We start from the raw sequence: 214,071 nt of genomic DNA, 5'->3' as shown, positions 1-214,071 counted from the left end.
AGTAGCCTATATGTTGATTGCCAAGGATTATAGGAACATAATCCTCATATTACATACATCTTCTTGGAATCAGTAAAGCAGAACATTTGCACTTCAGCTATGTAAAGAAAAGCAGAGGACTCTATTTCCTGTGTCCCTCTGGAAAAGATCAGAAGAAGCTGTGAGGTCATTTCAGAGGTCACCAGATTAAACGCTTCAGATGTGGTAAGCGTGATCTCAGACAGAGACTCTTCTTGGATTTTCCCCTTAAATTATTTTTATACTTTTTGTTTAACATTAGAAGTACTCATTTTAAACCTGAAAGTTATCAAATCACTTTTAGCTAATTCTTGTTTATATGACCCAATGTTCCGCTATTGCAGCAGTAATTGCTGACTAGTGGTCATGACTCTTTTATGAGCGCTGTGAGTTAATAGACAGGTAAGCTGGTGTGTAACCTGCCTGCTGTGAGGGCTGTCCATATGAGTTAACTCTGTCTAAATCAAAATCAAATTTAAAAAAAAGAAAAAAAAACTTAATTCCCCAGGGCCAGAACTCTACTTTTAGAGCACAGAAGCATATTTTAATCTGTTAACATTCACATCAAGAAGTTGTTTATTGCTGTTTAGGTAAATCAGCTGACATTCGTGCAAGTATTTTGTAAAGTTTATTTATTTTCATTATATAGGTTTGTTGGATGAAAAATGAATTAGTCCTGAAAAAATTAGAAATTTGTGTTGTTACAATTGTAAAACTTTTGTTACAAAACCTTTTTTGTTTGTTTGTTTTTGTAATGGGGCTGATGATGTAATAATTAGAATAGCATGAAATGTGGGACATTGGTCAACATGTTTTATAGTTAAATACTTTTAAAACATATGAGCAACTCTCTTAAAACACACTTTGCACACTCTCTTTGTACAGTGTTTGTTAAATGTGCTAAACAAACAAAATATCAGCTTGCCTGAGCTTTACCTTAAAAATATAGATTGAAACATTTTGGTGGCTATATAGTTCATAATTTCTAAATGTATCCATCTTATCTGTAATGTCAGAGCAAGTGCAAACATTTATAACTTAAATGTGCAGGGGACAATTGCTATTTTATTTTGGCTGTGCAAAAACTGTTAATTGTGTTGTGTGACTGGTATTTGTTGTGATATTATTTATTTAATATTGTAATCATAAACAGACTGGTTTCTAAAGCAAATAGTTTTACTGTTTATTGCACTTGTAGTTATTTAAGTATAATGGCTAATGAAGTCTCGCACATTCACAGAAAATAGCTTACTTCCAAGAAGGATATGTGTCATTAAAGTTATACAATGCTACTTTGCTAACCTATTTGAAAAAGCAATTTGTTGTGGTAAAATGTATTATACAAGTGGTACAATCACTCAAGGACTTAATGTTTCACACAATGGGTCCCTCAAGCAATAGGAAAATTAAGATAGAGCAATGTTACTTATACAAAGATAAAACGCCATCGAGTTAACTTAAAACTAAATAATGCTAAAAAATGCAACATACAACACTCCAGTGTTGTATTCCATAAAAATGACAAAAATAATGACAAAAAATGGCCTAACTTTAAAATGGGGAACGGGCATACCAATGAACAATCCTGGTTTGATTCATCTCATGATTTATTATCTCCTCTGTAGGGTTTTATTAAACTGCTTTTTTACTTGAACTTTTCAGACAATATCTTTAGAAAGATAGTATAATTTTAAATGAGGTTGTATTTTAAACGAGGCTGTGTATGGTGAGGATGGTAAATGATAAACATTTTAACAACCCCTCATAAAGCATGTTTCATGATGTGCAATTTTTCCTGGATACATGAAAATATGAGGTTTGTCAAAAGCTTTTTGTCCACAGTCCAGCATGTGATTTGCATATGTAAATTAACTTTAAAAAAAACAAAAAACAAAAAAAACAAAAGCTGTCACTGGGTGGCACCTATTGTATCTAAAGGATCCATAAATGTACCTTAAAGGTAGGCTACATATTAGTACCTAATGTGTACATATTAGAAAATGGCACAAAAGTGTACCTTTTGGTTTGCTGATAGTGATGAAGATCTCTTACAAGATGTCATAAATGTCTACTTATTGAGGAATGAGGAAATCTATGAGAATTTGCCTGAATTTGGATGGATGCTACGCCAAACCACTAGACTTCACATGAAAAGTTCTGATAAGCAAAAAGTTCTGTTAAGAAGTTCATTGAGCATTGTGTTGACTTTGGATGCATGCAACTCCAAATTGCTACAGGAAAATGTCTTCATACAGGCCGTTTTAACTAATGCAACAACGACACACTATTTATACTTCCTTTCTTAAAGTATTAAAATCTGAAGATATTATGTCTCCCCATTTTGTTCAGAGGCATGAATTAGACGCCCCCAGTGTTTGTTAACCGGCCGACTTTTAAGCTACCGTGTTTATATGACGCAAAGCAGGGGGCGCTTGGCGGCTCCAGAGAGCAAATGCTTCCAATGAGGGGCATCCACAGCTCAGGACGACTTCTGTCTTATTAGTAACATTTATAAACTAAAAAGTAACTTTGTCAAAACACTGTAAATGCAAATAATTGCTGTCTGACATACAGTGGAATTCCGCCCAGCAATCTCTATTAAACGATTAAAAAATAAGCGTTATTCGATTATCGCAGTCGAATGTGATTGGTTCAACTTGACTAGCGCTGAGAAAAGTAACTGGTACCACGGAACAACGCCATCCATCGCTCCGTTGGTCTGGGCAACAAATTACACCTGAACAACAACACTAAGAAACTTTAATAGAAACGGAATATAAAATACACGGAGCTCAAACAGAAGAATTATTATTCAGACCAATCCGCCCGTTTCTTAAAACCTGATGCTGCCTTTTATCAGGACATTCCCTTTCTGTGCAAATTCCCAGTGTTTGTGTGAGTGTAGCGCCGACTGTCGGGATGCATTGAGCAAGTAGACGGACCGAAGGGAGCAAGGGCTGTTATGGAGATTATTATATTTCCCTTGAAAGCTAACGGAAAGGACTTTATCGTGATTAAACGGACATGAATTTACCGATTGAGTTCAGCTGAAGCAACAGGTGAGACAAAAGCGTTGAATGTGACGTATCAAACAGGTGTTTAAATGACAGGTGTGTTTTCAGGTGCGCTCACAGGCCACTGACACGAACTCATACACTAGCGATAAAGCTAAAAGTGACTTTATTCTTGAATGACTGATTTAATACACATATATGTTGATGTTTAAAGTGCTCTCGGATCGTTGTTATTTTTGAATGAGGAATATAACGAAGTTGAAATGAACTCTGGACTTCAGGTTAGCATTGTGCTAGTAACCTTAAACAGGAAATAGCATTTCAAATAAAACGTTTTTTTGCACATGTTCCATCATAATACCACGTTCTGGACGTGGTACCGTTATGTTACCATGTTTTTCTGTACAGTAGTGCCATGTATTCTTGTGCCATATAGTAGGACTATAAATATGGTGACCGCTTATTACCATGGTACATATAAAAGTACCAAGCTTTTAACGTAATAAAATGTATTTTTGTCTTGTAATGGTTGGTTATACTTGATTCGATTCACGATTCATATGTTTTCGATTCATTTCAAAACCAAACATAGCAAATTCGTAACGATTCAATAATATGATTCGTAATCAAATGTGATTAGATTCGAATAATATACATTTAAACTATTTTTAAATATCTTCTATAATGTGTCTTGAGCAGAACAAAATAATGAAGGCGAACTACTTAGGATTGTTTACTGCCCCAACAGTAACTTAAAAGGAAACATTTTATGTTCAAACAGACTGCTTGGAATATAACAAAGTGTAGTGCTAATATTTTTAGAGCTCAGCTTAACTAGACAATTGTCCCATATTTCACAAAATTACATTTCTGAGCAATTTATTTTGTTTATTTGCGTTTTTTCCAGGCTTCACAATTTCTTTATAATCCCATTATATGGTTATTCAGTGACTGTGGTAACTCAGTCAGTAAACTAATCTAGGTATTACTACAGTTTTGCACCACATATACATAGAGAGTATAGCATATGCTAATTTGCATATTGGCTCCCTAGAAAGGCTTTTCTTCTGCAAACAAAAAGCCCATTCGTTTTTTAAAAGACGTATATGTTTAATGCAGCAGTTTATCATATTCAGCAACTTATGAGCTTGTATAGGGTTAGGGTCACAATACCAAAATTGTAGTAGGTGGTACCTCAAAAATTGCTATTGAATAAACTCCTTTGAACTTACGAAGTATAATCTTTAAAACTAAATTAATCGTCAGTAACGATAACATGAACAACTTTGACACGTGACGAGTGGGCAATCAGTAATTACTTGAAGAAGATAAATCTTCAATTTTTTTGTTGTTGCTGTACTGCTCTGGTTTCACACTTTGGTCCAGTTCATCCCAGTCGATATCTGGAAGTAGTTCTGATGCAGTCTAAAGGAATCTTTTGTGTCGTTATTTTGCAAAAGTTCACAGCAGAGAGGGCATGAAGGTCTTTGTACCTGGCTGCGAAGGAATCACCATGCACCGCACCTCTGTGTTTGTAGATAGTGGAAGGGAACATAAACTTGTAGTAGGAGCGTGTTGAAATAGTGTAGGAGGGTGTAATTCTGGGGCAGCAGCCTTTTTGGTTGATTAAAGACCAGACATGCTGCTGAATTCTGGATCATCTGCAGGGGCTTAGTCGCACTAGCTGGAAGGCTGACCAACAGAGCGCTGTGGTAATCCGTTCTTGATATGATAAACACTTATACATATGATATAAAATGGTGTATAGTTTTGAATCTCAGTGCACCTGAGGCACTGGTGTTAAAAGGACTAGAGCCCTGGCCCAAAACTCTCTCTTACTGGCCCTGGGCCAGTTTGCCAACCTTATTGTTAAGCCCTGGCTCAGCAAAGAGGGAGTTGTGTGGCAAACAAAAACTTATGTTTGTGACTTACAATAATTGATTTGTGTTCAGAGTGATTTTTTGAGTTTATTTATAGTCTCGTGGACTATTTTTGTGGTACATTAGTCCCCATCCACTTTTTTTGTTTGAGAAGTGCAATGTGAACATTATGCTAAACACTTTGTCTTGTGTTCTCAGTAGTAGCATTCATTGGTTTGAAAGCATGGAGGATTAGTAAATTATTTATCTACTTTTTAGTTTTGTGAGAGGATTGTTTCTTACATGATTGACACAGCTAATCAAAATTGAATTCAGTGGACAGGTCCATAAACCTGGTCATGTGGTATGGCTTATTTCACTGAAACACTTCAGCTCAATGAGAATAGTGTGTCAGTGGATTATTCTGGCCTCAGTGCAGTTTGATTGGTTTTTGGAAGTTTTTAAAACAGAAATGTTAAGTGAAATGTGAATTTTATAAGTGTACATGAATTCTTCTGTTGAAATTATTTGTGCATTTGTGCTGTAAGGTTGTTTAAATCATCATATGTAAAGTTAGAGAGTAGTTAGAGAGAAATTTTGCATGTTGTGTTGTGAAGGTGTGAGAGTTTAAATATTGGCTATTAACTAAATATTAATGATTTTTTTCCACATTAAGAGCATGTCAACTTGCATATTATTGTGACAATAGTATTGGAAAGGTATTTTGACATTTATAAATTGGCCCCATTCACCTTTGTAACCATTTTTTAAGGAAATGAGGGAGAAGTGGAAATTAATTTCAAAAAGCCGTTCTCAATAAAATGAATTGGGCTGTGTTTGACAATGTTAAAAAAATTAAAAATATAGTTGGCATTTGCTCTTTTGGTTGATTAGCAAAAAAAAAGTGAAATCATTAAGAAAAAAAAACCCAAAGTACTTTTAACAAAATAGCAGTGTTTAATCAATTTACTTTACCAATCTAGAAGTATTTTATTACAACAGCTGTACTATTATTACTTACTGGCTGACGTGTTGTCATTATACTGTGAGATACCTATATCACACTATCACTAGATCATTGCATCACAGTGAGTGAGATCTGTATAGTCAGATGGCAAGTGTCTTGCATTAAAGCATGTGACATGCTTTTCATTTGACTGTTGTGAATGAGTCTTTATACTGCTGTGCTGATCCTGTCCTGAACATTTGGATTAGGAGAACTTGTCACTCTCACTGTTCCACCAAATCTGCTTAGTGCCTATGAATAATGAATCTCTTTTATCTGCGGTGTACTCTGGGCTAAAAAGAAAAAAAAACTGGGGTAAAAGAAGCTGGCTTGTCACGTGCATACGTATTGTGCATTGTTTACCCCAGTGGTTTTCAGTCCTGGTCCTCGGGACCCACTGTTCTGCGCATTTTGTATGTCTCCTATATTTAACACACCTGTTTCAGATCAGCAGCTCATTAGGTGAGAGTGCCATAAACTCAGCTGTGTGTGTCAGATAAGGGAGATATACAAAATGTGCAGAGCAGTGGGTCCCAAGGACCAGGATTGAAAACCACTGGTGTACACTTATCTACTGTACAACCTCTAAGAACACTTACATTAAGGCAACTACACTTCTTCGAAAGGAAGAAGTTAAATCATCTCCTTTGATGAAGTGAGTGAAATACTGCTAATGTTATCAGATGGTGATAGAAGACATCAAAAAAGACATTTCTTCAATTATCATGCTTATATGACTTGCATGGTAAGTTATATGTTATATATATATATATATATATATATATATACATTTTTTTAAAAAAATCATCTTTTATTTTTCTTTTAAAAAATCTTTTCTTTAAAAAAAACCTTAAATTACAGTTTATTTGTGTTAAGTAACAGAAGTTACAAATTCCACTGTCTCGTTTTTCAGCCAGACACAGCATAGTAACCAGTTTTAGTCTTTTAGTCTGATTCATAGAATAGAATTCACGGCATGTGTAGTTTATTTATCCTAATGAGTAATCTAAATAACTTGTGCGGTCACGGTTTTGAGCACAAGCCTGATAATGACATGCCTGCATTACAAGCTTCCACTACTTAAACACTTAAGGTGAATAATTTACTGCAAAGTAGACTTTAAAGAAAATGTCTCTTCTGTTAAGTAACTTGTAAATATCAACGTTTTTTCAGATATCTATATATCTGTTCATGCCAAGCATACTTATTGTTCTCTTTTTGTATTACTTTGTAATAAATAATTGGTTGATTTAACATCTAAATAACTGCTAATAATTATTCAGTATCAGAACGTTTTCAGTCTTTTTATAGTTTTGTTGTCTTTGCATTGCAAAGTCCTGGGCTTTGCAGTCAGCCTATGGCTTGGAAATGATCACATTAAAGGATAATAGTCTGTGAATAGTTTGCAGTTATAAAGTATAACAGTAGTAGGCTCTTTTTGCAGTAATATCGATTACTAAAATCAGTAATATAATTTTTCCCAATAATATCAATTACTTAATTTGGCAACTGGACACTGTCTGAAATGGTATTAATGTAAGTGCAGTCAGTTGTTTATGGTCTTGCGATATAGATGAAGTCTAATAGACCAGCTGAGGTGTATTGTATCATTAATAACAGTCGAACAGCAAAAAAAAAAAAGGCAATCGTTTATTACATTTCTGAATACTGATAAAAGATGTCAAGCAATGTTTGTTCTATTGCTTATAATTTTATTGCTGAGCATTATTTATGATTTACAATTGGTATTAATATTTACATTTTCAAAGTCATAAAGGAGTTTACTCAATAGCAGATTCGTTTTTGCTGTGGTATCAAAATTATCTAATTTTATTTTTTATTTTTTGCGGCAAATTATACATATGTTGTATTTTGGACGGGCTGTTGTCGGCACCAACCTTTGCTTTTATCCCATAATCACACCTTACACGTGTTAAGTCATTATTAGTCCAGGGAAAGTCTTGCTGCTTTCAAAGTTCAGTGTTTTTGATAATGATTGATCTATGAACTCTAAGATCTAAGAATCTTTCTGGCAGAAATCCAAGAACTAATGCTCAGATAGCCTTTGTTTGTAATTGTTTTATTGTCACTGAGTGCCAAGCCCCTCCAAATACAATGTGTCTTTGGAAATATTTAGACATTGAATAGATACCAAAGAATGGGTGTCGAATTTTGACAATATCTCATTCCGTTTTCTGGGCATGACTGTATTGAGTTACAGTTCTATAGTAATAGTTACAGTAATTGTTCTTGAAGCAAAGTACAATGGATCAAAACTGTGGCAAACAACTTTTTTTTCTTTTCTTTTCTTTTGTCATTGTAAAATTGCAATTATGAAGCCAGGATCGTGAGATATGAAGTCACAATTATCTTATTGTTATACTTTGGTGAAAACAGGCTACCATTGTTTTTCATTTGCATGCATAACATGATAGCTAATACAGTGGCTTTTTTTAAACCAGTTTTTGGGCCTAAAGTCAAATGGTCCAACCTGATAGCACTGTTACCCTTGTCTAATAGTTATTTGATGCAGACTGGCTGATATAACAGTTAGGAATCAAAGCTGTAGTCATTATGCAATAGGTATAAGTAGATCTGAGTGTCATTTTGCATAGCTATGATAAGCAGTTTGTTTATTTCTCATTATTTGGCCCCATATTACAGTACCTTGCAAAAGTATTCATACCCCTTAATTTTTTTTTTTCACGTTGCAGGCTTATGTAAAACTGCTTTAAATTACTTTTTTTCCCCCAAATCAATCTACACTCCATACACCTTAATGGCAAAGCACAAAACATATTTGTGACAACTTAGCAAATTTATTTAAAATAAAACACTGAAACAAGTACATTGCATTAGTATTCATACCCTTAACTCAGTACTTAGTTAAAGCACCTTTATAGCCTCAAGTCTTTTTGGGTATGATGCGACAAGTTTTGCACATTCGCACTTGGCAATTATTTGCCATTCTTCACTTCACCTCTTCACCTTTCAAGCTCTGTCAGCTTGGATGGGGGCTGGCAGACATTTTCAGGTTTCTCCAGAAATGTTTGATTGGGTTCAAGCCCAGGCTGTTCCTGGGCCACTCAAGGACATACAGAGTTGTCTATAAGCCACTCTTACTGTGTGCTTGGGGTCATTGTCCTGTTGGAATGTGAACATTCTGCCCAGTCTGAGGTTTTGAATGCTCTGGACTGGGTTTTATTTAAGGGCGTCACAATTTTTGGTGCAGTGAGCTTTCCTTCTCCTTTGATGAGTCTAAGTCCCTGCCACTAAAAAGCCCCACAACATGAGGCTGATATTACTGTTAGGATTGTACTCTGCAGGTGAAGAGCAGTCCTTCATGCATAATGCTTGGAATTTAGGTTCATCAGACCAGAGAATCCTGTAGGCGCTCTGTTGCAAATTTCAAGTGGGCTTTCATGTCTTCACTGAGGAGGCCACACCACCATAAAGCCCAGATCAGTGGAGTGTTGCAGTGATGTTCTTCTGTAGGTTTCTCCCATCTGCAAATATAATATTGGAGCTCAACTAGAGTGACCATCAGCTTCTTGGTCACCAGTCTAACCAAGACCCTGCATAGTTTTGACAGGCGGCCAGCTCTAGAAAGAGTCCTAGTTGTTTCAAACTTCTTTCGATTGTGGATAATGGAGGCTTCATGCTTCTGTGAACCTTCAATACACCAGAATTTTTTTTTCAGAACTCTTCCCCATTTCTGTGCCTTGATGCAATCCTGTCTCTGAGCTCTACAGGCATTTCTTTTGACCTTAGGGCTTGGTTTTTGCTCTGATATGGATTGTTAAGGCTGATGATACACGGCAACCTTTTGAGCAAGTTTGCCGGGCAACGTTTTTTGAGCAATGTTGTTTGAGCTCATTTCCATTGAGAATTGCTAACAAATTTCTGTCTGGATAATTTATATTGGTCGTGGGCCCTGTGCCTCACCTGGTTGCCCGTTGACAGCAAAATTGCCCATTGCTCAAAAAGTTCCCCTGTGTATCATCAGCCTTAGACCTTTCATTGAGAGGTGTGTGCCTTTCCAAATCATACTAATTCAAATGATTTGCACAGATTGAAGTGCATCTACAAGCAATATAAATGCTCCTGAGCTCAATTTTAAGTGTACTTCGTACAGTGTAAGTCGCACTTATGCAATGGAATCATTTCATTTTTTTTTTTTTTTTTGTGATAAATAAGCAAAGTTGTTACAGACTTGTTTTGCTTTGTCATTATGTGTCGCTTTATGCAGGAATAGAGCCTAGTGGTATTCTGCATGTTATGGATGCCCACCTAAACTTATGGTTGCCTATATGCTCACAAAGTAACCCCTCCTTTCTAAGGGTGACCTGAATCATTTGACTAATATCCCAGTTGCTTGCTACTTCAGTTTTAGTAGCAGACAATAGTAATACCCTCCCATTTGTTGAATGACTGTAGGCTTTACAGTTTGGGCTGCACAATCATTTTAGTGGAGAATCATAATTATTTTTTTTTTTACTGAAAGAGTAGAAGCTATTGCTGATGTTGATACTGTAAATGGATGTCAGCACAGATGTGATAAGCTTCCTTTAGTCATAACTATTCACAGGGTTCACACGTGAAATTAATGAAATGCCATATTTAAAAATGAAAACTTCGTTCTTTTCCTTGCCCAACAAGCACAATGGACAAACAGGGCAGTTCATATCTTTTTAAGGACATTTTTATTAACTTTGGTGGGCATTTCCAACTGTTTGTTTCTTCTGTTGAACACAAAAGAAGATATTTTGAAGTATGTTGGTAACAGTTGACGGTAGCCACCGATAGTTTTTTTTTCCCCCAGAACCTATGGAAGTCAACAGGTACCATGAACTGTTTGGTTACCATCATTCTTCAAAGTATATTCTTTTGTGCTCAGCAGAAGAAAAAAACTCATACAGGTTTGGAACAAGTTGAGGTTGAGTAAATGATGATGTGACTAATAAAGGCAGGTCAGTGAGAGATAAATGTTGCTCTGCAGGGCTCGTGTTTGCGTGTCGTCTTGTGTTTGCATCAAGCAGTGGTGGCTGTAAAAAGGCTAGAACAGCCTCTCAGATTATAACTTAAATGTAGTTTTTGGGAACACGCTTGATTGAAAATTTATGCCATGGGCTAAATTTAATTTTAAAAAATGCTGCAAAAGCAGCATTGGGCTCCATCTTGTCAAAGGCCAAAACAATGGCAGGTGCTTTGGCACCACTTTCAGACACCTTGTATATACAGTCTTAAACCAAGGGACACACAAACACACACACACACATACAAATTTTCCTCTCCTTTGCATTTAACCTCTGCTCTAGCTTGTTTCCTAGTGTAGCGTTCTAATAAACCTAGCATTGTACACTATGAGTGAATATTGTTTGGCTCTGTGATAAATTTTGATTGACATAATTTGATCTTCATCTTTCAAAAGGTCTGTTGTCTGCATATGTCAGCTTAAGTTTGAACTTAGATGTACAGTAGGTTAGTCATTTCGAGCCACACCCCAAAATTTAATTGTCTTATATCTTTTAATACTGCTATGAAGGTCTAAAATGGGTACAAAATACTATGAAGGTCAATGGGGTCTGTCTGGTTAGCAGCATTCTTAAAAATATTAGGGTTGTTCCGATTCCGATGCTAGTATCGGAAATGCCACCGATACCACAAAAAATTCTGGCACCAGTATCGGTGAGCACTTGAACCCACATACCGATCCGATACCATTTCCTTACATAGCCTAGTTAAGCCCGCTAGCTTTGCTTAAATGCTGCAAATCAGAAAACAATTCAAAGAAATACTGTTCTAACGTACTAGCAGTAGTGTTGTCACGATACCAAAAGTTTGACTTTGATATGATACCTGACTAAAATATCACAATACTATTACTGAACCGATACTACGAAAAAAACATAGAACAACAGGAAAAGTAATTGAATAATGGATGATCCAAATGGAGATCATAGTTATTTTATCTATTAAAACAAAGCATTTCATCCCCCCCTTTAAAATTATAATTATTAAAAAAAATATATATATATATATATATATATATAATAATAATCACATGCAAGTGCCACTACACAGGATTATGGTGAGCAACTACCGAGCCTACAGGTATGTAGAGATCTTTGCTATATTGGTAAGTTAGCTTAAAGGATAAGGCCAAATCTTATTTCATTATATAGTAATTTTATTTCACAACAACAATTATTTATATCATGACATAGTCATTTTTGTTATTTTATCTTTGTTATGTAAAAGTCTAATTAATTGAAATCATGAAACTTGCAGAATTTAATAGCTCTTTATTAAAAGTTTAACAAAAATTAAATGTTTTTATGGCCCTATGAAATATGTTTTATTATTTTTCTCAAATTCATTTTTGTTTGTGAATCTGTTTTCCATTAATTTTCTGGATTCTATTTTAATCGTTTCATTACATTTTAATAATCGAAAATGTGATGCTGCAATTTCGAGGGGTGGCACAAGTATTAGCACCTTTAACATGACTAAGCTGTCCGACAGCGTATCCGAATTCTGGCCCGAGTGTGACCCAAGCCCTTCTTTTTTTTCCCCTTCTCCCAAAACAGCTTATGCTTCTGTTTCAGCTATTAAGATAGTTCAGTTTTGTATGTAATGGAAAAGTGATATGTCATTTCGTTTTTTAAGTTAATTTAGAAAACCGTTTTTGCAGCATTTTTTGTTCGCTAAATATAAGTTTTTGCTTTTTAAAGTAACAAACAGCGGCCAGCGGAAGACTTTTCATAGCCCCTTTGATCAGTTTGCCTTCTCAAATCACCACGACTTGCCTAAAATAAAATATATAGATATAAAACAGTTCAAGTATAAGACAATGTTAGTTTAAACATTAAACCTAAATAAATGTGCGCTATTAAGTGCATATCCAATTGTTTGTGCGGAGAGTGGAAGCTGAAGTGTGCTTTGCAGGACATGGAGGTGCCTGCGTTGCATTTTTTTCGGTGGAAACAATTTAAAATTATCCATAATTTTTGCTCACAGAAGTCAGAGTAATACATCATTCAGAACTGTAAAGGGTCTACTTTTATGTGTGTGCACTCACAATATCAACAAAACGTCTTTCTGTCGTCTTGTTCTTGAACAGGAGCGCTTCACAAAAATGAACCGAAACTCAGCAAATACGTGCCTCACAGACATGATAAACATATTTCTATATAGAAAGCTTTAAATTATTACTTAACGAAATGAAACAAATCGAAAACGAAAACAACTCTTTCATTATGTAAGCTGTAAAGATGCATTTCTCTCTAAAGGTGCGTCCAAAGAGTAGATTGTGAGTCAGGATCTTTGCGACACTGACTCAGAATACACTAGTTTTCCGTTGTTTATCATAGACATAGTTTCTAAACTTTTGTTATTAACAATTTTTTATATTATTTATACAGTTATATTGTAAAACTAAAATACCTTTTTCAGTTTACAGTGTTAGATTTGTGGCTGCATTTGAAGTTCTCTTTCAGAAGCTAAAGTTCAGTTTCTTTTTCAAAAACAAATAATATTACTGTCAAATGTATGACGGATAATAAAAGTACTCCAGTTTACTGAATGTATTTGTTTATACTTTATTAAGGGATAATTTAAAGCACACCATAAAATAATTCTAGCAATTCATACATGGCTAGCAGTATCTACAGCTGTATATACAGATACACACCCAGGTATCAGATCAGTACTCGGTATTGGCCGATATCGGTCAGTATCTTTGGAATCGGTATCGGGAAGGGAAAAATGGTATTGGAACATCAAGAAGAAAAACTCATACAGGTTTGGAACAACTTGAGTGTGAGTACATGACAGAATTTTCATTTTTGGCTGAACTAAGAATCTGGGCGAATGTGTCTTAAGCCTGTCTGTTCCTTTTCACTTTAGTTTTTGTGGATAAGAAGTTGAAGACAATCTTGAAACTAATATTAAATGAGTAATATATTGATGTTTGAGTTTTTATGTGTTAGCTAGTGTAATATAGGAGTGTAGAAAAATACTGCACTACACTGCAAAACCATCAACAAAACGCCTTTACATCAGTAAAGGCATTCCACCAGCACAGATGCACATGGTTAGCCTACCGTGTCAAGAAATCCAGGGTGAGAAGTGTTCGTTGAACTGTGCTTAAGAAAAGCAATTAGAAGCATTCCTAGGTGTGATTTACTATGTAATTGGCAGCGAGTGACAGGTTTAGCAAGCTGAAATGGGATGTTGTAATATTCTCACATTATGGGCTTTCTGTGTTCATTCTAGATTGAAACTTGAACCGCTTAATTTTTTTTCTTTTCCTCAAACACAGCAGTTGACCCAAATGGTGAATTTGATTTGATTAGGTCATGACCTAATGCAGCATTTTCAAAATCTGTTTTCAAGAAGTTACAGTATGCTCGATTATTAAGTGTTACTTGGAACTCTTTCAGAGACTTGTCTGCTTCACATGCAAACTCATATTTAAATCATTCAGATCTGTTGGTTATAACTTTTTGGATTTATTCTCTACCCAGCATACCAGTAACCAGAGCTTAAAGGAGAAGTCCACTTCCAGAACAAAAATTTACACTATTCACCCCCTTGTCATCCAAATATTAAATCTTATTTTACATTTATAATGGGCTATATATCTTGAAATTGTTTATTTAAGATCTGCACAGTATCTTACTACATCTTTTAAGTGGTTAGGTGTGGAGTGTTATTTGAGTGTTCCCTGTGAGACTAATATAAATTTTGATGTGAGCTAGTTAATAATTTCAACTGAAAAATTGCGATGTTTATATATTAGGTTACATTTTATTTTGATGCTCCCCTTAGTTTACTGACTATAATCGACTATAAACAGCTTTGCAACTACATATCAGTTAACTCTCATAGTATTAGTATGGCTTATGTTAAGGTTAGGGTAGGTAGAATGTTGATGTACAAAGTTACTTATAGTCAGTTTGTCTTTTGGGGAACCATCAAAATAAAGTATTAGCACATACTTAGCAGACATACTACTAATACTCCTATGACTGCTAGTTCACAGTTGCAGAGTTACTAATCAATAGGTGATCAAAGGGTACCATCAAAATGATCAAACTGATATTACAGTAAAAATTGTTCAAAGCAAATGTGTCATATTACACATTCATCTTATTTAGTATCTGATCTTATGGCTGTTTGAGAAAAAAATATTATTATTATTATAACTATACTAAGTGGTCATTAATTGCTTTAAATAAAGTAGCATACAAAAGATGGCAAGATAAGAGCCTTATAATACATTATAACTATGAAAAATATAATCCATTGTAACCTAAGTGAATGCAACATGTTCATTGTGTGTTACAAATCATCATACTCTTAAACTATAACTACAAATAAGTAAATATTATAATACATTTAAAACGGTTTTTATGAATATTCATAAGATGATATAAGATATTATAAGGTTTTTTTTTATAATGCATTATTCATTCATTAAGCATACCCTTATAATGTATTAAATGTGGGCTTCATAGAAAGTGTTACCAAATAGTTTTTTGAGGAAAACATTTCAGGATTTTTAGACTGATATGGTGCCTTGAGTTTGAACTTCCAAAATGTAGTTTTTAATGCGGCTTCAAATGATCCCAAATGCATTTGTAAACGATCCCAGCAAAGGAAGAATGGTCTTATCTAGCTGGTTATTTTCATAAAAATAATACAATTTATATACTTTTTAATGTCAAACGCTTGTCTCGTCTTGCTCTGCCTGAATTCAGTTTTTTCCCGGTTCATGACAATTAGGGTATGTTGAAAAAAACTCCCATGTTCTCCCTCAACTTCAAAATCGTCCTATATTGCTGTTTTACCCTTTTTGTTAAGGGTGTTTGATCTTCTTTGTAGAGCCCGACCGATAAAGGATTTTGAAGGCCGATACCGATACAAATATTTATTGGTTTTAAAATCCAATATTCCGATATATCGGCTGATATTTTTTTATTTTTTTTTTTTAATTTAGGAAACGCGCAACAAAACATTAACAGATTTCCCTAACATTAGTTATTTGTAGTTATTTATGAGTTTTAACTAACATAATATGATAATGCATTTTAAAAAGAAACTTGTTTCTTTTATTGTCACAATTACAATGTCAGCTTGCTTATCCCTTTACCTGCACTTTTTAAATTCTTTCCACCAAGCTACATCAAACCATTTTCAATCATCAGTTGCTGCCTGCCTTCTAAAACCTACTATTTAGCGATCTAAATCCATTATGTGACTCGTTAATGCTGCGGCTGAACGACAGTCTGCAACGCACACTTGGCGTCATTGGATTTCACACACATGTAAAAGAAAAGCTAACTTTTATGCACAAGCTACGTTTGATACTTTTTCTCTATGTCTAAATGTTCACTCCTCGCAAGTCTAACTTACATTTTACAATGCAGGGACTGTAACTAGAGATATGCTAGTTATAAATACAGTAATCATTACTTTATTTAGGCAGAATAAGTTTGTTGTGGTTTCCAAGCTCATTAATGTTAATGTTAGCGGTCTTCCACTGATAGTGGCATTAGCTAGCTTTGTGGTTAGCTAGTCTATGATGAGCCATAATTTAGCAATGGATAACGTCATACTGCAAATTGTAAAACATACATTTTCAATATAACAGGCCAAGGAGAGATGATACGTCTCATTGCTATAACTGTCACGCTGTTAAAGAAATACTTCAGTCTCATTGTCAAAAGTTAAAAGGACAGTCAGTCAACTACACTGTAACAACGTAACGTAATTACTAGCTAATTCCGCTTCACTCTCGGCTTATTTAACAGCAGCAAAACTGGACATGATAGTCACGAATTTTGTCATGCTTATTTGAGTTAAGAGAACTGATGGGGATGTTCTTTTAATTGTTATTCAAGCAATGTATGTCTCGTGACCAACTCACCATGAACACACTTCACCGATGATCTCACTCGCGGATAACTGGTTCTCTCTGCCCGACTCTGGCTGGATCAGCAGGTTGCAGGATGTGTGGCGCGTTATACACAAGTGTTGCCAACAGGGACGGTGTAGAGTGCCCTCTGGTGGACAAACTATACAACGCCAACACTCATGACATGGTTGAAAGGTGTTTCGTTCGTTTTTATTTTATTTTTGAAATATTCATTTATCGGCCATTATAAATGCCGATACCGATAGTTTGGAAAATGCCTAATATTGGCCGATAATATCGGCCTGCCGATAAATCGGTCGGGCTCTACTTCTTTGCATGTTCACTTTGCAAAGACTGGGTCGGTACTTCTGCAGCGATGTAGGATGATTTTGAAATGATTTTTGAAGTTGAGGGAGAAATAACGAGAGTTTTTCAACATACCTTAACTGTCTTGAACCAGAATACACATGCAAAGCAAGACAAGATGAGCGTTTGAGGTTATCAAACAAAAAAGTATTCAAGTTCTATTTTTTTGATGGAAAATAACCAATCGTTTCGCTAGATAAGACCCTTGTTCCTTGGCTGGGATCATTTACAACCACATTTGGGATCGTTTGAAGCCACATTTAAACTGCTTTTTGGAAGTTCAAGCTCGGGGCACCATAGCAGTCCATTACATGGAGAAAGATCCTGAAATGTTTTCCTCAAAAAAAACGTAATTTCTTTATGACTGAAGATATGAACATCTTGGATGACAAGGGGGTGAGTACATTATCTGTACATTTTTGTTCTGGAAGTGGACTTTTCCTTTAATATTTTCTCATTTAAACTATATAATTAGATCTATAATGCAGTTCAAAAAGAATATTTATCCATTGTTCATTTTTGGTGCCTAAACTGAAAAAGCATGACACAAGTTAAGTCTTAACTTCACACTCTTTCTTTCAGAACTTGTCCTCCTGGTCCATATAGGAAACGTTATTAAGAATGTGATCTGTCTTTGGCTGCCATCTACATCTCTACATTATCCCATTGGATCTCGAGTTTGTTTGCAGCTCTCATCTGAAGTTTGGACGTCAGATCTGCAAGTGTGAGAGAATTGAATGCCTATGATAGGAAACAGCAGAAGATCTGAGCAGAAGCCACAGTCCTTGTGGTGTGAGAAGGGATTGTGAAGGCGTTGAGAGTCTTGACTTTAAAGATATGGCAGAGCATGGTGAGCTGCTAGCGGAGATGGCGACTATCGGCCGTCTCTCAGCCACTGAGCGCCTGAAGCATGCGCAGAAGAGACGGGCACAGCAGCTGAAAGGCTGGGCTCAGATGGAAAAGGACAGTACCCGTAGTCAAAAGGGCAACCATAAGGGAGATGGGGTGAAGAAAAGCAGAAGGGTGACCTTCAACACCAGTGTGACATTACTGGAGGCTGCAGCCAGGAATGACGTAGAGGAGGGTAAGAGTAATGGACTTACAATTTTCACATCTGTTTTGTTTATTACAATGGGTGTAGAAAATCCACACATCTCTGTTTAAAACTTCAGGTTTTTGAAATGTATAAAATAGTCCAAGATAAAACATGCTTGATCTTTATCCACCTTTAATGTGACATTGAAAGCAGTTACAGTTTAGTTTTTCATGACCATTTTATACTAGCCTCTTACTTAAAACAGTTTTTTGCTATTCTACCTCTGAGACCTTTATGCAAATGCCCTGTGATTTGGTTACACTGTGACTGCACATGTTACCTTGTGCCTTTTTACTCTGGAAATCAAAACTGCATACTTTGAAGGATTAGTTCACTTCCAGAATAAAAATTTCCTGATGATTTACCCAAACTTGTGTCATCCAAGATGTTCATGTCTTTCTTTTGTCAGTTGAAAAGAAATTAAAGTTTTTGAGGAAAACATTCCAGGATTTTCCTCCATATAGTGAACTTCAGTGGTGCCCATTGGTTTGAAGGTCCAAAATGCAGTTTCAATGCAGCTTTAAAAGGACTCTACATGATCCCAGACGAGAAATAAGGCTCTTTTGTAGTGAAACGATTGGTCATTTTCTAAAAAAAAAAAAAAAATATGTAGGTACTTTTTAACCACAAATGCTCGTCTTGCACTAGCTCTGCAATGCGCGTCCGTGACTTAACGCATTATGTAATCTTCTTGGAAAGGCCACGCTTGGTTAATTCTTCTGTTTACTTTGATCAGAAATGTAGGGTAGGGGAAAACAGTCCATCTTATTTTCTTCTCCAACTCCAAAATTGTCTGACATTGTTGTTTTACCTTTTTGATGAAGGATGTTACACATGCATGATTATGTAATGTGTGAGGTCGAGCTAGTGTAAGACGAGCATTTGTGGTTAAATGCTCAATTGTTTGGCTAGATAAGACCCTTATTCCTCGGCTGGGATTGTGTAGAGCCCTTTGAAGCTGCACTGAAACTGCAATTTGAACCTTCAACCCATTGGGCACCTTTGAAGTCCACTATTTGGAAAAAAAATCCTGGAATAGTTTCCTCAAAAACCTTAATTTCTTTTCGACTGAAGAAAGATAGACATGAACATCTTGAATGACATAGGTGTGAGTGAATTATCAGGGAATTTATATTCTGGAAGTGAATTAATCCTTTAAAGGAACACTCCACTTTTTTAAAATAGGCTCATTTTCCAACTCCCCTAGTGTTAAACAGTTGAGTTTTAATGTTTTCGAATTCATTCAGCCGATCTCCGGGTCTGGCGGTAGCACTTTTAGCATAGCTTAGCATAGATCATTGAATCTGATTAGACCGTTAGCATCTTACTCAAAAATGACCAAAGAGTTTCGATATTTTTCCAATTTAAAACTTGACTCTTCTGTAGTTACATCTTGTACTAAGACTAATGGAAAATGAAAAGTTGTAGGCCGATACGGCTAGGAACTATACTCTCATTCTGGCGTAATAATCAAGGAACTTTGCTGCCATATCATGGGTGCAGCAGGCACAATATTATGCAGCACCTGTAAATAGGCTACCTTCCGTCAACATAACCAGCGTGACCACCTGCTTGCACAGGGAGACTATTTTCAGGCCCGCCAGAACCAGAGATCGGCTGAATGAATTTGAAAACGGTAAAACTCAACTGTTTAACTCTAGGGGAGTTGGAAAATGAACCTATTTTCAAAAAAAGTGGAGTGTTTCTTTTAGAAAAAATTAAAATAGTTAAGAAAATAAAATACTGTGTTATTTTAAAAGAGGTTAATAGGTAGGCTGTGAAAAATGTAAAAAAGTCCAAATAATTAGATTTTGTAGGTCTAGTAATTCCAATAATATGTGCCCATATATGCACAGTTTATAAAGTGTATTGAAAAATTTGTACATCACTCTTATTTTTACAATTTTCCTCACAGATTTATAAAATTTACCCTAAATTTATTAACCTGTATTTATAGATTTGTAATCTGTACCCTCCGCTGTCACAAATACAGATCAAATTACCTTATAAATACCTTCAAATTTTAGTTCATGTCATGTTAAAGAATGATCTTTTTTTGCATCTCAACATAAATTTAGAATTATATTTACTGAAATAATTGGAAATAAATTATGAATTAAGTCGGCACTGATAGCCCAGTTGTTAGTGTGCCTGCATATAGTGCAGCTGTGCTGCCGGCGACCCGTTTGATTCCCGTCTCGAGGTCCTTTGCCGTGTCTTTAATGTCATAATTTGTCTAAAATGTTAATTGTTTGTAGTTTTGGTGACCTAAGAGCATTTGTGTCTGTCTGGCAGTACGAGAGTTGCTCAATAATGGAGTCAGTCCAGACTTGTTCAATGAGGACGGACTTACTGCACTTCATCAGGTACATGCTCATTGACACAAACACACAGGCTGCAAAACAAGAAGAACAACAGCTCATTTTAATCTGTTTCATCTTGTAAACAAATACACAAAATCTCTAAAGTGCAGTCTTCAGTAGACTACTACTGTCAATGGGATAAAAAAAAAGAACAACTAAACTATATTGAGAGGGTTTTTACTGTTTTCTGTTAGTTAAACTAAAATACAGCACATGATTAGCACACCCTTATATATTCTTTTTTTTTTTTTTTGAAAAGTCACTGTCTAAATAAAGTCTTTCAACACTTATCAGCCACACAGAAAAATTACAAAAAATTGCTGATTAAGAAGGCCAGATGTTGGGTGATATACTGGCCTTGGTGATACATTGGTAGACCATTAGTCATTTAGTTGCTTGTTGGATGTCCTTTCGAATAGTGGTCCATCTTGCCATATCCCTACTCTTGAAATGTGCTCTCCACAGACAGTAATTCAGTTAACTTTTTTGTTTCTCTGCAGAGCTGCATAGATGATTTTTTGGATATAGCACGCTGTCTTCTAGACGCGGGTGCGAACGTAAATGCGTGTGACAGTGAACTGTGGACTCCTTTACATGCTGCGGCCACCTGCGGACACACTGACCTCGTCCAGCTGCTGATAGAAGCGTGTGTCTCAATTTATAATTCATTTAGTATAAATATATAAACTGTTATTGCTGTATAAATGGTGTGTTCCCTGTGATACAGACTGTCTGATTTCATGTGTTCAGGGGTGCAGATTTGTTGGCGGTGAATGCAGATGGAAACATGCCGTATGATCTGTGTGAGGATGAGGCTACGCTAGAGCTCATAGAGATGATCATGGCAGAGCAGGGTGAGGGTTGCCAGTTACCTACTATTGAGCTAAATCAAACTTCTTTTGACCAGTTTTTGAGGAACATTGCATTTAAAAGATATATTTTTCAATGCTCCTGACAAAGAGTAACTCGTCTTTTTATGGACGGTAATTCATAAGATACTTTGTATTATATTTGCTTTTAAAAAATAATTCTGTAGAGCAGAGTTTCTTACTTTTTCATGTTAGAGAAAAAGTAGAGACCCTAGAGAGGTCTCGAAACCCACAAAAACATTTTAGTAAAATATGAGGAAAAACCTGCATTTGTTTTCCTTTAAAATAGAGATGTACTGAGATTTTTTGAGCCAGTGCGAAAACTGATAATTCACAGGTCACTCTGGTATTAAGGTATTAACGTTTTAAGCAACCCATAGTTTAAAAATGACATTAGCTGTCTGACATTTGGCTGAGATACAACTATTTGAAAATCTGGATCAAGATACTAAGAAAATCGCCTTTAAAGTTGTCCAAATTAAGTTCTTAGAAATGCATATTACTAATCAAAAATTAAGTTTTAATATATTTATGGTAGAAAATTTACAAAATATCTTCATGGAACATGATCTTTATCCTAATAATATACTAATAATTTTTGACATAAAAGAAAAATCGATAATTTCGACCCATACAATGTTTTTTTGGCTATTGCTACAAATATACCCAAGACTGGTTTTGTGGTCCAGGGTCACAAATGTATTTGTATAATTACACTTCTGGGACTTAACATGCTGTAATATTACATTTCATTGAGAGTTTTGATTTCTGTCTTGAGTATACAACTGGAAGAAAACGACACATTTTGACTGTATGTTTGTATTTAGGGATTACTCAGGAGAGAATTGATGAATGTCGTGGAGCCAAGGAGAGAGCGATGTTGTCTGACCTTCAAGAGCTGGTTGCGAGCGGAGCTGATTTAAATGTGAAGGACGAGCAGGGAGCCACTTTGGTAAGACATACTGTAGCAGTGCAGGTAGACAGGATGGTAATTTATAATGTTACCAAAACTGAAGATCTTGTGTTTTCTCTGTGTAGCTCCATATAGCTGCTGCTAATGGATACACATCAGTTGGGGAGCTGTTGCTGGAGCACAGAATATCTCCTAATGACAGGGATGTTGATGGATGGACTCCGCTTCATGCTGCCGCCTGCTGGGGACAGGTGATTATTACTGACACACAAGAGGGTTTAGTGCATGAAAATAAAGTTGATAATTATTTGCATGTTATTGATGTTATTGTACTTTTTTTTTTTTTTTTTAACTTTGTAATCTTTAATTAAAATATCATAAATATCAAATTGGTCACAACTTCAGTTATTCCATTGAAAGCACAGTTGCATATGGAGCTGGGGGTAACACATTACAAGTAACACAAGTTACATAGATTACTTCAAGTAACTAGTAAAGTAATGCATTACTTTAAAATTGACAACAAAATATCTGAGTTACTTTTTCAAATAAATAGTGGTAAAAGACACTCACATAGCTACTTCAAGTAGTAAAAAAAACCCAAATACTGTGTTAATTCCCTTAATTATTTATTCTGTTATAAGACCGTAAAAATAAATGGTAACACTTTAGTATAGGGAACAATTCTCACTGTTAACTAGTTGCTTATTAGCATGCCTATTCACAACATATTGGCTATTTATTAGTACTTATAAAGCACATATTCTGCATGACCACATTCTATGTCCCTAATCCTACCAAATACCTAAACTTAACAACTACCTCACTAACTACTAATAAGCAGCAAATTAGTAGTTTATTGAGGCAAAAGTCATAGTTAATGGTTTGTTAATAGCGAGAAATAAAGTGTGACCAAATAAATCACAGAAGTTCACACATTAATTTTTTCCATTGGACTAGGAATGTTTATGATGGCTCAGGGGCATATGTAGATTTCTGTTTAATAAAAAGCTCTTGCTATATGTGTATTTTTTTTTTTAATAAGGTCCTGCTCCACCTTCCTATTTAGTAACTAAATGGTACACTTAGTTATAGTGAACATGTAATGGGCTTTAATTCATAAAGAAAGTTAGTTGGCAAAAACATATTGGCTTTAATAGCAGAATTGATGTTGATTCCTCAGTGATTGTGTCTTTCCTATCTTTTAGATCCAGATGGTGGAGCTGTTGGTAGCTAATGGTGCAAATTTAAACGCCAAGTCTGAGCTAGATGAGACGCCTCTGGGTATGACACTTTCCAAACGTTTGATCAGGAGTAACTTGACTGGAGGCTTCATAGTACTTTTTGTTATTTCGTAGATGTGTGCACTGATGAGGAGGTCCGGGCCAAAATGATGGATCTGAAACACAAACACGATGCCATCATGAAGGGTCAGGACAAACACAAGAACACACTGCAGAGACGAGTATCAAGCACTGGCAGCAGAGGGTGAGGAGAGCACAAAGCCACACCTCACAGTCAAAATAAAAATAAAAATAAAAAAAGTCTAATGTATCTCTTTAGGTTTAATAAGAAGCTGTTACTACAGCAAAGTAGTGATGACTTCTAGTAATGGTTATGAGGTGTAGTGTGAAAAACATGAAAATTATAGTTGGTGCATGCTGCATAAGCGCACATTATAAACATTCCAGAACATATTTTTCTGTTGTAAAAATACTTTTACTTTTCAGAATTCAAAATGTGTGTATACAGTGCAACAGTACAAACTATGAGGGGAAAAAAAATACATTTTTTTAGAGCTTGTTTTTATTAAAGTAAGTGGAGATGCAAAAAATGCCAAAAGACACCATGACTTGACTGCAAATAGTTACCTTACAGATCCATTCAGAATGACTATACACACCAGGGGCCGGATTCACGAAACATTCTTAAGAATAAAAAAAAGTCTTCTTTACTGCCGTTTTCTTCTTTTTTTCAACTTAAAAAAAAAGTTAAGAATATTTTGCATTCCCAAAAATTCTTATTAAGAATGTTCTTGTATTTTTTTATTAAGACAAAACTTAAAAAGAATTCATATGCTTGAATAGAATCTTCTTAAAGTAGAAGTTCACTTCCAGAACAAAAACAGAGCAGATAATTTACTCACCAAGATGTTCATGTCTTTCTTTCTTCAGTCGTAAAGAAATTTTGTTTCTTGGGGAAAAAAATTCAGGAATGTTCTCCATATAATGGACTTCTATGGTGCCCGTGAGTTTAAACTTCCAAAATGCAGTTTAAATGCAACTTCAAAGGGCTCTAAATGATCCCAGCCGAGAAAGAATGGTCTTATCTATCGAAACAATCGGTTATTTTCTAACAAAAAGTAAAATTTTTATACTTTTTAACCTTAAATGCTAGTCTTGTCTAACTCTGCGATGTGCATTCGTACTCTGTGTAATTCAGGTCAGTACAGTTAGGGTAGGTAGAAAACTGTAAAATCACCCTACATCGCTGCAGAAGTACCGACCCAGTGTTTACAAAGTGAAGGGTCAAAGAAAGGTCAAACGCCCTTTACAAAAAAAAGGTAAAACAGCAATAGGACGACTTTCACTTTAATTTAATGTGCTTTCTATGTATATAAAATCATGTTTGTAAATTTAATTTAATGTGTGCACCAAAATGGGACATCTCATCTTGTACATAATGCCATATACATGTACATGTACATTGACCCATGTACATAATACCACTGACCTTCACTAACTCAAATTTTGGCTGTTTCAAACAGCATCAACAGTAGTCAACATTTGAAGTTGATCAAAAAAGTTCACCAAAGTTGTCCTAAGACAAGAACGGGTATTGTTTTGGTTTTAGGACAACTTTGATGAAAGGGTTTGATCCACTTCAAATGTTGACTACTGTATTATGAAACATTCATCAAAGTTTTGGACAACTTTGTGAATCACAGAATTTTTATTGGTGGATAATTGTGTTAATCATGATAATTGTGTGATCATGATAATTGTAACTTTGTACAGTTAATTGTGATGATGTAAAAAAAAAACAAAAAAAACTCAAACTGTTTGTCTGAAATCTTTGTGTGGTTTGTGTTTACAGTAAAGTAGTGAGGCGCACCAGTGTGAATGAGCGCAGCAGTCTGTACCGCAGAGAGCATCAGAAGGAAGCCAAAGTGTGGCAGGAAAGAGGCAGACAGACAGATGCCCTGGATGATGATGAAGACAGACAAACCGATGCAGAACTGAACCTGCACGCTGCACTGGTGAGAAATTACCTTAAAAACATTTTTGTTTATTGTTTAAAACCTTCTGAAATACGACAGATCTACCCAACGTTAGGTGACTGTATAGTAATTACATTTAGTTTTGCTAACAACTCTAAAACCTTCTAATGGCCGGAATATTTTTGATATCTCTGGTCATATGGGTTTAAGTTTTCATCTGTATTTTTACATTTTTCTAAACTTGTCTGTTTATTATGTATTATGTAGAGATGCTTCCAACAGAAGCTTATCAAAAGAGTTTCGATTCATTTCAAGAACTTCACTAAAGAAGTTCTTTAGAAAGTTAAAGAAGGACAAAAAATTACAGATAATTTACTCACCTCCTTGTCATCCAAGATGTTCTTATGTTTCTTTCTTTAGTCGATAAGAAATTATGTTTCTTGAGGAAAAAATTTCAGGAATTATCTTCATATAGTGGACTTCAATGGTGCCCCCAAAATTGAACTTCCAAAATGCAGTTTAAATGCAGCTTCAAATGGCTCTAAATGATCCCAGAAACGATTTAAACGGTCTTATCTAGCACAACGATCAGTTATTTTCTAAACATATTGACAATATGTATACTTTTTAACCTCAAATGCTCGTCTCGTCTAGGTCTGCGTTTTTTTTTTTCTGGGTCAATACGGTCAGTTAGGGTATGTCGAAAAATCCCCAACTTCAAAATCGTCATACTTTGCTGCAGAAGTACCGACCCAGTGTTTACAAAGTGAACATGCAGAGAAGATCAAACGCCCTTTACAAAAAAAGTTAAAACACCTACTCTAACTGTATTGACCCGGACAGACTTTGCATGGGCACCACAGAGACAAGACAAGACCAGCATTTGAGGTTAAAAAGTATATAAGTTGCCAAGTTTTTTCGAAAATGACCAATCGTTTCGCTATATAAGACCCTTCCTCCTCGGCTCGTTTAGAGCCATTTGAAGCTGCATTTAAACTGCATTTTGGAAGTTCAGATTTGGGGGCACCATTGAAGTCCACTACATGGAGAGAAATTCTAGAATGTTTTCCTCACAAAACATAATTTCTTTACAACTGAAGAAAGAAAGACACAAACATCTTGGATGACAAGGGGGTGAGTAAATTATCTGTAAATGTTTGCTCTGGAACTGAACTTCTCCTTTAATCATTCAGCAAATGATTTAGCCCATAAATGACTAATTAGCTTATATCTTAGGAAAACAATGTCCAGACTTCACTAAGTTTGGTGAGAATGGACAAAAGGACATTTTGAGGAAATGTGCCAAATTTCATAAGTTTTCATTGCCAGGCAGTGATGTAACTAAAGAACAACCCTAATTGAACAATGTGTTGGCCGAAATATAACTGTGCAGTATACACAGGATCAAAATAATCTTTTTTTTAATCTACACAGTCAGTTTTTGTAATAATTTCCATTTCCCAACTGCTGAAAATTCCTGATTATGGCTATATTGAGTTTAATGATTTTGCAAAGAGTAGAATGAAACCACAAACTAATCTTGATTTGTTGAGAGTCTCAATTCTGTTTTTGTGTCTTGACTATCCTTGGTGAATTTTCTTGTACTTGTCCCTCCTTTGGTTTAGGTGTCCGGCTCTAATGCAACCCCTGTTCCTCCATTAGAGCTCGGCGAGGTGGAAAACGGAGCTCAAGTTTTGGGCAACGGCAGCACAGCCTCATTTTCTTCCTCACTTCCAGGAGAACTCCAGGGCGGGGGCCGCATGGATCGCAGCGCCTCATATCAGCTCACTCCAGCTTCGGCTTCTTCCGGCGGGGACAGCATGAGCAGAGAGAGATCTCACCACACACTCGCAGATCTCAAGCGACAGAGAGCAGCGGCTAAACTACATAAACATCCAGCACCTCCTTTACCTCTTTCTGCAGATCCTCAAGATGAGGTCGTCCCTGAAGAACCCCAGCAACCCCTGGAGCCCTCTGAATCAGTACAACAGGATGTGTCCCCCAGTGCAGTGTACTTTACCCAAGCTAGTGGAGATCCACCTCTACTGAAGCTGAGAGCACCAGAAGAGGAAACGAATAATACTAAAGAACCATGCTGTGGACTCATGTAGAAGCAGCCGACGAACATGTTTGGTTTCATGCAGTTCTTGAGTACTACGTGGACAAACTAAAATTGTCAGGCAGGTACGTGGAAATGAGTTTTATGTCCAAGTCACGCTTTCTCTCACAATGGCACATGAACTGAGTGAGCTTATTTTACAACTTTCCAAGTGGAAAACATAAGAAATCAGAAAAAAAAGAAGACCAAAGCTCCCACATTTGCATAAATTTTGTGGATTAATTGAATTTTTTGCTGTATTTCACTTAAGCTCATATAGTTTTTTTTTTTTTTTTTTTTTTTTTTTTTTTTTAAGTTGTTATGGTCATTAAAGTTTCTAAGTATTTACTCTGTTCAATGCATAGAGAAAAAACTGACACTGAGCACTTTACTTGACCGAACCTTCAACAATCCTTATAGCTTTGATGGATATATTTGTAGAAGTATACTGATCACCAAAAAAGCACATTTGAATTGCACTGATCAAAATAAAATTTCATTAGCGGTTTTGCTGCAGTCTTACAACTAGCACACTTGCTCTTGTTCTTCATTCATACATGGTTGCACCATTTCATAATGCTTACTGCTTTCAGCCTCATATCCCAGCATCTATCTACATTGTTTATTGCCTTTGAGATCGAACTTAAGCTAATTTTAATGTAAATAAATAGTTTGCACAGAGGTGATTGTGCCTTCAGATTAGTTTTTCTTCTCATTAGCATAAAAGCAGCATTTTTTTTCACCCTTTTTTGTTCATCACACTTTGTTGTAATGTATGGAAGCCCGTTTCTGCCAATAAAAAATAAAAAAGCTTATTGCAACTTTTTATCTCACAATTCTGACTTTTTTTCTCAGAGTTGCGTAATACAAACTTGCAATTCAGAATTTTTTTTTCTCAGAATTGCGTGATATAAACTCACAATTGCGAGAAATAAAGTCAGAATTGCAATTCTGGGTGTGTTCACACTTGTAGTTCGGTTCATTTGGTCCGGACCAAAAAGGAAAATTATACTATTGGTCCTGGTCCGCTTAGCGTTCACACTGGCATTTTTCGACTGCGAACCTAAAGATACCGAACCTAAAGGCATAGTTATACGTTCACAACCTGATTGGTCGGGTTGAATGATGTATATTTCGTGACGGAACTCACCGAACACCACAAACAAAAAGAAAAGGTACGTTCGTCGTAAGTCGACTACAACTAATGCCGTCTGCTGGACTAAGCGTGCTCATTGTTGCGTGTATATGATTTTATTTTCACCACCTGCAACCTCACAAAGAGCTCATAAAAGGCACTTTACATCCTCGTTGCTCCACGTTTGCCCTCTGCTCGTTTTGTTTTGGATACACCGCTTGTTCCCTTTGTGAAATCATGTCACATAGTGTCACATCTTGTCAGTACTTCCTGTTTTTGGTTCATTTAGAAGTATTTGGTTCATATTTCAGTCGAACTGCACAAGAGTTTGTTTGGAAGGGGAGCAAGACCCATATTTTTAGCGGCATATTTTCCAACTCTGGTGCGGTTCGATTGAAATATGAACACCTTTGGTGCACACTAGGGTTCGACTGGGAGCATTCACACTTACTCAAATGAACCGCACTAACAGAGCCCTCTGAGGGAAAAAAAAAAAAAAGTCAGAATTGCGAGTTTATATACTTTATAAAGTAATTTTGAGGGGGAAAAGACTGATATGTTTTCAAAATTCCGAGTTTATATCTCACAATTCTGACATAATAACTCGCAGTTGAGTGGTATAAAGTCAGATTTGCAAAATATAAACTCGCAATTCTAAGAAAAAAAGTCACAATTGCAAGATATTAACTCAGATTTGTGAGTATTCTGACTTCATTTCTAAGAAATGTGAGTTTTGTCTCACAATTCTAAAAAAAAAAGTGTCAGTTGCAAGATAAAAAGTCGCAATTAACTTTTTAATTTTTTTTATTCAGTGGCGGAAACGGCTTCCATAGTAATGAGTCAAATAGATGCAATAAAACCAAAATGAAAAATACAGCAAATACTTTTTGGTCTGAATACTCTCTGGCAATTTGGTGTAGATCATCAAATTCAAACACCTAATTTTCTTATTTGTTTAAAAACGGAAAATAAGAATTCAACTTGATTTTTTTTTTTTTTTTTTTTTTTTTTTTTTTCTTCTTCTTCTTTTTCTTTGTTCCTCTACAGTTAAAGAGTTTACAGCTTTAATATTTTACTCATATAGTGGATAGTAAATTAGTAGCTGGGTTCAAATTTCTTTAATAATTTAAAGCGTTGAGAGTTAGTTTTCTAAACATATTCCAAAATATTATTTGTAACATTCAGTCAGACTAATTATTCTAATCTTAATATATCAAGATTAGAATAATTACGATTATAGGATTATATCTAAGAATTAAATTTTTTTTTTTAATTCTCATTTTTCCAGTAAAATGGACAGAAGGTCTGCAGACCAAAAATCTTTATTTCTTTGGTTTTATTGCATTTTCGATTGGTGCATTGGAGCAAAGTATGATGAAAAAGTGAAAAACTGATAGGCCCTTTTTTTTTTCTTTTTTTTTTTGCTTCAGGATGGTTGAAATCATGATGAATGGTTTATACATTTTTTCAATTTTGAATTTAAATTATCTGAAGGTACATATAGCAACAGACTACATTGTTGCCAGGATCAAATTAAAACCTTAAACTACTACTCCATCATTCAGTCTATTCCTTTTTTCTTTTTTAACCATTCTGCGAAAAAAAAAAAAAAAAAAAAAAAAAACTCACTCCCAAAAGACATATATGCATCTTTATTTTATAGAGATTGCGTAGATTGTTTTTTTTATTGTTTAGAAATGGTCAAATAAATAAATGTATAAATATATAAATACATTTTTATTTATAAAAATAAAATATAAATATATGAAATATTGTTGCTCCTGATTTGCTTCTGCCACAGAAACATTTAATTAATTGCAAATGAGAGCAACTTTAAATTAAAGAAACTTATACATAATGTGTGCAAAATAACCTAGATATTTTAAGAAACTACAGCTGTATGATCATAAAAATATGAATGCCTTTTGAGTCAGTGTATTGACGCCAAATGTTTCTCAAGGAAAGCAGTAAATTGATTCTTTTTTTGCACCTGTATATTAACTGTAAAGCATGCTAGAATTTAAATAGAACATTAACATATATTAAAATCCTAATTGTTTCTCATTTTCAATGTTTTTAGTGAACTAAGAAAAATGAGGAAAATAAGCTTGTATCTGCACGTGTTAGAACCATTAAAGATCTTCTGTATTTCATTTCTAGTTTAAAAAAAAGGAAAAATGAATGGATGCAAAAGTACAGGGACAACAGAATGTCAACAGTTTATTTAAAGATATGGTGTAAGTCACTGGTTAAGCTGTTTAGTGAGTTTTATGTTTTTTCTTACGATGGGTTTTGCTCAGTATTCAGTGAGATTTAAATGAAATGAGTGATGGCAACGCTATTTTCATAAAGATTGGCGTAAATAGATAGTTGACTTTCAAAATATCTCAAGTTTAATACTATTTACAAGAAGATTAACTTAACATCTAATAGCTTTGTGTAAATAATGAACATTTATTTTTCCATTAATGCACATGCATTTGCACTTGCAGGTGTAAAATGTTATTTTGCACCTTGTTTACCTGTTCTGATCACATCAAGTGCTTTAGTTCTGTTTTGTTGGTCCAGTCTTAAAATGTCAAGAAAATGTGTCAGTGTCCTAAATGCAACTACAAAAGTTTTGTTCTATGAGGTTTGGCTTGGTTGATTTTTTTTTTTTTTTTTTTTTTTTTTTGTCCTAAATAATAATAATAATAATAATAACAATTTAGCAACATCCACTCTTTGTCTTACATGCATATGCATAACTTTAACCAGTGGAGTCTCTTTTTGTTTCAAGCTATGGTCTGTAAAAATGCTTTTATTGATTTCATTGATTTTTATTTATTTTTTTATTATTATTATTTATTTAATGAACTTTGTAAACAGTTTGTGTGATGATGTTTTAGATGTGTTAGGATGTATAGACAATGAAATACAGATGATAAATGACATTATTGAGATTACATGATTACATTTCACATTTATCAAATATCCTGATTAATTGGGAGTTATCTGTAAGCAACTTTATATTCTAGAACACTGTATAAAGTGATATTCCATAATGTGACAGTAACTTGACACTACAAAAAACTGAGCTGAGTAATTTCCTCTATACGTGCAATCGTCCATTTGGAAGTCTAGATTTAGTATAAACTGATAAACTCTTTTCAGGGTTATTTATTTAGACATTTTTTGTATATTTGAACTTAAAATGTCTCTGGACTTTGTAATCTGAACTCTACCATGGAACACTTGCAAATATCTCATCTTGACATGCAGTGTGTACTAGCACTTTTTTTAAATGGTAAAATGCCTTAAATGTAAAATTCCATGATTTTGGACATCCGTTTTGTACATTTCTATGTCATCTACTTCCGCTGTTAAATTTAACACTGATGTCTGTAAATATATTGAGAGAATAAACCAGGTTTGAATAAAGTGCACTTGCATACTGAAATTGTTCTAATTCATTTCTTGAGAAATGATTCCTCTCTGGTTTTTCAAAAAAATCTTCTCATTTGTATTAAAAAGCGGTAGAGGTTGTGATCGATCAAACTAGAATAGTTCCTGGAAACCCACAATCCATAAATTTTAAAGTCTTGCAGTCAATAGTCTAAACGAAGTACACCATGTCACATGACTTCTCCAACAACTCCTTCAGTCCTTATCTAAAATCTTTTTTTACCTGAACGTTGGAGTCTAAGACCGTGATTACACAATGAGGCTATAAAAGCAGCCTAGTGAGTAGATGAGCTGAATTCTCCTCCCCTTATTCAGGAGACCCTCCCACTAATTATCATAAGTCTTCAGTGATTGGCTCACCAGGAAAGGTCAATAAAAAGAGCTGAGTGGGACTAAAGAAAGGTGGCTTTTCCACATACTTCAAACAGTTTATTAAAAACAATGCAAGAAATGTTCAAGTCTTTATTTATTTAAGCTTAATAACTTGCAAGTGTCTTGTCAACATTCCCAGTGTTTTCTTTTCAAGATTAAAAAAAGAATTACATTGCATCTCGTCTCTGAGAAAGGGAACAAAAATGATTTGTTTTCAACATTTCACTCACACGCATGCTGAGTAGAATCTATTTTTATATGGCAATTGAGAGGACGAAATCAATGATGTGTCTACCTCTCCTTCATTCAGTTCATTTAAGCTTCAGGTGAGCTATTACAATATTTACACACAGTCTCACACCCCCGGAAGACATTTCTCCAGGAATCCTTTTGTTTTTATGGCAGTTGTTATACACAAATATACAATAAAACATTGCTACTCTTGAATACTCTTGAAGTTGTATAACTACATATTGATACACAGTAGATACTTGTATTTGTGAAATTTGACAAATCATGACAAAAAATTGTGTCTAGTACATTTGTTTTTTGTTACAAATACATTTAGACCTTTGCATACAGACAATAATAATATACATAAAAGAAACATTGTTCTGCTCTGTTGCTGTTGGCATGAATTTCATCGTTTACACCTGATACATTCGAAGTTCTCTTCTGAAACGTTAGTGACAAACATTTTTTTTTTTTTCAAAACAAGCTTTGATTTGCTGGCAGCATGTTCATTATAATATAACAAATCATCAAGCAAGTCGTGGAAAGAAGAAAACTGCTGTTACATTTTCTGGGATGTTTTTTTTTTTCCTACCACAGTGCTAATTGACGTTAATGAGATGTTAATTACAAACCACCGGAAACGAGATAGTGTTGCATCATTGAGGAAAATTCTTATTTGCAGTGAGCTTTAGCTGAACCTGATTACTCGGATATCAGTCTATCAGTCAAACAGACTGAAAATTACTACAAAGCATAATATTTTCCATAATAACTCTTTAGAAATCTATAGTTTAAAATTCACACCAAAGGATAAAATTGCTAAAACACTGAAACTCAGTGGATGAAATACACAGTGACTGGAATGAAATGTTGGAATGTGACTGAAGGCAATATATTTAAAATATCGTATCAGCTACGTTAATAGATTGTCCTCAATAATTCCTCTCAGCATCTATCAAGTTGATGGTTTGTTAACACAAGCGTTTCAGTGGCCCAAAAACATGCAAACCAAACTATCAAATGGCTAAAACCGAGGGCTTCCCTCAAGATTTCCCGTTCACATTGCAACAATACGGAACATAGTAAATAGATAAATTCACCCGGTGAGAATGTGTGTCATTCTTTGGAATCTTGCACATGCGTTATATTTGGTGTAGATGTGTGATCATGTTTTTAAAGGATCCGTTATATTTACATTATCAGAGAATACATGACCGTAAATGTACTTTAGGAAAGAGTTATATACATATACTATGTATATATACTTTGGGCAGTGTGTGTGTAATATATCTGACCCAAAGTCTCTAACTTTAATTATGCTAATACTGTGTTTAGACCCAATTTTTGGCTGTACTGTAATTCATAACATTACGCATGAGCACATTTACCACTAAAGTAACTTTTAGAACAGGCTGATCATTGGTGAATGTAACTCTGCTGAAATATTAAGGTAGTTTTGAAGGCACAAGAAAATATGAGAAAACAACAAATATTGCTAATTTATCGTGACTTGATTCTACTAAAAGCAAAAGTTGCATGGATACTTTTTAAAATTATTGTTATGAGACAATATTTGCAAACATGTGGCCAGGTGTATGGTTTATATGGAAAAGCACACACATTCCTGCTGATCAGATAGCTATTTTAAATCTCTGAAGAATTTTCCAAACTCTTTAAACTAAGTATCCACTGTGTACTAACTTTATTTCACTCACTGGCTCATTCCTCCATACCTTTATTAATTTTTAAAAGTTGAAGAGCTTGAAAATGCTTAAGTTGTAATTAAAGGAAGTCATTCTATAAAAAGGTATATTAGACTTCTACAAATATGCTCTGGCTAGACTCAGTTTCTTAAACTTTATTCAGTATAGTTAGTATACAACGGCATTAGCAGCTCTCCATTATGCCTTGGAAAAAAGAGCTAAAGTTAGCCAGGAGAGACTGCAGGTTAGCTGACATAAGGGTGGCAAAAATTGTTCAAAATACTGTATATAATGCACACTTTTAATTACAATTCTAATTGAATCAATCTGAACATCAAAGAATTCTTCAAATCTATTGTTAATACTTATTGTTTTCCAACTATTTCTGAAGGATAATGTAATTTAAGAACTGGATTTTGTTAGTTAAAGGGATATTATAAAAGTCTAATAAAAAGTCTAATTTCCATCTGTACAATTTTGGTTTGAAATTTAGCATCTGACATAATGGTGACATGAAAATTACCCATTCTGTGTGTAAATAAAACGCTGCCTCAGAGCCTTAAATTTAACTGATGTCAGTACATTCAGTAGGTGTCTTGTTTTCTGCTGGCTGTGTACGAGAATAAGTAGCATGGAGTTGATATGCTGTTTCCTGTGATTGTGATTTATGTGTAGGGTCATTTCTGGTATTCGGTGCCTCTTGTGTCCCCAGGAAAAATCATGAGCTTAATGCCTGAAATGCCAGATACACATTTTAAATAGACAAATTGACACAGTTTTTTTTTTTTTAAATATACACAATGCCCATACATTATATTTAAAAGTCTTTTAAACTGTTGTTTGATTGTTCCTAACAGGGAGACATTTGTTTCAGAAATGCTTTATTTTGATAGTCCACTTTGACAGACTATAAGTAACTTAAGTACTTGTCAACTTATTCTACTAACCTTAACCCTTACCCTAACCTAGTATTCTACTAATACACTAATGAGGATTAGTTGACATAATTGCAAAGTCACTTGTAGTTAGTATAATGTCTGGACTATCAAGTGTAAACAATTCATTTTCCTGAACTTGACCTAAATCACTTTTTAATCATTTTATGTCTCCTTATGATTATACAAAATTTATTAAAAAAAAAAAAATTAAAAAACATTTTCTCATTTTAGATGTTCAAAAGTACGGAATATCAGAAATGACCCAGTTAATACAAATGTTTTTCCTCTAAAGTCTTGCTTACTTCTGAATGTAATTCTAATTTGGAAATGTTTGAAACATAAATATTGTATGCCCATAAAATAGAAAAACAAAACTATCAATATTTAAGTGTTATTGGTAACACTTTAAATTAAGGTTCATTAGTTAAATTTAGTTATCACGAACTAACAATGAACGACTGTATTTTCATTAGCTAACATTAACAAAGATTAATAACTACATGTAATAAATGTAATGTTCATTGTTCATACGTGTTAATTAATATATTAAATAATATTAACTAATGGAACCTTATTGTAAACTTACCAAAATGGTAACACTTTACAATAAGGTTCAATACTGCTACGGCATTTATTAATCTTAGTTAATGGTAATTTCAGGATTTACTAATGCATTATTAAATCACAAGTTGTGTTTGTTATCACTAGTTAATGTGCTGTGAACTAACAAACAAACAATGAAAGGATTAACTAACAAATTTAAGTTTATAAATTAACAAAAATTAATAAATAGTGTAAAAATTTATTGTTCATTGTTCTTTTTCATTTAATGCTTTACATATGTTAACAAATGACACCTTATTGTAAAGTGTTACCAGTAAATTAAATTAAAAGTAAATTTAAAGTGCAATTGCACCATTTGAAATGATAAAACCTTGATACACACTGATACGTGTCAGTATAAAGTCCAATAGCACTGACATCAGCCAGCGATTGGAAATACGATTTTGACTATTGTGGTTTTGTATGTGGTTTTACCCATTACTGACTATATATCAGTGTCAGTACAATGTTGTTTTAATTCCCAAAAATGTATTTGTGCTTATGCTGACTGTGTTGTTTATTTCTACAGTCAGAGGGCAAAACAGTGCTGTCATATACATTATATACATATTTATCCTCAGCTCAGTGCATTCAAACAGTGTTCCACTTATGCTTAAAATTTACAAATGATTTATAATACATATTTTACTAAAATTACCTTGCCTTGCCTCACTCAGCAATGTGCTTATGAAAAGTATAACTACATTTAACACATACAAGCAATGCCTTATTTTTTGTTATGTAAAAGTACATTCATATGGTTATGCATGTTAACTATTATAGATGGTAGTAAAAGCAGCAAGATTATAGATATCAGACTAGCATGAGGGTAAACATGGAATGCTAGCAGACATTCCATTGAAAGACAATACATTGTTTTGGGATTTCCACTGGGACATCCGTAAATATTTCCTCCAAAATGTTTGGAAAAGACAAGACTATGTCTATCTGCATGGAACGAGGGTACTTAAAAATCTAGGTTTTCAGTGCTAAAATTACTTATTTTAGCATCAATAATCATAATAATAATAATAATAATAATAATAATAATAATAATAATAATAAGGTTTGAAATGGTCATGCATAGTGACTGTTGTGATTAATGTGGTAGCTCTCTGATTAGGACCACTATTAGTAAATTAAAATTTGTAATAATTAAATTGTACCAAAAAAATGTAACAAAAAAAATTCAGACTTGATTTATCTACCTGAAGTGAAGTGTGTCAAGGCGCCATGTTTGAATATGCAGAATGTATCTGTATATAGCGCACAAGCTGGATTGACTATCTTCATGGTGCTTTTTTGGTCCTCTTTTGGAACACAACAGTATGAACTTCCTGCTAACAACTCTTTTTGTGCTCCATGAAAAAAGTCATACGGGTTTGAAATGACACGAGGGTGAGTAAATTGTGACTTTTTCCATTTCTGTGCTGGGTTTAAAGGGTCAAAACCCATTACAAATAACATCAGTAAAACTGAAATCAGTTTTAAAACGTTACCATGGGATGTACTGGAGTGTTTCTAGGCAACAGGTGACAGGCAGTAACAGGAAGTCAGAAAGACAGGACAGAGTGACACTGGAGTTTGGTGAGAGAGTGGAAGACATCTGTAGTTTCTTCTGTTTCCCTCAAAGTTTAAAGAACACAGTGCAGAAGCACGGGAGAGCAGACAGCATGCTTTATCCCCCTCCAGATCTGAGGAATAGACACAGAAGGGAGGGAAAATAAAGGAAGAGAAACAATCTGTTAAATGATACAACTCACTGAACATTGTTTATATTCTTTATTTGCCTATAAAATGAAGGTCATATGAGTAACTTCTAATCAAGTAGTCACTGAAGCAATTATGTGATTGTAATGGCAAGGGTCATTCCTATTCTGCAGTTAGAAAGAAAAATGAATATACTTAATATTATATACTGAAAATAATATGTAACCGTTGCTCACTGAGGAATTTAGATTTTTATTTTTGTAAAAGGATTTAAGAATACTTCTAACAGAATACAAAGTGAATCTGAAGAGACAGGAAAATGCCTAACAAATTATTACAAATTTAAACGATTTTCCCAAAATGTTTTCATTAGAGAATGAAAAAATGGTGAAACATGCAATATTTCTTAATAAACTGGTATAAATTGGTAAAAATGTATTTTATAGCATCCATTTTTTTAAATTGTAAGTTATTATAAAGTACTACATAACAGGAATGACTTGCCACATTAATTAATTTATTTATTTATGTATTTATTTATATTCTTCAAATAATAATTAAATGTATTATTCAAATTTTTTAGCAAACATGAATCAAGCGCTCATGAAGAGCAACTGTCAAATCAGAGAAAGTTAAACACTGAGGGCCTGGTATTTAAAAAAACTGATGTTAAAATGACTAAAAATAAATCTGAGCTTATTGCATAGCACAGTTAACACATTTGGTAAATATAGGCAAAACAGGCTGTGAAATTATCATTATTAATATTATTGATATAGTGTGTCAATTCACAAAAATCTAGCTTTTAACTGATGTGAATCAATCGATGAGAAAATAAATATTTATTAAATATTTATGAACTTTTTTCAAAAAAATGTTTTTTTCAAAAGTTACTGATACCTCAAGAAATTCTCATGAGTAAAAATCTAACAGAAGTACGCAAGTGACTTATATACCATTTGAGAAGAAGGCTGTATTAACCTCAACAATGTACAATAAAATCTGAATTTTAAAGTGACAAGATATTTGATATAAAATCATACTCAATTAGTGCATATTAATAGAATTTGACAAAAATAATATTATAATAAATACCAACTAAACTGGTCTTTTCATACAAAATAATTTTTCAAATATATTTCCATACCTAAGTTAAACATGCCAATGTCATTGCATTGGTAATCCGATAAGTTTAATCCGATAACCATGTAATGAAGTTTGGGAACAATTGTGATTGTGTATTGATTGATGTATTGAAATGAATCTGTAGTTAGCGTATTGCAAACATTAATAAATAGATAAATAAATAAAACTTAGAGAAACTAAATGGGCAGGCGAAAACGTGAAAACAGCTGGTGTAATGTGTGCTGGGTGGACATGGGACATGGGATGAGTATGACATCACATCATGTCTTGTTGGGCAGGGTCATACCTTCCTCTTCTGATATTTCTGTATTCAAGAAACAAAAACAGAGAGAGAATAAATGACCTTAAATTATGCAAAATAAAATGTCACATTTAAAAACTTTGCTGTGTTTCCCAATAAAACAAGATCAAGACATGATTTACTGCAGCCTAAAAATAATAGGGCAATGCAATCATATAAAAACACCTTCCCTTTCTTTAAAGCCATATACTAATAAAGCAATAATAATTGATCACAAGTCATTTTTCATTTAGCAGGATTTCATGTCCAGACTAATGCAAAGTTTGAAATTAATAAAATATTTATTTATATATTTAAATGAATAACACTTTAATTGAATATATGTGCTTACATTATTTGAATGTGTTTGTGTATATTTTCATACTTTTATCCACTGGGATAATATCATTACATATTAGTGATATTATAGTATGATTTTTTTTTTTTTTTAAATCAGTTAATTGAAACAAACTGCCTGGAAAAAAACAGTTTGAGTAGAACTAACTATATTGCTTTTCTTTTGCAAATATGCTATCCAGTTTTAGCAGTGGATGTTGACATTGATGACACAACCGTTAAACAAAATGTTTTAAGCAGGGTAGAAAATTGCTACTTATTTCTAAATGATGACTGTTCTGTTGTAAAATACTAACATTACAACCACACAGATGGACAGGGTTGTATCAGGACTTTGCAATATACAGTCATGGCCAAAAATATCGGCACCTTTGTTATTCTGTCAGAAAATGCAAAACTTCTCTCAGAAAAATGTTCCAATTGCAAATGTTTTGGTATACACATGCTTATTGTTTTTGTTTGCACTGCAACAACAACAAGAAGAGTCAAAGTTGATAAAATTTCACACAGAACTCAAAAATGGACTGGACAAAATTATTGGCACCTTGTCAAAATTGTAAGAAATAATTGCTTTTCAAGCATGTGATGCTCCTGTAATTTGTATTTAGACACACCTGTGGCAAGTAACAGGTATGGGCAATATAGTAATCACACTTGCAACCAGTTAAAATGGAGAAAAGTTGACTCAACCTTTGTGTTGTGTCACACTGAGCATGGAGAAAAGAAAGAAGTTGTCTGTGGTTTTGAGAGAGAAAATTGTGGAAAAATATGGAGTCCATCTCCAGAGATCTTAATGTTCCTGTGTCCACTCTGTGCAATATCATCAAGAGGTTTACAGCCCATGGCACTGTAGCTAACCTCCCTGGATGTGGACGGAAGAGCAAAATGGTGGATAAAGAACCCTGATTAACTTCCAAACAAATTCAAGCTGATCTGCAGACACAGGGTACAACAGTGTCAGCTCGCACTATCCGTCACCATCTGAATGAAAAGGGATGCTATAGTAGGAGACCCAGGAGGACACCACTACTGACACAAAGACATAAAAGAAAAAGACTGGAGTTTACCAAAACTGTGACAAAACCACAATCCTTCTGTGGACAGATGAGACAAAAGTAGAGCTTTTTGGTAAAGGACATCATGGCACTGTTTACAGAAAAAGAAATGAGGCCTTTAAAGAAAAGAACACCATCCCTACAGTCAAACATGGATGTTTTGGGGTTGCTTTGCTGCTTCTATCACTGGATAGGCACAACGTAGTGGCCAGTGTCAGAAAGCTGCGTCTCCACTAGAGGTCATGGGTCTTCCAGCAGGACAATGACCTGAAACACACTTTAAAAAGCACTCAGAAATGGTTACAAACAAAGCACTGGAGAGTTCAGAAATGGCCAGCAATGAGTCCAGATCTGAATCCCATAGAACACCTGTGGAGAGATCTCAAAACAGCAGTTGGAAGAAGGCATCCTTCAAATCTGAATGACCTGGAGCAGTTTGCAAAAGGTGTAAGAAACTCGATTGATTTCAGTTATTTTTTCCAAAGGGGGTGATAGCAAATATTAAGTTAAGGGTGCCAATATTTTGTCCAGTGCATTTGACTTTTCTTCTCTGTTTTTTTGTGCTGTTCCAATGCAAAAAAAACAAAAAAAAAACAAACAAACAAAAAAAACATGTGAGTACCAAAACATTTGCAACTGCAACAATTTTCTGAGAGAAGAGTTGCATTTTCTGACAGAAAATGGCCATGACTGTACTTCTATTAGACCAACGAACATTAATTTGGGACGGTTTATACCATTATACCATACTACATTTGCCACAATTCTGAGAGTGACACACTGAAATTGTTTTGTTTTTAAGATTGTTAGCAGTATTTTATGCATTTCTGTACTTGACCATGTATTTAATCAGAGTTATCAGCACTTTACACTTCACTAGGGCGGAGGAAATATTTTAAGTGAGTTGCAGATGTTACAATGTGATACTCCGTGGTCAGGCTTACTTTGTTTGCTTTCTAGTCTCATGCTTTAGATTTTTTAGTTTTTTTTTAGAAACATTTATAGAAAAAAAAATGGGAAAAATACTACTAGAGCCAAGGCTGCTAAAAAAAAGCAGTAAGTCACTACTGTGCTCTATTACAGCTGAAATAAGAGGTGAAAGAGGAAAATGCTACTTCAACAGCTTTTTTTTCTTGCAGTAATTGTGGATGTCTTACTTAAAGCCCCAGCCTGTTCCTCCCAATACTATAGCTGCCAGCAGTATCGCTCCTGCTATAGAGCCAATAATGATGTTTGTACCACTTGGACCTGTGAACAGAGAAAAAGGATTTGTCACTGTATTTCAGTTATATTCTTATTATATATTTTTAATGGTGTCTTTTATTTTGTCATGTGCTTTCATTTTTAAGTTTAGTTTTTAGTCTAGTCTTGCTTCCCTTTTTCCTGTTTCCTTTATTAATTGGTTTAAGCTTTATTCCACAGTGGGCTCATGCTCTCTGGAGAGGGAGGCAGTGCCATCTTGTGGTAACATTTGGTTTGACACTTACAAATGAAGAACCCAGTGCCTCAAAGGGAACTGATGTCTCTTAAAGGAGTAGTTCACTTCCAGAACCCCCTTGTCATTTAAGATGTTCATGTCTTTCTTTCTTCAGTTGTAAAGAAATTGTTTTTTGAGGAAAACATTTCAGGATTTCTCTCCATAAAATGGACTTCTATGGTGCCCCCAAGGTCGAACTTCCAAAATGCAGCTTCAAAGGGCTCTAAACGATCCCAGCGAAGGAAGAAGGATCTGATTTAGCGAAACGGTCAGTTATTTTCTAAAAAATAATTACAATTTATGTACTTTTTAATCTCAAACGCTCATCTTGTCTAGGTCTGTGTGAACTCTGGTTCATGACAGTTAGGACATTTTGAAAAACTCCCATCTCATTTTCTCCTCAAACTTCAAAATTGCAACATCGCTGCAGAAGTACTGACCGAGTGTTTACAAAGTGAACATGCAAAGAAGGTGAAATGCCCTTTACAAACAAAAGGTAAAAACAGCGATGTAGGACGATTTTGAAGTTGGAGGAAAAAATTAGTTTTTCGAAATACCCCGTCATGAACCAGAATACACAGAGTTCAGGCAGACCTAGACAAGACAAGCATTTTAGGTAAAAAAAAGTATAGAAATTGTAATTTAGAATATAACTGATTGTTTCACTAGATAAGACCCTTCTTCCTCTGTCTTCTTCCTCTTATTTGAGCTTCTAACCTATCAGAATCTTAGAAATGACTAATGATCTTGCATATGTTTATAAGCCAATGGTTCCCTATAGATCTTGCATATGTTTATAAGCCAACTCCCCTATAGTAATTTTTTTCATGGCACCCACATAAATAAATGAAAGGTTTACACATGAGCACACAGCATGGGACTCACCAAAACTCAAATATTTTAAAAATGTGACAAAACGCCAGTTGCAAACCTACTGATAAGCTGCTCGACCCATTCGATTTCCATGCAGAATTCTCTGTTATACGGAAACCACAAAGGTTCAGTGCTAAAGCTAACTAAAACTGATTAAACAGCCTTAACCATGTAAACTGTAGTTTTGAGGTAAAATATAGTTGGAGAAAATCACACAACAATAATTAACATACATTGATGTAACATATGTAACATAAATAACATAACACCACCCCTATAGTTTACCTCACAGTTATAACATTGTAGAAATGTTGTGGTTTCAGCAGAAATGTATTTATTTTACATGTATTAACTTTTATTATTGTTATACTTTCATTACATATTTGGTATTATGTATAACAAAGTTGGTAACACTTTCTATGAAGTCCATATTTATAATACATTATAAGGGTATTCCTAAGGCATTATAATACATTTGCATTATGCATTATAAAAAACCTTATAATATGTTATATCATCTTATAAATAATTATAACAATTATGATACAATTATAATGCTTACACATTTGTGGTTATAACTTTTAAGATTATGATTATTTATAACACACAATGAACACCATATTAAATCTTATTTTACATTTATAATGGGCTATATATCTTGACATTATTTAAGATCTGCACAGTATCTTACTACATCTTTTAGGTGGTTAGGTGTGGAGTGTTCTCTGTGAGACTAATATTAATTTTGATGTGAGCTAGTTGCAAAAAATTGCAATGTTTATATGTTAGGTTACATTTTATTTTAATGCTCCCCTTAGTTTACTGACTATAGTCGACTATAAGCAACTTTGCAACTACATGTCTAACTCTCAGAGTATTAGTATGGCTTATGTTAAGGTTAGGGTAGGTAGAATGTTGATGTACTTGCCAAGTTACTTATAGTCAGCTTGTCTTTTGGGAACCATCAAAATAAAGTGTTAGCACATATTTAGCAGACATACTACTAATACTCCTACTAATACTGCTAGTTGACATAGTTGCAGAGTTACTGATCAACAGCTGACTAAAGGGTACCATCAAAATAATCAAATTGATATTACAATAAAAATAGTTCAAAGCAAATGTGTCATATTAAACATTCATCTGATTTAATCTTATGGCTGTTTGAGGGAAAAATATATTATTATTATAACTATACTTATAAGTGGTCAGTGATTGCATTAAGTAAAGTAGCATATTGCAAGATATGAGACTTATAATACATTATAACTATGAGAAATATAATTCATTGTAACTTAAGTGAATGCAACATGTTCATTGTGTGTTATAAATCATCATACTCTTAAGCTATAACTACAAATAAGTAAATATTATAATACATTAAAACTGTTCTTATGAATATTCATAAGATGATATAACATATTACAAGGTTTTTATAATGCATTATACATTGATTAAGAATACACTTATAATGTATTATAAATGTGGGCTTCATAGAAAGTGTTACCACAAGGTTTTATTTGTTAACATTAGTCAGATACATTAGATGAACTAACAATGAACTAATATGAACTAACAATTAAGAATGCTTCCACAGCATTTCTTAGTTAACATTAATTTCAGCATCTACTAATTCCTTTTAGAGATCCAAAGTTGTCAAAATCTGTTCATGCACCGTGTGCATGAACATGAACATTTTTATTAACTAACATTAAAAAGGTTAATAAATACTCTAAAATATGTTGCTCACTACTTAAGTTCATGTTAATCAATTCATTAACTAATGTTAACTAATTAGACCTTATTTTATATTAGTTTCAAAGTGTGTTTATATTTAATTTCCTTCTTTTTAACCATATAACCACTATAATGACTTAGTGGTTCAATGGAGTCCAAGATTTGAGCCCTAGCTGACCTAGGGCATTCTTTGCATATTCTCTCCATGTTGGTATTTATTTCAGAGGTAAATTAATACCAGTATGTTGGTATTTATTTCAGCTGGGCCCTTTCACATTGGTATTAATCGTACTCTTTAATTGAAGGAATGGGAAACAGGCCCATTTTTATGAACAATGTCAGTATGTATACAATGTAATTACACCTGTGTACCACCATATGTATCTCATTTTATTTCATATTTACTCCCTTTTAGAGCACTGTATGTTCATTTTGTGTTAAATAGACACATGGGGCCCTTAACATTGCCACTGAACATGCTAGTATTTCATTCCAAACACATGCAAAGAGATGCTGGACCAACTAAAACCCAAACGCCCGTCTGACTGAATGTGTTGTGAACCTTTGTACTTCTCAGGACCATCTGGAGGCTGGGGGTCTGGAATGGGGTCATACACACTGCAGTCCTTTCCAGTGTAGTCTGTATCACAGATACACTTCACCTCATTACTGCACGTCTGAGACAGAAAGAGACAAAGAATGTCTAGATAAGCCTAAATATGGGGGGGAAAATCTTGGCTCACACAAGATTCGTAGCATAGCAAAACTATATGGAACGTCAAAGATTTAATGATAAATACGGATGTAAGACAGTTTTATTAATCTATGTCACAAATGACTGCTTATTAAAATTTAGAAACTCCCATCAGATACTTTGACAACTGGGTATTTTTCACTTAAGACAATCGATTGTATCTTCATTGTTCATCTGAGTACTGTTTACTCTTGCTAACAGCAAAACTGACCATTGTCTGAATATCTTAAAGGATTAGTTCTATATATATATACTTCTATATAGTGAACTAACAGATATATCTGTATAGATAATAGATATATCTTTATTTGTGTTTCAAAGATGAATGAAAAATGTGAGGGTGACTAAACTATTCCTTTGAGAATGAGTCAAATGCACTTTTGTCAAAAGTACCAGTCTATGCTATGTGACAAACGCAGTCAAGCCCAAAACAGACATATGTGACTGCGATATTAGATTTTTCAAAGATGAACAGCTCACCCCATGATCAGAGCACACATGAGAAGCGGATGACCCGGGACAGGATGACAGGTTGAAAGTGGTGACCGCCAGACAGCGATGGTCCAGGCACATCATATTAGGACCACACGGCGTGCCGTCCTCCACATACCCGAGATCAGTGCCGTCTTCTAATACTGCATGACCCCCACTAAAAATACACAAACAACAGTGTTACACACAAACGCACACTGCAAAGCATGTTTATTTTCCAACGCACTCCTGAGGCAATTTGTAATTATTTTTTTTATAAATTTGTACAATCTCATCTGTATGTTTTCTGCTTATGCCCCACTGAAGGTTAGATTTACAGTTGGAAATAGTATAGTTCCATTCAAATCTTATACAAATTCATACAAAAACACCACCTTGTGAAGTACTGCATTTTCTCAGATGTAGTTAGTTTCATAAACTAAATGAACTATTTTTAATAGGACTATGTCTTAAAAACCACCCATGGTGTGAGATTCTGAAAAAGCAGAGACCAAATGCAGCAGCCAAAGTCCTAAATTCATCCTAACCAGCATCTTGTTTTCCAGTAAAAAAACAAAACAAAAACAAAACAAAATTAATTATACCAAAGAATGTAATGCATGCATTTACCGACAATCCAGGTACTTGTTCTGATGATAGATAGTGAGACTTGTGATTTCTCCATTTAAGTCTCCATACCGTGGTTTCGCTGTGATATTAGTGCACAATAAAAATCCACACAACACATCCCTGTGATAGAACACAGAAATAACAGTGGAAGACAGACAAAGAGAAAAAGAATAAACAAAGGGAGAAATAATGATATCACTGAAAAGGTTAAAATGGTGTTCTGGTTGTTTATTTATACTCACTGTTTATTGCACTGAATCCAGCTGTGTGAGCTGCTGTCCTGACCACAGTTGCCACGCTCTGTACCCTCAGTGTTCAGCTTCTCATAACACATGCGATCTGCTGCATCTAATGGAAAACACAGTCAAATAAACAGAGCTTTGTGCATGTGCAATTTTAGCATTAGAATTAATGCTGTCAATCAATTAAAAAAATTAACAATTAACTGTAATTTTTTTCTTAAATGAATCCTGATTAATCGCATTTAAAACCACCTAACATTAACATTTTTAAATATACTTTTATATTGCAAGAATTTCACATTTAATCTTTTTTGATCACACTTTAACTACAGCTTTTGCCTCAGTAAACTCCTAATTTGCTGCTTATTAATAGTTAGTAAGGTAGTTGTTAAATTCAGGTATTGGGTAGGATTATAATAAAGGATTAAGGATGTATAATATGGTCATACAGAATAAGACGTTAATATGTATCTAATAAGTACTAATAAACAGCCAATATGCTAGCAATATGCATGCTAATAAGCAACTAGTTAACAGTGAGAATTGGACCTTAAAAAAAAATGTTACCTATTTTTTTTTATGACTGAAGGTGAGTATTACTGATACCAACATTACTGATGTCTCTAGGAAATTGTTCGCCAGCGTTAATGTGCTAATTCTGACAGCACTAATTAGAATTAAACAAGAGATGTATACATTTGTTTATAGTGAAACTATACTGTATGCGTTCAGTAATGACTGCCCTGAATGTGGTTGAAACAGCATTTTTTTCTGTCTTAAAAAGTAGTGAATTATCCATTTTTCTATAAATTACTTAAAAAAAAGAACTTTGGAAATAATTTCAATTTGGTACCTTACTATAAAATACCCCAATACATTTACAGTAAAACTGCCAGCTGTAGTTGCAAGGTATCTGGTATTACAGGACAGCATATTGGTGTCTGTATGTTTTACAAATAACCATGTATTTTATACATATACATAAATTGCTACCAAAACTAACTACCAAAATCTAATTTTTTGTATAAAATATAAACATATGCCAAGTGTTGTGGAGGGAAAGATTTTTACTGTAGCATTTTTACAGTTTTTCTGTAAAAAAAAAAAAAAAAAAAAAAATGTACAAACATATTTTACAGTGAAGCTTTTAATGGTCTCATTCAGGGTCAGAAATTAACCAGTGCTACCAAAACAAAACGTGACAAAAATTCCCTAGTAATTTCAGTGTGTAGAATATTTAATTCTAGTGATAAGCTTACAATATATTAAATTCTAGTGATGAGCTTACAATGTCTGTCTACAGAATGTTACTGTAGACAGAGTAGTGACCTGTAGAATATGTTTGTTGTGTTACTGTCTCAAAGACATATTTCTTAATTATTTACAGATAGTTTTATATTCAGTGATGACTGATTTTATAGAAAAAAAAAAAAACATAATCTGTACTGGAATGTGACACTTTTCCTAATAAATATAACTGAAAAATTCTCCTTTGCCATGTTGGGTAAAATCAGTAGTGTTGCTGGAGATCTAGGTGAGTATGATAAGTATTGTACTTCTAGAGAGTATGTCATGCTTAAGCTTATCATTCTTATTCAAATGACCTTGGATACTGATTAACACCAAGGGACTAACAACAAACATATCTTTAACAGCATTAATTCATCTAGATTAGAATAATGTTAATTATTTATTAATTATTAATTGTTAATTATATTAAGTTGCCCATAAGTTATTAGCAGACATTTTTAAAACATCAAAAATAAATTTTGAAATGATTCATTGCTCTGATTTGAAAAGTAATCACAGACATCATATGATGCCACACAGACCAATATCTGAATAGGAGCAAGTAACCTAAAGACAATCATCTGACAAATTCAGACAGCTCTACTTATTTCCTGTCTGAAGCAGGCTATGAATATTAGCATAGTCCAGTTGCTGATCCTCATCTGTGCCTCTATCATCACTCTTTTCTACAACCACCTCAAATTTTCAAATCAGCTGAGTGCTGCAGGCATATTACATGTGTCATCATTAATCTATCACTAACACTCTTGTGCTGAAGGACACCAGACAGGTGCAGGAAGAAAAGTTTTTGCAAAGAACTACTGTCAGATGAGCTATTATTATATTTTGATGCCTGATGAAGCATTATATGAATCATGTAAAATTAAGACCCGAGATTAACAAACAAACAAAAAAAAACACCATAGGTTTATACTGACAATTCTCAGCAAATGTTATCACAATGTCTACATCCATAATTAATACTCATTACTAATAAAACTCATAATAAACAATATATAGTGTACAATTTCAGAGACACTACTCACTGTGGCCCCAGAGCGCCAGACACTGGGCATCCCTGGTCTTACAGCGGCCTCCATAGCAGCGTCCCTGAAAGAGCCAGAAGAGAGTACATCAGATTACCACATACATACATACAGTTGTTGTAAGAAAAATGTAAGGGTTATATTATACAGAAAAACACAAGTTATTTTACCAGTCCAGCATTGCACATGTAACCATCCAGTTTGTGGACATTATGTGGACACTGTTTAAGAAATGAATGAGAAGCATATGTTAATGTCTTACATTTTTTAATGATTATTATTTTGATAACAATGATTTAAATTATGATTTTATATGTATCATTACTTTACTCGAATCGCCAGTGCACGTTTCCGGCACATCACAGTCATTCACTGCATCCCTGCAGACCACTCCTCTCTGCTCATACTGCAACACACAAACAAACTTCTAACTTTTAAGCATTTAATCTGTCTTTCAGTAAAAGTAAAATGTAAAACGCACAACAAATCTACTGTATGTAAAATGAATCACACTAAACTACAAAAAAGTCTGACCGATGACTAGGGTATTGTCCCTTCGACTATGAAAAGTGCACCCTCATGCTGTTCCAAATCTGTATAGGCCAATTCAACCTGCACTGACAGACACAGACAGACAGCAACAGACATGTTCGTCAGGTTTTGTCAGATCAGTGTGCTTCCCCTGTCAGTATCTGTTGCCATTGGTTGGTGCTTGAACATGTAGTCAGCATTTGGAATATGTTGGAAAGTCTAAAAAGGTGACTCTGGCTGTTCGTCTGCATCTGTCGGTGCAGTTTGTATTGACTTTTTTTCTTCTGTGGAACACAACTGAAGAAATTTTAAACAATATATTTATGTGAAAAACACGCTGAAATTAAAAAAAGTTATTCACTGATAATTCTTCTCTTCAGTGTGTTTAATTTATTCTTGGAAAAAATGTGTGAAATTCTTATCATGATGTGGTGATTCCAGGAAAATGACTGAATAAGTTCATTTCATTGAGATAATATGTGGGCATATAAGTTACAAACAAGTACAATGTTATTTCTTTGTAGATTACATAAGAACAACTTGGAAAATGGACAAAACAAATAAGCTAAGAAACTTTTTTTTTTTTTTTGGAAAAGAGGGTATTAATATAATATACAGAAGTAACTTTACCCTGTACTGACATCATAGTAGTGATGAACAATAATAATGACTAATAATGGCTAATTTTTCTTACTAGCAAGATAAAAAACTAGGAAAAGTGTCATTTGTCTTGAAATACTATTACAACAATCTGATTCATGAAAGCTTTTTAAAATTTCAGCAGGTAGAAAGCTGGTTGCAACTGGGTTAACTGAGATAATAATCAGCTGTGTAGAGAAGTATGATGTTGAGTACAAGAAAAATCTTGGGTATAAACCATGCAAGAATAAAATAAGTAGTCAAGCATGCATTTTATGTGCTTTGCAGTGTCAGCCTAGTCAAAGTGGATGACTGTGCTGGCAATTTTTCTTTGTTGGAAACATTTCATGTTTCTTTCTGGATCTTTCACCTATTGGAAATGGCTTCAAGTGCAGTGGAATTTGCATGATGGTGTATCAAGGGAGCTTTAGTAACTTAATGGCACTGGGCTTGCAGACATTTAATGTTGCAATGTCATGAATAGATAATGCCTGGTATTTTTCAAGTGCTGCATGCTGCAAGTGCTGAGAAAAATCCTCAATGATCCATGTAAGTGAACGGCATGTTGGCCCAAATTGTCTTGTGCTCTTCCAAAAGGTGTTAAGTGACATGAATATTTTGCCTGAGACGCTAAAGTCTGTTCTGTTCTGACCACTCTTGAATGCACTGATGCACTAAAAGAAACAGTGACATATTATTGCAGTGAAGCCTTTTTTGAAGGATGTTTCTTTGAACAGTTCAGTTTGCACAAAATAGAGTTTTTCAGCTTTGAAGATAATCAAAAGTCTCCTAAGGTCTACAGAGGCAGAGACTAGATTATCAAGTTTGGCTATTCTCAGCACTGAGTCAAAACGCACCAAGGTCTTGAATTTAGTACTTTTGTAAAAAGATTTGCTGAACAACATGCATTCAGCTACTCAATTCTTTAGATATCAACTATAGAAAATATGTCTGCAGTTGTAGATACAACGCCTGTTTTAGTTTTTCTTTATATTTTCTTTTATTTTGAAGTTTGTCAAAGTCATGTTTCCTGTTTTGTCATTTGATTCACTGTGCCCCTTTTGTGATCTTGCCAAGTGATTGCTTTGCTTTATGTGTTATGTTTTCATTAGGTGTGTTTGATTCGAAGTGGCACTATGGTGTAAAACATATCGTGAGAGCAATTGAAAAACATACAGAGCCATCTGCTCTCTATAGCTCTCGCAGCACTTTACTTTCATACAGTGATCAGTCTGTGCAGCACTGCTTTAACTGAACACACCTATAGTCTTGTTTTTTTGTCAGGTGGTTCTCAGTTCTGTCTTGTCATGATTACTTTGAGGTGTATCATTAGTCCTTATAGATTTGGTTGGTCAGCATAAGTGTGTGTAAAACTTAAGAAATATATCAAAAGTTAAATACATTTACCATCTAACTTAATTTATTTATCCATCCACCCAATCAAGGTGTCTTGGAAGACTTTGAATATCGCACAAAACATATGCCCTATATCTTAAAAGTTTCTGTCATTACCAGTTATTACTCAAATTTTGTTTGAGTTCCATAGAAGAAAGAAAGTCATAAAGTATATAAGAACTGCCCCTTCTGTTACAGCTTTCAAATCTCATTCATACATATGCATACTTTATGTGTTGCGATTCATTGCATGACACAAGACATGCCATCTTCATGATGCAAACGCACACAATTTCTTACACAAACCTATTGTATTATGGCCATCTTCTGTGATGGGCTGGCAAGGGCTGGCAAGCTCCAAAAAGGACCAAAACCACCACAACGATGATCCTTTGGTCCTTTTTGGAGCTTAAAAGCTCATGACATTAAGGTAAGTAAATAATGGCAATTTAAATTTTCGGGCGAACAATTCTTCCACCACTTACCTTGCAACGGCTACAACAGAGTCCATTGCTACACATTGCATCATGGGTCAAAGTGCATTTTTTACAGCATGCACCCCCGGCACGAGAGCAATCCTACAGAGTGTACAGCCAATAAAAACATCCCATTAGCTTATCACAGCATTGCAATAATCACCTTCCTGTTCTCTTATGCTAGCACACTTTATAGGGATAGTTCACCCAAAACGAAAACTCACCTGTATGACTTTTTTCCCCCGTTGAGCATAAAAGAACATATTTTTAAGAATTTTCAAATAGTTGACAGTAGCCACTGATCATTAAAACGGCTACAGGAGTCAATGGCTACCATCAAATGTTTATAAATGATTTTCATTTTCATTTTTGGGTGAACTATACCTTTAAGGCAGGGTGTGAATATAATAAATTATATATGAAAATTCAAAGTAATCTTGTCACCCACCACTTGGGAACCACAGTCACATTCTTCTCCCTGTTCCACGAAACCATTCCCGCATTCAGGAGGATCCAACAACTGTAGCAACAGGAAATATGTCACTGCCCCATACTTACATTAAATATGCATTGTTTAGCAAGTTATAACCTAAATATATCCTTTAAAGAAAGTAATTGCAACTCAAACCACATAATAAAAGTAGTTATATACATTAAAACTACTTCATACATTTATTCTGATGTCATTCATTTATATGTGATGCAAGTGTTTTTTTTGTTGTTGTTGTTGTTTTTTTTTTGCATAATTTGCATGTGTTGCATTTTATTATTTTTGTGTTAAGATGATGTGTCCCTTGCCGTTTTAAGGGTCCTAAAAATCTGCTTTAGTTGTCTTCTCATTTTTCAAAAATCTAAATTGTGAGCTCATCATTTGCTACATTATTGTCAGAATTAGGATCTCTGGAGAAGGAGTTAGAAGACATTTTACAATACTTCAAGTCACTGGATCTCCAACCATAACTGTCACAAGATGAACACTGTGTACTGATGTGCAGAAGGCACAAGCACTGTGTGCCTATGCGCTATGTGCTGGTACTCACACATAAGTGTCTGCAGCAGCATGTCCATCTCTCAAATGGACACTGAATATGGTATTGGTATAAACAGGAGAGGCTGAAACCATGCTAATACCACCCCGTTGTCTGACAGCTCCTTTTCCACAGTCAGACAAATGTTACTGTGGCCAAATGGAGCTGATGCAGATTAATGCAGCCACCAGCAACACACTGCCCACCCATCTGAAACTCCATGATTTGGAGATATTGAAATACTGTATACCAGGGGTGCCCAAACTCGGTCCTGGAGGGCCACTGTCCTGCAGAGTTTAGATCCAACCCCAAATAGGCACCCCTGCTGTATACACTGAGAGGAACTCCCTCAGCATGCATGATACTTGGCAGACACTCTAGGCAGGTACCAGGTTCTTTTCATTGTGGAATATAGCTGTTAGGTGCTTTCCCTGGTTACTCCTATATGTAACCATAGCTTTTAGCCAGAGGCAGATGTTGTCAGGTTGCAGGTCTCCAGTTGGTGGGTTGGCAGTGGTTGCCAAAACACTACCCATCTGCTCCTGGCTTCCAGCATTCTAATCCTCTCTTACTTCATATCCAGAATGAAGCTCATTCAGCCTCCTCTTTCATCCTACAAGCTCTTCTCGTCCATGCCATTTCCATTTTACTGGTTCAAGGTTCTGTGAGAGCAAGGGTGTCTAAGATTTTCCTGACCCTGATGCATTTAGGATAGGGAAAGTGACCAACTCAGCACTTACATACCCACTACAAATGCGCAAAGTGGGTCACCACTGGAGCATGTACATCCTGGCCCCCTGCTGAGTAACATCACGGTTCCTACCCATTTTCCATTTAAAAATTCCATACTTTTCCAGGCTCAAATTTCCAAATCTCTCAGCCGATTTTCAGACTATATTTAACATAAATGGTTCATAGAGCATTATTTTCAGCTTTATATTTGGTATACAGTACAGCAATCTGTAAATATTTTCTCGAAGTGAGTCCCTAAAATAAAAAATAACATTTATTTTTTAAAAAATACAGACTTTTACATGCACACAAGAAAGTTTTTTGTGCACTCAAGAAACTATTCACATGCGCATGGGAATTTTTTGCATGCTTATGCATTACAATTTCTAGTTTTATATTCTTTTGTGCGTCACTATAAATAAAACCAAAGCATGGATGCACATGAATTAACAGAGATCTACTTGCTCAAAATTTGCCTTTTTTATTGCATTACCTCTAATATCAAGGCATAATGTCAAATTTAACACATCCTCTGTGGCGGCGCAGAAATCATGACATGAAATAGGCTGATGACATAAAATTTGCCAAGTTCAAGGGTCTATAAAAAAGACTGGGACTGTAAAAAGTGTTTAAAATTTGGCTTTCATTAGGGCAATATGCTATATTTCAAAGCCTTAGGTCTCTTTAACGCATACTTTGTGAAGGCCAAGAAACCACAAAATGAAATGGGCTGATGGCACAATATGTGTTGTGACTCAGACAGTGTACATTGGTTTATATGTGACCCTGGACCACAAAACCAGTCTTAAGTCGCTGGGGTTTATTTGTAGCAATTATTGATTTAATTGAATATTGATTTTTTTTCTTTTATGGCAAAAATCATTAGGAAATTAAGTACAGATCATGTTCCATGAAGATATTTTGTAAAATTCCTACTGTAAATGTATGAAAACTTAATTTTTGATTAGTCATATACACTGTTAAGAACATTATTTGAAGAACTTTAAAGGGAATTTTCTCAATATTTTGATTTTTTTGCACCCTCAGATTCCTGATTTTTAAATAGTTGTATCTCGGCCAAATATTGTCCTATCCTAAAAAACCATACATCAGTGGAAAGCTTCATATGATGTATAAATCTCAATTTCGAAAAAATGACCCTTATGACTGGTTTTGTGATCCAGGGTCACATTTTGTTTAATGGTAAGTTTAATGGTTTCTCGTGCACACATAAAAGTCTGTATATGTTTTTATTTTTGCAATTTGTAATACCTAATATCTTGGTTGAACATAAGCGTGATTGGACCAGTACTTCCCTCTGGACCTGTAGGCGTATTGTTTTGACAGTGCAGGAATTCACAAAAATCCACCCCAAAATCTCATATTAATTAGACACTAATTAGAGAAGAGATGAGGACACCTGTAGATTTGGTGTTTGGGTCACCACTACATCTGGATGTATCACTGAAGGCAAAGCAGGCATGCTTTATCCAACCTTGAAAGCAGCTGGTCCATGGCTTTTGCCAGCAACCAGAAACAATCTACAATTTTCATTAGAGGGAAAGATTTTGTCCCCACGAACATGGTATTGGTGTACTGGCCACAGAGAATTTCTGGTTGAGTAGGTATTAGAACAAATCTCAGGCATGGCTTACCATGTACAACATAGTGCTTGAAAACAACAGTCCAGCCAAACGCGCCTCTCCACACTCACAGTCAAAGGAGTATACTTTGAAACATGTTGCATGCTCAACTGCGCACCAGATGGAGCGGAATGCGAAAAAAAAAAAGAATTCTACCTGTGCTTTAAGAAGGGTGCAGTGTGATGCCTGTGGTGCGGTGGCAGTGGGGTTTGAATTCCCAGCATTCACTGAAGCATAAGCAGCACAGGTAAACTGCCAATTATGGTTTATACTGACATTAGTACAGGGAATAACTGGCACTGGTAATATATTTGCTATCCTTTGTAATAATGTAAGAGTTGTAAGCTCAGCATATCTTTATCATTGGACTGCAAATGTTTTAATGCCACCATCACTGTGACTGGCATGCTGGATATCCAGGACCCAGCATATCGGGTTGTTAATGGTCAATAAAATCACATCTGCTCTTGTAAAATGTCTTCTTGTCCTTCCCCAAAGATCACGACAAGACTATATAATTTGGTAGAATATTGTCTGTGAAAATATAGCTTAGCATTTTATAAAACCACCCTACTACTTAGACGAAAAAATAAAAATAAAATAAAATAAAAATAATGTTTTTTTTCTCCCATTTTTAAAGGATGTTCCAGACAAACCTTGTTAGGTTTATTGAAGAGGCAACTTCCTCCTCCTTGCTGGAGGAACTGAATGTACTCCTCTATACTGCACCGTGAAAACTTTCTGGGTAGATAGTATCTGTCAGGATCACATAATACAGTTCAGAGTGTTTAGTTCCTTACATGGAAAGTGTGTAAACTAATTGATAAGGAACAGCAAAATGTCATCCAAAGTAACTTCATTCAATAGAGTCATCCTAGGAATCAAATTTATGACTTTAGTATTGCTAATATATGCTCCATCAGTTGTGCTACAGAAACAAATTATTTTACGGACATTAAGACTTGACTTGAAAGTCTTAAAAAGTACTCTCCAGAGCAGAGCAAACTGGATCTTACAAATGTGTATAGCTAGCAATCTGATGAATAACAAACTGGTTTAATGGCAAAGGCATCTGAAGTTCATCACCTAGTACTAAGATTACAGTAATGCAAGAAGCAAGGTTGTGCACAATTTAGAAATTAAGAATGCTTTTAATATCCCAATTAAATTTCTAAATTTAAAGTAAAATATGGTAAAAAAAAATCATTCAAAGTTGCAATTCAAATTTGAATATACAGTGGTAGAATTACAAACTGACATAATTGTCATATTTTTCAGGGTTCCCACACCTTGGTTAACTTTCAAGGACTTTCTAGGTCCAATACCCTTCCCATCGTGTTTCCTTTTAAGATACGTTGTTACAGTTTTCACGTGTCAAACACAACTATGCATTTTTTTTTTTTTTTTTGCATTTATTTTTGGCCATATGACAGAGATCTGATTTGATCTGATCCGATTTGTCATATTTCGGTTTTGCATAAAACTGAAGAATATTCAGCTCTGCACCTGGCCAAGTAATGGTCCTTTGGATATCTGGCAAACCATTCTTTGTAATCTTAATTATTATAATTAAAAAGCCCCCAAAGTAGCGCAATGACCATATCCCATATCAAAACTCCAAATATTTCATTTCCATACCTAACATTTTACAGTCATGCTTTTGCAGATTGAAGCTAAAAGGCTTCGAACCAGTGGCCATCACAAAACGTAACATCTTGCACAGTTTAATCACAGGTAGAATGCAAAATGTTTTAATACAAACATTTCAGTCAAATGTAATTTATGCAATATTTCAAACCTTTAACCCACAGGAAAAAAATCAACCCTTCACAACAATTTGAAATCAGCCCTACGGACCGTTATCTCACTTCCTATATCCAGTAAGCGAAGCAGTGTATCCCCACTTCCTGTCCCATCGCAACGCAATGAAAACTAATGGGAGAATCCTCTCTTTCCTTTCTTTCGCCGGTGTTACTGCAGTGTACCTGGCTGCTTTTATTCTAAACAATGACACACTGCCTCAGTTTTCACGATTTCCTGACAAAACACAGATGAGATGAGTGGGACGAATTAAAGTCCTTCTAAAATATTACGCGGGAGCACGTTCGCATGGAGTATGCATTTCAAAACTGAGGATGTTAAGGTCTACATCACATATCATCTGCTGAAATGTTCCTATTAATACATTTCTCTTCCAAATGTGCATTCTGAATAATAAATAAATTGAACCTGCTGCAGTGAATTTCGTCTTCTCATTAACAATGTTTTTTTATTATATTTTATAGCTGTTTACATTGAAATAAATTTGACTGATAAACACCCTTACAAAATTAACCATAGATTTACTATAGTAAATATGTAGTAACCATGTTATATTTTATTTTATTTTTTCCACTGACTTTTCCATTTGTATTGCCAGTTTTACTACACATACCATGGTTAAGAGCGGTGTTAAAATAGATGAATGAATGCGCGGGCGTTGCCTTAAAGAAATAACAATGTTGAACATTTGAGCTAATTAATCTTAAACAGTATAATGTGTTGACAGCGTGGCTTTGAGTATTAATTAAGAATTATGGCATAAATGTCTGAATTCCATGCAGTGAAATGACTGTAAATGAAAAATGACATAATAAAGACTAAAATTTAATACAAATGAATAAATATGTTGATTCTGATCTTATTCATCAGGTCTCACACACACTGCAGCACTGACGCAGTGTGGTGAAATCACGCATGTTTACGAGCCATGGGTTTCTTAGATTGGTGGGATTAAAATGACAAGTTCCGTTGAGTTTGGAAAATTCTGTGCACAGCACAGAATATTTCTTCGCCTGTCTCTGAAAATTTCCGGATTTTGAAATCATCCTGCAGATGCTCATTGTAACAGGCTTTTATTCAACTAGGTGATTACAGCATATTGAAAAATATACATAACCGGAAGAATCGATACACATCGACAAGCGCTTCCGGTGTTCAATTCCGGTGCGATAAAGGTCCATTACGTGCAAAAAAAAAAAGCAGATTTGGCAACCTTGCATCCAGCACAAGCTGCAGGAATCAGATTTAACTGATCATGGATCAAGACAAGAGTAAGGAGAGATGACTGACAAATCATGCTGGAGCATTTGCTGCTCAGCAGACATTGTGCTTATATCTGATCTTGTAAGATGTGCTCCTTTTATACAGTGCGTGTGATCATGAAATTGAAAGTGAAAGTAAATAGCTGCTCGTTCAAAAAAGATTTAAATACTCCACATACGATAGCAGCTCCCTAATGCGCAAAAATTATATTCAATTAGAATGATTGCGTGAGCAGGCGGTAATGGCCTGAAATTCAGCGCGAGCGGGATCAAAACACAGACATAGGGCTTTAATACAAAAACGCACACAATAAACGGTGACTGTGGAAAGCAAAAGCTGAATCCCGGACATTTTGGGTCATTTAGAAGTCACATTAAACACATATGGTCACCCTAAGTAATGCAAATCACTTAAGCTAATACGCATAGTCCATGAAGTGTTGGCGAATTAACACACTAGCAGATCGGAGGGAAAAATATGGAATATTTTCCAGAAAACTTCTTGTAAAAAAAAAAAAAAATAAATAAATTCAAGCACTTACAAGGACCTTTATCTATGTACATTTATTTTCAAAAACTTTACAGGGCCTTGAATTTTTTTTCAGATTCACAAACTTTCGAGGATTTTAAGAATCCTTGGGAACCCTGATTTTAACTAATTAAATAAACTTTGCTGGCTTGCCAGCCTTGTTTGCAAGGTTTATAGGCCTTAGGGACAAAGAGAAAGATATCAGTTTCATTTTATTGCATTTAATTATTTAACTTTAGTAGACCAGGGTGGAAGAACACTCCCAGAATGCATTAAATGTGTTGAATATTTTTGAACTGCAAATCAGTAAATTCCTCTTTTTATCATCCTATGGGATATGGTCAGTTCAGCTCAATTCCTTAGTTCTGAATTTTGCCCAACCCAGGCAAGAATGGAGATCAAGCACATAATGTACAACGAGACCTCATGGTTGCAATGTATTTGTCAAACATTTATGATTGAGCTTATGTACCGGCATAGTACATTTCTACATGAGTGTTAAAATAAAAACCCAATAGCATGACTCACCCAGTATCCTCCATGATGCAGCCTAACCACGGATCTGGACACTTACAGTCTCCTACAACACATACACACACACACACACACACATATTCATTAAAACAACAGTCCTCATTTATTTTGATATGTTGTGTCAAGAGGTTGGTTTATGGAGTAAAAGGGTGTTTACCTGCAGTAGCACGATCTTTATTCCACATCATTCCAAGGTTCTGTCCTAAACTCTGACACAAGGTTATAGCCATAGGCCCCACGTTTCCATACTGACAATATACACATAGACTGTAAATTAGTAGTCATTTAGAAGATGATTTAATGCATTATTATTGGTCTTCAACGATAAACGAAAGTTATTTTAATTTTATATTTAAGCCAAGAACTGATAAGGATTCATGCTGATATTGTCCAAAATCCCACTCTGAAACCTTGAGCATTTGGAGGGCATTGTACATGTAGTTCCACCCTAACTGACACCACTGGTGGAGCCAATTTTGCTTGGGATGCACAAATAATGAACTGATTGAATTTCATAGGAAATCAAATGACTAATTGATTACTTATAGTTGGCTCTGCAAACTAAGCTGGGATAGAAGACTATGAACTGATATTTAAAACAAAAAGAAAAGTGTCTGTTCAATCCCAAAATGTAGCCATATTTGAAAATGATTCTGCAGTCAGTAGCAGAGCTTGCTCTCTTTTGAAATACTGCTGGCACTTGTTTGTTGATAATGAAAAGACCTTGATGTTTACTTAGAAGTTATTTGATTGAGATTATGAAGACAAACATTTTTTCACTTGGATCACCAGTAATGTGTGAAAAAAGGGTCAATTCACATTCATAGTGAATGTTTGGCAGCTCTGAGCTTTAGCTCTCACCTCATTGACTCCTCCTCCTCGTGTTGGTGAGCAGATCCCCTCAATATAGGCAGTGCCACTGCTTCTGCTCTGAAATGTGCGCCCCCTTTGATCAAATAATGTAAACAGGTGATTCTATTAAAATTTTCTGTCCATTTCCTAGGATGCTAAAGGTTTTAAATACTTTTTGAGGTACACTAGCATATACAGTGGCACCCACTATTACTGGCACCCATGGTAAATATGAGCAAAGGTGGCTGTGAAAATAAATCTGCATTGTTTATCCTTTTGATCTTTCAATCAACAAATGTATGAAATTCTAACTTTTCTTTGAAGAAAACCAATGGAAAGTAGGGGAAAAATCTCATCGTGAAATAAATGTTTTTCTCTAGTTCACGATGGCCACAGTTATTGGCACCCAATTATTGCAACGCATCTTGTCCCAAGATAACTGTTCTGTGTTTTCTCCTATAATGTATGATATGTTTGGAGAACATCTGACAAGAAATCAGAGACCATTCCTTCAACCACAATCTCTCCAGATCCTTCAGAATACCACCTCCATGTTGGTGCTTCTCTTCAGTTCACCCCACTCATTTTTTACAGGGTTCAGGTCAGGAAACAGACAGCCATGGCAAAAGCTTAATTTTGTGCCCAAGTGACACATTTTTGTGTTGATTTTGATGTTTGTTGTCGATTATTGCCTTTATGGAAGATCCGAACATGGTCCATTATAAGATTTCCAACAGAGGCAGTCAGGTTTAGATTTCTGATCTAATGGTATTTGATAGAATCCATAATGCCATGTATCTGAACAACATGTTCAGGACCTCCAGCAGAAAAATAGGCCCACTACACTAAAGATCCAGCAGTATATTTAACCATGGGCATGGCGTAGTTTTTTATCTCTGTTTGCACTAAACCCATCTGGTGCTCTTTGTTGAAAGCTCTTTTGTTTCATCTGACCATAGAAGCCAGTCCCATTTTAAGTTTTTTTTTTCCTTGAACCCCATTTGAACAACATGTGGTGATGGAGGGGCTGTTTGATATATATTTTTTAGGCTTTCTGACCCCAAGATTCAACTAATCTCTGCAATTCTCCAGCTGTGATCCTTGGAGAGTCTTTGCACTCTCCTCCTCAGCGTGCATTAGCGTGCACACGATATAGACACACGTCCTCTTCAAGCCAGATTTGTAACATCTTCAGTTGATTGGAACTTCTTAATTATTGCACTGATGGTGGAAATGGGGATTTTCAATGCTTTAGCCATTTTCTTACAGCCATTTCCTATTTTGTGAAGCTCAGCTATCTTGTTCTGTACATCAGATCAATATTCTTTGGTTTTACCCTTTGTGACAGATGATTAGGAATTTGGTCTTTGTGTTCCTCATATTTATAAAGTCATGGCTGGACAATTTCAGTCATCCTGTGCTACAAAATGTAAATATGAATGAATATACTTCAGAGATATTTTACTTATAAAAAATTCTAGGGGTGCCTATAATGGTAGCCAATATGCATTGGAGAAAAACATTTATTTCATAATGTGAGTTTCCCTCCACTTTCAGTTGTTTTACTTCAATGAAAGTTTAGAATTTTGTGAATTTCTTGAAAGATCAAAAAGATAAATGATGCAGATTTATTTTCACAGCTGCCTTTGTTCATATTTACCAAGGGTGCCAATATTAGTCGGCGGCACTGTAGATAACCTCAAGGCTAACAAACATGAAATAAAAGCCAATTTCATGGGGCTTAACACTGTGTCCTAACCAGACATGACACAACGCCACAACACGTGAAAAAGGTAAACTTTCTATGTCAATCTGAGGGCGCGGCTGGAACAACAGCATATAAACTACGACACTGAAAATCTAAGGCACCAATTAAGTGTCTAATGTGGGTTTGAATATCACTTTACGTGATTTTTAAAGCCATAATAAAAGCAACAATGGATAATTTACCTCAGACCTTGAAAATACATTTAAGAACATGATTGGTAATACTATAAACTCATTGTAAACAAAGTGTATTCCTTGACAAAGATTGTATCAGTCATTTAGTATATTTTTTAATAATGTTAAAATGGTTTAATATTTATGAATTAAATATGTACTTATCCATTTGGATGGATTGCAGCCCGCCCACCCAATCTTTTAATTGGCTATGATACTTGATTGATTTTGTTTGTCTCATATCCTTGTTGTGTGGACAGATGAATTGCTTGACGCTGAAATCTTATTGCGTCTGGTTAGGACACAGTGTTATTTATATTGAATGTACATTTACATTCAATATATTTACATTGCATGTTTCAAATGCAGTGATCGAGCCTGTAGAGAGTGCGTCATCTGTATGTAGAAGGAAGCATAACATACGAGAGCAGGTGAGCCGCGTCACTCTTCTCTTTGATATTCTCCTTCCTGTATTTCATAAAGTCACGCAGGGTCAACAAAGGGTCGTCGCCAACAGAAACCATGTTCTGAGTTGACCATGTCTCCATAGCGACAAGCACTATTCTAGTGTTCAGCTGCTCCTTGTAAATCTGGAATTTAATAGGATGTTTTGTTAAGTATAAAAATTGCTGTAGTACTTAACATAAGAAAACATCATGAGAAAAACTGTGAATGTTTCTGTTAAACTTCTGAACATACAGCATCAGCCATGTTTACTACAGCTTTAGCAAAGTTCCTCGTCTGAGGGGCTGATCTTCGCATCTGTACAAACTACAAAAAGAAACATCAAGACAAATATTACATAAGAAAAGAAAAACAGAACAGAATAACTCCTAAGTTAATAAATTATCAGCAGATCTTACCAGTTCATAATCATTGACCACTAGTAACTCTACATATTTTGTTTCACTCTGAACTGTGCGGGGACCCCTCCGAACCTGTAGCGGGACACATGAAGTCACAGATTTAACCAAACCAATGTCTTTAAAGGGTTGAATCTTTCATGTATGTTGAATAGCAAATATTTTAGTGTCTCTTTGGTAATAATGGATTTGTGGACACGTTAAAGTTTTAGGATTTGTGGAGTAAAAAGTTTTTTATTTTGAAGTAAAAAGGTAAAATTAGATGCCTTAATTAAAATGAATCCCATTGAACGCCTTTTGTAGTGATGAACAGAGGTGAAACAGAGAAGGAAAGTACAGAAAAGAAAAGCTCTTCATTAAGTCGCAGTGTAACACAATGACCTGGTGGCAGTTCCTGATGGGAACTCTTATGTGCGAAACGTTTGTTCCTTTTTATGTGCATTTCTCAAAAATGCACTTCACACGAACACTCTTAAGTGCTACTTAAGTCGCTGTCTGCTCATGTAGTACTGAAATGTCAATCATTCATTGTTGCATAACCTCACTATGGCCTACAACTTCTGGTGTAATTTTAAAAAATACTTGTCATTTGCCTGACTAAAGATTTCCTCCTAGTTAATTATTATCTACATAAAATATTATTTAATTATATTCAGCTTTGCTTCAGGGACATTTACCAACCAAGGGGTACTCTTTAATCCTTAAAGTGATAAAGATGACAGCAATGCTGCTCAGCCCTGCAGCTCTGGATTTTAAAGAGAAAGAAGAGATTATAAAATAAAAGCAATTTATTAAGGTTATTCTTTTTAATTTGGCCATATTAGGTGGATAGGCCACTGGGCCTCGCTGCCTCTCTTTTAGAACAGATGGAAGGGAGCTGGGATGTATTTAAAAGTTAAAAATACACACAAAAGTAACAATGGTATAACCTGCCAACATTTGTTTATTTTCATAAAACAGTCAGTTTAACAAGTTAGAGCCCACCTCAACCGTAAGAACATTTTTATTACTGTTTTTAATGTTAAATACAATAAAAATTAAAGTTTAGAGTTTTGCTGAGTAGGTGGAATTTTCACAACTAATTGTTTAATTTAATTTAACGCAATATACTATTTTATACTCAAAATATAATTTTGTACTGCTATGACTTGTTCTTGTAATTTTGACTTTATTCTCAAAATATTCTGACAATAATTTTGTATTTCTATGACTTTGTTCTTGTAATTTTGACCTTCTTCTCAAAATATTATGATTTTAATCTCGTATTGCTATAAGTTTGTTCTTTTAATTTCGACTTTATTCTTGAAAGATTACGACCTTAAAGGAGAAGTCCACTTCCAAAACAAAGATTCACATATAATGTACTCATCCCCTTTATACATAGTAAGACAAGATGAGTGTTTGGCATTAAAAAGTATATAAATTGTATTATTTTTATTAAAATAACCGATCATTACGCTAGATAAGATCCTTCTTTCTCGGCTGGGATCGTTTACAACCGCATTTGGGATCGTTTGAAGCTGCATTTAAACTGCATTTTGGAAGTTCAAAATCAGGGCACCATAGCAGTACATTATATGGAGAAAAAATGAAATGTTTTCCTCAAAAAACAATTTCTTTACGACTGAAGAAAGAAAGACATGAACATCTTGGATGACAAGGGGGTGAGTAAATTGTTAACTGTTGTTCTGAAAGTGGAGTTCTCCTTTAATCTCATATTTCTATGATTTTTATTCTTGTAATTTTGACCTTTTTCTTAAAATATTACGACTTTAATCTCGCATTGCTATGACATGTTCTTGTAATTTTGACTTTATTCTCAAAATATTATGACTTTAATTTTGTACTGTTTTAAATTTGTTTTTTGTAATTTTGACTTTATTCTTGAAATATTACAACTTTAATCTTGTATTTCTACGACTTTGTTCTTGTAATTTTGACTTTATTCTCAAAATATTACATCTTTGATCTTGTGTTGCTATGACTTTGTTCTTGTCATTTTGAATTTATTCTGAAAATATTATGACTTTAATCACATATTGCTATGATTTCATTCTTGTAATTTTTACATTTTTCTCAAAATATTATGACTTTAATCTCATAATCATAATTTTTGACACTAAAATGCTGTCATAGAAGACAATGTGAAATCAAAAATTTAAATAATAATGGATAGGAATGTCTTTACTCTTACTTTTTATGTGTGTCATTTAGTGCTCATCAATTATGAAGATATTGTGAAAGATCTTTTAAATGTAATTCCTCATTTATCCAGTAGCTTGGGATGTTCAGTTGCTCGTTTGTTGATATTTGTGAGTACAGATCATAAAACCTGATTTGATTTGTCCATGATAGTTGTTAGTATTGTGCTCTTGGTGATAAAGACAGTGAGTTTTGTTGTCATAGGGTTATATTTTTAAAATTGTGAAGTTCCCCCAACTGTCTCCACCCACATTTTGACATTTATTTATCTGCATATTGAGTGAGCTGTAGACCTGTGTTTTACTTAGTGTTGTGACTCCCTCCCCTTTTCTCAACCTCTACCCTCCCACCTTTCCACAGCTTGACACACTCATTTTTTTTTTTTTTTTTTTTTTTTTTTTTTTTTAGCCTTTTTCAAATCTATGATGTGAACAATCTGTGCTAATATTTCACAACCCTTTCACACGCTAGTCTCAGCCTCAGACATCACACCCACTGACCGCCCACAGTCTATTCGAGGGGCATCTTGTATATTTAAAAAAAAAAAAAAAAAAAAAAAAAAAACGGAAAACAGGGTCTCAAACTGAACCTTTAATTGGCTGCATTTACAAAATGTTTCATTGACAGATTGTTTTGTGCCTTTTCCTGTTTTCTGTTTTGTCTTGTGCTCTGTCCAATACCTTTATGGGTATCACTTTGCCATCAATAATTCTAAAATGATATTTTGGGTGGGAATGGTCGTAACTGGGCTACTGTCAGTAATTTCAAGACTCCCTCAAATTCATTTTAATATATTTAGTGTGTTTACGCTCAGTGCAATATAACAGTATTCGCCAATGTCAATTTTTTTGCGATTACCAATCAAATCAAAGAATGTGAGGGTTGAGTGTCCACAGAAACCAAGCAGAAATTATACTGTGTTACTTTGTAATTGTAAAAGAATGTGAGATAAGTTGTAAGCAACTGAACTCGACAGCTGAATTCAGCAATATTTATTTGCCAACTGTGTATTATAAAAAAAAATGTTGCTATTTTGCATGTAATTTACATTGTTCTTCACACAATGTAATTGCTAATTGTGAATGTAACAAGCATAGACAAAGAAACGTTAAGTGGTTTTCACCATGGTAAAAGATAAAGTTTGTATGTTTGCATATTGTGAACGTTAAGACTTTCAGTAATTTCACTTGTCTTAGAAAATGATTCAATGATAAAACACAAAGTAGCAGAGTTATCAACTTTAGGACTGAACTAAAAAATAAAGTTATTAAAGTTATAAGTTAAAGTTGTGGCTTTCACTTAAGTGTGTTTTATGGTGTTTTATGTGGTTAGGACTGTGTCATTTATTAAAATAAATATACATATATATTCTTGCAAATAGTTCAAATGTATTAATCTATAATAAGTGCGTGCTCTTTAATTATTTACAAATTCAGGTATATATTTTCTTTCAGAAAAGATCAGGGTTCATGAAATTTATCCATTTTATTTTGGATTTGTCCTTGTCAGGTCTGTTCTAAAAAAGGCAGCAGGCAGTTAGATGAGTAATTCACCCAAAAATGAAAAGTCTGTCACTGTTTACTCACACTTACATCATTTCAAACCCAAGTGGTACACTTTTTCTGTAGAAATAACTTTAGAATTTTGTTCCACAAGTGAACGTCTATTCCATAAAATGGCAAGAGGCTGTCATTCATCATTCATTTTGGAGTGAGCTCTATTTGGATTTTACAACAAAATAAACACTTTATAAAAGTCACAGTCAAAATCTAAACAGCGGCTTTGATAATCTTATTTTTTCTGTCATTTTTGTTTTCGCTAGTAGAAGTTCTGAATGGCTGGTAACCCAAAAAATTAGTAGCCAAATTCGTTTTTGGGTGAAAAGTTCATTTTAAAACCTGCCTGTCATAGAATATACTGTTGAGTCAACAACTAATGCCACCGGATCAATGTTATGTGAGCCGGATCAAACATTGATGTGATCAAGCCATAAATATATTTCCAGTATGTCCTGCTGTTCAGCAAAAGACATCAAAAACATCCCTACCTTTTATGAAACCCTTGTTCAGTTAGTTTGCTTTTGGAGTAAATGGCTAGTTATAAGTTAGCAAAAACCAAGGCATCACAGGATCCTATACTCCAGGATACTTGCTCATTTAAAGTGCAAAAATCACTATTTTAAGGTGTTTGAACACAGTTGTGTGGCTGCAGTGTGTGTAAACAACAAACCCATAATGGTAAAATCCACCCACTCATTTTTTATAATCCCAATAAATTATAAACAGTCTCTGAGAACAAGCCGTTTCAGATTCTCCCTTCGTAAGCATCATCGAAGGGAAAAGTCCTGCCCATTAGTGACGATCTCTGCCTTATTAGCATAAACACAGCTCTGAGTGTGAAGCAGCAGTCCATCATTACTGGAGATACACAATATCAGCACCAAAAAGGCATTAAGTGTTGTGTTTTGGGATGCACCAATGAACAAAGAAGTTTCCATAGAAAACTTATACCCTAAAAGTGGCAATTTTAACAAGCTATAAAAAAAAAATTGTAGGCTATTTTGAGCAAAAACTTCATTTACACACTCTGATATTATGCAGCGCCTGAAAATAGTCTCCCTGTGCAAGCAGGTGGTCACGTTGGTTATGTTGACAGAAGATAGCCTATTTTCAGGCGCTACGTAATGTCATTGCAGCTGCTGCACCCATAGTACGGCAGCAAAGTTCCTTGATTATTACACTGGAATGAGAGTATAATTCCTAGCCATATCGGCCTAGAAAATCACAGCTTTTTATTTTCCGTCGGTTTTAGTACTCAATGTAACTACAAAAGAGTCAAGTTTTAGATAGGAAAAATATTGTAACTCTTTGGTCATTTTTGAGTGACACGCTAACGGTCTAATCAGATTCAATGATAAATGCTAAGCTATGCTAAAAGTGCTACCGCCAGACCTGGGTGTTTGGTTGAATGGATTCGAAAACAGTAAAACTCAACTGTTTAAGTTGGAAAATGAGCCTATTTTCAAAAAAGTGGAGTGTTCCTTTAAACACTTAAATAGTGCTGAACTACAACAGTAGGCCTTTAGATTTTGATGTTGAGAAGACCATGGATGCCCTATTTGTACAATGTCCAACCATTGCAACCATGCGACCATTCATTTTCATATTATATTTTATTTATATTATATTTTTTAGTCTTTTATATCAGTTATGTAAACACATCATTATTAAAATATTCCTAGATGATTACTTCTTGTTTGAAGAACTTTGGTTAATTTCTTATTGGAGCATGGCATTTTTCAGTTTTCATTTTTTTGGGCACAAAAATACAGTAAAAACAGTAATATCATAAAATATTATTACAATTTAAAGCAATGTATTCCTGTGATTGCAACAATGAATTTTCAACAGACATTACTCCAGGCTTCAGTCTTACTGAGCTTGTTGCTCAAGAAATATTTCTTACTATTATCTTACTATTTTGTAGTAAAAATATAAAAACAGAAAATATAAAACTGCACAACTATTTTCAACACTGATAATAATACATTTCTTGGGCAGAAAATCTGCATATTAAAATGATTTCAGTATCATGTGACGCTGAAGACTAAAGTTATAACTGCTGAAAATTCAGCTTCAGCTAAAATTACATTTTAAAATAGAATTAAGTTATTTTAAATTGTAATAATATTTCACAATATTACTGTTCTTAATAACTTTTGACCAGTAGTGAAAGTGTTTTAGTAGTCAAAGGCACCTAATATGAAGTGAGACCAGCAATTCTATCGTCTGATATATGCAAGCAGGGCTTGGTTAGAAATTCTTGGGCCCGGTACAAAACCTTTACCATGACCTCCCTTTGGCTGAAAATGATGCCCTTTTCGGCAGCCTGCTGTGCATGAATAATCTTCAAGAAAAAAAAAAAGATAAAACAACTGATATCAAAAATAAAAACTCTCACCTGTCTTTTTGCCCGTCTCAGCCCATCTGTGAGCTCCGGCTCGTTCGTCTCCATAGAAACGGGATAGTCATTGTTAATGTCAGAATCACTGCTGTTTCTGGTGCTTCCTGGAAAAGAAGAAGGCATATACGGATGAAAACCATCCCGAACAAAAAGTTCCCACTCGTCAGCTTTCAGTGGATCGATAAAGATGTGTATTACTGAAAAATGATCCATGCAGAAAATCAATATTCAGCAGACGGAGAAAGACAGAGAGATCAGGAAGTATGTAAAAGCAGACACGGTATGAACGATGAAGAAAACCACTTGTGTATAGATCATATAAGACAGAGACTGCATATGTCTTACTGTATTAAAAGGATAGTTCACTCGAAAATTAAAACATTCTTTTTATTTCCGTGAAAGGTAATCTTTCACACACTGTACAAAAAAAGTGGATGAAATTTTTTGCATTCAATCTGTTCATGAGAGCTAAATGTGCGGTGATGTGATTTTGAAATGATATGAGGGTCATTTTACAATATTCGTCGTGTGAGAGGAATCTGTGTCTTACCTGAGGAATGTGGCCTCAGCCGGATGTCTGCCATTCTGCATACAACATGAGTATTTGCATCCTGTGTGACAGAATATTGGAAGTCTTGTTAGTCTGGCATAAAGAGCAGAAAGTGCATCACATGCAGCCATCTATGAAACCTTCATTAATATTGCATACGGCATGTTTGAATTGACATTAGTCACGTGACAGGTTATTCTAGAAAAATTTTAAAAAGACACCATCTACTTATGTCCTAACAGTTGTGTAAAGTAAAAAAACAAAAACAAATGAAATTGAAAGAAAGAAGCTGCTGATGCTATATGTAAAAACAAAGAGATTAACCTTTCAGAGGTTTATTGAAGATATAGCGCCCCCTAGCATCAGAAATGGATGAAATTTGAAATGTTTTCTCTAACTTCTGTGCCATTTGGAAGTGATTTGATATTGTGCTTACAATAAATATCATAATTAGTCATTATGGGATACAACCAATAAACACAATTTGATTAAATTAATAAAATGGGTAACTCTTTGTCATACAAGCCAATTGCCATACGAATAAAACAAAGATGCTAGGATGAGTTCAAAGAAGTGATTTTTTTTCTTTTCAGAACATGACCTTTTGATTTGGGATTCAGAGGAGGAGTAAATATTCTTGCCTTAAGGATTCAAATACTAGCTACAACATACATTTTCTTTTTATAGCACTACCTTGTGGATGATTTTAATGCAAATTTGGTGGCTAGTATAATCTATATATATGGCCAATTTCATGATAACCAACCAATTAGAAAAAAACGTATTAGTTGCTGAGTTAGTATATGTCGTATATAGTAGCACATGCCGTCTAACATAAAAAAAAATAATGTAAATTTCAACGTCTTTGTTCAAATATTTAGTGTTATTGTTGTGATGTACCTTTAATGAAATGTGTCTTGAATTCTCAGAATGTCCTAGTGTCTATGTGTATTAAGTTTAATTAAATAAGCATTTATTCAGAAACATCAGGACTTTTGTCAAGTAGAGCTGTCAAACGATTAATCGTGATTAATCGCATCCAAAATTTGTTTGTTTATAAACATTGGTATATAAATATAACATATTTTTCTTAAATACATACATACATGTGTGTATTTACATATACATACTAAATATACACAGTACACACACATATAGTACTTAAATAACTTTTATTTTGGATACGATTAATCGCGATTAACCATTTGACAGCCCTATTCACAAGACAGAGGTCATGCAAAATATATTTCCACATTTAATGCACCAGCTGTTGTTTGATCAGCAAAATTTTTTACATGCCTCATGGCTATCAAACGACTAACTGTGATTAATCGCATCCAAAATAAGTTTGTTTATAAAAATTTGTATATAAATATAACAGATTTTTCTTAAATATATACATACATGTGTATATTTATATATACATAATAAATATACACAGTACACACACATATAGCATGTAAATAACTTTTATTTTAGATATGATTAATCGCAATTAATCATTTGACAGCCCTATTTACAAGCAGCTTGTACTGAAGACAGAGGTCATGCAAAATATATTTCCACATTTAATGCACCAGCTGTTGTTAGATCAGTAATAATTTGTACATGCCTCTTTAGAATAACACCTTACACATTTTCTTCCCAAGAAGCTGTAGCCTTTTGAGCAAAGTATGCCACGCCCTTAAGTAATCCTGGGAAAATCTTGCTGAAAATTTATGCTGTAAGGCATGCTATTTGGTACATATATTTTGGTACCAAATTGTATGAAAATTGTGTAAATCTGCTATTTTCTGGCTGAACTGTATCCTGTTGTTGGGTAACGTTGTTTCCTTGCAGATGAAACACTCGCTGATGTACTGAGCTCTGCCATGTAAGGCTATTACACAACTATCCATTATTAATCTCCCAACTACCCAGACAGAGAGAGACACTTTACATGTGGCTTTGAATACTTTATGAAAATGACCCATTTAAGAGAAGTGAAAGAGGAGTGGGGAGAGAGTGAAGAAGAAACAAATACAGATAAACTAAAAAATCTGAAAAAAAGATACTGAAATCAATGGAAAGTAAATATCTCTGCAGTTTATCATCTGAACAACTTTAGCATTCTGTTGTCAATGCACCACAAGTTGTGTCACAGTAATTCTAAGACAATTCAGTTCATGCAAATAAAAGACATCAAATTAATTCATCTTCAACCACACTTAAAATAAACTTGTTTACTTTTGCAGCAGCTCTGTTTGTCTTAGAACAAACTCCTCCCACAGAATTTCTGTAGGCCAAAACTTGGAAACAAGTTAGCAATTTAACACTTCTGGTTCCAACGGCATATTGTCAGTGAGTTTTTTCAATAGGTTTTTAGTTAAATGTCTGAAATTAGGTCATATTAAGATATGATATTTTCATGTTTTAATCAATGACAAAAAATACATCAGTATTTTAAAGTACATAATAGCCCTTGTTATTTTTTAAAATATTCTAACTCAAATTTTCTAACTCAAAAGGCCAATGTAAAAATCCTATTGGGTTTTTGTTGAGGGAACCAGGGTGATGCTAACTTCCAGGTTGGCCTACAAAAATACATCACTGCAGTGCTCTATTGCTCCATCTTTAAAAAAAAAAAACAAAACAATCAAAACAACCATTTAAACAGCATCACAACTGATAGGGCATACTGAAAACCAAATGAGGGTGTTTTAACCAAAATACAAGTGTCACATTTTTGCTCATACACCCTCCTCCTTCCATGCCTGTTAGGCTTCTATTGGAATTGCATCACTGTAAATGAGAGAGATGAATGTAATGATGTTCTCTGGTAATTAACTGCAATCCACAGATGCTATTGACCGAGTTTAATCCATATTTAAGACGGAATAGTCCTGTTAGTCATGATGAACAGAGAAATATGTTCTTTGTACTTTTAATATCTATATGAATGGTAGAAATTAATTACTTGTCTTGAAAACAATATCAGATATTGTTTATTGTTCTACAAATAGGCATTCATCACATTTCTTCTTTATTTTAAAGTGAAATATAATTCTTTGACAGACTTCGATATCATAATGCAGTGTTGCTCTAACATCACGCATAAGCTGCTCTGTCTCACATTTTCTCACTCGATATCCCTCCTTCTGCTCTTCACCTCCGTCCCACATACAGACGTCTGCTGATTCACCTGTCAGTCAACCACAGTAATGCATATTTCTGTGCATGTGGCTAATATTCAGTGCTTCGCTGTCTCTTCTGTGTCTCATTGAGTGGGATTGTGTATCTACTTGTGACTTTTTTCCAGACTGTAACAGGGAGATAGAGTGACAATTCTCCTCAAGAGAAAGTCGAGAGAGATGAATATTTCAGCTGCATACTGACCTGATCACTGCCGTTGTGCAAGGGCTCAATGCCGTATGAAAAGTTGCCATCTGAGAACATCCCTCTGTAGACACACCAACATGGCAAATATGAGACACTCCAATGACAGCAACCATAATAAAGCTTAAAACTTGATAGGGATATATTAGGTAACTTTAAAATAAGGTTAACATTACTTAAGTCTAATTAACATGAACTAACAATGTAAATACTTCTAAAGCATTTATTAATCTTAGTTCATTTTAATTTCAACATTTACTAATATATTATTAATATCAAAATGTTTCTGTTAATACTGTTTAAAAGACATGAACTATGGTAACTAACGTTAACAACAATGAATAAATACTGTAAAAAATGTATTGCTCATTATTAATGTTAAATGCATATTTTTCCACTATTCTATGTAATTTCTAGCATAAATAGTCTGAGTATTGTGAAAATTCCAAATAGAAAAAGTGCACTTTGAATACAAAGATGATGCACATTTTTTAACCGAAAAAAAGTGTGCAGTGGTGTAACGTAATAAAGTTACAGTACTTAAGTATTTTTTTGGGGGAGAATCTGTGAGTTTTTATATTTCTTTTACTTTACTGCACTACATTTCCTAATTAAAATATATACTTTTACTCCGATACATTTCCCAGAAGCATATTTGTTACTTACTACAAAATAAAGTCAGAAGAACACAGACAAGAAATATAAAAAAATATATTTAACATAATTAATCTATATCACACGAAGAGTACCGTTTTTTTCTCCAGAAATCAGCATGATAAAAAATGTAACAAATAACAAAATGCTATATGCTTACCCAAAGACACAAAATGGAAGAAAGAGTTCAAACTGAACACAATCTTGCTGCTCCAACTGTGTATTTTTTTCCATTTGGCATTTACTTGTACTTTTACTTTCAATACTTAAGCATGTTTAATATTTAAAAATTACTTTTCATACATAAGTGCGTGCTTTTCATCCACCACTGTGGAATGTTGGACACTACTGTATCTCGGCTTTCGTTTTTAGTGGAAGGAGAGTGGCTATTAGACTCCAATGCTGAATGAAGAAAAAAAAAAAAAAAAAACCTTCCAAAATTCATACACTAGATGGTGGAGTACATAGTGCATAGTAGGGTAAAACATGGTAAGATTACCCCTACTCTAATTTTCTCTCTTGAACATAGACAGTACAAAAATCACAACACTTTTAATGAAATGTAATGTAATTACGTCTAAATACATTTGTGATATTTAGTCAATAAAAACAGGTTTATTTTCTAATTTTGTATCTCTGAAAAATAGTGATCTATGACATTGCATTATTTTGAATATTAATGTTTTTCGTTATTAACTATTTTAATTGTAAACTAAAGAAGGCCCCAAGTAGCATGTTGTTAGATCTTCGCTTTTAATTAAAACCTATCCACCTTATTCTTAAAGGAGAAGCTCACTTCCAGAATAAAAATGTACAGATAATTTACTCACCCCTTTGTCATCCAAGATGTTCATGTCTTTCTTTCTTCAGTTGTAAAGAAATTAGGCTTGCCACGATAGACGGTGTTGACGGTGTTACCGGTTTTAAGACGCAACACCGGTGACATCACTTTTCCACCGTGACACCGTCCCCACATTTTTTTTTTTTTTTTTTTTTTTTTAAGTATTCGTTTTTTTATTAAATATTTATTTGAATTAAATGGAAAATATAATTCTAAATAATTTACTTAAGACGAGAGCATGCACTACAATTAAAAACTGAACATGGCTACAATGCGTCATATTTCATTTATCACGTGAGGAGAACGAGAGGAGTCGAATTTACAGAAAGAGAATGGCATTGTGTTTTTTTTTCGTTATGTTAATAAAATTTCTGTTTAATATCAGTGATTTTTTTTTTTTTTTTTGTACTTTCGTTGTTCATTCAAACAATTGACGCCGAATTGCCAATTCCCGCAAAACTGAAAGTGAAAGTATAATACGCACGCATTTATAAGCTATTTAAACGCAGAAAAAAAGAGGAAAAGAGGAAACCCCCACCCCCACGGTGATACCGGTATTACCGGTGTTGTCACATGTCGATTAACCGGTGGGGAAATTTCCTCATCGTCACAACCCTAAAAGAAATTATGTTTTTTGAGGAGAACATTTCAGGATTTCTCTCCATATAGTGGACTTCAATGGTGCCCCCGAGTTTGAATGTCTAAAATGCAGTTCAAAGGGCTCTAAATGATCCCAGCCGAGGAAGAAGTGTCTTATCTAGGAAAAAGGATTAGTTATTTTGTAAAAAAAAAATGACAATTTATATACTTTTTAACCTCAAATGCTCGTTTTGTCTAGCTCTGTGTGAACGGTTCAAGACAGTTAGGGTATGTCAAAAAACTACCATTTTTTCCTCCAATCTCAAAATTGCCCTACATTTCTGCAGAAGTACCGACCCAGTGTTTACAAAGTGAACATGCAAAGAAGATTAAAAACAGCAATGTAAGACAATTATGAAGTTGGAGAAGAAAATGAGATAGGAATTTTTTGACCCTAACTGTCATGAACTGTAATACACAGAGTTCACGCAGAGCTAGACAAAACGAGCATTTGAGGTTTAAAAGTATGTACATTTTATTTATTTATTTATTTATTTTTTTTTTTAGAAAATAACCAATTGTTTCACTAGATAAGACTCTTCTTATTTGGCTTATTTGGCTGGGATCATTAAGAGCCCCTGAAGCTGCATTTAAACTGCCTTTTGGAAGTTCAAACTCGGGGGCACCATAGAAGTCCACTATATGAAAAGAAATCCTGCAATGTTTTCCTCAAAAAACATAATTTCTTTACGACTGAAGAAAGAAAGACATGAACATCTTGGATGACAAGGGGTGAGTAAATTATCTGCAATTTTTTGTTCTGGAAGTAAACTCCTTTAAATGCAGAAGTAAGCCTATGGGTGAGACTTCCGGTTCATTAGCCTCTATAGGGAAAAAAATGAGAAGAATAACAACATGCAGTAAACAGTAAAACTGTTTGCACTACAAACCAGTATGTTCATAATTAAGATAATACATTAAAATACTATGGTAAGACACATCAATTTGCAATATCAAGCAGCAAAACAAGCTGTTTTGTACAGCTAAAATCAGCTGTATGTGGATAAGACCAAAAGCCACACCCATAAAATTTAACATTTATACTACTGTATAAATATTAATAAAAATGATATCAAAAGTTACTCCTACATTCTGTAAAAGTTCAGCCAGGGGTGGGTGGTGAGGTGGGTGGTCCTCTTTTAATTATTTTACATTTTGTGCTATGGCAACTAATTTGGCAAATATGTTACAACAGACATTTTGATAATGATGTCACCAAAGTGCAATTTCTGAAAACAACAGTAAGGAGTGGGTTTGTTCTTTGCATTGTTGAAGCAGATAAAGGGTTGCTGCTTACTGTAGGCCGTGACAGGTGGAGAGAGCTGCCCATGACCTCTGAACTCCCCTCACTTGACCGTGATAGTAACAGTGCTCTCCTCCCTGAAATCTCACACATATCAAACAATCACACACTGTATCAAAGTAAAATGATTACAATGAACAGGCCTCAAATATGACAGTAACCACGGCAACATCCCCCATTAAAATTCATCAGATCACTGTACCAATGTCCATCAAATGCTTTAAGCGTGCCCTTCTTCCTGCCTGGTGTGAAACATGTCCCTCCTTAAATCTGATATGTTTTTGAAAATGTTGCATCTTAAAGTAACAGCTACATCTTCTCGGTATGACACAGGATTTGAGGAATAATTCATCATGTCCGCAGCACAAAACAAATTTAAGAGCCGTGGGGTCTGTAAACGTGCGCCCACACACTTGAACGCGTGGGAGATGTTCATGTCAGTGGTGTGATTGGCGTACCTGAGGTACATTTTAAAATGTTGCTGGGATTTATTCTACCAGACTGGCTGTAGTTTTCTGCACTGCAGTCCTGGTTTCTGTGTCTCTGCTGCAGTGTAGTTGCTTAATGACTTCAGCTTCTCCACTCAATGCTTCATTCTTCTTGTGTGTGTGTGTGTGTGTCTCTCTCTCTCTCTCTCTGACTCAGTTGGACAAAGTGGACTAGAACTGTCTATAAGCAGTTGTCATAGCAACAACGTTGTGATTGGTTAAACGCAGCTGACACTGAACAGGAGGGGCGGATGCTTTCCCAGGCTCCTTTGCCTTGCTGCATCAAAGTCGAGCGCTAAGAAAGGGAGTGGGTATATTCCCAGACCCACATATGATAGCAAAGTTGTTTCAATGAAAACTGGCACTGAACTACAGCTATTAAGGGATTTGTTAATTTCACATTATATTATGGTATTCAAAAAACATTATGACATTTATCTCAAATAAAAACTAATAAAGCCATATTACCATGGTATTATGGTACATAATCCTGGTGGATCAAATATTAACAAACAAGTTTGGTCATTATGATATTGATCCCTATCAAAAACAGTATCAAGGGATACAAACAGAAATGGGATATAATTTTCCTTACCAGACTTTGAAAAGGTCGCCCATCCTCATCGAAGTGGCGTTCAACATAGTTAGACGACAAGAGGTCACTGCAGACACACACACAGCATTAAAATACTGCTTAGAGGGAATGAGAACATTTTGGTTTCTGCTATTGAAATGTAAAAAATGTTTTTAGAAATTGTTATTAAAAACAGATTATTGCTTTACAAGAAAATATCATTTAATTCTTTCTACTTTAAAACGTAATGTTTAATTCAGTGTGTTACTTGCCAATTCTTTGTAATTATTGTGAAATTTACTAGCCATTTCTGAGTGAAAACTGTTTCAAAGTAAACCCTACAGATTTTTTCATAAGTGAGTGAGATTTTGAACATACTGATTGAGCTCCAGGTCTAGAACAAATGGGATTCCAAATGCCGTCACCAGGAATGAGATCTGAGCCAAATGAATAGGCTGAGAGAAAGAAGAACAGATACAGGCAGGTGGTTACATTATTAAAAAAATGAGCCATTCCTTATAACCATGTATTTAGAGGCATCTGAACACTGCTTTTTTCAGCTAATTTCATATTATGTGTAAATAGTTACATGCACATAAAAAGATCAAACAAATAAAGCATAAAATGTGCACGTTTGGCAGCATTTGATCAAAAGAAATGGAATATTGTTTTCCTCAACAATTTATTATCAAAAGTCGCAGTGAATATCTTGTCTTTCCTCCAGCTGGTTTCAGTACTAGTGCATCTCATTCTCATGGACAAATCGTGATTTGCCAGTTCTTTCTGTGAGATGTTACCTCAACCTTCCACCAAAACACTTGCAAGTTCCCAGACATTTCTTGGGAAACACGTGGTTTGCCACAGCAAGGACAATCAGCTGTCCTTCTTCCTGTCTCCCTGTAGAACTGTCTTAGGTGCCTTAGATTACGGACATTGTGGTTTATTGCTCTAACCACGTCTGCAGTGCTCATGCCTCCCTGAAGCAGGACTACAGCATAATCACGCAGGTGAGCAGGAACCCGAGGCAACTTTCTTCTATAGCATTTTTAGAACACCAGGTCTCTGTACTGTAAGTTATTGTAACTGTGACTTTTGCCTACTATAAACTGTTTTGTTAAATTGTTTATGGTTCATTGAGCAAGCATGGAAAACATAAACCCTTTAAATATTTTCTCTGCAAGATCTGTAAAGTCTTGGATTTTAAAAATGACTTTAAAATAATCTGAAAAGGTCAGTGCTAATAGCCTCGTGGGCAGCACACACCAACATACAGCGCTGTTGCGCTATGGACGTCCCGAGTTTGAATCCCGACTCAGGGACCTTTCCCGATCCCGCCCCATCTCTCTCCCATTTCGTTTCCTGTCACCTCTCCTCTGCCCTATCATTATAAAGGCAAAAATGGCAATATATATAACAGGGTTACTAGGTCTGCAAAAAAAACTAGTCCAATAAGTAATAAAAAAAAAAATAAAAAAAACGAAACAAAAAAAAACAGCCCAATGATCCTATCCCAAATATCAAAACTAAAAAAAAAAATGCCACTCCTTTATCTAAAATAAGTATTTTACAGTCACTGTTACTATATGCATTCTACACAGTTTCACTTTGAAAACCACTATATGTGACCCTGGACCACAAAACCAGTCATAAGGGTCAATTTTTCGAAATTGAGCTTTATACATCATCTGAAAGCTGAATAAACAAGTTTTCCATTGACGTATGCTAGGATAGGACAATATTTGTCTGAGATACAGCTTTTTGAATATATGGAATCTGAGGGTGCAAAAAAAAAATCAAAATATTGAGAAAATCACCTTTAAAGTTGTCCAAATAAAGCTTTTACTAAGGCATATTACTAATCAAAAAATAAGTTTTGATGTATTTACAGTAGGAATTTTACTAAATATCTTCATGAAACATGATCATTACTTAATTTCCTAATGATTTTTGGCATAAAAGAAAAATCAATAATTTTGACCCAGTGTATTTTTGGCTATTGCTATAAATATACCCCAGCGACTTAAGACTGGTTTTGTGGTCCAGGGTGACATATAGTATAATCATCATAAACACTACCGGTTTTCATAAAAGAGCTGACAGGAACTCAAAAGCTCTCAACCAGTGCCAACTCACCATCTAGCACAGTTTTTTTTTTTCAATATAAGCATTTCAGTCAAAAACAATTTATGCGATATGTCAAACCTTTAACTCAGTGTAAATATTGTAAAAGTGTACAATAGTGTTCAAATTTACTGTCATGCATTTATGGTACTACAATTTTATGTAATTTCTATTGTTACTTGTATGTCATGTATTAACTTTATTTGTAATTACACATTTGTAATAATGAAGTTCTACTTTAGTACATTTAAAATTTACTACATTTAAAGGAGACCTATTATTACCATTTTTACAATATGTAATATAAGCAACACAGGCTCATGAAAATATATGCCTCTATATACATTTCTACAACACCGTAATTACATACCTTATTGCATACTTTGCTGTAGAGAGTGTGAGAGAGTGGTGCTAAAACACATGTTCAATACGTGACACTGATATGTTTTAATTACGTTGCTACAGGCACGTATTACTGCAATTTTTTTCTCTATTCAAATATCCAGGGCGTGTCGCTAAATGTTAATGCTCTGTTGAAAATATCCCCTAGTGTTAACAAATGCAAACACATTTGTTGATGCAGATTTAAGTTGTTTTGTCAACCCGTACTGTTTCGTACACCGATGTATCACGTGAGTTACTGAGCAAACCTACTGAATTAAAAAACTCATGCATATGAAGCTGTATATGTGACGACAACATTCAAAACTATCTGTTTTTTAAATCGCGCAGGATGTTAACATTTTTTTGAAGCCATAGCATAATATTCTGCAAGTAATTGTGTGTAAATTAGGCTTTATTAATCTAAACTCTGTACCTGTAAACCATACTTGTTATGAAAAGGAATAAGTGTTGTCAGAGATTTACTGCCTGTGTTTACTGTGTTCATTTTAACTGGAAACTGTAGTAATTCACTGATATAGGTAATTTTTTTTAGTTTTGCAGAAATGTATATAGAGGCATGTAATTCTAATGAGCCACTGTGGAATATAAGTCTTAGGTGTCCCCAAAATGTGTCTAAGTTTTCAGCTCAAAATACCCCACAGACCTTTATTATATCATTTTAAAAAATGCCTATTTTGAGTGGAAGCAGAAACATGCTGTTTTTGTGCATGGTGCTTTAAACGCAAATGAGCTGCTGCTCACCGCCCCTTTTTCCAGAATATAGCTGTGCCTTTACAGCTTGTACATCAGATATTCTGCTGAAAAAAAAAAAAAAACATCTGCTTGGTTTTAATTATCATGTCTATCATGCTCAAAAATCATGCATTTTAAAGACATAATAGTTTAAACTTCTGATATACGGTTTTCTAAACGCACACATCTGAAGCACACGCACAGAAAGCGGCTGTCACGCGGCACGTGAGTGCTAAACTAAGTTCTCTTTCATGTCTTATTGTGCTTAAACTGTCAAATACACACAAGTTTATGTTAAGTTACAAAAACACTGAATTTTTGTGTATGTCTGTGAAGGTAAACAGCTGGAAAAGAAATTGCATGTTTATATTAGATCTGTGTGGCAGCAGTGTAATATACAGTAAATAAATCGATAAATTCACTGCTCTCTTGTCTCCTCCTGAGGCTGGGACTCTAAATTATGCTCTGTGCTCGTCTGTTCAACCAACAACCAAACGGTTAGCATACTGTGCTCAAACTTCCGCAATGGTGTTAGAACTGGTACACTGTTGTCGCTTGCGAAAACCCAATAATATTATAATAAGATCCCCTTACTATGTCGCGGAGGAGCGAAATTAGAGGGGCTTGTTTTTTCACAAGTTTTCAGAGAAAAGCTTACTAAAAAAAATTTACTGGGTTGTTCTTTTTCACATTTTCTTGGATGGTAGATGCACCAGGGACCTGATTATAGCACTTATACATGGAAAAAGTCAGATTTTCATGATATGTCATCTTTAAAATACTATACTATAATACTATAATTTTAGCTGTAGTGTTATTTGATATGAATCAAGTACTTTATACAGTTTGTGCTTTAGTATGTTAGTCAACATATCAAAACAAGTGTACTTCTTTAAAGCATGACAAAATATTATTTAAACAAAGATTTAAAGTGTACTTAAAAGTAAAACCTGTAACGTGACATTACTACAAAATGCACTTTTAAAAAGTATTTAAGCGTGTTTCATGAAAGTGTACTCTAAGTAAAAAAAAAAATGCTGGAAACACTTTAGTATAGGGACCAGTTCTCACTATTACTTAGTTGCTTATTAGCATGTGTATTATTAACATATTGGCTATGTATTAGTACTTATAAAGCACATTCTGCATGACCACATTCTACATCCGTAATCCTACCCAATACGTAAACTTAACAACTACCTTACCAATTATTAATAAGCAGCAATTCGGAGTTTATTGAGGTAGTTAATGGTTAATGGTTTGACAGACAAGGCAGAGCAGGTTACTTTAGGTAAGAAACAAATTCTTTCAAAATTTCTCTTTTTTTAAGAAATTCAAACAATAAATACAATTTTGTGGCTTTTTAATGTGTAGTGACAGATCGCTGTAGCGCCTCAGTTTAAGTGGCACATGAACCGATCATCTCTTCCTCTTTACTAGTTATAGCATGAAATAAACATGAATGAACATCAGAAGCTGTCTTGTTTCAATCACAGAAAGATGTCAGTACACACCACTTTTCAAGTTCAACTCCACTGACGTCAGTGTACTCTTGCCTGGTTTGTTTGTCAGACAGAAATGGCAGATTTGGCATTGATATCAGTCAGATCACCTGTCAATCAAACTCAATATGAAGGGTCAAATTTGCTGTTTTAAACATGTATATGTCACTTTGGATAAAACCATCTGTTAAATTAATAAAAGTAAATGTAAAAATGTAAAGTGGAGTTGTGTATGTAGAACGTTCCAAATCTGTCACTGCTTAGGATTGATTTCAGTTTGGATGCTGCTTTAGTTGCAGTTAGTCGCCAATTTCTAGAGACAGAGATCATTCTGCTGGTGGGTGATACAGTCCCCCTGATACCACACCAAAACAAGAGCTCCTACTAGAAACCAACAACAAATAAATCAGCTTTCAACAAACAAATATTTGTCTTTTTAATCTTCCATCAAAATGTAACTTTCTCTGTCTCTGCAGCTTCACTGTTTTAAATCGACATCAAGCCTGCCCCTCCAACAACTTGGCACAGACAATGCGTTTTTTTGACTTTTATGCCTTTATGAGAAAGAAGAGTGAAGATTTTGACAGGAAAGTGGAAGGAGAGAGAGGGAACAGGTGTACAGTACAGATTCAGACAGGAGTCGTCGGGTCTAGTGCCTGAAGGACGGTCACGTAGGGTTGTCGTGTGCTCTGCACCAGTGTCAGGTGAGGCAGCTCAAGGTTATGAGGATATAAAATGGCCTTTGACAGACAGGTGGTATATATTGCACCCCTGGTTACAGGAGACGAACGGTGTGGGTGTGAAATGCGATCACCTTGCAATACTTGCAGTCAAAGGCACGAAAACAAATACCAGTCCCAATGCAAGAAGCAGGGAGTGCATCCACACTCATTTATTGTACTAAATGAATCATTCAAAAACTCAAGTCTTGCACTGTACAGTAGGTTAGATCAAATACAGAGAGGGATAGGGTAGATTGTAAAACAATACTTTATATTAAAGCAAATAAATGCTCGGGACCTCATCGTAAAGCCAATTTTGCGATAACAACCGGATGGCTGTATACATTACATTGAATTATTACACAGCTATAAGATATCGATTGAAGTTAAAATATTTTATTAGCTCAGTAATAAACTCTTTGCTTCCACAAAGAAAACAGTTCCCAGCAGTTCCCTTTGATAATTTTAAGTTTTTGCAGGCAAGTGGCTGGACACCAGAAGTTTACAAAAGATTAATTTGCCAATACAAGAACACTGAAGAGTTTTACCATTTAAAGAAATTTGTAATTTCATCTATATGTGAAAATGCCTGTTTGGCTGGCCGACTGGGTGGTTGAGTACAACAGCATAAACACAGAAACTGTGTGTTTTTCAGCTAAACTATAGAAAACAGTGTCTGATTCACAACATATGCTTGTAAACGCAGCAATAAGGTATTGTTTACCCCCCTGGTGTACAGAGCTGATGGTTTAAAACCATACATCATTGTATATAATTAACACAGAATCCATGCAGCTGCAATTTCACTTGGATTATAATAGAAAAATATATAATTAAATATGTTAAACAAGGATTTGAACCCCAGTCCCCTTGCATACCAAAGGTGCGGTCACATTTAGTGTTGTTCAATGAATTTGCACAGGTGAAATCCACACAAATAGGATTTCACTTGAGGGCAAAAGATTTGCGTTACAAGTCCTTACATTATTGACAACAGACAACTGACTCTTTGCCAGTGAAATTTCACCAAATATTGCTAATGTGATCAAACCTTAAAAGACCCAAAAATGCAAAGATATTTGAGTTTGTTTATTCATCAGAACAGATTTGGAGAAACGTAGCATTACATCCCATGCTTACCAGTGGATCACACTATAATGCTCAAGTAGTCAACAAGACGTTAGTCAGTCAATAAATTAACATCTTGTGAAGTGAAAAGCTCCTTGTTTGTTAGAAACAAATCCATGATTAAGGCATTTTAACTTTAAACAGTCACTTCTGGCCAATATAGTCCCTAATCCATAAAAACACTCCCTCCAGTGGAAAAGTCTGTCCCCTGTTTTCCTCCCACATCAAAATCCACCAACATGTGTGTTTTGAACTGTTTTTACTTGTAAAAAGTGCAAATCTGTGCATATTTCTTTCCTGATTCAGACTATATGACTTTTTCACTGGAGAAGACAAAATCATGGATAGAAGACTTTGTATTTCAGCCAGAAACGGTTTGAGGTTGAAACATCTTAAAATGTCTTAATGATGAATTTGTTTATTACAAACACACAGCTTTTTACTTTACAAGGTTATTGTGATATGTTTACCAGCTGTTTGATCTCTTATTCTGATGGCACCCATTCACTGCAGAGGATCCAAGTGATGTAATGCTAAATTTGTGTTTGAAGAAACACAATCTTAGATAGCCAAAGAATGAATACTTTTTCATTTTTGGCTGAACTATTTCTTAGGAAGAGGGACTGTCATTGGTGTCAAAAATTACATGCAATTAACAGCAATAATCAATAACAGTAAAAAAAAAATCAATGTTCAACCTCACAAATGTACAAACAATCATGATTTGGTCAATCATGATGACCAAAACCAGTAAATTTCAGTTAGCTAAACAATATGAACAAAACAATATGTGCACTCCTGATGCAAAAGGTAAACAGAAATGTGCAAAAACTGCTTGTCACTGGGGCAGCACCCTGTAATGGCATATTTATCTCTAAAATGTTGCCTCTTTGATACTGTATCATATAATGTCCATAAGGTAATGCCCTGCCTTCTTCTGGAACTATTTTTGTCAGTGGATAAAAAAAAAATGCAGAGAAACTGAAATATGGTATTTGATTATTAACTTATATTTATATAATCTGTGTAAATACAATGTATGTTGTGACAATTTCATAAAATCTATACTATTATTATTCTAATTGTAATAAATAATTATTCAGTATCATTAAAGGGGGGTTAAAAAAACCTCAAAAATGAAAATTCTGTCATCATTTACTCATTCTCATGTCTCTCTAAACCGACAAGTCACTTGTCGAAACACAGTTTTAATGAAACCAGATTTCTGTCCCTCTACTGGAAGTCCATAACCCAAACTTTGATGATTCAAAAAGTTAATAAAAACACTGTAAACATAATCCATATGAATCAAGTGGTTTAATCCAAGTCTTCAATCACTTTTTGTGATGATTTAATTTAGGCTTTTATTCACATATTCACACACAGATCAATGCACAAGCATAGAGCACATCGTATATGGTCAATGGAGACTCAAACAAGAACCTGTGAGGTTTGTTTTCATGTGTCAAAGAAGTATGGTTGACTGGTTCCTTCAGTAGACCAATCAATTCATATGAATTACATTAACAGGATTTTTTTTTTTTTTTTTTTGATTACATAGATTTTTAATTGAAGGGACAGAAATTTCTCAGGTTTGAGGTTTCAAGATGTAACCGATGACAGAATTTAAATTTTTGGGTGAACTAACACTTTACAGATTCAGTCTATTCCAACACTGAGACAGACCTGTCTACTCTTCCCCCAACTGTTAATATTCCACCCTTCTCTACAGCAAGAAGCCAATATTACATTAAAGTATACATTTACAAGTAGAACCTTTAATGTGCACTTTACACCTCTGAAAAGGGCTCAGCGCCAATTCTCTCTCAGCTCTATATTCTTCATGACAGATGGGGTTTGGAAGAAAATTGCTAAGAATGTTATTTATCAAGCACATGGTTATGATATGGGCAGTCAAATGCAATGATTTAGGGATCAATTAAAAATAAAATCCAACATATCAGTAAATTATTCATTTGAATATTAGTGGGAGATCTATGTCTATGGCAGTTACAACAATAGGTTATCATTTTATTAAATTTTGGGATTAGATGCGATAGTATTTGGCAGATTCATAGATTTTTGTACATGTGGAACCTTGGAATGCATCTAGTGTAGGCCCAGATGGGGAGCTGAGCAGAGAGCTGAGAATATTACTCTGCTATTGGCAGCCAGACACATCAAAATAATCAAAATATTTCATTAAAACACACTAAAAGCCACAAAACTTTAATTTTTCAAATCATGGCCTCTTTAAAGGGGTCATCGGATGCCCATTTTCCACAAGTTGATATGATTCTTTAGGATCTTAAAGAAAAGTCTATAATATACTTTGGTTAAAAATTCTCAATGGTTGTGTAAAACAACACCCTTTTTACCTTGTCAAAATTAGCTCTGCAAAAATCATCCCATTCTGAGGGATTGTTCCTTTAATGCAAATGAGCTCTGCTCGGCCTTCCCCTTCTCTTCTCTCTGCTGCTTTGAGAGATTGATTACTTTATCTACATTTAGCGCGAAACTTGCTAACTAGTATGTTATTAGGAAAGGTGATTGCAGAGATTCATAAAAAAAAAACATATACTCACTTCTGCTGTAGGTGAAGCTGGATCACGAATGATTTGTGCAAACATAGACGCATTTAAGTAGATCGGGAGGCACAATCCCTTCACAAACAAATGTAATTCACTGCATCTTCAGCGTCTCACATGTCGGTAGTAAATGATGACCACTATGTTTATTATTACATCCAGCAACACAACACCTCAATCGCTCAGTCAGAGATATTGTTGTCTAACTTACATCCCTGCTCCTGCATCGAAACAATGGAGGTCGGGCTGTTACAACTGATCTGAGACGCTCATGTCAATCAACAATCATGGGAGCAGCCTGTCGGTGTGACGCCACACCAACAGACATCTGAGAATGGCTCAATTTGAAAAAGAGGATATTATTTTTACAGAATAATTAAAAAACACTGCATGGATTTTTGTCATAATAGGGTAGATGTGTACATACACTGCCAACACACATGTAAAAGTGAAGTTTGCATCCGGTGACCCCTTTAAAAAAAAATATTAAAACATGAACAAGTATTCACAACCTACTGAGCATCCTTAAATATGTTTTAAAAATGAGAAATAATATTTACCTCCAAAAAAATGTGGAATGAACTGGATGGTGGTCTGCATGTGAATGTGTCAACATGTCTACTATGTATCTGGAAAATGTCAAACCAGTAGAACAATGGCCACTTTTCTATCCCTAGAGGCCATGAAAGTGGATGCATTTGTAAATGGCCAAAAAAAAAAATCAATCAGCTTGTTGTCAAGATGGCAAATGTACTGTAGCCTACATTATGTACAATTAACATTCAAGAAGTTTTCATCAAATGCAGTAAATGCAGTATTACTCTGATGGCACACAAATTCAGACTCTGCGGGTAGTTAGAAGGAATGGGGGTGGAAAATAGAAGAGCTTGGTGACATTAGCCAAAGAATAAAGTAAATTCACAGAGGGAGCAAGTTATTATATTATGATGAAAGTTTGGGAACAAAATAGATGCTTGTTTTTCACATGTACTGTATCATTGTTAGACCAGGAACACGTGCATTAGAAAGCAAAAGGGATCGATTTTGATTTCATGTATCAGTGGAAAGTCACTCACATGCGCTCCATCAGCATCAATCTTTACTAGAGTACCCAAGTGCCCGTGCGGCAGCTCCTCCTCCGCGTCAGTGCGCTGCAGCAGCCGCTGAGGCTGCGTGAGCTCCTCCGCATACGCGTTCGGTTCGCGTCCCCGTTCCGCTCCGTCCCGCTTGATGCTGCTGCCCCAGCCTTTCAATATAGGACACATTCATAAAAACTGTAAGACTATGTCAAAGCCATGATTCTATGTTTTAGTAATTCCTATGCGTTTACAGCCACTACATTCTATCTAGCCTGCGGCATCACTGCGTATTCTGGCGCGACACTGAAAATTCACAGCCATGCCCGTGATAGAAAACGGGGCCATCCGTAAAATGAAGAAATCGTTGCACCTGTTGGCGCACATCATACATAAATAGCTACACCGATGGAGCTTGTACTAATATCACGAACCCGCTCCTAACGAGGCAATCGTCGCTCACCTGTCACGGCGAGTCGCGCGGTGACCGCAGCCCACAGGAGGAGGCAGCGCGTCGCCAACATGATCACATACTCCTGCGGCTTCAACCGGAGCGAAAAGATGCGAAACGCGACATTTACCGCCTCATCCCGTTTCGCGGCGATGTTGAAGTCACGAGGAAGACGTTAAGGGCATCCGTGGAAAACAAGCAGACGCTGATGGAAAAGACTTAAGAAAGTATCCGCTTGCGCGAGGCGCCGTGATGTCTGCTTATATCGCTCGTGTGTCTCGCGGTCAGAGATTGCGGGTGGAATTCATGTTGGGATTGAAACGCTCCTTCTGCGGGACTCCCACCCGCACCTCCTCCCACTCTCCTCTCTTCTCCTCCCCTTCACTTCGCACCGCACTCACATGCAGCATCAGATATTCCACTTCTGTAACCTGGAACAAATATCACGTTTTTTTTTAAAAAAAGACACAATAAATATTATACACAGCATTTACATAAAATGTAGTATAACTGCAAAAACTGCAAAATGTAAAATATACAATTGAATTCAATTTAATATAATTATTATTTTATTTAAAATATAGGCGGATATATATCATAATTACAAAACAACTGTCAAGAGCGCGCATAGTATGATTTATTAAGTAGTTTAAAAGTGAAATATATGTCTCCATGTGTTTTGTGTCCTGGAGAAAACTCAACGTCATCTGAGAGATAAAAGCATATCAAATATTCCCGTCCTCAGCAGTACCTCTCATGCCTGAGGACTAAATCGATCTGTACTAATCTTTAGTTACTCATAAAACAATGATTTGCCTATCTCCAATTCTAAAGCATTCATAGTGAACACATTATTCAGGGAACATAGAAAAGACATGAATCCGATGGGAGAGAAGTTGCTTATGTAGCATAAAAAAATCTGAACTATGGCTAATGGCATGCTACCTATTTATATATTTTTTAAATACATTTTAAAACTAGTTTGTGAAGGAGTATGCTTATCATTTTAAAAGTATAGCATTGTATGGTAAGAGTGGTTTTAAGTTAAAAGTTAGAAGGTCTTAAAACTATACATTGTCTGATCAAACAAGGAGTCAAAAATTAAATGTTTAAAACCACCTACTGGTTGTGTCTCATTCATCACATTTGAAATGGAAGGTCATGATAAGTGCATGATTGAATTACATGATAATTAAACGAATTTTGATATTATTACCATATCACAGGTTTATATATAACAGAAATACCAAAAACATTAATTTTAATAATCACATAATTTTATTTTACAAAAGAAAATGTTTTAACTATTTAAATGATTACGCCAAAAAAATAAAATAAAAATAATAATAATAATAATAATAACAATGAAATCAAAGCTGACTTGACATTGCCCTAACAGCTCCTTCAACATAACAGACCTACTTATATCAAAATAAATGGCCCTTGGAAAGAAGGAAAGAAAGAAAGAAAGAAAGAAAGAAAGAAAGAAAGAGAAAGAAAGAGGGGTGCATTTCCCAAGTCCCAAGTTCCATCGTTACCAATACATTTCAACGAAACTTGCGATTATAGTTAGTTAGCGATGCTTTTGGGAAATGCACCCCAGACTACCAAAGGTCAGGGGATAACTTAATTCCAAACAAGTCAATGCTTTACCTAAAGAAGCACACAAACTGACCATTTATCTTAACAGATTTTAATGAGCATGCACACAATTCAATAGTGCTAAATAAGCATCTAGACTGGAAGTAAACAGCTTTTAAAATACAACTGTACAAATATCAAAACAACATTTCATGATAAAATAAAATAACAATAATAAACATTTATTTCAGAACTCCACATTTATTCAGTTTTGTCTTAAAACACATTGAACTGTCCTAAGGCCTTCATAAAGCTAACTTACTGTGTTTATGGAAAATCATCCAAGCGCAAGATTTGACTTATTCTACATGGACATTAGTGGTACAAACTCTATATCCTTTCAGAACTTCTGTAATGCCCAAAGTTCTGACACTAAAAGATGAAATAAAACATTAATTGATATCAATTAAAACACTGCCCTTTATACCAATCATGACGCCACATCCACTGATGCACATTTACAGGAAATCTGAAAGTTCTTTTAAAATTACCTCAAGACCTTCATAGGACATTTTTGCCTTCACAGTGTATATTATCCTGCATGGTCTACAAAAGCCACCACAGCATTGTTCTACCATCAACACTGCCTCTAAACTGGATAGAGGCCAGACACAGCACTTAAACTAATTGGATAATGCCCCTCCAGCAAAGCCTCATTAAATTCTCAATACTAGCACATGTTCCCGGATATTTCTGCTGAAAAGTCATGGTCAACACTCAAGGCAAGAGACAGCCATAGGAGAAGTCATGGAGGTCACTCAAAGAGAAAAGCATGAAATGCTTGCCAGCTGTTAATTAAAACTAATTGTTTTTCTTGGTTTTGGTGAGATATTGCATGGAGTGGAATGGAATGGAGTGTTCAATATTCTTTGATAAAAATAGTTTTAGTCTTCAAATAGAATGTGAATAAAAAAAATATTTATACATTAGCTGCAGAGTTAGTCACACCTCTATTAATTAAATCTTCCTCATGAAAAACAAACAATTCATTCTTCATTAGGTCTTATTTCACAAGTAATGGTGGTAGTCATCTTGTAGAATTGAAAAATGAAGAGTACGGAGAATGGAGAATGAAGAACTGCTTTAGGATTAAATTCATCAATAGCCACAATTGTCAGATTGGTGCACCTTCAATCCCAATGATATGAATCAAGAGGGTTGCAGTATGGAGCACAACTGTGATGTATAACTCCCATCCTGCATGCCAGTGTGTGGCTTTTGTAATAACAAACCCAGGTCATCATGTCCCCCTTTAGCTCGAAGAGGAACTCCAGCCGCAAACCACGTCAAGAGGCCAGAATCCCAATCTGACTCGGAAGAGGCCGTGGACCACGTGAGGTTAGGTAGGAGAGCAGATTCAATGCAAACAGAAGCTCCGGAATGCGACAAGAACGAGCTGTTTGAGGCTTTACTGACTGATGTATGGGACACATCTTCTGGCGTCTGGAAAAAAAAGGGTAACAGTTCTGGGGGATCATGAAACTGATGGCACTCCAGTTGATCGTCTTCGTGGAAAAAGGAACCAACTGAGGAGGGTCCAAATCAGCTGAGTAAGTGGTTATTCGGGATTGCACTGGATCTTTGATTGGAGGCAATTCATGTGACTGCTTAACACTGGGTTGATTTGAAGCATTGTCCTGTTGGTCAACTTGATGAGGCAAACAGTGGTTACTTGGAGTAAAATACTTTAGGGAAGGCCGCGTTGGGGTCTGATTCACAAGAGATGATTCATTCAGTGATGATTCATGGGTTGCTAGTATGCTACCTCTACTTTGATTATTCACCTCCATTGTAAAATCCACCTTGGAGATTGGTAAACATGACAAGGTGGAAAGTACAGATGAGCATTGTCTTATCCAAGGAGCACTGCAAACCCCCTGAATTGGGTTTGGCTTTTCACTTTGACGGATCTTTCTTCTCTTGGCAAGCTTTGGACTTGGAGTGAAGGACCTGCAGCGCTTTTTCAAGTTAACTATAGAAAATGGGTAATCTGACAAGTGTGAAAATGGCAAAAAATGCGGAAATGAAAAGTAAGAGATGCCAAACTCTGGAGTCCCAACAATACCTTGGGCTGATTTCAGTGATTGTTTTGTTGAAGGCAACATTCTATGGTCCAACACAAACTGGCCACCACTGTCAGAATTACCATCGTCACATTGCTGGACTAGCATTTTAGGGCTGTTTGAGCACATTTTTACAGCTTGATCCCAATCATGTTTTTGACTTTGCGAGCTGGCTGTGTTAGGAATACCACCCATGAGACCACTTCGCATATGCAAAACATGTAGATCATGACTGTCTTCACATTGTTCCTGAGCTTCAGGAACATTTTTAACACAAGAGATGGTGCATGGGATTTTGTTGTCTCCGAAAGAGCTTAGAGTGGCCATTTTATATGGAGCTTCTGAGGGTGAGAGAGATGAGAAGCTCTTGGGCTTCTTCTCTATTGACTGGGATTTTGGAGAAACGTGATGTGGGACTATATCCATGCAAAGAATACCACACTGAAAGTCCTGAACCTTTGTGGTGCAGGTGATATAAAAGCCTAATTTGTCATTGTCAAGATGATCAGGAGAGTTATTTTGCACTGTATGAAGTGAGGTTGCATTCTGTTGACCAGATGGACTGTTGTCAGTAATTGATGGTAGATGATCACATTCTTGAAACAGTGATATCTGAAGAGATTTTTCATTCTCACTGACAGTATTCTGCAACATTTCAGGTAAACTACTCAGCTGTAATTGAGAGAAGTCTGTCGATGACCTGAGGGAAATAAATAAACAGAGTGCAAAAAGTCATTTAATGTTATACTGTCAACAAGGCAGTACGAAAAGTTAATATATCTTATGAACGGCTTTCAATCAAAGAAAACACTTGTCTAATTGCCCCTTACTTGATTAGAGTTGGATCCACTTCTTGATTTGGATTACAAACAAAGCCAGCATCCATTTCAGCCGTTAGTTGGTCTACTACAGCATAGTTACTGTCATTTTGAATGAAAGAGCGATGCATTTCGGACTGCAAGTGCTACAAATCACAAAGAGAATCTAATGTCAAAAGTTATATCAAAAGTCTGCATAGGAATTTCATTAGGATTATTCAAGCATTGTGTAGTCAACGCTTATGCAAGCAGCCAATTATGAGATGTTTTTTTGAGGTTCTAGTACATAAAAGAATAATCATGTAACTTTTGCGTACGCAAATTGACCTGTAAATGTGAAAAAGCATTTCCATTGCAGTTTTGTGAAATATTCTTTTTTCGAATGAAATATTCTTTTTTTGCCATATATGGGAGTTTTTGCGTTTCAAATTTGGTATATTACCAATTCGAAATTTCAATTTGTGCAATTTGAAAGCAGAACAACATTTTGCAGACAACATACCAAATGGACTCACCTCATACTCATCTTTGTAGACCGTGTGACAGCACTCACAATAGCCTGAACTTTTCTTAGTTGGGCCTCTGGGTGTAGCGCTTGCAGTAAGTGGAGCTTGCAACTTATGGCAGCCACTAGTGGCTTCTTCTTTCTTCCTGATAAAGAAAGAAAAAAACTCACAGACATAAGTGACAATGTAGATTTGATTTTCAACTTCTCAAAATGCAAAAAAGATACCTGAAATTGTCCTTGCTGGCATCTTCTTCCTTGCTTTTACCAGAAAACAGAGGAATGGGGGGCTCAAAAGGGCTAAACTTTCCTGAGAAACTCATCACTGGGAAATTCAGTGTCTGTGCATAGTATGGTCTGAACCTCCTGTTTATAAAACCAAAACCAGAAGGATTAACAAAAAACAAGCTTCTCTTTAAATTAGGAAGTATTTAGGTAGATGAATAGATACCAAAATTTCTTCTCAACAGTCTGTTACCTGCTGTAACTAGTGAAAACTTTTTACTTCTGTTAAATTATTTTTAGATGATAGGCCAGTTTCGTAACAGAGTCACTATATTAATAAACTAGTCTGACCAATTAGTCAAAGGGTAAACAGTCATATTTTTTGGACTCAGATTAGACCAATCTGGTTTTAGGTGAATGACTAATTCTAAATGGAGATTTAACATGACAGAACACAACATTTAAAGCTATATTGATACAGTGTGCAGTGGACTAACATATGCTACATACACACTAATAAGTAGACTACCAGCAAAAGGAATTTTCCTTACAAATGCAGAAAAATTCTGAACTAACGCATTCTAACTGATGCCTGGGTGTTTATACTTTTATATATTTCTGCTGTGCAAAAACTTACTTTGGATAACATGTGCAGACTAACTAGTAAAGCAATCCTTGCATTAAAGACTAGTAATAAATGCTTTTGGCAGATTAAGGGGAAGAGGCTCACAAAAAAAGTGACTGTAAAATTGAAGATAATGTATTCAACAGTAATGATCTGTTGCATTCTTTACAATCTCTGTAAAAGCTGGTTTGAGGAGTACAAAGATAAATGGATTTTGTGTACACCTGTAAACCAGCCTGAGTCAACAGTGTTGCTGTCATGATCAAACCTGACCTTCTAACAAGCATAATGCTACTTCAAACTATTGTTTAAATAAAAAAAAACTCAGAGTTTAAGAACTTGACAATGATCAGGGTCTAAGTTGTTTGGTAAGGTGGAGGGAGATAAATTATATTTCCAAATAGGAAAGAACAGATGTGTCTGGTGCTGTCGACACAGTTAATTAGTAGTAAATGTCAACACACTGTTAAAAATTTTAGAGTCCTCCCTTAGTTGCATCATCCTCTAGCATTAGAAATTATTCAATTTCGATATAGGCCAAAAATATATAGGGACACATCTGCTATAAATGATCAAACATCATTACCATTATAGAAATTAACACTTATGCATGTAAAAATATGTAAAATCATGTTAGTTATTGGATTTAAGTAATGCAAACATACATAACCTTATTTACTGTAGTATTCGTAGTATGCAAAAAAATAAAGTAATACATGTACAGCATAATTTATAATATGAGCTTAATCACCTATATCCATAAAGATCTAGTATTTGTAGGATAAATTTCTTACAGCAGTGCCAAATAAACTCAAAACACAATAGTTCTTTTCATTAGTGAAGAGCTGCCCTGTGCACAAAGATCCTCAGCAGGGGAGGGAAAGGATACTTTTCCGATTGGCTTCAGGGTGGCCCCTAGGGTGCGGCATGCATTTTGATAATTAACTTATCTAAAACATCTACAGTGACCTGGGCTGAAACATTCGCCTTGTTAATGGGACTGGGACCAAAACAATTTTACGATGAAAACAGTCCAGTATTACAAACTGCGGTTATTAAAAGTGGGGATTTTCTGGATTAAAAAAAATTAAGAAAGAAAAATCTAAATAACCAGATAAAGTAAAATCTTAAAGCAGACAACACACTAATTTTATTAAAGAGACACTGGCTATGATTGCAGTTGCCAATAATCAAAATACACTATCACTACTACTATATCTACATGTTAAATAAAATGTTAAGTACACAACCAGAGCACACTGCACAAAAATACTATATAAACAATGAGTTTATGAATGAAAAGACTTGACTTTCCATTTTCAGGGTCATGAATGAACTTCTTAACTCATTATTTACAGTACCAGAGGCCAACAGCCTGTTCCACTTACCAATAAAAAAATACATGGGCAAAATACATTATAAAGTTCTTAAACTATATAAACAGAAAGCAGAGTTAAGAGAATGAGAGTGAGGTCTAAAACTCACCGACTGGAGTCCTCCACTTTCAGATAAGGACTTCTCAAGACTCCAGCTGTGTGAAGACATAGGTGTGTTAACACTAGAGCATACGCCACCTCTACGCTCAGGTTTCTCAGGTATATAGATATAAACAAATAAATAAATAAAAAGCTAGACTTATATTTGCTACCGAACAACCACAACAAGTAGTACATGTTTGTGTAGTTTACAAACCTTTCACATGAGGAGTTGTTAGTTTGCATCTTTTTTTCTGTTTGGACAGCAAGTATGAAATTGGTGTGAATAAGAAACTCATTTTGACAAGAAACTCATATTAACAGTATTAATTCACATTTAACAATTAAGTTACCTTAGCAGTCCTCATTCTCTGATTTAGATGATTGATGAACTTCAGAAATTCTATCATTTACGTTAAGAAAAAAAACACACAAAGTACAGTAATAGATATCTAACTTGTGTTTCTAACTTATTTAATAACAGGGGTCCACAACAGAATCCTATAAGCAGTATCCCACATTCACTGAAATTTAAAATCAAACTGTACATATGGTGCTCTCTAGTGTTGACTTTTGGTAAATCAGTAAAGACTCTACATGAACACTGAGAGGAACTGGTATGCTGTAATTTTAATTACATATTGTATTTTACATCTGTTCATTGTTTAATGTGCATTGCAGGGCTGGAAAGAAAGTTTTATTTGATGTTGATAAAATTAAAATCTTTATGAAAAGTGTTAACTATGGTCACATCTTATTCTGATCCAAGAATTTCCCTCAGTAAATGCAAAGCCAAGTTGCAAACATGATCCTTAATGCTTGTGCAACCAACTGTTTTTTTGAGCCTCAATCATTAAATGACTAAAAAACAAAAGGAAAAACAACTGGCCAAAGCAATACCTTTTAGGCAACAATTCATATGAAAAAAAACTTTATTTGCCGCACATACCACCACAGTGGTATTTAAGAACGGAGTTAAGAGTTAAGAACGGATCATAAAAATGGAAATGGTCGAATTCTTCATAAAAAAAAAAAATTCTTATATTTAAGTATGATAGTGAAAGAGGAATGGGGCTGTCAAATATGGAGATAGAATTGTTGCATAATTCCAAATAAATAGATTATGATCCACAAATAAATGTAAAGAGATTAACAAAAAATTAAATATACTGACAAATCGTAGCACATTCTTGCTATAGCCAATCACGTTTTGCAAAATGAATCTGCTCCCGCCCTGACTGTAAAGCAAAACGTGGCTACAGAATGTGCTACAATTGGTCAGCGAAATATGGCTGTTATCTAATTGGCTTGAGTAGACGTGGGTCAGCATGTCTTGATGGTAAAAAAGTTTTAATATCCACAAATGCACAGAAAGCCATTTACAAATGTACGAGGAGTGATCCACAAATACATGCTGCGATCTACAACTGCACAGGGTGTGATTCACAAATTAATGCATAGCAAAGTTGTGTTTGTGACAAAGATAATTGTGAATACCTTTTTATTTGCAAATCTCATTTTATTAATTTGTGAAATTTAATTTAATTCATAATTTAATTTTAATTAAATTCATATTTGTGAAACTCGATTTATTTGTGGATCTCATTCTATTTATTTGTTTATTTGTATTTGAAAGCCCCATTCCTCTTTCACTACCATACTTAAATATAAGGATTTTTTTTTTTTTAAGAATTCGACCATTTCAGTTTTTATTTTCCGTTCTTGATGCTGTGGTGGTAGTTGCAGCAAATAAAGTTTATATAAATTGTTGCCTAAAAGGTATCGCCATTTTTTACAATTATTATTATTATTTATTTTTTTGTGAATTGTAATCTGTTTATTTGAAATTATGCAACAATTCTATCTCCATAGTCAAACTTCAAAATGCCACTACAAAATCAGCCCATGTGACTTGTATATATGATATTGTAGAGTGCCCCCTACAGCAAGTACATGAAAGGATACCATCTACATTGTAGACCTTGACTCCCCATGAACGAGCATTAGCCAGCACACTGCTTTGATACTTTTCCTGCAAACAACAAAAAAAAAAAAAAAAACACTCAACGGTTAACAACAACATCAAGAAGAAATGCAAAATCAAAGACCTGAGAGGTCTTAGACCTTGGACCTAAATCCTAATAGCAGTAGCATTATGACTAAGCAAAAAATTGTTTATCTTAAAGTGTCAGACCTGTTTCAGTAAAATAAAATCAAAAAAAAAAAAAATTGTTTTCACAAGGCAGCAAGAAAGGAGTTTTGTTATACTATCCATTATTGTCATGTTTGAAACATGAAGTCAATTTATTGGCTACCAGACATTTGATATAATTTGATATATTCACTGATTTTGCCTTTTTTTTAAATAACTTAATACAATTATTTGTTTTTTTTTTTACAATAAATAATACATGTTATGATCAGCATTACAATCAGAGTATTGAAAAGTTGATCTGAATTTGAAAACGTATTAGTATGTAGTATTTCGCTTTAATGACAGCAGCACATGAGGCATGATGATCCTGATGATCATGTTCTCCAGGATGACGGAACAGAAGCAAGAAAATCTAACACAAATGTACCTATTTTTCATTAGCAGTGCAGTTCTTTGTCAAATCCTTAACACTTAAATTTTCAATATAAATGAAGATGATGAAGGATTAGTTTTGAGACTACAAGTAGAAGCACATGCACACACATTGAGAATTTTCTATGCAAATATTTAGGTGTGGACTTACATTGCTGTGGATTGCTTTTTCCAATAATGCTTTTCCACGACTGCCACAAACCTTGGGGTGAAAAGACATTTTAAACCCATTATTAGCTACTAAACATCCCAGTGTGAGCCCTACTCATATTCAACTCATTTTATCTCAAAGCAGCTTTATAGAAAATAAGAGCCTTCATCTGTGAATAAGACAAAGACAACTGTGGTAAGAAAAAGAAAACTGCCTGAAATATTTAGATTCTAAAAGGTGACCTTGGGAGGAACCGGAACTCAGCATGGAAGGCTCCTCAAACAATCTACTAACAGTACATCATATATTGTATACTAGACAAGAACAAAATTTAAGAATTGGGTACATACTAGAGGTTTTGGGGTTCCACTTTGTTTCCCCCCTGCTGTACATGAACCATCCACCAGCAAATTGCTATGAGCTTCTTTAATGCCCGTCACAACCACATTCACATCCTTGGTGAGAAAACTGTCCACTTTCTATAGGAAACAGTGAACAGACAGGATGAGATTTACCATTTAACATCACTTTGCATACAGGGCAACAATTACTCCAATTCTCTCCTTCATTAACAAATAAATGACAAAATGATATCTCTCACCCCTCCCAGGCGGATGATGATGTCAGTGAGTGTGACAGACTGATGTCTCTTCATGTCATGCAGGTAGAAGGACTGGCCCTTCAAACCACTCAAAAGATCTCCAGCCATTTGAACTGAAACAGGTTTAGGAGTGTTTATATGCATGCTAATTCATCTATGCTGGTCTTCAATAATAACTGAATTGCTTTATTAATTATTATAAATATTATTGTTATTATGGGCTCAAGAGCAAATATAAACCATATTGGTTCGTACCCTAAAGTGCACCTGCAGATTTGAAACTTGGCAGGATGTTTTTTTGGTCCTGAATGGTCAGTTGGGGAGCTACAATAAAGCTCCTGAACCGTATGTATGAAAATGTGTCTTATATCAAATTAATTCTTGGCCCCAAAAGAAAACTTTCCTATTACATTATCAATCAGTCATGAACTCTAAATACAGAAGCATTACATTTTGCATGACTATAAATTACTCTATACTCTGCATGTTTGGGATCGTTTGAAGCTGCATTTAAACTGCATTTTGGAAGTTCAAAATCAGGGCATATTATCTGTCCATTATATGATGAAAAATGCTGAAATGTTTTCCTTGAAAAAACATAATTTCTTTACAACTGAAGAAAGAAAGACATGAATATCTTGGATGACAAGGGGGTGAGTAGCCGAGTACATTACATGTGAATGTTTGTTTTGGAAGTGGACTTCTCCTTTAAGGTGTGTGCGTGTATGTGTGTGTTTTTCCTACAGGTTATGTTACCTTTTTTTTAAATGTATATTTAAAGGAGGAACTATATATAAAAATGACATAATAAAAAATTGCTTTACTTCAAAGCTTTTCAAAACATCGTTCAATGTGAATTGTGATATTCGTAATTAATAATCGCAATTACAATTTCAAGGTAATAATCGACAATTATGATTTTTGGCATAATCGTGCAGCCCTACAGTCCGCTATTTTTCACCTACAATATAGTAGAAAAGAAAGTATATTTGGATCCAGTTCAGCTCTTGATTCGATTTGATTGCTTTGCAAATATTTCCCCTACATCCCTGCTGCAAGCTAGAGATGGCGAGGAGGCACCCTAAAGTCAGGCCCCATCTTCAATATTTCCTTTTACTCAGAAATACATCACAGTACTTATGTCGTTGCAACACACGGTTCACAAAGACTTTGAATAATAAAAGAGTACATAATATATATCTCATTAACATATGTTTGATAAAGACCAGATTAACCAAGGCGTGCATAAGTAAAATATTGCTATTCTGTACTATTTTAAATGGACTTTTTGATTGCATGCAACCCCCACCGAGAAGAAGTCCAGACATTGTTGCTGAACCAATATACTCAACCTACCAATAGTAACCGTCCATGCTGCCCGAAATGCTTCTTGATATACTAACTGTTTTTATCTAATGCACCAATTAATGTGATGGCAAAATGAAAAACAGGCTGTATATCAACACTTTGGTGTATTGATATGAAACTCCATCTCTTTTAGCTGTTCAAATACATGCTAAAATTCCTGACATTTTATAATACACTACAGCACAAGAAACCTGATAATGTGCTAAGGATTTAATAAGTAACTTTAAACATGCTGTTTATTATTAATACTATTAATTTCTCACATTTTATAGGTTGACACAGTTGGACTCAAATTCCTCAACGAATTATTAGTACAGTAAAACATATTTAAATAAATAAATATGGATTGAGTAGGTGAAAAAAAGGTTTCGTTTCAACAAAATTGTTACATAAGTACTACACCTTTAAACAGACATGCTGGGAATGCTAGACAAAGTATTATTTTATGGTACAGAAATAATTTAATTAATGGTACAGTATATTGTCTGATATTTATAATAGCACTACTTAAGTTTTTTTTTTTTTTGACATATATCGTGTATTGGGGCACGTAAATACCATGGTAAACAAAAGCTGTGTTTTGTAACTCTATAAAAGATGGGGGTAACGTTAACGTTAGTATCAACCGAACTGATCACATCAACGCCACAAAACCTGTATCATCAAAGTTTTTATGAAAATGTTTATCTTACCTTGAGGTTCTTTGTTCATAAGGATAAAAACCTCGTACTTCTTGATATATTAAAACATCCTCAAATGCATAGTTTTCAAGCGATATAAATATTACGCGCAGTCTCTTTCGGTGGATCTTTTCAAATGGCCCTCCTGAATTTCTTCTTCTTTTGCGTATTGTCTGCTATAGCGCGCAATGTTACACATTACCGCCACCCATTGGCGTTTAGTCTTCTTGCAATGTGTCCTATACAGTGGCTCTTAAAAAAACTACTGGCCAGTCACAGTTGTTCAGTTACTTATGTATTGTTTTTTTCAGTGACAGTTATTATTATTATTTGTAGGTCTGTCTTTCATGTACAGTAACAACAATGGTTTTATAAGAGTTAGCCTATAACATTTTGTTAAACCATAATTTAATGAGACCGGGAGCTTGTGGCAAAAATGGCACCATAATGAATAAAAATCCTGTTAACTGGGGCCATGAGTTCTTGTATGTTGTTCACTTATCCTGAATTAATCTTGTGTGCTACACTAGAATTAAGTAATGTCACAAGAGCAAAAGTAATGTTCTCCCTGATGAGCACAACTGCAAAAATGATAGGCCTACTGATTTTATACAACAGTCCAATAAACAAGAGGCTAATTCTTTATAAAGCAGATCAGACTGTGAACTAATTCTGTCCTGCAGGAAAATTTACACTTTACACTTTCAGAGCATAACAAGGTTTTTAATTAAAGGGAAATCATTTTAGATGATGCAATATGACACTGGTGAGTGTGGCCATACCTCAAAGAAAGACTGTTTCATGACAAAATGTAGAAAACCCTTTGACATAAGATTTTTTTTTTTAACTTATAGCTAAGGTTGCTCACTAAATGTAAACAAATATTATTGTGAGATTTCCTGTTGTATTCAATACGTACCATAAACAGTGTATAAAATGCAAAGAATACTAGAGGGGTGGGGCGAGCAGAGCTCATTAACATTTAAAGCAGCCTCGACCAGAGCAGGATGATTTTTGCAGAGCTGATTTTGGCAAGGTAAAAAGGGTGTTGTTTTACACAACCATTGATCAATTTTAACCAAAGTATATTATAGACTTCTCATTAAGTCGAATCATATCATCTTGTGGAAAATGGGCATCCGATGACCCCTTTACATATTGCTCGCCCACTTTGGCTGAATGTGTTAGATAAAGTTGGCCTGTGGAATTCAGGTAAAGTGGGCCAGCCTTTAACCTTCATTAATTATAGTCAAATTCATTAAATAAATTGACATTCACCTGCTTTTTTAGTAAACAGAAATGAGACTGCAATCAGGAATTCAAGTCAGTGATGGAAAAAAGGAAAGAGAGAATAGAAAAATCTATGGGATGAAAAAAGGATGAGAGGAGAAAATATATATATATTTATATGTAGAATATAAAGGTTTAAAATATGGACAGTGTTTAGAGAGCATAGACAGAAAAAATATTTTTACATAAATGTTCCTCTTATTATTATTTTTTTACCTCTTTGTTGTTGCTAGCCACATATTTATTATATGTTGTAAAGTTCATTTCTAATCAGATATTCTGATATTTAGATTTAATGTCAACACAAAGGACATGTTTCCTTTTAGTTGTCTGTAAGTTCACATATGAATTAAAATGTGGATTTACACATTATTCATTTTACTCATAACCTGCAGATTATTATTTTTTGGGGGGTTTAAGTATGTTGTTAATGTGTTTGTCTAAGAATATTTTTTGATAAATAAGGGATGGCCCACATTACCAGACCAGCTGGCCCACTTTACTTGAAAAGTAAAGTTCAGGACCTCAAAATGTTTATTGGTATATGTCTTGCAGATTACACTTTATATGAACTGTAATCAAATTAAAATATTATAGCTAGACCTTAAAGTTAGAAGTAAGAAAGAAAAAGAAAAAAAAGAAGAAACATCTAGGTGTTTAAATTACGTTTTATGGCCCACTTTACCCGAGTTCACCTTATTCATAATAGTTTCTAATTATGGGGACACTTTTTTGATAGAGCTTGTTCCTCAGTACGTATAAAACACTAGAAACGCCCCTGAATCTCAAACATTGAAGCTCCCTCTCTGCAACAGTGCAACTGTTCTAAAAATCAGATTTAACTTTTATTTTGGGTCACTTATCCAGATCTAATCATGGAAATGTTTGCTTTCATAATAGATCTCGCAAAATTAGACGTTATTATGATATAACGAGATTTATTCAATGAATCAATCTTGAAGCAATTAAGCAATGTACATACAATACAAAATAATAGCCTACATTGTAGCTCATGTCCCTGATTATAGGACCAGTGTACCGGCGCGGCTAAAGTGTGTCATCCACCGGTCACTTACTTATTCAACGGTCTTTCCATCCACTTCCGCGAAATATGATCTCATTAAATATTTTTCCACATGTGCGTCATTTTCTCAACATTTTAACCAATAACAAAATAAATAATTATAATAAACAACTGTTTTACAATTGATGACTTTTGTAATAAAATTACAAAAATCCCGGCGCTTCATTTGTTCCGAAAACGAAAAAAAGTGCCCGAAGCAACATCCCAGCAGAAGATCTTCCACGTTTACACATCTGAACTCCTCCTACAGGAGCCCACAACTGACTGCACGAGCCTCAATCACAGACTACATTTTCTTTAAAATGGTAGGGAGGATTATTTTGAGTTTACTGCTGGCGACATGGTTCCCCGTGGACTGTAACCCAGGGCCTATCGATGATATTGCAATTGATCGATACTTCATTCCTAAGCGCTGCATCAGAGAAGTGAAATCTGGAGATTTCGTGCGTTATCACTATAACGGCACTTTTACTGACGGAAAACTGTTTGACTCAAGGTGAGTGATTAGTGATCAGTGATGTTCATTCTTTGCATTTTGCACAATACAATTCTTTGCGAAGCAATAGCATTGCGTTTTGGAGATGTTCAATGCAGCGCAGTGATTGGACGTGCACCGTTGGAATATGCTATTTTTTGTGTTATGGTAATAATAGGCTACTTCCATGATATTGTTTGAAGTATCTTTTGCAGTTCCATGCAAATAGGTTTGTTAGAGATTGTTTATTCAAGTCTATTAAACAATTACGTTCTGCATATTATACTACGGTGACTATGATTAGGTCTCAGACACTGGTGAGCTACCTGGAAAGCATTTAATGTATCATACGTGGCCAAATGCTGTCTTAATATGGAGCTCACTTGGTTTCTGAGCCTCTTGCATTTTTTTTTTCAGTGAAGCTTGAATACAGCTATTCAATGAGGAGTTCAAGGGAATTAAAAGATTACATGACAGACAAGCTGCATTGTCAAAAGAGCTATAGAAATAAAATGGCTTGTGTAAAATGTACTTTTATGACTGATAAGCTGTGTGTGTATGTGCTTATGTGCGGTATGTTGGAAGTCTTTCCCTTTCATAATAAATATAAAGTTCGGTGATTTGTTTGTTTTAAATGCAGCTATGATCGAGGGGTTGCATTCTTTGGACAGGTGGGCCAAAAGTGGCAGGTCGCTGGTGTGGAGAAGGGTATTCTGGGTATGTGTGTGAGTGAGCGTAGGAAGATAACTGTGCCCCCCCCACCTGGCCTTTGGTAGCCAAGGAGCAGGTAATATACTCAAACACACCTTTTACATTCATCAAATGAAATATGCATACTAGTGTCATGTCTCAGTCTTGCACAGCGGCCCAAAAACTATTTGGTAACACAAGTCACACTTTAAAATGTCTGGGTGTCAGTGTATCATAGAAAGTGTCTTCCTTCTGTGCCGTTTCAGGTGATAAAGTGCCGCCAGACGCAACATTAGTGTTTGATCTGGTTCTACTGGACATCTTTAACAGGGCAGACCAGGTTCAGACCAAAGTCATTAGTACACCTAAAGAATGCAAGCGGTCGGTCATGAGGACCGACTTTGTCCGTTTTCACTTCAATGGGACATTGCTGGATGGTACTTCGTTTGACTCCAGGTTAGTGTTACTTTCTGTCCTAGTAGCCTCACATCGATGCAATTTTAAAAAATAATAATGATTTTCAAACAGGTTTCCTGAACACTCCAAACTCATGCTCTTGTTTGAGCAATGTTTTGATAGTGCTATAGAGCAACAGTGTCTACACTTTTCATACAAATCGTCGTACATATGCCTACATAACAATTTTCTTTGAACACAATGCAGCTACAAGCGTTCCCAGACACAAGATTCAGTGGTTGGGGAAGGTTTGCTTATAAAAGGCTTGGATGAAGGGTTGCTGGGCATGTGTGTGGGAGAAATACGACACTTCATCATCCCCCCATTTCTGGCATTTGGAGAAAAAGGATATGGTAAGCAAGCAAACCATCTGCATGTACATATAAAGAACACCCAGTTCTTTATCAGTTATAGATTTTTATTGAAATCTTGGACATGGTTGCACTCTTTAGTATTCTAGTGGACTTTTCTCATGTGTCAATATAATTCTGGGTTTTATGTTTCACATGGTTCGTGCATTGGGTTAGTGATTAAAGGATTAGTTCACTTCCAGAATAAAAATGACCTGATAATTTACTCACCTCCATGTCATCCAAGATGTTCATGTCTTTCTTCAATCGAAAAGAAATTAAGGTTTTAGAGGAAAACATTCCAGAGTTTGCCCTCCATTTAGTGGACTTCATTCGGAGAAGTATATAAAAATTTATATGCTTTTTTTTTTTTAGCTAAAAATGCTTGTCTTGCACTAGCTTGACTCCATGCATTAACTAGTCACGTTGGAAACCCCACACATGACATAGGCGGAAGTACCGACCCAGTGTTTATAAAGCGAACGTGCAAAATAAGTCAAACGCCCTTTACAAAAAAGGAAAAACAACGATGCCGGACAATTTTGAAATTGGAGGAGAAAATGAAATGGTATTTTTTGTCCTACCCTAAATTATTGAACCTAAAATAAGAGGGATTATACAAAATGCATGTTATTTTTTATTTAGTACTAAACTGAATGAGATATTTCTGTAACACTTTATGTATAGGGGACGATTCTCACTGTTAACTAGTTGCTTATTAGCATGCCTATTATAAACATATTGGCTGTTTATTAGTATATATAAAGCACTTATTCGGCATGACCATATTCTACATTCCTAATCCTACCCAATACCTGAATTTAACAACTACCTTACTAACTATTATTAAGCAGCAAATTAGGAGTTTATTGAGGCCAAAGTCATAGATAATTGTTTGTTAGTAGCAAGAACTGGACCTTAAAATAAAGTGTGACCGATATTTCACATAAACGACGTTTACGTATAGTCCACAAGACTATAAAATAGTAGTTGAAATTAGCCTGTTCAAAAGTTCATATACGTAATACTGTGTTGTTACTTGAATAATTCACAGGGCTTTTTCTGTTGTTTAGTGATAGTTGTTCATGAGTTCCTTGTTTGTCCTGAACATTTAAACTACCTGCCGTTCTTCAGAAAAATCCTTCAGGTTTTACAAATTCTTTGGTTTTTCAACATTTTTATGTATTTGAACCCTTTCTATCAATGACTGTATGATTTTAAGATCCATCTTTTTACACTGAGAACAACTGAGGGACTCATATGCAACTATTACAGTAGGGTTCAAATGCTAACTGATGCTCCAGAAGGAGAACAATGCATTAAGAGCCAGGAGTGTGAACTTTTGAACAGAATGAAAATGTGTACATTTTTCTTGTTTTGCCTAAATATATATTTTTTAAAAATTTAGTACTGCCCTTCAGAAGCTACAGAAGATACTTACATGTTCCCCAGATGACAAAATAACTTAAATTTACCCTGATGTTCAAATTCAAAAAGTTTTCACCGTGTTTCCTTTTGAAGCATCAGTGAGTGTTTGAACCTTCTATAGTAGTTGCAAATGAGTCCCTCAGTTGCCCTCAGTGTGAAAAGATGGATCTCAAAATCATAGTCATATGATTAGTCATAGTCAAAAATGCTGAAAAACCAAATAATCTGTGGGACCTGAAGGATTTTTCTGAAGAAGAGCAGGCAGTTTAAACAGGACAAACAAGGGATTCGTGAACAACTATCACTAAATTAAAAAACACAGCTGCGGATCATTCAGGTCACAACACAGTATTAAGAATAAAGCATATGTAAACTTTTGAACTAGGTCATTTTTATAAATTCAACTATTATTTTCTCTTGTGGACAATGTAAATGTCTTTTGTGAAGTATCTTATTCAGTTCTGTGCTAAATAAAAAATAACATTGTATTGCATTTTGTATGATCCCTCTTACTTTGGTAAAATAATCAACATCTACAGAATCTGCAAGGCACTTTAAAAAAATATAGTTAGTTATAAACTCTCTTAAACAAATTCTTTTTCTGACTTTTCATTTCTTGTTTCCCTTTATTTCATCTTTCTTGTGTGTTCCTCAGGCACAGATATCCCTCCTCATGCATCAGTAGTGTATCACATTCTCCTGGAAGACCTCCACAACCCTAAAGATGACATCATTGTGGAAGTCGTGGAAGCACCTGAACCATGTACACGCAAGACTATTGCAGGCGACTACATTCGCTATCACTACAATGCTTCCTTCCTCAATGGCATAACGTTTGACTCCAGGTTTTACCCATTCTTTTGCTTGTTTGTTGTTGTTTTGGGTTGCTGTAGATGTTGCTGAGATGTAATGTATTGTATTACCTCTAATGTCACAGCTATCAGCACAACCAGACGTACAACACGTACATTGGAATGGGCTACATGATCGCTGGCATAGATAAAGGCTTGCAGGGTGTGTGTACAGGAGAGAGGAGAAGAATCATCTTGCCACCTCACCTTGCATATGGCCAGCAGGGGGCAGGTTAGATTATTTTAAGGCATTCTTATTGACTAACACATTTAAAAAAAAAGTTTTTCACTTTGGTTATACAGTGTAAACATAAAGGTTACTTAAACTGGGAATAAATTACACACAAAAAGCAAACAAACAAGACTAGCATGAGTTATTAACTCTCACATAAACTGTTGTTTATGATAAGGGAATTCGTGAAAGTGCAGATTCAGTGCAATACAACCCTGGTACACTCACATGAAATATAGACAGCAGCAATAAAATATATATAATAAATAAATATATACATATATATACATATATATATATACAGTTGAGAATCTCATCAAGAGTCCTCAAGAGAAAATATTAGTTGAATTTATAAAATGACCCAGTTCAAAAGTTTACATACACTTGATTCTTAATACTGTGTGGTTACTTGAATGATCCACTGTTTTTTTTTATTTATGTTTTTTTTATGTTAGTTCGTGATAGTTGTTCATGAGTTTTTTTTATGTGAAATATCTTATTCAGTTCAGTACTAAATAAAAAATAACATGAATTTTGTATGATCCCTTTTATTTTGGGAAAATAATTAACATTTTGCAGATTTTGTAAAGTGTATAGAAACTTTTGAACTTTTGAATGATTTGACCCACAATGTTTCATTGAAGGTTGGAGAGAATGCTCACACTTACTGGCTGCCACTTCTGTAGATGTGCTAATAGTATAAAGTTGTTTGGTTATACAAAGAGTAAAAAATTAATTTATGTAACACACTTATTACTGTGTAATAACCCACAAAGACCACAGGGTAATGAAAAGCTCAGCCTTGATTTTCAATGGGAGATGAGTCAAGAGTTACAGAGTGATAGATAGCTGCTGTTAATTGCCATTTAAATGCCATTAAAAAATGTGACTTTCCAGTAAGTGTAGCTCTGTTTTGGCCAGGTAAGGACATTCCAGGTTCGGCCGTGTTGGTCTTCGACATCCATATAATAGACTTCCACAACGTCAAAGATCCTGTGCAGGTGGAGATCACGCACAGACCTGAGGTGTGTAATGAAACCAGTGAGGTGAATGACTACATTCAGTACCACTACAACTGCTCACTGCTGGACGGCACGCTGCTCTTTACATCGTGAGTTTCCACAATCGAATGTCTTCAGTATTTATTAAATTATTAATGTATTAAAAATTAAGTGAATTAATACAAATACGACTTGCTAATGGTTTTATGATTTAGCTAACAGTTGTTGATCTCTGATCATTGTAGGAGGGACTATGAGACCCCACAGGATGTGGTGGTTGGAGGGGGTAAAATAATTGACGGCCTGGACGAGGCTCTTAGGAACATGTGTGTAGGAGAGAGACGGACGGTCATAGTGCCACCACACCTTGGACATGGAGAGAAAGGAGGTGTGTCTTATTTCATGTATCTGTGTGTTGTACTCTATAATAGTGGTTCTCAAACTTTTTACAGTGGCGTACCCCCTGGGGCATTCAACATTCTTCTTAGTACCCCTACTTAGACCGCAGTTACACATTTTCCATTAAGGCTTATGTGTAACTGCAGTCTAGGTGGGGGTACTCAGAAGAATGGTAAATGCCCCGGGGGGTACACCATTGTAAAAAGTTTGAGAACCACTGCATTAAGGGATATTTTTTCCCTTAAACCCTTAAATTGATTTACAGGTGCATTTTTTTTTTATCTATATGAGGAAAAGTTTTTCTAAACATATTAATTGTATGTTATCTTTTATGTCATATTCTTCACATTCTATTAAGTGTATTATTAATATACTAAAGAAAGCAATAAATGATAGCAAAATTGAATGATACTTGTAAATTTAAACTAAAATCACCAGTAGGTGGCGGCAAGTCACTGTCTTAATAAGCCAGGCGTTGCGAATTTCATTCATTCATTCAGTAAGGAAGCGGCTGTAGTTATGAATGGGTTATTAAGTGACACTCTGAATTGTTAAAGCTGCAGATTCTTTCACTAACAAAACACCACTGTTTCTTAGAGAAGCACACCAGTTCTGTTGCGGACTTCATTGGAACTATTGTTTTGTTGTGAAATATAACAAACAATATTGACAATATTGTGTTTAAAATGTAGGCTGCATTTAAAATGTAAAATGTTCACTTAATATTACCTTTTTGTTGAACTGTTATGTAAAATCAACATTTGCAGTCGTTTGGATATTCAGAGAAAATTGCGTTCTTGCTCGTATTTTAAACATGAAAAACAATAACTCGCACAGGGCATGTTCTGAATCAAAGAGTTTCTTAAATCAATCTCTATTTACAATCTGTGTCAATATTTGTTCTCCATGCTATTACATGGTACAAATTTACTTTAAAGATACAATGAACAGAAGTGTGATTTGCTAAAGCAACATACTTTGCGGGCATCCTATCATACGCACACAGCTGGTGTTGATGCAGTCAGTTTTGACCGCAAAAGATGAGGTAATTTGATATCATTTGACAGTTTATGACACTCCAATTTTCCTGTTTTATACTAAAAGCAGTATTTCGCTTGTTAGAAATGCATGCTCTGTTTTAATGTTACTTTAAATTGGGGTAGAATTAAATGAATGGCAAAGCTCAGCATTTTGTTCACATACCCCCTCCGTAACCTCACGTACCCCAGTTTGAGAACCACTGCCTTCTAAGGATATAAACCAGTGCTGACCAGCTACCTGTTCAAACAGGTACAGTGTCACTGTAACATTAGCTCAAGCCGCATATATAATGACATTTAAACATTGTAAAAGCTGGTACTGACTGATCGCCCGTGCTGACAAACTCAGACATAAGAGAGCTAAGCTAGACTGGTCATGTTTAAACTCACTTGCATCAGTTGTATGCTGCCTTTGGGCACATTTCCAACTACCTATGGTTAATCTGGCCTTGTCTACTATACACTCTTGCAATGTTCGGAGTTATTCACCCCTTAAAGGAAAAGTCCACTTCCAAAACAAAGATTCACATGATCATAATGATTGGTTATTTTCATAAAAATAATACAATTTATGTACTTTTTAATGTCAGCCGCTCATCTTGTCTTACTCTGCCTGGACTGTTTTTTCCGGTTTATGACAGTCGAAGAACTCCCGTCTCATGTTCTCCCTCAACTTCAAAATCGTCCTATATCGCTGTTTTACCTTTTTTGTTAAGGGTGTTTGATCTTTTTTGCATGTTAACTTTGCAAAGTCTGGATCGGTACTTCTGAAGCGATGTACACAAGGACAAACAAGGGACTCATGAATAACTATCACTAAACAAAAAAACAAAAACGAAAAAAAAAAAAAACACAGCTATATCATTTAAGTAACAACACAGTATTAAGAATCAAGTGTATGTAAACTTTTGAACTGAGTATTTTTTAATAAATTTAACTATTATTTTCTATTGTGGACTATATGTAAATGACTTTTATGTGAAATATCATATTCAGGTCAGTATTAAATAAAAAATAACATGCATTTTGTATAATCAAAAATAATTAACATTTTGCAGATTCTGCAAGGTGTATGTAAACTTTTGACCACTGTATATGTTTGTGTTTTTATTGGAACAGATTTGAAAAGAATTTAGCATTACATCACTTGCTTACCAGTGGATCCTCTGCAATGGAAAACAATAATCCACATGACTCCAGTCCATTTAATACCAATCTTGTGAAGTGAAAGCTTTCAAACAGCAGCAGAATAAAGTTTACATTTGCATTTACACTGCAATACAGGGTAAATGAATTCTTCTGTTTTAATTTCTGATAAATGTGTATTGTTTTCCTGTGTTTTCGTTTCCTAGCTGGTATTGTCCCAGGGAGTGCAGTTCTGCGGTTTGAACTGGAGTTGGTGTCCCTGCAGAAGGGTGTTCCTGAAGGCTACCTGTTCATTTGGCTTGAAGAGAGTCCGGTTCAGCTCTTTAATGAACTAGACACCAACCAGGACCAGAAGGTCCCTTTAGAGGAGGTGAGTTTATAGCTCTAAGTGATTTCAGCCTTTGAACAAGTTATTCTGATGAAGTTGGCACACCCCTGTTCTGCCAGACCCTGAAATATCTGTTATCTTGTGAATCTGACAGATTCATTCAAGCACTGAATACAATGAAAATGTTATACAAGTACAGGCACAATTCTAGTTTTTTGGTAAAACAGTTTTGGAGTACAAACAGATTTTTTGATCTGTTAGGCCACACAGATGAAATATCAGTGTAGTATCAACTACAGTGCTGCTTGAAATTTTGTGAACCCTTCAGAATTTTCTATATTTCTGCATACATATGACCATAAAGTTCATCAAATTTTAACACAAGTTTTGAAAATTGATAAAGAGAACCCAATTAAACAAATGAGATGAAAATATATACTTTGTTATTTATTTATTATGAACAATTATCTAGCGTTAAATATTTGTGAGTTGCAAAAGTATGTGAATCTCTAGGATTAGCAGTTAATTTGAAGGTGAAATTAGTGTCTGTTCAGAAGTGTTTTCAGTCAACAGGTGACAATTAGGTGTCAGTTTATGTCCTGTTTTATTTGAAGAACAGGGATCCATTAAAGTCTGATCATGTTTGTGAAAGTGAATCATGGCACAAACAAAGGAGATCCCTGAGGACCTCAGAAAAAGAGTTGTTGTTGCTCATCAGGCTGGATAAGGTTACAAAACCATCTCTAAAGAGTTTGGACTTCACAAATCCACAGTCAGAAAGATTGTGTACAAATGGGGGAAATTATAGACCACAGTTTCCCTCCCCAGAAGTGGTCGACTAACAGAGATCAGTCCACAGCAAGATGTATAATAGTTTACGAGGTTGCAAAGAACCCCAGGATAACTTCTAAGCAACTAAAGGCCTTTCTCACATTGGTTAATGTTGAAGTTCATGAGTCCATCATCAGGAGAACAATGAACAACCATGGCAGGGTTGCAAGGAGAAAGCCACAACTCTCTAGAAAACACTGCTGCCTGTCTGCAGTTTGTTAAAGATCATGAGGACAAGTCAGAAGGCTAATGGAGAAATGTTTTGTGGATGGATGAGACCAAAATATAATTTTTGGTTTAAATAAAAAGTGTTATGTTTGGAGAAAGAAAAACATTGTATTCCAGCATAAGAAGAACCTTATCCCATTGTGAGACATGATGGTGGTGGTGGTAGTAGCATGGTTTGGGCCTGTTTTGCTGCATCTGGGCCAGGACGACTTGCCATCATTGATGGAACAATAAATTCTGAATTATACCAGCAAATTCTAAAGGAAAATGTCCAGGCATCTGTCCATGAACTAAAATCTAAAGAGAAAGTGGGTCATGCAGCAAGACAAAGACCCCAGATGCACAAGTCATTCTATCAAAAAATGGTTAAACAAGAACAAATGTTTTGGAACGGCCGAGTCAAAGTCTGGACCTTAATCCAATTAAAATGTTGTGGAAGGACCTGAAGCAAGCAGTTCTTAGGAGGAAACCCACCAACATCACAGGGTTCAACTGTTTCTGTACTAAAGAACGGGCTAAAATTCCTACAAGTCATTGTGCAGGACTGATCAGCAGTTACAAAAAATATTACCTGCAGTTATTGCTTAAAAAAGGGGTCACAACAGATACTAAAAGCACCTCGCAAATATTTAAGACTGGATCATTTTTCTCAATTACTAAATGACAAACTATGTATTTTTGTCTTGTTTGTTTGTCTTTGGCAACTTTAAGGACTGAAAATCTGATGATGTTCTGATGATGAAATATAGAAAATTCTAAAGGGTTCACAAACTTTCAAACAGCATTGTATATTAAAATTGAATGAACAGTGGTTGGTTACTTGACATGTCAGTCAAATCTCTTCTTAAATAAGTGGATGGTTCTTGGCCAAAATAAGCTGTAAGGTGGACCAGACTTAATGGTAATAGTCTGTGTGAGACCACACTGGAATAAGCTGAGGTGAAGTGCCTTACTCAAGGGCACAATACTAAACTCACTGACTTGACTAGTTATTATAAGTACAGTTAAACTGCTAGAAGAATTTACCTCTTGTCACTGTTTTTATTCAGGGTACATGGTCTTTGTACTTTCATACTTGTTTTAGTAAGTGCCACAGTCACTTGGGTGATTTAGTTTTAAACCTAGCTTTTCTACTGTATTTGTCTCCACAGTTTTCACAGTTCATCAAACAGCAGGTATCAGAAGGGAAAGGTCGTCTTAAACCAGCTCAGGATCCGGATAGTGTCATCGGGGATATGTTCAAGAACCAGGATAGGAATGCTGATGGCGTGATTACTCTGGATGAACTAAAACTGAAAGTGGATGAAGACACAGAAAAAATGCGCCATGAAGAACTATGAAACATGTTCACAAAAGCATGTAAATGTACATGCATTTAAAGAACAAAGCAACAGACTCGATCCTGAGGCTGAAAACCGCACCAACATGCTTTCCAGTATTAAAAGTTTGTACATTTGATGGTCGCATATTTTTTTACTCCTAAAAATGTTGGATTTCAAAAATGCATTTGTGCCATTGAATAAAAAGTTCCAAACTAAAGTATTTGCAAACATTTTACTTTGAAATGAAATATGATGGCTACCCTTACAAAAAAAGAAGTATATTCAAGTGTGCTATTAGTTTACTTCTTTTAGACTGAGAATAATAAGAGAATATACTTTTTATATATTTGTCTAGCTTTTATGTACTAAATGAAATTGTATGTAAGTATCCTTTGCTTACTGACAATACAGAAAGTCTAAGTATATTTGGCCTATACTTGTAATTGATAATTTCATCAAGTAATTATTCTAAGGATTGGAATTTTTTGGGATTTTTTTTGTTTGTTTGTTTTGAAAGAAGTCTCTTATGCTCACCAATGCTGCATTTATTACTGTATCACTATATTATGTAAATTTCCAGCAGCCATTACATCAGTCTATAGTGTTACATGAAAGAAATCATTCTAATATGCTAATTATACTAATATACTGGGGGTAGCCAACATTGGCCCTGGAGAGCCAGAGTTCTGCAAAGTTTTGCTTTTTTTGCTATATAAGTAGTAAACTATAAGTATGATGTTAAGTTCCCTTAAAAGACAAGTATATTTGTAGAATGAAACTTTTAAATCAGTAGTTTACTGAGAGCATACTTCAAAGTGTACTTTCATAAATTAAAGCTAGTATATAGTCAATAAACTAACAAGTTTCCTTTAAGTATATATCTTAGTAGAGTTGCAATACAAATGCAAAACTCAAAGTATACTACAGGTACTGTTGAATTACTTTTACAAACACAAGCAGTTTTTAGTCCTAATAAGAACTGAAACAGTACATTTTATGTTTACTACAAAAACATTTATTTTAAAACACTTGCTCCATGATGTATAATTGGTAAATACACTTGAACTTGATCTGTTTAGAATAAAGTCTGCTTTTTTTGTAAGGGTAGTCTTCATGCATGATGAATTTGTTCATTCGTCCTTTTATAATGCTCTTCTCTGAAAGATGATTTTCCTGCTGTTTGTTGCTGTTTTAAAATCAGCATCTAATATGAAAACTTGAGTTTTTACAACTTGCTGGATGTAGTGGTGTTTCATTTATGCTATTATTTCTGTCTTATTATCTTTGCATTGTTTTCTGTTGGGCTTTATGTACACAGATGTGTGTCCACCGGTCACCAAAACTGCATACACTCGAATGACAAAAGGTCTGCTCATTATTAATTTCTTTATTGTCATTTGACCATATCATATCTTTTAGAAACGTTTTGATCAAACCATGCACAACAACAGCTCTCACATCAATTTGCACACGCTATCAAAAACATCAATTTGGGAATACCCATATTCTATGTGAAAATGCCTTGATCATAAAATTAATTCATAAAGAGTGAGAGCAACTTAAAGGGGTCATCAGATGCAAAGTTCATTTTTACATGTTGTTTGAACATAAATGTGTGTTAGCGGTGTGTGTGCAAAAACACCCTATAATGATAAAAAATCACTCTGGTTTTTATTTAATCTGTAAACATAATTTCCACTTTTTAAATCATTCTCAGCATATTGTCTGTGTGACGTCACACCAACAGATGCCGCTCCCACGATAGATTAATATGACCCTTTTACCGTTTTCAAGAATGGCTCCTAAGCAACTGAGGTGTTCTGTTGGATGTAATGATTCATTTTGAACGAATTTTTAATGTGACTCGGGAAGAACGAGTCGTCTTGGGGAGTGATTCGTTCAGTCGTGCATACGCAACATCCTATTAGGTTCTGTACTGGAATTAGTTCACCTGTTTCGAGTCTTTGGGTTTTTCGAGTTGTTCATTTTATTGGGCTGTCACGTGATAAGCAAACGACTCGAACCCGAAGACTCGAGAGATGAACTAATCAATTCTCTTTCTGGCTCAGACTGCATAGGTTAAGCTTATGGGGCTGTCACATGATGAACGAACGACTTGAACCCGAAGACTCTGAAGATTTTCTTGTTATAAACACTTCTGAAAAGGCACTTATTTTCAGGACTTATTGTCAGCTTATGGACTTGTTAATAGAATTAACTCAAATTCAATATGTGCTCGACTTTCATTCATACAGTTTAGTACAAAATACGGCATAGGGTTCATTAATCCAAAACTCGACTCTCTGCAGTTATTCCAATGTTGATGACAGTTTTGATAGATGTCACATGTCACCCTGTAATCTGAGTCATATGTTTTTTTTTCTTCTGCCCAGTACTATTGGAACAATTATTTTGAGACTGTCCAAAATATTCACAAAAAGTTCACTTTCAGAACAAAAATTTACAAAACCCCTTGTCATCCAAGATGTTTGTGTCTTTCGAATGATAAGAAATTGTTTCTTGAGGAAAAAATTTCAAGAATTATCTCCATATAGTGGACTTCAATGATGCCCCAAGTTTGAACTTCTAAAATGCAGTTTAAATGTTGCTTCAAATGGCTCTAAACGATCCTTGCCGAGGAAGAAGGGTCTTATCTAGCAAAATGATCTGTCATTTTTTAAACAAATTGACAATTTATATACTTTTTAACCTCAAACGTTCATCCTAAGTCTGCATGACCTCTGTTTTTTTTCCAGTTCAATACGGTCAATATAGTTAGGGTATGTCGAAAAACTCCCATCTCATTTTCTTCCCCAACTTCAAAATCAACCTACATCGCTGCAGAAGTACCAACCCAGTGTTTACAAAGTGAACATGCGAAGAAGATCAAACGCCCTTTACTAAAAAAAAAAAAAAAAGCTAAAACAGCCATGTAGGATGATTTCGATGTTGAAGAAGAAAATGAGACTGAGTTTTTCGGATTACACAGATTACGCATATGCAACTTGGGTACACTATTGAAGCCCACTATATGGAGAAAAATTCTGGAAAGTTTCCCTCAAGAAACAATTTCTTTACGACTGAAGAAAGACAGACATGAACATCTTGGATGACAAGGGGGTGAGTAAATTATCTGTACATTTTTGTTCTGGAAGTCAACTTCTCCTGTAAAACCAAAGTTGATGTCTGCCCTACTACTGCAATCTGTTCCTAAAGTTTGGACTCAGTTTACATCTAAACAGTTAAATGTACTTGCCTTCACTTCTTTATTGGCTAGACAACAGATTTTATATCTTTGGAAGTCCAACAAACCCTCACAGTGTCTCACATTGGCTTGTGGATACCATGTACTTTTTGAAGCTGAAAAAGATAAGATGCTCTCAGTATGCCAGTATGACTCTTTTCATGATAAAAGCCAACCTTTTATACATTATTTTATACATTTATTTTCACACCCTTCAAACTTTGCCCGCTGACTGAATTTATTTGAATTTTTTGAATCATCATGTTTCTTCTTGCAGACCCCTTTTTTTTGTGTGTGTGGTGTGGTTCTGTTGTTTTCTTTGTTGTAAAATTCGGACTGTCTTCACTATGTCTGCTGTCTCGATAATTAGGGTCTGAGCACTGGTGGTGCGCACATGCCAAAAGTGGTGAAAATTTGCATCTGTTATGGGTTTCAGAAGTGGCTGTGGCAAAATGGCTCAATAGCACTACCTATAAAATTTCAACAAAGTGCCTCTTGAGCTACGTTACACATGTACGAAATTCGGTAGACCACCTGTTGGCAACAGGATATGTCATGCTTTGCACTCAAACATACCATGTTTAATCTGCACCAAACTTCACACGTTTGATAAAAATGCTGGCCTGAAGACATCTACATGCCAATATCCAGTTATAGTCATAGTGCCACCACCTGGTAGCAGGACGTTTGGCACATATAAATGACTTTGACATATTCCTTCTATATTTACCAATTTAAATGCATATTGCCCACGTTTGCTGTTTTCCTAAAGCCACCGGTGGTGGTGAGCCTGGGTGTAAGGACCCTTTTTAATCGCTGCTTGCAGCTTTAATTAAAACTGTACTTTCCACTCAATAAAATAATAATAATAATAAAAAATAAATTTTATATATATATATAAAAAAAGAAAATGCCTTGATCAATCTAAAATTAACACTGTAGTATCAACTATAGGCAGAAGAACAAGTCCTGGACAATATCAGATTTTTAATAAATATTTATTGCAAATCACTGAGATCCACAACATGTGCATACTTGATATCACATGCAAAGAACTATATTCGCCCTTAACAGACTTTACAACAAGAGCAGGACAAGGTAACATAAGTAACCTTGCTACTCTTATTGTCAGACACTTTCGCCTTTGACACACATACATACATACATACACACACACTCATTTCCTCTGTGCAAGAAGGAAAGAAACTGATATAGAGCTTAAACACTATTAAACCACATCTCAACATGAGAGACACAAAACTTACATTTCCCATCGAGTAAATACAATATCTAAGATTCTACAGAGTCTCCAATACGCAGGAAAATGTTTGAAAAAGGCTTATTAATGTATGTTCACTGGATGTCTCACTGGCTATCCCCCCGTATGAAATAACTATGAAACTCTGCACAAGTCAAGACGAGAGCTATAGATACAATTGTCAAAGCCATTTCTATCTTGCATTTAGAAGAGATTTTAACATCGAAGCGTAACATTAGTTCAGCTAAGATGACATAAGACTTTGGTATGGATTGTAGCAATGGCTAAATGTTCTTTAGGCGAACATTGTGAAATGTTTTCTGGTCTTAATGGTGCCAATGTTTTCACCTAAGTGAAGTGCACTGAGATTTCTTGTAATAAAAGACATCAAACATTGCAAAAGACAGGAAAGAAGACTCTGAGGAGATACAAAGAGGGAATGTAGATGAAAGATGAAAAATTAAAAAATTGATTATAAATAGCATTATATATATATATAACAAAGACTATGATGCAGCACGGGTACCATCAGTAGGTGCCTTATTAAAACTGGAATGGACAACTACAGTTGACTGATAGGTAATGTTAACATAATTCTTGACAGGCATCGCATGACAGAACACAAGCTGATGTCTATGACGTGGCTAAAAACCATGTATGAACGAAAAAAATAAAACAAGGACAGTGAGAGATCTCAAACTGGCATAACACCAATAAAAAATTATTTTTAAGTAACAGTTTGCAAGGTCCTGCCCTTGAGGTAATGAATCATTGACTATATTCAGATTTTTTTTTTAGGTGTAGCCTTCATGTGTCAATAACTGATGCCATAACTGTCTTTATTCCCTGTGCTTAAAAGTTGAAAAAGAACAAATATAAATCAATATAAAACACTAAGATTAAAGATTAAGACAAGCGCTAATGCTGGAATTAAGTGCTTGTAGTTGTGAAGAATGCATTTATGAACATATAAACAAAGACTGTGAAAGAATTGTATTTAAGTGCAAAACAAATAAAATCACAATTAAGACCAGGAATAAGCAATTAACAAGTGAAGGGAATGAAGATGCAGTGGTTCTTATTAACGGTTTGTTCAAAAATGGTTGAACACGTCACTCCCTGCAAAACAAACAACCTGAAAACCCACAAATGTAGCAGGGCAACCACCACCACATGGAATGTTATGACTCTAGATAAATTAACAATGTGCAGCATTCTGCAACTTGCCGAAAGCAGGAATAAGGCAAATTCATGCAAGGCCATGAAACAAAGTTTCATGTGTACAGATATTTACAAACTTATCTTTTTTACATATTTATATGATTCCATTATACAAAGTCAGCTTGAAAATACTCTCTTTACTAGCTTCAGCCATTTCACTCACTCTCCCAGTGATGAAATGTCACAAGTAAACAAATAATACACATCTTAAGAATGGGATCATGGGAATGCTGAAGACACTATTTTCATGATTTTTGTAGCAGTTTTTCTGAGCAACAAGGACTCTCAGCATTCAATCTGTGATTGTAACTGCCTGCGTAGAGTTAACGTGCGACGATGTAACTGTTGCATTTGCTGCATACGGTCCCTCTGGCGTGCCAAATTCTGTGGCATTGGGTAACGCTGACAACCATATAGAAAGCGGTAGGGAATGCGAACGTGACATGCTGTGGCACGGCAGCGTGGCTGAGGCATGGGCGGCAGAAGCATCCAGCGCTTGCGTTCGGCACAATAACGGTATGCTTCCTTGCGATACTGCTTATCCACATCATCACTGTTCTTCCAGCCACCGATCACAAACACATCATCGCCAAGATAGCAGATAGCAGCACCCTCAATACTAGTAACCTCTGGGGGAAGGCTTTCAAGAATATCATCAGATATCCTAGCGCTGATCTTCTGTCGAGCTACATCGTCACGCACGTTGGTGTAACTCTTAGGACAGCAAGAAGCCGTGTGGTAGAAGTTAGTCGACGCTACAGCCATTTGGAACAAGCAGTAGTTGTCGATAAGCGGTAAAGAGTCAACTTCTTGCCATTGCCGACTGTCGGTGTCGTAGCGAGTAGTCACCGTCTTCAACCCATCATCGCTGTCAGTATCTATGGGCGTTCGTGCTGTGACATAAACGTATCGATCTTCGACACTAATGGCCTTGACATCTCTCAAAATCTTAGGGGCAGATTCTAGGTTGTGCCACTTGTCTTGGTCAGGTTCGTAAACACTCACATCCTTAAAGCCAGGGCTGAAGTTGCCATGACCACCAATACTATACAGAATATTTTTGATACAAGTGAGGCCAAAGGAATGCTTGCGTGTGGTGAGGTTGCTCACTTGTTCCCAGGTGTTGCGATTTGGATTGTAGCGCTCCACTGTCTTGGCAAATCCTGGTTCCATGGATCCAGCTACGTATACATGCGTATCAGTGGCTGCAATAGCGTGACCATCCAGATGGTTATGGATGTGTGGCAAATTGACCCAACGGTCTTCGTATACGAAGTAACCTACGCACTCACTCAGGTAGTCACCTCCTTCAGAGACCCCGCCAACCACCATGATGACGTCCATGTTCTGGCCAAATCTTGGTTGGAATGTAGCCATGTATGAGGCCCAGAACTCTGTATCTGCAGATTTGAGGTTCTCAAAGCGGATCGCATGACCCTCCACAGCCTCTGACACGAGCTGTAGGCAGGCTGCGTTTTGTGCGACCAAAGGCTCATTCTTCACAACTCTTGTAAGGTACGTTGGCTTTATCTGCGGCAGCCTGAGAAGACGAAAAAGCTCCTCAAAGTACTTTACCCGTTCTTCTGAGTTCTTCTGAACCCATTTGACCACTGCATCAAACAAAACCTCCTCTGAGTCAACTGTAATCTCTGCATCTGACAGCCAGTCTCTGACCAGGTGGAACGGAAGCGTGTAAAATTCATCATCCTGGATGACTTTGTGGAAGTTGCGACGAATCATGTCAGCAGCCCGTAAGGCCAGCTGATCCAAAGTGTACATGTGTGCAAGGCTATGGACTGCCACACAGTTTCCCAGGCTGAGCTTCCTCTTGAGAAATTCTCCACAAAAATCCTTCAACTGCACGAGCAAGAACCTGTGAGTGGAAAAGAAAGTACACTGTTTCAGGCCTTACAAAAAAAACACAGCAAGAACAGGTAAGATATATGATGTAGGTGCTTTTTTTTTTGTTGTTGTAGTAGTCAGCTAGGGCTGGGCAGTATGACATGCTGATGATATTAAGTGTCTACCAATAGAGATGTTGCTATATTGTGTATGAAATAATGCACACAAAGTGCAGGACTGTTAGAGAAGTTCACTTCCAGAACAAAAATTGATAATTTACTCAACCCTTGTCATCCAAGATGTTCACATCTTTTTCTTTCTTTCTTCAGTCGTAAAGAAATTATGTTTTTTGAGGAAAACATTTCAGGAATTTTCTCCATATAGTTGACTTCTATTGTGCCCCCAAGTTTGATCTTCCAAAACGCAGTTTAAATGCATCTTCAAAGAGCTTGAAAACTCCCAGCCGAGGAAGAAGGGTCTTTTTTTTTTTACAAAAAAATAAATAAAATAATAATAATAATAATAATAATAATAATAATAATAATAATAATAATAATAATAAATATATATATATATATATATATATATATATGTATATATATATATATACACACACACACTTTAATCTCAAATGCTCGTCTTGTCTAGTTCTGCGTGAACTTTGTGTATTCCAGTTCAAGACAGTTAGGGTAGATTGAAAAACTCCCATCTCATTTTCTCCTCCAACTTTAAAATCATCCTACATCACTGCAGAAGTACCAACCCAGGAGGAAGAAGCTGCATTTTAACTGCATTTTGGAAGTTCAAACTCAGGGGCACCATAGAAGTCCACTATATGGAGAGAAATCCTGATATGTTTTCCTCAGAAAACAATTTTTTTACGATTGAAGAAAGAAAGATGAACATCTTGGATGACAAGGGGGTGAGTAAATTACCTGTAAACTTGTTCTGGAAGTCAACTTCTTTAAAAGTGACTGACACATTAATTCTGTAAGAAGCATGCATGAACAAGAAAAGGCGCACGATATGCTTGATGTTAAAAAGTTGTTAAAAAGAACGGAAAGTGGTACTTCCAGTGACTGAATCTAACACCAGAAACACACACACATTTGGCTGGGTATCGAGTTTTGAGTTTTTAGGCACCGCAGACAGCACTGAAACCAGCGAATACTCAAGCAATTGCGTAAATCAGTGGAAATTGAATAGAAATGATGATTCTGTCTAAGCTATTTGTACTGATTTATTGTGTGGGTTACATTTTGTTCATTTGTGCAGTGTCTCAGGAGATGAGTATTTGAGTCTGTAAAAACGTCAACAAGCTGGAAAAGTAAAATAAATGAAAGGGTTTTTTAGAGGTGATGCATAATGTAATCTTGTTAAAACTTTCAAGAACTGATATTGAAGTCAAGAAAATTTTGAAATGACACCCAGCTTTACACACACAGAAAGCCGCATCTCGTAGACAGCATCTGATCCTGAATTCAGTTCTCTTTTGTGGCATATTTCACTTGTGTGTATTCAACCAGAGTCTGTTTAGTCTTAAACATTCTTATAATTCAAATCCGTCTTAAACATTCTTATAATTCAAATCCGTTAAAGGATTGTTAGGCTGCACTAATTAGGTCAACCGGAACCGGGAACACTTCCCATAACACCCGATGTACTCGGTGCATCGTCAGAAGAATGGCATCTACGCTAATATTAGTCTGTTTCTCTCTTATTCCGAGGTCACATTAACCACCAGATCCAGTCCGTATCCAGATCCGATGTTCACTGCAGTCCCCCGGATCCAGTCCGAACCCAGCCCAGACGGTGGATCAGCACCTAGAGACGACCTCTACAGCCCTGATGAGCCCCAGAGACGGATCCACATTAAAGACCACATCACCTAGACGCCTGTCGGCACAAGACCACGGGAACTTTGGCCAGAGGAGAACTGGCCCCCCGACTGAGCCTGGTTTCTCCCAAGGTTTTTTTCTCCATTTGTCACAGATGGAGTTTTGGTTCCTTGCCGCTGTCGCCTCTGGCTTGCTTAGTTGGGGACACTTTCTCTTAACACAATATTGCATTTTATTTTATTGTTTTTGATTAACTACCTTTACCTATAATGTGAGTGTTTAATGTTGCCTTTGGCATTGTTGATGTACTGTTTCCTATTTAATACTGTACAGCCGCCTTGTCACAATTCTGTATTGTTAAAGGCGGTATATAAATAAAGGTGACTTGACTTGACTTGACTTAAGTGAACATAAACAGTTAGGAAAGAAATAGTAGGAATATTAGATTACTCAGCATTTACACATTATGTCTTAAAGTGACAGTAACCAAATATGTCTGTAGCTGTGTCATTAGTATTAAACAACAAAATGCAAAGAGAAAAATCAATCACTGCTCTTCACCAAATAACTTATGTAGCTTTAATAAGAATCAGAGTATATTTATATACACTGTTTTCTTTGTACAGAAACAGAAACACTGGAACAATTCTCATCATTGTAACAAATAAGCAGTATAGTAACCCAGATTTTAGCTTATAAATATCATGGAGATGTCTATTTAATGTATTTTTGGAGCATTTACTCATCTACAAAAACAACCCTAAAACATTTTCGATAAGATGAAAGCTTTGTTGACAACAGTTGCTTTCCAGATAAAGCACTTTTTAACAGAGTTTGGAGATGTATGTGTGCTTTGCTGGGTGTATGCGTTATAGGCTAATCAAGAGCTATACATCAAAACCTCACTTTGCTGCAAAGCAAAGTTAAATTAAGTTGATTAAATGAAGCAGCAGCAGGCACGAAAAAAAGACATTGTAAGCTGAGCGCAATTCAGTGCAATTCAGCGGGCAAGGACTAAAACATGCAGTAGCATTATTACAAATATCCAGAGCAGACCATTATATCATGGGTTTGAATAGGGGTGGGTGATATGTCTGTTCAAAAAGGAAACTGCTTTTTTAACAGATTAATCAAGTGATTTTCAAAATAATTATTTTACCTACTAACTTAAATAATTTGAAATATGTTAGTGCAGTATTGTTGTTGCATCTGTTATTTTGTGAAGTGCAGCACTGAATAAAAAATGTTTTATTTCTTGTATAGATTGTTAAAAGGCTTATAAACTTATAGACTCAGCTGTGTATGCACATCCAGTGGCTTAAAGGAGAAGTCCACTTCCTGAACAAAAATGTTGACACGGTTTGATGTTATTGTGTTGCCATGTTTGATTTGGACTGAGGGAATAACCACTTACATTTAGCTTTGTTCAGCACACAAAGTGATCATATCATAGCTTTAGAAGACTTCGTTTAAAGTTTAAGTCCACTTCCATAACAAAGATTTATAGATAATTTACTCACCCCCTTGTCATCCAAGATGTTCATGTCTTTCTTTCTTCAGTCGTAAAGAAATTATGTTTTTTGAGGAAAACAATTCTGCATTTTTCTCCATATAATGGACTGGTATGGTGCCCCAAGTTTGAACTTCCAAAATGCAGTATAAATGCAGCTTCAAACTATCCCAAATGCATTTTTTTTATCCCAGCCGAGGAAGAAGGGTCTCATCTAGCTAAACGATCAGTTATTTTCATTAAAAAAAAAAAATACAATTTAAATACGTTTTAAATCTCAAACGCGCATCTTGTCTTGCTCTGCCTAAACTCTGTGTATTCTGGCTCAAGAGAGTTAGGGTATGTCGAAAAACTCCAATCGTATTTTCTCCCTCAACTTCAAAAATCTTTTCAAAATCATCCTACATCGGGGCACTATAGCAGGCTGTTATATGGAGAAAAATGCTAAGATGTTTTCCTAAAAAACAAATTCTTTATGACTGAAGAAAGAAAGACATAAACATCTTGGATGACAAGGGGGTGAGTACATTATCTGTAAATCTTTGTTCTGGAAGTGGACTTAAACTTTAAACTAAGTCTTCTAAAGCTATGATATGATGACTTTGTATGCTGAACAGAGCTAAATGTAAGTGGGTTATTCCCTCAGTCCAAATCAAACATGGCAACACAATGACATCAAACCTTATCAACATCAGGACACAAAATGTCACTGGATTAAATCACTGGCTCTCATACTATCGTTATGCACCTTTTTGTTAACTTTGGGCCCCAGTGACTTTAACCATGTAGATAACAAGAGCTGAAACATTTTTCAGACTTCTTTTTTTTGTTTTTGCAGAATAAAAAAAAAAAAATATACGAGTTCGGAACTACATGAGGGTGGGTACATGATGGGAGAGTTTTCATTTTTGGATGGGAAACTTCTCTATGGAGGAAAACATACCAATGACATTTATTAAAAAAAAAAAAAAAGTGTATTATGGCTCAAAATAGTGGACACACCTATGATTCTACAGAATTGGAAAGTGCTTTTTAAGTCTAAAACAAGCTGCTGCTTTAGAACAAACGTTGCTGATCTGAAATGCATCTATGAAGCCCAGAAACGCTGCTTACTCAGAAGATACCCATGACACCCAACGTTAATTTCTGATACCCAAAATACTGCAGAACGCTACTGACTTCAACGATGCTTGTTTTGAAGGTGTATGTAATGCCAAATGCGGACTGGGTCTATGATGCCCAATGTGTATTTGTGATCAAACATAGCAACAATGCTGTCTAGGTAAGCTGCTCGCTGTTTTCATACACTGTCTATGATCTGCATGATTTTTTCCTCACCGGTCCGCTAGCTCCAGAACCTCATGCACGTTAGCAGTGCTCACTCGTATTTCGCCCGTGTACATAAACTGGATGACGCTTTCCACCGTCTCCTGGTCGAGGCCTGCCTCGCTGCTCCACTCCTTCATCTCCACCCGCCGCGTCACCGACTCCGAAAACTGACCTCCGAGCAGCGGTGTGAAATAATCTGTTGCCGCAGCCAAGACTGAGCGGTGGGCGCTGAATTCGAAGCTGTTGGCGGCTCCCGGGGCGCTGCTGAACGCCAGCGTCACGTCACAGAAGAGCCCGAGCTTCCGCTGCTCGTTCTGCCGCCGGGAGAGCTCCGAACAGTGGGTCGCGGAGGCAAACTCCTCGGCCTCCTCAGACTCTCCGTCTCCCGCAAGAGCGCTTGCAGTGCTCGGCCCGCCGCTGTTTCGGCTGGCGTCCTCTGGATTCGGGGCGGCTGCGGCCATCTCGGTGTCCGCGCGGTCGGTTCGTAAAGTGCGTAGTATGTTGAGGTGGTGGAGCACACTCAAACATACACACTCCAACATAAACAGCGCTCAACATGCACATGCGCACACGCACCATACAGGAGTCCTGTTGACGTTACAGGAACTGACGCGAGACATGAGTTGCTGATCTGGGAACGGATAAATAAAAAAATAACATTAAAAAAAAAAAAAAAAAAAAAAAAATCAGCGATGTATTGCTTTGAAATTACATAGAAATGTGTTAGAAAATATTGTGTTGTAAAAGACAATACTGTGTGAGACTTGAGCCCCAATGTAGGATGTATATTTAGTAAAATAAAATGAACGGCATATTCCAGGACTACTTACCAATTAAATGTCAAATATTTATGTATATCCATTGCTTTAAATACAGGATTTCCCAAACGTGTCAGCCAAACCCCTTAGGAATAGAATATTTACTTAGCGTGCCCCTCGAGATTTTAAGTTTTTTTTTTTTTTTTTTTTTTTTTTTTTTTTTACAGGACTGCACAAATTGGTCGAAAATTATTCAAATTATTCTGTCATATGTGTCAATTTTAACAGCGATACGACTATGAAAATACCTCAAATTGCTGCTGAAACGAACAACTCTCTGCGTCTTTATTATTATTAGGCCTATTATTATAGCCTATTATGATTATTATTATTCGTACTGACTCAAAATATAAAAATGAAGACAAATATATTACTGTTGTAAATTGCAGTTGTAGCCTACTCTAAGATAAAAAAAAAAAAAAATCAAAATGGTTATTTGATAACTTCACTTAACATTTCACATACACGAAATACAAAAATACTGTTTAGGCTTTGAAAAAAAAAAATACATAAAACACTTTGTTCCAACATCCCAATTTTCCTGCAATTTAGCAAATTTAACAATTTAGTACTATTGAATGAAATTATAAAATCATGAACAATCGTCCATCCATCCATTTTCCAAACCGCTTTTTCTATGTGTGCTGGAGCCTGTCCCAGCATATTGGGCCGAAGGCAGGGGAAAACCCTGGCCCTTTCATCACAGGACAATGTAAGGAGAAGATGTTATGGCTGATTATACTAATAACAACATAATAATTGCTGTCAACTGCTATTTCCATTAAAATGAGTTTGGGATCAGTGAGATTTGTAATGTTTTTTAAAGAAGTCTCTTATCCTCAAAGCTCCATTTATTTGATCAAAAATACAAAAAAAATAAAATAATGAAATATTATTGCAGTTCAAAATAAGTTTCTATTTTAATACACGTTAAAATATAATTTATTTCTGGGATGCAAAGCTGAATTTTCATCAGCCATGACTCCAGTCTTCAGTGTGACACGATCATTCAAGTCATTCTAATATGCTGATTTATTATCAATGTTGGAAAGTTGTGCTGTTTAATATATTCTCAGAACCTGTGATACTTTTTTCAGGATTCTTTGATGAATAAAAAGTTAAAAAGAACAGCATTTATTCAAAATAAAAATCTTTTCTAACAATTTAGGTCTTTAGTATCACTTTTTATCAATTTAACACATCCTTGCTGAATAAAAGTATTAATTTCTTTCAAAGAAAGAAAGAAAAAATGTACTTACCCCAAACTTTGTTACAAAAGATTTTTATTTTAAGTAAATGCTGTTCTTTTTAATGTTTTATTTATCAAAGAATCCTGAAATAGTATCACAGGTTCCAAAAAATAAAAAGATTATTAAAAATATTATGCAGCACAACTGTTTTCAACATTGATAATAAATCACCATATTAGACTGATTTCTTAAAGATCATATGACACTGAAGACTGGAGTAATGATGCTAAAAATTCAGCTTTGCATCACAGGAATAAATTCTATTTCGAAGTATATTAAAATAGAAAACCACTATTTTAAAGTGCAATAATATTTTTTTCTGTATTTTTAAATAAGATAAATACCTCTTTTAAAGTGCAGAAAAGACATTAAAAATCTTATTGATCACTTACTTTTGAACGGCAGTGTATATTTTCATGATTATAAAATTCATTTTGCAAACACATACATTCAGCCTGTTTAATGAACTGATGTTCAACCTAGTTTAAACAAAATCAACCAAACAAATTACAATTACTCAAATTCATTTGTTCCACAGCAAGAAGGGATTATTGTGATATTACCAAGGATACATTTATCTAACTCAAAACTGCTCTTACTGTATTTATGGCCGACCTTAAAACAAATGACTACTCATCAGATCATCATCAGAATCAAGATCAGGACAGTCCGGTCAGTCTGCCAGCAGGTGTGAGTCTGGCACCACATCTGCTGAGACAGCTAAACTGTGATGAGATCATAAGGATTGAGGGTGAGTTTACTGTCTTAACCCAAAACATAACATACACACACACAGTTCATACAATACAAGGCTGAACAGGACAAAAAGAAAAAAAAAAAAGTCATCAGTGGGTCTGTCCAGTAACTAATGTGCACTGTGCAGTTTGCTGACAAGCATTTTCAGTTGCTGACAGTACACAAGGGATTTTTTTTTTTTTTTTCCTCAATTTATAATATAAATACATTTATATAAAATAGCAACATTTTGTATCAATTTCATTCATGGTAATAATGCTTCTGAAAAAATGCTCAATGCTCATGAAAAATTATCCTGAAAGTTTGACTCTAAATTAAAAAAAAGGAGAAGCATTACTAATATGTGTCTACAGGGGGAGCCACAATTCAACAAGCTGACAAAACGTCTTGTCTGTATTAATCAAGTTTTAGTGGAAAACTTCCAAACTGGTCAGCATTACTGGAAAGTAAAGGTTGAGAAAAGCCAGACTGGACTGTGGGAATTAACATGGGAGCAACAAAACAACAAATTCAGCTGAGGGCAAGATCCAACACAATGATATGTTCAGTCTTCAGTCAACGCTGATAACATGTCTTGGTTGACCTCCCAAAAATTGTGTATATATACACATTAACCGGTCACTATATACATATATACCTCACAACCGGTTACCTGCTACTAGCTGGGTACACCTAGCTAGTGGCAGGTTGTGCATTCAGAGATGCTCTTCTGCATACCTTGGTTGTAACGAGTGATTATTTGAGTTACTGTTGACCTCTGGCATCAACAAGGCCTTTGCCCAAAGAACTGCTGCTTACTGAATATTTTTACTTTTTTGAACCATTCTCTATAAACCCAAGGCCTATATGGCTGTGCAAGAAAATCCTAGTAGACCAGCCTATGTAGCACCAACAACCATGTCATGTTGAAAGGAGAACAGATGGATTTGTGTATTTGTCTTACTGACAAGAATCACTGTATGTTAAAGGGTCTTGAAGCCCTAAAATCCTTTAGTCCGTTCTTCAGGATTGTTGTGACGGCACATTTCTAGCTTCCCTTTATCATTTCCTTTTTGCTTCCAACTGTGTCTTCTTTTTCATGAACAGCCCTTTTTGTATTTAATGTCTTATATTTGTATATAGTATCTTACACACACATATTTCAAACTCAAACTTTTTTTTAGTATGCGATCAATTGATCGTTTGACAGCCCTAATATATACATCGCTATATTTATTAATTAGTTTTTATATAACTATACATTTTATATAACATATACATTCTATAATTATATATATATATATATATATATACACACACACACACTCTATAATTATATATATAAATATATATAAATGACCGATCATTTCATTAAATAAGACCCTTATTCCTGGGATCATTTAGAGCCTTCTGAAGCTGCATTTAAACTGCATTTTGGACATTTAAACTCGCAGGCACCACTGAAGTCTACTATAAGGAGATAATTCCTGAAATGTTTTCTTCAAAAAACTTAATTTCTTTACTACTGAAGAAAGAAAGGCATGAACATCTTGGATGACATCGGGGTGAGTACATTATCTGTAAATTTTTATTCTGGAAGTGAACTACTCCTTTAAGTTCACAGTGTCTCATCTGTGGTCTGTTTTTTCTTTTATTATATCTTGTGCTCTTTAGTCTGAGGTGTCACAATCACCAATTATTAGTACCTTTATCATGTGAATATTCCAGCCTATTCCACACATGAAAATAAATACATAACCAATAAAGAACTTTATTTTAAAAATACTGTAATTGTGCACATAAAAACAACACCATAGTTGTTAGATTTAGTTTAACTTTTCTGTTACAGTAATTTAACCCAGATAGTGATGAATGTGCTTAGTATGAACCTTAACTTTGCTTACTCAAGGTTTAGTGTGCGTACGCTAACAATTCATAACAGGTAACATTTGAGAGTATGCTTTAGAGATTGTGCTTTGCATCTACAGGCTGTGATGTCTTCATTCAGACTACTAAAATCGTATCCTGAAGAGACATAAATGAAACTTCATTTGTTAATCTTAACCAAAGCAAAGGGAAGGTGCATTGACGTATTAGCAATATAAGACAGCCAATAACATTGTGCCATAAAAATGAAGCTTGCTTTATAAGCAACCGTTTTAGAAATTCAACTGAGAATTGTCATGCTTTAACAGGAGCAACTACTATTTGTCAGTATTTTGCTAGTGTATTTCTTTGGTTATGACTAAATAATTTACCCCTTCCCACTATGATAGAGTAATAAAATAGACATGTTCCCACATATTTATCCAAAATACTTATAACAGGTTCCAGGTTCACATAGACATGTGCTCAGGAAGTACATAGGAGATATCATCCCACGGGTGGCGGTAAAGACCCTGCTTCAGACGTTTCTGGTCCAGATAGTGACCTGAAATTAATAGAATAAAAAATTAATAGCAGATATTTTAGATAATAGAGGTTAGTTTTAGAGAGATAATCAGTATTTTGAACTGGCGGGACTGTGTCTGAACAGAAAAGAAGTTGATTAGTGGTTTACCGATGAAACCGATGCTGCGTCCCAAAACAAAGATTCCATTAAGAGTCCCGATCTCAATAAATTCATCTGCCTCATCCCTGCAATGCATAAAGAGCTCTCATAAACATACTCAAATGCAATTTAGATACATGATCTGTACAATGAGATTCAATAAATGTCAACTAACTAGTGAAAATACTTTGCATACAAAGAATAAGCACCAGACAAACCAGATATTTGCATTCAGACATTTGAAATCAAAAATTTCAGTCTCTTTTGTAAATCAACATCACACATCTGCAATGCAACGGTCACATAATTTTGTCCCAGGCTCTGTGAATCCAAGTGACTGCCCAATGGAAATCAGAATTTTTAAACTACTTGATATTTCTATAGACCAATTCAGCGTTTGCAAACAGTGATTACGTTTTTTTTGTGGGCGCAACTTATCTGGAGAAAATGCAGAAAATGACCGTTTTCAAGTAGCCGTCTATAGAGCCATAGAATGAAAGTGTATATCTACATGTTAAATCGACTTATAAAGGAACTAGGCGATATAAACTTGCATTTATGAAAAAAAAAGTCAGAATTGTGAGATAAAATAAATAAATGTTATGTAAAATGTTAATAGTAATAGGTTTAAATATTATATTATGCTATAACTGTAGCGTTAGGGCTAATACAATGCATCCACTATGAACAGCATGTGTGAATATTATGCAGACATTGTTTAAATCAAATTTATGCTTTTAAAATAGAGTAATCATAGCAGTTTTCATCCATAGTCTGTGTAAAGGGGTCATCGGATGCCCATTTTCCACAATTTGATATGATTCTTTAGGGTCTTAATGAAAAGTCTATAATATACTTTGGTTAAAAATTCTCAATGGTTGTGTAAAACAACACCCTTTTTACCTTGCCAAAATCAGCTCTGCAAAAATCAGCTCATTCTGGTTGAGGCTGCTTTAAACGCAAATGAGCTCTGCTCACCCCACCCCTCTCTTCTCTCTGCTGCTCTGAGAGATTGTTTATTTTAGCCACATTTAGCGCGTTTAGCCGCTAAACTTGCTAACTAGCACATTATTAGCAAAGGCGATCTCAAAGATTCATAAAAAACCCTTATACTCACTTCTGCTGTAAGTGAAGCTGGATCATGAATGAATCGTGCGCACATAGACGGATATATGTAGATCGGGAGGCGCATGCCCTTCACAAACAAATGCAATCCACTGCATCTTCAACGGCTCAGATGTCGGGAGTGAATGATGACCACTACGTTCATTATTACATCCAGCAACACAACACCTCAATCTGAGATATTCTTGTCTAACTCACATCCCTGCTCCAGGATCAAAACAAAGAGGGCGGACTGTTACAGCTGATCTGAGGTAAGACACTCATGTCAGTCAACTATAGTGGGAGCGCCCTCTGTTGGTGTGACGCCACAACGACAGGCATTTGAGAATGGCTCGATTTGAAAAAGGGGATATTATTTTTACAAATTAATTAAAAACCACTGCGTGGATTTTTATCATTATAGGGTAGATTTGTACATACACTGACAACACACATTAATGTTCAAACAACATGTAAAAGTGAACTCAGCATCCAATAACCCCTTTAAACATCTGTGTTTAACTTCAAATGGTGTCTTTGCAAAATTATTTGCATTCCGATTCTAGCATCAAAAAAATTATTATTTTTTTTTCTCATTCCATGTATTTTACCCGTTTCCCTCCGCTAGTTCTTCTGCCACCACTATGTGCACATAGTTGCAAGTGACGTAACTGTTTACTACAAATTGGTCTATTCTCTATGATGCAAATCTTGGCCCTAGAAATATTTTGTAAATGGAGTCCAATCCATAACTTTAAACACATATAGTTAAAAATAATAATCTTCTTGACTTACCGTGTGAATCCTCCACATGTTCTTAAGAGGTCCACAAAAGCCACACCAATAAAACCATCAACGTTTAGAATAAGGTTGGGTTTCTGCAGAGCATTAAAGACACTTTAATGTGAGCATCACGCAAGAAAATGATGACACAACTACACATACAAGCATTAAAATGGCATCACAAATAACAGCACCTTCGAGGTAGTGATCTTCTCCACTTCAAGGGCGTAGTCCAGCAACTGTGTTGATGGGAAATGCTGCTTCACAAAGTCCTTCAGGATTTGCACCCTCATATCAGGGTTATTGATCTGTCACCAAAAAAACAAGAACCACATATACCTCAATAACAGAGTTGTTAACCCCAATAGGGTTGTGCCGATAGACGTTGTTATCGTGTATTGACGATAGTCAGAGATATCGCCTGTTGCTGATGCCTTTGGCGATAGCAAGACGATTATTATTATTATCCGTCAAAAATAGACTAGGCGCCTAACTTGCGGTGCAGTGCAGAAAGCTGCTTCTGAGGCGCTTCAGAAACTTGCCGCGAAGTGGCTGGTATAAACACACTGGCACAAATCAAGGTGAGCGGGAGGGCATATTTCGGGTGGGAAGCATGCAATCTGTAATTGCGTGCAGTTGCAGATGCTTGCGAAAGCGTGCAATTGTTTTCTTATTTGTGCTGTTTTTCTGGTTTTACTTTGACTTTTAAAATCGATCCCATTCAATAACGAGGGAAGAGGATGGAAAAGGGGGGCACAGTAACTTGTTTTGGGGGGAACGGCTCCCCTTCGCGCCACAGACATGTGCAGTGTAAATAAGGGGTAAGAAATGTATTCATCATACAGTGATGTAACTATTGTATTCACTATGGTACCGGGAGTGTTTTTTAAAGTGCATAAACTCATGCTAGACTAGGCTAGGCTAGTAAGTGATGATGTCCTTTGCTCATTTTCTGTAGCTGCTTTTTGAATAACTAAGGAAATGTAAGCATTATGAACTTACAATGTTTCTATTAAATTGTTTTCATGTTCAACTGGTTTCATGAAAACATTAGGCTGCTTTTAGCCTTATGCTGGTGTTGGTTCATTTGCCGGAAATGAAACTAAATAAATAATTAAATTAGCATGATAATATTGTGTATCTGCGATCTCACAGGCTGACTATAGGACGATATGAAAAATGACCCAACACTAGTTCCCAATGCTGGACTGGAAATCTGGTCCAGCCAAATTATGAATGAACTTATTATGCACTCTGGTAAAAATGTACTCAAACTTGACACAAACTCAGACATTACTGAAATTTTTTCAGTCGAGTCCACGTCATGAATACCATGAAAGATAAATAACAACATACAATTAAGACAGCTTAAATAAATGTCTCTCACTCTAACTGGCTTGGTGTAACTAATCAAGACTCATGCAGTGTGTTTATCTGTGTGTGTCTGTGTGTGTGTGTGTATTTACTGATTTGACTCGATGCCCAATGCCCATAATCAGTACGCCATCTTTCTTCATCTTGTTGACAAACTCCATGGGCAGCAGGCCACTGTCAAACGCTTTACTGAACTGTTTAGCAGCTGCATCTAGAGCGCCACCAAATCTATCTCCCTGCAAAACAGAAACACACAATTCAGTTCCTTTTTAAAAATGAGGAGAATAAACAGCATATTTTTCATCATACAAATGTTAAATATCACATACAATAATTACTAAATATATACTTACATGTTTTCTTAATATTTAATGATTGTAATATTACTTGTAATACAACAGATATCAACAAATATTAACCAAATCTAATATGGCCAAGCTCTGTTTGCTTAGATTTCGTATTTGATATGAGGGTAGTGAACTCTCATTCTTGCTGTAGTGTAGCAGAACCAGTTTAGGTTGTAAAACAGTAGTCTTGCATGTATAGTGACTGATCTTACTATTGTCAGAAGTCCAGAGGTCAGACTGGACACCAGGTCTTTACCGGCACGAGCACACACAATGGTGTTATGAGCACCAGATACAGCTGGCCCATGATCTGCAGTCACCATCAAACACATCTCGATGAACTGACATGCGTAACGTGGTAATCTGTCAAAAACACACATGCACTTATGATTTTAGGCCAGAACCATACAATATGCAAGTAGACAAACACAGATGGTTTCTCAGTCAATTAATTTGAATATGCTACATAATGAAGGAATTTTACATAACAAACCTTCTCTGAAACCACAGCAGGCCCAGTACTCCTCCTAGGCCCATTTCCTCTTTGAACACTTCTGTGATGGGCATACCAGCATATATGAGCTCCTGGCCCCTTTCATCACAGATACTAGTCATGAACGATGCAGGTTTACGAATCAACCCCAGCTCCTACACACACAGAAGCAGCTCAGATACTGTGCATCTTGAAAATTGAACCATATCCTACTTTTTACTACGTATTTTAGCAGGCAGAAATTTTCATTGTCATTCATTTTCCAGCAGTTCAACAGACAAGAAGTGTTTCCATCCAAATGCTCCATATTTGTTAAAAGTGCATTTGTTCAAATTTTACTCAGCAGAATGTGAAACTACACCATAAGCATCATCTTGAGGAAGTGTACATATCTTGATAAGGATATCTTAAGCACATGTTCAAAATTTACATCAAAATATTTGGAAGGAAACCCACCAAAAGTGTTGACATCTTTAGAGTTTTACATATTAGATTGGAAATTGTAAGGAAATTCATTATTCTGTTTAATTATTTTAGAATTTTACAGCAAGTCTGCAACTCTGTAGATTCTGTTGCAATTAAACAGCAAATAATGTTGTAGGAAACTGTATTTTTGTACAGTATTCCATCCTCATTTGTGAATTGTTAACAATTGTTGTTAACATTCAGTATGATGATTACCAGTATGCTTTTTATGTGACAGTATGTAAATATGAGACGTTCTTGCCTTCACAACACCTACATAATACCACAAACAGAAGAATCTGTTTTTAACACCAGTGAGAATTCATATCAAATCACTGATTAAAGGATATTGTGATGTGCAGAAATAATGCAATTTTCTATTACACTGTAAATAAATGGGGGCAGTTCTTACTCTTGCCCAGGAGTAATCCATTGGGACGGTGGGAGGTGGAACTTCCTGTGCTGGAACAATGATTCCTTCTGCGACAAGGTCATCATACACAAATCTTCCCAACAAAACAGAGAAAATTAACAAAAAAGCTGAAGCATTAATAGATTAATTACAGTATTAATTCATGTTGCTGAACTATATTCACACAATTTAACATCTGACAAATTACTTTTTGATTACTAGGGGTGGAAAATAGAACTAAAAACCTTTACTATGACAAATAACATTTATTACAATATATACATTTTTTAGTAGGGCACGTGCTTTCAGCTGGAGCGGCATTTAATACACAGAGCCATAGATCACTGACAAGCTACGCAATATTGTGTTCATAATTGCAGATGAATTGCATTCGATTATGAACACAATATTGCGTACCTTGTCAGTGATCTACAGCTCTGTGTATTAAATGCCACTCCAGCTGAAAGTACATGATGGAGATTTACTACTAATCACAGAACCGGCTTTACTGACGAGATGCGCATGACAATCACATGCGATTTATCAGGCAGCCCTATTTTTTAGGGATTTTAGGGAAGTTACTGAAAAAAATACTAAAAAAAATTATTTTTACAGTAGACCTGTAACAAACAGATGGACAACTCAATGCAGACTACAAACCTGCATTCACAACACAGGTAAATATAAGTTCTTATGCTGCACTGCTATAGAGTCAGTACTGCATGATGCACAGGCAACAGAAATAGATACGATACTTAATTTCTACAAGTTTGTCATTTTAACTGGTATATCATCCACCCTTATTGATTAAGAATACAGCTGTGAAATCTCCAAAGCCATTCTACACAAAGTACTCAATAAAGGGCCTAAATACTTAAATTGTGTTTAGGTTATATTATACTTCCTGTACACAGAATACTACCTATTTCTGTTACTCACTTGATGACATCACCTAACTCATCAAAGCTATTGGGCACAAATGCACCTGCTTCCCGCAGTGCTTGATTTTTAGCCACAGCCGTCTCTGATGCCTGATTGGCACATGCTCCAGCATGCCCAAACTGCACCTAAAACATTTAAATGAACACAATACCATGTTACTGCTAGTAACATGTTCGGTTACACATACTGTTCTAGAGTATAAGCATTTCTCAAAATATTCAACGGCCCTGTCCCAAATGCAGCACTACATGTGGATTTGCAGTTATGTTGCCATTGTTGGCACATATCCATGAAGTCCACAAGATCGCAGGGAGTCTCATTTCATTTAATGCTCTTTAGCGTTCCCTTTGCATTGCAAGTGTGGACTCGAAAGACCACAACATGGGCTGAGAGTGCCAGTTGAGCCAGGGCCAATATGCATTAAGTATCTCAAATGCCATGTAATAGGATGTACCTCAGATGAGAACAAGGTGGCACATGTTCCAATACACCAGCACACAACTGGTTTAGTGATTCTGCCATCTGCAATGCCCTGACAGATGTTATACTCTTCTGTACCTCCGATCTAAAAGACAGCACACATCATTAGAATTACAGTGCCTTATCAAATTATTCAACTCTTACATCACTGTCATAAGTTAAATTTATAAATTTAGATTTATTTAAATAAATCAAGAACTGACCTATTCTAAAAGAACATGTTAACAAATCTATCCATATTTACAGAGATCCATTTTAAAAAATATATTTTTATATTAAAAATATGCAAAAGGTTGGATTTTGAATATTTTCTTTCATATGCTTATTATAGTTATTCACTGATGAATAGGAATTCTTGGAATTGGGTCCACCTTTAAACATAAAGCATTACTCTCACCTTGCATAAAACTGTGCTGCACACTCATCAGTCTAAGACAACTGAGGAGTTTTATCATTTAATGATATACTGTAAATCCCATGTAAATATCAGTGTTACGTGAAAATGGCTTTTTTCCATTAGAGTACATGACAATCTAAATCTATCTCACCTCTCCCAGAACGACAATCATCTTGACACCTGGAGTGTCCTGATATCTGAGCACATGATCCATAAATGTAGAGCCAGGAAATCTGTGGATGAGAGCAGCACATTAGTCAGCTGATTGGTTTATTAACTAAATTAACTAATATTTTCTGAATCCTGCTCTATTTGACCTTATAATAGCGGTTACATAACCATACTCAGAGCTTTTAAAAAGGGGATACTCTTAAACAAAATGATTACAAATGATCATTGTGCAAAACTCAAAAAGCATAAGCTTTTGTATCCGATTGTTATGCATGAGAAAAGTGAAATAAGGGTAAATCTACAAGAAATCATAAACACTGACATCAAAATACCAGAATGCAAAAAGCAAATTTTGGAGATTCACACTGGATTGTATTTAGCATGCTTTGTTTTTCAAATTACCAAAAAAAAAAAAAAAAAACACATAAGATGAAGTCTGTTTGGACTGACAGTCACTTATCTGTCATAAGGTCAGTTAAAAAGGCAAGACATGTTCTGTTTGTCACCTGTCTCCTCCAATGGCAACTCCCTCATAAACTCCATCTGTGGTGTGCGAGATGATGTTGTTGAGTTCATTGGACATCCCTCCTGAGCGGGACACATACGCTACACTGCCCGGCCTATACAGCTTTGATGCCAGGATATTGTCAAGCATTCCACCTGTGTTCCCAATCTTAAAGCAGCCTGGCTTTATACCACCAACCTATAACACATAAATGTACTTGAGTTAATCTTATGAATAAAACAAATACTTTGCATAAAGAAAATTACAAGTCATTTTAGGACCATAAAAGACATTACTATACTCCCATACTATAAGCTCTGATTTGGAAGGAAATATTAACACAAACATGTTTTGCCACAAGCTTCCTGAGATCTATGCTAATGTTGATATTCAGCTTTAAACACGTACTATATATAATCAAACAATACTTGAAACACTCACAGTTGCAGGTCCAATGATAGTGACGCCCTTTTCATCAGCTGTTTTGATGAGTTTGCGGGTCAGAGCTTCAGGAATGCCTTCAGCTATGATAGCAATAGTGTGTATCTGGGGAAAAAAAAAAAAAAAAAAAAAAAAAAAAAAGACTCAGAACCAGGGAATCATGGTTGTACCCAGAGTTGAAGATTCATGTACTGACTACCAACATGCCACACAACCAGTTGCACCCGTTAGCCTAAAAAGGGAAAGGAATACATCCGAAATGACAAAATCTTAAGCATTGTTTAGGCTATTATTGTACTGTACCAGTCGAAAGTATGAGGAAGCAGTCTTTCATACGGCTTCCAAAGAATACAACTGAGTAGATTTAAACCAATTATGAAATTATTCTAGATTACAGACTCCGTATTCTCAGGAATGTAAGCAAAGATTTTTTTAGCATATGGAATATGCTGCAACTCCAAAGTGACTTATATAATGAAATTAACGTCTATCACGCAAAGCGCACATGCACAAAATATCAGTTATAGCTTTGCTAACTTGATATCGCAGTCGATATACATATCAAACAAAAATTTCAGTCAATTAAACATTAATTTCAGTCAACTAAACAAGAATTTAGACAGTTCGATTTAAATTATAGGTCTGTTCTATAACAGTGTTAGTGTGACAACCACCTTTTTTTATGTGGATTTGGGACAAAAATCAAGTCAAATTGTTTTATTTGTATGGCACATACTGTTATGTCTATAAAGTCCTTAAGGCTTTAGGGCTAAGCAATATGACGATACATTATGATATAAGTGACCCTCCAGATTTAGATCTAGCTATATTGTATTTATGGTGTTGTCTAGCAAACTTTTTCTGAATTGAGAATGCCTCTTGAATTCTTAAATCTGAATTTAAGTGAAATTACATTGAAATGAAAAAAAATTATAAATTATAACTAATTTTACATGTTAAAAAGAAAAGTTGAACCTAGACAATTGACACCATTTGAAATAAAGAAAGTCCTTTGTATCTGAACAGACAGAACAAGACATTAAAAAGTGTTCATTGTAATTTCATGAACAAAATATTTTTAGTTTCAATATTTATTCATAATTGTTTGTTAATAATATATTGTCAATTAGAACAAAGTAAAGGAGCATTAAACAAGAATGTGTTAAATTATGCTTTAAAGTGTCTCTCATTGTTAATTTATATAATATTCAAGTACCTAATGCATGAACTACTATTAACAAACTGAAACTTCCTGTGAAGTGTGACCAACTTAAATTCAAACTGATAAACTGAAAGAAAAAATTCTGACAAAAGACCAACAAATTGTGTTGGGCTCTGTTTATATGTGCAATGTGGCAATAAATGTAATAGATGTAATTCTATACAGGCTTATCATAGCTGGATGCCATTCTTTAATAAAAAACAACAACACTATTAGCGTTATTGACCAGCAAACAGAAACACTGGGCTGTCAATATGGGATTTTACCTGAGGATACTGCATTGTTTCCATTGTGCTGTCGAAAGCCGAGCGAAGGGAGGCAAAATTTATGAGTACATCAACGTCTGGATGTTTCTTCATAGCATCAGCCATGTTCTTATAGACGGGCAGTAAGATCTCCTTATGACCCCAGTAAAACTTCTGCTTGTGGTCACCACTGATAAACACAAACACACATACAGTAATATAAAAACCTATTCATGCCTTCAAAGCTGAATCACATTTGTGACCCTGGACCACAAAACCAGTCTTAAGTCACTGGGGTATATTTGTAGCAATAGCCAAAAATACATTGTATGGGTCAAAATTATTGATTTTTCTTTTATGGCAGAAATCATTAGGAAATTAAGTAAAGATCATGTTCCATGAAGATATTTTGTAAAATTCCTACTGTAAATATATGAAAACTTATTTTTTGATTAGTAATATACATTGTTAAGAACTTTATTTGGACAACTTTAAAGGCAATTTTCTCAATATTTTGATTTTTTTGCACCCTCAGATTCCAGATTTTTAAATAGTTGTATCTCGACCAAATATTGTCCCATCCGAACAAACTATACATCAATGGAAAGCTTATTTATTCAGGTTTCAGATTATGTAAAAATCTTAATTTTGAAAAATTAACCCTAATGACTGGTTTTGTAATCCAGGGTCACATTTGACAATCTTAAGTGCCACATAATGAGTACAATAAACCAAGTATTAGACATTACACAAGTTACAATTAAATGGTTCAGCTTGATGGTAGACACTCAGCATAAAGGTTCTTTTTAAATGTACTGACGTGAAGGGGTAGACCATTGCGACAACGGAGGGTTCATCACGTGAACACACGTAATCAAAGTCCAGCATGCCCTGAACTGCCCGCGTCTGCATGCCCCACACAATTGCCTTTGTCTGCCTGCTGAATAGAGTCGTGGCTTTAGCTAAAGGGTAGAGAGAAAAATGTTAGACAAAAATCTAAATGACAAAATTACAAAATTACATAAATACAATTTTGTTCAAAAGTTCAATCATGCAGTGAGGAGCTTTTTAACTTTGTTGTTTCATAAGCATTAAGTGTCTAGGAAAAAAAAAACAAAAAAAAAAAAAAAAACAACAAACAAAAACCAAGTGACTTGTGTGAAAAGACATGGAAAAGGGATACAGAAAATAAAAATTAGACACTTAGACAGAAAGAAAATACATATTTTAAACAAGCTATTGTATAATAATGTCTTACTTAAAAGTATAAAAAGGTTTATATTCATATTGGGTTTGACACTATATACATTTATTCATTTAGCAGATGCCTTTATCCAAAGTTACAATTAAGGAATACAACAAGTGATTCACTATAAAGAGGCAAATAAACAAAGCAAGTGCTCGTAATACAAACACTGTTCATACCAGTACAAGCTAGAACAGGGAGGGATTAAGGAAAGTGAAAAATTAAGGATGCAGACAAATGTTGCCAAAAGATGAGCTATATTTGACCACTTAAAAGTTTGGGATCAGTAATAGTTGTTTTTTAAAGAAGTCTCCTATGCTCATCAAGACTGCATTTATTTGATCATAAATACAGAAAAAAAAACAATAATACTACAAAATGTTATTACAATATAAAACAATGTTTTTTATTTTAATACACTTTACAATATAATTTATTCCTGTGATCCAAACCTGAATTTTCATCAACTGTTACTCCAGTCTTCAGTATCATATGATCCTTCAGAAATCATTCTAATATGCTGATTTATTATTACAATTATCAATTTTGGAAACAGTTGTGCTGCCAAATATTTCTTTTTGGAACCTGTGATTCTTTTTTTCAGGATTCTTTAATGAATAACAAGTTAAAAAGAACTGCATTTATACAAAATATAAATCTTTTCTAACCGTGTAACACATCCTTGGTGAATAAAAGTATTAATTTCTTAAAAAATTACTGAACCCAAACTTTTGAACAGTAGCGCCTCATATGAATAAATTATATTTTAAAAGTATATTTAAAAAAAAAATAAAGAAAAACATTATTTTATATTGTAATAACTTTTTGCAGTATTGTTTTTTTTCTGCATTTTTGATCAAATAAATGCAGTCTTGATGAGCATGAGAGACTTCTTAAAAAAACATTACAAGTCTTATATTGGAAATATTAGTTTACATTTCCAAACAATCCCTTTGCCATTAATTGTAATAACTGTAATAAAGTGAGATTATATGCACAAAAAGTCTGACAACAGCCAGTATGCTCCAAACAGAGATCTGAAAGAAAAACCATCTGAAAGCAGCTTTTTACTGCTCGCATGCAACACAAATAGACGCAAGCTGAGCTGCCGATACAGAGGGTCAACAGGCCTAGGGCTTAACCAAGTGAGACTGAAACAGACCCAGACTCAGACGCTGCAGGGGGTAACGGAAACAAATCGCAACCAGATTTGGGCAGCAGTAAACTTGCCCAGTGTAAAAACCTAATTTATGTATTAGACAAAATTCACATTCTGAATATCAGCACTCTTGGACAATCAAACTAGAGGACCAGAACTACCTCTTGGATAACTGATTAATAACTGCTGGCATGCCAACACACAACACTGTGCACTGTGCAAAGAAACACACTAATCCCTAAGCTCTTACCTTTAACCGTTGCATTAAACATGGCTGTTGCAGACCATGAACGGCAAAAAGTGGAAACTAATTATTATGATGAACAGAGAAAGAAAATATGACAGCATGAGGAGAAAAGAGAGATGGAATGAAAGTGAAATTAAAATAACAGGACAGGACAAAAACACTGAAAAGACAGAAGGTAAATGCACAGAGAAAAAGGAAAAAAGTAAAGGTGCAGTAAGTAACTTCTCACTGTATAAACTTTTTGTTCTTTTATGAAAACTGCTCAAAATATTATTATTGGTTCACATAATGCTCAAGAGCAGTGTGTATTTATTTCAGCATCTGTATTAACAGTTTGTCAACAGCATGTCAATGAATAGCAGAAGCTTAGGTGCAAGTGGAGTTTTAGTCATTTTTGCTACACTTAGCAGAAAATAAACTAAACCTGCAGTAAGTGTCAATTTATCACCACACTCTAATATAATTTATGATGAATGGCAGCTATAGAAACAAATAATAAATGTAAACAAAGCAATCAAGGTCAACACTGAAAAAAATGCTATTGAACACTTACTTTTTACTTTTAAAATAGATACAAATAAATAGCAAATTATTAACTGTATGCAGTACTTTTCAACTAATTATATATAGCTTCAAAACTAAGTTTCTTTTAAATAAAAAAAAAAGAAGCAAATATCCAGGTCACACGGCATTTGCAATGGAAATGAATCTATAAAAACAAAACACTCACCTTTTCAACAACGAAGCCAAGACGCATGATTTTAGTGTGAAAAAATTACTGACCTTCTCTGTTTAAAGATAACCAATTTTACACAAATGCCAAACAATATAATTTTAAAACTGCAAAAATATGATTTAAACAGCTTTATCACTCAAATAATATCAAAAGTGTTCACAACTGATAAGCTTCACATTTCCACCAAAAGTTGGCCCCATTTACTATGCTATCGGCTGAGCTTAACTTGTACTGAATTTAGAATATTCTTTTAATATCAAGTTTTAGTTTAGTTTTTAAAAACAAAAACAACCTTTTATACTAAAACATCACAGTAATGTTTAAGAAAACACCTTGTTCATTTAAAAAAAAACAAAAAAAACAAAACCACTGAAATACAATTAAATGAACATTAAATAAACACATAAAAAAAACTATATAGAAATACAAAAATGTAAAAATAAATATAAAGTCAAATGTCAAAGCTACTTGCTTAGGAAAGGGCCAAAAATGTAAAAGAAATTAATATGAAGGTAAAATTCTGCTTGATCTTGATTTTCAAAAAAAAAGCTACTGGTCGGTGGTGATAGCCAGCTTGAGTGTTTAATATCATTTCTGATCCTCTGCTGTCTGCCCCAAACATTGCCTCTCTTCTGACATGCACTGCAAGTTTGTGGAGAACCTGGTGCTTAACAACTGATTTTGTTATCTTGGCTTGTTGATAGAAATTAAGATCAAATGTCTTTAGAGAAATCCAAACATTTGGCATTTTGAATTGTGTTAGACATGTTAGAGATATACCACATTACAAGATGCTGGCACATGTCTTGAATAGATAATTTAAACAATGATAAACTGCAAATCTTTCATTGTGTGTGATGCTGCATCCACACTGGCATCTGTATAAAGTTTAGCTAAACAAAGTTCCTTAGCGCACCTTTAATTGAGATACAGTTAAAAAAAAAAAATCTATGAAAAATATGATTGTGTTCAAAAGTTCTCATAAAAAGTTATTGTGACTGAGATATTAAACCTCAGCTGAGCTTCAAATACCTCGTGGAACACCTGCTGTGGGCGTCAGGCCATCTGGGATACTACTGTTCAGTTTGTGTTCAGAGAATGAAGTATTTCTGGTTCTTGCTGGCGTCTGGAAGACAGAAATTATTAACAAACTTTTGAAAGGGTTTATAATACAATGTAATTAGTTATCCAACAGCTGTGCTATATTCTGCTTTTGGCGCTGAATATAAACTGTATTCTAAATTAGGGCTGCACGATTAAATCGAATGCGTTTATGAGGCGCGCTTAGTCAGTAAAGCCGGTACTTTGATTAGTAGTAAAGCTGAATGTGATTCATCTGCGATTATGAGCGTGATTTGGCGTAGCTTGTCAGGGATTTACGGCTCTGTGTATTAATTGCCGCTCCAGCTGAAGGCACGTGATGGAGCTTTACTACTAATCAAAGTACCGGCTTTACTGACTAAGCGCGCCTCATAAACGCATTCGATTAATCGTGCAGCCCTATTCTAAATCCAATACGGTATATGACAAATATTGTCACTGTAGTATAAAGATGGGTTTACACATAAATGTATGAGATGAACACTAATGTATGAATCAGAATTGTATGAATTCAGAATGGCAAGAATTTACTGTTGCTATAAACATCTCCATCTTGCCAACACTTGACTACAGTAGACCACAAAAGATAGATCATATGTGCTCCTATGTTTTCACTCACTTTGGTGATCACTGCATCATGTTGCTACTCATTTGTAAGTTCACCAAATAGCTGCTTTTGCACATGTCGCCACAAATGGCCAAATCTAATAAAAAATTAATTGCTTCAGAATTTAAAAAAAAAAAAAAAAAAAAAAAAAAAAAAAAAACTGACCAGGTTTACATTCCTCATGTCAGCCGTTGGTAAACTATAAAAATAAACTGATAAACTGTATAAATACACTTACAGCTGATAAACTGTAAAAATATACTTACAGCTGCACTAGCACTGGTGTTCAACAGGAAATTGGCAGTGTGGGCTGCCACTGGAGGCTGATTGGGGATTGGCCGATGACCCAGTGCCATGCCAACAATAGCAGTCATGTGAGTCTCTGTGCCGAAGACATGGATGGGAATTCCAGTAGTCTTTCCTGTTGCAACAGAAAGGGAACCAGAACAACAAAATGATGCAGAAATGTGTGCGAACCGATATCACTACATATCATACACTAGTGAATACAGGGACATTTCGTCATGTTCAAATTTGACCAGTGTATACATACAGTATATTGAAATTATGTCTGACCAAATGAGGATTTGCACATCACAGATTGACCTGATGGGTAACAACCTAACTTGGAAGTAATATTTGGGTCATTCCAGCTGGAATCATCAAATGGTCCCCACCTGACCCCCTCAGATTTGTCTGAAAAAAATCTATGTGATGGGTAATATGCCCAATAGATCATATACAAAATTTCAGATCTCTACTGTGCGTACTTTTTTCACAAAAAATCTGTAAAAAGTTTGTTTTTTACCCCGTTTTGGCATCACTGTCTGAGTGACCATGTTCAGACTAAAATATCTCCAGAATTTTTTTGTGCCAGGTCCATGAAATTTTCTGAGCTAAGAGTCTTAGTCCAGAACTGCATGAATTACAACTCACAGCATTGTTACTGAATTTACACCTGAATGCTGGCCCTCTACTTTTCTTTGAAACTATTACTTTAAGGGTTTTCAGATGTCCATAGAAACCTCAATCTTCAATGTATAAGCATCAAACTTGGTAAATGGTCTGATATGTACCATGTCTTTCACATCCTTTGACATCAGACAATAGAGTCTTATGGATGTTGAGATATTAAGGTCCAAAAATTGAAAAGACCGAGTCAGTTGGAATTATCCATAGGCATCCATATTTTTGCCAACTGTTACAATGAAACGCATTTACGATGGACATCGGGAGAACTAACTCAGATTCACCGACTACCGACATTCAATGGAATGCAACATAAGTACCTAATCTTGATGTTCCACCCAATCCAGTGAATAATACATCCATTTTCATTGAGAAAGCAGGGCAATATTGATTAGAAATAATAATATTCAGGTGGTATGAGATCTAGCATCAGTCAATCAATCAGTCAGTCAGTCAACAATGATCAATTTTGAGGTCAGTCGAGTATCAGGAACACCAGGATTCCATGTCAACTTTGAGGTTGACCCAGTTGAACAAGGCCTTCACATCACAGATATGGCCCCAGGACAATATGTTACTTGTGTGTATGACCGACAATGGTGGGTTGGTATCATCAGAGACGTCTCTAACACAGAGCAAGACATTCAAGTGCTTTTTTTGCATCCCCATGGCCCAGCTAGAGGCTACTTTTGGCCAAAAAGGGAAGATGTCTGTTGGGTGCCTCTCCAGCACATCATAATGAAAATTGATGTGCCAGTTACTTCCACTGGACGATGCTATGTCATAAAAGAAAATTAAACTGTGGATTCAGACACTTTTATGAACAACTTTCAGTAACTGTTATGTCACACATTTATTTGTGTTGGTGGTATACATTATTAAAGTGACTCATGTCTGGAAGTACGTTTTTTGTCTTTTGTATTTTTTGTATAAGTGGAACATTAATAAATTCTGTTGAAATGCCCATACCAAGTTGAATAGCAAAAGTGAACAATAGGATCAGTGACGAAACTCTGAGTTTTAAAAAAATCATTACAGAAAAATGAGGCAAAACCCCATCCCAATTTTTTTATATTTTATCAATAACAATATGCTCTTTCAAAAAAACAAGTTTTATGTTCACACCTAGTGTCATTCATGGGAAATACTGCTCTGAACATTGGTGTAAATCAGTTTTTTTTCCATTTTTGGACCTTAATATCTCAACATCCATCAGACTCTATTGTCTGATGTCAAAGGATGTGAAAGACATGGTACGTATCAGACCATTTACCAAGTTTGATGCTTATACATTGAAAATTGAGGTTTCTATGGACATCTGAAAACCCTTAAAGTAATAGTTTCAAAGAAAAGTAGAGGGCCAGCATTCAGGTGTAAATTCAGTAACAATGCTGTGAGTTGTAATTCATGCAGTTCTGGACTAGGACTCTTAGCCCAGAAAATTTCATGGACCTGGCACAACTAGTTCTGGAGATATTTCAGTCTGAACATGGTCACTCAGACTGTGATGCCAAAACGGGGTAAAAAACAAACTTTTTTACAGATTTTTTGAGAAAAAAGTATGCACAGTGGAGATCTGAAATTTTGTATATGATCTATTGGGCATATTACCCATCACATAGATTTTTTTCAGACAAATCTGAGGAGGTCAGGTGGGGAACTTTTCCAAAATTTGATGATTCCAGCTGGAATGACCCATTAATAAATACAGTTGAGGTCAAAGGTTTATATACACCTTGCAGAATCTGTAAAATGTTTTTACCAAAATAAGACTGATCATACAAAATGCATGTTATTTTTTATTTAGTACTGACCTGAATAAGATATTTCACATCAAAGACGTTTACATATAGTCCACAAGAGAAAATAATAGTTGCATTTATAAAAATTACCCTGTTCAAAAGTTTACATACCAAGGTTATTATAGTTTTGGATTTTTAAATTTTTTTATTTTAATATCGTTTTCAAATTTGCAATAAAATTTAGTTGCATTTTTATTTTGTGAACACATTGCTATTTAGTTTTTATATAGTTTAGTTTAAGTTTTAGTTTTAGTAATCACCTCCAGAGCAAAGTTCTACAGTTGATCTACTGACAATTCGTATATTAACGAAAACAGAAGCAGCCAGCTCATTTTCATAATGACCAATGCAGACTACCAAGAGTAGAGCAAATAAGCAACTATGGGTGAAGACATGCTTTTTTGGGGTGTTAAATAATAACGCAAACACCAGGAAACTGACTTTTGTAAAATTTTACATTAAGACATTTTAGGATTTTTTTTTTTAAGGACACAGGGGACCCTGCAAAAATTACTGTCCCTTAAACAGTCAGATCTTGCTACCTCCTCTGAGTATAATTTATGTATTTCTTTTAGTTGACAGATTATTATACTTATATGATTACACACTTATACAAGCTAATCAATCAACAACATTAATACCAGGTGTAAACATTATCCTTGATAAGCTGTTCTTACTTACCAACTTCTCCCATCACTCTCAGCCCTTCCTGGTAGTTTGGACCTCCACGTCGAACAAAGATGGTAACCTCATGTTCTTTTAAAGGCCCCTGGTAGTCTTTAATAGCTCTCACGATGCCCTGATGAGTGTGATGAAAGAAGAAACAGTATGAAAAGAACTACATAATTTAACAATGAAGACTTTCAAGACAGAGGAGCCACTGTACCTTGAACGTAGCTGCTACATTAGTGAAGTTAGCAATACTGCCGCCAATGATCAACACCTTTCCTGTAAAGGCAAAAATAAAGTGAGAAAAAAATCTGAAATTAACATTTAAACCATGTCTTAACCATACACAATGTGAGGGACCAAGCTGACAAATTAAATCATTAATTTAAAGTGACAAATCAGAATATTTGTCTTAACCAGCTCCGACACAACACTATTTTGTGTTTTGTTGATTGCTAGGTTTCTGTCTTGGGTTCTGTCTTCTGAGTGCCCCACTGAAATCATGTAGGACTAATATACTATTCCTCATATATAACATTATTATTTTTACATTTATGTCATTATCATATTTTTCATACTAGTAAATAATTACCTTAAAAAAAAGCATGTGATTCTGTCTCACACTCACCATCAGGGTGTTTTTCACGGGTCATTAGAGAGAGGATAGTCTTGGCATAGTCGTACGTCTGCTGCTCACTGGGAGCTCCAGAGTATTCCCCATAGTTGGCCAGTTCATCTACTCCTCCCAGATCACAGATGGTATCACTAAACAAACAAGACTAACACTTTACAATAGGGTTTCATTTGTTAACATCAGTTAATGCATTATAGCTAAATTAACTAACAATAAGTAATGCATTTTTACAAGATTTATTATCTTTGTCAATGATTAAAAATTAGTGGTGTCAATCACTTACAACATTTTTTTTTAAACTAATTAACACACACATTTTTTTCTGATATTAATCATGATCAATCCTACCTAACGCTAACATTTTTAATTATACTTTTATATTGCAATAATTTCACATTCAATCTTCAAATTAACGTAGAAACAACATAAAGGAAATATATTTTTGATATGTTTAATGCCATCTTTTTTATGACTGAATGCAAGTATCACTGATACCAACTGATGTCTTTTCCTAATATTTAACCATTGACTATAGCCATTCAGCATTACAATATAATCGAGAGCTTTCAATTTAACATTTATTAGACTTGTAATTTAAGTGAACTTAAAACAATCTTCACGTAGACCCATTATAATAACTGTCACATAGCTACCTGTGCCCTTCCGCAAAAAATATAGCCAAATTTAATAAAGTTATCAAACCCTAAAATTTTAATTAAAAAAAAGAGGAAATCAATAACTTCTGTAGTTTTAAGCTTTATCTTTTATTTAATTTTGTTCTTTGAAAAACAGACATCACAGCAGCTGGTTATTGGGATATTTTGGCTGCTGTTACTTTAAAAGCTGCCGCTGCTGAACTTGAAGCAGTTACACTGCTTTAGTGACAAAGCTGACACTGCTTTAAATGTGACTCATAAATAATAAACACTTACATGCACAGTTTTAAGGCAGCTTTAGTTGCCTTTTTTGTAACTTCATGACTTAACTGACAACATAACTACAACTACATACTCGTAGTTTCATATGGGTTTGAATATGATACAACGCTTTAATATGCTATAGCGTAATACAGCGCGCGCCGGCATTTTTGTGCGTGCACTTGAAGAGCACACGCCACGAGCACAGTATAACAGTTGACAGGACAGGAAGATTTGTTTTTACTGACATATGACCAGAAACGCCTCATCTGGCTGCAGTTCACTGATGTTGTACTGAAGCTCCTCATCACCGGTACCATTTCCTCACTCGTTTGACTTGCGCCTGGCACTGAGGTGACACTGGAGTGCATGTCTAAATAGTCTCCTGTTTGATGTGCTTGTTATTACGTTCTGCATCTAAATAAACGCAATTCTTTAGTGGTTGTGGGTGGGGTGGCCAAATCTAGCCGCAGCCCTGCGTTAATTGCGTTAAATATTTTTAACACGTTAAAATGGAAAAAAAAAAAAAAAAAAAAAAAAAAATTAACCACCAGCGTTAACGCACTAATTTTGACACCACAAATAAAAATACAATTATTCTAAGTTCATGTTAGCTTACAGTGCATTTTTAAGTAATGTTAAAGGACACAACAGTTGATTTAGAAAAAAAAAACAAAAAAACAAAAAACGTATTATTAAATGTTAAGGTCCTCCTGTAGTCAAAATTTGATAATCAAAATGAAATATTTAAATGTTTTTTCTTGTGAAAATAATTTTCTCATGCCTTAAAACAGCTTGAATGTAACTCTACTCCCCTTGCCTCATTTACTATATGCGGATCTATGAATATGCAAATTAGCACCGCCCCCACATAGTCACACCAGCCAGAGCCTCCTGATCCACTAACTGAACTGTAGTAAACGCGCTATAATGGCGAAACATTAATTAATATAACGACTGATAAAGCTATGTTTTTACTAGCGACAACTACAGTGGATACGGTAACATTTGTTAAAGTTACTTGACAATGTTGTGCCCTCAAAATGCCTTGAAGGCTTGAATGCAGCCTAGTTTGTGATTCCAGTTCGCGGCCACGGGCGTAAGTGAGTAAAGTGCATTCGGCAATGCGGGAGAGGTGCGTCTGACTTCGGGCTACTTTTACACTCTTGCCGTGGGTTATTTTTCAAGTTAGCGGCTAGCGCCTACCGGTTGTGCTCTATTTAGTACTCTGTATGCTCTATTTAATATTTGGTTTTGTGCTGATAATCCTATTGGTATACTTTGCATGCTAATGGTAGGAATCTATCCTTTGATGTGATTGGTTACTTAAGTTTGTGAGGCAGCAAAAAAAGGGCTGTTTCAAACCGCATTTCTGGGACAGCCTTTGGGAAACTAGTTTTAAGGAGAAAATACTCCTGCAATGGTGTTGATTAATGGACTGGCACATGGTTTGTCTAAAAGCATATTAAAAACACCACATAGACAAATAAACAACATAAAAATCTTGATTTTCACTACAGGGGGACTTTAAGATTATTAAATGTCGTTGTGCTGCACACAACAATCAAATATGGGTAGTTGTTAAGTTTGGGAGTGGGAGGGCAGCAAAGACTCGCTTTATGACTTAAAATTTTTAGAAATTTCAAACTAAATATCTGTTGCCCATTTAAGAGTTTATAATTAAGGATTGATTGAGTTTATATTGAGGTCTATGTTTTTAAGTGGATGATTATTTTGGTGAGCCCCACTGCCCCACCTTCCCCTGCATCCATACCCACATCTACACCCTTGGTTCAACTAATATTTAACTGAGCGCCAAGATGTTGGCAGTACAACCTGTATACCACTGATGCACCACCACCGGCCACCATGGTCCAGATGCGTCCTCTGGGATTCAGCAGGGTGAGTTTCAGACTGGCACCACTCTTAGCATCAAGATCTGCTATATACGCCTCCTAAACAAAAAACAGCACAAACAAAGCAAATCTGAGCCAGAGAACACATGATCTCTGACATGTGTGTTTGATGGCATGATCTGTGTCCTGTTCTCTACCTCAGGATAAGCTTCTCTGCCAAACGGAGGAGGAAACTCCAGATCACCCCACTTGGGCTTGCAGATGTAGTCAGCCGTAGCATCAATTTTGGCTGCCATATCCAAGATGTACACTCCATCCTTAGTGACCACTGTTTATATGGACAAAGAAAATGAAACATGGTTGGTACTGTCATTACCATCTCATTTGTGTTTTTAGTACCAGTTTAAAAATTTTTTTAGTACTCACTTTTCTCTTTCTCTTCAGTACCAGTTTTAGATTTAGGACCAGATTTAAGGCCAGATTTACTAAACTATGCAAATTATCAAGAGAGCACAATCCCATAAAAGCACAAATGGGAGTGGAAAGTTTGGCAGATGATCTACTGACAATGCATAAATTAGAGAACAAATGCAGCTAGATCATTCAATAATGACCACAACAATCTACCAAGAGCAGCACAAATTAGCGTAAAGTCACAACATGCAGAGTCATGATCAGGGGCCTCATTTATAACCGTTGCGTACGCACAAAACATGCCTCTAAAATGATTTTAAACTCAGTTTATATTTTGATATAAACATTTAGAATAAATGACACTCAAAACTGGAGAGAAACACTAGATTTCATAAATTCATTGCAATAGATAAAAATTATATAAATTGAGACATTTGTAGTAGATCCGCTATATTTTGATCACTTTTCCTGTGGCATGCTATGTTTTAATGATAGTGAGGAGTGCTAGGCGCATAATTACTCATTTTTAAACTAAACTGCAAATCACATTTTGAGAAAATATTTTTAACGAGAACAAGGATAAATGATGCGCACTTCAATATTACGGCAGATGCTGTTGGATTCGGAGGCTGAACGGTCCATCAGCTGGTTTGAATAGCTCCAATGATAATACTGTACAACTACTGCTGCACAGAGATGTTAATATATTGTGTAAAGGTAGACACCTTTGGTATTTTCTGAAAAATACCACTGTATTTAAAGGAAAGAATTTAAAGGAAACTGTAAGATATACACATTTCATTTTGTAAATATTTTGTCAGTGACGCACCTAGTCAGACAACTGCATTTTCACAGCAAAAAAATAAGTAGGCCAAACTACCCTATATAAATTCCCTGAAACATATATTTACCTTATTAGCAATATGGCACAAATTGTATTTATTTAAAACAATTAAAATAGCCTACTATTTGGCCAGTGGAAAAGAATGAATCAACTCTTTTTATAAGTTAAGTTATAAGTAGTATTTTATACAATTTAGTTTTTAAGGATATTTTGAAATATTTATTCTAATGCATAAGGATACTGCAAGGTTTTCAGCAATGTAATGTGTATGGACAAATAGCATTTATAGATGGTATCTCATATTTTCCTACATTTGACGGTGTCACGTGGATGGAAATATGCATGGAAATGATATGCAGACGAGGTTATGCATAGTAAAACTAGGCATTGTAAGCTCCATAAATGGTGATTTTGGAGAGGAGACGGAGTGGAGATGCACATACACACAATCTTCCTCTGACTGGGATTTATAAAGGGATTTTTGCTCAGGTTCTGAAAACTTTTGTGCATATGCAAAAGCTAGCTTTTGTTCGCACGTACACTTTTAGGATGCAATCTACGGAAAGTTTTATAAATTAGGCCCCTGGTGCGTGTAATCTACTGACAACACGAGCACAAAATACGTTAGAACATGCCTTTTTTGGGACGTTAAATAATGGTTTAAACAGCAGTAAATTGACTACCACAAACTTTAAGCCTCAGCAGTCACCTTACATGATTTATTTAAAAAAAAAAAAAAGTCAGGCATTTACGACAGCTCACACATTCAAGTCAGATACATATTTATTTTGAAAAACTTCTTATGTTATATTTTATAGAATATCATCCCATCTGTTTTATCAATTACAAATGGAAAACCATTGACCTTGGAAAGACAACACAACACAAGTCTGCTCAGTTTGCCTTATAATATGAAGTATCATTCATGTCCATGCCACAAATTGTGCATATTCAACCAATAGCATGAAGTCTGGTCCAAATTACAGCTTACTGTGATCAAGAACAATCAGGAAGAGGCTGTTTGACTCAAAGTTACCAAGCATAGTTTATTATCTTTACATGTCATTTAGAGGTGTGTTTCTTTTAAAAACCATTATGGCAAAAAGTAATTGTACAATATGCATCATATGTTCAGTGAGCAGACATCAAAGTCCCACACAAACTTTAATCTAATTAGAACTTTAAGTATGAGTAAATATTAATAGTAATGCTTAAACACCATCAATTCAAGCAATAGGACACAGGTCCTGAGAGAAAAAAAAAAAAAAAAAAAACATACCCAGTGGATTGATCTCCAGATATGTGAAGTGAAGATCCTCATACAAATTGAAGAGACCCACTATGAAGCTTGCCAGCACTCTGCAAAAAACAATGATAAAAAGTTATTTATGTTAAAGACACCATGAAATGGTTTGATTTTTTTTCTTAACATTTCCTGCTGAATAGGGTTGGGCAAAATATATTGTCATATAAACTAGGTTGATTTGATATTAATTCTTAAAAGCTATAATGACTTTGACTTTACAATAAATTTAGTATACAAAACTACTGATTTCAAGAATCATTACAATAAAAAACTTTGCTGTTGTCCCATCCTTCTTTTTCTCTCCCTCTTACTTTTTACTTTCACATATACTGTTAAAACTGGATGGAGGTGAAGGCGTAGATAAGTTGTGTCACGTGACATACATGGTGCACATTTAGGTTGACTTTGTTAGACACACTAGGCTAGGGATTTGTGCCAACCTCTTTCATTTGGTTAGTTAGTGTGGACATTGAAGATTTTTCTTTTTCATATTTTTCTTTATTTTAGCTTAGGATTAGGTCTAAATGGGTTAGTAAGATTTCTTTTGATTTGGTTGCTTTCTTTTCTTTGGCATGATCCAGATTTTCCCTTCATCCTCCCCAGTTCACCAAGACTGTAAAGTGGCCGGTGTGTTTTTGTTTTCTTTGTGAACAGATTTATTTTCCTTCCCTTGTAAATAATTACTTCATTTTTTATCTTTTATTTTTACTTTCACATACATATTTACTTTTGTGAGTGTAAACAAGTATCACAGTGTTTAACAATAAAACAAGTTGACTTGATTTTGTCTCCGGTTTTGGTTACTCTCATCCACGCACAGGGTGTAAGGTTGGCAATGGTCCGAACTGGTCTGATGTTCCCCTTCCCAGTCCCTAGACGGTCAACAACTTATGAAGGGTCGTAACTAGTAGTATTACTGTGAACATACATTTAGAAAAGCACCCCACGTTAGTCCCAGAATACATTGTTATTCAATATTTACGCAACTATTCCAGTGCAGGGAAAAAAAGTAAACATTAAACTGCTTCTTTTCTTTTTCATTAAACAATGGTTTATTGAACTATGGCCTTGTCTTTAAAGAAGTCATCGGATGCTAAGTTCACTTTTACATGTTGTTTGAACATTAATGTGTGTTGGCAGTGTATGTACAAATCTACCTTATAATGATAAAAATCCACGCAGTGGTTTTTAATTAATCTGTAAAAATAATATTCCTATTTTCAAATCGAGCCATTCTCAGATGCCTGTCATTGTGGCGTCACACCGACAGAGGCCGCTCCCACGATAGTTGATTGACATCCGCGTCTTACCTTAGATCAGCTGTCAAAGTCCGACCTCCACTGTTTCGATGCCGGGGCAGGGATGTAAGTTAGACAAGAATATCTCCGATTGAGCAATTGAGGTGTTGTGTTGCTGGATGTAATAATGAACATAGTGGTCATCATTTACTCCTGATATCTGAGCTGCTGAAGATACAGTGGATTACTACATATATCCGTCTATGTTCGCGCGAATCATTCGTGATCTAGCTTCACTTACAGCAGAAGTGAGTATAAGGTTTTTTTTTTTATGAATCATTGCGATTGCCTTACCTAATAATGTGCTAGTTAGCAAGTTTAGCGGCTAAACACGGTTAATGTAAACAGGCTCGTTACTCCACAGAGAGAAGAGAGGGGGCGGGGCGAGCAGAGCTCATTTGCATTTAAAGCAGCCTCAACCAGAATGGGATGATTTTTGCAGAGCTGATTTTGACAAGGTAAAAAGGGTGTTGTTTTACACTTACCATTGAGCATTTTTAACCAAAGTATATTATAGACTTTTCATTAAGACCCTAAAGAATCATATCAACTTGTGGAAAATGGGCATCCAATGACCCCTTTAAATAAAAAGTCTGTTAATAATTCTGCAACTGGTTGCAACACACTCTTCGTACTGCAGTTTATGGTGCTGTTGTAAATGGGGGAAGAAATCCGAAGTGCTTTTGGATGCAAAATATTTTAGCAAAATGTATATTCTATTGTTACACATGTATGCGTGTGTGACACTTATTCATTGAAGCTGAAACAGACGCTTGCTGTCAGAATGACGCTTTATGCAAAATGGAAACACTGACATTACAGACACGCATACGTTGTGGTACTGCCGTGAATCTGTGTCGAAGACTGACACGGAAGAGAGGAAATTGTTGAATCAAGTTGTTGTTTTTGTTTTCTTTAAGAAGTAAAACAATTATTGTAGCTTCATAACATTACGGTTGAACCACTGGTGTCATGATGACCTTTCCTGGCCTTAAATGTGTCACTTGTTTTGCTGTCTATGCAGGGTCAGAAAGCTTTCTAATTTCATCAAAAATATCTTTATTTGTGTTCCGAAGATAAACAAAGGTCTTACAGATTTGAAACTACATGAGGGAGAGAAATTAATGACAATGAAATTTCATTTTCTGTAAACTATCCCTTAAACATTAAAGCTCGAAAGATTTTCATTACTTCTAGAACATGCCAAAACATTATCAGAATTTTCCAGGAAGAAAAAGACTGAAATGTGTGTATCTCCGAAATTAAACTAAAAGATAGTTTTAAACTTACAGACATGAAACAGAAAAATACATGAATCTAAATAGAATACTTACTCTTTCTTCTCATCTGTAACATGTACAAGTAACTGCTGGGTAACCACGTCCTCTGTGAGTTTCTCATCTATTCCCACCGAAAGTCTCTGGGCTTTGGTGTCCACATCTCCAACGTCCACCCCACCTTCATGATGGAACAGCACATGACTGCCTTCCCGGCTTGCGTATACACACACATAAAACTCTTCTTCCTGTGACAAAGATCAATTACACACTCAAATAAAGACATGTCAAATCCACCACATTCCTAAAAATTCCTTTTTCTAAATGATTAAAAGTCATTCTTGAATACTGGGTAATTCATTATTTTGTAAAGCAGAGTCAAAACAACTTTCATCTAGGATTTGGCGTAAAACAGTCATAGAATCATTATTTTACAGAGAGCTATATATAGGCTATTCATAATGCTTTTCATTGGTTTGGGAAGTGATTTCTTTGCTCCTGAAACATTTACAGTTAACTTATTAAAAAAAAATGTGAGAGGGTGCAATCATAATGACTCATTCTGGATGCCCAGAACAAACAACAGTTAAAGCCTTTAAAATTTGAAGTAAAATTTGCAGACCTACAGTACTAACAACTGTAGGATACGTAGCACACAGTTTTTGCCAAGCAATTAAGTCTATTTGGCTTACAATATTTTAGGAAGAATATTTTTTTCTGTAGGCTCTAAACGTAACCAATATATCAATCTAATAATTGATGCTACGAATGCAGTACACTTGCAGTTTTAAGGTTAGGGCAGCAAAGGAATTGTGGTCAAACATACAACATAGCTGAAACATCAAATTGTTTTGAGAAAAAATGAGCCAGGCAGTGAATATATAAATACAAATGAGGGAACTGTGTGTAATGACTCCCAAAAAGTTACTCATAAAGATAAAATTTAACTGAATTTGTAATACCTGTACATGAGGCACAAACGGCTCAATCAGGAAGTTCTTTAAAATTCCTTTCGCCTTCCCAATCTGAGGAACAGGAAAAAATAAAATACTTTACATCACATATCAAATTAATTCTTTATATATACTTTAAACTTTATTATTTAATAAAGCAGGCTTAGACAGGTTTCATGAACCTAAATTTAGTACCATCTAAACAGAAATGCAACAAGCCCTTACATTCACATCAACACAGTCATTTAGTTTTATTTAAATTCCTAGAAGCCACAATATTAATTAATATCTGAACATTTTTTTTTCTTTTCAATATAGTGATGTAACAACAGCACTGTTGTAAGTACAAGACAGTACAATACTGGCTAATTAGGTTAAATACATTTCATTAAAATATCTGGATTAAGTCATCCAAGATTACTGTTTGCTCATGTGTTCACTAGAAAAGTGATGTATTGATATGACTAACGATTGACTGACAGCAAAGTAATGACATTACAAAAAAAAAGTAATAATTATAGAGAATTATAGAGAATCTTTAAAAGATCATTATCTCAGATTTCATCATCTCATTTTTTTTCCCGTGTCAAAAGTTTTCATGTAAACAGCAATTCATTTAGTTTTACCTGTAAAGTGGCTCTGCTGCATGGATTAAATCTATATAAATGTCTGCCAGAAAAAGTCACATCACATTTGTTTAAAACACGTTTCAGTGTTTTGTAGAAACAGTGGAACAAACTGTTTATAACATAAAAGCTAGGTATAGTGAAATTAAATTTCATTAAACTTGTATGGCAAATAACAGTTACTCGAAGTAGATACAAATATAAACTTTTTAAAAGGCCTACTGTGATTTCTGTCATCAGACGTGATTTCAGCCATTCCTGGATACTCTCAAGGTTCAGGTCAACTGCCACCAATCCCAGCTTCCCTCTGCGTTTGATCAGCTGATCTGGCTTCACAACCAGCCTCTGCATAGAGGGACGGACAAATATATTACACTGAAAATAATGCAGCATTACAAAACATTAAACCAAGACATATACTCACTTCTGTTAGCAGCCATGGGTGGTCCTGTGTAAGGCGGTCCCAGTCAGTGTCTGCAGTGACAGTGGCGCAGCAGAAACGGTTTTGGACAGCTGCTGTGGTGCAGATGTATTTGTACAGGAACTCTTTTCCTGTCTGCTCAGAAATGGCCTTAGCAGACATCACGGCCAAGAACACTGCCTATAGAAAGACAAAAAATAAATAAATAAATAAATAGGTCTTCTACAAACTTTAGTTTAATCTGCAAATCCACTGATTTGAACTAGAATGGCCCAGCCACGCATGACACATTTTATGTGATTTTATCACATTCTTATATGTCAAATGTTCTGTTGTCTGTAGTATAAATTTTAACATAATTCATTTTGTCAAAGCATCCACACAGACTTATTTATCCCAGCACCAGAGCATGTGATTCTGAGTCAACTAGCCTGGAGAGAAAATAAAAATAAAGCAGGTCAGACTGAAAAAGCAATAAGAAAAGCACTGGTAAAAAGATAAACTCTCCATCAAATTGAAGAAACTGGGCATTGTGGCTTAAACTAATAACAATACAGTAAGTATGGGTTAATTTGAAATCAGAGGCTGGTTGTTAAGTATATGGGTCAATTTTAATTAATTTCTCAAGTAGAATTTAGTATAACAGCTGTTTTTACTTAACACTTTATAACCAAGCTGCACCAAGCTCCATCACAGTACTACCACTGCAGGCGTCACTGGAGCTTTGAGGCTTGGGCCCTACAATACTACCATAGCACTGGTATACCATGCAACTCTACAGTAGACAAAACATCTCATGTCACAATAGATCTGTTTTGAGGACAATGGTAGTGACTTTAGTAGACTTTTTTTCTTCTAACAACTTCATGCACTGAGCAGAAAAAGAGTGCTTTAGAAAAGTTATGCAAACCATCAAGGCCTTTGTAGAAGAATTCTAATTTATTTAGGCATCCAAATAAAGGACTGATGAAAGGAACTGTGAAAACCTAAAAGTGATTTGGCCAAGACACTTTAATCGCAACACTGATAAGAACATGTAGGATAGAGTTTTGTCCAACAGTGGGAGGTACATAAAGGAAGCCAGAGGTAAAGTTGTCCAGATATGGTTTTACACAGGCATTACTACACACCAGTTCGGCTTTATAAAAGTTAGTTACAGGGTAGTTTGAACAGAAATATATTCTGAAAATGTTTTTAAGAAACTGGCACATTTGTGACATACCCTGAGATGGTTGAGGTTTGACCAATGAGTCTTTCCTAGTAAAAAGTAATAGATTTAAAATGCATTTATTCTATACTAAGCATAGTTCAAGTCTATTAACATATTTACTGAAATACTGGCTCTAGACTTACTGATATAAAAATTGTAATTAAACTTTATTTGGAATACTACTTGTGCACAATGCACATTTCTTAATATTAAGCCTAAATATGTTTTACTGTCACTATTGATGAGGATTGTATGATCTTTAAATATTTTGCATTTAAAGAACTATATTATTTAAAGTGTACCTAAAGTAAACTTGCAACACGTGCCACTTAGCACAATCAAATACACTTAAGTATATCTTTAGTTGGACTTCAGCACTACTTTCACACAATTAAAGTGCATTAAGTACAAAATTAGTTGTTCTAATTTAGCAGACTTTAAATATACCAGTTTAGTTTGCTAAAAGTACAACTGCAGGATATTGATTTTAAGTACATGATATGTAAATGTATTTGTAGTATACTTAGAATTAAATAAATGTATTTTAAATACATTTTAGTATATTTATTTTACACTAGGGTTCCCTTGTAACTGTAGAAACAGTCACAGTAGCACAGCAGATACTTACTGCAAAGGTAGCCTATCTCCTACACTTAATGTGGATTGAATAAATGATTGAAAGGGAATCATAAAAAAAGATGACAAAACTGAATGTAAATTACACTCATAATTTTCACACATCTGACTTACCCATTATTCCAGTGTAGCCAATCAAAGACATATTTGCCAACATATGTTGATCTCTTGAATGCATTAGCTAATCAGAGTACTCTAAGATGGAGTCTGCTCTATATCTTTCACACACCAGAGTTTTGCACGCTCACAGACCCAATCATTATAACAATGTGCACATAATGAAAATAAGAGATTTATTGTACAGTGTACAGCTTTATTATTTATATTGGAACTACCTAAAATAGAAATTGCAATGAAGAGAGATGAGTAACAGCTTTTTAGTGATTATAAAGGGAGTGATCTTTGCAAACTTTCTAATCTATATATAATCCATTTTGAATTAGCTAAAGGTTTTGTTGTTAATGCTGTTAAGAGGACCAATGGCCACATACATGCTTCAAACTTTCGTGAGTGACATCTGCATACCAGGGTTCATACTAGGGCTGTCAGATGGTGCCTCGTACACATTTTCCATTTGAGAATTAAACAGTTTTCCAGACTCAGATTGAGCACTGAATAAAAACTCATTATTTCAAGCAGTACTGAGTGGATCCTCAGTAATTTAAATACATATAATTGCAATCATATTTAAATGCATACTGATGATAGCAATGACATGGTAGCAGGATACTGGTAATTTTAACAACACTACTATAAACAAAGCATTAATGAAGAAAAGTACAATTTAAATGTTTGTTTTGATTACTTATAATTATTAATTATAAAAAGTACCTCTCATTAAAATGTAAGATACATCAGGGATGGAGTAAGACAAAAATATTCCAAAAATATTATTTTATCAGGACAGCACAAGACAATGGTGACAGCTGAAAAGCAATATTTATAAAAAGCTGAAAATATAGGATTATGTTTGATATGCTTTCACACTTTAATAAAAAAAAAATCTTTGCTTGTATGATAAATTTATTTTCAGAACTTCTCAGTCTAATAAAACATTTTTCAATACTCTACTTCCTTTTTTTCCATATTTAACCAGACACAGAAATTCTATACTTTTCTATACTGCATAGAAACCCTGACATATAAATGAGACACTCTCAAAGTCAAGATACTTTTCAAATGATCATTTTTATACAATTATCATAAATTTTTAAAACACTGCTAAAGCTGCAAATATTTGTAAAAGCAATGACAAATCTTTCCCTGCATTGCTTTTCTTGTTATAGTGGCACTTAGGAGCTGCTGCTTACAGATGACATCTGCACTTTACAACAGCACGCTTCGTGCTTTGATTCTGGAACAGGGCCTGCCCCCATCCCACCTTTACACGCATCTTGTTTTGACATCCAATGAACCCTTATTACACACTGGCTTTGTCCAAAATCACATACTTTTAAATAGGTACTTTTTTTGAATAAGTAATTACTTTGTGACCACAAAGAAAGTATGTTCTTTATAGCATGAATGTGTAGCCGGAAGCAGTAGGTCATTTGGGTACTTCTGGCTTACTCTTTTATAAGTACTGTGAATTCGGACATAATTTATTTGTTGCATACTGCTTTTCACCAGTGGCGTATGGGACACCCCCGCAGCCCCCGCAGTGCGTGGAGGCCCCGACCATTTGGGGGGCCCCGTTGCAGAACATTTTAAAAGGCAGTGCTTCGAGACACTGCAAAAGAAAGACGTGAACGCAAAGGTAGTACAGTGGAGCGGAATTAATGTTCTAAAATAACAATCGGGGAAAATTAATTTTTCTCACATTTCACTTGTCATAAACACTACTTCTAAGACAACCACGCCATAATGAAAGAGGATATTTTTATGCTTAAAGTGGCTTATGGAGCCCCACACGTGAAAAAGTTTAAATCGTGCGCACAATAGCATTATTAGCTCCCTCGTTTTAATAAATTAGTTGATTTCATTCAACTAAATCCTGGTCACGATTTAGTAATGTCATGTGCACGACTTAGTAAAATAAGGGAACGAATATTCGTGTGCACAATTTAGTAAAATGTGAAAACAAATTCGTGCAAACAATCCTGCTATTGTTAAAATAATCAAATCTGAGCAGCGGCACTTATGCATCCACGTTCACAGTCTAAATAGTCAGTCTCGTTATGTAAATAGGAGAGACGGACTCAGGTGCACAATAAATTTTCATGCATGACATCGCTGCTGGTGGGAGGGGCCCCATCTCGTTCTTTGCAGGGGCCTTTAAAAAGTGCGGTACGCCACTGCTTTTCACCTACTTTACAGTAGGGAAGTATGCAATTCGGATGCAGCCACTGTGTGCATTTACATTGTCACACCTCTCTACAAACAAATTGCACCTATAAATACCACTGCTTAAATTAGTCACACATATATAATCTTATTTTATCAGGACAACAATTGTTTTGAATTGAGTACTAAAACACCATTTTTGAGGGGGGAATGTGTACCATAGCAATACCACCATGTTCTTTGAGATACTGTGCAAATACTGGCACATGACCAATGTGATATCATTCGTCGCTGTACCATCACATATAGATTTTGCAATTACATACAGTATACGCACTTTTTGGGACCATACGTTTAATAAACACAGTTGCATTACATGTAAAGTCCAAAATAAACCAGTTTAGGTGACCGGTTAAATTCCCAGTCTCTGCAATAGGTTTAGTGCTTATATGGGATAATATTTTATAGTCACTTTTATAGTAGAAATCATGACAAAATACTGACACTTTTAGCTGCCCTATGGAATGAAAGAATCGGCCACCTACATTCACACTTAAAACGACGGTAAAAATCTCCTAATAGACTTAGAGTGGCCCGTCACACATTAACAATTAGGAAACCTCTCTACACTGCGAGTGACGCGACAAACACTCCCATTATATTCGATGGCGCTGTCTATACTGTGGACAAGCGTCGAATATAAAGTTTGTCACGCGTTCAGAAACAGTATTTAAACGTTAACATGGCCCGGCCAAACAAAGCCAAACCTTACCGGGCAAAACACACAATGTGGCGGTCTTGAAGTTCGGGACTGTCAAACACGATTGCAGTCCGGCTGCTGTCGGACTCACTCACTGGATGCTGATGCTCGGACGTCTTCTTCTTCTTCTTCTTCTTCTTTTTCTTTTTCTTATTTTCGTTTCCTGGTGGGATACAGACCATCGTGAATCGTGTATACTGCCACCTAGTACATTGGAGTTTGTAAAATAATGGCTTTATCGATTTGTACTTGCATTTGTACTAACAATATTCTCTACTTTTATCTGTGTCAAGTATTTTACCATTGTTTATCTACGTTGCTTTTAATGAATAATTCCTTAATTAAATTAGGAATGAAATAAGTAATTATTAAATTAAATAATAATTCCCTTTTCCCCAAGTTTGTTTCTCTGTTTCTCTAAATGAACTGATAAAATGCACACCTTAAATGCAATGAAAAATACCTGTGGATAAAAATGTCTGCAAATGCGTAAATGTAAAATTTAGAAAAGAGGACTTTCTTTTTGCACATTATTATTTTTATTTTATTGGTTTATCATCATATATTGATATTTAGCAATGTCATCCACATATGTTTTCGAAATAACTTAATTTGAAAGGTGAAATGTTTATTATGTGATAAAAATATACAAGGATTGCAATAACACCTCATCCATGCTCTGACATCAGTGCTTTGCATGAGACTGCACAGCCTGTAAAAAAATCCTAAATGCACACTACTTTCTACTACATTTTGGATGCATTATCATAATTTGATTGAATAGATGTTATTAAAATAAAATAAAATAAAATAAAATAAACCTTACCTTACCAACCTTGACCTTATCAACATAGTGCCAAGAAAGTCGGGGTGTACAGTTTTTTGTTGTTGTTGTTGTTGTTGTTTTGTTCTTGTTAGAGGTTGGATACACATCCATTATTGACACAAACATTCTTTACTGGCAACTACTGGCAAAAAGTGGATCATCATAACAGCTGGTTTGTCAGATTTAATTGGTGGGAATGGCTATAACCAGCCAGCTCCTAAACAAATCAAACATTGTAACTTCCCATACAAAAGAAAATAAATAGTTTATTTATTTTTTAAAGGAAAAAAGTAAATAAATACACAAATAAATAATCATAATGATCACAATGACTAAAGAAACTGTGCCCTTGAGTGTCCATAATTATATAAAAGTGTCCACATTTACAGTACATTCCAACCTGTCAATTACATAAGAAGAGTTACAATTAATGAAAGATTCAATTGGACACATTTTTCATGAAATATCACAATATTCTATATCTAATATTTAAAGAATGTTTTATTTTCAGGTGCAGGAAGATAACACTGCTTTGTTTCATATAGTACGTGGATATCTGAGACTTTAGGTATTCCTGGAAAAAAAACAGACCTGAGTGTACTATCATTTTCCATAATGTCCTAATTAGAATTTACAATGTTTAATTTGTGTTGCCTGTGTGCCATTAAAAAAAAACAAATTCAGAATCACAAATATAGGGGGAAAGTGGGGACGGTTGCAATGAGGGGCAGTTGCAACATGGCTTATTTCTTCAAGCAGGAATAAGCTACAGTGATGATATTCATACTGCACATGCTTTATTGGCTCCTCATCCTTCCAGGAAGGAATCAGCCACATGTGACCATTCCTTCTACAAAAAAATCATTTTCAAGGTAAAAAAAGTATTTTTTAAGGTCAGATTTTTGGTCATAGTGTCTAAGTTGTTTGTGTGACACATTGTAAAATGATAACTTTTTAATCAGTGTTTTCTAATAGGCATTTTCTAATAGAGCTAATAGGCATAGCGTGTGTCAATGATATTATGTCAAGCTAATATACCAAGTTTTATCTTGGCTATTAGTGTAGGGACAGTTGCAACACATTGTTGCAACCATCCCAACATGCTGTCCTTTAACACAACATTGATTGAAAAGCTTGCCATAACATAAAATAATTGTAATTTAATGGATTAATAATGAACCCCTATCAATAATTAGGTATCTCTCCTTTTTATTTAAGTGAGTAAGTTAAAAATCTATTTGCTACTTGAGAATGTTTTTCCATTTACTATTCTTTGGTTTTATACAGCCAATTTACCTTATTGAAGACCCTGTCTGTGCACAAATAAGATAAATAAATTGCAAAATGATCTTTAAGAATGGTTTAACTACATTTCAATGAATGTTGCAACAGTCCCGTTGTGAGGTCACTTGCAACATTTCACTTTGTCTATTCAAGTGTAAATTGTACATATATTATCATATATACACATGTTGCAGCAATGTGGGTGAGTAGCTCACAGATGTGGCTTTATTATATTAAAATTTTGGCTTTCTTATACAAACAGTCCTTGAGAAATGCAAGGAAAGGAAGTGCAACCATGTTGCAAAAGTGTTGCAACCGTCCCTGCTCGCTCCTATTTCAATCTGCGACCATAGGGTAATATTTTCACTCAGCCAAGGTATGGTATGGTCTGGTAATTTCTTTAAAATTGAAGTTTGCTAATCACCATTACCATCCTTATTCATTTTTAAATCCAGGAAATTATTTTCAATGCTCAATTTCATACACATTTCATTTCCAACTCTTCTAACTTCCGCAGCCAGACCAAATCAGCAGAACATTATCAATCTATCTTTCCCACCACTGTGAGATGGTCCTCACTGCAGAACACAAGATCCAGACGCCATGCCAGCCCTCACCCATTGACTCTCTGTTACCGCCCCCTCTGCTGCTTCTTGGGTTACTTCATATTTGGTGGCCATTTAAGGAGGCCTATACCAAACAGCCATTGCGAAGTATTGCTTTGCCTGTGTGGACTCTACCAAGCGGTTTCCCTGTTTTCATTGCCTTGTTTTGGTTATCTCCACGGTTTTGTTTCTTTGTCATAGTTTTGTCTTGTTTTTTTGCCATAGTTTTGTCTAGTTTCATAGCCTTGTTCATTTGTTACTTTGGACTTCTCACCAGTATTTTGACCTATTGCCTGTTTTACTGGATTACGCTTTTGCCTTGCCTTCGTGTTACTGTTTGTTTGGAGATTGACCCTGCCTGTCTTGACTATGTTGTGTTGAATAAAGCTCGCATCTGGATCTATCACGCTTCTCAAGAGTCCCGTTACAGAATACTTTGCCTCCCAAAGATCCAGTGGCTTACAACACACACAACCAACAATCAACCATGGATCCAGCATCACGCCTCGTTAAACTCCGTCAAGGTAACTGGCCCATTGAACAGTATGTTATGGACTTTTGTGAACTTTGTCACTTGGTGGATTTTAAAGAAAGCTTTCTTAAGGACATTTTTTTTTTTGGTTTGGACAAAGATATTTCAATCAAAATGCCAGGTCATCACCGCCACTGGTCTCTAGTACATTATATTGACTATGCTTTGTTGCTGGCTGGATCTGCATTTACTGTAGGGATCGCCAATGATAAACCCTACCATCCTCCCGTACCAGCCACACCAAAATGCTTACACTTCATGTCCGGTATTGTTAACATCATGCCAGAGATCTCTCATGCCAAGGCTGCCAAGCCAACGCCTGCTCATGTCACACCTGCCAATCCAAAATCTGCTCAAGTCATGTTTACCAAGCCAAAGCCTGCTCACGTCACACCTGCCAAGCCAAAGCCTGCTGAAATCACATCCACCAAGCCAAAGTTTACTCACGTCACATCTTCCGCTCCAAGGCCTGTTCACGTCACGTCTTCTGTTCCAGGGCCTGCTCACGCCATGCCTGCCCTCCCAGAGCCAGTCCACAAGATGGCCGCCCTCCCAGAGCCAGTCCACAAGATGGCCGCCATCCCAGAGCCAGTCCACAAGATGGCCGCCATCCCCAAGCCTGTTCACAAGATGGCCGCCATCCCAGAGCCAGTCCACAAGATGGCCGCCATCCCCAAGCCTGTTCACAAGATGGCCGCCATCCCAGAGCCAGTCCACAAGATGGCCACCATCCCCCGCCCCGAGTCCCCAGCCAAGATGGCTGCCACGCCCGGGCCTCATCAGTCCAAAATCATCTTCATCTGAATCTCATCCCATGTCTGCCACACCCAAAGCAAATCAAGTGATGGCTCATCTTCCGGTGTCAAGTCAGGGCTGCACTTTTAGTGCCAAGTAAAGTGACAGCTGTGATTCCTGAGCCACGTCAAGTTACAGCTGTTACTTCGGAATCAAGCCAAGTCACAGCTGTTTTCCATGAGTCAAGCCAAGATACAGCTGTTCTCCCTGAGTCAAGCCAAGACACAGCTGTTGTTCTCCATGAGTCAAGCCAAGTCACAGCTATTTCCCATGAGTCAAGCCAAGTCACAGCTGTTCTCCATGAGTCAAGCCAAGCCACAGCTGTTCCTCATAAGTCAAGCCAAGTTACAGCTGTTGTTCCTGAGTCAAGTCATGTTACAGCTGTTGTTCCTGAGTCAAGCCAAGTTACAGCTGTTGTTCCTGAGTCAAGTCACGTTACAGCTGTTGTTTCTGAGTCAAGTCGAGTTACAGCTGGGTTGTCTATGTTACGCCAAACCACAGCTGATTTCCATGAACCAAGCCAAGTTACAGCAGATCTTCATGAGCCAAGTCAAGTTGCTGCTGTCTTCCCCGAGCCAAGCCAAGCCACAGTTGACCTTCATGAGCCAAGCCAAGTTACAGCAGATCTTCATGAGCCAAGTCAAGTTACTGCTGTTGTTCCCGAGTCAAGTCAAGCCACAGCTGACCTTCATGAGCCAAGTCAAGTCACAGCTGACCTTCATGAGCCAAGTCAAGTCACAGCTGGTCTTCACGAGCCAGGTCAAGACACACCTGTTCTTCATGAGTCAAGTCAAGTCACGGCAGACCTCCCTGAGTCAAGTCAAGTCACGGCAGACCTCCTTGAGTCAAGTCAAGCCACGGCAGACCTCCCTGAGTCACGTCAAGTCACGACAGACCTTCCTGAATCAAGTCAAGAAACAGCTGCGCTCCTAACAGTACCTCTTCACGACATGGCTGCCAGTACAGGGCCTCGCCAAGCCACGGCCGTCCTGCCAGAACCTCACCAGGTCTCCTCTGACCTTCCTAAGCCAAGTCACGTCTCAGCTGATCCTCTAGAGTCTCGTCACGTATCAGCTGACCCCCCAGAGCCTCGTCATGTATCAGCTGACCCCCCAGAGCCTCGTCACGTACCAGCTGACGTCCCAAAGCCTTGCCAGGTCTCGTCTCAGCTCCCAAGCCACGCAGAGCCCACACTCCCAAGCCACGCATAGCCCACGCTCCCAAGCCACATGTCCATAGCGTCCACACCCTCAAGACCGGCAGGCATCCCACTATCTACTGTGCTGCCTGTAATGGCTGTTGCCATTTTGAGCGTGTGGGCTACACACTGTGCTCCAAAGGCCTCGTCTGACCACAAGTCTGCTCCAGAAGCTTCGCCTGACCACGACTCTGCTCCAGAGGCCTCATCTGACCACGAGTCTGCTCCAGAGGCCTCGTCTGACCACGAGTCTGCTCCAGAGGCCTCGTCTGTCCACGAGTCTGCACCTATGCCTCCAGAGGTGTCAGCTTCTGCTGTAGATCCTCCAAAGGAGGCGGCGTCCACCCATGAACTCACTGCCACGTCTGACCACGAGTCTGCGCCACCATGGCTCCAGGCTCCTCTGAATCAAACATTGTGGACTTCTGCTCCAGTGGTACACTGTCTGCCATTGTTCCATGGCCCAGGCTCTCCAGTGTTCCACTGTCTGCTACTGCTCCACGGCCCAGGCCCACCAGTGTTCCACTGTCTGCCATTGCTCCACAGCCCAGGTCCTACAAGGTTCCACTGTCTGCCACAGCTCCACGGTCCAGGTCCTCCAAGGTTCCACTGTCTGTCACAGCTCCACGGCCCTGGTCCTCCAAGGTTCCACTGTCTGCCACTGATCCACGGTCCAAGTCCTCCAGTGTTTCACTCTCTGCCACTGCTCCCTGGCCCAGGTCCCCCAGTGCTTCACTGTCTGCTACTGTTCCATGGCCCAGGTCCTCCAGTGCTTCACTGTCTGTCCCTGCTCCACGATCCAAGCCCACCTCTTCTGCACGGACCTGGCCCCCCGACCCACCCCCTGTTTTGCCTCTGTTCCCCCACCCTCCTGGACTGTTGTAGTTTTGAGTGCCAGGAGTCGCTCCTAGAGGGGGTGATTCTGTAACGTACTTCCTGTTTGGTGGCCATTTAAGGAGGCCTATACCAAACAGCCATTGCGAAGTATTGTTTTGCCTGTGCGGACTCTACCAAGCGTTTTCCCTGTTTTCATTGCCTTGTTTTTGTTATCGCCACGGTTTTGTTTCTTTGTCATAGTTTTGTCTTGTTTTTTGCCATAGTTTTGTCTCGCTTCATTGCCATAGTTTTTGTCTAGTTTTCATAGCCTTGTTCATTTGTTACTTTGGACTGCTCACCGGTATTTTGACCTATTGCCTGTTTTACTGAATTACGCTTTTGCCTTGCCTACGTGTTACTGTTTGTTTGGAGATCGACCCTGCCTGTCTTGACTACGTTGTGTTCAATAAAGCTCGCATCTGGATCTATCACGCTTCTCAAGAGTCCCGTTACACATTTTTATGCTATTGATCTTAATTCACACGAGTAATATCTTGAATATAAGATGGAGGTGCATAAGGTCTAATAAAAAGCATTCTTGGTATTTATGGGGCTACATGGTAGAGTGTCTTTGTTGTAAGCTGCCAGAGTCCTTCTTGGATGTATTGGTCTTGTCCCCAGGCAGCACCTCCTTTGTCTGCCAGTTTCACTCTGATTTTCAAATAGACATTTTAGTTTTTGCAAGATTCAGATGCATTGGTTTCCTCCAATTGGAAAAGACAATCCAATCATGTGAGACTTTATTAATAAAAGTATTAAGTGTCAGATTGGACTTCTTAGTGGAAAAAGTGAACTTAGGTTTGAATGAAGTGGCACTTGTCACCTCTGTTGATTTATCCACTGAAACACATTATAATTGTTGTGGTAACCAGTGTTGGGGAGTAACTAGTTACATGTAATGGAATTACGTAATTGAATTACAAAAAAAAAAAGTTATTGTAATTAGTTACAGTTACTGAGAAAAATGTGTTATTAAATTACAGTGAAAATGTTAATGCTTACAAAGGGGGGTTACATCTGAATTGTTTCTCACACACACACACACACACGTTTCCACATTCCATAGACGTAATGGTTTTTATACTGTACAAACCATATTTTCTATCGCCCTACACCTACCCTACACCTAAACTTAGCCCTCACAGGAGACTGTGCATACTTTTACTTTCTCACAAAAACACATTCTGCATGATTTATAAGCCTGTTTCCTCATGGGGACCTAAAAAATGTTCCCACAAGGTCAAAATTAATTTAATCCTTGTGGGGACATTTGATCCCCATAATGTGGTAAATACCAGGTACACACACACACACACACACACACATACAGATTTAATTGACTTCTTTCAAAAATTGCATTGACTGCTCTAAAACGAGACACCAATGTTTCATAAGTTTATGACACATGCTTATTCGATAAGTGTTTTATTTCCTATTTGGGTTTATGCATATACTTTATTTGTTAAGATTAGTTGTTTTTTCCAAGGCATTGTTAGATGCCAGTGTTTCCAGTCATAACTATGCAAACATTTGATTTCAAAACCAGTATCATAGCTATTAAACCATTTCTTGCTAAGATTTCAAATCTGTATTTAACCTCAGAATGATCTCAATGTAAATAAAATGTGTTAAGTCTGAATTTGTGGTAGCTGTGCTTTAAGTTAAATTATTTCATGGCTCTGTGGAATGCTTGATTCTGATTTTTCAGTCATGACATTCCAAGGTGTGTTATTCTCCGATAACAACTGGTAAATGCTGATAACACAGACTCATCCAGGCAACTTAAGTTGGCGCTATATGTTTTATAAATTTTCTTGGTGGACGCTTTGCGTTCAAATATTTCAACTCAGATCTGTCACAGTTATGTCTATTCGTGTACTTGGTTTTTCCCATTGTCTCCCCCTGTCAATCTGTTTGCTTTGGTTTAGCCCTCATTAGCGTCATCCCCTTCACCTGTCTGTAATGATTAGTCACACTTCATAAGTCTGTCGCAGTGTTCAGTTCTCTTTCGGTCTTTATCGTTTACCTATGTGTGTGGATGTCAATCTTGTTCCTGACCTGTTAACTCCTTGGATTTATATTAAAAGACTTTGTTTGTTTGTTATATCGTGTTCGTGTCTCGTTCCATCCGGCACCATTCGTAACAAGATCAGTGTTTTGTGTCTAATTATTTACTTTTGTGGCAAGCAGCTGTGTAATAAGTGGGATAATGTACATCCAGCCAATTGTTATCGCAAAATAAAGATGTATATTATCCCTTACTTATTATAATCTTAATTAAAGTGATGAAGGATTTTGAAAGTCTGACAGTAATCAGTGTTGAGTGCTACTGTAAGATTAACTCTGCCTGGTTTAAATGTTTCAAAATTATTAACAGTTGAAAATATTAGAAATTTAGAAAAGTAATTAAAAAGTAATCAAATGTAATAAGTTACATTACTCTAATAAAGTAACTGAAAAGTTACACTACTTGTTAGGGGAGTGCGGGGCACAACCTAACACTTTTTGAATCTCTCAGTTTGTGTAAATCCACGTGGGGTTCAGAGTATAATTTTTTATCAACATTAATTACACATTTGTCTAGTACAAATATGTAGCCTTGTTTCATAATTACAGTGTGTACGTTTCTCGTTATTCACCTCAAAAGAAAGGAAGTGAAAAGTGACAGTGACGTAGGTGGGGTAAATTGTAACATGTGAGGGGCATGTTGTAACATGACCATATGACAGCTTAAAATATTATCTGATCGAATGAAAAAAATATACACAACAAACAAAAATATTTTGTCAATAAAATAAAATGATTGTCTTTTTCAAATAAAATAATGGCGTTTTTTAAGAATTAAAAATCATCTGTTTTTGAGTCTCAGAATGAACACATTGCAACAATGCGTGGGACGGCCCTGATCGCTATAGCAGCAAGTAAACACCGTAAATTTGGTTACGCTAGCGTGTGTGGAAATACTTAAACCAGGCGTGTTACAACTAACCCCGCATTAGTTTGTGTCCCGCCCACCCCTACATTTTAAATAGAGTAACTTGTAATCTGTAACCTATTACATTTCCAAGGTAACCTTCCCAACACTGGTGGTAACACACTTTAAGATGCAAATTGCGTTGAAAACTAAGTTAGTTTGAAATTCATTGGCTGAATGTAGGGCCTTTAGAAAGAGATACAATCAGATGAAACAGAGGTATTTCAAACTTAATTATTAAGCATTAATTACTGCCTTGGTCTCACTTAATTCCTGGTCTTCTTGGGCTCCAATGGTTCATGTCTGCATTCCCTCCTTGTCCGCCGCAGCCTCTTCTCTTTACCTAAGACAACTAAGGATCTGAAATCTAAAAAAATTCTGTGCTCCCTATAAGACACTGATACACAAGATCCTTCCTCATAATCATTACTTGCTAAATTAAATTAAACTAACTAACCTTACTCTACTTTGTCTCTTATATAAGTTATTTTTCTCCTTGACAGTCTGTATTCAGGAGAATGTTCTTCTGGGATTTTAAGTTTGACTACCCCAATTTCCTTTTATATTTATTTTTATTTTTTCGCTTCCTCAGTGAGGAGAATGGTGAAATGTAATAGGGAGTATTTATGCAGTATTGCTTCCCACTTATTTTAGTCAAAAGATCAGCCCCAAATGAATAAATTTCTTTGTTCTCAGACCACGTGGGATTTTTTCTTTACATGACCGAACAATAGCAAAGTGTTAATAGACGGTGCAAACAGATCCTTGCCTCAACTCTCTCCTTCCATTTCACAACCAACACATCACTATCAGCTGTGTGTTATCTTTAGAAAGTGATCCCTGTGTTTTGATGGCTGATGTTTGAGCAACAGCTGTTGAAGAGGTTGTGTAATATGGAACAGTTTATGCTGATGAACCGCAACATTTGAACATTTTGTCAAAGTGCAGCACATTCTGCTCAACTGCATGTCATCTGGGTCAACATCACATGTCTATAAAGATCGAATATCACTTTCTCCTGAGACGGTACAATCCATACAGGCCAAAGTCCACTTGGAAGTGTCTTGGAAACTTTCCTTGAATAGAACGGAATGAAAGGGGTGGGCAGGAAAAAGCTCTGATGTCATATATGTACACAAGGTCTTCACATTGGTGGAGTTGTCTTTTAAACTGTGCACAGAATAGAGGGAAGAAGAATGGATTAAATAACTGGAAGACAGCGATTAATGACCAAATGTGATCAAATAAGGTAGTGTCCATTTATTTAATATGTAGTTCAAGCATAAGTTGTTTGCAAACAATGATATCATTATAGAGTATGTCTAGTCTGTTTGTTTTTGAAATGACAGGTTGAAATGACAAAACAACGGACCAGCACTAAAAATTACATAAAAATTATTGTGACACTTTGTGTTTGCAGACATTAATAAAACATCCAAATAGTTAATGTGATGGTGTGACTGTTTTAATTTGAGGGGAATTGACTTCATACATACACTAAAACCATTTCTTACACTGACAGTTCGCATGTTTTCAGCGTGTCACTGGTTGAATGGCAGAGAACAACATTACGTCTTCCAAAAATAAAAAAAACACATGCTCAGAAATTAAATGTTGTAGCCACAAAGAGTTCACTGTATAGCAGAATACAATCAGAAAAGAGCATGATCACAATTACAAATTTGTTTTCCCCATTTCCTTTACACATTTTTTTAATAGACTTCATGATGTTAACCCAAATTTTTTTTTTGTGAGGTCCAGAACAAATGTACATGAGCAATATGAGGCATGGTTATGTTAATATAGAAAAAAATTAAAAACAGTGCTTCTCAAACCTGTCCTGACATCCCATCAATACACATTTATATTTTCCCCATCTATCACTCACAATTCAACTTATCAGCTCATTAGTAGAGACTGCAAGAGTCCTAAAACCCAGAAATTCCAGTCTTTTTGAATGGGTTTTTGGTTGAATGGCTAAAATACACCATAAAATACATCAGTAATAGATCAGTTTTGTGTCTTGCAAAAAATGAATACTATGCGGACTATAGAGGTTGATAGGGAATGATTTCTCACTCATCAGACAAAGTTGCTTATTCTTCCTAACTGATGTTGCTCAGTCAAGCCTCTGGGTTATATCTGGCACATTTATCAAAAGTACCAAATCATGTTTATACCATGAGGGAAAAAATGCAAAACAGATTTGTTTACAAACAAATAGAATATTCTTCAAAATAATTTAATTTCGCCTTTCATTTTATATATAATGGGCAATCTTATTTCCATACTTATTCCATGCTTATATTTTCCACAATTAGGAAGTGCATTTGTTCCAACTGTACCCAGGTCAGGTACAGTTACTTATCCATAATGCATTAAGGTAGCCTAACCAATAGCAACCACTTATAGGAAATGTTAAAGTGCCTTAAAAGCTGTTTTACATGAATATTTTATTTCAGTTCTTCATTTTCTTCATTTTGTTTAGTGCATAGCAACAGCCTAAGCATGGCATTAGACCAATTCCCACAATAAATAAAATCAGACATTTTAAGATGATCTTAGTCAAAATGGCTGAAAAAATCTTAAATATAATCACTAGTAATATAATTTAATTGTTTATCACGGTTGACCAACAGGTGACACTGTTTCCAAATTGATGTGGTGTGGTCAGTGTGATGTGACAATGACATAAAGTTTTGTGTCAATGTTTAAAAGCTTTGAAGAGATACAGCCTCAGATGCAGCTTGGCAACATGCCATCAAATTTGTTTTGTCTACTGAAATTAAATTAACTATTTACAAGCATAGACTGAAGTTGATCAGACCAACAAAAGCTGTACAAAAGGTACATGTAACGGGACTCCAGTGAAGCGTGTTAGATCCAGATGCGAGCTTTATTAAACACAGCGTAGTCAAGACAGGCAGGCTCGATCTCCAAACAAACAGTAATACGAAGGTAAGACAAAAGCGTAATCCAAATAAACAGGCAGAAGGTCAAAGTCCAAGTGAGCAGTCCAAAGTAGCAAAATAAACAAGGCTATGAAACTAGGCAAAAACTATGGCAATGAAGCAAGACAAAACTATGGCAAAAAACAAGACAAAACTATCACAATGAAACAAAACCATGTAAATAGCAAAAAACAAGGCAACGAAATCAGGAAAACGCGTAGAGTCCGCACAGGCAAAACAATACTTTGTGAGGCCTGTTTGGTGTAGGCCTCCTTAAATGGCCACCAAACAGGAAGTAACCCAAGAAGCAGCAGAGGGAGCGGTAACAGAGAGTCAGTGGGTGAGGGCTCCCTCTGCTGGCGTGGCATTACAGAATCCCCCCCTCTAGGAGCGACTCCTGGCACTCAAAACAACAACAGTCCAGGAGGGTGCGGGAACAGAGGCAGCACAGGGGGTGGGACGGGGGGCCAGGTCCGTGCAGAGGAGGTGGGCCTGGATCGTGGAGCAGGGACAGACAGTGAAGCACTGGAGGACCTGGACTGTGGATCAGTGGCAGACAAGTGAAACCCTGGAGGACCTGGACCGTGGATCAGTGACAGACAGTGGAGCCCTGGAGGACCTGGACCATGGAGCTGTGGCAAACAATGGAACCTTAGAGGACCAAGGCTGTAGAGCTGTGGCAGACAGTGGAACCTTAGAGGACCTGGACCGTGGAGCTGTGGCAGACAGTGGAACACTGCAGGGCCTGGGCCGTGGAGCAGTAGCAGACAGTGGAACCTTGGAGGAGAAGTCCACTATGTTAGATTCGGAGGAGCCTGGAGCCATGGTGGAGCAGGCAGAGCAGGAAGCCATGGTGGGGCAGGCAGAGCAGGCATAACAGGGAGCCATAGCGGGACAGACAGAGCAAGCAGAGCAAACAGGAGCAAAGATTTACACAGTGGAACTAGTGACATCCATAGCAGAGCATTGGGTTCATGATTAGCCTTCTTGGCCGTGACATGGCAGGCAGAGAGTTCGTGATAGGCCTCCTTGGCCGTGATAGGACAGGCAGAGAGTTCATGATAGGCCTCCTTGGCCGTGACATGATGGGCAGAGAGCTCATAGGAGGACGCCCTCCCCATAGGAGGTTCTGCAGCCGGAGCCACCACCTCCGGGGGCATTGGTGCAAACTCATGGTCAGACGTGGCAGTGAGTTCATTAATAGGAGCCCTAAGGTGGGCCTGTGGCTTGACTTGGCTCAGGGACAACAACAGAAACTTGACTTGGTTCATGAAGATCTGCTGTAACTTGGCTTGGCTCATGGAATTCAGCTGTGGTTTGGCGTAACATAGACAACCCAGCTGTAACGTGACTTGACTCAGGAGCAACAGCTGTAACGTGACTTGACTCAGGAACAACAGCTGTAACTTGGCTTGACTCAAGAACAACAGCTGTAACTTGGCTTGACTCAGGAACAACAGCTGTAACGTGACTTGACTCAGGAACAACAGCTGTAACTTGGCTTGACTCATGGTGAACAGCTGTGACTTGGCTTGACTCATGGGGAACAGCTGCGACTTGGCTTGACTCATGGGGAACAGCTGCGACTTGGCTTGACTCATGGGGAACAGCTGTGACTTAGCTTGACTCATGGGGAACAGCTGTGACTTGGCTTGACTCATGGGGAACAGCTGTGACTTGGCTTGATTCAAGAACTACAGCTGTAACTTGACTTGATTCAGAAGCAACAGCTGTAACTTGAAGTGGCTCAGGGAACACAGCTGTCACTTGACTTGGCACTGAAAATGCAGCCCTGACTTGACACCGAAGGATCAGCCATCACGTGATTTGCTTTGGGTGTAGCAGACATGGGATGAGATTCAAATTAGATGATTTTGGACCGATGAGGCTCAGGCGCAGCAGCCATCTTGACCGGGGACTCAGATGGGGCGGCCATCTTGTGAACAGGCTTGGGGATGGCAGCCATCTTGTGAACAGGCTTGGGGATGGTGGCCATCTTGTGAACAGGCTTGGGGATGGCGGCCATCTTGTGGACTGGCTCTGGGATGGCGGCCATCTTGTGGACTTGCTCTGGGATGGCGGCCATCTTGTCGACTGGCTTGGGGTTGGCAGCCATGACAGGTGCAGACTCTGAAAGGGCGGCCATTATGGGTGCAGACTCTGGAAGGGCGGCCATGACAGGTGCAGACTCTGGAAGGGCGGCCATGACAGGTGCAGACTCTGGAAGGGCGGCCATGACAGGTGCAGACTCTGGAAGGGCAGGCATGGCGTGAGCAGGCCCTGGAGTGGCAGGCATGGCGTCAGCAGGCCCTGGAGCAGCAGGCATGGCGTGGGCAGGCCTTGGAGCGGAAGACGTGACATGAGTAAACTGTGGCTTGGTAGACGTGACGTGAGCAGACTTTGGCTTGGTGGATGTGACTTGAGCAGGTTTTGGCTTGGCAGGCTTGGCATGAAGGGGCTCTGGCATGATGGTGACAATACCGGACATGACATGTAAGCATTCTGGTGTGGCAGATACTGGAGGATGGCAAGGTTTGTCATTAGCAATCCCTACAGTAAATGCTGATCCAGCCAGCAACAAAGCATAGTCAATATAACAAATCAGAGACCAGTGGTGGTGATGACCTGGCATCTTACTTGAAATATCCTTACGCAAACCAAAGTAAAAAGTGTCTTTGAGAAAACTCTCCTTGAAGTCCACCAAGTGGCACAGTTCACAGAAATCCAGAACATATTGCTCAATAGGCCGGTTACCTTGACGGAGTTTAACGAGGCGTGATGCTGGATCCATGGTTGATTGTTGGTTGTGTGTGTTGTAAGCCGCTGGATCTTTGGTAGGCGAAGTATTCTGTAACGGGACTCAGTGAAGTGTGTTAGATCCAGATGCAAGCTTTATTAAACACAGCATAGTCAAGACAGGCAGGGTCGATCTCCAAACAAACAGTAATACGAAGGCAAGACAAAAGCGTAATCCAAATAAACAGGCAGAAGGTCAAAGTCCAAGTGAGCAGTCCACAGTAGCAAAATAAACAAGGCTATGAAACTAGGCAAAAACTATGGCAATGAAGCAAGACAAAACTATGGCAAAAAACAAGACAAAACTATGACAATGAAACAAAACCATGGAAATAGCAAAAAACAAGGCAATGAAATCAGGAAAAACACTTGGTAGAGTCCACACAGGCAAAACAGTACTTCGCGTGGCCTGTTTGCTATAGGCCTCCTTAAATGGCCACCAAACAGGAAGTAACCCAAGAAGCAGCAGAGGGAGCAGTAACAGAGAGTCAGTGGGTGAGGGCTCCCTCTGCTGGCGTGGCGTTACAGTACAAAAGCTGTCACTGGGACAGTATCTTATCAAAAGGTACACATTTGTACCAAAAGGGTTTATTTGCTCTATTACAGGCTGAGTTGTAACTGACCAAACAAAGATGCTACATGTGGAACCAGCAGTTTCTGATTTATATTAGACTGTACCATTTAAAATATTGAAGCAAAAACAGTATGATCCGTCTTTAGCTTTGTGAAATTATGCTACAAAAAAAAAAAAAAAAAAAAAAAACATCTGCATGAAACAAAAACAGCAGACAGGATAAATGAAAGCGCAGATTTATTCTCTGACAGCAGGCGGCGGTTATGGAACAGGGCAATATAACGTTTCCTTGGCTACTGCTGTAAACAAAGCAGCGCTGCGCTTATAAACGCATTTTAATAGGCATTTTATGGAGGTAAGATGAAAACAATGCCATCTAAACTTTTCTGATGACTAGTCAATTCCCCTCAAAGATTTAAATCCCCCACCCCAAAATATGTCGCACATTGCAAACAAAGCTAGTATTTTATCCTCTTTGCGTCTGTCAGCGTCTCTGCTCTACATTTGCTGTGGTTAATGTTTGGACTTTCTTCTATCTATGTGCCAAATTTCAAGTTATAACTTTTCCACAAGCGGTTCTGGAGTCAAAAGCGGATGATAATTATGATGATGAAGAAGAAGAAGAAGAAGAAGAAAGTAACGGATACAATGGTGCCGCACACCTGTAATGGTGTCTACTCAAAGAAAAAAAGAAGAAAAAGGATGTGCATGCATGACGTCCTTGATTACTGTCGTCTTATTTCAGTAGTGCACGTCTGTTCTGTTATCTCCATTATTGCCGTCTTATTTGCGTATTGCACGTCTGTACTGTTATCTCCATTATTGTCGTCTTATTTGAGTATTACACGTGTGCTCTGTTATCTCCAGGTTTACACCAGAAATTCTCTGAAAAGGAATACACGGAGATACTACTATGGCTCAGAACGGCTGTGAGCACAGTGAAAGGGTGCTGACGATGGACACGATGAACCCTAACGTTAAACGCGTAGAATACGCTGTACGGGGTCCCATAGTGCAGAGGGCAGTTCAGATCGAAAGGGAACTCAATATGGTGAGTAGGCATATCATTTGAATTTATTTGATTATAAAGTTGCTTTTAAAAGTCGACGCTTCGTTTTATTAAACACTAGTATATTGCATACTACACAGCATTCTGTTTCTTTTCCAAACATTATGAAAATATTGTAATGCTATACACTAAGTTGTTTATAGTGTTACATTGTTATCATATAATCTGCATTGTCGCAGGTTTAATTCAATTAGTTATCACCACAGAAATAATAATTAATTATTATGTTAAAACCAATTATGAATTATTGTTAACAATAAGCATGTCTGAATGAATCCAATGTTTCTATAACATCCTGTAGGAACAAAATGCAGACTTAAGGAGCTTTGAAAGAAATATGTGCATTTGTCTGTGGAAAAATAAGTATTTGTAGTCACTAAATATAACTGTATTCTGGGCAGTGGCAGCAAGGGCACAGGGAAAATGACACCACAACAACAGTGAAATCTACATAACACTGAAAATAGACTGATAGAGTTAAGCTTGAACACACTGTTGTGATAATGACTGTCTTAGCCTGGTGAGCTGGCTACTTGAGTTGGGTCTCATCACAATCAACTGTGGTGGTTTGATGGTTGTAATGTCATTGGTTATATGTAAGAACAATTTTGTGTGATGTTCCTTCAATGAAAGGAAATGCTCTGTACAGTTTATCTTTGTTGGGTGTCAACTGTCAGACAGTTTCTCACAGATGACAACCCCTTATCTGCTGCAAGCACATGCTCTCTACATGACTCCCCCTGCTTCTTACATAGTTTAGTTATTTTTTAAAACATATCTTGGGTGATTGTTAAACATCGAAAAGCTGACCTTACCTGCACTTAATATCAAATTCATATCATAATATACATTTTATGAAAATATAAGGATCATTTATAATGCTTTTATACACATCATAGTTAAACCATTTGTTTAGAATTTTAACAATATTAGAACATTTAGATCAATGAAGAATTGTATCTTCATCAATTCATCAATCCGTTTAGCAGAATTCCAAAAAATTAAATACACATCAAGTTGAATCCAACTTGTGCTAAACATGAGACATGCTTCAAACTAACTCATAAGCCAACGGTTAAAAGTGATTACTGTCTACAGTCACTTCAAATGCCCTACTGTCAGATGCATGTGCTGATAAATTCATTTAAGGCATTTTTTTCTCATTGGATGCCTTACATCTTTTAGTTGTATCTTTATCTGTAAATGTTAGAAATTTATGTAAGTACTTCCATGTTGCATAAAGGCTAGTCCAGGCAGCAAGTCTTTGTTAAATTTTAAAGACTTCACCGAACAAGCGCTAAGTGCACGCATATGCATCAAACAGACAGTATGGAAGCACAATAATTCTGACTAAAATATAATTTGTTCTAAAACATTGTGTATCCAAAAGTTGAAGTACTTCAGAACTTTTCCCCCAGTAACAACAGTGCTGTAAACCACAGTGTGAAGAGAGTGTTACAGATTGTTGCAGCCAGAAGCATTTATCAGTACTGGTGCACATATTTCGCTTTGATTTATTTTTTTACAATATATTAATACTTGTTTGTGATATTGTTATTGTAATACCACGCCAGCAGAGGGAGCCCTTACCCATGGACTGCCTGTTGCTGCTCCCTCTGTTGCTTCTCTAGTTACTTCCTGTTTGGCAGCCATATAAGGCAGGCCATGCCAAACAGCCAGTGTGAAGTATTTTTTTGCCTGTGCGGACTCTACCAAGCGTTTTTCCTGTTTCATTGCCTTGCCTTGCCTTGCCTTGCTTTGTTTTTGCCACGGTTTTGTTACATAGTCATAGTTTTGCCTTGTTTTATTGCCATAGTTTTGTCTAGTCTCATTGCCATAGTTTTGTCTAGTTTCATAGCCTTGTTCATTGTTACTTTGGACTGCTCACTGGTATTTTGACGTTCTGCCTGTTTTCTGGATTACGCTCTTGTTTTGCCCTGGATAACACTGTTTGTTTGGAGATCGACCCTGCCTGTCTTGACTACGATCTGTGTAATAGAGCTTGCACTTGGATCTATCATGCTTCTCACGAGTCCTGTTACAGAATACTTCGCCTCCCAAAGATCCAGCAGCTTTCAGAACACAGATCTACCATGGATCCAGCATCACGCCTCGTTCAACTCTGTCAAGGTAACCGGCCTATTGAGCAGTACATTATGGACTTTTGTGAACTATGTCACTTGGTGGACTTTAAGGAAAGTTTTCTCAAGGACATTTTCTTCTGTGGTTTGTGTAAAGACATTTTAAATAAAATGGCAGGTCATCACCGCCACTGGTCTCTGGTACGTTACATTGAGTTTGCGTTGCTTCTGAGTGGCTCTGCATTCACTGTGGGGATCGCTGATGATAAACCCTGCCATTCCCCAGTATCCGCCACACCAAAGAGCCTACATGTCATGTCCGGTATTGTCACCATCATGCCAGAGCCCCCTCATGCCAAGCCTGCCAAGCCAAAGTCTGCTCAAGTCATGTCCACCAAGCCACAGCCTTCTCATGCCAAGCCAAAACCTGCTCAAGTCATGTCCACCAAACCACAGCCTGCTCACGTCACGTCTTCTGCTCCAGGGCCTGCTCACGTCACGTCTTCTGCTCCAGGGCCTGCTCACGTCACGTCTTCTGCTCCAGGACCTGCTCACACCATGCCTGCCGCTCCAGGGCCTGCTCACGCCATGCCTGTCGCTCCAGGGCCTGCTCACGCCATGCCTGTCGCTCCAGGGCCTGCTCACGCCATGCCTGCCGCTCCAGGGACTCCTCACGCCATGCCTGCCGTTCCAGAGTCTGCACCTGTCATGGCCACCATCCCAGAGCCAGTCCACAAGATGGCCGCCATCCCAGAGCCAGTCCACAAGATGGCCGCCATCCCCAAGCCTGTTCACAAGATGGCTGCCATCCCCAAGCCTGTTCACAAGATGGCTGCCCCGTCTGAGTCCCCGGCCAAGATGGCTGCCACGCCTGAGCCTCATCAGTCCAAAATCATCTCATCCAAAACTCATCTCACCATGTCTGCCGCACGCAAAGAAAATCAAGTGATGGCTGATCCTCCGGTGTCAAGTCAAGTCAGGGCTGCACTTTCAGTGCCAAGTCAAGTGACAGCTGTGTTTCCTGAACCACGTCAAGTTACAGCTGTTCTCCATGAGTCAAGCCAAGTTACAGCAGTTCTCCATGAGTCAAGCCAAGTCACAGCAGATCTCCATGAGTCAAGCCAAGTTACTGCTGTTGTTCCCGAGTCAAGTCAAGCCACAGCTGATCTTCATGAGACAAGCCAAGTTACAGCAGATCTTCATGAGCCAAGTCAAGTCACAGCTGATCTTCCTGAGCCAAGTCAAGTCACAGCTGACCTTCATGAGCCAAGTCAAGTCACGGCAGATCTCCCTGAGTCAGGTCAAGACACGGCAGACCTCCCTGAGTCAAGTCAAGTCATGGCAGACCTCCCTAAGTCAGGTCACGACAGACCTTCCTGAATCAAGTCAAGACACAGCTGCGCTCCTAACAGAGCCTCTTCAAGACATAGCTGCTAGTATAGAGCCTCGCCAAGCCATGGCCATCACGCCAGAACTTCGCCAGGTTCCTTCTGACCTTCCAAAGCCTCGTCACATCTCAGCTAACCTCCTAGAGCCTTGTCACGTCTCAGCTTACCTCCTAGAGCCTCGTCACGTCTCAGCTGACCCCCCAGAGCCTCGTCTCGTATCAGCTGACATCCCAGAGCCTCGTCAGGTTGTAGCCGCCTTTCCAAAGCCTTGCCAGGTCTTGTCTTAGCTCCCAAGCCACACAGAGCCCACGCTCCCAAGCCACATGTGTCCACACCCTCAAGACCGGCAGGCATCCCACTATCTACTGTGCTGCCTGTAATGGCTGTTGCCATTTTGAGCGTATGGGCTACACACTGCGCTCCAGAGGCCTCGTCTGACCACGAGTCTGCTCCTGAGGTCTCGTCTGACCACGAATTTGCGCCAATGCCTCCAGAGGTGTCAGCAAAAGCTGTAGAACCTCCCACGGAGGCGGTGTCCACCCATGAACTCACTGCCACGTCTGAGCATGAGTCTGCGCCAATGCCCCGGAGGAGGCGGCTCCGGCTGCAGAACCCCCAAAGGGGGCGGCGTCCTCCTGAACTCTCTGCCTGTCATGTCACGGCCAAGGAGGCCAATCATGGACTCTCTGCTCTGCTATGGATGTCATTAGTTTCACTGTGGGTATCTTTGCTCCTGTCTGCTCTGCCTGCCCTGCCATGGCTCCCTGCTCTGCCTGCTCTGCCTGCCCTGCCATGGCTCCCTGCTCTGCCTGCTCTGTCTGCCCCGCCATGGCTCCCTGCTCTGCCTGCTTTGCCTGCGCTGCCATGGCTCCCTGCTCTGCCTGCTCTACCTGCCCCGCCATGGCTGCCTGCTCTGCCTGCCCCACCATGGCTCCAGGCTCCTCAGAATCTACCATGGTGGACTTCTGCTCCAGTGTTACACTGTCTGCCATTGCTCCACGGCCCAGGTCCTCCAAGGTTCCACTGTCTGCCACTGCTCCATGGCCCAGGCCCTCCAGTGTTTCACTGTCTACCACTGTTCCACGGCCCAGGTCCTCCAAGGTTCCACTGTCTGCCACAGCTCCACGGCCCAGGTCCTCCAGGGTTCCACTGTCTGCCACAGCTCCACGGCCCAGGTCCTCCAGGGTTCCACTGTCTGCCACAGCTCCATGGCCCTGGTCCTCCAAGGTTCCACTGTCTGCCACAGCTCCACAGCCCAGGTCCTCCAGGGTTCCACTGTCTGCCACAGCTGCACGGCCCAGTTCCTCCAGTGCTTCACTGTCTGCCACTGTTCCATGGCCCAGTTCCTCCAGTGCTTCACTGTCTGTCACTGCTCCACGATCCAGTCCCACCTCCTCTGCACAGACCTGGCCCTCCGTCCCACCCCCTGTTTTGCCTCTGTTCCCCCACCCTCCTGGACTGTTGTTGTTTTGAGCGCCAGGAGTCACTCCTAGAGGGGGGGATTCTGTAATGCCACGTCAGCAGAAGGAGCCCTTACCCATGAACTGCCTGTTGCCGCCTCCTCTGCTGCTTCTCTAGTTACTTCCTGTTTGGCAGCCATATAAGGCAGGCCATGCCAAACAGCCAGTCCGAAGTATTGTTTTGCCTGTGCGGACTCTACCAAGCGTTTTTCCTGTTTCATTGCCTTGCCTTGCCTTGCTTTGTTTTTGCCACGGTTTTGTTTTATAGTCATAGTTTTGCCTTGTTTTATTGCCATAGTTTTGTCTAGTCTCATTGCCTTGTTCATTTGTTACTTTGGACTGCTCACTGGCATTTTGACGTTCTGCCTGTTTTCTGGATTACGTTCTTGTTTTGCCCTGGATAACGCTGTTTGTTTGGAGATCGACCCTGCCTGTCTTGACTACGATCTGTGTAATAAATCTCGCACTTGGATCTATCACGCTTCTCACGAGTCCTGTTACAGTTACGGACACAGTGCCGCCCACTAATATTGGCACCCTTGGTAAAAATTAGCAAAGACGGCTGTGAAAATAAATCAGCATATTTTTGATCTTTCATTCAAATTCTAAACTTTCATTGAAGTAAAACAATTGAAAGTAGGAAAGACTACTTTTTCTCCAATTCATGTTGGCTACCATTATTGGCACCCCTAGAAATTCTTATGAGTAAAATATCTCTAAAGTATATACATTCATATTTACATTTTGTAGCACACCAGGGTGACTCAAATTGTCCAGTCATGACTTTCTGTTCCACAGGATTATAAATATGAGGAACACAATGGCCAAATTCCCTTAATCATCTATCACAAGGAGTAAAACCAAAGAATATAGTTCTGATGTACAGAACAAGATTGTTGAGCGTCACAAAATAGAAAGTGGCTGTAAGAAAATAGCTAAAGCATAAAAAAAAAAACATTTCCACCATCAGGGCAATAATTAGGATGTTCCAATCAACTAAAGATGCTACAGATCTGCCTGGAAGAGGACGTGTGTCTATATCGTTCTAATGCACGCTGAGGAGGAGAGTTTGAGTGGCCAAAGACTCTCCAAGGATCAAGGCTGCAGAATTGCAGAGATTAGTTGAATCTTGGGGTCAGAAAGCCTAAAAAATATATATCAAACAGCCCCTACATCACCACATGTTGTTCAAATGGGTTTTAAAAAAACCTGTCTTGGCTCATCCAAAAACTCCAGCATATTCTGTTGTCAGACATGACTGGAACTTCAATTGGGACTAGCTTCTATGGTCAGATGAAACATAAAAGAGTTTTCTGGCAGCAAACCCACCAGATGGGTTTGGTGCAAACAGAGATAAAAAGTACCCCATGCCCACTGTTAAATATACTGCAGGATCTTTAATGTCGTTGGCCTATTTTTTATGTCGGAGGTCCTGGATGTCTTGTTGAGATACATGGCATCATGGATTCTATCAAATACCAACAGATAAAAAAAATCTAAACCTGACTGCCTCTGTAAGAAATCTTTTAATGGACCATGTTTGGATCTTCCATCAAGACAATGATTCTAAACAAACATCAAAATCAACACAAAAATGTGTCACTGAGCAGAAAATGAAGCTTCAGCCATGGCTGTCTTAGTTCCCTGACCTAAACCTTGTAGAAAATGAGTGGGGTGAACTGAAGAGAAGAAACACCAACATGGAGCTGGTATTCTGAAGGATCTGGAAAGAATCTGAATGAAGGAATTTTTTGAATGAAAGATTAAAAGGATAAACAATGCAGATTTTTTCCACCTTTGCTTGTATTTACCAAGGGTGCCAATATTAGTGGGCGCACTGTATGTGGATATAAACCTGCAGTACTGTGCCATTTACAAGCTGCATGTGCAATAGAATGCTTCACTGCTGAAAAACTAATAGACATTTGAAAGTTTTGTGTCTTAAACTAAAAAAAACCCACGCATCCATTTTTTTAGGATACTGTATTTTAAAGATCATTTTATAAAATCCAAATAAGCTTTACAGATCTTTATTTGGAAAGGGTTTAAAACCATAAATAATTATTTACTTAGGACATTAAGACATTTCTACTGACTCTGGTGAAACAGTGGCGTAACATTTCATAGCAAGAGCTGGCAAATTTGATGCAGATTAATCATTGCAGTACATAAAGCAGCTGGTGGACACATAGGATACTCACTGTGCAATATCCAATTATGGTGTGAGAAACAGCTGCAAACGATTCATTGTTGAGTGAACTGTACGAATTAATTAAACTGAATTACAAACAATTTCAGACCTTATAGTAAACCCATTTGGCTGTTTGGATCAAAACAGTAATTCATTTGCCATCTGTCATCATCGCTAATCGCTAAATCAGCAGTGATTTAAAGCATAGCTGTCTGAACTTGATGGACTGAAAAAGAAATGACCCAGAGATGAAGGTGGAGCCCCAGAACACACCACCTATTATGTAATTATCACAGACCAATGTTAGTTTAAAGGTGTTTACCAGTCAAAGGGAACTTTTCCACAAAATCCTGCTGTAGGCAAGTATTTCACCTGACCTAAACACAGCTGAACACCTGTGAGGGAATTTTGTGGAGAAAAGTTGAGCAACACCCCCCATGAAACTTCAGGGCACTCAAGGAGGTTGACCTCTAGGAGATGTACAATTTGCTGTGAACTTCATTGCCAAGAAGGTCTAGAGTAGTATACAGTAATTAAAGTTATAGAGTACAACAATATTATGCGATTGTTAAATTTAATCAAGGGTGTGCTCATTTTTGCAACCTTTCTTTTAAGAAAATCTTTCTAACTTTTTGTATTTACATAAATTGGTGAAAAATTATATAATATTGAACTAAAGAGTAGTTGGATGAAAATTTAATTGGCCCAGTTATAAATCTTCTGTCATTTTTCCCATTTCTTTCTCTCTCTAATTCTTTTTGTTTTCCCACCTTTCCTACTTTCTCATTAACTGCTCCATCAATGTAGGGAATAAAAAAGCCGTTCACAGAGGTCATTAAAGCCAACATCGGTGACTGCCATGCTATGGGCCAGAAACCCATCACCTTTTTCAGACAGGTGTGTTTACAAGATATTGTGCATGTCATGCTGTATTCTAAGCAGTAGTTTTTTTACATACTGTACGTATGCTCCATTTATTTGTCAGGTCTTGGCATTGTGCTCTTATCCAGATCTTCTAGAAGACAGCAAATTTCCAGAAGATGCCAAAAGTAGAGCTCGCCGCATTCTCCAAGCGTGTGGTGGTGGAAGTCTCGGTACTGTAAAGTCTGTTCAAAATTAATAGCTACTTATTTGTTGCCGAAATAGTCTGTCTCTTGCTCAGCCTTTGATTTTTCATTTTAATTAATGGAACAAATACAAACTCTGTAGTTATAAATTTACATTCATTAGTCATTAGTCAAGTCATTAGTCAATGCTCAACTACAGCAAAAGAGAAACGCAGAAAAAATTAGGCTAAAGAAAAAGAACAAAATAGCCTAGTTTCACAGACAGGGCTTAGACTAAGCCAGGATTAGGCCATAGTTCAATTAGGACATTTAAGTAATTTTTTTTAAACGTACTTAGAAAAAAACATTACTGATGTGCATCTTGAGACAAAACAGAGGCACTGATATATTTTAAGATCAGTCAGTGCAAGTTTCTTTCAGTTGAAACAGCTCAGACTTACATTTTAGTCTAGGACTAGGCTTAAGCCTTGTCTGTGAAACCGGGGGATATATACTAATCTAGTTTTTTAGTTTATTGTGTGTACACTCATGGCCAAAAATATCGCACCCTTGCAATTCTGTCAGAAAATGCAACCCTTCTCTCAGAAAATCGTTGCAGTTGCAAATGTTTTGGTACTCACATGTATATTTTTTTTGTTTGCATTGAAACAACACAAAAAACAGAGAAGAAAAATCAAATCTGATACAATTCCATACAGAACCCAAAAAATGCACTGGACAAAATTATTGGCACTCTTAAGTTAATATTTGGTAGCACCCTCTTTGGAAAAAATAACTGAAATTAATTACTTTCTGTAACCATGAATGAGTTTCTTACACCACTCTACTGGAATTTTGGATCACTCTTCTTTTGCAAACTGCTCCAGGTCATTCATATTTTAAGTATGCCTTCTCCCAACTGGTGTTTTGAGATCTCTCCACAGGTGTTCTATGGGATTCAGATCTGGACTCATTGCTGGCCATTTCAGAACTCTCAAGCTCTTTGTTTGTAACCATTTCTGGGTGCTTTCTGAAGCGTGTTTCGGGTCAGTGTCCTGCTGTAAGACCCATGACCTCTGGTGGAGACGCAGCCTTCTGACACTGGCCCCTACGTTGCGCCCCAAAATTCTTTGGTAATCATTCGATTTCATGATACAGTTCACACAGTCAAGGCATTCAGTGCCAGAAGCAGCAAAGCAACCCCAAAACATCTTTGAACCTCCACCATGTTTGACTGTAGGGACTGTGTTCTTTTCTCATTTCTTTTTCTGTGAACAGTGCCAAGATGTCCTTTACCAAAAAGCTCTACTTTTGTCTCATCTGTCCACAGTACGTTCTTCTAGAAGGATTGTGGTTTTGTTATATAAGTTTTGGCAAACTCCAGTCTTGCTTTTTTATGCTTTTGTGTCAGCAGTGGTGTCCTCCTGGGTCTCCTACCATAGCGTTAATTTTCATTCAGATGGCAATGGATAGTGCGAGCTGACACTGTTGTACCCTGTGTCTGCAGATCAGCTTAAATTTGTTTGGAAGTTAATCAGGGTTCTTTATCCACCATTCAAACAATCCTTCGTTGTAATTGTAATTTTGCTCTTCCGTCCATGTCCAGGGAGGTTAGCTACAGTGTCATGGGCTGTAAACCTCTTGATGATATTGCGCACAGTGGACACAGGAACATTAAGATCTCTGGAGATGGACTTGTAGCCTTGAGATTGTCTATGTTTTTCCACAATATTTTCTCTCAAATCCACAAACAACTCTTTACACTTCTTTCTTTTCTCCATGCTCAGTGTGACACACAACACAAAGTTTGAGTCAACTTTTCTCCATTTTAACTGGTTGCAGGTGTAATTACTATATTGCCCACACCTGTTACTTGCCACAGGTGTGTCTAAATACAAATTACGGGAGCATCACATGCTTAAAAAGCAATTATTTCCTACAATTTACAATAAGGAAACTAAATGTCAGTTATATGCAGATGACACAGTTATTTATGTATCAGCACAGTCTCCACACGTAGCAGCAGATATATTAACAAATAAAATGACTGGTGTTTCACAGTGGTTGCAAAATAATTGTTTGACTTTGAATTCTTCAAAAACTTCTAGATTCTCAATTAAAATTTGATGTGCATGTAAAGAGGCTTTGTAAAACCATCAGAACAAACCTGAATTGTTTTTTTATGGTTAGACCATATTTATCACTTAAAGCAGCTAAGTTATATATACACGCAATGGTCTTCTCACATATGTCACATTGCGTGATTGTCTGGAGTCAGGTCTCTTATCTGACTATCAAACCAGTTCAGTCCCTATATAAACAAACCTTAAAAATTTTAGATAAGAAATCAATCAGATGGCATCATTGTAACATTTTACAAAAATACAGTTTGCTTAGTTTTGACAATTTTATGAATCTGTCTCTTATTAAAATGGTTTTTAAATGTGTCAATAAGCTTGCTCCAGATGTTATATGCCAATTAATAGTAAAACAGAATAGTAGAGGGATCTCTACAAGAGGTGCAACTACACAGAACTGTATAGTGCCTAAAAGAAAAACTAAATTTGCTCAATCCACGTTTTCAGTTAAAGGGACACTGCTCTGGAACAGTTTGCCACTTGAACTGAAAATGCAAACAGAGTTGAACATTTTTCTGAAAAATATCAAAAAATGGTTCAAACCAAAACAGGTTTGTGAACATTGATGGCATTACACAGTCTTCGATTTTTGTTATGTTTATTGAATTTGTACTTGTTTTTATTTTTTTAATATATTTTTTTTAATTTTTTTTTAATTGTATTTTAAAAGCCTAACCAGGGACTGGGGCTGCAAATTAGCCATTGGCTAGAAGCCTGTATGTAGAGCATCTGTAATGTTATTCTGCATTGTCCCTGTTAAATAAACACTAAATAAATAAATTTTGACAAGGTGCCAATAATTTTGTCTATTCCATTTTTGAGTTCTGAGTGAAATTTGATTAAGTTTGACTTTTCTTCTCTGTTGTTGCAGTGCAAACAAAAACAATACGCACATGAATACCAAAACATTCACAACTGGAACCATTTTCTGAGAGAAGTGTTGCATTTTCTGACAGAATTACAAGGGTACCAATATTGTTGGCCATGACTGCATATACAATTTATTAGTTCAACATGTTGAACTGTTTGTTAAATCAAATATCAGATTTGAAAAGCTGTCAGCTAAGAATAGGAAGCTGAGGCTACAATTTGTATGAATGTAATCGGACAATAGAAGATGGGAAAAAGTTTGCCTGGGGTGATAAGTCTAAATTTGTGTTGCATGTATATAGACCTTAGTCAGTTTAGACATACAATAAACTTAAGTACTTAGACTTAAGTATTTACAATGGTACTGTATCCTAGATAAGGGATAAAGGTCCCAGATTTTTTTTTTTTACATTTTACATTTTACCTGATAAACATTCAGGTTATGTTGTTAAACAACAGTACAGTGACATTGAACATATAGTACTTCTAGCCTGTTACGGTTGCTGGTGCTGGATGGAAGACAGGATACAACGTACGAAACAAATCTTATTTTAATTACTTTCAAGAGGAACAGGCAGGAACACAGAGCGATATCCACACACACTGAAACTCAAATCAACAATAAAGACCGACAGGGAACTCATGACAAAGACAGATTTATAAAGGCAAACTAATAATGACAGACAGGTGAACCAGATAACGTTAACAAGGACTAAACCAAAGTAGACAGATCGACAGAACTGTGACATAGCCCTTACACTTGTTTTCTTCCCTGAGATGCGGTTTATTTCTAAAAATCCTGAGATGTGAGCTCCAGGCCATCAGCACTTAGGAACCTAAAGTCTCTATAGTGGATAAACTTAAGATATAGTTTGTTTCGGCTATGTCTCATTGATCTATAATTTGTTCCAGAGCAAATAGTTTTGTCTGAGTGTAAGTTTAATAGCTTTATATTTGTATATAACTTTAATGTTGTATCAGAGCGTTGCCTTTGTACTTTTGACTGAATTATTTGCGTGTTTATTTCTTTTTATAATGGCTATTATTGTTTATTAAATATTATTGTTCAATAAATATGCATAGTAATTGAGTTTAATAATAGTACTTGGTAATGAGAAGCGGTCTGTGTGTTAGTGATGGTGAGTTTGACTTCAGTGCAGGTTACATTGTCACACCATTACATCATAGCACTGGTCTCAAACTCAATTCCTGGAGGGCCACAGCTCTGCACAGTTTAGCTCCAACCCTAATTAAGCACACCTGATCTAGTTAATCAAGGTCTTCAGGATCACTAGAAACTTCCAAGCAGGTGTGAATTGGAGCTGGTTGGAGCTAAACTCTGCAGAGCTGCGGCCCTCCAGGAATTGAGTTTGAGACCTCTGCATCATAGTGACAAGAGACTGTCCTTATGAGGGAGTCAGTAAGGTTTTTTATATTGAAAGGCTGAAACAAGGTTGTAAACATATATATTTACTATATATAATTCTTTTTTTTTAAATTAATTAATTTTTTGGCTTTCTGGATCTTTCAGGTGCTTACAGTATTAGTCAGGGAATTGAAATGATTCGGCAGGACGTCGCACGCTACATTGAACGGCGAGATGGAGGAATCACATGTGACCCTGACAACATTTATTTATCCACAGGAGCCAGTGATGGGATTGTGGTAAGCAGATATGACAAACAGACCAAAAAGTTAAATTCATTTAAAAAAGTGTTCATGTAAATTGATTTTTACAAAATAAATATGTGTATCATCCACACACTTTAGACCAGAGTCTCATCTACAAAGTCTTGTGAAGTTTAGGTCCAACCTGCTCCAACACTCCAACCTGTAATTTTCAATTCTGAGAACTTTGATTATGAGGTACAGATAGGTTGGTTTAATTAATGGGTTGAGCAAAATTTTGTAGGACTCTCTTGACACTTGACACCCCTGTCAGCACTGCCCTGTAACTTAAAATTAAAGTAAATGTACCTGTAGATAAAGTAATTTATAAAAATGAACTGTTAGTCTAATCCAAAATGTTTGTGTGGCAAACATCAAGGATGGCTTTAATTCATCCATGCTGAAAAGTGGCCATTGTATAAACAAGATAAATCACAGCTAAATTAAACAATTTTCCAGTTTTGTCCATTAAACTAATTTAATGCCAATAATTTGAAAGTTATAACATTAAAAATAAATAAAACTGAATAAGTTTTATTGAATAAGAAGAAAAATAATATGCATAAAAATTAGAATAATATGCAGATTAGGTCATGGGTTTTAAAAAATACAGTGTCAGCTTTTTATGTATGTTTATTTTGTGAAGGATACAAGGTGTAGAACAAGGCTAATATGTGTTTGCACTTCTGATAACAGTCATTTTAAATTTGCATAGATTGTAGTGTACAAATGGCTTTATAAAAACTTGTGTGTGTGCAAAAGTTTACTTTGTTTAACGTGTACTTTTAGGATAAAATCTATGCAAAGTTTTATTCATGACCTTCTGGATACTATATGTTTCAATATTTTCAGTGTGGTAAAGAACAAAATATCAGAATTACTTAAAGATCTGTATTTATCTATGTGTCAGACAATGCTTAAGCTGCTGGTGTCAGGAGAAGGAGTGTCTCGTACAGGAGTGATGATATCCATCCCTCAGTACCCACTGTACTCCGCTGCTCTGGCCGATTTGGGTGCAGTACAAATCAGTTATTATCTGGATGAAGACAACTGCTGGAGTTTGGACATCAATGAGTTACGACGCGCCCTGCAGGAAGCAAAGAAGCACTGCAGCCCTCAAGCACTGTGTATTATCAATCCTGGCAACCCCACAGGTGTGATGACAAATGTATCCGCTTTTATTATGGTGGCTAGTTTGTGTTTGAAATATAAGTTAATTGATATTAATCCTGTATAGAAGCCTCTTTTTGCTGAAACACCTGACACATCAATTCTTCTTCTCTTAATATGTGTCACAATAGCTTTAATTTATGATTCCTTCACGTTTCAAATTACTCTTAAATTTCGACATGGATATCTTTTCTTTATTGCAGGGTTTCTGGTGGTCTTGAAAAAGGTCTTAATTCGCCCCTACACAAATTACCAAAATCAGAGAAGAAAGTCTTAAATGCATAAAGTTATGGCAGGAAATGTTGCATGCACTGCAAAAACAAAAACATACATTTACTTGAGATGCACAGTAAGAGTAAGTCTTGTTTTCTTGGGAATTTAACAAAATCAAGTAAGCTTAATTGATCAAGCAAGAACAAATATCTGTCAATAGTGTATGAAATTTTCAGACATGCACTCTCAGACACCTGCACTTCCGGAAGTGACATCACTTGCAGTCTGTTTTATTTTTTATTCTATTCTATTTATTTATTATTTTTTAATTGAAAAAATAATAAATAAATTTCTCAACATTTTACAACAGTAGTTAGGTGGTAAAGACAAGAAAAAAGAAACAAAATTACAGTGTCACTCGCAATTGTCACTTTGATCTCTACCTGCAAGCTCATTTGCAATCCACACAAATGCTGCGCGTTGCCAATGGGGATAAGATGCTGTGGTGGTTAAACGATTAAAACGAATTTAATAGCAAATCGTACAGGGTCCTGCAAGTCTTCTGTAGGAGATAGTCTTCGGAGCTGGAGCGACAGAAGACTGAGGTGGAGCTGGAGGGAAGGAGGAGCCCAACAGAGCTGGAAGGATGAAAGGACGAGGCGCAGCCGGAGGAGTGCAGTCCCGAGGTGGAGTTAGGGGGATGACTGACCAAGGCGGAGCCGGAGGGATGAGGGAGCCCGGTGGAGCTGCTGGACTGACGGGCTCCGGTGGAGACGAGGGAGCTGGAAGCCATGGTGGAGCTGCTGGGTCGCAGGACTGAGGCAGTGTCTGGGCCTCGGAGGCTGGAGGCGACATTGAGGGATCCACCAGACTCGATGCCAATGGAGCTGGAGATGGGCAGACCAACGGTGAGCCCACACCACAGATGGTGGGCTGAGGGTGAGCAGAGGGGCTGACAGGATTCAGCAGAACGGGCGTCGAGGCAGGGAACAGGTCAATGAGAGGCGGCGGGAGAGGGAGGTTGGGTGGGATTTCTTTCCAGTTCAGTAGTTCAATAGTTCACAAACAAAGTCAATTAAATCTCCAGAGTCCAGTGTTTGCTCACCCCCAGTGGCAGTGCAGTGGGCAGGGCTTCCGTCCACGCCCTCATGCCTCACTGTGATCTCTTCTGTGGCGGGCTTCATTGCCGGCTCACGCACCTGATCAGACGTGTTGGGCTCTAGCTCCGGGGCAATCCTTGGCTCAGTCGCTCTCCTTTGCGATGGCTCATGTGTCGCGGTGGGCTTTGGCTCTCCATCTGGGGTGGGCTCATGCAGCTCCACATAGCGGGGTGATGGTGGGCTGGGCTCTGGGTCCTGAGTGGGGTTGATCTCGTCGTCCGCATAGCAGGACACCAGCACCCACTCAGTGAAGGCTGTGAGGCTTTCTCGAGGACCCTCCCCAGACAACTGTGCTCGTGTGGTGGTGTTCAGTCCAGCAAAATAGAAAGGGCAGAGGTAGTAGTCCGGGTAGCGTGTTTAGTTCGCCAGAAACACAAAGTCTTCAGTGTGGTCCTCGAGAGAGCGGTCCCCCTGCTCTAGCAGGAGGACGAGGACAGCAGGATCATTCATAAAGAAAAAAAAAATAAAACAATAAAATAAAACACTGATCAAAACGAAAAAAACAAAACGCAGGGCAAACGTGTGAGGAAGGGGCGAACGGAGACAAAGGTTAAAGATAAAATCTTTATTATAATCCACAGGTAATTCCAAAACAGGTAGATCCACAACAGGAGGGTAGAAACACTCACGTACACATTGACGAGACCAGACGACAAACACTGAACTGAAATCAACTTATAAAGACAGGTGATTACAATGAACTTAATTACAAACACTATATACATATACATTATATTAATAAAATAAAATTGTATATCCAATTTGATCTTTTAATAGCACTTAATACATTAAGCCATATTAAGTGTTAATGGTTTTCTACAGAAGGAAAATGCTTAACGAGAGATTTTGCACAGTGTTTATATTCTGCTGTTCTGTGGCCACAGATTTGCAGGTCTTGTCTTTATCTCCTACAGAAGACTTGCAGGATCCTGTACGTTATGCTATTAAATTCGTTTTAATCATTTAACCACCACAGCAACTTGTCTCCATTGGCAATACGCACGATTTGTGTGGATTGCAAGGGATGTCGCAGGTAGCAGAGAGTGCAAGTAGCGATTGCGAGTTACATTGTAGTTTAGTTTCTTTTTTTCTTGTCTTCACCACCTGGCTATTATTGTAAAATGCTGAGATATTCAATGAAAAAAAAAATATATATATATATATATATATATATATATATATATATAAAATATATAAAATACAAATTAAAAAGACTTCTGGAAATGCTGTTGTCTGAGAGTGCAAGTCTGAGAGTGCATGTCTGAAATTGCAGCCAGACCCTATTGGGGGTTATTCAGCTTAAATCTTTTTTTTTTTTTTTTTCATGTAAAATGAATTAAAAGCAATAGAGATCTGTTGGAAGTTGCTAAAACAACTCATTGTCTGCTTACTAGGTTTTCACTTAGAGATGTTGACATACAGTATTGTGTTCCTTTCAATTATTCTTTACATTTCCATTACGTGGTCTTAAAAAGGTTTTCTTAAATTATCCTTCATAAAACCTACAGAACCCTGTAGTAGCATTTATTAAGGATTTCTCAAGTACTCAAACTTTTATTTGCATAAAATTGTTGCAGTTGTGAAGAACAATCGTGAACAATCATTGTGCTGGAAAACATCAAAGTAATTTGGCAACATTGTTTGCCTTTACCTGACAGGTCAAGTGCAAAGCCGGCAATGCATTGAGGACGTTATCCGATTTGCTGCAGCAGAAAAACTTTTTCTTATGGCTGATGAGGTGATTTGTAAATCAACTTATACATTTATTATACATTGTACATTTATTTTTTGCAATTAAATACATATACAAACACACATTAATAATATTTTCGACATGCCCTGCTTTATCCAGGTCTATCAAGACAATGTTTACGCGGAAGGGAGTAAATTTCACTCCTTTAAGAAGGTGCTGTTTGAAATGGGTCCAGAATACTCTGAGAAAGTGGAACTTGCTTCGTTTCATTCAACGTCAAAGTGCTACATGGGAGAGTGAGTATCCAAAACAAGAAAAATGCAAATGGTTTTTAGGTTATTTGGGAGAATTATTCCATAGAGAGTATTATAGAATTTAATAAATCTGGTTCATTATTTACTCACCCTCATGCCATTTCAAATCTGTAACACTTTATTTGTCTTCGAAACACAATTGAAGATATTTTTTTGATAAAACCTGAGAGGTTTCTGTCCCTCCATTAAAAGCCCATTACACCAAAAAGTTATACAATTTAAACGTTTCAAGACCTCTGAAAAGACACGATTGCTTTATATTAGGGCTGTCAAGTGATTAATCGCGATTAATCGCAAACAAAATAAAAGTTTGAATTTGCCTAATAAATGTGTGTGCAATGGGTATAAATACAAACAAATTAATGTATATATTTAAGACATATATGTTATTTATGTACAAAATATTTTTATTTATATATAATATAAATTATACAAAAATTATAATAAATACATATATTACACAAATGTGTTTGTATTTATATATACGTAATAATTACACACAGTACACATTTATTAGGCAAACTCAAACTTTTATTTTGTATTCGATTAATCATGATTAATCGTTTGACAGCGATACTTTATATAATAAAAAGATGAATTGAGGCTTTTATTCACATATAAACATTGATCAACACATACATAGAGCTCATCAAATATGGTAAACATAACCACAAACATGCTTTCTTTAAGCTCCATAATCAATTTTTTTGATCTCACATATAACGCAAGCATGTTTGAGCACAATCACATATTACATTCACCAATTACAAACACTTTTGCAGTCAATTTAAAGAAAATTTCCTATATTGTTCCTCCATAGTTTGAAATGAAGGTTGTGAGATTATTTGGGAAAAACCTACAGTATACAAATACTGTGAATTAAGTTTTTTGTTTTGCCCAAATAGTATTGTTCTAAAATACATCAAGTAAAAAGTTAAGCATTTAAACCTGTTTGTCTTGCTTTTTTAAAGGTGTGGTTTTCGTGGTGGTTATATGGAGGTTATAAATCTAGATCCTGAGGTGAAATTTCAACTTACTAAGCTGGTGTCAGTGCGGCTGTGTCCTCCAGTGCCTGGACAGGCTCTTCTAGATGTGGTGGTCAATCCACCCCAACCAGATGAACCCTCATATGACACATTTATCAAGGTCTATATTGTCCCATTGATTGTTTCCTTTGTGCACTCTGAAAAATAACCCAGTTGCTTTGTAAATATCACAACAATAAATAGCAATAATAATATCTCTAAATATTTTTTAAAACGCAACATTATTTATATAGCACATTTCATACACAATTGTAATTCAAAGTGCTGTACGTAAAAGGAATTAAAGTAATCATAAAAAAAATAATAATAATCACAACAATAAAAACAAAGAATTTAAGAACATTTAAAATGATTTAAATATTGATTTATACTGACCAAAATTATACTTTCGTTTTTGCCCCCATTTTTCATGAGCTGAACTCAAAGATGTAGGACCTTTTCTTTGTACACAAAAGGCCTATTTCTCTCAAATACTGTTCACAAATCTGTCTAAATCTGTGTTAGTGAGCACTTCTCCTTTGCCAAGATAATTCATCCACCTCACAGATGTGGCATATCAAGATGCTGATTAGACAGCATGATTATTGCACAGGTGTGCTTTAGGCTGGCCACAATAAAAGACCACTCTAAAATGTGCAGTTTTACTGTATTGGGGGGGTATCTGGTGTGACCACCATTTGCCTCACACAGTGCAACACATCTCCTTCGCATAGAGTTGATCAGGTTGTTGATTGTGGCCTGTGGAATGTTGGTCCACTCCTCTTCAATGGCTGTGCGAAGTTGCTGGATATTGGCAGAAACTGGAACACGCTGCTGTATACGCCGATCCAAAGCATCCCAAACATGCTCATTGGGTGACATGTCCAGTGAGTATGCTGGCCATGCAAGAACTGGGATGTTTTCAGCTTCCAGGAATTGTATACAGATCCTTGCAACATGGGGCCGTACACAACGTGGACATCAGCAAACCGTTCACCCACACAATGCCATACACGTTGTCTGCCATCTGCCCTGTACAGTGAAAACCGGGATTTATCCGTGAAGAGAACACCTCTCCAAAGTGCCAGACACTATCAGTTGTGAGCATTTGCCCACTCAAGTCAGTTACAACGACGAACTGCAGTCAGGTCGAGACCCCGATGAGGACAACGAGCATGCAGATGAGCTTCCCTGAGATGGTTGGTTTCTGACAGTTTGTGCAGAAATTCTTTGTTTATGCAAACCGATTGTTGCAGCAGCTGTCCGGGTGGCTGGTCTCAGACAATCTTGGAGGTGAAGATGCTGGATGTTGAGGTCCTGGGCTGGTGTGGTTACACATAGTCTGCGGTTGTGAGGTCAGTTGGATGTACTGCCAAATTCTCTGAAATGCCCTTGGAGACGGCTTATGGTAGAGAAATGAACATTCAATTCACAGGCAACAGCTCTGGCGGACATTCCTGCAGTCAGCATGCCAATTGCACGCTCATTTGAACATTATTTGAGAGAAATAGGCCTTTTGTGTACATAGAAAAAGTCTTAGATCTTTGAGTTCAGCTCATGAAAAATGGATTATACATTAAAAAATGATTATACATAAAATACAGTGCAGTCAGTTCGGATGTAGCACAGTGCTCATTCAGTAAATGCACAACTAAACAGATTGAGTTTTGAGTCTGGATTTGAGCACATCTGATCTCTTCTGGAAGCTGATTCCATAAGAAGAGTAAATCTTGAAATTGAGTGTTATTTTGTGTTGAGGACGGTTTCACAAGTCTAAACTTGTTTCACCCCCCCTCCCCATTAAAAAAAACTAACAAGAAAGTAATCAAATCTTTTCTCCATGGTCTTTAGGAGCGTACAGACACTTTGGCCACACTGGCAGAGAAAGCCAGCATGACACAAGAAATCTTGAATCAGGTCCCAGGAATAAAATGTAACCCAGTGCAGGGTGCAATGTACACTTTCCCACGTATCCACCTCCCACAAAAAGCCATCCTGGAGGCCAAGGTAGGATCAACTTGTGATCAGTTAAATCTAACATTTATTCAGTTGTCACTTCATGCGTTTTTACTGATCAGATAGCTATCTGATTTGATTTCTAACAGACTTGGTTTGAAAATGACTTCTGTGTGAGATGTGCTTCATACATTGTCACACTATTGACAACAGAACTTTGATAATGTGCTAATGTGGCTGCACCTTAACGTCCCTTTGAAGTTAATTGATTGGGAGCATATTCCACTGTAAGAGATGTCACAGATCCTTTATGAACCTAGAAATGGAAAAATGGTGGCCAAAATTGTGTTTAAGGCCAAAAGCAGTGGGTGTTTCTTATTATCAAATATTATCTTTTTCAAATATTATCTGTTTCTTATTATCAAACAATTTTCTCAAATATTATTGTTAATATTTTTGGATTATAGGCCTACGGTGAATAAAATGAATTAATTGTGCTCCCTTATGTTAGTTATTAAAGCAGCATCATTTTGGCCTTTATTTGTTCCAGAAGATTATGTTGTTCAGTACATAATAGTGAATAATTTCAGAATAATCATGCCCTTAAATCACAAAGGCTGGCTTTGAACAACAAAGTAAACTGAGTAATACCACTACACTTAAAACACATTTTCGCTGTGACCTGAGGATTTGATCCTAAATTTGTAATTAGTTTACAAGTATGTCCTTAGAAAAGTGTGATGTCTCCAGCAAATAATGTCATTATGAACAATATGAACACATTTACACTTACAATATTACAATACAATATTATTGTTCACTTGGTTGAATTAAACAGTATCATAAAACTCATAACCGAATTCCCCTATCCACTTCCATTTTAGGAGAAGGGACAAGCTCCAGATATGTTTTACTGTATGAAGCTTCTGGAAGAAAAAGGCATCTGTTTGGTTCCTGGCAGTGGCTTTGGGCAGCGAGATGGCACCTACCATTTCAGGTTACTCTCCCTTTATACCAACACGTTCTCACTCCCAACTCATCACATATTGACACTTGGTCAGGACCCTTTGGCGTAGGGCTGGGTGATAATTCGATAACGAGATATTATCGCGATATAATTTTCCTTGATAAAACGATATGAAGAGTTCGATAAATGTTCGATATAACTTTTATGTGCCAAAAGCGGAACAAAACAGCATACGGACCGAAGTTCAAACTGCCACACTGCTCGAGCTCACTACGGAAGATGCATTTACTCTGTCACGCGAGCACTAAACAGTGCTGTGAGATCCAGTGTGAAACACTTGAATTCAGCGATGAACACAAATGACTGTGTGCAACGAGACAGTCAGACGGCTTTTCAATCTACACATTGCCATCATTACCATGGATTTACTGTAGTAACACTCACTGCACCATGGTGTTATGGCAGCAATGTGGGATACAAACAAGAATGATGAGATTAACTATGGATATGTTTGTGACAAAGGTGTTACTTGATTGAAACATGTTCTTTCAAAATAAAAAAAGAGGTAAAACAAAAAATAACCATTTCAAGTCAGTTTAATATGATGCAGTCATGTTTAAATGAGAAACCTAATACAATGGTGTTACTTCAAAATGAATTGTTTAAATAAAGTGAATAACATCATTAAATCATTTTAAGTGTACCTGTAATTTTCTACTTGATTACCTGGTTTAGGTGAGTTTGGGTTGGAGCTGAACTCTGTAAAACGTTAGCTCTATAGATGTTTTGTCAATTAGTCTCTCTCACCTGCTATGAATACCAAATAAAGTGTGAAAAGTAAATTCAGACAGACCATTCACTTGACCACTGCACATCACAACCTGTTGATAGCACAATGCAGATCAAGGATGCAGAAGCGGATGCAGGGTGGGAGTCTACTTTGGGCATCAGTCAAATAAGAGTACTATTGGCACTTTGCAAAACACTAAAGGTCATTGCGCACTGAGTACAAAATTTCTGTCCAAAATTTTTGCATGTTAAAAAATAAATATGACCTCACGTTGTGTCAGTCATGTTTACACAGTGCCTCCGAAACTTTCGTCCATCATAACGAAAGCGGATCAGGTTAAATTTTCTGCGTTTTCACATCCATAGCAAGCATTTTGGTAGGAAAGGATGACGAATACAAGAAAAAAAAACAAACTGAAAAACGCATATGTGCAGTGATCTTAAGAATTCTTACACTTTTTGACATTCTTTCAATCCCTCTCTTGATTAACTGTACCTGTTTTTGTGCATTCTTCTCCTACAGAATGACCATCCTTCCTCCAGTAGAGAAACTGAAGATAGTTTTGGCAAAGATTAAGGAGTTTCACCAGCATTTTGTGGAGCAGTACTCTTAACCCTGGCCATCCACTGACACATAAAGCTACAGCACTCTTGAGATGTGCTCTGGATAAATGCCTGCTGCAGTGCAAATGAAGTACTGTCTCGCAGCTCACAAAGTGCGAGATGAACACAGGCATGCTGACAGTACACAACCCCACTGTGAGTGTAATCACAGGCTTCCATTAAAGACAGTGTCAAAGTTGTTCATGTCTATTAATGATTCTGTTATTTATTATTGTTTTTGTATGTTCACTGTATGATTCATTCTGTTACTAACATTGCAGTGTAGAGAAAGTTAACATTGTAAATTTCAAAAAAGACAATCTGTTAGCCTTATTTATTTACAATTGATTCATTTATATGAGTAAAGATACTGAAATGAAATATTCTACATGACATTAAATACATTTCAAAAAATATTTTTGTGCATGGTTTATCCCAAGTTAAAGTCAGTCACACAAAGTGTGAGTATGATGGTGCATTCGTATAGCCGGTACTTATCAATACACATTGCCAATAGCTCTGGCAGGAAGGATACTTGCGTACTACTCTCTGCTGACTCGGCTCTAGAAAGGGAATGAACTTTGAAACAAAGCCATAAAATAAAAATCAACTAAATTTAACAACAGTGACCAAAAAAAAGTTTTATTCTGGAAGTTTATTTAATCTCTTTTAGCAATATACACAAATAAGCACCTCAAACAACATAAAATGACCAAGTGATTCAACAATACTTAATATAACCTTCCATTAAGTAATTTGCATTAAATGTACAGGTGCATCTCAAAATTAGAATGTTGTGGAAAAGTTCGTTTATTTCAGTAATTCAACTCAAATTGTGAAACTCGTGTATTAAATAAATTCAGTACACACAGACTGAAGTAGTTTAAGTTTTTGGTTCTTTTAATTGCACATTAACACTGGACTTCAAGCAACTTGGGCTATGAGCTTCTCCACCTTTCCTCCGGACTCTAGGACCTTGGTTTCCAAATGAAAAACAAAACTTGCACTCATCTGAAAAGAGGACTTTGAATCACTGGGCAACAGTCCATTTCTTCTCCTTAGCCCAGGTAAGATGCCTCTGACACTGTCTGTGGTTCAGGAGTGGCTAAACAAGAGAAATACTGTAGCCAAATTCCTTGACATCTATGTGTGGTGGCCCTTGATGCCTTGACCCCAGCGTCAGTCCATTCCTTGTGAAGTTCACACAAATTCTTGAATCGATTTTGCTTGACAAGCCTCTCAAGGCTGCAGTTCTCTCGGTTGGTTGTGCTTCTTTTTCTTCCACACTTTTTCCTTCCGCTCAACTCTGTTAACATGCTTGTATACAGCACTCTGTGAACAGCCAGCTTCTTTGGCAATGAATGTTTGTGGCTTCCCTTCCCTGTGAAGGGCGTCAGTGATTGTCTTCTGGACAACTGTAAGATCAGCAGTCTTCCCCATGATTGTGTAGCCTTGTGAACCAAACTGAGAGACAATTTTGAAGGCTCAGGAAATCTTTGCAGGTGTTTTGAGTTCATTAGCTGATTGGCATGTCACCATATTCTAATTTGCTGAGATTGTGAATTGGTGGGTTTTTGGTAAATGTGAGCCAAAAATCATCACAATTAAAAGAACCAAAGACTTAAACTACTTCAGTCTGTGTGCACTGAATTTATTTAATACACGAATTTCACAAATTGAGTTGAATTACTGAAATAAATGAACTTTTCCATGATATTCTAATTTATTGAGATGCACCTGTACATGTATACATATTAGTTGATTTACAACATTCATGATGGCAGTTTATTCAGTACACAAAAGTACACTTTTACATTAATGTAAAAATTAAAAATATCATTTTAAGTTTCCACATATCACAGCTCTATGAATTCAGGTTTTAGCATCAAGAGCTTCAGTCCCTTTCCTCTGGTTTCACAGACAAGGTTTAAAACTAGTCCCAGACTAAAATGCAAGTCGAGCCTTTCAACTGAAAGAAACTTGATTGATCTTAAAATAGATAAGTTTTGTCTTAAGATTCACACCAGTAATGTTTTTTTCTAAGGCACATTTATAAAAATGACTTAAATGTCCTAATTGAACTACGGCCTAATCCTGTCAGCTAAACCAGTCAACCAAGTGCAACCGGTCTTATTTTTCTACATACTTGTAGGCTAGACCAATCTTATTTTTTTTATTTTTATTTTTTTAATGCAACCGACTTAACATTATGACTGGTTTTAAAACAAATAAGATGCTTAAACTGATCTTCCACGTCCTTTTATGTAACCAGCCAGATTTGTCTGTGGATCAAGGCTTTTGTTGTGCAATTTAAAAAAAAAAAAAAAAAAAAAAAAAAAAAAAAAGCCTTAAACTTTTTTTTTTTTTTTTTTTTTTTTTTTTGGTGATGCACCTAATGTGCTCAAGTAGTATTTATTAAGTGACTTTTCAAATTTAATCTGCGAGACTTCAGTGATAAAGGACACAGCATGTTCAGTTATTAGTACTTTATTAAATTACTGCGTAAAAATCATACATGTGAGTATTTGAGTGATGAAAGGGTTTGAATGTTTGTGATATTTAATGCACCTTCTCGCTCTCCACAGGGTGTGCACACTGACCACTGGTAGCCATAAACATTGTGTCTTCCTCTTGTGTGATCTCTGAAGAAATGAGAGATAAGAAAATCTCTGATAAATAGGAATGTCAAAGACCAGGCATCACAACTGGACTAAAATAAAGTATACTTTTGAGAATTTATTATCTTACCTTGCGAGTACCCTTTCCTTTCTTTTTTCTGGATCCTCCTTTCAGTTGTAGACACCTGCATACTTGCTTTCCATGCGTTGTCTATCAGAAGAAGATATATGTATCAGAGTACATACATTAACATACATAGAATTTCAGCAGCAGTAACTTGGACAGCCTACCTTTCTGCGGTCTCTGTAGCAATCTCTGATTTGGGTTGTTAATCCAGTCTTCCTCACTCTTTTCCCAAATTTTCCATTCAAGGTCACCACATTTATCTTGAGCAGGGCTGGGATTAAGGCATTGGCAATCTTCACACAGTCCAGTCCCTTCACTCAATTTAGCCCGGTAAGCAGCACAGCATTTTGTCAAATGACTTCCCAAAGTCATCTTTGGAGTACCATGGATGCCCTCAGTAGTCCTCTTCATGTAAAAGGTCTTCAGTTCAGTAGTCTCTTCTCTTTTGCAGCCAAAACCATCTGAAAAAGGAAGCCTTCTTTCATCCTTTCCTTTTGTTTCATATCTACAAGATGGGCTGAATGGAAGTTCATTCTCCAATGTGGAATGAGGAACCCAACCACATTGCTTGGCAGATCCAGCTAGCCTTGAACTGTTTTTTGCTTTGCACTCGCAAGTACGAAATGAACAGTGCTTCTGATCGGAGATGCCAGTTGCTGGTCGTCTTTGGTTCTTGGTGTTTTTCCCACTCCTGAGAGAAGATGATTGAAGACTAATGGCATGGGACATCTTTGGTAGCCGCTTCTCTGGAAGGTCAGGCTGTTGCCGTACAACAGGTAACTTGCTGCAGTAGTATACATTACCAAAGTCAGCTAGCCAGCTTGTTGAGGGATGGTACAGTGAGTGGGACTCAAGGGAGTTAAATGAACAATGTTTAGTTGATGCACCAGTTTGTAGTGTCTTCCCTGTTGGAATACCAGACTGGTTGATTCTGCGATTCTGTGTTGACCGAACACCACTGGATTTAATCTGCGGGCTCAGCGGTTTCTGAGGAGTTAAAAACCCATTCTCAACCATCCAATCACTGGGAGGGACATAAGGCATCAAAGATTCTACTGACCATATAGAGGCCTCTAGCTGACGTGGACGACCATGATATTTAGCTGATGCACCAGGTTGTAGATTCTTTGTGTCAGGAATATAATTTGGCTTTGAGATGACATCACTGTGTTCATTTAGTGGGCTCAAATGTTTCTGAGGAGTCAGAAGACCATTCTGTGTCATCCACTCAGTGGAAGGTACATAGGGTATCAAAGACTCCACAGACCAGATAGAAGCCTCCAGCTGACGTGAACGACCATGATATTTGGATGCACCAGATTGTCGATTCTTCCCTACAGAACCATAATTTGGCTTCGAGATATCACAGTGTTCATTCACTGGGCTCAAAGGTTTCTGCGGGGTTAGAAGACCATTCTCGGTCATCCACTCAGTGGAAGGTACATAGGGTATCAGAGACTCAACTGACCAGATAGAAGCCTCCAGCTGACAAGGCTGGTTATGGTTCTGTGTGTCAAATGGCAGCCGCAGAATCTTAAAGTCAATCTTATTGGAGGAGTGTCCATCTTCTCTGCTTTTTGCCTCAAGTGACATCTCTGAGTTTCTCTTTGCTTTGACGCTTTGGGTAACGTCCGATCTGTTTGGTTTAGGATAAGTTTTAAAAGTTCTACAAGACGGAGAAGTTCTCACCACAGTAACGTCTGTACAAGCAGGGAGACAGTGCTTCCTGGAGTACCTCAACATCCCAGCTCCAACCCTCTGTTTATCCTTTCTAAATGCCAATGACTGGTAAGAGCACAAGACGACATCCCCTGAAGATTGTACCGAACCCAAGCTGCACTGCAGAAGGTCAGTTTCATTATGACTACCTAGCTCCAAGTTGTCCTTGTTCTGAAGTTTCTTAAGCTCAGAAGGCATTTCTCTGCCTTTCCTTTGCATCCGTTCACCTTGGAGGATTTCTCTCTTTGGAACAGCAGATAAATCAGTAGTGTTGATAGCATTCGTGGCATTGTAATTTTGAGTTAGCATTGACACACCTTCAGGGCAAGCTACTGATTTGTTATCCAAGGAGCTGGGTGATGTTGAGACTGGACTGCCAGTACCCCTACCTGATTCTGAACAATTGTGGGACACGGCACGTTCATGCGAGTCCACGCTACGACAAAGGGGTTCAGTTTGCACCTCTGAACTGACCATCTCACGACCAGGGGGCACGCCGTTTTGAAAATGGGAGTGGCGGGTCTGGTGGGCAATAGCCACATGGGGATTCATACGTCTGTAGTCCAACATTTGCAGTTGAGCTTGAGGAATCATGTATCCAGGGACTTCTAAACACTGGGGAAGTAGCAATGATGGCATCATCATGCCATAACCTTAAAAACAAAGAACAGTTATATTACATGCATGTGGGTTTCCATTCATATGGCTTAATGAAAAACTAGAGCTTAGTGTCCTAAATCTGTGTTCCTCAAAATAGACTTTGGAGGGCCACTGCCCTTCAGAGCTTAGCTCCAACTCTAATCAACCATGTTGAAAAATCCAGCATATGCTGGTTAGGTATGTTTTGAAGCATAACTGCTGTTTTGAGCTGGTTTAAGCTGGTCCTTAGCTGGCCATGAGTTGGTTTAAGCTGGTCATGTGTTGGTCCTAAGCAACTAGATCAGTTCAGGACCATCTTAAACCAGCTCAAACCAGCAGCCATGCTTCAAAACATACCTAACCAGCATATGCTGGATTTTTCAACAGGGAAGAGACCCAAGCAAGCTAATCAAGGTCTTCAAAGTTGCTAGGAAATTACAAGTAGGTTAGTCTGAACAGGGTTCAAGCTAACCTCTGCAGGACAGTGGCCGTCCAGGGCCAAATTGGAGGAACCCTGTTGTAAATCCTAGGCCTGACATTTTAAATACTGCATACATTGCATCCATCTCATTCATGTGAAGTTTAGCAAGTCTTCACTATAGGGAAAGAAAGTTATAGCTTATGCTGGACACCTAATAATAGGCCTGAGCAAAAGAATTTTTCCAGGCTTTCCAAAGCACACTTCATATTATGAAAAGCATGCGGTTCCCTCCATGTTTTCACTCGTTTGAGAGGCAATCACTTTTCTGTAATGTCTCTATAAAAGCTATGTTTATAATGTAAAGCAAAAAAACCAACAACAAACAAACCACACACACACACACCACTGAAAAACTGAATCTGAAAAATGAGAATAACAACCCTACCAATATTTGGTAAAATGACAAAACAAAACTATACCTAATCCAGGAAGTCCACTGTAGGGCATATATGGACTTGATATGGTCCACTGATATGGGAAGAAAGGCTGGACGGTGGAAACATAAAAGGGCTGGTTTCGCTGGAGCTGCTCATCTGGGTGTAACACTCTGGAAGGCAAAGGACCAGGGCGCTGAGGGGCCTGTGCATACATTGATCCACAATGTACACCTGCAATACCAGTGGGATCTTGGGATGCTATAGCAGCCATACCTTCTGCAGAACAAATCAAAAGGAGGTTTTGACAATTTGTCCAGAAATATTTTCAGATTATAGTCAACTCAAAAGAACATCTGTGAACTGAAGCAGATTTCTCATTCTTTAGGGATTCTCATTCTTTATTTTTTTCCAAAAACAAAATTAACTCCTTTTACTTATTTGTACAAAATACATTATGAATTTTCTAACATATGTTTACTTTTTGTTAACAACATCTCAAAATTAAACCGAAAATGTGGCTTTATTTATTTTATTTTATACTTGAAAGTGCTTACCTTGAAGTTTTCTGCAACAAAGAACAAGTTTTCACAAAACTAAAATAATTCAAATAAAAGTTAATCCACACTTTTTCTCAAGTTTAAATCAAGAGTGTGTTGTGAACCCAGAGGAAACCACACCCAAGTAATTAGACCTATTAATTAGAAAGAAGCGTGACCTGATTAGGCAGGCCTGTTGACTTCAATAGAAAGGTTATTGGTTCCAAAAAACAGTTGTTTGGTGTTAGTTCAATCAGCTTGTTCATGCACAACAGCCACGAACAGAGAAAGATGATAGGCTCTTTGGAAATAACAAATGCTGTAGTCATCTTGTGGTTGCAGCCTTCAATAACAAGAATGCAAAAAACACTTTTCAAGAGACCTGCCAGAGTCAGACTACCTTGAAAGAACAAACTCTAAAGGATATGAGGACTCAGAATGCCTCTGTGTGAGAATTTAGATATGTTGTGATTCTGTCACAGCACATTTTACAGTTTTTCTCAGTTGCTTTAGTACATTTCACATATCAGAACCTAAATTTTCAAAACTGCTTGTTCAACCCCCAAATCATCTAGCCACATCATTAAACCTCTCTTCTTCTTTTTTTTTTTTTTTTTTTTAACAAATTGCCAATGTTCATTCAACTGATTTATGTGCATTTGTTTTCTGTTTCCTACATTATCAATTGCTTATGTCATGTTGATCAAAATATATTATACTGGTTCTGCTGTCATAATCTGTCAAGCATGTTCTGTACGTTTCTATTAGACTTTTTTGTCCTAAATTGATGAATTACACAGGTAAACTAATAAAGAGTAATGTAAAGCATTAGATCAACCAATGATCAAATTTAATAAGAATTTTTAGAAAGTTGGCAAGTGTACTATTGTGGTCCATGTTCCCAATTACCATATAATGCCCAGGGTAGGTTGAAAGGGACAGCCGAATGTTGGGAGAACAACCGTATCCTCAGTCATTCAAATGTTTTGTAGACATAACAGGTATGTATTTCAACAATGTACATTGTACTGTGATACTGTGTACTTACTGTAATGCTTCATATTACAGAAGTCCATTTCTATTTTAGCCTACATTATACAGTAAATATACTTCATCACACATACTGTGAGACACACTCTATTGTTTATGTGTGTGTAAATACATGTACATACAGGAGAGAGAGAGAGGGAGAGAGCGAGAGAGAGAGAGAGAGAGAGAGAGAGAGAAAGAGTCTTTATCTTTTACACTGCTTTTCAAAATCTTACAATGCTGTTCAAAAGTTTGGGAACAGTAAGTCTTTTAATGTTTTTTAAATAAGTATTTTCGGCTCATCAAGGCTGCGTTTGTTTGATTAAAAATACAAAAAAAAAAAAAAACAAAAAAAAAAAAAACAACCCTGTAATATTGTAAAATATTTTTGCAATTTAAAATAGTGTTTTCAGCTTTATTACTTCAGTCTTCACTGTCAAATAATTCTTCAGAAATCATTTTAGTAGGTTGATTTATTATCAGTGTTGGAAACAGTTGTGCTGCTTAATATTTTTGTTGGTGAATAAAATGTTAAAAAGAACAGCATTTATTTAAAATAAAAATCTTTTGTAACAATATACACTACCGTTCAAAGTTTGGGGTCAGTGAATTTTTTTTCTTTGTTTGAAAAAAATTAATAGTTTTATTCAGCAAGGATGTGTTAAATTGATGAAAAGTGATTGTAAAGACTTATATTGTTAGAAAAGATTTCTATTTTGAATAAATGCTGTTCTTTTTTTACTTTTTATTCATCAAAGAATCCTGAAAAAAAGTATCACAAGTTTCCAAAAAATATTAAGCAGCACAACAGTTTCCAACATTGATAAATTATGATTTTACAATGATTTCTGAAGGACTGTGTGACACTGAGACTGGAGTAAGGAATGATGAAAATATAATATAGTATAATAATATAATATAATATTATATAATATAATATAAAGTATATTAAAATAGAATACTGGTAGAATATTAAAATATTTTAAATGGCAAAATTTCATATTTCAGTAATAATATTTCATAATATTATTTATTTCTGTATTTTTGATCAAATTAATGCAACTTTGATTAGTATAAGAGATTCTTTAAAAAACATTAAAAACCCTACTGATCCCAAAGTTTTGGACGGCAGTGTATACTTACTTTTTGAGAAATAAACTAATAATTTACAAGGTTACAGAATTTTGCAGGTAATCCATTGTGTTGTTCTGTTTGTATTGTTTTGAAACATCCATTTACTGGTTTGCAAATGTTAAGAACGATTCGAGAAATGTACTAAATTGACTCAGGAAAACCGAAGGCCTAAATAGAGATAGGCAGCGCCACCTAATGCACAAATATATAAAAACAACATTACATAGGCCTACTTGGACAGGCCATTCTAACGTTTAATCCTTGCAACGTACTAGAACCTATTTTCATGCTAGTAGTACTGATTTTTAGCTACTAATATTTATTCCATTAGGTATGCATTGGCTAATAGTGCTTGTACTATATTTAGGTATAGTGCCTTTTTAAAAGAGACTAGTAGCCTACTGATTCATTTGATGCTAGTTCTTTTTTTTTTTTATTAGATACTAGCAGTCATTCATTATGTACTTTATTGCAAGCCCTTGTAACATTTAATCCGTATCGTTTTTAATGCTACTAGTACTCATTAGCTACTAGTGCATAATCTTTTGGTCCACATTTTGA

General features: G+C 36.3%; 8 protein-coding genes and 1 long non-coding RNA gene across 11 annotated transcripts; 4 read left to right on the top strand and 5 right to left on the bottom strand.

Moving 5' to 3' along the window:
• Nucleotides 1-2,956: 2,956 nt before the first annotated feature.
• Nucleotides 2,957-32,304, top strand: ppp1r16a (protein phosphatase 1, regulatory subunit 16A). Its single transcript, XM_051125117.1, has 11 exons — nucleotides 2,957-3,077; nucleotides 17,767-18,268; nucleotides 20,576-20,646; nucleotides 21,144-21,289; nucleotides 21,394-21,497; nucleotides 22,340-22,464; nucleotides 22,551-22,676; nucleotides 23,634-23,709; nucleotides 23,784-23,913; nucleotides 25,522-25,684; nucleotides 27,271-32,304. Exons 2-11 carry the CDS (start codon nucleotides 18,022-18,024, stop codon nucleotides 27,754-27,756), a joined length of 1,674 nt encoding a protein of 557 aa, XP_050981074.1. The 5' UTR covers nucleotides 2,957-3,077; nucleotides 17,767-18,021; the 3' UTR covers nucleotides 27,757-32,304.
• A 732-nt stretch (nucleotides 32,305-33,036) lies between these two features.
• adam11 (ADAM metallopeptidase domain 11) lies at nucleotides 33,037-89,184 on the bottom strand. Of its 2 annotated transcripts, XM_051124317.1 has the most exons (27): nucleotides 88,813-89,183; nucleotides 88,350-88,519; nucleotides 78,454-78,530; nucleotides 78,097-78,163; nucleotides 77,008-77,090; nucleotides 73,577-73,640; nucleotides 70,202-70,262; nucleotides 69,649-69,755; nucleotides 63,487-63,561; nucleotides 63,323-63,394; nucleotides 63,047-63,213; nucleotides 60,692-60,776; nucleotides 59,988-60,078; nucleotides 59,825-59,876; nucleotides 56,341-56,440; nucleotides 52,730-52,801; nucleotides 52,291-52,383; nucleotides 49,566-49,646; nucleotides 49,411-49,461; nucleotides 49,241-49,304; nucleotides 46,905-47,010; nucleotides 46,663-46,782; nucleotides 46,042-46,210; nucleotides 45,370-45,484; nucleotides 41,878-41,968; nucleotides 39,315-39,332; nucleotides 33,037-37,866 (listed from the first exon to the last, which is right to left on the bottom strand). In XM_051124317.1, exons 1-27 carry the CDS (start codon nucleotides 88,871-88,873, stop codon nucleotides 37,851-37,853), a joined length of 2,328 nt encoding a protein of 775 aa, XP_050980274.1. In that variant the 5' UTR covers nucleotides 88,874-89,183; the 3' UTR covers nucleotides 33,037-37,850. The 2 variants fall into 2 exon arrangements, with proteins under 2 accessions (XP_050980274.1, XP_050980272.1); XM_051124315.1 differs by lacking the exon at nucleotides 33,037-37,866 and having other exon boundaries at nucleotides 37,940-39,332; nucleotides 88,813-89,184.
• Nucleotides 89,185-90,512: 1,328 nt separating this feature from the next.
• Nucleotides 90,513-101,670, bottom strand: dbf4b (DBF4 zinc finger B). The gene is made up of 12 exons (XM_051125060.1): nucleotides 101,552-101,670; nucleotides 99,492-99,604; nucleotides 99,241-99,369; nucleotides 98,891-98,941; nucleotides 98,118-98,184; nucleotides 96,506-96,555; nucleotides 96,370-96,406; nucleotides 96,163-96,208; nucleotides 94,056-94,193; nucleotides 93,838-93,973; nucleotides 93,335-93,468; nucleotides 90,513-93,204 (listed from the first exon to the last, which is right to left on the bottom strand). The coding sequence occupies exons 1-12, from the start codon at nucleotides 101,568-101,570 to the stop codon at nucleotides 91,728-91,730; spliced, it is 2,397 nt and encodes a 798-aa protein (XP_050981017.1). The 5' UTR covers nucleotides 101,571-101,670; the 3' UTR covers nucleotides 90,513-91,727.
• Nucleotides 101,671-104,127: 2,457 nt separating this feature from the next.
• fkbp10b (FKBP prolyl isomerase 10b) lies at nucleotides 104,128-115,618 on the top strand. Its single transcript, XM_051125061.1, is given in 11 exon segments — nucleotides 104,128-104,409; nucleotides 105,029-105,140; nucleotides 105,142-105,175; nucleotides 105,345-105,534; nucleotides 105,742-105,887; nucleotides 107,968-108,157; nucleotides 108,250-108,395; nucleotides 109,317-109,506; nucleotides 109,642-109,784; nucleotides 112,188-112,351; nucleotides 114,520-115,618. Coding segments are annotated over 11 exon segments (1,698 nt in total). The 5' UTR covers nucleotides 104,128-104,215; the 3' UTR covers nucleotides 114,709-115,618.
• Nucleotides 115,619-118,915: 3,297 nt separating this feature from the next.
• Nucleotides 118,916-127,532, bottom strand: klhl11 (kelch-like family member 11). Its single transcript, XM_051124530.1, has 2 exons — nucleotides 126,942-127,532; nucleotides 118,916-122,286 (listed from the first exon to the last, which is right to left on the bottom strand). Exons 1-2 carry the CDS (start codon nucleotides 127,472-127,474, stop codon nucleotides 120,699-120,701), a joined length of 2,121 nt encoding a protein of 706 aa, XP_050980487.1. The 5' UTR covers nucleotides 127,475-127,532; the 3' UTR covers nucleotides 118,916-120,698.
• A 3,954-nt stretch (nucleotides 127,533-131,486) lies between these two features.
• Nucleotides 131,487-165,782, bottom strand: aclyb (ATP citrate lyase b). 2 transcript variants are annotated; one of them, XM_051124389.1, is made up of 29 exons: nucleotides 165,651-165,782; nucleotides 160,753-160,929; nucleotides 160,551-160,673; nucleotides 159,712-159,774; nucleotides 158,807-158,997; nucleotides 156,148-156,227; nucleotides 153,808-153,938; nucleotides 153,591-153,709; nucleotides 150,832-150,968; nucleotides 150,421-150,482; nucleotides 150,216-150,333; nucleotides 147,030-147,184; nucleotides 146,088-146,181; nucleotides 144,323-144,379; nucleotides 142,488-142,629; nucleotides 141,689-141,857; nucleotides 140,201-140,305; nucleotides 139,761-139,957; nucleotides 139,235-139,316; nucleotides 138,661-138,771; nucleotides 138,204-138,331; nucleotides 137,265-137,358; nucleotides 136,388-136,542; nucleotides 136,107-136,257; nucleotides 135,640-135,783; nucleotides 134,368-134,481; nucleotides 134,186-134,268; nucleotides 132,296-132,372; nucleotides 131,487-132,166 (listed from the first exon to the last, which is right to left on the bottom strand). In XM_051124389.1, exons 2-29 carry the CDS (start codon nucleotides 160,909-160,911, stop codon nucleotides 132,072-132,074), a joined length of 3,336 nt encoding a protein of 1,111 aa, XP_050980346.1. In that variant the 5' UTR covers nucleotides 160,912-160,929; nucleotides 165,651-165,782; the 3' UTR covers nucleotides 131,487-132,071. The 2 variants fall into 2 exon arrangements, with proteins under 2 accessions (XP_050980346.1, XP_050980347.1); XM_051124390.1 differs by lacking the exon at nucleotides 144,323-144,379.
• A 10,037-nt stretch (nucleotides 165,783-175,819) lies between these two features.
• On the top strand, nucleotides 175,820-205,596 carry si:ch211-217a12.1 (alanine aminotransferase 2-like). Its single transcript, XM_051124339.1, has 12 exons — nucleotides 175,820-175,977; nucleotides 181,917-182,100; nucleotides 190,046-190,135; nucleotides 190,224-190,332; nucleotides 194,824-194,957; nucleotides 195,871-196,114; nucleotides 199,162-199,241; nucleotides 199,356-199,492; nucleotides 200,482-200,656; nucleotides 202,387-202,542; nucleotides 203,376-203,488; nucleotides 204,771-205,596. Exons 2-12 carry the CDS (start codon nucleotides 181,963-181,965, stop codon nucleotides 204,859-204,861), a joined length of 1,467 nt encoding a protein of 488 aa, XP_050980296.1. The 5' UTR covers nucleotides 175,820-175,977; nucleotides 181,917-181,962; the 3' UTR covers nucleotides 204,862-205,596.
• LOC127174099 (uncharacterized) lies at nucleotides 196,492-198,185 on the top strand. Its single transcript, XR_007828841.1, has 2 exons — nucleotides 196,492-197,251; nucleotides 198,085-198,185. It is a non-coding gene; the product is annotated as an uncharacterized LOC127174099 (long non-coding RNA).
• Nucleotides 205,597-207,321: 1,725 nt separating the features above from the next.
• buc2l (bucky ball 2-like) lies at nucleotides 207,322-208,034 on the bottom strand. The gene is made up of 3 exons (XM_051123572.1): nucleotides 207,760-208,034; nucleotides 207,599-207,679; nucleotides 207,322-207,492 (listed from the first exon to the last, which is right to left on the bottom strand). The coding sequence occupies exons 1-3, from the start codon at nucleotides 208,004-208,006 to the stop codon at nucleotides 207,410-207,412; spliced, it is 411 nt and encodes a 136-aa protein (XP_050979529.1). The 5' UTR covers nucleotides 208,007-208,034; the 3' UTR covers nucleotides 207,322-207,409.
• Between the last annotated feature and the right edge of the window lie 6,037 nt (nucleotides 208,035-214,071).

The sequence above is a fragment of the Labeo rohita genome, chromosome 12, assembly GCF_022985175.1.
Source record: "Labeo rohita strain BAU-BD-2019 chromosome 12, IGBB_LRoh.1.0, whole genome shotgun sequence".
NCBI classification, from domain to species: domain Eukaryota; kingdom Metazoa; phylum Chordata; class Actinopteri; order Cypriniformes; family Cyprinidae; genus Labeo; species Labeo rohita.
Note: the sequence above shows the minus strand (reverse complement) of the source record. Positions and strands in the feature narration are given on the sequence as shown.

Coding starts and splice junctions, on each gene's coding strand:
- ppp1r16a (XM_051125117.1), top strand. CDS start 18,022: ATGGCAGAGCATGGTGAGCTGCTAGCGGAGATGGCGACTATCGGCCGT. Junction 20,647..21,143: donor GACTTACTGCACTTCATCAG/GTACATGCTCAT, acceptor GTTTCTCTGCAG/AGCTGCATAGATGATTTTTT. Junction 23,710..23,783: donor GCTAGATGAGACGCCTCTGG/GTATGACACTTT, acceptor GTTATTTCGTAG/ATGTGTGCACTGATGAGGAG.
- adam11 (XM_051124315.1), bottom strand. CDS start 88,873: ATGTTGGCGACGCGCTGCCTCCTCCTGTGGGCTGCGGTCACCGCGCGA. Junction 60,777..63,046: donor GACGCGGCTCACCTGCTCTC/GTATGTTATGCT, acceptor ATTTGATCAAAG/GGGGCGCACATTTCAGAGCA. Junction 49,462..49,565: donor GCACTGGCGATTCGAGTAAA/GTAATGATACAT, acceptor TTTCTTAAACAG/TGTCCACATAATGTCCACAA.
- dbf4b (XM_051125060.1), bottom strand. Junction 93,469..93,837: donor TCTACAAAGATGAGTATGAG/GTGAGTCCATTT, acceptor TGTGATTTGTAG/CACTTGCAGTCCGAAATGCA. Junction 93,205..93,334: donor GTGGATCCAACTCTAATCAA/GTAAGGGGCAAT, acceptor TATTTCCCTCAG/GTCATCGACAGACTTCTCTC.
- klhl11 (XM_051124530.1), bottom strand. CDS start 127,474: ATGTTGGAGTGTGTATGTTTGAGTGTGCTCCACCACCTCAACATACTA. Junction 122,287..126,941: donor GTTCTGGAGCTAGCGGACCG/GTGAGGAAAAAA, acceptor TTCCACTCACAG/GTTCTTGCTCGTGCAGTTGA.
- aclyb (XM_051124389.1), bottom strand. CDS start 160,911: ATGTCTGCTAAGGCCATTTCTGAGCAGACAGGAAAAGAGTTCCTGTAC. Junction 137,359..138,203: donor GAGTTAGGTGATGTCATCAA/GTGAGTAACAGA, acceptor TTTGTTGGGAAG/ATTTGTGTATGATGACCTTG. Junction 132,373..134,185: donor ACATGTGGAGGATTCACACG/GTAAGTCAAGAA, acceptor TATGCATTGCAG/GGATGAGGCAGATGAATTTA.
- si:ch211-217a12.1 (XM_051124339.1), top strand. CDS start 181,963: ATGGCTCAGAACGGCTGTGAGCACAGTGAAAGGGTGCTGACGATGGAC. Junction 182,101..190,045: donor TCGAAAGGGAACTCAATATG/GTGAGTAGGCAT, acceptor CCATCAATGTAG/GGAATAAAAAAGCCGTTCAC. Junction 196,115..199,161: donor CAATCCTGGCAACCCCACAG/GTGTGATGACAA, acceptor TTTACCTGACAG/GTCAAGTGCAAAGCCGGCAA.
- buc2l (XM_051123572.1), bottom strand. CDS start 208,006: ATGAAGAGGACTACTGAGGGCATCCATGGTACTCCAAAGATGACTTTG. Junction 207,680..207,759: donor GCTACAGAGACCGCAGAAAG/GTAGGCTGTCCA, acceptor TTCTTCTGATAG/ACAACGCATGGAAAGCAAGT. Junction 207,493..207,598: donor AAGGAAAGGGTACTCGCAAG/GTAAGATAATAA, acceptor TCATTTCTTCAG/AGATCACACAAGAGGAAGAC.